The sequence below is a fragment of the Ascaphus truei genome, chromosome 10 (genome assembly GCF_040206685.1).
Source record: "Ascaphus truei isolate aAscTru1 chromosome 10, aAscTru1.hap1, whole genome shotgun sequence".
Classification (NCBI taxonomy): Eukaryota; Metazoa; Chordata; class Amphibia; order Anura; family Ascaphidae; genus Ascaphus; species Ascaphus truei.
The window spans coordinates 21464696-21715779 of record NC_134492.1 but is presented as its reverse complement, the minus strand read 5'-3'; the positions used below and the strand labels follow the sequence as shown (position 1 = coordinate 21715779).

Sequence of the window (251084 nt, the reverse complement as noted above, 5' to 3'; positions counted from 1 at the left end):
ACAAACCCTGACTGGCGCACGCACACAAACCCTGACAGCCACACGTACACACACTGACAGCCGCACGCACACACCCTGACTGACGCACGCACACACCCTGACTGACGCACGCACACACCCTGACTGACGCACGCACACACACTGACGCACGCACACACTGACTGACGGACGCACGCACACACACACACACACTGACTGATTGACGCACTGACTGACACACACACATACATACTGACGCACGCACACAACCCCTCACAGCCGCATGCACACAACCCCTCACAGCCACACGCACACATACACAGACTGACGCGCGCACACACACACACACACACTGACTGCTGCACACACACCCACTGACTGCTGCACACACACACACTGACTGCTGCACACACACACACACACACACTGACACACACACACACACACTGACACAAACAAACACACACACACACACACTGACACACACACACACACTGACTGACGCACGCGCGCACACCCCCACACCCACGCGCGCACACACACAGACTGACGCGCGCGCACACACACACAATGAATGGTACACACACACACATACACTGACACACACACACACTGACACTGACACTGACACACACACTGACACTGACACACACACACACACACACACACTGACACACACACACACACACACTGACACACACACACACACACTGACACACACACACACACACACACTGACTGACACACACTGACTGACACACACACACACACACTGACTGACACACACACACTTACTGACGCGCGCGCGCGCACACCCCCACACCCACACACTGACTGAATGACTGACTGACTGCCGCACGCACACACTGACTGACTGAGGCACACACACACGCACACACTGACTGTGTGTGTGTGTGCGTCAGTCAGTCTGTGTGTGTGTTTGTGTTTCTGCGTCAGACTCACTGACGCGCGCGCACACACACTGACTGACTGACGCACACACAATGACTGACGCACACACACTGCATGAAGCTGTAAAGGAGGGAGGGGGGGAACTGGATTGATGTGAATGGGGGACAAACAGAGAGAGGGGGAGGGGTGAGGAGAGAGAGAGGAGCGGGAACATTACATCCCGGGCAACGCCGGGTCTCTCAGCTAGTATAAAATAAACGTAAAGAGAGGGTGCATACCATTCAATGATGGATACAAAAAAAGGAACAACAGGACAGTCACTCTTATACTCCAAGAAAGTGAATATATATATCATTTACGTGAATCACTATCCGTATTTGAAGTGTGTGTGTATATAAATATATATATACATACAAATGAGCATACAGTAATATTTCCATTTGCTATTTGCCTTGCTATGGAGGGTTTTTGTCACTTTTTTACTCACATAACTTCACATATACATACATATATAATATATAATATATATAATATATATATATATATATATATATATATATATATATATATATATATATATATATATATATATATATGCAGTGGAAGTGTATTGTGTGTATTTACCTACACACTCACTCCACATTTCAGTAACATACATATACATCTAAATAATATTCACATATACACGTTTGCTATAAATGGAATTATTACAATTTTACATTATATACACGTGCAATGAATGGAATAAACACTGTAATAAGTTTGAAATCGCCTATCCGAGCTGCTATGCATGCAGGCTGATCCCTTTTCTCCAGCTTCCTTGAATATGCTACTGTATGAGGAAGATCATGTGACCAGATGCTAGTGCACGTTTAGAGAGAGGGAGGGCAGTGCTGACAAAGGGGTGTGCCTGGGTTTGTGACAGGACATGAAGGGGCAGTGCCTTAGCAAATGCTTGTTAAAATAGAATACAAGAAAATTGGTCTTTCAAAGTTGTTTTTTTTAAAACAGAAAATGCTAAAAGTATTATTTCTTACTACAGAACTGATTTATTAAAAAAAACACACATGCAGGATATAGACTGAACTGCAGCTTTTTAAAGCCGGCTACAGAAATCAAGAGATGCTTTAAAAGTCATTAACAACAGCATTAAGAGTAGAATAAAAACAAAAAAATGTCACTATTATCTAATACTACAGAACTGATTTTTTAATCATATAAGATTTCACGTTTTGCTGCTTTAAAAACTGGGAAACCATCAAAATTCCACATTAAAATTGCCGAGGACAAAATGCTGTTATGTGCTGCCCTCTATTGGTTGTTTGGTAAAGCAGGACGTGCTGCCCTCTATTGGTTGTTTGGTAAAGCAGGACGTGCTGCCCTCTATTGGTTGTTTGGTAAAGCAGGACGTGCTGCCCTCTATTGGTTGTTTGGTAAAGCAGGACGTGCTGCCCTCTATTGGTTATTTAGTACGGCAGGACGTGCTGCCTTTAATGGTTATTTGGTAAGGCAGGACGTGCTGCTCTCTATTGGTTATTTAGTACGGCAGGACGTGCTGCCTTTAATGGTTATTTGGTAAGGCAGGACGTGCTGCTCTCTATTGGTTATTTAGTACGGCAGGACGTGCTACCTTCTATTGGTTATTTAGTACGGCAGGACGTGCTGCCCTCTATTGGTTGTTTGGTAAAGCAGGACGTGCTGCCCTCTATTGGTTGTTTGGTAAAGCAGGACGTGCTGCCCTCTATTGGTTGTTTGGTAAAGCAGGACGTGCTGCCCTCTATTGGTTGTTTGGTAAAGCAGGACGTGCTGCCTTTAATGGTTATTTAGTAAGGCAGGACGTGCTGCCCTCTATTGGTTGTTTGGTAAAGCAGGACGTGCTGCCTTTAATGGTTATTTAGTACGGCAGGACGTGCTGCCCTCTATTGGTTGTTTAGTACGGCAGGACGTGCTGCCCTCTATTGGTTGTTTGGTAAAGCAGGACGTGCTGCCCTCTATTGGTTGTTTGGTAAGGCAGGACGTGCTGCCCTCTATTGGTTGTTTGGTAAGGCAGGATGTGCTGCCCTCTATTGGTTGTTTGGTAAAGCAGGACCTGCTGCCCTCTATTGGTTATTTAGTACGACAGGACGTGCTGCCCTCTATTGGTTATTTAGTACGGCAGGACGTGCTGCCCTCTATTGGTTATTTTTAGGCAGGACGTGCTGCCCTCTATTGGTTATTTTTAGGCAGGACGTGCTGCCCTCTATTGGTTATTTAGTAAGGCAGGACGTGCTGCCCTCTATTGGTTGTTTGGTAAAACATGCAGGTATTTCTATACTTGGTTCAGTATGTGCCTTTTGCAGACCAAGATTTACTCATGGCTGCAAAACTGGGGCAACAAAACAGCACCAAACGTATAGAACAATACGACTCCCACCAAAAGCATTTGGTATTTTTCCTTTGACAAATCTACTATAACTATTTTTCTGGAAGCCTAAAATAAATAACCCAAAGTGTGTATCTTTTGGGAAGGTTTATTTATTTATTGTATTAAAGAGTCAAAGTATGAAGGAATTGGTACTTTATAGAATACGTGAGAATGACGTTTTTACTCTGACAACATTGAACATCCATCTGCAAATGTTATTTATTTCAGTTATTGCTATATAATATATATTATAGTATACTATAATATATACTATACTGTTATTAACATGCAGTTGCCTTGGAAATACTGTGTTTACTAACAAGAATATTGAATCCCAGGCGTTAATTAAAAGCTACTGTTAATTATTTTAATTATAACTATAAAAAATACATATGAAATAGGGCTGCATGTATGTTTCCTGGTAAAGCACAGACATAAATCGTGTAGCCATTTCCCGTTGCATCCAACAGAGGGCGCTGCTTCACTTCGTAATCATGTCGTATCTAAACGACTGATGCAATCTACATTCCATGTAGGTATTGAGTACATGCAGAAGCATTACTTAATTCTCACCCATTATTCCACCAAATGCATTTTAAAAAACACTTGTCTGCAAGGTTTGAAGAAAATAAAAACTCTCATTCATTGAGATGTTACAATCCTTTTTTCTATTATGCAATCTAAAAAGATGTCCAACAGAAACACTTCCATTAACATTTGATTAAAGCAAGAGACCTGCAAATGTGAAGTGCGAGTCTCTTAATTACAGGGTTCTTGTTTCTCAAATTTAACCCATTTGCTGCCGTGGTGAATGTGTGCCTGGCCCCTCTGCTGGCAAAGAGGTCAATAGTAGTAGATTTCCTATAGTAGCTGAATGATAACTCTTTTAGGTTTCCGCTCTGTGCAATCAGATGTCACTGTCCCCTTCTTTTAATACATAGGGAATTGTACATGACAGGACTCTGAATTCACTCACATTCCATATACCTCATTCGTTCCTTTCAACACTGGAGCCCAGGAGGAATATGGATACAAATACAGAAGGTTGTGTTGTCAGACTATCAAGATGGTAATGGAGGCCTAGCCATGGAAGGGACACACTGTCCCCACTAATCCAGGGATGTGTTGTTCATTATTATTATAGCTTGCCGAGTTAAAGGAGCAAAACCAAACGGCCCCATTAATATCAGATCCGGGAACCTCCTGCTTCCCGTGATACTGCCGAAGGGGGGTGCTGCCGGTATCGTGGCAAAGTTTAAAGTTTCCACGTCACACGGGCCAATAGGAAGTTGCACCATGATGTTGCAGCTTCCTATTGGCCCAAGAGACGCAGGAGCTTGGAAAATCCGCCTTTACATAAACCCTGCTAGCGAGCGAAAGCGGCTACCGGCACCCCTTATGGCAGTAAATATCTCAGGAAGAAGGGGATCCCCCCCCCCCCCCGAGATGAAATGAAGAGGGTTCAGCTCCAGACCCCCTGCTTCAATCCCATGTAAAAAGAATAAAATAAATAAAAAAAATAAGTCGCTTGGATTACCGCTTTAAGGTCAGACTGCCAAACGAGTCATTAATAAGAACCCTATATCGCTTGATGGTTTAACTTAATCATTTATATCACTTTATTGTGTGTATCTAAAGGAAAGAAGCTACCTTCTAACAGACAGATGTAAAGATAATGGGACAAAATGGAGCTTTCAGAGGATAAATAGAAATCGCCGTGTTAGTCGAGTTTGCGATTGTGCAGAGTAAACTGACTTTTAGAGGCTAATTCTATATACTCTGAAGAGGCTGCTCGGTCTGTTTTTGGTTGAAAATCCCCATTGGTGTCAAACGGGGATTTTCAGCTAAAAAAAAAAAAAATAAAGACCCTAACTTCAGTTTCGGACAATATAGAATGATCCCCTAAATATCGAAGTAAAATGTATGCAGATATTTGCTGCTCCTGCAGCTTGTGGTATTAGCCTTAAAATAAGTGAGTTATAATTCTGCCCGATAATCATGCGTTATACTACCTACAGGACTACTTATTGCTGCGACAGTATCCCTACTTGTATGTGCTTCTGGCTATTCCTATCAGATAAACCCAGAAATTGGAGATTTTCAAGGACTAACTTTTTAGAAGCCAGAAACTACCAGATAGGGCGGGGGAGGAGATGACGCGAGAGGTAGAGAGACACGAGAGACACAGCGGTGGGAACATTGAGCCCTATGTTTTAAAATCCTGTGGGGTCTTCTGACAGAAACTCGTAGATTGCAACCTCTCAAAACAAGTGGGATTGTATACACATTTTACAAATCTAAAGAAATAGCAGCGAGCCGGCTTCAGATATTTCTGGTCAAAATATTTTCTAAGTCCCACTTTTTGCAGCCAAGTTCTGAGAATTGAACGTAGCCGTCACAGAAAACAGTTGCAGGACGTTTGGGACTAACTCCAGGTCAGGGCATTTCAGCATCTCCGGAAGAGAGCGGTGGCGTCAGGAACTTCATGCCGATTTGAGTTCCAGGAGTGTGAGGATCCGCCATCCTGGCGGCTGGAGACCGTCTCCTCACCTGAAAACACCTACCGCCACGGACACCCAGGATACGGAGTCTTACGGGCCTGTTTTGTGTCTTTGCCCCCCGCTCCGGCGTGCGCGCTCATCCAGCCTCCCCTCTGACTCACGCCCCAGTCTCCGCCTCGTCCTGGTGACGGACAGGACCGGCGTGGGAGTGACTTGCGCTCCGGTCTCTGCCCCGACCTCAGTGACGCGCACACTCGGTCCCGCCTCCGTTCCTGATCAGGCTGTATCATAGGGCACATCTGTGTGCACCAGCAGCCTATAGGATTCGGTTTCCTGGTTCCGCCCTGGCTCCCCATTGGAGGATCTCCTTTTTTAAACCCTCTTGCTCCAGACACTCATTTCTGAGCAGTCTTGTGTGACGCTGTGCCTTGCTACATTCTGTTCCTGTGTCTCCTGCCGCTGCCAGACCCTGCTACATACCTTGGACTCCGCACTTCTCTACTCCTGATCCGGATATCGACTTACCTTCCTCCAGTCTCCAATTCTGAACCTGGCTATGCACGACGACAATCCGCTACTCTCCAATCCTGACCCTGGCTACGCACACCGGCAATCCGCTACTCTCCAATCCTGACCCTGGCTACGCACACCGGCAATCCGCTACTCTCCAATCCTGACCCGGCAAGTACCCTCTACTACTCTCACATCTATACTCCTGACCTGGCTTGCACGACCAATCTACATCCTAGGCGCGCCCGCGTGGCTGTGGGTTGGCGTTTCTCAATTCCCTACCTCAGCACCGCGGTCGCGCTTCGTTTGTGGTGAGCTACGCATTACAAGGACATTTCGGGACAAGCCCTGGTCAACCTAGACTTTGTTTTATGTTCTGTTTTACCTAGGAAAGTCTAGTGTTGTAGCCAAGACCCCCAGTGTGTTTTCTTCTATATTTTGTCATCCACAGTGTGTACGTCTGTTTCAAGGTAATAAATGACAATTTGTTTTACTAACTTGTTTTGCTTAGTGAATGATCCCGGTATAAAGGTGTAAATACCTGATCTCCCGTGACAGGCTTATTTACTGGCATGTTCTTTCGTCATTCCAATAAAGCTGATTTGAGAGAGATACCGGGACACACACGAGTGAGACAAACGAGAGAAGGAGGGGGAAGAGAGAGGGGGAGGGAGAAGGTGCGAGAGAGCAAGCGCCGAAAGTGGGGTAGCGAGAGCTAGACACAGAAAGATGAGCGGAGACAGAAAGCTGGGGGGAGCGGGAAGAGACACAGAAAGCTGGGGGGAGACAGAAAGGTGGGGCGGTGGGAGAGACACACAGAAAGCTGAGGGGGGGGGGAAGGAGAGAGAGACACAGAAAGCTGGTGGGGGGGAGGGGGAGACACAGAAAGCTGGGGGGGCGAGAGACACAAAGCTGGGGGGGGGGGGAAGAGACACAGAAAGCTGGGGGGGAAGAGACAGAAAGCTGGGGGGGAGAGAGACACAGAAAGCTGGGGGGGTAGAAGGCTGGGGGGGAGAGAGACAGAAAGCTGGGGGTTGGGGGGGATACACAAAGTGGCGGGGGGGGGGGAATAGACAGAGAAAGCTGGGCGCTGGGGGGGAAAGAGACAAAACTTTCCACCTATGCAGTCCTTATGTATCCCTAAACTGGTTGAGGGTTTATAAATTAACCCAATAATAATAACAGCAAGAACATGACAAGGTAAGGGGTTAAAGAATTCAGAGGTCATATGTTTTTTTTTGTTTTTACTAGTGCTGCTAAGTTAAACTCTCGATGTGTGTCGACGCTCACAAGGACATCAGACGCTCGCTCCTGAGTGGGGATTCCACTGCCCTCCTCACACAGCTGCTTAGGAAAGTGATGCACATTTCTGAGTACCTCTGCGGGTACCTCCGGTAGTGGCAGACATGTTCTGACTTCTCAAAGTCCAAGGCATCTGTGGGTAGGCCCCGTCGCCTGCGCGCAGCTATCATGCCTTCCACGTCGAGAAAGGAGACGATAGGGTCGGCCCGGGAGTACAGATAAAGCTGCGGCCAGCGGGAGACATCCTTCTTCATGGCGTCGTAGTGATTTTCGTGCAGGAACCTTGTGAGCGGGTAGAGGAGTATTCTCAGTATGATCACCATGAGGGCAAAAGTGGCGAGAGCAAGGTAGAGCAGCAGAATGTTGGTGGTGGGTCTGAGTATAGTGTCTAGAGCTTGCACTGAGCCCCGAACATTGCGGTTCCCTGGTGCGCTGTCGAAGATGGTCCCCACAACGCGCAGCGTGCTCAGCTGACGGTGGCTGTGCAGCAGCTCCACGATATAGCGGTACAGCATGAATCCGCCGTTGCTGAACACGTGGAACACAATAGGGCTCTTCTCAATTTCATAGTCGAAGAGCAGCTCCAGGAGCTTCTTGGCCTCTCCTCGGAGAGAGCTGAGGCCGAGGGACTCCGTGATGAAAATTTTTCTCCAGGCTGCAGTATGCCTGATGACAATGCAGCCCTACGAAAAGGAGAATGTTTACAGATCGTCAGCAGAGAGACATCAGAAACCACTTCAAAAATCTATACAGGTCAATAGCTTTTTCTCGTTTCAAACTCATAACGCCTACAATGTACAGAGGTCCAACAGAACATTTTGGAAGATACTGCAGTAAGATTTTGCATCGAATGCTTGCTTAAATTGGAGGTTGGAGAAATTCGGGGGATAGGATGTAGGGAGCTTCAGAGGAGTAGGGATCCAGACAGTTTTATAGCCAGTACTTGAACACAAGACTACCCCACCTTACCCTCTGTCATCTGAAAGACATATTTTTCTCTGGACCCTTATATATTTTTCTTTTTTTTAAATATAACTTCAATTTTATTTGTTTTTCAGTATCAAAATGGTGACATTGGCTTGACAAACATTCAGGCATTGTATAATGACAATATCATACAGGTGTCCAGATTAACAATTGTTCCAAATGCTATTTCATCTAGACTGTAAATGAAAATAAAATTGAATTACTCTAAATGCATAGAACCATCTAAGAACAAAAGACAAATGAAGTAACACGGGTGAAGGGGGGGGGGGGTGTCATGGTCTGCTCCCAGGGGCTGCCCCCACTTGATAATCAATCTCTTATAAACCTCGCTGGTGCAGTAAATGGGATATATTTTTCACAAGAGTTGTGCTTTAAAAAGAATTATGTAAAACCATTTCAGATTTGATTATTTCCCTGCATGGTAATAAAAAAGCAAAGGGATTGATGCAATGGTTGGCACTCACCTGATTATGGTAGATGGTACTGTATTTAGCTAGATATTGGTCTTTACAGCCTCCCCACCCAAGCAGAATGACCACAGGCTCCCGTTCCTGGTCCCAGCGAGTGCCTGCAAAGATTACGGAGATTTGTTTGCCTTTACCGATTAGGTCTTATGACTCTTTCAAAGCGTGACGTGTGGGTTTTATGAGAAGTCATGAACACTATAAGTGACAAATAAATGATAGAGAGACATTGTTGCCCATGATCTCCTGGGGCCTCTCCAGTAATCACAGTAGCACTACTTTATGGAATAGCACTTTGACCAATAGCCAGGATTTTAAACTCTGCAAGGAAGCTCCATTACAATTAGATGTGAAGATGTTTGATCGTCTCAGAAAAGAGCTACAATTAAAGTAGTGGTACTTCAGAGCACAACCCAGTTGGTGCAATATTTAAAAGGCTTATAGAAGAACAGAAAGGGAGAAGAGTTATTTTGAAAATCTAAAATATTTGCTAAAAAATAAATAAATGAAGGATTGGTACTTCACATAACTTCGGCTACCACTGTGTTTCCTTAAGTTTACTTTCACTACTGGTGTTGTATAACCCCTTCTGTGCCAATGGGCCCTGCATGACCTGTCACTTAAAAGGTTACATTGTTTATTTATTTCTCTGTTGGTGCTATGTCCAAGAAAATATAAGCACACTGCAAGTTAGAACTATTAGATACAGGGGAGTCCAACTCCAGTCCACAAGGGCCACCCACAGGTCAGGCTTTAAGGATACCCCTGCTTCGCCACATTGATTGAGTCACCTGTGCTGAAGCATTGATATCCCTAATACCTGACCTGTTGGTGGCCCTTTAGGACTGAAGTTGACCACCCCTGTATTCGAATGACACCAATAGCTTTAAATCAGTGGCTCTCAACCTTTTTTGCATGGTAACACCTGACATCCTCATTTTAAGCCATTCTTCTTTACAACAGAACTACTCGTGGGTTTTTTTTTTGTGGGGGGGGGGGGGAGAAGAGGGGTGAGGGGGAAAGAGATCTTTTTACTTAAATTCACATTTTATTCCACATTTCTAAAAACTTTAACGTTGTATTTTTTTTAGTACCCCCCCCCCTTTCATTTTGTTTGATTTAATAAAAGCTTGTGACATATTTGACTGTGTAGTTGCGAATTATTGCTTTAAAAACAACAATAATATTATTTGTTTTATTATTATTTTAAAGCAATCATTCTCAACTAAATAGGTCTATATTATTATCATTATTATTATTATGGACCTATTTAGTTGAGAATTATTGCTTTAAAACAAATAATAATAATAAAACAATAATAATAATAATGTAGATATTAATAATAGGGCAGATAAGAATGGCTCCTATTTATTTAATGGGCCCCAGTGGCCTTCACCTCCCTCGCTTTTACCCGCTCGCAGGGAAGGCTCCGGGAACACGATGGTATAATCCAAGTCCAAATCCCCCATGTTACCCCCGCGCCGGTTCTTTTCCTCTATCTCTCTGCCCCCTCACATCATCGACGAAGCCCCCCTCGGCCCCCAGCGGAAGTCCGCTCACTGGCTCATCAGCCAATCAAAAATCAGCGCGGGCATCACCTGACCCGACCCGCCTCATCTCCTGGACCCTGGGCCGTAGCAACGGGCCGAGTCCATAGATACCATCGCCTAGCAACGTCCCCGCCAGTTCACCCGAGCAAGTTGAACAGGGAAGCGAAGAAGTCCCGCCGCCCACTTCAGAACGCAAGGGCCTGTGATTGGCTGGGGTCACCAAAAAGAGTGCGTATAATTGGTTAATGCCAGAACTGACAAGTATTGGTGACAGCTGCCCAGGAGAGCAGGTGACTGTGTGTTGGTAAAGTGGGGTAAGACTCTATTTTTGGGGGGTCATTATGGCCATTGAGTGCCACATTATCACTTGTTACTATTGTGACTGCTGTTGCTCGTTGTGATACTGCCTTTGTGGATGGCATTTTTGTTTTTAATAAAACTGTGGTTATTATTCTTGGGCAGTGGTCAAAGGGGCATTATTATTATTAATAATAATAACTTTATTTCATGTAGCGATTTTCTCCCAATGGGACTCAAAGCACGTCACAATTACAGTGTAGCACGCGGGATGCAGCACATAGGAATGTTACAGATACAGTCTCTGCCCCGTAGAGCTTACAATCTATGATTTTAGCACGTGAGCCACAGGGAGATAAAGTGACTTGCCTAAGGTCACAAGGAGCTGACACCAAGAATTGCTTATAGCTCAGAGTCATTGTTTACAGTCAGTGTCTTTACACACTGAGACACTCCTTTTAAGAAGTAATGTATATTCAAACAAACAAACACACACACACACACACACACACACACACACACACACACACACACACACACACACACACACACACACACACACACACACACACACACACACACACACACACACACACACACACACCTCAACAATTTATAAAAAAAAAAGTGCCACTCAACAACCCACTCCCAAAAAAAAACCCTCCCCTCTCTAATCCCTCTCATTTTACCTGCTGGCGAGACTTACCGGCATTGTGGTGCAGAGTTTCCCGGCATTCTCCTGCATCTCTCCCTTCAACTCCCGGCATTCTCCTGCAACTTTAGTGACATGATAACGGGACGCAACGTGATGTCACGGCGCTACGTCACATTGCCATGGCAACTTGACACCGTGTAATTTGTCTCATGGTTTGAGAGAGTGAGAAATGGTCGACATAGACTTGTAGTTATCCTTTCTAGTTTGACCTGGAAGCCAAAGGATTTTCTCTATACCTGGCAGATGGATCTGGGATGCCTCTAGAGCTACCCATCTTCTGAGGGATGGGTTTGCATGCCAGGCTTCCCACTGGCTTGCTTGGGGTGCTCTATAGTATGACAGCAAGCAGGGAGGCCTAATCCACCTGCTCTAGAAGGGTGTGATTAAATATATCTATTTATTCTGGGTCTTTGGTTGTTTCAAATACATTTTGTAATGAGGCACTGGAGACTGAGTATCTGTGTTTATGATAGGTATTCGTAGGGTTTGAAAAAGGTATATCAGTCTAGGTAACAGATTCATTTTGACTGATGGAATTCTCCCCATCCAGGAAATATTATAGTTAGTCAATATTTGGAGATCGTTCCTAAGACTCTGTAGTATCTTAGGATAGCTAGCTTTTATAGAGTGTTTAATCTTCGTTGGTTATGAACATATTTAATGGCCGTTTGTTGCCATTTGAAATAAAAATGTAACTATTAGTTTCACCGTCTCTTTTTTTTTTTTTTAGATTAATGTTTAGAGCTTCGGAGTAACTATTGTTGATTTTAAATCCTGACAATTTGTTGAAGCAGCAGAGGTCACTGAATAGATTGGGAAGAGAGATCAGGTGTCTGGAAATTGACGGGATAATATCGTCGGCGAAAAGGGCCAGTTTGTACGATTGGTCCCCTGCCTGAATACCTGTAATATTCACATTGTTTCTGTGCCGCTAAGGGTTCCATACACAATGCTAATATTAGGGGGGGGGGAAGTGGGCAACACTGGCGAGTCACGCTCTTAATTTCGAATCTGGCTCGATGGGTAACCTTGACTAATCACTTTGGCCGTAGGGTCAGCGTACAATGCTAAAGTTGCTTTTAGAAACGCTACCTCGAAGCCAATGTCTCTGACTGGGTATAAATGAACAAAACTCTCAATGCCCTCAAAAGCTTTTCAGCGTCGAGGGTAAGCAGCATCGAGGGTACTTTATCTCTCTTTGCCAAAACTGTCAGTCCTACGATCTGCGTAATATTATCAGCGGCCAGCCTCCAGCTGGTTGGAGAGTCACGTCATTCTTCCCTTGCTGCCGCCCGGTACAGACGTCGCTTCCGGGCTCCCTTTCATTGTGTGTACAATACTTGCAAAATGTGAGTGTATTCTCTATATACTTTTCTGTGCAATATTAAGTTTTGCAAGCATACTGCTCTGAGAATTTTGTCAATTATATTTTCTATGAATGTCTGGGAGTATCCTGCGTTACCTATGAGCATTGATGCAAGATCAAGTTTCTACATAGCTCCCATCTGAGAGAGATTGGATCTCTGATACGCCTTAAAGTTTTCTCAAATTCGTGAGTGAAATTGACACATATCTACTTCTTTCAAAACATAATATACTATTAGTCGCACTATTGTGTGATTTTTATCTTTTTCATGCTTCAAGGAACCCCAAACCCCACTAACAGCGCGTCTGAGATCAGATGCATTGTAAGGAACCCCAACCTTCTCTAATAGCGCGTCTGAGATCAGATGCATTGTAAGGAACCCTGTATATACTGCACTGTATACAGTAAAACACTGTATATACTGCAATTGGACTTCTTTAGATTTGTATGTTTCACTTTTACCTTCTGTATTCTGTTAATGTTTGAAAATACCTTTTAAAATAAAGAAATCTAAGAAAAACATTGGCTCAACTCCAGCTGCTGGAGTGGTCAAAAGGAGCAATATAAAAATGATCAGGAACGCAGCATGCATAAAGTGTTTTGCAATGAACATTGGTGCTGTCTCACACGTTAGAATAAAGTAACTTTCATCTGAATTAACTTTATTGAAGTTGCTTCCGATATGTTTTTATATTAGGTTAGTTTGAAGGAAAGTATGTCGTGATCTCTCTAGCTGTTGTTAGATCCGTCTCTTTCTCTCTCATTCATAGCCCATTGGACGAGCAGAGCTGTGATAATGTCCTCCATTAAAGAGCAAGAAGCCATCAGCAGGCTAATGGCTTTTTATCAAGAGTGGGACAATGGAAACAAAGCCGCCAGAAGCCGCATCATGAACAGTTTCATTGCCTTGAATCGGGGGAAAACTGGACCTGAACTGGAACAGGAATTCTCCCAGGGTGGCAGCTTGTTCTTAGCTCGCTTAACCACATGGCTAAGGCTTTCGTATCTTTTTAATACATAAGCCACACAAGGGTTTTTTAGCGGTTGCGGTCACGTCATCTTTCACAAATTAACACTAGCCCATGCACATGAAATGTTCTTTCAGGAACTGTCTGAGGTTGGTCAAATAGGCTTATTTAAGCAATTCAGTTCTGGACAGGCATGCAACATATTACAGTACATCCCTAAATGGTTAATGTGGTGTTGGCTGCACAAGATGTACTTTATGAAACTCAGGTGAAATAGAGTTGTATGGAATTGAAGGGAACATATTCTTGTTGTGAAGTCTGTGTAACAGGCTTACACAGTTGGAAGCAGCATTGTGCATGGTTTTGGGGATAGACTGTAGATTTTCAGGTTTTAATTCATTTGAATGAAGAAATATGAGAGTTCTTAATATGATTAGTTTTGTATGAAAAAAGATTAGGTTTAAATATATACTCTACAATTACTGACATACATTAAGTACTCTAATGTTGGACTATCACCAATACAGTAACTCCAATTTTGCACTACACAACTGGGCGAAGATAACTTAACGTGTGTGTGTGTGTGTGTGTGTGTGTGTGACAAGTGCTTGCTCCAGCATATATAAAAAAAAATAACAATTAATGTAATAAACTAATCAAAGAGGAAACACAAGTAAAATAATCTTTAAAGCATACAGATCCTTTCCTATTGTCTGATTTTGCTGCGCTTATGGTATTATTATAATTCCCTGTACTGTATTCTTTGTGAAGTGCTGTGTACACTTTTGGCGCTACATAAATAAAGATATACATACATACATACATACATACATACATACATACATACATACATACATACAGAGAATAATTTATGTGGTTATGCAGCCGAGGACAAGAATTGATATATGCTCACAAATCGCTCACAAAACGGTTTGGGGAAGAAGCCTATCTTATAATTTATCATCCGTAGCAGGAGTTCAGTCAAAGACCGAATACTTGCGAGGGAGAAAGTCACGAGGTATTACGAAACATGCCAGTCACGTGGGATGAAGGAAACAGAGGCAGAAGAAGCTGGAACCGCAAGCCTTGGAAGAACCCAAGTTTATATGTAAGCCCCACCCCCCTGTGAGGTTACTAGTGTGTTACCAGGGGTTAATTGTGAGTAGGAGATGCTAGGCTCCACACTGTGGTGACACAGGAGGTATAAAGGAGAGATGAAATGTTCTGGAAGGTTAGATTCCAGAAGGAGAGGAGAGCAGGAGTCTTGGGAGTAGAAAAAAGTTTCCCTTAGTAATGGAGAGATTAGGACCTCCTGTTTCTTGTGTTTTATTTAGGGACAGTGCCTTAACAGTTCGGATCCCTACAATATGGACAGAAGATATATGCAGGTCCTATCGAGGGAATGCAGACATGCCACAGAGAGTTGCTTAGATAGGGCTCTGGGATGTTAGGAGATCAGCCTCACAAGCAGATCTCCATATACTGTACAGAGTTTATAGCCCTGAGAAAGTGTCAGTTTCCTGCATGGAAATGAGGGTAATAATAACCTCCTCAGAACAGGACAAAATCTCAGACAGGTATCGAAATAGCAGGGTCACATGGATAATGCTAAGCAAGCGAAATAAGGGGGGCCTAGTTCAATACAGTAACAAAGTGCATGTACCTACCGGGAATGTTTAGAGAAGGAACCCTGCAAATAACTATGTTAGAAGTCTTAGTGTAGAAATGAGAGGTGGCTAAGAAAGGAACATGTACAAATACTGTATGTGAACTATGTAAAATGTGTTCTAATCAAACAAAATTGAAAAAAGTGAATAAAAATGTTTTGTTTCTTTTTAAAGTGATACCATATCGATGAAACAAGGTACAACTATGTAAATCTTATTGTATATAGATATGAAGTGTTCCCATGCCTGGGAACATGAATAAAGATTGAAGTTGTACTATAAAATCTCCTGGCACCCATCGTTTCCATCGTTTCCATCGTCCACATCCAGCACCCTGGGACAAAGTGAATCTTTGCTGATGTTAAACACACCACTACACCAATGTAATCTTCCAAGGATGCCAGGCAGGGAGGGTTACACATACAAACAAACTGATGCAGAGTCTTCATCTGCATTATTCTCCTCGCAAGTATTAGGGTGAGGTCCCAGTCAGCACTGTGGCAGCCGCGCGGGAGGGGGGGTCGTGCACAGCGCTAACCCCGATCTGCAGTCTTCCAGGGAGAGAGGGAGATTGCAACGGGAGGGGGCGTGGTGGGGGTTTTGTGGGGGCGTGGCCATGAGCTCACGCCGCTGGTTCACACTCATTGGGTGAACTGCCGACGGGGGCGTGGCCACGCCTCCGTTGCAAGTTCTAAACTCAATTTCATTGAGTTTAAAAAACCTGGCAGTATGGCGCGGCTGCACCTTCAGCGGGAAGGTGCGTACGGGGCCCAGCCCCATTGAGGGGCGGTGCTTATACGCTCGGCGAGCGCTGTAGCAGTCACTGGAACCTCATTAGTTCTTTGGATTAATGCCTGCTACGGATGGTGAATTATGAGAGAGGCTTCATCCCCAAAGGGATTTTGTGAGCGATTTCTATCCATCTTTATCGCAATGTCTTATATATACGCATACACAGAGCGAACCTTGCTCCTATGTGTGAGCATACATCTATCTATTCATGTCCTTGGCTGCATACCCACAGAGATTATTCCCTGTATGCTTTAAAGATCTTTATTCTTGTAAGTGTGTGTCAACTGTGCACAGTTTATTAAATGTTACTTTTTTACACGATGGAGTATGCACTTCTCTTTATAGATTAACCGTCTGAATGTGGTATATCCTCTAAAGAAGCCGCCCAATATCTCCAGTGATGAGGCCTTCATCCAGTAGTCGATCGACAAGGGCTGAAGATGATGGTGAAAAAAATTAATATATATATATATACACACACACACATTTTTTACATTTATATACAATCAACTGTGTATGCAACAATTTATATAGATGGCATGTAAGGCATAATATAGGGCGTATAATACAAAACTGCGATAAGTGCATTAAATAAAATGAAGGAAGTCCATAACCACCCAAAAGAGGGCAGTCCATACCCTGAAGCCGTATGTGTTATGAAGTATGTGCAGTGTAAGGCTCCGCTTATAGTGCCTGCGACGGCGCGACGGAGCGACAGCGCTACCAAAAATCTGGTAGTAAGTGATATTTGATTTTTGAAGAGACGGTCTTCACGGCTATAAGCCAGTCAGGGAGCTTCTCCGACCCGTCTGCCTTCCCCCTTGCTGACGTCACTGACCTTGTAGCCAGCAACGTCTCCCAAACATTAATTATAACTTTCGCAATGGCGATCGCTGACATCATCAGTTGCCGTCGCCAGCTGTATAAGCGCAGCCTAATACAGAGTAGATATGCAACCACTAGTGAGAACATTTGATCTCTCTGCCACCCTTGAACTCCTCAACCGGTTATCCAGATATCTGTTCGGGACATGTCTAAGTGAGATACTTCAGTCAGTTGCAATATTTCTGTCTGCCGCCAACGGGTAAATATCAATATATTGATACAATAGCAAAGAATAGTTTGATATTAATATATAGGGTTGCAAAAAAAGGGACATGTACAGCAATGTAAAGCCTCACAAAATACACCTGCATGTTTCTTGCCAATGGTTGTGTATATTCTTCGTCTGTATACGGTTTAAAGGCAGAGACTTGACATTTATTCTATATCCTCTCGGGAAGTTTTTAAAGTGAATGAATTGGCAAAGTGAAACTTGTCTTACAGACTTCATGCTTCCATGCAGTCTGTACATTCCATGAAGATACAAATGTACAACACATGGCATGCATTTTGTTAATAAAATCCTTCCAGGGTTCTTAATAAGGACTAGCTGAGGTTTGAGAGAAACATCTGACACTATTCTGTAAATTCTCAGAGACATACTTTCTGATACCATCTTTAATTCATATTTAGTATATAAAACGGGCTTTACATTTTCACCAACAATAGTAAAACCTGTACAGATATGCTCCATTTTTTACATTCAATATGCATTTATTTTGTCTTTGTTCCACTATATCTTGCCTGCTTGAGTTTAATTGATGAGTTAACTGACATGCTCCATTGACAGAGTTAGAGTAACTACTATTTTTGATAGTGTATCCTTATTTTTTTTAATCACCACTCAGCAACCGCTTCATGTTTGAGTTTGTGGAGGTTGGAGGGATCCTGACTCTGCTGGAAATACTTGGTTTGAAACATCTGAAAGAAGAACACAAGAAGGAATCTCTAAAACTGCTTCAGATATTGGCTAACGCCGGGCGGAATTACAAAGAGCTCATCTGTGAGAGCTATGGTGAGTGATAGGTTCCATTCATGTGGTCTACACTCTCCTGTATTGTTGTATATGAGTCACATGCAGTACATCACAGTGTTTACTTAGGTTTGCATGTTGCATGTACGGCACACCTGTGAACACGTGACCTGTATATGGGACAAGGGTTAATACACACAGCTAGCTAGCCGATTCAATCTTCATCTCGCAAGGGCCCTCACATTAATAATATCTCCCCTCAATCTGTCCCAATATACCATTTGTCACAAACCGCCCACGTGTGAGCATGTTATGTACGGCACACCTGTGAGCATGTGACCTGTATATGGGACAAGGTCAGAGCGATCTAGCTGATCCACTTTTCACCTTCTGCAATGGTCCCTCAAATGAACAATATCTCCCCTCAATCCGTCCCAATACACCACCTGTCACAAACAGTATACTTGTGAGCACGTGACTTGTATATGGAACCAGAGTTAATACACACAGCGAACTCGCCCCACCTTTCTCTTTCACAATGTACTTCAAATGAGTTAATAGTTACCCTTACTCGGTTGCAATCTTATCTGTCCGCTGCCATCACCAAAGAAATATGTAATTTTCAGAGTCTAATGGTCCCTGTTTATTATGAAAACCATGCACTTAACACACCAAAATCTGTTGTAGCAAAATATGTCCGAAAATGTACTTTACTCTCTACAAAGCGTGCCACGGTTCAATCAGAGCCCAAAGCATCAGTTATTAAAAAAAAGTTCGGCATATATCTATATATATAAAAATTAAAGTTGTTTGATTATTAGTAGATGTGGGGATTCTCATTGGTCCTTCAGTCTGCCCGCCCATGGGCCGCCTCCCCCACGACTCTCATTGGCCAAGAGGTATGCTGACATCACGGACACACCTACTCCACTGTGACACACACAGACACACACACATACTGCCACAGACACTCACCCCTGCAGAGTCACCATACCCCCTGAGACTGTCACCCCTCTGCGGAGTCACACACCGACCTTGGTAAGTGTAACCTACTTTCCAACCCCCTCACCCACATCTCACCTCCCCGCCGGCTCCCCCCCACCATCACCCCCCCTCACCCACAGCTCATCTCCCCGCCATCACCCCCCCACCCTCACCCGAACCTCACCTACCCGCTACCTTCCCCCTCAGCGCGCCTTCCCCCCTCGCGGCACCCTTAACACTGCTTGGCCACGGGGGGGAGCGCGGCTGACTGTCCCCTGGCGCGGCCGGTGGGGGGGACACCGGGAGCCTCCAGCCTTCCCCAGCGCGCCTCCAGCCTTCCCACAAGCGACAGCAATGCGGTAGCTGCTGCCGGCTCCCCCCCCCCATCACCCCCCCTCCTCACCCGCAGCTTACCTTCCCCTCGGCGCGCCTTACACCCTCAACACGACCCCCCTCACCCTCCGATGCTCCGCCATCACCTCCCGCCATGCGCAGCGAGATGGGGGGGAGAAGGCCAGTGGCGGGAGCTGAGGACATTCTGCTGCTGAACCCTGGGACCTTCCTGTTGATGAGCCGTGGGCCGGGAGAACTTGGGAGTGATCCACGTTGCCACAGCCTGCCGAGACGCCCAAGATGGCCGCCGGCCTCAAGCAGCTCTGCAGATTGAGGACATGTTGACTGCCCCGGAGCCAGCAGGAAGAACCCGCCAACATCAAGCGTTCCCAGTCCCCCACCCCCTCCCCCTGTGTGTGTGTGTGTGTATGGGAGAGAGAGACTGTGTGTGTATGGGGGGGGGGAAGAGAGAGAGTGTGTGTGTGACACTGTGGGGGGGGACAGGAGCTGCGCATAGGGGGTGGACTGGGGCTGCACGGGGGGGGAGAACGGAAAAAGAAATAGGGGGGAGCGAATAAACAGACAGGGGGAGTGGAGAGAGAGGAGGGAGCGGGAAATTGTACTCCCGGGCAACGCCGGGTCTCTCAGCTAGTATATATATATATACTAGCTGAGAGACACAGTGTTCGACAAACCTATACATTTGCACGCCGTGCAAACATCGTGGCGAGCTCCTATTGGCCCAAGCAACACACGTGTGGTACTAGGTGGCGAGTAGATTTTTTGGTGATTTGTCAACCACTGTATATATATATATATATATATATAAATATATATACAGTGGTCGACAAATCACCAAAAAAATCTACTCGCCACACAAAAAAATCTACTCCTAGTACCAAACGTGTGCTGCTTGGGCCAATAGGAGCTCGCCACGATGTTAAATCCACTCACCGGGGGCGTGCAAATGTATAGGTTTGTCGAACACTGTATATATATATATATATATATATATATATATATATATATATATATATATATATATATATATATATATATATATATATATATATATATATATATATATATATATATATATATATACTTATTAAGGTTATGGTGGGTAACAAAAGTGACAAAAACCCTCCACAGTAAAGCATAAAGCAACTGTAAAAAAAACTGTTACAGTTGCTATATATATATTAGATTACAGAAAAAGATTATTATCAGAAAATACAGTTACACTAAATCCAGACAGTTTGATGAAAATAAAAGAAGATAAACAAAGACTTACACTTACGTTATCATTATCGTTTAACATTAATCATATCTGTTCCCAAAGGGTCTTGAGCGGGAATCGAGATTTCACATGCTCCGGCAGGGACACTACCTTAGTTGAAATCTGATTTTCTATTCACACATGCCAACTTTTATGCCCAGAACTTCTGTATTGAAACACACATAAAACCCACACCTGTCATAAATCAGCTCTGGCTGACATTTTTATGATTTAAAAGAAAAAAAAATGGTCCTGGTGACTTTTAAAAAGTTGACTCTGTATAAAAGGCTTCATAACTTTGTTTCTATAATACTTAGACACATGCTATCTTCACTGTTGTGTCTGTGAATTCCACATACACGCCGCAACTTAAAAAATGCCCACATAATGTCTATTTTTGGCACCTCTTAATCATGAAATGTTTGGCATAATTTGATTTGTCTAAGCGCAACGGTTACAAATATCTATTCGTTCTTCTTGCAAATTGCTGTCAGGCCCATGATATCTGCATATGTGCATGTGTTTGTTTAATACATTTACTCTTTTTGGAATACCTTCTTAGCCACGTCCCCTGATACTTTGCAGAAGCCTCCCAAGAATGTCTTTAAAGGTATATTTAAAAGGGTCTTGTTTATTCTACTGTCAGGGAAGCTATATTTCAATCACTTCGCTAAAAAAACAGATGTCCTTATCTCTAGATAATCAATCCTATAAATTAGGCCTGGTCAAGGGTTTAACAGGCTATAAAAACAATTCTCATTTTTAAGACAAACTGTAACCCATGTTAACCCCTTGTGTGCCAGATAGATTAAACTACTTAATAATTTCTGCCATATTCATTACAGATAGTAAGACCTTTTAATGACCCAAGATGAAAGATATTCATAGATGTAGTGATGGGTACACAGACTGGGCCCTAAATTGATGCATAGGGGCTTATTCTATATTGTTCAAACCAGCCCTTTGGGCTGTTTTCGGACAAAATTCCTCATTGAAGTCCTTGATACAAAAGGGGTGTTTGTAATAATAACAACTTCTGCTTTGGACAGGCGTGCGTGCAATAGCTGAGTGTCTGGCAAAGTCAAAGTTGGAAGAAACACAGGAGCAGGCACAGGTGTTGTTGGATTCATTGGCTCACGGGAACCCCAAATACCAGAATCAGGCGTATAAAGGACTGATCGCACTTCTCCCCTGCGCTTCTCCAAAAGCTCAACAATTAGCCCTGCAAACACTCAGGATCGTACAGGTAAGGAATATAAAGCCGCGATTATAGACGGTGCATCGGTGCGTGTGATTTTGCGCGCTGCGTGAACAAACTGCAGCAACCACATTGGGCCGGCCATAGTGCGCGCGGGCGCGATGCAGAGCGACTGTGCGGCAGATTTTTCAAACAATGTACCAAGACCCTCATATTATATTAACTTATATACCTGGAACTTTAAGTTGCGCACGGAATTCAATGTGTTTGTTTAACTTGTCCATCTAACTTCATACAATATGGTCACCTTCTGCTTAAGTGTGCAAAAGGGTTTAGTAGTTATTTATTTTTGATTCTCAGGCAATTGTGAACACTGCTCATCCCAGCATTGTTGATCCTCTATTGGGGGTACTCCGGTCCATGCATTTAGAAATCCAGTATGAAGGTAGGTTCAGTTATATAATTCAATAGGTGTTGGCTTTTACTGACTGCCGTACTGAATGTAAAACATTTGAGTCTGGTTGCATGCTGACATTATGCATTCCTTTCAACTGAAACCCGTGATGACACATACTTGGTGTTCCATCCAGGGTTTCTATATACTCATTACTGATCTATTCTTTAGAGTCTATAGAAATACAGAGCTGGCGCTCTTTCACAACGAGAACTGTGCATTTATGCTAAAGTTTGAACTCTTTCTGGTGTATCTGGTTTATAAAAGACTAGCTGAGAGACCTGACATTGCCCGGGATGTGAATATCTAACAATTATATGTAAATTGGCTAAAATAATGTGTAACATAAGTGTTCAATGAAATGTCAATATGATGTAATAGTTATAAAATTGTACATTTATAGATTTTAAGAAACCAAATGCTGCTCCCGAAGATTGGCAGGTTTATTGTAAATAGTGTTAACCTTACAGACAGTGGCGGATTTTCCGTTAGGCCCGGTTTGCTTGGGCCTGGGGGGGGAGGGGTGGGGGGGCCAAAATGTGGGGGCGGCATACAGAGAAGCCGCTCTCTTCCCCACTGATTGAAAGGGGAGAGCGTGGGGCCTCTGTAAAGGTCTCTTACCTTCTCCTTCGCGCCGCCCTCCTCCTAAGGCTGTCCCCAGTGCGTTCTGTGACGCCCGGCAAGGGGGGCGGCGCGTGCACAGCGCTAACCGCGATCTGCGGTCTCCAGGAGAGAGGGAAGCTTGTGACAGGAGGGGGCGTGGTCGGGGATTTGCGGGTGCGTGGCCATTATGTCACGCGGCTGGTTCGCGCTCATTGGGTGAACCGCCGGTGGGGGCGTGGCCACGCCTCCGTTGCAAGGTTTAAACTCAATTTCATTGAGTTGTAAAAAACCTTGCAGCACGGCGCGGCTGCACCTTAAGCGTGAAGGTAATTACTGGGCCCAGGCCCATTGAGGGGCGGTGCTTACATGCACAGCGCACGCCGCGCCGTGCGCACAGGCATTTACTGGGACCGCAACCTCATGCGGCATCAAATGACCCTGCCATGACAACGTGACGTCACATGGCGTTGGATTGTCATGGAAATGCGTTGTCACATGGCGTTGTGGGGTCATTTGACGCTGCAGAAGGAGGAGGGTGGCGCTGCAGGAGGAGGAGGCGGCGGCCCGGGGTATGAGCTTATGGGCGGGAACATTTTAAATCCAGCACTGCTTACAGAGGTAGTATAAGATGATGATCTTGCTAAATAAATAGTTGCTCTTCTGAGATCATATTTGTAAATTGTAGAGACTGATAACTATTTTTGTTGTTGAAGAAAGTGACTGCCAGTAACAGCTTGTGACAATCCTGGTTTTATTAGCAACCTGAAGTTAATTACGAGCAGCAGGTGGAAAGTGGCCCCGAATTAAAAAAAAAAAGTCTGTAAAACAATCCTGGATCACTGTTTGTTTTATGAAAAGGGTTAATGAGTAGGTGCCATTATCAAAGATGGCCGCAGTGTGCTTCATCCAGTTATGTTGATAACAGATGCCAAAACCCCATTGGAATGCAAGCTTGCCAGGGACCTTTGCCATCTATTTCAGGTACAATGTAAAGGTTTTATAATATTATTATTATCCTTTTATTTGTAAAGTACCATTATATTTTCCGTTGTGCAGTAAAGGGGGGAGAGCGGGGGGGGGGTTAAATAGTGACAAAAATTACATAAACTGTATGACATACAAGTAAGGACAAAGAGATACACAAGGTCTTGTTACAGATCTAATTTGCAAAGACTTGTGAATACACTTTAGTCCCTGAAAATGACTAGGGCTGTATTAGTTTGGGGTCACAGAGGGGGGGGGGGGTTTAAAATCAATGAGTGAATTTTTTTTCAAGTGTTTTGACTGGTGTATCCAGAGAAGCAGAGAAACTGAGCACAGCCAATACAAGCTAATAATTGTGACTCTTGTAGACTGTCATACAGACATATCCAGCAGCTAAGAGGTTAAGCTAGTTGGACCAATTTCGTTTAGGGACTTGCTGAAAAATGTTACTGTAGTTGTATCCTTCGAGTAATGAAAGCATGTTCATGCTCTGTCCTGAAGTGATGTCGTTTCTGCAAAATATAGCTTGATGACTGCAATACATGGTTTGTACCGCTTGCCTGTAGGAATAACATTTGCATACCCATGATGCAGTGCAGCCATTTGTGCGCAATTTCTCTCTTTCTATTTATTTCTGTGTGGGATATACATTTTTAACAATTTCTTAATATGAAGTTAGGGATTCGTGTATCTATATGTAATATTTTGAATGTAATATTATTTGCTATGATATTCTCCCCTTTGGTGTAATAAGTTTTGTTTTTTCTTGGGCTATTGACTGCTGAGCTGTTAAAGTATACTCTGGTTTCTCTTCAAATCGAATAAATCTTTCGCCTTTTACTAAAGATTTCCGTGGAGAGGAACAATTATGAGTTTCATTTAATTTTTTGATGCCCGGCTCACGCTGGGCTTCCCTATGCAGTAAAAAAAAAAGATCAATTGTTCATTTATTATCATACATAAAAATAAAAATGAATGCATTTGTGTAGATCTTAGGTGCTTTTCTGGTCACTTTTTAGAGCGGGTTTCCACGTGATCAGAAATGCTTTTAAATGCTATGGATGTTAGGGAGCTTTGGCGTCTATTTCAGATACAGGGTTAAGAATTTAAATTACATTAATTTATTTTGGCATTTACCCACCATCTATTGGAAGGATACATTGCCTGCACATGGTTAGAACTGTTGTGAATACGTTTTAGTCCCGGAAGCTAAGTAGGACTGTATTATTTTGGGGTTATAAAGGGAAAGTAGGGGTTTGTGATCAATCTGAAAAATATATATATTTTCCCCCCTCTAGTGGTTCCACTTAATTCTTGACTTCTCTGCAAGAGGGGTTTGTATAACAGGCATTCCCAGCAGCTCAAAGGTTAAGCTAACTTGGACACATTTGAGGAGACTTGTTTATAAGACATGCTGAACATTTTCATTTTACCACAATAGTAAGAAAGCTTTGACACTCTGTCCCTGAGGTGGTGTAGTGGTCGGCGAAAAAACAAACAAACTTGGCTTTCTTTCGGGATCTCATTTACATACCCATGATGCACTGAAGCCACGTGTGTGCATTTTCTCTCTTTATGATCAATTATGTGTCTGATATACATTTTTAACAATTTCTTAATATGAAGTTAGGGATTCGTGTATCTTTATGTAATATTTTGAATGTAATATTATTTACTATGATTTTCTCCCCTTTGGTGTAATAAGTTTTTTTTTTTTTCTGGGGCTATTGACTGCTGAGCTGTTGAAGTATACTCTGGTTTCTCTTCAAATCGAATAAATCTTTCGCCTTTTACTAAAGATTTCCGTGGAGAGGAACAATTATGAGTTTCATTTAATTTTTTGATGCCCGGCTCACGCTCGGCTTCCCTAAGCAGTCAAAAAAAGATCAATTGTTCATTTGATTAAATAGATAATTATACATTTTATGCAGATCTTATTTTTTTTAATTAATTTTTTAGGTTGTTTTTCTACATGGCAATAAATACCTGTAAAAGTTTGGTTTAGGGATTTTTGGTGTTGTGTTTAGTGTGCTGTGATTGGCTCACGGTGACACGTGGAGAGGAACAGTTATGAGCCTCATTCAATTTTTTGATTCCTAGTTCTTGCTGGGCTTATATATTTGTAAATAGTAGATGTGATGATATAAATGTTTGTGCATAAGATTATTGTTACTTTTATTTGTTCTAAGTGTTTTTTGGGGTTCAGATTAAACAAGTCAATATCTATTCTAGGTTGTGCATTGTCATGGGAGAGGGGGTTTGGCCCGGTATTAAAGGGTTACATCCCATTTGGCCACCTCCTGCTCTCACTTGGGAAGCAAGGGGTTAACTGGACTGCGGTCCAGTACTGTGTTTTTACCCTGCTTCAGCAACCAAATGTATATTCCCCTGTAAATGTGTATTGTTCCCATTCCAGTGTTTGCACCAACACATACACTGGGATTGATGCGGGAGGGAAAGGGTTAATGTTAATTCAGTGTTTATAGCCCTTTGTTCCATTTTCCCACCTTTTCAGGCTCCATTTTGCAGCTCTCCATAAGTCGCCATTGCAGCCCAATGCAACCTTATGGAGATTCCGGCGATTTGGGCCTGTTTCGGTAGAAGACCTGCAGGTGGCGCCTGTAGAGGGAGAGAGGGGTGGCCCGGTATTAAAGGGGTTGCACCGCATATGGCCACCCCCTGACCTCACCAGGGAGGCAAGGGGTTAACTGGACTGCGGTCCAGGAATGTGGTATTAACCTTGCCATTACATGTAAATGTGTGTTCCCCTGTTCCAATGTAATATCATCATGTCAGTGTCTGCACCACACAAACACTGGGATCCATCCGGGAGGGCAAGGGTTAATAGTTGATTATAGCCCTTTGTGTAATTTTCCCGCCTTTTCAGGCACCATTTTGCAGAGTCCCATAGGCCGACCATTAGAGCTACATGCGTTTCAATGGCGGATCTAGCTGTTTTGGACCTGTTTCCCTCGAAGACCAGCAGGTGGCGTCCGAGAGGAGGAGCGGTGGTTTCCCATTGTAAGTCAATGGGCTCATTGACTTCAATGGAGATTTCTCGACGGCGCTTTCCAGGAACGAGTTGGCAGCCGTCCAAACCGCAAAGCGGATACTTTTTCTGAAAAAGATCTTTCATCAATGATTAGTCAAGTTCAACGACAAGTGGCGTGGGAATCTTAGGTTCTAGGGCACCCAGAAATAAAATTCTTTTTGCCCCTAGCTCCTAGGCCTCCCCACACCTGACCACCACCGGGTCCAAGAGTCCAGGTACCCCAGAAAGGGTCGTGCTGACGGAGCGGGGTCGCGCCATAGGTTTCAATGGCGACGGCAGAAGTAGCACGAGAAAACGGCTAAATCCGATACCCTGCAAATCAGAAGTCCATATCTCCGTTTCTGGAGGGTCCAGAGGGCCGTGGTTTGGGATGCCTGTAGTCACTGTTCCGGCATGACCACAGAACCATTCCCGACCCTCTCTGACCAACCCGACGGAGTATGGACCACCATAAAGGTTCGTGAGTTTTTCCCATAGGCTTCAATGGCGGCCGTCCCCCCATTGACCGGCTATGGCGGAGAAGCCCCATAGACTCCAACGACGGCGGATTCCCCGTTGTAAGTCTATGGCGGCAGACTCCCATAGCCGCCAATGGCGGAGATTCCCCGTTGAAAGCTTATGGTGGCGGAGCCCGTTGTTTTCAATAGGGATTTAGTGAAAAACTGAGATTTCTTTTTAGCGGAGATTTTTATAATAAAATATGAAACGGTTTATGTGATATTTATATATCTCCGGTTCCGAAGGTCGCAGCGGGGTGAAACTTGGACCCTGTAGTGTACCACTTCCGGCATTAAGGTCTGGAAAGTTTGGACCCGCTGGACCTAACGGAACCGGTTCTTTTAATATGTGTGTATATTCAGAACCATACTATATTTCAAAGCGGGGCAAATGCCCGCGAAGATTCCTGCCTACTAAGGAATGCAAATGGCCAGGGGAAAGACCAAATGTCTAGGAAACAGGCCCGTGATCAAAGACTCAGCCACTCCAACTGTTTACAGGAGGGCGGAAAGGCGTGAAGCTGGAGTGGTTTGTGAGTGTCATAACTCACACTTACAAACAAAGCAAATCCTGCCAGATATTCCATTTGGTAGACTGGTCGGCGCCCCTGATTTAGATGTGGAGCTACAGAAATCAGACCCTCAGGACGCATGTGCCAACTAGCTGGGGGGCATGGGTTAAACTGTGTTCCCACGTTAGAGATTGGGTACAGATAATTGATCTCCAATAGCCTGTACTCAATGTTAAAAATAGGGTTACAAAGATATATAAACTGTTGTCAACCCTACAGTACTGGTCTTCTATTACATCTTGATTGTTACCTGATCGCTGGAGAATTGCTATTTGATACTTCTTCATTTCCCAACCCCAAAGTAAGTGTTACATTCTTGTCTGTTAAATTGTACTATATTGCTGTGTTCACCTTTTTCAAGGATTAAAATACATTTTATTTATATCTAAGCCGCTTTCAGTTCAACCCAGTTATTTTGGTGTATTATTATAGCCTGTCACAAAGTTACCGTCACAGCGCCCGAGAGGAGGAGCGGCGGTTCCCCATTGTAAGTCAATGGAGCCATCCATTTCAATGGGGATTCCTCGACGCCGACCTCCAGGAATGGGTTGGCAGCCATCCAAACCGCAGACCGAAAGAGCGGAAACATTTTCTTAAAGAGAGCTTTGATCACACTGAGTTCAAGTTCAACTACAATTGGCGTGGGAAACTTAGGTTCTAGGGCACCCAGAAATAAAATTATTTTTGCCCCTAGACCCTAGGAACCCCCACGAGGGTCGTGCCATTGACTAATGGCGGAGCGGAGGTCCCATTGAATCCCATGGCGGCGCTCGCCCATGCATTTCCTATGGCGGCGCCGGCCATTGATTCCAATGGGGGAAAAGCCGCGTGGCGCTAAACGGCTAAATCCAAAAGGGTAAAATGTGTAAGCCCATACCTCCGGTTCTGTGAGGACCAGAGGGCTGGGATTTGGGTCGCATGTAGTCACTGTTCCGGCATGACTGCATGGCCATTTCCAGCCCTCTCCGAACAACCAGACGGAGTATGGGCAACTGTGAAAAATTGTGATTTTCCCCATAGACTTCAATGGCGGTGTTACTCCATTGAAAGACTATGGCGGAGGAGCCCTATAGACTTCAATGGCGGAGTTGCCCCATTGAAAGACTATAGCGGCGGAGCCCATTGACTTCAACGGCAGAGTTGCTCCATTAGAAGCCTATAGCGGCGGAGCCCGTTGATTTCAATGGGAAAGAGTGAAAAGCAGAGATTTATTTCAGCTATGGCGGAGAATCCTGCATTAAAGTTAATGGGGGATTTTAACTTGTTTTTTGTATCTCCGGTTCTGGGGGTCATGGTAGGCTGAAACTTGCCACAATTGCAAAGGTCCTCCGGCATGAGGACCTGGCAAATTTCAGCCCGCTCAGACCCACAGAACGGATTATTTTAAAAGGTGAAGGTATTAAAGTATGAATTGTATTTTGGGTCTGGTATAAAAACTCAGAGCCCATATGTTATGTTAATGGTCCGGGAGGGAGACAAATGGTCTACAATAAAACCCCTGATCAAAGACTCCCCCACCCTGCTTGTGTATGCGAGCACAACAGAAAAGCAGGACATGGGTACTTGAGGATAAGTGTTATAAGTCACACCTTGGACAAAGGCTTTCCTGTCCAAGCTAGACATTCAGGTGCCAGGCTTGTGGGCGGGGGGCTAGGGAAATAAGCCCCTGATTAGAATAATACCCACCCAGTGGGCAGGTATTACAGTGCCACTCAGGTGAGGTGGCAAGGAGAGATTGGGTGCAGGTAATTGTTCTCAAATGGCCTACACTCAATGATAAGGTATAGGACTGGAATTACATATAAACCAGTGTCAGTCCTATCCTGTGTTGTTCATTGTTCGTGTTTTCGTGACTTCAAGATTACCAACTATTTGATGCCTGATGAATTGCTAATCCTGTTTCCTGATTACTTCATCATCCCCATTCCTGAGTAAGTGTCTATATTTTGCCTGTTATTTGTATATTTTGTGTTCACCTTCTTTAAGGAATAAACTATATTTATTATATCTAAGTCGTGTTCAATTCAACCCAGATATTTTGGTGTGTATTATTATAACCTATCACTAGCTACCGTGACATGCATATGTAATGTTCTATCAGGAATTGTCTGTGGTTGTTTAAGAAGATTTAGTTAAACAATTCAGCTCTGCGAGAGGCGCTTATACAAGACATTATATAAGGGCGTACACAATATTTTCAGATTGCCTGCTCAAAACCGTACATTTCTGTTTTTTCATGGTCCAAAAATGTTTAAAAGGCGATGAGAAGTGCATTTAACATGAGTTTGAACCTGTAGGAGGACAAGATGAGACACCTTTCTGAGATTTGCTTCTCTGTGTGTTGTTCGGCCAGTAATAAACCTGCTGCGGTCAGTGTGTGAGTCTTTCTCTCCCCTGCGGGGTGGCCAATTTAGAGGAGCAATCCAAGCGGGTGCTTCTATTTTTAACATAGCATTAAAGAAGGGGGTCTCCGGAGCTGAACACCATTAATTTCAGCTCCGGGGACCCCTTCCTTTTGGAGATACATCTGCAGGGGGTGCCGGTTGCCACTTGGCTAGCAGGGTTCATTTAATACTGGGGGTTTCAAAGCTCCCGGGCCAGAGACCCCCTGCTTCAAACCCATGTTAAAAAATATTTAAGAAAAAACAAAAAAGGGCCTGATTTGCTCCTTTAAAGTGAGTGACATGTAAGTGCTACTAGCCCCATTATCATGCCGATATATATAATGAATATATCCAGGGGCGTAGCCAGGACTGTGGGGCATTTCAATTTGGTGGTGGAGTACTAATTATGCTCCACACACACTAACTTATGTAGTGTACATGAAGAATGTAAAAGGCTATCACATGATGGTGCGGCACCATTATGACGGGACCCTGCAGCAGGAAATGCCGCCAGAGAAGGTAAGAGGTTACAGAAGCCCCACACCTTCCCCCTGCAACTAGTTTAGTAGTTGCGGGGCCTCTGTAACCACGGGGCTCGGTGCATAGGCACCGACGGCAGCGCCATCAAGCCGGCCATTCATACAGGGGCCCTCGTACTGGGAGGACCCTGAACGCAATTATTACACTTGCAGAGGGAGAGATATAAAGTATCTCACTGTGCAATTAATATTAATAGCATGTTCTTGTATAGCGCTGCTAGTTTTACGTAGTGCTTTACAGAGACATTTTGCAGGCACAGGTCCCTGCCCCGTGGAGCTTACAATCTATTTTTTTGGTGCCTGAGGCATAGTCTCCGGGTCAAACCCAGAGTGGTCGCAACCCTGATAAGGACTACGTGTGAATTCTCAGTCATATTTGCTGATACCATCTGTGATTGCATTTCAGTATATAAAAATGGTTTTATATTTTCACCAACAATAGTTTAATCCAGTGGTTCCCAAACTTTTTCGGTTCAAGGCTCCCTAAGGCGATCAGGATTTTTTCACGGCGCCCAAAGTAAAAACAAAGTTGTATATACATACCTAACAGTTGCAGTGCGCAGTTGGTGTCTCTCACAGACTCACACTCTCACACAGACTCACACTCACACAGACTCACACTCTCACACAGACTCTCACTCTCTCACACAGACTCACACTCTCACACGGACTCTCACACAGACTCTCACTCTCACACAGACTTTCACACAGACTCTCACACAGACTCTCACACAGACTCACACAGACTCTCACACTCTCACACAGACTCTCACACAGACTCTCACTCTCACACAGACTCTATCACAGACTCTCACACTCTCACACAGACTCTCACACTCTCACACAGACTCTCACACTCTCACACAGACTCTCACTCTCTCACAAAACAAAGTTGTATATACATACCTAACAGTTGCAGTGCGCAGTTGGTGTCTCTCACAGACTCACACTCTCACACAGACTCACACTCTCACACAGACTCACACTCTCACTCTCACACAGACTCACACAGACTCACAGACTCACAGACTCACACTCTCACACAGACTCTCACACAGACTCTCACTCTCACACAGACTCTCACACAGACTCTCCCCCAGACTCTCACACCCTCACACAGACTCTCAGACTCTCACACAGACTCTCCCCCAGACTCTCACACCCTCACACAGACTCTCAGACTCTCACACAGACTCTCGCACAGACTCACTCTCTCACACACAGCCCGCACCCCTCCCCCCTATGTACACACAGGCAGACAAGTGACAGGTGGTAGAGATATGAAACACGAGCCTGGCACCGGCAGCATCACGCTCACCTCATTTGGTCACTGCAGTGGTGCGGAGCGCCAAATAAAACAAATTAACCGCCCCCCAGGAGACAGCGCCGGGAACTCCTCTTGCTGTCGCTGCCCGCAGCCGGTGAGAGAGCGCGTAAACAGTCCGGTTCGGTTGCTGCCCTTCGCTATTTTGGTTTCCCGCGGAGCAAGCGCTGCATTTAGGGCCCATTCTACACTGCATGCGGCCGTGCGTGCCTATGCGAACACGCGTGTACGTGCCGCATGCTTTTCCCTGTTATAGAGCCGGGAGCTGCAGGTACTGTGTGTGTGTGTGTGTGTGTGTGTGTGTGTGTGTGTGTGTGTGTGTGTGTGTGTGTGTGCATGGGTTGTGTGAGTGAAGAAAGCCCTAAATAAGATTTTTTTAAAGAAAAAAAAAGTTTAATAAATATTTTTTTATTTTATTTGTGCAATCATTCACACACACACACACACACACACACACACACACACACACACACACACACACACACACACACACACACACACACACACACACACACACACACACACACACACACACACACACACATCCACACATACATACATTTGAGCGCCGGTAGCGGCGCGAAATCATCTTTTCCCCGTCTTTGCCGCTGTCTGTCGGCTCCCCGCTCCCTGCTGTGCGCGCGCGCTGCGCCATTATAGAAAGGCTGACTAACGTTAGCCAACTAAAATTCTGCGTGCGCGCACGGTGTAGCGCGCGCCCCGGCACTATAGAACATGCCTAGGGTTGCCAGGTTGCTTGTCCAAAAATACTGGACACAATATTAGACCCCCACACCCCCCGAATACATATAAAAAATACCCCCGCGCCCCCGAATACATATAAAAAATACCCCCGCACCCCCCAACATACATTATAAATTTCCCCCCACCTTCCCAATACAAAATATACCCCCACCTCCCCCCCATCATCACCACAGCTCATCCTGGCTACCCCATCATCTCCTGAGCTCATCCTGGCCCCCATCATCTCAGCTCATCCTTGCCCCCCATCACTGCCCCATCTTATCTCTCCCCCCATCCCCCATCATTTTCATCTTCCCATGCTGGCAGGCTGGCCCCCATGCCCCTTCTTATCCCCCCCCCCATCATTTGTATCTCCCCAGGCTGGCCCCCAAGCCCCTTCTTATCCCCCCCCATCATTTTTTTTTATCTCCCCGGGCTGGCCCCCATGGCCCATCTTATTCCCCCCCCTCATCATTTTTATCTCCCCAAGCTGGCCCCCATGCCCCATCTTATTCCACCCCCCCCCCCCCATCATTTTTATCTCCCCAAGCTGGCCCCCATGCCCCATCTTAAACACCCCCCCCCCCATCATTTTTATCTCCCCAGGCTGGCCCCCATGCCCCATCTTATTCCGCCCCCCCCATGATTTTTATCTCCCCAAGCTGGCCCCCATGCCCCATCTTATTCCTCCCCTACCCCCCACCATCATTTTTATTTCCCCAGGCTGGCCCATATGCCTCAACCCCCCCCCCCCCCCCCCAAAGAAAAAAATTGTCCTTCGCTTACCTCTGACTCTGCCCCCGCTGTTCACTCCTGTCTGCGTCCTCGTTAGTACCTGCTGGCTCAGACCAGCATGCATCCACCGCGCTCGCCCCCCTCCACACGTGCTCGACCCTGCCCACACGGGCTCGCCCCCCGCCCACACGGGCTCGCCCCCCGCCCACACGGGCTCGCCTGCACACCACACTATAGAACGGGCCACATCCGCCGCTTGGCTTGCCGACGGCCGCCTGCACATTTTCAACCGGACAGGCATCAGAATTATCAGCCTGTCCGGTTGAAATCGCGGCGCCCCTCTAGACGAGCCACAGCGCACCAGGGTGCCGCGGCGCACAGTTTGGGAACCACTGGTTTAATCTATACAGATATGCCCCAAAACATTCAATATGAAGTGATTTTCCTTTTTTGCTGCTCGCCTAGATGGGCCGGTTTATTGCAAATTGTGTTAACCTTACAGAGGTAGTATAAGATGATGACCTTTCTAATTAAATAGTTGCTGTTCAAATGCGGTATTGTGAGATCATATTTGCAAATTGTGAAGACTGAAAACAACTATTTTCATTGTTGAAGAAAGGGATTGCCAGTAACAGCTTCTGACAATCCTGGTTTTATTAGCAACCTATTACATTCTCTGAAGCAGGCTCTAAAACTAAAAGTGGCTGAAGTTAATTAGGAGAAGGTGGAATAAGAAAATAAATAATAATAATAAATAAATTGAATAAGAAAAAGTCTATCAAACAATTCTGGATCACAGTTTAAAAAACAAAACAAAACAAAAAAAACAGGGTTAATGAGTAGGTGCCATAATCAAAGATGGCCGCAGAGTGCATATATTATGCATTATGTTGATAACATATTAGGGTGACCAGATTTTGAAAATAAAAAACCGGGACACATTATTTTTTTTACATAACAGTTTATTTATTGTAGTACACTTATACTTTACTACCATTAGTCCTTGTTACATAGTTATGTGTGTGTGTGTGTGTGTGTGTGTGTGTGTGTGTGTGTGTGTGTGTGTGTGTGTGTGTGTGTGTGTGTGTGTGTGTGTGTGTGTGTGTGTGTGTGTATATGTGTGTGTGTCGGATGACCTCACTAATCGAACAAAAAAAAAGCCAGATGTGAATGATTCTGAACCCATTAACCAGTGTCAGGACGCCCCCTCTTCACAATTTCTAAAGCAGCAATCCCGCCTGGGATCTTACCTGATCCGCAGTCCCTCAAGGTACTATACTGGAGGGGAGGTGTTCCCTACCTGTCTTCCGATGTCTCCCGCGTGAAACTTGAGTCAGATCTGGAAGAAAGCAGGGTAGGTTACTTCGGTGTAGGTATACGGCAGTTAAGATAACACATAGAGGGAGAGGGAGACAGGGAGGGAGAGGAAGACAGGGAGGGAGAGGGAGACTGGGAGGGAGAGGGAGACAAGGAGGGAGAGGAAGACAATGAGGGAGAGGGAGACAGGGAGGGAGAGGGAGACAGGGAGGGAGAGGGAGACAGGGAGGGAGAGGGAGACGGAGGGAGAGGGAGACAGGAGAGGGAGACAGGGAGGGAGGGAGGGAGGGAGAGAGACGGAGGGAGAGACAGGGAGGGAGAGAGACAGGGAGGGAGGGAGGGAGGGAGACAGGAAGGGAGGGAGGGAGGGAGAGAGACAGGGAGGGAGGGAGGGAGAGAGACAGGGAGGGAGAGAGACAGGGAGGGAGAGGGAGGGAGAGAGACAGGGAGGGAGGGAGACAGGGAGCGAGAGGGAGACAGGGAGAGAGACAGAGAGGGTGAGGGAGACAGAGAGGGTGAGGGAGACAGAGAGGGTGAGGGAGACAGAGAGGGTGAGGGAGACAGACAGGGAGTGTGGGGGAGGCAGACAGGGAGTGTGAGGGAGACCGACAGGGAGTGTGAGTGAGACAGGGAGTGTGAGGGAGACAGGGAGTGTGAGGGAGACAGACAGGGAGTGTGAGGGAGACAGAGAGGGAGACACACACTGACACACACACACACACTGATACACACACACACACACACACACACTCCCCCACTGACACACACACACACACACTCCCCCACTGACACACACACCCCCACTGACACACACACCCACACCCACTGACACACACCCACACACACTGACACACACACACCCACTGACACACACACCCACTGACATCCACACCCACTGACACCCACACCCACTGACACACACTCCCACTGACACACACTCCCACTGACACACACTCCCACTGATACACACACACACACACCCCCACTGACACACACACATACACACCCCCACTGACACCCCCCCCCCCCACTGATACCCACACACACACACACCCACTGACACACACACCCACTGACACACACACACACACCCACTGACACACACATACTGACACACACACACCCACTGACACACATACACCCACTGACACCCACACCCACTGACACACACTCCCACTGACACACACTCCCACTGACACACACACACACACACACCCAGATACACACACTGATACACCCACCCACTGATACACACACACACACACACATCCACTGATACACACACACACACACACACTGATACACACACACTGATACACCCCGCCTCCCCCTCCACCGCCCGCCAGCGACGGAAGTCAATGCCCGCCGAGCCCGTGGACCGGACGGGGGAGAACCCGCCCGCCAGACCTGGCTCCGCTCTCTCCCACCTATCGGGGATAAGGCCGCGCGCCTGGGCAGAAGCAGGGAGTTCCCCAACAGCAACCACGCACTGTCCCCTCCAGCCATCCGCGCTCCCGCAAACCCTGCTACCCCCCGCGCCTACCTCTCGCCCGGGCAGCAGCAGCAGCCATAGGGAACGGAGGCAGAGGGGGGAGAAACGCCAAACAGCCAACGGCTGTCCCCGCTCCCACCTCCCTGCCCGCGCGGGCCGCGGGAGGAAGAGGAGAAAGCCCCGCCCCCGGAATCCTCCAGCCAATCACCTGCAGCCCGGCATATTAGAAGCCCAACCCCCTGAAATTCAAAAAAATACTCACCGTCCGGGCTGCCGCATCCTCGCACAGCCACCGCATCTACAGTATAAAACGGGACCAGGGAGAAAAACCGGGACATTGCCGGGACGGAGCGGCAGCCGGTACAGCACAGAAAAAAACGGTACTGTCCCGGCAAAACCGGGACGCCTGGTCACCCTATAACAGATGCCCAAACCCCATTGGAATGCAAGCTTGCCAGGGACCTTTGCCATCTATTTCAGGAACAATGTAAAGGTTTTATAATATTATTATTATCCTTTTATTTGTAAAGTGCCATTATATTTTCCGATGTGCAGTACAGGCGGGAGGGGGGGGGGGGGTTAAATTGTGATAAAATGACATAAACTGTATGACATACAAGTAAGGAAAGACAAATGCAAAGAGATACCCAAGGTAATGAGGGCCCTGCTCCTGTCTTATGATAGGTATTTGCAAAGACTTGTGAATACACTTTAGTCCCTGAAAATGACTAAGACTGTATTAGTTTGGGGTCACAGAGAGGTGGGCGTTTAAAATCAATGAGTGAAATAGTAAAAAAAAAATTCTTCCAAGTGTTTTGACTGGTGTATCCAGAGAAGCAGAGAAACTGAGCACAGCCAATACAAGCTAATAATTGTGACTGTTGTAGACTTGCATACAGGCATATCCAGCAGCTAAGAGGTTAAGCTAGTTGGACCAATTTCATGTAGTGACTTGCTGAAAAATGTTACTGTAGTTGTATCCTTCGAGTAAAGAAAGCATGTTCATGCTCTGTCCTGAAGTGATGTCGTTTCTGCAAAATATAGCTTGATGACTGCAATACATGGTTTGTACCGCTTCCCTGTAGGAATGACATTTGCATACCCATGATGCACTGCAGCTATTTGTGTGCATTTTCTCTCTTTCTGATCAATTATGTGTCTGATTTACATTTTTAACAATTTCTTAATATGAAGTTAGGTATTCGTGTAGGTATATGTAATATTTTGAATGTAATATTATTTGCTATGATTGTCTCCCCTTAGGTGTAATAAGTTTTTTTTCCCTTGGGCTATTGACTGCTGTGCTGTTAAAGTATACTCTGGTTTCTCTTCAAATCGAATAAATCTTTCGCCTTTTACTAAAGATTTCCGTGGAGAGGAACAATTATGAGTTTCATTTAATTTTTTGATGCCCGGCTAACGCTGGGCTTCCCTATGCAGTGAAAAAAGACCAATTGTTCATTTATTATCATATTTAAATTAAAATTTAAATTACATAAACATTAATGTATTTGAGCTGGTCTTATGTGCTTTCCTGAGCGTTTTTTTTCCAAATGTTCATAAATGCTTCTTTAAAGTTTATTGTTAGGGATCTTTGGTGTCTATTTCAGATACAGTGTTAAGAATTTAAATTACATTCATTTATTTCGGCATTTACCCACCACCTATTGGAAGGAAGAATACATTGCCTGCACATGGTTACAACTAACTGTGCTTCAGTCTTGTTACGGTTCTAACCTGTAAAGACTTCTAAATACGTTTTAGTCCCTGAAGCTAAGTAGGACTGTATTATTTGGGGTTATTAAGGGAAAGTAGGGGTTTGTGATAAATCAGAAAATATATATATATATATCCCCCGCCCCCCAGTGGTTCCACTTAATTCTTGACTTCTCGGCAAGAGGGGTTTGTATAGCATGCATTCCCAACAGCTCAAAGGTTAAGCTAACTTGGACACATTTGAGGAGACTTGTTTATAAGACATGCTGAAAATTGTAATTTTACCACAATAGTAAGAAAGCTTTGACACTGTCCCTGAGGTGGGTGGTTAGCAAAAACAAACAAACTTAGCTTTCTTTCGGTCTCCTATTTACATACCCATGATGCACTGCAGCCACTTGTGTGCATTTTCTCTCTTTCTGATCAATTATGTGTCTGATATACATTTTTAACAATTTCTTAATATGAAGTTAGGTATTCATGTATCTATATGTAATATTTTGAATGTAATATTATTTACTATGATTTTCTCCCCTTTGGTGTAATAAGTTGTTTTTTTTCTTGGGCTCTTGACTGCTGTGCTATTCAAGTATACTCTGGTTTCTCTTCAAATCGAATAAATCTTTCGCCTTTTACTAAAGATTTCCGTGGAGAGGAACAATTATGAGTTTCATTTAATTTTTTGATGCCCGGCTCACGCTGGGCTTCCCTATGCAGTAAAAAAAAAGATCAATTGTTCATTTATTATCATATTTAATTAATTTAATAATAATTAATGTATAATGTATTTGAGCTGATTTTATTGGCTTTATATTCAGTTTTTAGAGCGTTTTTTTTCTACATGTTCATAAATGCTTCTTTAAAGTTTATTGTTAGGGATCTTTGGTGTCTATTTCAGATACAGTGTTAAGAATTTAAATTACATTCATTTATTTTGGCATTTACCCACCACCTATTGGAAGGAAGAATACATTGCCTGCACATGGTTATACCTGTGCTTCTGTCTTGTTACAGTTCTAACCTGTAAAGACTTCTAAATACGTTTTAGTCCCTGAAGCTAAGTAGGACTGTATTATTTGGGGGTTATTAAGGGAAAGTAGGGGTTTGTGATCAATCTGAAATTATATATATATCCCCCGCCCCCCAGTGGTTCCACTTAATTCTAGACTTGTCTGCAAGAGGGGTTTGTATAACAGGCATTCCCAACAGCTCAAAGGTTAAGCTAACTTGGACACATTTGACGAGACTTGTTTATAAGACATGCTGAAAATGTTCATTTTACCACAATCGTAAGAAAGCTTTGACACTCTGTCCCTGAGGTGGTGTAGTGGTCAGCAAGAACAAACAAACTTGGCTTTCTTTCGGTCTCTCATTTACATACCCATGATGCACTGCAGCCACTTTTTGTGTGCATTTTCTCTCTTTCTGATCATTTATGTGTCTGTTAAAATGTTTATCAATCTCATAATATGAATTTAGTGATTCATGTCTCTAAATAGATTTTGTATTTTGAATGTAATGTAATGTTCTACTGTGTTCACCTTTGATGTAATAAGTATGGTTTGTACCTGGTCTATTTACTCGTTTGATTGTAAGTATACTCTGGTTTCTCTTCAAATCGAATAAATCTTTCGCCTTTTACTAAAGATTTCCGTGGAGAGGAACAATTATGAGTTTCATTTAATTTTTTGATGCTCGGCTAACGCTGGGCTTCCCTAAGCTGTAAAAGAAAGATCAATTGTTCATTTAATTACGAAGATAATTATTGTTGCATTTATGCAGATCTTTTGGGGTTTTTTTTAATTCAGTTTTTGATCGGTTTTCTACATGGCAATAAATGCCTGTAAAAGCTTTGTTTAGGGATTTTTGGTGTTGTGTTTAGTGTGCTGTGATGGGCTCACGGTGACACGTGGAGAGGAACAGTTATGAGCCTCATTCAATTTTTTGATGCCTAGTTCTTGCTGGGCTTATATATTTGTAAATAGCAGATGTGATGATATAAATGTTTGTGCATAAATTATTGTTACTTTTACTTGTTATAAGTGTTTTTTGGGGTTCAGATTAAACAAGTCAATATCTATTCTAGGTTGTGCATATGTAATGTTCTATCAGGAATTGTCTGTGGTTGTTTAAGAAGATTTAGTTAAGCAATTCAGCTCTGTGAGAGGCACTTATACAAGACATTATATAAGGGCATACACAATATTTTCAGATTGCCTCCTCCAAACCTTACATTTCTGTTTTTTCATGGTCCAAAAATGTTTAAAAGGCGATGAAAGGTGCATTTAACATGAGTTTGAACCTGTAGCAGGACAAGATGAGACACCTTTCTGAGATTTGCTTCTCTGTGTGTTGTTCGGCCAGTAATAAACCTGCTGCGGTCAGTGTGTGAGTCTTTCTCTCCCCTGCGGGGTGGCCAATTTAAAGGGGCAATCCAAGCGGGTGCTTCTATTTTTAACATAGCATTAAAGAAGGGGGTCTCCGGAGCTGAACACCATTAAATTTAATTTCACAATGAAAAAAAACAATTTCAGTGAGAACTCAAAGAAGTTTGACTTAGAACGGGTGTGCTCGGCACCCCCCCCCCCTGTTTGAGCTATTTGTACGTCTATATTTATACTAACTGAATTACTTGTGTGTGTGACTGTGAGTGTATGTGTATGTGTATGACACTGTGTGTGCGCATGTGTGACTCTGTTTGTTTTTGTGTGTACATTGGGAGTGGGCCCACCTGTGCAGCAGAGAGTTTGGTTTGGTATAGGCGCCTAAGCATGGAAGTTGTTGCCGAGTTCTGTGTTCGGTGTTGGCCAGGCATTAGAAGGGGTCCAGGCAGCTGATTATGGAACTTACGGCCGACTTCTGGGATCCTGCACACGCGCCGCGCGATCCGCACCTGTGCATGCTCGCCGTGCTGGCTGCGCACGGCACCGGACACACCTGCACAAGCGCACGAGCTCGGCCACCACTGCGCATTTGTGGCGAGCCTGCCCACCGCATTGCTGGCTCTAAGCTCCGTGTGCGCTGGACGTGAGGGAAGCGCTTTGAGGTCTGCGCATGCGCGGGTGTGGCACGCACAGGCACGCGCACAGTAGTAGCGTGACGTTACTTCCGTCATGGAATTCCGTTACAACACAAGGGATTTTTCCTATCAAAACTCTGTAGGTGCCAGCAAAGAAGTTTCACTTAAAAAAATAACCCCCAAATACATACAAATACCCCCAAAATACATACAAAACAACCTCCGCACCAAATAAATAGAAACTTGCCTATCTCGAGGATGGTCTCAAGCCTCTGCTGTCCCGACTCTCCTCCAACTTCCCCCTAGCTGGGGGAGAGCCGGGCCCGGCGGCAACGAGAGGAGCTTTGCAGCTCTGCAGTTTTTTGTATAATTAAGGCCTAACTGCAAAAAGTCACTATACAGAAGATTTGCATACATTCTTCTTTTTATGGCGTGTTCTAACCAACAAGGGTTATTCTCTTTCGTTTCAGCTATCCAACTGATCAAGGAGCTTATACACACTGAGGTTCGCCCTGCTCTGTTGAAAGGATTAGTAGCACGGCTGAGACCCTCCCAAAAAGAGAGCACTAAACCAAGACCTCAGATCTTGGATGGTAAGTGAGAACAGCGTCTTGCAGTTTTGTGTGAGCATGTAAGCTGTTTATATTGTGAAGACAAGAACCTGTCCTTCCCTTTAAAAATGACAGTGTTGCTCTGTAGAAAGACTGCGAGTGTGTTTATGCATTTGCAGCCCTTCAAATCTCCTACTCATTGTAGAGAATACCCCGGAAAGTTTGCAATGTTGGTTTTGTGTGGTATGACTCACTGCCCTCTAATACTGCGCTTGAGTCGGTCTTACTGATTCTAGACATAAGTGGTTCAGTGGAGTCTCACTGATTTATAAATAATACAAATAATTATCAGGGCCTTTTCTATTAAAGTGTGGATTTCTCTATATGGTTTTTTTGTTTGAGGTGGAGGGGTATATATTGTACATGTATTGTCATTCTCACATTGCATCTCCCTGAGGAAGGTCCCGTTTTCTGGGACCGAAACGTTGGAATTTCTGTGCCTTATTTCTAATACACTATTTCTACTGCAAGATTGAGTGCTGTCTCCTGATTTCGTGGGATCTACACGGTATCGTTTTCTTACTTATTTTATGAGACAAGCACCTACCAATATCTCTGCTTATGGAGTGCCGACTGACTTTTTATATATATATATATATATATATATATATATATATATATATATATATATATATATATATATACTGTGTGTATATATAATATATATATATATACATATATATATATATATATATATATATATATTCTAAAATCAGAGAATATGTTGGAGCAACGTGGAGAAGCGAGGCTTGCAATTGCAGTACCTGGAAGATCATTGGGCATTTGGGCCTTCCCCCAAATCCTTACCTCACAGCCCCAATGTGGCAACAGGTGTTCAAGAAGATGTATAATAGCACTTAGGCTGGTTGAACAATATAGCCGGCTTAAGTGAGAAAGGTACTTGTCAACATGCAAATGAGGCCGGCAGGGCAAGTAAGGCCTCAACCCCCAAATATGGAACACACTATAAAGCCCTCATTCTCCGGAGGATGGATTGTCCCTGGGCTGGACAGCATTCAGAAAGAAGGTATGAAGGCAGAGGGTGCTAAAAATCCCTGGAGGTTAATTAAACAAAAGCTGTAATTCAAAACTAAAGCGGGCACCTGTTATATTAGAGGTACTACAGCTAATGGAAGAATCAGTGTCATCGTTAACAAAAGATGTAGAAACAACATAGTGTAGTATGAAAGCTCATCAGAAAGAGCAGCCAGAATCATCATTCAGTTGACGGAGATACAGGCTACATATTTTCCAAGTGTATGCTCCAACATCAAGTCACACAGATAATGAAATGAAAGACTTATACCATGCAATCAACCAATTTAACAACAAAGGAAATTGTCACCTCAAGATAATTTTGGGAGATTTCAATGTAAAGATTGGTGCCCACGAGAAAGACGTGGTATCAGTTGGTAAATCTGGTTACAAGTTACAGCAACAGGAATGTACGTGGAGGCAGATTGGTAGAATGTGAAGAATGTGAATTGACATCCTGAATTCATTCTATAAGAAGAATCCAAATAGAAAATGGTGATGGAGAGGACTCAATAGAATCAAGAATGAAATTAACTATATCTTAGCTAACAAAAAACATGTGATTAAAGACTGCACAGTCAACTGTCTTGACACAAGGGGTGATCACTGATTGGTTCACTGCAAATTACAGCTGAATCTGAAGATGGAATGAAGAAAAATTATTAAAATGAACACAAAAACAATCAACATTGATAACCTCAAGTGTAAGGAGTAAGGAGTACAGAATTTGAACCAGAGCTGAGAAATAGCTTCAGCTTGCTCAAAATGCATGGAAACACTTTAACAAACAATTATTTAGACGTTACGAAGATTGTAGTTAAAAGCACACTAAAATCTAGAGGAAACACTAGCAAAAAACAGGATAGGAAAATATCTGATAAGACCAAGCAGTTACTGAGGAGACGAGGAGACGACAAGAAATTACGCAATCACAAGACACAAGAACAGAATATGCAGAGCTGTGCAAGGCGAACCGCAAAAGTATAACTGAAGGTGTAAGAAAATGTAACTGTGATATAGTGAGGAAGACTATCGAAGATAAGAAAAGCTTAAAGAAGAGGCAGTAGCGACTTATGATTGGGAAGAAGCAAATCATTGAGGATTACTCTATATTATACTCTATATTAATTAATGTATTGGGTGATTTTTCATCCCATGAGGAATATGTACTCTCTTCTGTAGCGGGGGCATTTCCTTCCTTGTTTACTTTTCCAAATACATACGCTTTTTCAGCACATGAATAATTTATATTTACTGTATAGGAGAGTCACCTTTTATTTTTTTGGTGTGTCTTACAGATTCAACTGTGCCCCAACTGACAGAGCCTCTGCCAATCTTCATGCAACAAGCAGCATGTGCCAAAGCTATAGGGTATGAATCTGGAGCCATATGTCCAGGGAGCAAATCCCAGTAGAACCACTGATTTCTGTATTTAAATGTTGTTGAGTAAAGCTGAAAATGGTCTTGTAAGAACTACTCCAAAAACCAATGACCAGTGGATCTCAAGTCAACCTTTAGTGACACCCTGAGCCGATTTTTATTACATACACGCAACATTATTTATTTTACACAGTCTTTTTTTCCCATTTGTCTTTTTGTTACTTCTTATGCCGCGTCCTTAGTAACAGCGATGGCGCGAGCGACAACGCGCACGCCAAAATAAAAATGCGCATTGCCATAGAGCGAGCACGAGCGCTATGGGGTGACCGACAATTTTCGCGACAAAATTGTTTGAATTTTGTCGTGCAAAGACGAGTCACGTGCGTGGTTCAGCCAATGAGGGCAAACCGCACACGTGACATCACGGGTACGCCTTTGTCCCGCCCTCGCCACGCCCCCTGTCGCCCAATCCTACAGGCCACGGATCTCTTCTACTAGAGCCGCGCGTGACTTCATGTGCTCCGTCGCGCGCTGTACTATATCCGAGGTCTAACCATTAAGTTATTTCCTATCTAAGTTGTGGTTAAGCGGAGTTATTTGTTTTGCCATGTTGTGTTTTGGTAGTTAATTTTTTTTGACAGCTTGAGTATTACTGTCTTAAAGTACATTAGACATATTATTTTTTATTTGCCTTATTGCTTTGCATTTGGATAGCTGTGGACATACATACACATACATATATATATCAGTCCAGAAAACCACGCACTCACATTTGCGTACATCCAGGTAGTATAGGGTGCAGACCGTCCAGGTCTCAGCAAGGCAGCACATCTGATAGAGGAAATCAGGACGTGCACTCCAAGATCCAGAGGTGACATTTATTTCTCAACGGCTCAATGGAGCCTTTATTAAGCGCACCAACAGTGATACAGCAGTGATACAGCAGTGATGCAGCAGTGAACATATTTTTAACCTGAAGTGACCCCTAGAAAACCCGTGAATAACTCACTCACTAAACCCCTGGTGATGTCATGAGCCAGGTGGAAACACAGTGTGGCCAGTGGGGGCCAAAATCCAAAAGGGAAACCAGGAAAAGGGGGGGAGGGGTGGGGGAATGGTGGGTGAACCTGAGTTAGGATACCTACCCCTATAATAGGATGGTATGATACTATTCTAGGGGTATGTATCCTAACTCGGGTTCACCCCCCATTCCTTCCCCCTGGTTTCCCTTTTGGATTTTGGCCCCCACTGGCCACACTGTGTTTCCACCTGGCTCATGACATCACCAGGGGTTTAGTGAGTGAGTTTTTTGTGGGTTTTCTAGGGGTCACTTCAGGTTATAAATATGTTCACTGCTGTATTACCGTTGGTGCTATTGATAAAGGCTCCTTTAGGAGCCGAAACGTTGAGAAATAAATGTCACCTTTGGAGTGCCTGTCCTGATTCCCTCTCTCTATATATGTACTCTATATGTATGTGTCTTTTACAAAAATTCCAGCATCTGAGCATTGTGATGTCATCAAAGGCAGACAAAGCCAGACATATCTACAGCTCATTATAAAAAGCAGCTGAACCTTTTTACTGCCAGATAGGCTTGACAGAGAAGTAAGTACCACATTATAGGACAACGTTATGTACAACACGATAATTCTGAATGGGGTGGGTCTCTCCCAACCCCCCACAATAGCCTAAGACCTAGGTGATCTTCTATCTAAAAGTGCAGTCGCTCCACAAACGGAATTGACGTGCTGAAATATCTACTGTACTTACTGTGGCCCCAGTCATCACCAGCATAGCTTAGTGATACATAGTGTTCAAAAAGCCCTTACACTTACTCATCCTTCCGTTGGTCCCAGCTGGATCCATTCTATTGCTGCACTACAGACTGCCTTAGAATTCTTCTTTAAGTTGTTCAAGATGTTAAAAAAATGAATTCCTAGAGCTTTACCCCATTGTTGTTCTTAGCATGTTAGCTCGGGAATCCATGGAGCTCTGCGAGGAGCTGATTCAGCTGAGAGTGGTGCACAATCTGCTGTTTGTGATGGGGAACAAGGACCACACAGAAAGCCAGCGACAAGCCAGCCTCGCTGTAGAGGTGAGAGAGCTTCAGTTACTTTCAGTCTTGCTGAATTGGTGGGAGAGGCTAACAAACCAGCACAAAACATTATCACGGGGACAAAAAAAAAGGCCTCAGTGGCACTGAAGAGGTTAGATTGAAGCATGGCATATTTTAAAAATATCACATATTCAGTATTTTTGTTGGGAAAATGCAAGAAACATTACATCCTTCGACAAATGTAATCAGCACGGTTAACCGGGTAACCTGCAGGTGCTCTACTGTTTCAGAACTGTAATTCAGCAGTTTTACATTACTGTATACGTCATTATTTTCAGCGTTTAAAGAAATGGAAGCACGGCTGATAATCGAGTGAAGCAGGCACAGGAAATTAGCAAACTTATTAACTTTGACCTACATATCTCTGCATGGTGGGAAATGGGGAGTTATTTATTTATAAAACATTTTACCAGGAAGTAATACATTGAGAGTTACCTCTCTTTTTCAAGTATGTCCTGGGCACAGAGTTCAGACAAATAATACATGGTTACAAATACAGTTACATAAATGAGCAGGGTATACATTATATACAAGACATTGCGTGCACAGTTAGAGATAATATATATTATGGGCGTATGAAACAGTTACAGCTTGGAGTTTAAAGTATCAATACCCCCCTAATAACCAACATGAGTTTAACTTGTATAATGTTAGTATCTTTTCCCCCCTGAGCCAGGGCCGGACCGAGACATTATCACGCCCCGGGCAGACTAAAAATGAGACGCTCCTCCTTCTGCAGCGTTGTGGCGACACGTTGCCATGACAACGTAATGCTACATGATGTCCCGTTGTCATGGAAAAGCGTTGTCACATGACGTAGGGATGCTGAAAGAGGAGGAGGCCAGGGCGGAAAAAAAAGTAAGTGCAGCGCACACTGCGACCCTAGCACCATCTTTAAATGTCTGAGTCCCGTGCACCCTCGTCAATGTCGAGGGACATTTAAAGATAGTGCGTCGGTCACGTGAGGGAGCAAAGGACAATGAGGGCGCTCGGCCACGCGGGACATTGACGGAGCGGGACAGGGCGTGCAGGACTTGTCCCGCGTCGCCACTCTGTCAATGTTCCTTGCTGCTGCTGCTCTGAGTCCCTTGTGCGCCCGTCACTCCGACATGTCATCTTTAAATGTCCCTCGTCATTGACGGGCGTGCAGGACATTTAAAGATGGCGCCGGGGTCGGAGAGTGCCTGGTAAAGTCAAGCGGGCGAGGTTCCCGGCAAATTCTTTTAGTGCCCCTTTTCGGTTGTTGCCCTGGCCAGCCCGCCCATTAATCCGGCCCTGCCCTGAGCATGTCCTACTCTTTATTGGAGTGATGAACAGGACTTGCTACTTCATCTTACCATATGTAGTAAAACGTGAACATTGCAAACCGTTTCACCACTAAGGCTGCGATTATAGTAGGCGTGATGGTGCATGCGATTTTTTTGCGTGCTGCAAAAACAAAGTGCAGCAACTGAAAGGGGCTGGCCATAGTGCGCGCGGGCACGATGAGCGACCGCGCAGCAGATTTTTCCAACCACAAATCAGTTTGGGGTTTTTTGCGCAGCGCTCGTGTCACGTGAGCGGTTCAGCTAACGAGGGCGAACCAGCCTGGTGACGCGTCCGCCACGCCTCCCCAATCGCTGGAGCTCAGTTCATTTTTTGCTCGGGCAACAGGCGTGCGCGATGCCATGCGCTGTATCACACGCCTAATATAATCTTAGACTTAGACCCTGTAGTGCAGAGAAAAACATGCTTGTGTAACTAGGACACATTAATAAATGTTTCTGTTTTCTTTGCAGTACTTTGTATTGTCTTTTTCCAGCGTGGCGGAACAAGTACGAAAAGCCATTGGGGAAAACCTGTTCCAGATGCTTATGGTAATCCTTATTGTCTAAGGCTTGTTATATAGTGTGTGCGTGCCAGTGCAAACGCGCGTGCACGTGCCGCATGCTTTTTGTGTGTATGCTGTGAGCTGAGAAGCTGTGTATGCTGTGAGCTGTGTGTTTGTGTGTGTATATGTGTAATTTATTATTTATTACAAAAAAAAAACACATTGGTAAAAATAAAATATTTATTAACATTGTGCAGACACACACATACACACATACACACATACATACACACATACACACACACACACATATACATTTCAGCGCCGGTAGTGGCGCAAAATCATTCTATTCCCCGTCTTCCCCGCTGTCGGCCGGATGTACGCTCACTGCCGTGCGCGGCCCTTGTATAGAAGGGCTGACTAACCTCAGCCAATTATAAGTGCCGCGCGGCCAATATATAACAGCCCTAATGCAGGAGTGGCCTACTCCCAGTCCTCAAGAAGCACCAACAGGTCAGGTTATCTCCTTAAAATCTGACCCTATTGGTGGTCCTTGAGGACTGGGGTTGGCCACTCTTGGTCTAATGAGTCATTACATTGTCAGTAGGTAAAGTGTGGCATTATCACTATAGTCCAATTCATTAGGAACATTTTTCCCATATGTTCCCTTCACTTACTGTGTAATCCTAATGCATTTTGTCACTTTAGACAGCAATGAATGTCCTGGTCCGTAATTGCATTTAGATATGATCGGTCCCTCATACTATTACTTGATAATAACCAAATGCCTAAGTTCATGTTCAGTTTCTAGAAGCCTTGTAGCTTCCTTTATATCTGTGTCCAGGATTCCCTTTCTAAATAGTGTAGTACAGGGAAATCCATGTGGCATACTGTACTTCTATAAATGCCCCAGATGCTAAATATGTGGTGCTTTATAAATAAACAATGATAATAAAATACTGTTAGTGTTTAACCCAGGAGTGGCCAACTGCAGTCCTCACGGGCCACCAACAGGTCAAGTTTTAAGGATATCCCTGCTTCAGCACAGGTGGACTGGCACTGATTGAGCCACCTGTGCTGATGCAGGGATATCCTTAAAACCTAGCCTGTTGGTGACTCTTGAGTACTGCAGTTGGCAACTCCTGGTTTAACCTATCATATTGCTCTCTGTAGGACAATGCTGAGATGTTGTACATGAAGATGGACACCGTTCAAGCTGACATCCTGACATCCAACCAAGTTAATATCCCTAAAGGTAAGTCTTTCATGGAAAAAATGAAAGCCTTCCTTCTGCTGCCGAAGTGGCCGTTGTACAATCTATGGCAACAGAGGCTGACGCTTGCTTTTTCTTTTCCCCCTGCAGTAAAGGAAGTTACAGACTGAAGTTAAAGGAAAGTGTCTGTTCCTGACAAACCTCACCAGGGTACAACTCCTGCAAACAAGGGCTTTGCATTGTTCCCGAGCTGGAGATAACCTGCACGTCTGATGGAATGCTGTTACTCGATGCTATTATTGCCACCCAAGTAGACATGACCCCTAAAACTAGCTCTGTTATAGAACATACATATCCACAAAGTAATGGTCAGTTGAGTTTAAAATGTTTAAGTGCTTTTATTCTTGTTAAATTATCCGTACAGCAGCTGTTTCAGCAAAATAAGAATTCCTTTTTATCCACCATTGTTTTTTGTATTTTCTTTTACTGGCTTTGTTGAACCAAATGTGTTTCCCTCCATGCACTGTGCTCCCTAATTCCTGAAATATAAGGCTATTTTTAGTGTTCGTCCCCTTTGCAGCCATTCACTTGTATTATTCATGTCATCTTGATCCAGAGCAACTAAAACTGCAATCCGAAGAATAAGTGTACAAAGCAATATAAAAACAAAGCGTGTGGCCTTTTTGTTGTATGAAAAGTGTTTCAATGAACACAAATAACACTAGATCGAGTACCCATGGAGCAAGGTTGTATAGGGGTTGGATTTTGTTATGTCCTAGTACTGTTTTTTTGTGTGCAAATAATGCTGGAGCAATTTGCTCCTCATTCAAGTGTCCAGTGCATTATGTAATGCACACCTCTGAGTCTTGCATGGTCTGCACACTATGTTAACTGCAGGTCAATTGTACTGCATACACATACTGCATTACGTACAAGGTATTTAACATATTTATACCTTTGATAGTGTCTAAATCCAAAAGACATCCCATTGAAACTTCAGAGGTATTTGCACGACTAACTGGTAAAATCCTGTCCATTGTTCTGTATGTATACTGTATCTTTATGTATATAGCTCCATTAATGTACATAGCGCTTCACAGCAGTAATACACGTGACAATCAAGGAATACAAATAACACATAAAGGGGAGAAGTGCTTCAGACATAAAAATAACATTTAGGAAAAGGAGTCCCTGCCCCGAAAAGTTTACAATCTTAATTGGTAAGTCGTAGGAACGTACAGAGACAGTAGGAGGGCGATCTGGTAAGTGCGTCTGCAAGGGGCCAAGGTTAATGTAAGAGGTGTATAGTATCAGCCACGGAGCTACTCATATGTTTCGTTAAGCAGGTGTGTTTTGAGATGGGTCTTAAAGGTGGATAGAGAGGGTGCTAGTCGGATATTGAGGGGAAGGGCATTCCAGATGTTTGGGGCAGTCAGTGAAAAAGGTTTAAGGCGGGAGAGGGCTTTAGATACAAAAGGGGTAGAGAGAAGACATCCTTGAGCAGAACGCAGGAGCCGGGATGGTGTATTGCGAGAAATTATGGCTGAGATGTAAGGAGGGGCAAAATAGTGTAAAGCCTAAAAAGTGAGGAGTACAATTGAGTGTGTGTGATAGAGGATTTGATAGGAAGCCAGGAGAGGGATTTCAGCAGGGGAGATGCTGAGACAAATTTAGGAAACAGTAGAGTGATTCTGGTAGCAGCGTAGATAAGGTTCTGTAGAACAAGACATACTACCGTATGTATCCAACAAAATTATTTGAAATAAGAAATAAAATTCCAGAAACGTGTGTCTGCTAGGTGAGAAAGGAACAAAGATAATTAATACCCAACATATATTATAGCAGTATGGGGTACACTGCGGTAAATTACTTTCCAATGGCAATGTAGAGGCAAAATTGAAACCAAAAGGGTACTTTTTTTTCTGCTCGTAAAGTCGAAGAGATCTTGTGGATGCAAAAATGAAGTTTGTCATTGTGCTTTTCAACTTTACCTATCTGGAAGACTCAATAATTTTTAGCAAAAAAGCTTTAAAAATTTTTTTTTGCTGGTTTCCTGAAAAATATTTCCATCCAAAATCAACATAAGGCCGTGATTATAATGTGCGCGATTGAGCGAACAAAATACAGCAGCTCTATCAGGCCGGCCATCGCGCATGCGAGGATGCACGATGGCGCGGCAGAATTTTGAAGCGCCAAACTATTTTGTTTTTTTTCGTGCGACGGCTGCATCACGTGATTGGTTCAGCCAATGAGGGCGAACCAGCCTGGTGACTTCACAGCCACGCCTCCACATCAGAGTGCACGGATCGCTCGGGTGACAGGTGCACGCAACTCCATGCGCTCCGTCACGCGCGCCTGCACTATAATCGAAGCCTAAGAATGTTTTACATGTTGGCCACCTGTTTGCTTTGTAACTGTCTCCGAACGCTCTTTTCAGACTTTTGTTATTTGGTAAACAACTAGTCTCTGCTGATTACAAACAATATATATTTTTTTATTTTGCCATTTTTCATTCTTTAATGATCTTGTCATGTGATTGTCTGTTATGGGGAATACATCATGTAAAACAATATTTGTAAGATTCTCTGAACTTCAAAATCATTGTGGATTATTATAGTTTATTTACAAAGCGCCAACATATTCCGCGGTGCAGTACAATGAGGGTACAGAGTTATGTATATTACATAAAAAGAATGACATACCAAATAAGGACAAACACGCACAAACAGATACAAGAGGTAATGAGGGTCCTGCTCCTGAGAGCTTTCAATCCAGAGGGAATGAGGGACATTGTTGAAACAAAAGGTAAAGTGGTTGCTCATTGTGGGATAGAGCAGGGGTGCGCAAAGTTTCTGCGCAGCGCCCCCCTGCCTGTCAGCCCCGGCGCTCGCGTCCCCCCTTCCTGGTGAACCGGCGTTAAATGACGCTGCTGTTGATGTGACCCCGCAGCGTCATTTGATGCGCGTTACCATGGTGGCGCGTCACGTCACATGACCCCGTCTGTCATTTGACGCCGCGTTGCCATGGTGACACGTCCTGAAGCCGACTGAATCCCGGTAAGTTGAGGTTGCAGAGGCCTCGCCCGGTCCCCAGGCATTTCATTTGAATGCCTCTGGGAAGACCGCTGCGCCCCACATAAAATATTCCGCACCCCCTCCCCCCCCCTTTGCGCACCCCTGGGATAGTGTGTGGCTCAGGATGGAGTATGGTTCAGCCGGAGAGCTGATCCTATTAAGGTTTGGGGGTGTGGATGTTAGGGAGTGTTAGCGTGGAGTTTGGTCCAGCCGCCCAGCGGGTCCCAATGGGGTTGGGGGGTAAGGGGAGGGGAGTAGATGTTAGGGATCTGCCAGATAGGTTTCTTTGAAAAGGTGAGTTTTTGCATGACTAAATGCTGGCGACAGTCTGATGGTGTGGGGAAGGGAGTTCCAGAGAGAGGGGGCAGCACGGGAGATCTTGTAGGCGGGAGTAACCAATCACCAATTCCACTGCAGTACTGAAATGGTTAAAGCACTAATCCCATCCAAAATGCAGCCAGAGCTAAATAAATACAGTATTAGAAAAATTATCTATTTTTTTTTCTTTAAAAATAAAATTCCAAAACATGGTGTTATTGATATTTTTCATTCAGCGATGAGTTGTCATGGACCATATGGCTGCCATGGTGATTTCCTACATTTGAAGCGCAGTGCTAATCATTATGTTCCCAATGTTTCCTCAATTGCACGTAATTAGTTATAAAACAAAAAAGCATATTATATATATTTATACAAATGTATTTTGTGGCTAAATGGCAGAATTTTTCCTATGCCAATTTTATTTCAAGCTTTAAAATAAAAAGGCAGAAAACGTATTTAGATGGCTGAGTATTTTTTATTATTATTACCAAACTTCTAACAGGTGTGAAGAAGCAGGCCTGCTACTTTATCCAATGCGCATGCGCGTTAACAAGTCTGGGCAGTTTTGTGCCTTTTTCCGCACCGCGTGACGTGCTGACGTCAGAGTAGAGGTGCGCACGCGCTCTTTAAAAGCGTGCCGATTGGCTGCAGCAGCTTTGGACGTGTTGCGCAGCCGCGGAGGAGAGCGGCAAATACAAACAGCGCCGAGCGTCCGTTAACTGGAAGGAACGTCAGCGGGCACCGAGAATAGCGACAACCCGACCCCGCTAACCTACTCACCGGTACTTCTGCCAGGCCGGCTCACCTGCCTCAGGGGCTCATTGTGACGGAGCACGGGCGGTGCCATGGAAAAGATGGTAGCGAGCCGGCTGGAGCCGGGCGTGATCATCAAGATCATGCGTAGTAACGGTGAGTAATGGTCCCTCACACCGGTGGAGGGGGGGGGGAGCAAGATGTGACGGGACTGTGTGCATTAAATGTGACGCACTGAGCAGGCGCGAGGAAAATTCAAACCTTAACCCCGCCCTATCTGCAGACGACTGTGTTCTGATTGGGTGTCCGCTGACAGGGTGGTAGTACACTCTATTGTGATTGGCTTGGTGGTGTAATTCACAGCGCTCTGTGTCGCACGTAGAGTATATACTGTAGTGCTCGCATTTACCAATAGAGGCCGCAGTGCATACTGGGCCTAAATTAGAAGGCACTGCAGTAAAATGTTCATTAGGTCTATTCTGTCTGTACACACTCCTTTATGAGACTATACTGTGATTGCTGGATAATACAGCACCAGTAAGGCTGCGCTTATAGTGACAGCGACACTATGTTGCGTCAAACCAAATGCGCTGTCGCGTGTGTGTGTGCTTATAGTAAGTGTGGCAGCTTGGTCGCGATCATTGGAAGTAATCTCAATTTGATTTTTCCAGAGCCTGTAGCCTGATGTCACCGTTGCTGGCACTATAAGTGCAGCCTTATTACTACGGTTGGTGGATATGCATTTGTAAAACGCCAACATATTCTGCAGTGTGGTACAGTGGGGGGGTACAAAATTACATGCCAAAAAAAGTCAAATGAGTGCAAACTGACTCAAAGTAATGAGGGCCCTGCTCCATGAGAGTTTTCAATCTAGGGGGCGTAAGGGGCAATGTTGGAACAAAAGGTAGACCTCATTGTGGAAAGGAGTATGTCTCATGGTAGAGTGGTCCAGTTACACAGCTGAACCTATTAAAGAGGCAATCCAAGTGGCACTTAAAAAAATGAAAAGAAAAAAAAACTTCTTAATATTGCCCCCCCCCCCCCCAGCTGTTTACCTTTATTGAAAACGAATTGCCTATGCTGCCGTTCACTTTGTTATCCTGTGATCGATCATCAAAATCCTGTTTACCATGGTTCACGTAATGCTTATCAGTTTCAATCAATCCTTCAGGAGCTACAATGTATCTGTGTATTACTAAGGTAACATTAAATACTTTTGCAGTTCAAACTGCTTGAAATATTTTCCAACAATTTATCACAAACAGGAAAGTGTTAACCTATAGAAATCAAAGGATGCTTTAAAACGTTAAAAAGGCATTAAGAGTTGCATAAAAACAGTCACTATCTAATACTACCGACTTGACTTTATTTTTAAACACCATATTTCGCATGTGTTGCTGCTTTAAAGATCTTGCACTGCTGGGGAGGTGTGCAAAAACCTGCTATAGATATCAGGCTGCTCAGTAAATTAAAACTAAAATGGCATTGAGTTGAATTCTAAAGTGTTATATAATACTATAGAACTGATTTAAAAAAAAAACTTAGAATATTGCATGGATTGCTCCTGTTTTTTGTGGGTAGGGATGTTGGTGTAGAGCTTGGTCACCTTGTCCCAATGAGGTTGGGGGGGGGGGGGGGGGGGGGAGGGGGTTGGGTCTGCCAGATAGGCTTCTTTGCCAAAGTGGGATTTGAGGGAGGTTTTTTTTAAGTGTCTCAGTGGCTGGAGTGAGAGGAAGATATAAGGCAGGAGGGGAGGCGGATGTCATGAGCAGAATGTAGGGGGATGTTTTGGGCTATATTTGGGGGTATGTATCTTTATTTATATAGCGCCATCCATGTATTTAGCGCTTTACAGCAGTAACACGTGACATAATAGGATTAAGCTCTTTAACATAAACGTGACATTTGGAGTCCCTGCCCTGAAGAGCTTACAATCTAATTAGTGACTGGGGAGAACTTGGCAACAGTAGGGGTTTTGATATGGTAAGTGCGTCTGCAAAGGGGTCATGGTAAATGCTTGAAATGTATAGTATCAGTCAGCGGAGCTGCCCAAATGCTTCATTAAAGATGCGTTTTTAAAATGGGCCTTAAAGGCCGTTCGAGAGTGCTAGTTGGTTAGTGAGGTGTTAGGCAGCAGAGGGCTTTACATACAAAAGGGTGGACAGAAGACATCCTTGTGCATAGTGCGAAATTAGGGCACAAGAGTGTATTGCCTTAAAAGAGAAGCAGAATTTTTAAAGTAATGCTGGATTTCAACTGGTGAGATGCTGAGAGTAAAGTGATTCTAGCAGCTGTGTTTAGGATAGATTGTAGAGGAGACAGGAAGGCCGGACAGTAGGTTACAATAGTAAAGTTGGCAGAGCATGAGGGCCTGTGTTGGCATTTTAGCAGTAGTGACAGGCCACCATTTTTATTACTTTGTACCAGTTCTATTAAATGGCTTGCTGTGTATTGTAGTTTCAAAAAGTGGACCCATGAAGCATGTAACCACTTCTCATATTTTTCTTAATTTAGTTGGAAAGCTCCACTCACTACAGAATATCAGTGTGAGGTTGTAGGGAGAATAACCTTAATCTGAAATGCAGTATCAAAAATGAAACTATTCACTTTTTTTTAAAAAAAATTATTTTTTTTAGGCGTGATACACAATGCACATGTAACAACTATTAATTTGGAGAAGTCATCAGTCCATGTTGAATGGAAAGAAAGTGATGTGAGCAAAGGAAAAGAGGTGAGTTGTAAGATGTTTGTTGCATACTGGTGAACTATGATTTGATTAGAAGGGAATGCTCTGTAGGCAATGATCAAAGCATCCTCTCCCTGAGGAAGGCCTCTATAGCCGAAACGTTGTCTTTGCTTTATGTAAAATAGAGCTTCGAGTGCCTGGAAATCTTTTCAGTGGAGCATCAAGACATTCCAATACATATGGGTCACATTTATTTCTGACCCGAAACTATGAATCCTTTCCTGTTACATTTTATTGTAGTGTTGGACCGGGTCCTACTTTAAAAACAAAAATGGGTACCTGGCCAAAATCACATGATCTACCCGGTTGGCACTTACCTGGGGGTGGAGGAAGCCCGCGGCGACATCTAGGCAGGTCAGCAGAGGTCCTGTGACGGTGGCAGCATCAGCAGTGTGTGTTCAGCCCGCACGGTAGCTGCAGGACTCCATAGCAGTGTGAGCTGGGGAACCATGTGACCGGCGCAGAAGCGTTCCTATTGGACACCTGTCTGTCCAATAGGAACACTTCTGCGCCGGTCACATGGTTCCCCAGCTCACACTACTATGGAGTCCTGCAGCTCCTGCGCGGGCTGAACACACACTGCTGATGCTGCCACCGCCACAGGACCTCTGCTGACCTGCCTAGATGTCGCTGCGGACTTCCTCATGGGTCTTCCTTGCCTTCCATCACTGACAGCAGGTAAGTAATGATGTATTTTTCAGATACCCTGACATTACCCAGCACCGGGTATTACCCGGGTAGCTGAAAATCCTCCGGGTACTCGGTACATCACTAGTTTGGTGACCTGCAGTGTAGAATAGAAGCAGTCGTATTAGCTCAGAAACATAACTAGCAGTGGGTCCGTAATTGGATATTAATGCTGAAGTGCACTTTTGCAGTTTGTCATCTTACTAGAAATGATGTCCTATAAAATTAAGCTTTTGTATTGAATTGGTTCCATTGTACATCATTTTAACAATCATTAACTTTGCTGCAATTTCTGCTTACCAATGAAATTGGTTGATAGTTGTATGAATGAACCTGCCAGACGGTATGTTTAGAATGTAGCTCGTAACTGTTTACTAAAGCCATTCAAACACTCCTGGCAGAATATGGTTCTTCTAATGTGTTGAGCCTTTTTAAAGAACTTTCAGCATAATGACCTTTGACTATAGCAGGCAAGAACAGCAAACCTGGGTTCCTGATTCTGTCGGCACGGTGAAGTCCTTTTGACATTCCAAGTTTACCCTTGACAGCTGCTCTATCAAACAGCCTTTCGATGTAATTGCAGAGAATCCTAGATATGCTTTCTGAAATAACTGGAAGTAACTTAAAACCTGCCTACACCGACTGTTGACTGCTGTTCTACCCTGGCAGCAAACATCCAGCCTCCTTGTCTTCTAGATAGACATTAATGATGCAATGGGAGGTTTACCAGGATTAGCTACTTGGCATCATGGGATGAGCGTGTTGTGTGATAAAATTGATGGACTTGTAACTCCCGTGCTTTAGAGACATAACATTTTACAGACCAGTGTTTGCACACACGTCCAAGTGCTGCTTGGAACCAAGCAGGAACAAGATATTGATGCTCCCTGCCTTTCAGGAAACCAGAAAAGAAAAGTTTTCCCTTCAGCAGGAGCAGTTTTACAGCATTGTAACTGAGCATTAGAGACGTTTTTGTTTTTTGTTTTATGAACTGGAGATGTAAATCAGTTGTCCTTGAATTGGGAAGCAATTGGCTCATGGTCTGCTTTGAGCTGATGCCTGTTTTTTCTTTCAGATCACCTTTACAGACATTATTACAGTGAATCCAGAGTTGTTGGACACCATTTCGGCACCCCCGTATATAAAAGAAAACATGCCACCACAAAGAAATGTGGCTCCACAAGTACGTGTCTCGACAAATGAATATTGCATTTCTATAGGGTCAGTCATGGAAGATGTTTTTTTAGAATTGTCAGAAATGCAAACTAAAAAGGATTTAAACAATATACTGTAGTGATGAGCGCAACAAGCATAGAGGGTAAGCTGTGCTGCAAAGCAACCGTAGTGGTGATATGCTTGGGGATTTACACAAACCAGGAATAATGTGCTTGGGGTGACGGTGCATAACAGAGCAATGGTGTTTAATGAAGGTTTTTTTCTCCTGGCTAGACAAACTCTTGAGGAAAAGAATTCCCAAGGAATGGAGGGTTGGATGGTGGGAAGTAAGGTGGATAATATCCTATAAATGGTCCAACAAAAATCTGCCATTCTAATTTAAGCGGTATTTTAGTTTAATGTGTTTTTTTTTTTTTTTTTTTTTTGTTGTTTTTTTTAAATCTGCTGGAGGATACCTGCAGGGAAATATATTAAACGTTTGTACTGATCTTGCTTCTTGTTCTGGGCATGGATTCCTTTCACAAATTTACCTTTTTTTTTTTTTTTCCCCCTACCCCTGTTTTTCTGTTCTTGAAGCCTCCAAAACGCAGAACAATTTCAAAAATTCCTGCTCCAAGAGAAGGTAAGACACATTTTTTAATCTTGTATTTAAGTGTAAGTTAGTCTTGGTTATCTTTGTAACTTCATGATTTTGTTCTACAAAACAGAAACTTTGTCTAAAACAGTCTTGGTCAGTATTGGTCCTGGAGAAAAGCAGATTTTAAATTGGTGTACAGCGCTTTCAGAACCTCATGGGTTTCCTCAAGTGTATAATCCGTGTGTGTGTGATTGTAAAATGTGCCTTAAGGGCCTAATCCAATGCATTCTGTCTTCTCCAGCACTGAAGTAGTTAAATCGAAGCATTCTGTTGACTTTGGTCTGAGGGGAAGCAAGTGTGTAGGATGTGGGCTCTGCAACATGTTCCAGTCATTAGTGAGGTGTCGCAAGAGGAACAGACTGGGAAGTCATTCTATAAATAGAATGTTCCCTTGATGACACTTCCATATAGGACCAGGGCACAGTGCGTGTTTGCTGCTTGGCCTGGGTGCCAGAGTTGTACAGGGGAGCCAGGGGGTGTCATATTATCAATGCACATTTCCTGCTCACATTTGGTAATACTTCTTGCTGTCGGAGATTAAGATTACAGTGCACCCAGTTTCATAACGGGCATAAACCAGATGGACAATACATTTTAGTTTTAAACTTAATTTTTCTGAATGCTATAGTGCATATTCATGCTATTTTTTTTTTCCCCCAAACGTTTTTATTAGGCAAAAGTAATTATACAACAAGTCATAGTTTATACATGGCCTAATACACATGGTTTTTCCAACATAAAGGAAAGACAGGATAGAACATCGCCGTATACGGCGAGGCCTCTTGGCCACATAGTGGGCCTCAACTGATAAGAGGGAGGGGGGGATGGCCGACTCATTCCTTAACTGGGCTTGAAGAGCTCGGGGGGGTGGGGGTGGTAATTAGGGGATCAGTCGAAGGAGAGACTGGAGAAAGGACCCCCTCCTTTAGGTGGAGAGGCGGGGGGGCCGCCACTCTCTCCGACTGCCAGGGGCTGATACTCGTGTAACAGTGGTCAAGTCTACCAGATCCAGCCTGTCCCAATAAGGAGATCATTTCCGGGTCGAGGTCAATGTCTCAACCACAGATCCCAGGTTTCATATACTCCCGATGTTGATTGCTTTAGGAAAGCTGTCAGCTTTTCCATCAGCATAACCTCATTGACCCTTTTTTTAATAGTTTGTTTAGAGCGAGGGGACACTTTCCTCCAGGAGGCCTCCACGGCGCATCTCGTCGCTGTAAGAATGAAGGAAATTAATTTCCTTATTGGGCTGTCAATTTCCTCAATTGGCAGTGCCAACAAGTAGGTCAGTGGATCAATAGGTACAGTATGGTCCGTTACTACTTTTATAATAGTTTGTACAGAGCCAATATTTCCAGGCATGTCCACCAGATATGGGCCATGTCCCCTTTTTGTCCACAGCCTCTCCAGCATAGATCGGAGGCCAGGGGGTAGATTTGTTTTAATCTCACTGGGGGTAAGATACCAATGAAATAATACCTTGTAAATGTTTTCTTTTGTTGTGGTACATATGGAAGTCCTTGCAGCAAAATCCCATGTCTTCCCAATCCTCTCTGTCTATGTTCAAATCTGCTGCCCATTTCAGCATATACTCCTGATCTGATAAATTTGGATTTTTAGACTGTTTTCCAAGTGATATCAAGCCTAATAAGACTTAACTCTTTATCCCTAAAGTGACCTCTCAGACTCCTATTGTATCTGGGTGTGGAGCACAATCAGGTAAAGCAAATATTGGTAGGGTATTATTATTATTTTTTTTTTCCTCACCCATAAGTTACCAAGGTTTATCCAGAATCTGTCGCTGTAAAACAGTGCATGTGGTCTTATTAGCGACTTTTTTTTTTTTTTTTTTTTTTTGGTTGTGTACAGTTTGACGTCTAATTGTCACGGTATACTTCTACAGGCTTAACCAGTTCATATTACTCCTTAACAAATAGAGAACCAGCACTAAAAAATAAGTTGACGAGTTGTCAAAACTTGCATACTTGGTTTATTTGCAGCAATTCAAGCTGACCGATCAGGGAAGCATTTCTCACCCTAACTAAGCCGTAATTTGTTTCGGCCCCACCAGCCCTTTCCTCTGGCGTGTGGCATTTTTATTTTTTTCAGCATTCCTAATGACTGTCGGCAATCCCCCTCTTCGTGCTGTCGGCATAATGTCATGACACAGGACCCATTGACGTCTGTGTTGTCCATCAGACATCCCACCAGCACCTTACTCCATTATAGTTGAGTCCTAATATGGCCTCTTCATATCATTGCAGAAATTAAAGTTACATAAATGAAATAAACAAGGCAAAGGGAATTAAAGAAGGGCCACAAACTCTTAAATTGACTGTATGGAAGATTTTGTCATGCTCAGTGGATAAAAGCTATTCGCATGAAGTAAATTATTTGTCAACTGAGCCACCTGTGTTGAATAAGGGATATCCTGACAATCTGGCCTGTTGGTGGCCCTTAAGGAGGACTGAAGTTGCCCACCTCTGGTCTAAATCGTGAATTTGGTCTGAATCACTATTCATACTTAAAATGAATGGTTGGGTTCATAGAATTGAGTTCTGAGAGTCTGTGTCGTCTCTGTGTCGTCTCTGTGTCGTCTCTGTGTCGTCTCTGTGTCGTCTCTGTGTCGTCTCTGTGTCGTCTCTGTGTCGTCTCTGTGTCGTCTCTGTGTCGTCTCTGTGTCGTCTCTGTGTCGTCTCTGTGTCGTCTCTGTGTCGTCTCTGTGTCGTCTCTGTGTCGTCTCTGTGTCGTCTCTGTGTCGTCTCTGTGTCGTCTCTGTGTCGTCTCTGTGTCGTCTCTGTGTCGTCTCTGTGTCGTCTCTGTGTCGTCTCTGTGTCGTCTCTGTTCTCTCATTCATAAAGATGTTGGACAATGCCACATCCATACCCATGGCTGTGCCTTGTAGTTAGATGTAAAAAATTTCAAATAACCGTCCCATAATTTCTAATCTTGCCCTTCAGTTTTAACTGTGTACTAGGGTCCCTTCACTTGCTCTTTACACAGTATTATTTATTTTACTCATTAATTAAAATTCTTACGTTCCTTTTTTATGGTCCCCAGTAATCCCTATATGGTGTATATTCTTTAATTTCCATTTGCAATATTTCTGCACCCCTTAGTGCTTTGATTCCCTTTTTCTTTCCCCATCCCCCACCCCCTTTTTGGGGGTGGCACTCCCCTTTTGTCCTGTTGCTGATTTTTCATTTGAGAGCTGAATGTTTTTGTTGCTCTAAGGCAGGCCTGCCCAACTCGTAAAGTGAGAAGGGCCGAACTGCTCCAAGGAAAAAAAATTTGGGCCGCACGGGTTAAATCATCTCTCCTCCAGCACCTCATCATCCATCATCATCATCATCATCATCATCATCCTCATATCTCCCCCAGAAACCCTCACTATCAACCTTTACGATACCCCATCTATCTCTCATACCCCCATCTCTCACCCTCACCCACACAATACCCCACTCCACATCAAACACACAATACCCCCTCCACATCCCCCCAGCCCATTCCATGTCAGCAGCCCCCCCAAGTCAGCATCCCCCCCAAGTCAGCATCCCCATGTCTCTTTTCCCTCAATATGACACTCTCCCCCTCCACTAAATTACTCTCTCCCCCTCCTCTCAATATGACTCTCTCCCCCCCCTCAATATGACACTCTCCCCCTCCCCTCAATATGACACACTCTCCCCCTCCCCTAAATATGACTCTCTCCCTCCCCTCAATATGACACTCTCTCCCTCCCCTCAATATGACACTCTCTCCCTCCCCTCAATATGACACTCTCCCCTCCCCTAAATGACACGCTCCCCTCCCCTCAATATGACACACTCCCCCTCCCCTAAATGACACGCTCTCCCCCTCCCCTAAATGACACGCTCTCCCCCTCCCCTCAATATGACACTCTTTCCCCCTCCCCTAAATATGACACTCTTTCTCCCTCCCCTCAATATGACTCTCTCCCTCCCCTCAATATGACTCTCTCCCTCCCCTCAATATGACACTCTCCCCCTCCCCTCAATATGACACTCTCCCCCTCCCCTCAATATGACACTCTCCCCCTCCCCTCAATATGACACTCTCCCCCTCCCCTCAATATGACACTCTCCCCCTCCCCTCAATATGACTCTCCCCCTCCCCTCAATATGACACTCTCCCCCTCCCCTCAATATGACACTCTCCCCCTCCCCTCAATATGACACTCTCCCCCTCCCCTCAATATGACTCTCCCCCTCCCCTCAATATGACTCTCCCCCTCCCCTCAATATGACACTCTCCCCCTCCCCTCAATATGACACTCTCCCCCTCCCCTCAATATGACACTCTCCCCCTCCCCTCAATATGACACTCTCCCCCTCCCCTCAATATGACACTCTCCCCCTCCCCTCAATATGACACTCTCCCCCTCCCCTCAATATGACACTCTCCCCCTCCCCTCAATATGAGACACTCTCCCCCTCCCCTCAATATGAGACACTCTCCCCCTCCCCTCAATATGAGACACTCTCCCCCTCCCCTCAATATGAGACACTCTCCCCCTCCCCTCAATATGAGACACTCTCCCCCTCCCCTCAATATGAGACACTCTCCCCCTCCCCTCAATATGAGACACTCTCCCCCTCCCCTCAATATGAGACACTCTCCCCCTCCCCTCAATATGAGACACTCTCTCCCCCCCTGCAACTCACATCACTCTCCCCCCCCCTGCAACTCACATCAGTCTCCCCCCCCCTGCAACTCACATGTCAGCAGCCCCCCCCCCCACCCCAGCCTGTTTTTCACACCCACCCCAGCCCGTTTTTCACACCCACCCCAGCCCGTTTTTCACACCCACCCCAGCCCGTTTTTCACACCCACCCCAGCCCGTTTTTCACATGCAGCCCGTTTTTCACATGCAGCTCGTTTTTCACACCCACCCCCAACCCCAGCCCGTTTTTTTTTCACACACACACACACACACACACACACACACACACACACACACACACACACACACACACACACACACACACACACACACACACACACACACACACACACACACACACACACACACACACCTCTTAGATCAGCACCTCCAGCATGCTCTCACCTCCCCGGCATCCTGCTATTGAAAAAAAAAAAATACTCACGGCTGCCGCATCCTCCTCATGCTGCTTCTGCAACCCGGGGCGGGGAGGGAGGATGAATCGCCGCCATTTTTAAAAACCTTTTTTTTTTTATTTATTTAATTAACTTGCGCCCCGCCGGAGTCATCGCGGGCCGCACAGAGGCCATGCGGCCCGTATGTTGTGCAGGCCTGCTCTAAGGTGTTGATCGGTATGTAACTTTAATTTCTTGCAATATGAAGATGAGCCCAAATTAGGACTCCACTAATTTAGGAGGGAGGTGCTATATTCTCGAGGGCTGATGGGACGTCTGATAACGACTTGTGTGAAATCGTCATGAGACTGATGGTTTGAACAGGGTGATTTCTGACAGCTATTAGGGATGCTGAAAGCGCATTGTGACACGCCAGAGGAAGGGACTGGTGGTCCTGAGACATGTTGCTGCTTGGGAACAGTGAAAAAATGCTTCCCTGACAAGTCTACTTGAATTGCCACAAATAACGTATGTTTTTTTACTAACTTTTTTTCACTTCATATTACTTCGAGTCATTGGGGGGGGGGGGGGTTATGTTTGGGCATTTGCAAAAAGTCCCTGTCCTAAGAGCCTTACACTTTTTAAAATACAGTTTTTATGATCTGGTATCTGTCGTTTATCAGGTAGACTTTAACTTGCCCATACAATCTCTAGCTTCCATAAACCATGTTTCTTTGATACTTAAGGTGGCAGGTGCTGAACGAGCATTAACAATGTTGGTTGTATCTGTAGTGCACCAGTATTTTCTTCAGTGCATACTTTAACAAGGTGGGCTTCATGGACACTTCAAAAAAACGTACAGAAAAGGAATAATGTGTCCTTGGCTGATCATGATTTATGGACATACTCTGGGCTATGTTTAAGAACGAATGTAGGAAACTACTATTTGACGAATAATCTTTTGATTCTGGATAAATTGCTTGGTACTTCATCTTTGATTCACATCACTTGATCACAATGGAATTTTGGCTTTGGTTTTCTGAAATTACCCTAAAGGGTGTCTGCCCTTTTCTCATTTTTTTTTAAATTCCTTTAAACACTATGAATAATGCCTATTTTTTCATTGCCAATTCACACATATTTTTCAATATTAATATCACTTGAATACATTACTTGCTTCAAACATGTCTTAGATGTCCATGTTTAAATAAAAAAAATATATTTTGTCATTTAAAATCAACTTATTAAAGGAGTTGCTATATAGTTACCGGTGTCTCGGGGGTAGTCTTGCTGCTATCCCAAAGTGAATTATCAGAGGGGGAAAAAAAAGCAAGGAACTGAGCACTTTGTTATCAAAATGCAATACATGTCAAAACAAAGCATCCAACATTTCGGCTAAGGAAAGCTGGTTATTTCCTTGACAGGCTGGCTGACAGCCGAAATGGATGCTTTGTTCTTGTATTGCATTTTGATAACACATCCGACATGCCTAGTTCCTCGCTCCTAGAATAATACAGCTCCTTATAATTCACATGACTTGGCCATTCTTAATAGGAGAAGCAGGGCTAAATAAAATGAATATGATCTCTAGGTGCCCAATTTTAATTCCTTAATCTTAGGACTGGGGTAGCTTGTCAGAAGTTTGACACTTAACGACCTGCACATTTATTTTTATTTTTTTCTTAATACTGCAGTTAGATTGCTTAAGTAGTGGTGTAATATGCTCATGTGTGAGACGTCCGTCTGATTTAATTAGCCTACAATTAGAACTTTCACCCTTTCATGTGACACTTGAGAAGTTCACAATTGTCTGTTTTTCGGTCTTCTATTCAATCACTGTTCACTTTTTTTATTTTAACCTTTTCACAACCTGGTATTGACTTTGTAAGTCTGGTAATACTGACTTCATCCCGGCCATGGAATGTGGGCAATTGCATGCAGAAGTGCACTTTAGAAATGTGGCCTTTGGCTGGTCATGTGTTATGTCTGTACTGACCTGACCTCCCTCCTTTAGTGCTGCAGGGCCATTCTACAAGGATGACGGCCATCACAGAGACCCTGCCACCCGAAAATGAAATGGAAGTAGAACCTTCAGTCCCTACACCCGTCAGACAAAATGCTATCCCTGGTGAGTGTTGCCTTCTTGTAACGTCAGGTTCTTCAAAGCAGTGGAAAACCAAACACTTAATCATTCAAATCACATGACCTTACTGGGCTTTGAGTACAATAAACTTATTTTTTTTTTTACACATTTGCTTCTTGTCAGGGTAAAATGCCACTATTTTTGGTGAGCAGATTCCCATTTGTTTACGTTACAGACACATTTCATAGATATATGCTGAACCACGAAACTAACTACCTATAGATTTTGTATTTCACAGGAGGTCTTAAAAAGCATTTTCTTTTTTTCTTTTTTTTTTTTTTAAAGAAGCTGCAAAGAATGAACTGAAATGCAATCCCAATCATTGAGTCTGGCCTTTCACTTGCATCTTTTTGTAATATAATGCAGCAGTATATTTTCTGGTTGTCCCATGGTAGTGGATACAAATGGGTTAAGTCCCACCCTCCTGCTGAGATAGGGCAGAAAAAAACTACCTGTAGGGGACCTATAAATAGCCACACCTCCTTTCCAGGTAGTCTCTTCTGTCCTAGCTGAGGTAGGTATTTTTTTCCCCTCCTATATTTAGGGTTACCTGACTGCCTTTCTTGCAGTCCATCCAGGTACATTTTCAACATTTCTCCGTCGGAAGACCCGACACTTGAACTCGGTGTGGCCGGTCTGCGGAGCTTATTCAGGCTATCCAGTCACAGCACTAGACACTCATTTAGGCCGTTGTTCCTGCATGGGTAGTGAGTCACTTGACGTCTCCCTTCCTCTGCCGCCTGTGGCGTTCACACTATTTGTTACCTCTGGAGATGCGCAGAAGCGACGTCACACGGTCGGAACCTGGAAGTATATTTGCCGGCCTCTATGGAGTGCTCTCGGTTGCCTTGCCTTAACCAAAGCCTGGGAAGAGCTTACAGCTACATGGAAGAGGTGCTGTAAGTGGCTAAATCTACACTAACATGGCGTCTGTAGGTGCTGTACCCAAAAGCCTGAGGTAAGCTCAAAAGAGCTAGGCGGCTTAAGCTCAGAAGTGGCCAAACTGTCCTCAAGAGCCAGGAACAGACTAGGTTTTAAGGATATTCCTGTTTAAGCACAGGTTGCACAATCAAATTAAGTGACACTAAGCCACCTGTGCTGAAGCAGGGATGTCCTTAAAACCGCCCTGTTTGTGGCCCTTGAGGACAGTTTGGCCACCCCTGCCTTAGCTCATATCTGTTCAGTACTCCAGGTATTCAACCCAAAAAAGGTTTCAGGTATCACTCTTGCCATAAAAAGAGGCCAAATATTATTCAGACAAACATGTGTTATGGGGGGAAGCTCTTGACTGCCTAAGGGAGCCAGCTAAAGAACCAACTGAGTTTATGGTGGTTTCTTATCCTGGATGCAGTGACACAGGGCACAAGGTAATTTACCAGTCTGAATAGACTGGCATCTTCAGAGGAAGATCTGTGTAAGATATTTGAGATGGATTCTGGTTCATCCAAAAATGAAATGTACTGTACCAGAGGATACCACTTCTTTTGACCTCGATCCAGTCGAACCTCTGGACAAAGCCATGTGAGGTTTTGACCATCGAGGATCCATGTCTGGTTCCTGACCCTAAAGATCATGTTTGAAGGATTGTAAAGGGACCAAAACCTCTGGTGCACAACGTCATCAAGAATACCTTTAAGGAGTGGGCGCAGCCCAATAAAAAGGTATACATTTCTAGAAAATGTACACAAATGTAGCCCTTTGACAAGGATGTGGGACTATTTCTCCCAAAGGAAATGCCAGAGGATCAGCCATGGTATTGACCTATCTCTGGGTCCGATTGAGGACCCCAACCCAGAGAATTTGACTTGCTGCTTGGCGATTGAGCAGAGCCTGCTACAAGAAAAAGGATTCTCTCTGAAAGATATACAAACCCTGATGGCAGCTAGAAAAGACGACATAGAGGGTGTCCTAATTTTACAATCTTGTCTGGAGATGGAAATGTCGGCTTTCTAAAGGTGCAGGTAACTGCACTTTCTGTACTACTAGGAAGACAACTAGCTTCAGTAATTTGTGTCTTTTACCAGGCAATGGGAAAACTAGACCACAATGCTGAGATCCTGTTATCTCCACTCGAACCTCTTCTATAGTCCACTTCTATGGATCTTGCCCCTAAAGGCTGTTTTCTTGGTGGCAGTAACATCTGCGTTCATGATCTGTTTAAGATCTATTTTTTTTTTTTTTTTTTTTTAATATAAACCTTTCATCAATATGGTCTTTAGGCCAGTACAACTGTTCCTGCCAAAGTTCATCTTTTCCAACTAAATCAGGAAATTGTGCTACAATAGTTTTTGCCCAAATCCTTCAAATGGTAAAGATCACACCCTTCATTCATTGGATGTTGAGACATCCAAGTCAATCTCTTCTCAGATCAGAAAGTTGAATAGACCTCCTTCCTCCCAAAAGGGAGAATAAAAAGGTGAGGTCGCATCCAAGATAACATAAAGGGGTTTTAGGAAGGCTTGTGTACCATAAAAGGGAGGTAGGCTCAGGAAGGTCTAAGAGCACATTCTACGAGATCCATGGCCATAACATGGGTAGCAAAAGCTTAAACTTCCCCCATAGAATTATGCAGGGCAGCAGTTTGCTCATCCAGCAACACTTTCTTAAAATATGATCGACTGGATGTCCAGGCCTCCGCAGATGCATAGTTTGGCTAAAAAGTTGTTCAGTCTGTTGTTACTACTAATAAATAGATGGGTACCATTTCCCGTTGGTGCCCACTGCCATGAGACGACCAGGAAAGTGAAAATTGTTGTTTACCATAATTTTCATTTCCTGGATAGTCCATCCATGTTGGTGAACACTAATTCCCATACCTTTGTTTATTATTGGGACCTACCAATATGTCTGATTATATTTTTCCACTTGCAAACTAGAAGACTACCTGGAGAGGTGTGGCTATTTATAGGGCCTCCTACAGGTAGCATTGTTCTGTTCTTTCTCCGCTGGAGGGTGGGACTTAACCAGTTGGTGCGCACTGCCATGGCTTGAATACCCGAAATTAAAATAATGGTAAAATATACACATTTTCACACCATGTTTCAGGAGCAAGTTAAAGTCTTTTCTATTACGTGTGGGTTGAATAAATAAAGAAAATGTAAGCATCTGCTTTATACAAATATTTACATAAAGTTCTGTATTTATTTTTTTTGTATCTCAGTTGTACGATCTCGGGCTACCAAAATGAACAGTGTTGGGGAAGCCCGGTTACTGCCACGCGTGAAAGACATTGCAGAAGAGTCTTTGCCATCTGTCAGAGCCAGTCATGGTAATAAGCTTTCTAGTACTGAGGATTGGATGCTTCAATGTCTCCCAAGGATACCTGTTTGTATTCCCTCTGCTTACATAGACTTACACATAGTTTTAACTCCAGCACAAACTATAAATCGGTGATTTCTGTTTTACCTGAGCCCTGTTATTCTGCTCTTCTCAAACTGAGTGAATAGAATATACCTGTAGGTGATCATATAAATCTGCCTACTGTATTCTAATGACCCCTGTGCAATCTGAGCATATCCAAGATCAAGACTGAACTAATGTATCTAGCTCTTGGTCTATTTCAATTTGCTTACCCATATGGCAGTTGTAATATCACTGGTATTGATGCCTCCAAATGTTAATTGCAATGTTGCTTGCATATATAGCATTACTGAATTGCGTTTTTGTTTTTTTTGTTTTTTTTATTCACTATTCTAGCCAGAAGAAAATCAAATATTGTTAAAGAAATGGAAAAAATGAAAACAAAGCGACAAGAACAGCGTGCTCAGAACACAGAGCTGAGGACCAAACGGGGACAGGTAATTAAAATTGTGTGGCGGTCGTATGTTGTGGGCAACGTTAATATGAAAAGGCTGCTTTCTTGTCATCTTAATGTTTGACTATAACTGACTGAGAATGTCACAGCTGCTTTTAAGCATAAAAGTATAGCTGTGGAGTAGGGAAGGAAGGTGTTGTGCTGCCAATGGATGGTTCTGCAAGCATGCATGTTTCCTGATGTGCAAGTGACATGCTGGGAACTTTCAAGGCACAGGGCTATGTTGCGTTTTTGATCTCAATGGGACAAAACTTTCTCTACAGGATTATGACAAGAGTATCCCAAACTGGGAGTTTGGGAAAATGATTAAGGACTTTCGAGCAACATTGGATTGCAAGCGAATAAGCCTGGCAGACCTAGTAAGTAGCGGCTTGAACAAATGTCACTGTAGTGTTTACCTGCTTCGGATCGAACCAAAGCCTTATATAGTTGGTTACTTGGTGGTATATATTTTGTGTAATGGTGGTCTGTGTATGCAGATCTCGTTATTTCATTTGTTGTAATTCAATCATAAATATTTCCATTACATAAACTTATCTTACTGGCATAAACAGCTGATTGATACTATAGTATCAAGAAAAATACTGTGGATCACCTTGTTAAATAAAAAAATTCTAGTGTAATATTAGTCTCTTGTCCATCACCATTGCTGACTAAACATTGTTTTCAATGTGCAGGCTGAAGAGCATCGCATCTGTGTGTGTGTTCGTAAACGCCCTCTTAACAAGCAAGGTAAATCTTTGTTAAAACTGCCGTGTAAAGTTTGTCACGTGTTTGAGCTTGCAGCAGCATCCACTCAATCTTTCCTTCCCTTCCACAGAGCTTACAAAAAGGGAGATCGATGTAATCTCTGTGCCAAGCAAAAGTGTTATCCTGGTGCATGAGCCAAAGCTGAAAGTAGACCTGACTAAGTATTTGGAGAACCAGCCCTTTCGATTTGATTTTTCCTTTGACGAGACTGCTGCAAACGATGTGGTGTACAGGTATATCTTCTAGCTCTGTAGAACATTTACATTGTACATCTGCCTCCGCAAGCTTACAATTAAATATTTGCAACTTTGGACAAGTCAGCCAGTGCTTCAGGTGCCTGTGTGGTTATGGACATCCGCCTCGTGTCTCCCACTTCAAAGACCACCTACTTAAGGCATCGTCCATAGTGCAGGATATGGCGCGAGCTAAGTAGCTCGCGATGCAACAAACACTGGGACGCCAATGCATATACTCATGGTGCGTGCACATGCGCTACAGGGAGAGCGGCGCTTCGCAATACAAACAAGCTTGTATTTCTAGCGCGACGCCGGGTCACGGAGGAACGCAGAAGCTAGCGCGTTCTTCTATAGATGAAGCCTAAGGGCATTGGCTCTTGCCCGCTTTATTTTTTCATTTTTGTTCTAATAAATGAAGCATATCTATACATTTACAGCAATGCAGTTATCGATGCTATTGACCGTTGATCCTGCTTTCCATGACATGCCGTACGGCTGCCTATATCAAGAGGAAGTGGTGTGATTTTCTAAAAGGGAAAGATCCAGATAGAAATAGCCGCAGCACAGCCAAAATAGCAAAGCTAGGACGTGGTGACCAAAAAGTTATTGGTTAAACATTGGCACTTGTGGTTGGTTTCCAGTGACACATTCAATAACTATGCTACGCTGTGTGTATTTATAATTTACTTTGCATTATAATGTACAATTTTACCCATGGCTTCCTTTCTGTATCGTATTGAAACTGCATGTAAATAGTTATTAAGTTTATTAAAATGGACATAGTTATACAAAATGTGTAAAGTATCTAATACTACAGTTGATTTATTAAACAACATATAGTGGTTTTTAATGATTCTTTAAGAGCATTGCTACACTTTCTATCTTATCTTGATATGTAGGGGTGCGTTCTTCCTTTGGCCCTATGACTGATTTTTTTATTTATTATTTATATATTTTTTTAATGGTTTTTGTAGGTTCACAGCCAGACCATTGGTTCAGTCAATATTTGAAGGCGGGAAAGCAACTTGTTTTGCTTATGGACAAACAGGAAGCGGAAAAACTCACGTACGTAACATTTCTTGAGCACTCCAACACACAACATTTTGGTTAATCTCAGAGGGCAGCAGATGGCATTTATTTCCCCTTATCTGTACAGAATTACAGGTGGCCCAGGAGTAGTGGGTAAATGTATTGCTTTCAAACTCTTCCAATTAATGGAAATACTGCGGCTTTTAGAAACTTTCACTTCAAACATGTATGGATGGGTTACAAGCAAATTGGGCCTTGTTTAGAGGGGATTGGTCTGACTTGGACAATAACCTATTTCTCCCAGCCATTAATGTAGGCTCACAGCAGACTCTGAATTCAGTCATAGCTTGGAATAGGTCCAGTGCTGTCGCTGTAGAGTTAGAACTAAAATAGGCCATCAGTGTGTCAATGACTACCATGACTTGTAATACATATACTTTTACTTACTTTCCGCCTCTTCACCCACGGATGGTTATAGGCGTCTTCCACGGAAAACTTCACTTTAAAAAGGTCCATGGAAGTTGTTTAGCTGGATATACCCAAGGGGACGCTAGGCCCAAGGGTCGACAGAGCCCATTTTGTTAGAAACGAGGGGTGCCATGTGAAGGCAGGGTTGTCAATTGGTAATGAGGCTCTATGTTCGCATCATTTATCCTTGCCCCCTAATGCATATAACAATGATTTATTGCATTTGTTTGTAGACTATGGGCGGTGACTTCTCAGGCAAAAGCCAGAACGTTTCGAAAGGAGTCTACGCTTTTGCATGTAAGTTGTCTGGGCGGTGAGGGACAAATGCAGTCCATGAAGACTAAATCAAAATTACTCTTAATTATATTGCATGTTTCCTTCCACCATAATTAATTTCCCAGTCTCATTCCTACATATTTAAATTCTTATAAATTTGACAGGATAGAATCACTGTTCTAAAGGATATATTACAATTAAAAGCACTTTTAAACTAAGGAACTGAAGCTTCAAAAGAGCGTTCATGCGCTGTGAATCCACTGAGACTGTTCTGTTTCCTACCCAATAGCACGTGATGTCTTCCTTTTGCTGACCCAACCCCGGTACAATAATCTCGACCTGGATGTATTTGTGACGTTTTTCGAGATCTATAACGGAAAGGTGCGCTTATCACTAACGTGGATGCTATTTGCCATGTTTCTGGAAGGGAACTCTACTTACACCATAAACTGTATTGTAAAGAGATTGTCATTGAGTTCAGAGGAGTGAACCATATTATATTTTCGTACAGCCTAATGCAGCAGGGTTTTTTTTTGTTTGTTTTTTTTCTCCTCTTCCCCTACCCCACCACATATTTGTCCTGGAAAGGTAATCATCTGCCATCTATCACCAGCATATTGGGGACCTCCTTTTTATTTTGTTTTACTTCCGTCCTCCATGGCAACATCTAACCTGTGGGAAAAGCTCCTCCCCTTCAGCTGAGATACCGTGATCCGTAATGCACATCCCATAAAGAGTTACTCTACTCCAGTCAGTATTCTGTCCTACTGAAGCACAGTTTAAGGCCACCTACAGGAAGTCTATGCAGGCTCGGGCAACCTGATCTTTCCCCCACCCCTACACTTTTTTTTTTTTAAATTTTTTGGTCCGGAAGAAGAATCGCCTACTTTTGCCGGTCGCCATGGGGAGGTTATACGACTGCCTCCAGCAGGGTGTTTTTTTGTTTTCAATTTTTCCTCCCACATCAGGGAGCAGTGCTTTGTCTCTTCAGTGAGTGGCCCACCTTTGCTGGCGTCCTGTGGATAACTGGCTTGCGGTCCAGAGATGCATCTCTTTTGGGCTGTTGAACACTGATGTAGCTTGTGCATTCCACAGACCGATAGTAGGGACCTGGTCTAAGTGCTGGGTGCATCCTGCTGATGACTTTCGCACTAGGTAAAGTAAACATGGGAAGGATGTTGATCCAGGGAGTAATCCGATTACTAATTCTTGGAGTCGGGAAGGAATTTATTTTTCCCCTTATGAGATCATTGGATATGTCACTTGGGTTTTTTGTTTGCCTTCCTCTGGATCAATATATATAGATATAGGATAAAGAATCTGTCTAAATTTAGCATAGGTTGAACTTGATGGAAAAAACCTAATCTAATATGTAACTATGCATTAGCAAACTGCCTCACAATAGGTTGCATGTAACAGGGTTTCAATGGAATGGTCGGCATTGAAAATTAAATGGAGGGGAACAGAAATAGACCAAGATGGTGGGAGAGGAAGATTTGTTGCCCTACTGTACAGAAGTGATTAGTTGGAGATCATTTCACATTGAATATGAAGTTCTGGCCCAATGACTTAATCAGTGATCTACTATACATAGTCAACTAGTGGGTTGGGATGACAGGATAGGTACAGTAATAAATTGCTCTGGTACTGAATCCTGAAGTCTGCATGGTGGTAAACATTACTGATGGTCTATTATGTACATTTTACTGATTTTAGATTGCTCATGTCTACTATTGGTCAGTGGAATTCTGCTCCTATTGTAGGTGTTTGATCTTTTAAACAAGAAGGCAAAGCTACGTGTTTTGGAAGATGCCAAGCAGGAGGTCCAGGTTGTAGGATTGCTGGAGAAACAAGTTACCTGTGCGGATGATGTCTTCAATATGATTGAAATTGGCAGTGCTTGCAGGTAGGAACAACAAACTGGCAGGACTGGCTTCACTAACCACAATTTACTTCTGCGTGCTGTCATGCAGTATTTTGTAGACCTGTTCAACTATCACATCCGGTTTGTGTGATCAGGGCAATTTGTGACAGTGGGAAGGCATGTTTGATGGGAGTGTGGTGTGAAATGTCTGACTTGCTGTTTACTGTACTTGAAAGTTCTAATGGTCGACCTCTCCCATCCTCAGAACTTCCGGTCAGACGTTTGCCAACACCAGCTCCTCTCGCTCTCATGCCTGCTTTCAGATCATCCTGCGACGGAGAGGGAAGCTTCATGGCAAGTTCTCCTTGGTGGATCTGGCAGGGAATGAAAGAGGTGTTGATACGTCCACTGCTGATCGCACAACACGGATGGAAGGAGCAGAGATAAATAAGAGCTTGCTTGCCTTAAAGGTAACTGGAAGGTTGACGGTCATTTCCCTTTTCTTTGGCTTTCATTGTTTGCAGTACATGTAATTAATAATCCAAGATGTATAGTAATGACTTGTTACAGTTACACTCAATTCTTATGAAAGCACATTGACTGTCTAGACCCCTAGTTTGCCTGTCTCGGAATATGTCTGCATTTCTACTGCTTATTCGGCACTTGATGTTTTGTGTGTTTATTTTTGTACACAACGATTTGTGATTGAATGCTTATTTTAAAGCATTCCCTAGATCAGAGGTGGGCAACCTATTTTTCAATGTAGCGAATTAAGTGACAATTGCCACACATTACCTTATCTCCTGGCAGACAGCACAGAAACCTGTCCCTGCAGAGTCTCTGGCACCGGCGCCACCGGGCTGTGGGCTCCGCCCCCGCTGTTCTCTGGTTACCTCACTGCTCCCAGCCACTGTCTGTGGCCCGCCCCCTTGGCACCAGCGCTTCCATCATCCGCTTCCGCCACACTTGCCGCCACTGCCGCGCTTCCCGGCTAGACAGTGGTAATACCGGATACATGCGCGTCCGGTATTACCTCAACAGTTTTACCGGACACGCTGACAAACTCAAATTCGCCACACTTTCATGGCCAATTTGCCACTTGTGGCGATTGGTGACAGGGTTGCCCACCTCGGCCCTAGATGAAACTTAAGGTAGCACAGTTGCTTTTCTTATACCCCTGACTTTGGTAGACTCCAAAAAGAGGGGAAAATGCAATACTGCCAAGATGTGTTAATGAGGAAGGTAGGGACCACCATTCCTACCTAAACTCCTATTGCAAGGAAACACTGCACACTCAGATCAAATATATAAGAATAATTGTTTCCCCAAATTGAAAGTAATTCCAGAACACAGGCATCTCGTGAAGAGGTTGGTATCTCAAAGCATAATGCCACCAAAATTTTTCCTACTGGTAGGATGTCATGTTTTTTCCCTTGCTTTTTTCTTTATCTGTTGTGGTAAGCTTGCTATGTGTCTCTATAAAGCTCATGATTTAATATATATATTATTTTTTTTATATCTAGGAGTGCATCCGTGCCCTGGGTCAGAACAAAGCACACACCCCTTTCAGGGAAAGTAAACTTACCCAGGTTCTGAGGGATTCATTCATAGGAGAGAACTCAAGGACATGCATGGTAATTATACTGCAATCCAGGAACCCTCTGAACACAGATGTTATGGAAGATGTGCTGCGATTCTGCACAACTTCCTTTTACCTGGAAGTCCTAGATAAGCAAACACACAGTGCTACAATAGTTAGTTAGTACTGAGTGCAAATGACAAGCTTGACTACAGTCTTATCACAAGGTCTAATTGGGTAAATCTCTAACTACAGCTTTTATAGATTGGTGGACAAGACGGCATGATTTGTATAACCATGTATTTTGTTTCTCCATCTGTAGATTGCTATGATTTCCCCCGGAATGAACTCCTGCGAGTATTCTCTCAACACACTAAGATATGCAGACAGGTACTGTATTAATCCTAATGTCTTGGCTCCTATCTGTTTCCCTAAAGTAGAATTCATGACACAGAATGAATTAGTTTTTTTTTTTTTTTTACCAAGACCTTTTTTAGCACATTGAGAACTCATTGGGAAGATGTCAGCTGCTAACACCGCTCCCCCTGTTCTGTGCATTCCCCTTCTACCTTGGGGGTCTATATATCAAAATAGAGGTGTTTTTACACTGTTCTGTTTTTTGGCACAGAGCTGCGGCACGGGGGAAGAACGGTGTTACATCTGATGCACTATGTTAAACTTGTGCCACTTAAAAGGTGAAGGATTTGGTTGGGCAAAAAGTGGTGCAGAATGTGATACATGGTGCACATGTTATGAGATGTAACTCCTACTGCTCCCCCCCTCACCCCATCTCTCGTTTTCTCAATGCAAATGTTGTCATGGTTATTACAGTTTTCTTGCTAAATGTAATATAAAGACAATCTGATCAAGATTTATAAAGACTTGTTGAGCCATGTCAAACCATAGTGTACAATCTCCCTAACTCTCTTGTGATGGTGCTAGCCATGTGCAAATTCATACGGGAAAAAACCCCCCAATTAATGAAGTATTCTTTCCTTGTTCAGAGTAAAGGAATTGAGCCCTCAAAATGGACCAACTAGTAATGAGACCAACCACGTGATGGAGATGGAGGATAGTGACAGTTCTGATACCTGCTTGGGAGAATCACTGCTCCAAGATGACGTATGTTAGATTTCCACACAAAGTAAATGGTTTCACTAACTGAGTTCGCATCAACAGATAAAATACAGATATGTTTCCATTGACATTTTCCTTATGACCTAGTGGCCTGAAGGAACCTTTTGTGTACCTCCTGTGCATTGCCAGGTCTCTGTCCTGAAGTAATTCAGTCATTGCAGTTGGATTTTACTTTATTGGCTACATGTCTGCTACTCCAAATTATTCCGTATTAAAACCAAACACCAGCTTTGTTACTTTGCGGCAAGAATGAATTCTACTGTTCTGTGCAGAGGTACTGGCAGTGTAATATGCAAATAATATAATTAAAGGTGCACAAAAGATGGCTTTACATTTTAAACCTCTATCTGGGTAATGTGAAGGAAATGACCGTTCAGCAACCTGTTTCGTGCGGTGTGATGCATCACCTAGTTTGAGGGAGCCCAAATAATGGCTGAGACATCAATGATCTTAAATGGTGAATCGTGGTGGAGGGGAAACAGCATTGGTTGCAGGTAGTGTCCCATCCGATCTATAAAAAATACATTTTAGTTGTAACTGTGCATTTAAAATAGGCCATGCATTTTGTAAGCCAGTGATTTGGGCATAACATTATTTTGAACAGTTTCACCTGGTTCTGTTTAATAGTTATCGTTGAAGGATGAAGAACTGTCCTCCCATATGAACAGTTTCCAGGATGCTATGAATCGTGTTGGTGAACTGGAGGATCAAGCTGTGGAGGAATTGCGGGAACTGGTGCAGGTAACTTCTTGGAAACCACGTTGGACTTTGCAGATTGAGGTGTTGGTTTAACGCTTCCTGAGTCGAATTGCAGGCCCCTCCAGCAGTGAAGATTAACATCCAGTTTATTTCCCCCTTTAGTCTCGCCAGCACATTGTTACTGAATTTGCATTGGCCAGGAATTATGCAGACCCTGGTGTTTATTGCACTCCATTTCCAGCTGTCAAATTGCACCATATATGGGCAATAAATATGCATGTAAACATTAAGTGGCAATTAACATTATTTTGATGTCTGATCCTGCTTGGTCTCTAGTTCTGTTACAAGTTGCTGCAGAATCAAACAATCCTTGTGTTCTAAAAACCACAAGGTAACAGCCCCATAGTGCTAAAAGTCTTTAAGTTCCATACCCATCTTGAGGTTCTGCATGCAAGAGATGAAAATGAAGACTTGCAGTGATTGCTGCAGTATTGTACCATGGCTTAATGTGTTTCTCTTAAACTTCCCAAATGCAGAAAGAACCAGAATGGACGGACTTGTTGGCAATGACAGAGCAACCAGACTATGACCTTGAAAACTTTGTAACCCAGGCGGAATATCTCATTGCGGAGCGTTCTCGGATTCTCATTGCTATGGGGGGTATGTGAGGGGCTGGGGGGTGTATGCAGCAGGCTTTCATGCTTGTGAGGAAGAGTTGAACATGCAAGCTGCAGTTCCACATTTATATTTACTTGTGAAATTTCTTCACTGTACTGTGCTTGTTTTCACTGACTCCTTTTTAGACTTGGTGCCCAAGTCTGCCTCAAACCAAAGTTTACATGTCAAAGTAAGAGGAGCTCAGCAGCCATCCCTCTAGACTTTAAAGACCTTTACCAGAGAAGCTGAAGAAAAGACTGTTTCTCTAAATCTGATGTTTGCATGCAAAACAGCCCTGTGCATCCTGGCGCAGTGAAAAAGGTTTGAATAGACAACAGAGGTTGTCATGTGAAAGATACTGCAGGATTTTGGAATATCTATATGAATCTCCGTCTAGTGAGCTCATTCTGATGCTCTAGGGCTGAGTCCGTGGTGGTGACGACGGCGTGCGCGCCGCAAACCAGACACACCTCAATCAGGCAGGCCCCAGTGGGTTCTGTTGTCTTGACTCACAAAGCGCTGTAGCGCGTCAGCCAGCAGGGAAGACAAGAAATCTGTCTTCCCATGTGGTGACGCAGTCACGTGGGATGCAATGGCAGGGCAGATGGTTTGGACCAATGGGAGTGCAGTCAGTGTAGACCAATGGCAGTGTAGTATTTTTACATAGTAGATGAGGTTGAAAAAAGACATAGGTCCATCAAGTTCAACCTATGCTAAATTTAGACAACAGATACTTGATCCTATATCTATACTTACTTATTGATCCAGAGGAAGGCAAACAAAAAAACCCTTTAAGGGGAAAAATTAATTCCTTCTTGACTCCAAGAATTGGCAATCAGATTAATCCCTGGATCAACACCCTTCCCATGTATACTTATTTGGTATATCCCTGTATACCTTTCCCCTCTAAAAAGATGTCCAACCTTTTTTGAACAAATCTATTGTATCTGTCATCAGTCTCCATGGGTAATGAATTCAACATTTTAACTGCCCTTACGGTAAAGAACCCTTTCCTTTGTTGCTGGTGAAATGTCCTTTCCTCCAACCTTAAGGGATGGCCCCGAGTCCTTTTGTACTACCCGTGGGATGAATAGTTCTTTTGAAAGCTCCTTGTATTGTCCCTGAATATATTTGTATATAGTTATCATATCCCCTCTTAGACACCTCTTTTCTAATGTAAGTAAATCTAATTTAGCTAGCCTCTCCTCATAAGTTAGAATGTCCATCCCCTTAATTTTGTGGCTCTTCTCTGCACTCTCTCTAGTTCCATAATGTCTTTTCTTACGATTGGTGCCCAAAATTGTACTCAATATTCAAGGTGTGGTCTTACTAATGCTTTGTAAAGGGACATAATTATATTTACTTCCCTTCCATCCATTGCCCGTTTGATGCAAGATAAGATCTTGTCTGCCTTTGCAGCTACTGCATGACATTGGGCACTATTGCTAAGCCTGCTGTCTACAAGCACTCCTAAATCCTTCTCCATCAAGGATTCCCCCAATATATCTCCATTTAATTTGTAAGTCGCCTTTTTATTCTTGTATCCCAAATGCATAACCTTACATTTATCTGTATTAAACCTCATCTGCCATTTACCTGCCCACGTTTCCAGTCTCTCCAAGTCCTTCTGAAGAGAAATTACATCCTGCTCTGATTCTATTACCTTACACAATTTAGTATCATCAGAAAAGATCCCAACCTCAAGGTCATTAATAAACAAGTTAAAAAGCAGGGGTCTTAGTACCGATCCCTGAGGTACTCCACTCACGACTTTAGCCCAACCTGAAAAAGTTCCATTTATGACAACCCTCTGTTGTCTGTCCTTTAACCAGTTTTCAATCCAGGTGCATATATTACTGAGTCCAACTTTCTTTATTTTGTACACCAACCTCTTGTGTGACACCGTATCAAAAGCCTTTGCAAAATCTAAGTAGACCACATCAACTGCATTACCCTGGTCTAAATTCCTACTTACATCCTCAAAGAAACAAATAAGGTTAGTTTGGCAAGATCTATCCTTCATAAATCCATGCTGACTATTACTAATAATTTTGTTTTCCATTAGGTATTCCTGAATATTATCCCGTATTAAACCTTCAAGTAGTTTCCCTACTATTGAAGTCAGGCTTACAGGTCTGTAATTTCCCAGTTGTGATCTAGCTCCCTTTTTAAATATAGGCACCACATCTGCTTTACGCCAATCTTGTGGTACTGAGCCTGTGGAAATGGAGTCCTTGAATATTAAATATAATGGTTTTGCTATTACTGAGCTTAACTCCTTGAGAACTCTTGGATGTATGCCATCGGAGCCAGGTGCCTTATTTACTTTAATTTTTTCAAGTAGCTTATGAACTTCTTCCTCAGTTAACCAATTGTTCATTAATATGGAGGTTGTGGCTTCCTCCTGCGGCACAACTATTGAACTTAATTCTTCCCTGGTAAACACAGACGCAAAGAATTTGTTTAATACCTCAGCTTTTTCCTTATCTCCAATAATCTGCCTGCCCATCTCGCACTGAAAGGGTCCTATATTTTCTTTTCTCATTTTTTTGTTAAGGTACATAAAGAACTTTTTAGGGTTGACCTTACTTTCTATTGCAATCCTTTTCATTATCCATTTTTGCTAATTTGATTGCCCTTTTGCAATTTTTTACATTCCTTATAATTCTGATACGATGTCTCTGTCCCTTCTGATTTAAAGAATCTAAACGCCTTCCTCTTCTTGTCCATTTCCTCCCCTACCTGTTTATTTAGCCACATTGGTTTTGACTTATTTCTTTTATACTTATTACCCAACGGTAAACACTGATGTGTGCTTTTCTAACAATGTTTTAAAGACTGCCCATTTATCTTTTTTTCCCTGTAAAAACATCATCCCATTGTATTACTACTAGATTAGACCTCGGTTTATTAAAATCTGCCTTTCTAAAGTTTAAAGTCTTTGTTGAACCCATGTAATCTGTTTCTTGATAATTTATTTCAAATGAGACCATGTTATGATCACTGTTACCCAAATGTTCCAGGACTTGAATATTTGTTATTACTTCTACATTGTTTGATATGACCAAATCTAGAACTGCCCCTCTCCTGGTTGGTTCCTCAATAATTTGGGTAATATAATTCTTTAAGCACCACCAAAAACCTGTTCCCTTTTGTTGTAACGCTAATCTCATTGCCCCAGTTTGTCAGGATAATTAAAATCCCCCATTATGCAAACATGACCCAGTTTTGATGCCTTCTCCATTTGCAAATGTATTTTAGCTTCCTCAATCTCACAGATATTTGGTGGTTTATAGCATATTCCCACAAACTTTTTTTATATTTTTACCTCCACTGCTAATTTCTATCCACAAAGTCTCTACATTTTCATCATTCCCTTCATAGACCTCATCCCTTATAATAGGTTTTAGATCCTGCAGATGGGGGTTTTAAGCTGTGCACGCGATGGCAGCAACCAACGCCGGGGCGTTTAGGCTGTAGCCTAAAGCAAAACTGCTTATACTGGTGCCTTTAGCAGAGTAAGCATGACTATATAATTAGTCGGCTCTAATGTACGTTATTCCCAGTGGACACTACACATGTAATATCCATTGCATTGTTTTAGGTTGTTAAACTCTTTTCTCTGTATTCTTATTGCTCATAAGCAAATTGCAAGTAACCAGTGCAGCACTTTTTGCTACCAGTGGACTTTTGTTCAATAAACTTTTTTGTTTTTTGGTCAAATGTCATTGTTTGGGGTAAAGGAAAAATGCCTGTTTTTCCATATACATGTGTATATAAGAATTGTTACAAAAGGTATCCATGTGATTTAGGATCTCAAGGGATCCAATTGCATAATTCTCATCTTTGTAAATGTTTGTAATCTGAAGACCTCTGTAACTAATCTGCATTTTCTTTCTGTGCAGAAAGCGTGAATTCCTTGCGCCTGGCCCTGCAGATGGAAGAACAGGCCAGTAAGCACATCAGTAAAAAGAGAAGACCACAATAAATAAAATGTCAATGGCTTGTTTGAGTCCAGCCTATAATTTGTCACCTCTTTATAAAAACGTATTTGTTTTTTCTTTGTATTTTTCATGTACTGTCAATTTTCCTACCACTTTATTTTTTTTTTTTTAAACTAGAGTACTATGAATAAAGTATGTGCATAGCACACCGAAAAGCTTTCAGAAGTGTTTATGGCTTAGGCAAGTGACTCTTCTTACTTAACCTGTTCAATATTTGTAATGCTTTTTATTGCTGGTGTGGCAGAAATCTTTACCTGTAGTGAGGGAATTAAGCCCTTGCTCAGACCTGGCCGTAATGCAATGGATCTGTTTCAAGCTGTGCTGTTTTTCAAATACTTTGTGATTTTGTGTTTTTTTTTTTTTTTTTTTTACTTTATGTGCTATTCTTATTTTCCCTTTTTTTTAAACCTGATTTTTGCTGTTCCATATTTTAAAATCCCGTTTTAAGATGACCCCTCTTGAGCAGAATGGAGAACTGAAGAAACATGTTTGTAATGGTGGTTTTGTTGAAAAGTTGATTTTCTGACATGTCCGATACTCTGTAAATAGTTTGGTAGCATTTTAACTAGCGGTTAAACTAACCAATACAATTACTTATTTTAGAGACAAATGAGGGTTAACAAGGTTTCAGGTTTACACTTTGTGCCTGTGGTTATTGGAGGATTCTGTTGAGGTCACACCAACTATACCCAGCAGATGGAAGTGCTACGGTCTGTGTACAAATTTAATTTACTGTACCTCATAACCTATATACCCCCGTCTCTTGCAATATCTGCAAAGATTGACTGTAGTTTTACTGTCGGTCCAGTAGAGGAATGTTTGCAAGAAGCAGTACGTTGAAGCCGTTTCTTCAATCAAGAATAGCACAGAAAAGAAAAGACACAGATCAAATGAGTCATTCTAGAGCACTTATAATCTAATTGTAAGGTTTTCAGATCTGGTTTGGGAATCTGCCCACATCTGTTATTCATAACATCTGTACCGTAGTTTAAAGCAGTGTTCTGGAAAATAAATCAAAAAGACTAGTGTTGCTGTTAACACATCAAAGCATTATAATGGGGTTATCCCAATTTTTATTGTATTCCTATTTTGATCGATCAATAAACATTGTTAATGTTATCTGTCATCCTGTCATTTTCAGGTCAAAATGCATGGCAGAAACTGCTCCTAAATGAGTTAGCATGAAGACTGCTTCTTTAAGCAATATTGCCAACATTGACCCATACGATATTAGATGTTAGTTGTCAGTATTTAAAATGTGTCTGATCTTACTAAATTAAAGACATGGCTGATAGCATACAACAATCAATTAATTGGGTGATCTTCGTTCCATCCTTTTTCTCTGCAAATGCCTTTTTGTGAGTTTCAAATTATGATTATGAAATCGGAAACATAGGTGCGTGGCTGTTTGTTGCTCAGTGTGTAGAGCAGTGGTTCGCATACTTTTTCGGTTCAAGGCTCCCTAAGGCGATCAGGATTTTTCCACGGTGCACAAAGTAAAAACAAAGTTGTATATACATACCTAATAGTCAGTCTCACGCAGTCTCTCCCCCTCTCTCACGCAGTCTCTCCCCCTCTCTCACGCAGTCTCTCCCTCTCTCGCACTCTCCCCCTCTCTCACGCAGTCTCTCCCCCTCTCTCACGCAGTCTCTCCCCCTCTCTCACGCAGTCTCTCCCCCTCTCTCACGCAGTCTCTCCCTCCCCCTCTCTCGCGCAGTCTCTCCCTCCCCCTCTCTCGCGCAGTCTCTCCCTCCCCCTCTCTCGCGCAGTCTCTCCCTCCCCCTCTCTCGCGCAGTCTCTCCCTCCCCCTCTCTCGCGCAGTCTCTCCCTCCCCCTCTCTCGCGCAGTCTCTCCCTCCCCCTCTCGCGCAGTCTCTCCCTCCCCCTCTCTCGCGCAGTCTCTCCCTCCCCCTCTCTCGCGCAGTCTCTCCCTCCCCCTCTCTCGCGCAGTCTCTCCCTCCCTCTCTCGCGCAGTCTCTCCCTCCCCCTCTCTCGCGCAGTCTCTCCCTCCCCCTCTCTCGCGCAGTCTCTCCCTCCCCCTCTCTCGCGCAGTCTCTCCCTCCCCCTCTCTCGCGCAGTCTCTCCCTCCCCCTCTCTCGCGCAGTCTCTCCCTCCCCCTCTCTCTCGCGCAGTCTCTCCCTCCCCCTCTCTCTCGCGCAGTCTCTCTCGCGCAGTCTCTCTCGCGCAGTCTCTCTCGCGCAGTCTCTCCCTCCCCCTCTCTCTCGCGCGCTCTCTCCCTCCCCCTCTCTCTCGCGCGCTCTCTCCCTCCCCCTCTCTCTCGCGCGCTCTCTCCCTCCCCCTCTCTCTCGCGCGCTCTCTCCCTCCCCCTCTCTCGCGCGCGCTCTCTCCCTCCCCCTCTCTCGCGCGCGCTCTCTCCCTCCCCCTCTCTCGCGCGCGCTCTCTCTCACACGTAGAGATATGAAACACAAGCTGCAGGGAAGCCCCGGCAATAGCTCCCTGGCACCGGCAGCATTGCGCTCACCTCATTTGGTCACTGCAGTGGTGCGGAGCGCCTCAAACAAATTAACCGCCCCCCCCGGGAGACAGCGACGGGAACTCCTCTTGCTGTCGCTGCCCGCAGCGACAGGTGGCTCCAAAACCTTACATGGAACGCGCAAACGATCCTGTTGCTGCCCTTCGCTATTTTGGTTTCCTGCAGAGCAAGCGCTGCATTTAGGGCCCATTCTATACTGCATGCGGCCGTGCGTGCCTATGCGAACACACGTGTGTATAATATTTTTTATTTTATTTGTGCAATCATTGACACACACACATTTGAGCGCGAAATCATATTTTCCCCGTCTTTGCTGCTGTCTGCAACTTCCTGCTGTGCGAGCTGCGCCATTATAGAAAGGCTGACTAACGTCAGCCAACTAAAATTCTGCGTGCGCGCACGGTGTAGCGCGCGCCCGGCACTATAGAACGTGCCTAGGGTTGCTAGGTTGCTTGTCCAAAAATACTGGACACAATACTAGACCCCCACACCCCCTGATTACATATAAAAAATACCCCCGTGCCCCCCAAATACATTATAAATTTCCCCCCCACCTTCCCAATATAAAATATACCCCCACCTCCCCCAAATCATCACCACAGCTCATCCTGGCCCCCCATCATGTCCTCCGCTCATCCTTGCCCCCCATCACTGCCCCATCTTATCTCCTACCCCCCCATCATTTTCATCTCACCAGGCTTGCAGGCTAGCCCCCATGCCCCATCTTATTTCTCCCCCCCCCCACCATTTTTATTTCCCCAGGCTGGCCCCCATGCCTCAACACCCCCCCACCCCCAAAGAAAAAAAATTGTCCTTAGCTTACCTCTGACTCTGCCCCCGCTGTTCACTCCTGTCTGCGTCCTCGTTAGTACCTGCTGGCTCAGACAAGCACGCATCCGGCGCGCTCGCCCCCGCCCACACGGGCTCGCCTGCACACCACACTATAGAACGGGCCACATCCGTCGCTTGGCTTGCCGACGGCCACCTGCACATTTTCAACCGGACAGCCAGCAGAATTATCAGCCTGTCCGGTTGAAATCGCGGCGCCCCTCTAGACGAGCCACGGCGCTCCAGGGTGCCGCGGCGCACAGTTTGGGAAACCACTGGTTTAATCTATACAGATATGCCCCAAAACATTCAATATGAAGTGATTTTCCTTTTTTGCTGCTCGCCTAGATGGGCCGGTTTATTGCAAACTGTGTTAGGTACATAAACAACAAAACAGGTAGCGCTAACCGCAAAGATGTACCGTAGTACCTTATATGGAATAATTAACCATACATAAGGGGCTGCCTGGGATACAAAAAACTGACCCCCTGGTCAGGATAACAGTATGGACAAAAGATAGTTTCCGTGGGCGCCTATATTAACAACTACTACAAAAGGATATACGAAAACCAAGCCTGTTGGCTGTGAAGAAACGTGGCTCCTCACGGTGTGCTTGAAAGAAAAGAAAAAGCACAACACATAGCGTAATACTTTAGAATGTAAGACAAACAACACTTAAGACAACATATAACAGCTGAGAACTGGATAGGTGAATTTAACACGATAAACATTTAATAACAGTTAATAATTAATATAATGCACAATACACATGGACATATATTATGTGAACAAATAAAATGAATTAATTAATGGTTCTAATACTCCTTAGCACCAATGATGATGATTGCAATGCCTACTCACCAGATGGAATAGGTTTGCAGGCAGTGGATAATTTAGAGAGTATCCCCTCTCGTTTCTGTAAGCTGGTTCCTGCTGGCTGGCGTCTACATCCACACGTGTGTGTTGGGCTGCACGGAGGGTCTTCCGCAGCACACTGGGAAGGACGCCGAGTATGGTTTAGAACGGCAACAGCTGATTCGGCTCGCCGTCAGCTACAGCAGGCTAGATGATTGACATCCAATACCGATTCGACAATGCGTGGGGGAAATCACCAAGGGTCAAGCTGCAGAGTACAGGAATCGCCACCCTACGCGTTTCGAAAGCTCTCTGCTTTCTTCCTCAGGGGTATGTGGAAGAAAGCAGAGAGCTTTCGAAACGCGTAAGGTGGCGATTCCTGCAAACTTAAAGAAACGAGAGGGGATACTCTCTAAATTATCCACTGCCTGCAAACCTATTCCATCTGGTGAGTAGGCATTGCAATCATCATCATTGGTGCTACGGAGTATTAGAACCATTAATTCATTAATTTTATTTGTTCACATAATATATGTCCATGTGTATTGTGCATTATATTAATTATTAACTGTTATTAAATGTTTTTATCGTGTTAAATTCACCTATCCAGTTCTCAGCTGTTATATGTTGTCTTAAGTGTTGTTTGTCTTACATTCTAAAGTATTACGCTATGTGTTGTGCTTTTTCTTTTCTTTCAAGCACACCGTGAGGAGCCACGTTTCTTCACAGCCAACAGGCTTGGTTTTCGTATATCCTTTTGTAGTAGTTGTTAATATAGGCGCCCACGGAAACTATCTTTTGTCCAAACTTTGTTAGGTAGTATAAGATGATGACCTTTCTAATTAAATATGGAAGGAACATTGAGGCACACGAGCTCCTCAATTAACTAGTGCTGCAGGGAATGTAATTCCACTTCAATAGTCAGTTGCTGCATCCGGATAACAGAATAAGTAGTGGAGCTTTTGTAGATTAACCCCTAGTAGGGAAGTGGTCTGGCGACGACTGTGAAGGGTTGTCTGGGGGAAGTCCTAGAACCCACCCAGACCCCATACATGAGTCCCGCTACTAAATGAACCAGTTCACCTGGTGAAGCTCCAGTAGTTGCAAATAGTAATACATTACTCACAGATGTCTTGGAATCGTCCGGTCTTGCGTGCTCCAGGCTGAAACGCGTTAGAGCTGCGGGGGGTGTTATCCCTTCTCTCTCTTTTAAGAATCCATGTTGAAATAAAGCTGTTTTTGTAGCACAGTCCAGCCTTTGGCATTTTTGTTGCGCGGCCGTGCCCGCTGTTTCGCTCTCCTCTCCGGCGGGGGTGATTTCTCCTTTCTAATTAAATAGTTGCTGTTCAAATGCGGTATTGTGAGATCATATTTGCAAATTGGGGAGACTGAAAACAACTATTTTCATCGTTGAAGAAAGGGATTGCCAGTAACAGCTTCTGACAATCCTGGTTTTATTAGCAACCTATTACATTCTCTGAAGCAGGCTCTAAAACTAAAAGTGGCTGAAGTTAATTAGGAGAAGGTGGAATGTGGCCTTGAATAGGAAAAAGTCTATCAAACAATTCTGGATCACAGTTTAAAAAACAAAACAAAAAAACAGGATTAATGAGTAGGTGCCATAATCAAAGATGGCCGCAGAGTGCATATATTATGCATTATGTTGATAACAGATGCCCAAACACCAGTGGAATGCAAGCTTGCCAGGGACCTTTGCCATCTATTTCAGGAACAATGTAAAGGTTTTATAATTATTATCCTTTTATTTGTAAAGTGCCATTATATTTTCCGGGGGTTACATTGTGACAAAAATGATAAACTATATGACATACAAGTAAGAACAGACAAATGCAAAGAGATACACAAGGTAATGAGGGCCCTGCTCCTGTCTTATTATAGGTCTAATTTGCAAAGACTTGTGAATACACTTTAGTCCCTGAAAATGACTAAGACTGTATTAGTTTGGGGTCACAGAGGGGGGGGGGGGGGGGGGGGGGTTAAAATCAATGAGTGAAATTGTTTGTTTGTTTTTTTCCAAGTGTTTTGACTGGTGTATCCAGAGAAGCAGAGAAACTGAGCACAGCTAATACAAGCTAATAATTGTGACTCTTGTAGACTTGCATACAGACATAACCAGCAGCTAAGAGGTTAAGCTAGTTGGACCAATTTCGTGTAGTGACTTGCTGAAAAATGTTACTGTAGTTGTATCCTTCGAGTAATGAAAGCATGTTCATGCTCTGTCCTGAAGTGATGTCGTTTCTGCAAAAAATAGCTTGATGACTGCAATACATGGTTTGTACCGCTTGCCTGTAGGAATGACATTTGCATACCCATGATGCACTGCAGCCATTTGTGCGCATTTTCTCTCTTTGTGTTTATTTCTGTGTGGGATATACATTTTTAACAATTTCTTAATATGAAGTTAGGGCTTCGTGTATCTATATGTAATGTTTTGAATGTAATATTTGCTATGATATTCTCTCCTTTGGTGTAATAAGTTTTGTTTTTTCTTGGGCTATTAACTTCTGTGTTTTTTAAGTATACTCTGGTTTCTCTTCAAATCGAATAAATCTTTCGCCTTTTACTAAAGATTTCCGTGGAGAGGAACAATTATGAGTTTCATTTAATTTTTTGATGCCCGGCTCACGCTGGGCTTCCCTATGCAGTAAAAAAAGATCAATTGCTCATCTATTATCATACATAATAATTCATGTATTTGTGCAGATCTTAGGGGCCGTTGTGTTCACTTTTTAGAGCGGTTTTCCACATGGTCATAAATGCTTTTAAAAGCTATGGATGTTAGGGATCTTTGGCGTCTATTTAAGATACAGGGTTAAGAATTTAAATTACATTAATTTATTTTGGCATTTACCCACCACCTATTGGAAGGATACATTGCCTGCACATGGTTAGAACTGTTGTGAATACGTTTTAGTCCCTGAAGCTAAGTAGGACTGTATTATTTTGATGTTATTAAGGGAAAGTAGGGGTTTGAGATCAATCTGAAAAATATATATCTTTCCCCCCCTCTAGTGGTTCCACTTAATTCTAGACTTCTCTGCAAGAGGGGTTTGTATAGCAGCCATTCCCAGCAGCTCAAAGGTTAAGCTAACTTGGACACATTTGAGGAGACTTGTTTATAAGACATGCTGAATATGTTCATTTTACCACAATAGTAAGAAAGCTTTGACACTCTGTCCCTGAGGTGGTGTAGTGGTTAGCAAAAACAAACAAACTTGGCTTTCTTTCGGGATCTCATTTACATACCCATGATGCACTGCAGCCACTTGTGTGCATTTTCTCTCTTTCTGATTAATTATGTGTGTGATATACATTTTTAACAATTTCTTAATATGAAGTTAGGGATTCGTGTATCTATATGTAATATGTTGAATGTAATATTATTTGCTATGATATTCTCTCCTTTGGTGTAATAAGTAGTTGTTTTTCTTGGGCTATTGACTGCTGTGCTGTTCAAGTATACTCTGGTTTCTCTTCAAATCGAATAAATCTTTCGCCTTTTACTAAAGATTTCCGTGGAGAGGAACAATTATGAGTTTCATTTAATTTTTTGATGCCCGGCTCACGCTGGGCTTCCCTAAGCAGTGAAAGAAAGATCAAGTGTTCATTTGATTATATAGATAATTATTAATAATTTTATTTATGCAGATCTTATGTTTTTTTATTCATTTTTTAGGTTGTTTTTCTAAATGGCAATAAATACCTGTAAAAGCTTGATTTAGGGATTTTTGGTGTTGTGTTTAGTGTGCTGTGATTGGCTCACGGTGACACGTGGAGAGGAACAGTTATGAGCCTCATTCAATTTTTGGATTCCTAGTTCTTGCTGGGCTTATATATTTGTAAATAGTAGATGTGATGATATAAATGTTTGTGCATAAATTATTGTTACTTTTACTTGTTATAAGTGTTTTTTGGGGTTCAGATTAAACAAGTCCATATCTCTTCTAGGTTGTGCATATGTAATGTTCTATCAGGAATTGTCTGTGGTTGTTTAAGAAGATTTAGTTAAACAATTCAGCTCTGTGAGAGGCGCTTATACAAGAAATTATATAAGGGCATACACAATATTTTCAGATTGCCTGCTCCAAACCTTACATTTCTGTTTTTTCACGGTCCACAAATGTTTAAAAGGCGATGAGAAGTGCATTTAACATGAGTTTGAACCTGTAGGAGGATAAGACGTGACACCTTTCTGAGATTTGCTTCTCTGTGTGTTGTTCGGCCAGTAATAAACCTGCTGCGGTCAGTGTGTGAGTCTTTCTCTCCCCTGCGGGGTGGCCAATTTAAAGGGGCAATCCAAGCGGGTGCTTCTATTTTTAACATAGCATTAAAGAAGGGGGTCTCCGGAGCTGAACACCGTTAATTTCAGCTCCGGGGACCCCTTCCTTCTGGAGATACATCAGCAGGGGGTGCCGGTTGCCACTTGGCTAGCAGGGTTCATTTAATACTGGGGGTTTCAAAGCTCCCGGGCCAGAGACCCCCTGCTTCAAACCCATGTTAAAAAATACTGTAGAAAAAACAAAAAAGGGCCTGATTTGCTCCTTTAAAGTGAGGGACATGTAAGTGCTACTAGCCCCATTATCATGGCGATATATAATGAATATATCCAGGGGCGTAGCCAGGACTGTGGGGCATTTCGATTTGGTGGTGGAGTACTAATTATGCTCCACACACACTAACTTATGTAGTGTACATGAAGAATGTAAAAGGCTATCACATGATGGTGCGGCACCATTATGACGGGACCCTGCAGCAGGAAATGCCGCCAGAGAAGGTAAGAGGTTACAGAAGCCCCACACCTTCCCCCTGCAACTAGTTTAGTAGTTGCGGGGCCTTTGTAACCACGAGGCTCGGTGCACAGACACCGACGGCAGCGCCATCAAGCCGGCCATTCATACAGGGGCCCTCGTACTGGGAGGACCCTGAACGCAATTATTACACTCGTTGTGTGAGTGAAGAAAGCCCTAAATAAGATTTTTTTTAAAGAAAAAAAAAAGTTTAATAAATATTTTTTTTATTTTATTTGTGCAATCATTGACACACACACACACACACACACACACACACCTCCATACATTTGAGCGCCGGTAGCCGCTCCCTGCTGTGCGCGCGCGCTGCGCCATTATAGAAAGGCTGACTAACGTCAGCCAACTAAAATTCTGCGTGCGCGCACGGTGTAGCGCGCGCCCGGCACTATAGAACGTGCCTAGGGTTGCCAGGTTGCTTGTCCAAAAATACTGGACACAATACTAGACCCCCACTCCGCCCGAATACATATAAAAAATACCCCCGCGCCCCCCAAATACATTATAAATCCCCCCCATCTTCCCAATACAAAATATACCCCCATCATCACCACAGCTCATCCTGGCCCCCCCATCATCATCTCCTCAGCTCATCCTGGCCCCCATCATCTCAGCTCATCCTTGCCCCCCATCACTGCCCCATCTTATCTCCCCCCGCCCCCATGCCCCTTCTTATCCCCCCCCCCCCCATCATTTTTATCTCCCCAGGCTTGCCCCCATGCCCCATCTTATTCCCCCCCCCATCATTTTTATCTCCCCAAGCTGGCCCCCATGCCCCATCTTAATCCCCTCTCCCCCATCATTTTTATCTCCCCAGGCTCACCCCCATGCCCTTCTCGTATTCTCCCCCCCCCTCCCCCCACCATCATTTTTATTTCCCCAGGCTGGCCCCCATGCCCCCCATCATTTTTATCTCCCCAGGCTGACCCCCATGCCCCATCTTATTCCCCCCCCCCCACCATCATTTTTATCTCCCCAGGCTGGCCCCCATGACCCATCTTATTCCCCCCCCCACCATCATTTTTATCTCCCCAGGCTGGCCCCCATGCCTCATCTTATCTCCCCCCCCCCCCCCAAAGAAAAAAAATTGTCCTTAGCTTACCTCTGACTCTGCCTCTGACCCCGCTGTTCACCCCTGTCTGCGTCCTCGTAAGTACCTGCTGACTCAGGCCCGTTCAGGGTGCAGGCTTCGGAGGGAGGGCGTGCTGATGTGCGAGCTGTCGTGGGACACAATGTATTCAAATTGAATACTGGTTGTCAGGGTAGCAGCTGCCCTGTCTCCGAAGTACGGAGTTGACGCTGGCTACAGTTTCAATAAACAAACCAAGTCTTTTTTGAAGCTGCAGCAGCGTCACTGGGACCTCGGCAGCCAATGAAATCATTCTTGAGAATGATTTCAAGACTGCAACTTGGATTCCTAACCTCAGGTCTGTAGTCCCGCCCCCTCAACTCCTGAAAAAGTCTGCTGGGGATGAACACACATCGCCCAGCAGACTGCCGCCCTCGCGAACGCCCGCCCTCCAACTCCTGCCTCTGGCACCCTGAACGAGGCCTCAGACCAGCATGCATCCACCGCGCTCGCCCCCTCCACACGGGCTCGCCCCCCGCCCACACGGGCTCGCCCCCCGCCCACACGGGCTCGTCCCCCGCCCACACGGGCTCGCCTGCACACCACACTATAGAACGGGCCACATCCGCCGCTTGGCTTGCCGACGGCCGCCTGCACATTTTCAACCGGACAGGCATCAGAATTATCAGCCTGTCCGGTTGAAATCGCGGCGCCCCTCTAGACCAGCCACAGCGCACCAGGGTGCAGCGGCGCACAGTTTGGGAACCACTGGTTTAATCTATTCAGATATGCCCCAAAACATTCAATATGAATTGATTTTCCTTTTTTGCTGCTCGCCTAGATGGGCCGGTTTATTGCAAACTGTGTTAACCTTACAGAGGTAGTATAAGATGATGACCTTTCTAATTAAATATGGAAGGAACATTGAGGCACACGATCTCCTCAATTAACTAGTGCTGCAGGGAATGTAATTCCACTTGAATAGTCAGTTGCTGCATCCGGATAACAGAATAAGTAGTGGAGCTTTTGTAGATTAACCCCTAGTTGGGAAGTGGTCTGGCGACGACTGTGAAGGGTTGTCTGGGGGAAGTCCTAGAACCCACCCAGACCCCATACATGAGTCCCGCTACTAAATGAACCAGTTCACCTGGAGAAGCTCCAGTAGTTGCAAATAGTAATACATTACTCACAGATGTCTTGGAATCGTCCGGTCTTGCGTGCTCCAGGCTGAAACGCGTTAGAGCTGCGGGGGGTGTTATCCCTTCTCTCTTTTTTAAGAATCCATGTTGAAATAAAGCTGTTTTTGTAGCACAGTCCAGCCTTTGCCATTTTTGTTGCGCGGCCGTGCTCGCTGTTTCACTCTCCTCTCCGGCGGGGGTGATTTCTCCTTTCTAATTAAATAGTTGCTGTTCAAATGCGGTATTGTGAGATCATATTTGCAAATTGTGGAGACTGAAAACAACTATTTTCATTGTTGAAGAAAGGGATTGCCAGTAACAGCTTCTGACAATCCTGGTTTTATTAGCAACCTATTACATTCTCTGAAGCAGGCTCTAAAACTAAAAGTGGCTGAAGTTAATTAGGAGAAGGTGGAATGTGGCCTTGAATAGGAAAAAGTCTATCAAACAATTCTGGATCACAGTTTAAAAAAAAAAAAAAAAAACAGGATTAATGAGTAGGTGCCATAATCAACGATGGCCGCAGAGTGCATATATTATGCATTATGTTGATAACAGATGCCCAAACACCATTGGAATGCAAGCTTGCCAGGGACCGTTGCCATCTATTTCAGGAACAATGTAAAGGTTTTATAAGATTATCCTTTTATTTGTAAAGTGCCATTATATTTTCCGGGGGTTACATTGTGACAAAAATGACAAACTATATGACATACAAGTAAGAACAGACAAATGCAAAGAGATTCACAAGGTAATGAGGGCCCTGCTCCTGTCTTATTATAGGTCTAATTTGCAAAGACTTGTGAATACACTTTAGTCCCTGAAAATGACTAAAACGGTATTAGTTTGGGGTCACAGAGGGGGGGGGGGGTTTAAAATCAATGAGTGAAATTGTTTGTTTGTTTTTTTTTCAAGTGTTTTGACTGGTGTATCCAGAGAAGCAGAGAAACTGAGCACAGCCAATACAAGCTAATAATTGTGACTGTTGTAGACTGTCATACAGGCATATCCAGCAGCTAAGAGGTTAAGCTAGTTGGACCAATTTCGTGTAGTGACTTGCTGAAAACTGTTACTGTAGTTGTATCCTTCGAGTAAAGAAAGCATGTTCATGCTCTGACCTGAAGTGATGTCGTTTCTGCAAAATATAGCTTGATGACTGCAATACATGGTTTGTACCTCTTGCCTGTAGGAATGATATTTGCATACCCATGATGCACTGCAGCCATTTGTGCGCATTTTCTCTCTTTCTGTTTATTTCTGTGTGTGATATACATTTTTAACAATTTCTTAATATGAAGTTAGGGATTCGTGTATCTATATGTAATATTTTGAATGTAATATTATTTGCTATGATATTTTCTCCTTTGGTGTAATAAGTTGTGTTTTTTCTTGGGCTATTGACTGCTGAGCTGTTCAGGTATACTCTGGTTTCTCTTCAAATCGAATAAATCTTTCGCCTTTTACTAAAGATTTCCGTGGAGAGGAACAATTATGAGTTTCATTTAATTTTTTGATGCCCGGCTCACGCTGGGCTTCCCTATGCAGTACAAAAAAAGATCAATTGCTCATCTATTATCATACATAATAATTCATGTATTTGTGCAGATCTTAGGGGCCGTTGTGTTCACTTTTTAGAGCGGTTTTCCACATGGTCATAAATGCTTTTAAATGCTATGGATGTTAGGGATCTTTGGCGTCTATTTAAGATACAGGGTTAAGAATTTAAATTACATTAATTTATTTTGGCATTTACCCACCACCTATTGGAAGAATACATTGCCTGCACATGGCTAGAACTGTTGTGAATACGTTTTAGTCCCCGAAGCTAAGTAGGACTGTATTATTTTGATGTTATTAAGGGAAAGTAGGGGTTTGTGATCAATCTGAAAAAAATATATCTTTCCCCCCCTCTAGTGGTTCCGCTTAATTCTAGATTTCTCTGCAAGAGGGGTTTGTATAGCAGTCATTCCCAACAGCTCAAAGGTTAAGCTAACTTGGACACATTTGAGGAGACTTGTTTATAAGACATACTGAAAATGTTCATTTTACCACAATAGTAAGAAAGCTTTGACACTCTGTCCCTGAGGTGGTGTAGTGGTTAGCAAAAACAAACAAACTTGGCTTTCTTTCGGGATCTCATTTACATACCCATGATGCACTGCAGCCACTTGTGTGCATTTTCTCTCTTTCTGATCAATTATGTGTCTGATATACATTTTGAACAATTTCTTAATATGAAGTTAGGGATTCGTGTATCTATATGTAATATGTTGAATGTAATATTATTTGCTATGATTTTCTCCCCTTTGGTGTAATAAGTAGTTTTTTTTCTTGGGCTATTGACTGCTGTGCTGTTCAAGTATACTCTGGTTTCTCTTCAAATCGAATAAATCTTTCGCCTTTTACTAAAGATTTCCGTGGAGAGGAACAATTATGAGTTTCATTTAATTTTTTGATGCCCGGTTAACGCTGGGCTTCCCTAAGCAGTCAAAGAAAGATCAATTATTCTTTTGGTCATATAGATAATTATTAATGTTAATATTAATTATTAATAATTTTATGCAAATCTTATGTTTTTTTATTCATTTTTGAAGTGAAACTTCCTTAGTGGCACCTCATTCGTGATGGGGCAAAAATGGATTGTGGAGACAGAAATGAAACGGATGTGACTTCAGTGCTGGCAGTTGAGGCCGGGCTGTGTTCTGGCTCAGCCCGACCCCAACACTGACATCACACCCGCTCCACAAATCAGATGCGGCGGCGGCGGCGCTCCTAATGGCCACCGCACCCCCCACACAGCCGCTGACATGCGGCGGCGGCGATAGCCACTGCCGCCGCATCCCCCACACAGCCGCTGACATGCGGCAGCGCCGCTCTCCCTCACCCGCTCCTCCACACCGGCAGCCGTCCTCCTCAACGCATGCGCAGAGGCTCTGTCCATATCCATGTTGTGGATGGCAGGTTTCGTGTGTGTGTGGTGTGGTTGGCAGAGGGCGCTGCTGCGAGGCAACCGGTGATTCGCTGTCACGTCAGTTAAGGGGTCCCTTAATTCCCCTCATCCGGCACGGGCTCTGCGGTGCTGCCCGCCGTGGAGTACGCTGCTCCGTGGTGGGATAGCTGAGGCCGAGGCTCCACCCCCTGCCCTGTCACTCCTGCTTTGGTAACGGGAGGAGGGGGGTAACGGGACCACGTGTCGCCGGGGGGGGCTGGGAGTCCGCAGCTCCGTGTCCGCAGCTCCGCCTGGGGTAGTGGGAGTCGGGAGGAGGGGGGTAACGGGACCACGTGTCACCGGGGGGCGGGGGGGCTGGGAGTCCGCAGCTCCGTGTCCGCAGCTCCGCCTGGGGTAGTGGGAGTCGGGAGGAGGGGGGTAACGGGACCACGTGTCGCCGGGGGGGGGGGGGGGCTGGGAGTCCGCAGCTCCGTGTCCGCAGCTCCGCCTGGGGTAGTGGGAGGAGGGGGGTAGTGGGAGTCGGGAGGAGGGGGATAACGGGACCACGTGTCGCCGGGGGGGGCTGGGAGTCCGCAGCTCCGCCTGGGGTAGTGGGAGGAGGAGGGGTGGGGGGCACAACACAGAGAGACATTCACACAACACAGAGAGAGACACACACACACACACTGACTGACACACACACACACACTGACTGACACACACTCACATTGACTGACACACTCACACACTGACTGACACACACACTGACTGACACACTCACACACTGACTCACACTCACACACTGACTCACACTCACGCACTGACTCACACTCACACACTGACTCACACACTGACTCACACACGCGCGCACACACACACTGACTGACTGACACACGCGCACACACACACACACTGACTGACACACGCGCACACACACACACTGACTGACTGACACACGCGCACACACACACTGACTGACACACGCGCACACACACACTGACTGACACACGCGCACACACACTGACTGACACACGTGCACACACACGCTGACTGACACACGCGCACACACGCTGACTGACACACGCGCACACACACTGACTGACACACACGCGCACACACACTGACTGACACACATGCACACACACTGACTGACACATGCACACACTGACTGACACACATGCACACACTGACTGACGCACATGCACACACTGACTGACACACACGCACATACATACTCACTGACTGACACACATACACACACTGACTGACGACACACACGCACATACATACTCACTGACTGACACATACACTGACTGACACATGTGTGCCGAGCACGCGCGTTATAAGTCAATTTCTGCGACAAAAGTCAAAGAAGTTTCACTTACTATGCGCGTGCACAGCACACACAGCTTTTTTTTTAGGTTGTTTTTCTAAATGGCAATAAATACATGTAAAAGCTTGATTTAGGGATTTTTGGTGTTGTGTTTAGTGTGCTGTGATGGGCTCACGGTGACACGTGGAGAGGAACAGTTATGAGCCTCATTCAATTTTTGGATTCCTAGTTCTTGCTGGGCTTATATATTTGTAAATAGTAGATGTGATGATATAAATGTTTGTGCATAAATTATTGTTACTTTTACTTGTTATAAGTGTTTTTTGGGGTTCAGATTAAACAAGTCAATATCTCTTCTAGGTTGTGCATATGTAATGTTCTATCAGGAATTGTCTGTGGTTCTTTAAGAAGATTTAGTTAAGCAATTCAGCTCTGTGAGAGGCGCTTATACAAGAAATTATATAAGGACGTACACAATATTTTCAGATTGCCTCCTCCAAACCTTACATTTCTGTTTTTTCATGGTCCACAAATGTTTAAAAGGCGATGAGAAGTGCATTTAACATGAGTTTGAACCTGTAGGAGGACAAGATGAGACACCTTTCTGAGATTTGCTTCTCTGTGTGTTGTTCGGCCAGTAATAAACCTGCTGCGGTCAGTGTGTGAGTCTTTCTCTCCCCTGCGGGGGTGGCCAATTTAAAGGGGCAATCCAAGCGGGTGCTTCTATTTTTAACATAGCATTAAAGAAGGGGGTCTCAGGAGCTGAACACCATTAATTTCAGCTCCGGGGACCCCTTCCTTCTGGAGATACATCAGCAGGGGGTGCCGGTTGCCACTTGGCTAGCAGGGTTCATTTAATACTGGGGGTTTCAAAGCTCCCGGGCCAGAGACCCCCTGCTTCAAACCCATGTTAAAAAATACTGTAGAAAAAACAAAAAAGGGCCTGATTTGCTACTTTAAAGTGAGGGACATGTAAGTGCTACTAGCCCCATTATCATGGCGATATATAATGAATATATCCAGGGGCGTAGCCAGGACTGTGGGGCATTTCGATTTGGTGGTGGAGTACTAATTATGCTCCGCACACACTAACTTATGTAGTGTACATGAAGAATGTAAAAGGCTATCACATGATGGTGCGGCACCATTATGACGGGACCCTGCAGCAGGAAATGCCGCCAGAGAAGGTAAGAGGTTACAGAAGCCCCACACTTTCCCCCGCAAGTAGTTTAGTAGTTGCGGGGCCTCTGTAACCACGGGGCTCGGTGCACAGACACCGACAGCAGCGCCATCAAGCCGGCCATTCATACAGGGGCCCTCGTACTGGGAGGACCCTGAACGCAATTATTACACTCGTTGTGTGAGTGAAGAAAGCCCTAAATAAGATTTTTTTTAAAGAAAAAAAAAAGTTTAATAAATATTTTTTTTATTTTATTTGTGCAATCATTGACACACACACACACACACACACACACACACACACACACACACACACACCTCCATACATTTGAGCGCCGGTAGCGGCGCGAAATCATCTTTTCCCCGTCTTTGCCGCTGTCTGTCGGCTCCCTGCTGTGCGCGCGCGCTGCGCCATTATAGAAAGGCTGACTAACGTTAGCCAACTAAAATTCTGCGTGCGCGCACGGTGTAGCGCGCGCCCGGCACTATAGAACGTGCCTAGGGTTGCCAGGTTGCTTGTCCAAAAATACTGGACACAATACTAGACCCCCACTCCGCCCGAATACATATAAAAAATACCCCCGCGCCCCCCAAATACATTATAAATCCCCCCCATCTTCCCAATACAAAATATACCCCCACCTCCCCCCCATCATCACCACAGCTCATCCTGGCCCCCCCATCATCATCTCCTCAGCTCATCCTGGCCCCCACCATCTCAGCTCATCCTTGCCCCCCATCACTGCCCCATCTTATCTCCCCTCGCCCACACGCCCCTTCTTACCCCCCCCATCATTTTTATCTCCCCAAGCTGGCCCCCATGCCCCATCTTAATCCCCTCCCCCCCATCATTTTTATCTCCCCAGGCTGACCCCCATGCCCCTCTCGTATTCTCCCCCCCCTCCCACCCCCCCACCATCATTTTTATTTCCCCAGGCTGGCCCCCATGCCCCCCATCATTTTTATCTCCCCAGGCTGGCCCCCATGCCCCATCTTATTCCCCCCCCCCCACCATCATTTTTATCTCCCCAGGCTGGCCCCCATGCCCCATCTTATTCCCCCCCCCCACCATTATTTTTATCTCCCCAGGCTGGCCCCCATGCCTCATCTTATCTCCCCCCTCCCCCCCCCAAAGAAAAAAAATTGTCCTTAGCTTACCTCTGACCCCGCCTCTGACCCCGCTGTTCACTCCTGTCTGCGTCCTCGTAAGTACCTGCTGACTCAGGCCTCGTTCAGGGTGCAGGCTTCGGAGGGAGGGCGTGCTGATGTGCGAGCTGCCGTGGGACACAATGTATTCAAATTGAATACTGGTTGTCAGGGTAGCAGCTGCCCTGTCTCCGAAGTACGGAGTTGACGCTGGCTACAGTTTCAATAAACAAACCAAGTCGTTTTTTGAAGCTGCAGCAGCGTCACTGGGACCTCGGCAGCCAATGAAATCATTCTTGAGAATGATTTCAAGACTGCAACTTGGATCCCTAACCTCAGGTCTGTAGTCCCGCCCCCTCAACTCCTGAAAACGTCTGCTGGGGATGAACACACATCGCCCAGCAGACTGCCGCCCTCGCGAACGCCCGCCCTCCAACTCCTGCCTCTGGCACCCTGAACGAGGCCTCAGACCAGCATGCATCCACCGCGCTCGCCCCCTCCACACGTGCTCGCCCCCCGCCCACACGGGCTCGCCTGCACACCACACGGGCTCGCCCCCCGCCCACATGTGCTCGCCTGCACACCACACTATAGAACGGGCCACATCCGCCGCTTTGCTTGCCGACGGCCGCCTGCACATTTTCAACCGGACAGACATCAGAATTATCAGCCTGTCCGGTTGAAATCGCGGCGCCCCTCTAGACGAGGCGCACAGTTTGGGAACCACTGGTTTAATCTATACAGATATGCCCCAAAACATTCAATATGAATTGATTTTCCTTTTTTGCTGCTCGCCTAGATGGGCCGGTTTATTGCAAACTGTGTTAGGTATATAAGATGATGACCTTTCTAATTAAATATGGAAGGAACATTGAGGCACACGATCTCCTCAATTAACTAGTGCTGCAGGGAATGTAATTCCACTTCAATAGTCAGTTGCTGCATCCGGATAACAGAATAAGTAGTGGAGCTTTTGTAGATTAACCCCTAGTTGGGAAGTGGTCTGGCGACGACTGTGAAGGGTTGTCTGGGGGAAGTCCTAGAACCCACCCAGACCCCATACATGAGTCCCGCTACTAAATGAACCAGTTCACCTGGGGAAGCTCCAGTAGTTGCAAATAGTAATACATTACTCACAGATGTCTTGGAATCGTCCGGTCTTGCGTGCTCCAGGCTGAAACGCGTTAGAGCTGCGGGGGGTGTTATCCCTTCTCTCTTTTTTAAGAATCCATGTTGAAATAAAGCTGTTTTTGTAGCACAGTCCAGCCTTTGGCATTTTTTTTTTGCGCGGCCGTGCCCGCTGTTTCACTCTCCTCTCCGGCAGGGGTGATTTCTCCTTTCTAATTAAATAGTTGCTGTTCAAATGTGGTATTGTGAGATCATATTTGCAAATTGTGGAGACTGAAAACAACTATTTTCATTGTTGAAGAAAGGGATTGCCAGTAACAGCTTCTGACAATCCTAGTTTTATTAGCAACCTATTACATTCTCTGAAGCAGGCTCTAAAACTAAAAGTGGCTGAAGTTAATTAGGAGAAGGTGGAATGTGGCCTTGAATAAGAAAAAGTCTATCAAACAATTCTGGATCACAGTTTAAAAAAACAAAACAAATGTCCCCAGCTGCAAAATTCCCCCCCCTCACCAGGTTTGAATCTATTTGCATCAAAAACAGATACCAGAAAGACCTGATATCCGAGATCTACAAGGGCCTGGAGCTAGGATCCCGAGATCCTACTCACCGGTACATGCAAAAATGGTCTGAGGACCTCCATATTGAAATAGATCAGGAAGACTGGGCGGAGATCTGGGAACACGCTAAAAAAACGTCAATATGTACAATAACAAAAGAGAACATCTATAAAATTTTATATCAGTGGTACCTGACTCCAGTCAGACTGAGCCAAATCTACCCCGGCGCATTGGACCTCTGCTGGCGGGGATGTGGTCAAAAGGGGGATATGGCCCATATTTGGTGGTCATGTCCAGAGATTCAGAAGTACTGGAACATGATCCAGACAATGGTGGAGGACACAACGGGACTCGCTATCCCGACTGACCCGCTGACCCTGGTGCTGGGCAAACCTATGGAAGATGTCCCCCCCCCCCCCGATGTCCAGGCTCATCACGGCCATATTAACAGCAGCCAGGTGCTCAATTGCAGCTGCCTGGAAGCATATCAAACCCCCCTCTAGGATGACGGTGATCAGGAGAATCAACGAAGTAATGTTAATGGAGAAGCTCACGGCCATGCTCCAGAAAAAGATACCCCAATTTCAGAATACATGGGAACCCTGGCTAGGGACACAGAACTAGAGCAGTCCAGACTAAGGACGTCCTAAGACGGAAAAACATGCCTCACTCTTGAGCAGTAGACATAGATTCGGCCGCAGGCCCCTCCTCCCCCCCCAAGTTCCCCCACCCCCCCTTCTGTTAGTGTTCCCCACATCTCTCCCTTCTCTTCCCTCTTCCCATCTCCCCCCTCTTCCTCTCTCTTTCACCCCTTTTTTTTTTGTTTCCCTTCAGTGGAAAACGAGAAAAAGACATTGGTCACGAAATACAACTATCTTGGGCTCAAGATAACACTGTCTGTAATATTTGTTTGGAAAAATGACCAATAAAAGAAATTGTTACAAAAAAAAAAAAAAACAGGGTTAATGAGTAGGTGCCATAATCAAAGATGGCCGCAGAGTGCATATATTATGCATTATGTTGATAACAGATGCCCAAACCCCATTGGAATGCAAGCTTGCCAGGGACCTTTGCCATCTATTTCAGGAACAATGTAAAGGTTTTATAATTATTATCCTTTTATTTGTAAAGTGACATTATATTTTCCGGGGGGTTACATTGTGACAAAAATGACAAACTATATGACATACAAGTAAGAACAGACAAATGCAAAGAGATACACAAGGTAATGAGGGCCCTGCTCCTGTCTTATTATAGGTCTAATTTGCAAAGACTTGTGAATACACTTTAGTCCCTGAAAATGACTAAGACTGTATTAGTTTGGGGTCACAGAGGGGGGGGGGGGGGGGGGGGGTTAAAATCAATGAGTGAAATTGTTTTTTTTTTTTTTTTTCAAGTGTTTTGACTGGTGTATCCAGAGAAGCAGAGAAACTGAGCACAGCCAATACAAGCTAATAATTGTGACTCTTGGAGACTGGCGTACAGGCATATCCAGCAACTAAGAGGTTAAGCTAGTTGGACCAATTTCGTGTAGTGACTTGCTGAAAAATGTTACTGTAGTATCCTTCAAGTAAAGTTACTGTAGTATCCTTCATGCTCTGACCTGAAGTGATGTCGTTTCTGCAAAAAAATAGCATGATGACTGCAATACATGGTTTGTACCGCTTGCCTGCAGGAATGACATTTGCATACCCATGATGCACTGCAGCCATTTGTGCGCATTTTCTCCCTTTCTGTTTATTTCTGTGTGTGATATACATTTTTAACAATTTCCTAATATGAAGTTAGGGCTTCGTGTAGCTATATGTAATATTTTGAATATAATATTATTTGCTATGCTATTCTCTCCTTTGGTGTAATAAGTTTTGTTTTTTCTTGGGCTATTAACTTCTGTTCTGTTCAAGTATACTCTGGTTTCTCTTCAAATCGAATAAATCTTTCGCCTTTTACTAAAGATTTCCGTGGAGAGGAACAATTATGAGTTTCATTTAATATTTTGATGCCCGGCTCACGCTGGGCTTCCCTATGCAGTTAAAGAAAGATCAATTGTTCATCTATTATCATACATAATAATTCATGTATTTGTGCAGATCCTTAGGGCTTTTCTGTTCACTTTTTGGAGCGGTTTTTCACATGGTCATAAATGCTTTTAAATGCTATGGATGTTAGGGATCTTTGGCGTCTATTTCAGATACAGGGTTAAGAATTTAAATTACATTAATTTATTTTGGCATTTACCCACCACCTATTGGAAGGAAGAATACATTGCCTGCACATGGTTAGAACTGTTGTGAATACGTTTTAGTCGCTGAAGCTAAGTAGGACTGTATTATTTTGATGTTATTAAGGGAAAGTAGGGGTTTGTGATCAATCTGAAAAAAATATATCTTTTCCCCCCTCTAGTGGTTCCACTTAATTCTACACTTCTCTGCAAGAGGGGTTTGTATAGCAGCCATTCCCAACAGCTCAAAGGTTAAGCTAACTTGGACACATTTGAGGAGACTTGTTTATAAGACATGCTGAAAATGTTCATTTTACCACAATAGTAAGAAAGCTTTGACACTGTCCCTGAGGTGGTGTAGTGGTCAGCAAAAACAAACAAACTTGGCTTTCTTTCGGGATCTCATTTACATACCCATGATGCACTGCAGCCACTTGTGTGCATTTTCTCTCTTTCTGATCAATTATGTGTGTGATATACATTTTTAAAAATTTCTTAATATGAAGTTAGGGATTCGTGTATCTATATGTAATATGTTGAATGTAATATTATTTGCTATGATTGTTTCTCCTTTGGTGTAATAAGTAGTTTTTTTTCTTGGGCTATTGACTGCTGTGCTGTTCAAGTATACTCTGGTTTCTCTTCAAATCGAATAAATCTTTCGCCTTTTACTAAAGATTTCCGTGGAGAGGAACAATTATGAGTTTCATTTAATTTTTTGATGCCCGGCTCACGCTGGGCTTCCCTATGCAGTAAAAGAAAGATCAATTGTTCTTTTGATTATATAGATAATTATTAAATAAATTAATATTAATAATTTTATGCAGATCTTATGTTTTTTATTCATTTTTTTAGGTTGTTTTTCTAAATGGCAATAAATACCTGTAAAAGCTTGGTTTAGGGATTTTTGGTGTTGTGTTTAGTGTGCTGTGATTGGCTCACGGTGACACGTGGAGAGGAACAGTTATGAGCCTCATTCAATTTTTGGATTCCTAGTTCTTGCTGGGCTTATATATTTGTAAATAGTAGATGTGATGATATAAATGTTTGTGCATAAGATTATTGTTACTTTTACTTGTTATAAGTGTTTTTTTGGGGTTCAGATTAAACAAGTCAATATCTCTTCTAGGTTGTGCATATGTAATGTTCTATCAGGAATTGTCTGTGGTTGTTTAAGAAGATTTAGTTAAGCAATTCAGCTCTGTGAGAGGCGCTTATACAAGACATTATATAAGGGCGTACACAATATTTTGAGATTGCTCCAAACCTTACATTTCTGTTTTTTCATGGTCCACAAATGTTTAAAAGGCGATGAGAAGTGCATTTAACATGAGTTTGAACCTGTAGGAGGACAAGACGTGACACCTTTCTGAGATTTGCTTCTCTGTGTGTTGTTCGGCCAGTAATAAACCTGCTGCGGTCAGTGTGTGAGTCTTTCTCTCCCCTGCGGGGTGGCCAATTTAAAGGGGCAATCCAAGCGGGTGCTTCTATTTTTAACATAGCATTAAAGAAAGGGGTCTCCGGAGCTGAACACCATTAATTTCAGCTCCGGGGACCCCTTCCTTCTGGAGATACATCAGCAGGGGGTGCCGGTTGCCACTTGGCTAGCAGGGTTCATTTAATACTGGGGGTTTCAAAGCTCCCGGGCCAGAGACCCCCTGCTTCAAACCCATGTTAAAAAATACTGTAGAAAAAACAAAAAAGGGCCTGATTTGCTCCTTTAAAGTGAGGGACATGTAAGTGCTACTAGCCCCATTATCATGGCGATATATAATGAATATATCCAGGGGCGTAGCCAGGACTGTGGGGCATTTCGATTTGGGGGTGGAGTACTAATTATGCTCCACACACACTAACTTATGTAGTGTACATGAAGAATGTAAAAGGCTATCACATGATGGTGCGGCACCATTATGACGGGACCCTGCAGCAGGAAATGCCGCCAGAGAAGGTAAGAGGTTACAGAAGCCCCACACCTTCCCCCTGCAACTAGTTTAGTAGTTGCGGGGCCTCTGTAACCACGGGGCTCGGTGCATAGGCACCGACAGCAGCGCCATCAAGCCGGCCATTCATACAGGGGCCCTCGTACTGGGAGGACCCTGAACGCAATTATTACACTCGTTGTGTGAGTGAAGAAATCCCTAAATAAGTTTAATAAATATTTATTTTATTTTATTTGTGCAATTATTGACACACACACACACACACACACACACACACACACACACACACACACACACACACACACACACACACACACCTCCATACATTTGAGCGCTGGTAGCGGCGCGAAATCATCTTTTCCCCGTCTTTGCTGCTGTCTGTCGGCTCCCCGCTCCCTGCTGTGCGCGCGCGCTGCGCCATTATAGAAAGGCTGACTAACGTCAGGCAACTAAAATTCTGCGTGCGCGCACGGTGTAGCGCGCGCCCGGCACTGTAGAACGTGCCTAGGGTTGCCAGGTTGCTTGTCCAAAAATACTGGACACAATACTAGACCCCCACACCCCCCGAATACATATAAAAAATACCCCCCGCGCCCCCGAATACATATAAAAAATACCCCCGCGCCCCCCAAATACATTATAAATCCCCCCCATCTTCCCAATACAAAATATACCCCCACCTCCCCCCCCATCATCACCACAGCTCATCCTGGCCCCCATCATCTCAGCTCATCCTTGCCCCGCATCACTGCCCCATCTTATCCCCCCCGCCCCCATGCCCCTTCTTATCTCCCCCCCCCCCCCATCATTTTTATCTCCCCAGGCTGGCCCCCATGCCCCATCTTATTCCCCCCCCCATCATTTTTATCTCCCCAAGCTGGCCCCCATGCCCCATCTTAATCCCCTCCCCCCCATCATTTTTATCTCCCCAGGCTGACCCCCATGCCCCTCTCGTATTCTCCCCCCCCCCCCCATCATTTTTTTTCCCCAGGCTGGCCCCCATGCCCCCCATCATTTTTATCTCCCCAGGCTGGCCCCCATGCCTCATCTTATCTCCCCCCCCCCCCCCCCAAAGAAAAAAAATTGTCCTTAGCTTACCTCTGACTCTGCCTCTGACCCCTCCTCTGACCCCGCTGTTCACTCCTGTCTGCGTCCTCGTAAGTACCTGCTGACTCAGGCCTCGTTCAGGGTGCAGGCTTCGGAGGGAGGGCGTGCTGATGTGCGAGCTGCCGTGTGACACAATGTATTCAAATTGAATACTGGTTGTCAGGGTAGCAGCTGCCCTGTCTCCGAAGTACGGAGTTGACGCTGGCTACAGTTTCAATAAACAAACCAAGTCTTTTTTGAAGCTGCAGCAGCGTCACTGGGACCTCGGCAGCCAATGAAATCATTCTTGAGAATGATTTCAAGACTGCAACTTGGATCCCTAACCTCAGGTCTGTAGTCCCGCCCCCTCAACTCCTGAAAAAGTCTGCTGGGGATGAACACACATCGCCCAGCAGACTGCCGCCCGCCCTCGCGAACGCGCGCCCTCCAACTCCTGCCTCTGGCACCCTGAACGAGGCCTCAGACCAGCATGCATCCACCGCGCTCGCCCCCTCCACACGTGCTCGACCCCGCCCACACGTGCTCGCCCCCTCCACACGTGCTCGCCCCCGCCCACACGTGCTCGCCCCCGCCCACACGTGCTCGCCCCCTCCACACGTGCTCGACCCCGCCCACACGTGCTCGCCCCCGCCCACACGGGCTCGCCCCCCGCCCACACAGGCTCGCCTACACACCACACTATAGAACGGGCCACATCCGCCGCTTGGCTTGCCGACGGCCGCCTGCACATTTTCAACCGGACAGACATCAGAATTATCAGCCTGTCCGGTTGAAATCGCGGCGCCGCTCTAGACAAGCCACGGCGCACCAGGGTGCCGCGGCGCACAGTTTGGGAACCACTGGTTTAATCTATACAGATATGCCCCAAAACATTCAATATGAATTGATTTTCCTTTTTTGCTGCTCGCCTAGATGGGCCGGTTTATTGCAAACTGTGTTAGGTATATAAGATGATGACCTTTCTAATTAAATATGGAAGGAACATTGAGGCACACGATCTCCTCCATTAACTAGTGCTGCAGGGAATGTAATTCCACTTCAATAGTCAGTTGCTGCATCCGGATAACAGAATAAGTAGTGGAGGTTTTGTAGATTAACCCCTAGTTGGGAAGTGGTCTGGCGACGACTGTGAAGGGTTGTCTGGGGGAAGTCCTAGAACCCACCCAGACCCCATACACGAGTCCCACTACTAAATGAACCAGTTCACCTGGAGAAGCTCCAGTAGTTGCAAATAGTAATACATTACTCACAGATGTCTTGGAATCGTCCGGTCTTGCGTGCTCCAGGCTGAAACGCGTTAGAGCTGCGGGGGGTGTTATCCCTTCTCTCTTTTTTAAGAATCCATGTTGAAATAAAGCTGTTTTTGTAGCACAGTCCAGCCTTTGGCATTTTTGTTGCGCGGCTGTGCCCGCTGTTTCACTCTCCTCTCCGGCGGGGGTGATTTCTCCTTTCTAATTAAATAGTTGCTGTTCAAATGCGGTATTCTGAGATCATATTTGCAAATTGTGGAGACTGAAAACAACTATTTTCATTGTTGAAGAAAGGGATTGCCAGTAACAGCTTCTGACAATCCTGGTTTTATTAGCAACCTATTACATTCTCTGAAGCAGGCTCTAAAACTAAAAGTGGCTGAAGTTAATTAGGAGAAGGTGGAATGTGGCCTTGAATAAGAAAAAGTCTATCAAACAATTCTGGATCACAGTTTAAAAAACAAAAAAAAAACAGGGTTAATGAGTAGGTGCCATAATCAAAGATGGCCGCAGAGTGCATATATTATGCATTATGTTGATAACAGATGCCCAAACCCCATTGGAATGCAAGCTTGCCAGGGACCTTTGCCATCTATTTCAGGAACAATGTAAAGGTTTTATAATTATTATCCTTTTATTTGTAAAGTGCCATTATATTTTCCGGGGGGTTACATTGTGACAAAAATGACAAACTATATGACATACAAGTAAGAACAGACAAATGCAAAGAGATACACAAGGTAATGAGGGCCCTGCTCCTGTCTTATTATAGGTCTAATTTGCAAAGACTTGTGAATACACTTTAGTCCCTGAAAATGACTAAAACTGTATTAGTTTGGGGTCACAGAGGGGGGGGGGGGTTAAAATCAATGAGTGAAATTGTTTGTTTGTTTTTTTTTCAAGTGTTTTGACTGTTGTATCCAGAGAAGCAGAGAAACTGATAATTGTGACTGTTGTAGACTTGCATACAGGCATATCCAGCAGCTAAGAGGTTAAGCTAGTTGGACCAGTTTCGTGTAGTGACTTGCTGAAAACTGTTACTGTAGTTGTATCATTCGAGTAAAGAAAGCGTGTTCATGCTCTGACCTGAAGTGATGTCGTTTCTGCAAAATATAGCTTGATGACTGCAATACATGGTTTGTACCGCTTGCCTGTAGGAATGACATTTGCATACCCATGATGCACTGCAGCCATTTGTGCGCATTTTCTCTCTTTCTGTTTATTTCTGTGTGTGATATACATTTTTAACAATTTCTTAATATGAAGTTAGGGCTTCGTGTATCTATATGTAATATTTTGAATGTAATATTTTTTGCTATGATATTCTCTCCTTTGGTGTAATAAGTTGTGTTTTTTCTTGGGCTATTGACTGCTGAGCTGTTCAGGTATACTCTGGTTTCTCTTCAAATCGAATAAATCTTTCGCCTTTTACTAAAGATTTCCGTGGAGAGGAACAATTATGAGTTTCATTTAATTTTTTGATGCCCGGCTCACGCTGGGCTTCCCTATGCAGTACAAAAAAAGATCAATTGCTCATCTATTATCATACATAATAATTCATGTATTTGTGCAGATCTTAGGGGCCGTTGTGTTAACTTTTTAGTGCGGTTTTCCACATGGTCATAAATGCTTTTAAATGCTATGGATGTTAGGGATCTTTGGCGTCTATTTAAGATACAGGGTTAAGAATTTAAATTACATTAATTTATTTTGGCATTTACCCACCACCTATTGGAAGAATACATTGCCTGCACATGGTTAGAACTGTTGTGAATACGTTTTAGTCCCCGAAGCTAAGTAGGACTGTATTATTTTGATGTTATTAAGGGAAAGTAGGGGTTTGTGATCAATCTGAAAAATATATATCTTTTCCCCCCTCTAGTGGTTCCGCCTAATTCTTGACTTCTCTGCAAGAGGGGTTTGTATAGCAGCCATTCCCAACAGCTCAAAGGTTAAGCTAACTTGGACACATTTGAGGAGACTTGTTTATAAGACATGCTGAAAATGTTCATTTTACCACAATAGTAAGAAAGCTTTGACACTGTCCCTGAGGTGGTGTAGTGGTTAGCAAAAACAAACAAACTTGGCTTTCTTTCGGGATCTCATTTACATACCCATGATGCACTGCAGCCACTTGTGTGCATTTTCCTTCTTTCTGATCAATTATGTGTGTGATATACATTTTTAACAATTTCATAATATGAAGTTAGGGATTCGTGTATCTATATGTAATATTTTGAATGTTATATTATTTGCTATGATATTCTCTCCTTTGGTGTAATAAGTTAGGTTTTTTCTTGGGCTATTAACGTCTGTATTTTTCAAGTATACTCTGGTTTCTCTTCAAATCGAATAAATCTTTCGCCTTTTACTAAAGATTTCCGTGGAGAGGAACAATTATGAGTTTCATTCAATTTTTTGATGCCCGGCTCACGCTGGGCTTCCTTATGCAGTAAAAAAAAAAAGATCAATTGTTCATCTATTATCATACATAAATACATAACAATAATGAATTTGTGCAGAACTTTAGGGCTTTTCTGTTCACTTTTTAGAGCGGGTTTTCACATGGTCATAAATGCTATGGATGTTTGGGATCTTTGGCGTCTATTTCAGATACAGGGTTAAGAATTTAAATTACATTAATTTATTTCGGCATTTACCCACCACCTATTGGAAGGAAGAATACATTGCCTGCACATGGTTAGAACTGTTGTGAATACGTTTTAGTCCCCGAAGCTAAGTAGGACTGTATTATTTTGATGTTATTAAGGGAAAGTAGGGGTTTGTGATCAATCTGAAAAAAATATATCTTTTCCCCCCTCTAGTGGTTCCACTTAATTCTACACTTCTCTGCAGAGGGGTTTGTATAGCAGCCATTCCCAGCAGCTCAAAGGTTAAGCTAACTTGGACACATTTGAGGAGACTTGTTTATAAGACATGCTGAAAATGTTCATTTTACCACAAAAGTAAGAAAGCTTTGACACTCTGTCCCTGAGGTGGTGTAGTGGTTAGCAAAAACAAACAAACTTGGCTTTCTTTCGGGATCTCATTTACATACCCATGATGCACTGCAGCCACTTGTGTGCATTTTCTCTCTTTCTGATCAATTATGTGTGTGATATACATTTTTAACAATTTCTTAATATGAAGTTAGGGATTCGTTTATCTATATGTAATATGTTGAATGTAATATTATTTGCTATGATATTCTCCCCTTTGGTGTAATAAGTAGTTTTTTTTCTTCGCCTATTGACTGCTGTGCTGTTCAAGTATACTCTGGTTTCTCTTCAAATCGAATAAATCTTTCGCCTTTTACTAAAGATTTCCGTGGAGAGGAACAATTATGAGTTTCATTTAATTTTTTGATGCCCGGCTCACGCTGGGCTTCCCTATGCAGTAAAAGAAAGATCAATTGTTCTTTTGATTATATAGATAATTATTAAATAAATTAATATTAATAATTTTATGCAGATCTTATGTTTTTTATTCATTTTTTTAGGTTGTTTTTCTAAATGGCAATAAATACCTGTAAAAGCTTGGTTTAGGGATTTTTGGTGTTGTGTTTAGTGTGCTGTGATTGGCTCACGGTGACACGTGGAGAGGAACAGTTATGAGCCTCATTCAATTTTTGGATTCCTAGTTCTTGCTGGGCTTATATATTTGTAAATAGTAGATGTGATGATATAAATGTTTGTGCATAAGATTATTGTTACTTTTACTTGTTATAAGTGTTTTTTTGGGGTTCAGATTAAACAAGTCAATATCTCTTCTAGGTTGTGCATATGTAATGTTCTATCAGGAATTGTCTGTGGTTGTTTAAGAAGATTTAGTTAAGCAATTCAGCTCTGTGAGAGGCGCTTATACAAGACATTATATAAGGGCGTACACAATATTTTGAGATTGCTCCAAACCTTACATTTCTGTTTTTTCATGGTCCACAAATGTTTAAAAGGCGATGAGAAGTGCATTTAACATGAGTTTGAACCTGTAGGAGGACAAGACGTGACACCTTTCTGAGATTTGCTTCTCTGTGTGTTGTTCGGCCAGTAATAAACCTGCTGCGGTCAGTGTGTGAGTCTTTCTCTCCCCTGCGGGGTGGCCAATTTAAAGGGGCAATCCAAGCGGGTGCTTCTATTTTTAACATAGCATTAAAGAAAGGGGTCTCCGGAGCTGAACACCATTAATTTCAGCTCCGGGGACCCCTTCCTTCTGGAGATACATCAGCAGGGGGTGCCGGTTGCCACTTGGCTAGCAGGGTTCATTTAATACTGGGGGTTTCAAAGCTCCCGGGCCAGAGACCCCCTGCTTCAAACCCATGTTAAAAAATACTGTAGAAAAAACAAAAAAGGGCCTGATTTGCTCCTTTAAAGTGAGGGACATGTAAGTGCTACTAGCCCCATTATCATGGCGATATATAATGAATATATCCAGGGGCGTAGCCAGGACTGTGGGGCATTTCGATTTGGGGGTGGAGTACTAATTATGCTCCACACACACTAACTTATGTAGTGTACATGAAGAATGTAAAAGGCTATCACATGATGGTGCGGCACCATTATGACGGGACCCTGCAGCAGGAAATGCCGCCAGAGAAGGTAAGAGGTTACAGAAGCCCCACACCTTCCCCCTGCAACTAGTTTAGTAGTTGCGGGGCCTCTGTAACCACGGGGCTCGGTGCATAGGCACCGACAGCAGCGCCATCAAGCCGGCCATTCATACAGGGGCCCTCGTACTGGGAGGACCCTGAACGCAATTATTACACTCGTTGTGTGAGTGAAGAAATCCCTAAATAAGTTTAATAAATATTTATTTTATTTTATTTGTGCAATTATTGACACACACACACACACACACACACACACACACACACACACACACACACACACACACACCTCCATACATTTGAGCGCTGGTAGCGGCGCGAAATCATCTTTTCCCCGTCTTTGCTGCTGTCTGTCGGCTCCCCGCTCCCTGCTGTGCGCGCGCGCTGCGCCATTATAGAAAGGCTGACTAACGTCAGGCAACTAAAATTCTGCGTGCGCGCACGGTGTAGCGCGCGCCCGGCACTGTAGAACGTGCCTAGGGTTGCCAGGTTGCTTGTCCAAAAATACTGGACACAATACTAGACCCCCACACCCCCCGAATACATATAAAAAATACCCCCGCGCCCCCGAATACATATAAAAAATACCCCCGCGCCCCCCAAATACATTATAAATCCCCCCCATCTTCCCAATACAAAATATACCCCCACCTCCCCCCCATCATCACCACAGCTCATCCTGGCCCCCATCATCTCAGCTCATCCTTGCCCCGCATCACTGCCCCATCTTATCCCCCCCGCCCCCATGCCCCTTCTTATCTCCCCCCCCCCCCATCATTTTTATCTCCCCAGGCTGGCCCCCATGCCCCATCTTATTCCCCCCCCCATCATTTTTATCTCCCCAAGCTGGCCCCCATGCCCCATCTTAATCCCCTCCCCCCCATCATTTTTATCTCCCCAGGCTGACCCCCATGCCCCTCTCGTATTCTCCCCCCCCCCCCATCATTTTTTTTCCCCAGGCTGGCCCCCATGCCCCCCATCATTTTTATCTCCCCAGGCTGGCCCCCATGCCTCATCTTATCTCCCCCCCCCCCCCCCCCAAAGAAAAAAAATTGTCCTTAGCTTACCTCTGACTCTGCCTCTGACCCCTCCTCTGACCCCGCTGTTCACTCCTGTCTGCGTCCTCGTAAGTACCTGCTGACTCAGGCCTCGTTCAGGGTGCAGGCTTCGGAGGGAGGGCGTGCTGATGTGCGAGCTGCCGTGTGACACAATGTATTCAAATTGAATACTGGTTGTCAGGGTAGCAGCTGCCCTGTCTCCGAAGTACGGAGTTGACGCTGGCTACAGTTTCAATAAACAAACCAAGTCTTTTTTGAAGCTGCAGCAGCGTCACTGGGACCTCGGCAGCCAATGAAATCATTCTTGAGAATGATTTCAAGACTGCAACTTGGATCCCTAACCTCAGGTCTGTAGTCCCGCCCCCTCAACTCCTGAAAAAGTCTGCTGGGGATGAACACACATCGCCCAGCAGACTGCCGCCCGCCCTCGCGAACGCGCGCCCTCCAACTCCTGCCTCTGGCACCCTGAACGAGGCCTCAGACCAGCATGCATCCACCGCGCTCGCCCCCTCCACACGTGCTCGACCCCGCCCACACGTGCTCGCCCCCTCCACACGTGCTCGCCCCCGCCCACACGTGCTCGCCCCCGCCCACACGTGCTCGCCCCCTCCACACGTGCTCGACCCCGCCCACACGTGCTCGCCCCCGCCCACACGGGCTCGCCCCCCGCCCACACAGGCTCGCCTACACACCACACTATAGAACGGGCCACATCCGCCGCTTGGCTTGCCGACGGCCGCCTGCACATTTTCAACCGGACAGACATCAGAATTATCAGCCTGTCCGGTTGAAATCGCGGCGCCGCTCTAGACAAGCCACGGCGCACCAGGGTGCCGCGGCGCACAGTTTGGGAACCACTGGTTTAATCTATACAGATATGCCCCAAAACATTCAATATGAATTGATTTTCCTTTTTTGCTGCTCGCCTAGATGGGCCGGTTTATTGCAAACTGTGTTAGGTATATAAGATGATGACCTTTCTAATTAAATATGGAAGGAACATTGAGGCACACGATCTCCTCCATTAACTAGTGCTGCAGGGAATGTAATTCCACTTCAATAGTCAGTTGCTGCATCCGGATAACAGAATAAGTAGTGGAGGTTTTGTAGATTAACCCCTAGTTGGGAAGTGGTCTGGCGACGACTGTGAAGGGTTGTCTGGGGGAAGTCCTAGAACCCACCCAGACCCCATACACGAGTCCCACTACTAAATGAACCAGTTCACCTGGAGAAGCTCCAGTAGTTGCAAATAGTAATACATTACTCACAGATGTCTTGGAATCGTCCGGTCTTGCGTGCTCCAGGCTGAAACGCGTTAGAGCTGCGGGGGGTGTTATCCCTTCTCTCTTTTTTAAGAATCCATGTTGAAATAAAGCTGTTTTTGTAGCACAGTCCAGCCTTTGGCATTTTTGTTGCGCGGCCGTGCCCGCTGTTTCACTCTCCTCTCCGGCGGGGGTGATTTCTCCTTTCTAATTAAATAGTTGCTGTTCAAATGCGGTATTCTGAGATCATATTTGCAAATTGTGGAGACTGAAAACAACTATTTTCATTGTTGAAGAAAGGGATTGCCAGTAACAGCTTCTGACAATCCTGGTTTTATTAGCAACCTATTACATTCTCTGAAGCAGGCTCTAAAACTAAAAGTGGCTGAAGTTAATTAGGAGAAGGTGGAATGTGGCCTTGAATAAGAAAAAGTCTATCAAACAATTCTGGATCACAGTTTAAAAAACAAAAAAAAAACAGGGTTAATGAGTAGGTGCCATAATCAAAGATGGCCGCAGAGTGCATATATTATGCATTATGTTGATAACAGATGCCCAAACCCCATTGGAATGCAAGCTTGCCAGGGACCTTTGCCATCTATTTCAGGAACAATGTAAAGGTTTTATAATTATTATCCTTTTATTTGTAAAGTGCCATTATATTTTCCGGGGGGTTACATTGTGACAAAAATGACAAACTATATGACATACAAGTAAGAACAGACAAATGCAAAGAGATACACAAGGTAATGAGGGCCCTGCTCCTGTCTTATTATAGGTCTAATTTGCAAAGACTTGTGAATACACTTTAGTCCCTGAAAATGACTAAAACTGTATTAGTTTGGGGTCACAGAGGGGGGGGGGGGTTAAAATCAATGAGTGAAATTGTTTGTTTGTTTTTTTTTCAAGTGTTTTGACTGTTGTATCCAGAGAAGCAGAGAAACTGATAATTGTGACTGTTGTAGACTTGCATACAGGCATATCCAGCAGCTAAGAGGTTAAGCTAGTTGGACCAGTTTCGTGTAGTGACTTGCTGAAAACTGTTACTGTAGTTGTATCATTCGAGTAAAGAAAGCGTGTTCATGCTCTGACCTGAAGTGATGTCGTTTCTGCAAAATATAGCTTGATGACTGCAATACATGGTTTGTACCGCTTGCCTGTAGGAATGACATTTGCATACCCATGATGCACTGCAGCCATTTGTGCGCATTTTCTCTCTTTCTGTTTATTTCTGTGTGTGATATACATTTTTAACAATTTCTTAATATGAAGTTAGGGCTTCGTGTATCTATATGTAATATTTTGAATGTAATATTTTTTGCTATGATATTCTCTCCTTTGGTGTAATAAGTTGTGTTTTTTCTTGGGCTATTGACTGCTGAGCTGTTCAGGTATACTCTGGTTTCTCTTCAAATCGAATAAATCTTTCGCCTTTTACTAAAGATTTCCGTGGAGAGGAACAATTATGAGTTTCATTTAATTTTTTGATGCCCGGCTCACGCTGGGCTTCCCTATGCAGTACAAAAAAAGATCAATTGCTCATCTATTATCATACATAATAATTCATGTATTTGTGCAGATCTTAGGGGCCGTTGTGTTAACTTTTTAGTGCGGTTTTCCACATGGTCATAAATGCTTTTAAATGCTATGGATGTTAGGGATCTTTGGCGTCTATTTAAGATACAGGGTTAAGAATTTAAATTACATTAATTTATTTTGGCATTTACCCACCACCTATTGGAAGAATACATTGCCTGCACATGGTTAGAACTGTTGTGAATACGTTTTAGTCCCCGAAGCTAAGTAGGACTGTATTATTTTGATGTTATTAAGGGAAAGTAGGGGTTTGTGATCAATCTGAAAAATATATATCTTTTCCCCCCTCTAGTGGTTCCGCCTAATTCTTGACTTCTCTGCAAGAGGGGTTTGTATAGCAGCCATTCCCAACAGCTCAAAGGTTAAGCTAACTTGGACACATTTGAGGAGACTTGTTTATAAGACATGCTGAAAATGTTCATTTTACCACAATAGTAAGAAAGCTTTGACACTGTCCCTGAGGTGGTGTAGTGGTTAGCAAAAACAAACAAACTTGGCTTTCTTTCGGGATCTCATTTACATACCCATGATGCACTGCAGCCACTTGTGTGCATTTTCCTTCTTTCTGATCAATTATGTGTGTGATATACATTTTTAACAATTTCATAATATGAAGTTAGGGATTCGTGTATCTATATGTAATATTTTGAATGTTATATTATTTGCTATGATATTCTCTCCTTTGGTGTAATAAGTTAGGTTTTTTCTTGGGCTATTAACGTCTGTATTTTTCAAGTATACTCTGGTTTCTCTTCAAATCGAATAAATCTTTCGCCTTTTACTAAAGATTTCCGTGGAGAGGAACAATTATGAGTTTCATTCAATTTTTTGATGCCCGGCTCACGCTGGGCTTCCTTATGCAGTAAAAAAAAAAAGATCAATTGTTCATCTATTATCATACATAAATACATAACAATAATGAATTTGTGCAGAACTTTAGGGCTTTTCTGTTCACTTTTTAGAGCGGGTTTTCACATGGTCATAAATGCTATGGATGTTTGGGATCTTTGGCGTCTATTTCAGATACAGGGTTAAGAATTTAAATTACATTAATTTATTTCGGCATTTACCCACCACCTATTGGAAGGAAGAATACATTGCCTGCACATGGTTAGAACTGTTGTGAATACGTTTTAGTCCCCGAAGCTAAGTAGGACTGTATTATTTTGATGTTATTAAGGGAAAGTAGGGGTTTGTGATCAATCTGAAAAAAATATATCTTTTCCCCCCTCTAGTGGTTCCACTTAATTCTACACTTCTCTGCAGAGGGGTTTGTATAGCAGCCATTCCCAGCAGCTCAAAGGTTAAGCTAACTTGGACACATTTGAGGAGACTTGTTTATAAGACATGCTGAAAATGTTCATTTTACCACAAAAGTAAGAAAGCTTTGACACTCTGTCCCTGAGGTGGTGTAGTGGTTAGCAAAAACAAACAAACTTGGCTTTCTTTCGGGATCTCATTTACATACCCATGATGCACTGCAGCCACTTGTGTGCATTTTCTCTCTTTCTGATCAATTATGTGTGTGATATACATTTTTAACAATTTCTTAATATGAAGTTAGGGATTCGTTTATCTATATGTAATATGTTGAATGTAATATTATTTGCTATGATATTCTCCCCTTTGGTGTAATAAGTAGTTTTTTTTCTTCGCCTATTGACTGCTGTGCTGTTCAAGTATACTCTGGTTTCTCTTCAAATCGAATAAATCTTTCGCCTTTTACTAAAGATTTCCGTGGAGAGGAACAATTATGAGTTTCATTTAATTTTTTGATGCCCGGCTCACGCTGGGCTTCCCTAAGCAGTCAAAGAAAGATCAATTGTTCTTTTGATTATATAGATAATTTTAATTATTTATAATTTTATGCAGATCTTATGTTTTTTTTATTCATTTTTTAGGTTGTTTATCTAAATGGCAATAAATACATTTTAAGTGTTTTTTGGGGTTCAGATTAAACAAGTCAATATCTCTTCTAGGTTGTGCATATGTAATGTTCTATCAGGAATTGTCTGTGGTTGTTTAAGAAGATTTAGTTAAGCAATTCAGCTCTGTGAGAGGCGCTTATACAAGACATTATATAAGGACGTACACAATATTTTCAGATTCCCTCCTCCAAACCTTACATTTCTGTTTTTTCATGGTCCACAAATGTTTAAAAGGCGATGAGAAGTGCATTTAACATGAGTTTGAACCTGTAGGAGGACAAGATGAGACACCTTTCTGAGATTTGCTTCTCTGTGTGTTGTTCGGCCAGTAATAAACCTGCTGCGGTCAGTGTGTGAGTCTTTCTCTCCCCTGCGGGGGTGGCCAATTTAAAGGGGCAATCCAAGCGGGTGCTTCTATTTTTAACATAGCATTAAAGACGGGGGTCTCCGGAGCTGAACACCATTAATTTCAGCTCCGGGGACCCCTTCCTTTTGGAGATACATCAGCAGGGGGTGCCGGTTGCCACTTGGCTAGCAGGGTTCATTTAATACTGGGGGTTTCAAAGCTCCCGGGCCAGAGACCCCCTGCTTCAAACCCATGTTAAAAAATACTGTAGAAAAAACAAAAAAGGGCCTGATTTGCTCCTTTAAAGTGAGGGACATGTAAGTGCTACTAGCCCCATTATCATGGCGATATATAATGAATATATCCAGGGGCGTAGCCAGGACTGTGGGGCATTTCGATTTGGTGGTGGAGTACTAATTATGCGCCACACACACTAACTTATGTAGTGTACATGAAGAATGTAAAAGGCTATCACATGATGGTGCGGCACCATTATGACGGGACCCTGCAGCAGGAAATGCCGCCAGAGAAGGTAAGAGGTTACAGAAGCCCCAAACCTTCCCCCCGCAACTAGTTTAGTAGTTGCGGGGCCTCTGTAACCACGGGGCTCGGTGCACAGACACCGACAGCAGCGCCATCAAGCCGGCCATTCATACAGGGGCCCTCGTACTGGGAGGACCCTGAACGCAATTATTACACTCGTTGTGTGAGTGAAGAAAGCCCTAAATAAGATTTTTTTTAAAGAAAAAAAAAAGTTTAATAAATATTTTTTTTATTTTATTTGTGAAATCATTGACACACACACACACACACCTCCATATATTTGAGCGCCGGTAACGGCGCGAAATCATCTTTTCCCCGTCTTTGCCGCTGTCTGTCGGCTCCCCGCTCCCTGCTGTGCGCGCGCGCTGCGCCATTATAGAAAGGCTGACTAATGTCAGCCAACTAAAATTCTGCGTGCGCGCGCGGTGTAGCGCGCGCCCGGCACTATAGAACGTGCCTAGGGTTGCCAGGTTGCTTGTCCAAAAATACTGGACACAATACTAGACCCCCACTCCGCCCGAATACATATAAGAAATACCCCCGCGCCCCCCAAATACATTATAAATCCCCCCCATCTTCCCAATACAAAATATACCCCCACCTCCCCCCCATCATCACCACAGCTCATCCTGGCCCCCCATCATCATCTCCTCAGCTCATCCTGGCCCCCATCATCTCAGCTCATCCTTGCCCCCCATCACTGCCCCATCTTATCTCCCCCCGCCCCCATGCCCCTTCTTATCCCCCCCCCCATCATTTTTATCTCCCCAGGCTGGCCCCCATGCCCCATCTTATTCCCCCCCCCATCATTTTTATCTCCCCAAGCTGGCCCCCATGCCCCATCTTAATCCCCTCCCCCCCATCATTTTTATCTCCCCAGGCTGACCCCCATGCTGCTCTCGTATTCTCCCCCCACCCCATCATTTTTATTTCCCCAGGCTGGCCCCCATGCCCCCCATCATTTTTATCTCCCCAGGCTGGCCCCCATGCCTCATCTTATCTCCCCCCCCCCCAAAGAAAAAAAATTGTCCTTAGCTTACCTCTGACTCTGCCTCTGACCCCGCCTCTGACCCCGCTGTTCACTCCTGTCTGCGTCCTCGTAAGTACCTGCTGACTCAGGCCTCGTTCAGGGTGCAGGCTTCGGAGGGAGGGCGTGCTGATGTGCGAGCTGCCGTGGGACACAATGTATTCAAATTGAATACTGGTTGTCAGGGTAGCAGCTGCCCTGTCTCCGAAGTACGGAGTTGACGCTGGCTACAGTTTCAATAAACAAACCAAATCGTTTTTTGAAGCTGCAGCAGCGTCACTGGGACCTCGGCAGCCAATGAAATCATTCTTGAGAATGATTTCAAGACTGCAACTTGGATCCCTAACCTCACGTCTGTAGCCCCGCCCCCTCAACTCCTGAAAACGTCTGCTGGGGATGAACACACATCGCCCAGCAGACTGCCGCCCTCGCGAACGCCCGCCCTCCAACTCCTGCCTCTGGCACCCTGAACGAGGCCTCAGACCAGCATGCATCCACCGCGCTCGCCCCCTCCACACGTGCTCGACCCTGCCCACACGTGCTCGCCCCCCGCCCACACGGGCTCGCCTGCACACCACACGGGCTCGCCCCCCGCCCACACGTGCTCGCCTGCACACCACACTATAGAACGGGCCACATCCGCCGCTTGGCTTGCCGACGGCCGCCCGCAAATTTTCAACCGGACAGCCATCAGAATTATCAGCCTGTCCGGTTGAAATCGCGGCGCCCCTCTAGACGAGCCACAGCGCACCAGGGTGCCGCGGCGCACAGTTTGGGAACCACTGGTGTAGAGGCTGTTACAAGTCTCTCTGTACACATGTGCTTTTTTTTTTTTGTACAATGAGCCATGATGAAGCAAATGTAAACTTGCATCTAACTTAAAATGATCGATCTGTGTAAGGCTGTCCATTCATAAAGTGCTTACAATCTGAAAACCAGATATGAAATCCACACCTGTAAGGAAGTCATAGCACATCTTGATCTGATATGGAGTGTTGGGTGTGTAATGACTCTTATAAAAGCCAGCCAGCACTCTTATGGCAAATTAAAATTGCTGGAATGCAGTGAAAATGTATTTTAAGTTTGGTCATGCATTGTGAAATGAAATTCCTTGCATGCTATACGAAGGTTGTTTTTTATAACTAATTACATTTTGGTTTAAAAAGAAAAAACACAGGTAATGTGCAGTAAAGCAACCCAGTGTCAGAATTAAAATCAGTCATGTACTTCTGTAAGCAGCCGTTCCTCCGCCTGGGAAGCACAGCGCACGTAGGAACCTGTTGGTATGTAGATGGGAGGTGAGAGGATCACTGCGCACACTTTCTGGCTGCAAGTAAATTCCATTTTCCCCTTCGCTTAAATTTTATATAAAAACTAGTTAATCTTAACACCACTTTTCCCAATGGTATGTTATAATTAACAAGTCTTTAGTAGCTGTGTATCTATTACTTAAAATTACACATGTAACAAGTCATGTGACCGTGTCTCGGTCCAGCGTAATAATGCATTGCAGCAACCATAGCTTGCAATCACCGTCTTTCATGTAATGATACACACACAGTAATTGAATATGTATTGATGTAATTTATTATCTTGGTGTGGAGGCCAATACTTGTCAAAAGTTCAAAAACAATTAATGGAAAGCAGCCTCAGGATTAAAGACTTGCTTATTGCCTACAGTATGTGTATATATTTTTTGATGTCCCATATCATGGATTGTTATATTTGGGGGGGTCCTTTAGTGGTTGTTCAATTGATCTTTTTCATGAACTGTGTTAATGTTTGTGTGGAAAACCACCATAATTAGGGCCTCATGCAGAGAGCAGCGGTGGAATTAATTGGAGAAAGTAAAAAATAGTACCTTTTTTGGCGTGATTTAATCTCCATATGCAGAAAGGTCATAAAACTGCATTTAAAATCCTGTCTGCATATGGAGAGTTTCAACCGGCGATATGAGCGCTGTTGAAACTTGTTGTAAAAAAAATCGCGTATTTTTTTTTTCTCCTCCACCGGCCGCCGAGCTCCAGCTTCTTGCCAACTTTTGTTGGCGAAGCAAAATGTTGAAAATCGCGCCATTTTTTTGGCGCAAACAGCCGCTAGATGGCTATCGCGCCTCTCTGAAAACGGCCGTTTTCAACACTGGAGAGATTTAGGTTCTCGCCAGCCGCGCGGTGAGATTTGCAAATAAAAAAATAAAAATGGCGCTTCTTTCAAAACTCGCCATTACCTGCCTTTCTAAAGGCAGATTTCGCCAAAAAATGCCGCTTTTCCTGTTAGCGCTGCTCTCTGCATGAGGCCCTTAGAGCTGATCATGAAACATGTGAACACCACCCACTTATCAGGGATCCTAGCTACACACAAACAGGACACAAGGGCTAATAAACATCTTGTTTTATTCTAAACAGTAACTACAATACACAGCATAGACAACACACTAAAAGGGAGATCTACATACGGCAATACCCTCTAGAAAGCAGGATGCTGCTGGAGCTATCTTATGCAACAAAAGACAGAGGTGCACAATGCTATATCCAATTGACAAAACATATGGTAATAAGTATAACATTTAAATACGTCAATTACTTTGTTATTTAGTTAAACCCTTTGGCCAAAGCGTTGTAAGCCTACATAACAAACATCAAGGTATAACCAAAAATGCAGGTGCTAAACTACACTATGCAGGCTTACGACGCTTTGGCCAAAGGGTTTAACTAAATAACCAAGTAATTATTATTGAAGTATTTAAACTTTATACGTATTACCATATATGTTTTGTCAATTGGATGTAGCATTGGGCACCCCTGTCTTTTGTTGTATACATTTGCCATGCTCAGTAGCACTCTTTTTTTTGGACATTATATATATATATATATATATATATATATATATATATATATATATATATTCATTCATTCATTCATGATGTGGTGGGTATAGGTGTTTGAGCTTGCTGGGAATGTGTGTGGAGCTATCTTATGGTCATAAAGTAATTCAGACCGTGGAGTTGCCAGAAGAAAAGCTTTGCTGAAGACCTCCAACAGCTGTAGCGTGTTGCCTCAATGACGGCAGGGTCAGTTTTCTGGGTTCCTATTCATAAAATGGGGACAGCCAATCAGCGATGTCATGTTAATCCATGGGCCAAACAGACAGGATGGAGTCACAAGTACTACAGGCCGCACTGCCCAATGGGTGGAATAGTGGGCAAAACTAGGGCTATCCAGCAAGTAGCCAGACAGAGGCCAGGGTTCCCTGCAGCATATGGGGCTAAGCTGCTGGTGTAGAACAATAGAGTGCGAGTCCCGTCACCAGGTGGCTGACCTCCCAACATAAAACAATGCCCAGATGTTAATGCACTAAACATATACACAATAAATGTACCCGTTACACAAGACTAGGGAATTTAACCCTTACAGGGTAGCCCTATTGATGGCATGGGGCAGCAGGCAGGCTTGACATTTATTGTGAGGTGGCCTGACTGCCTCCTTTGTCACACATTCCTCTCAAGATGGGACCCTGGGGTGTCTGTGCCAATATGCTGGCTATTGGGTCCCAAAGAGCTTGGGATGGTAGGTCCTTGGTCATTCTGGTGGAAATAGGCAGTCAACATTTCAACGACTGCTTCCCTTATGTTGGATGGTAAATTAAGATAGCTTTTTTGGGTTCAAAGGTCAGCTTCACTGAAGAAGCCATTTAAAGGGTATTATCTACAAATTATGCTAACCTGATACTAGGCAATTTCAGGGATAGTAGCCTGGGTCTACAATAGCCCTGACTGCTATATGTACACAATACTTAGTTATGGCTATATGTTAAAAAGAGACATCACACTTTAATAATTACCCTCTGTATAATCACATTTTTATTTGTGCTATTCACTATTATTTATTTATAAAATATTTTACCAGGAAGTAATACATTGAGAGTTACCTCTCGTTTTCAAGTATGTCCTGGGCACAGAGTTAAGACAAATAATACATGGTTACAAATACAGTTACATAAATGAGCAGGGTATACATTATATAGAAGACTATAGGGGCTATAGGGGTACTCCCAGGATGAGATTCAGGTTTGTGGTTTGGGTTGCGTTTCGCTAATAAGTTAGTAGCACATCCCACAAAGTAATCATTGAATGCATTTGCAATGTCGGTGGGGTTTGTCAGAGTAATATCGCCCTTAGTGATATTACTTGGCTGTTGATGGTTAGAAGGCTGGAATATGTTGTTGATAACCTTCCAGAAGTTAGCTGGGTTTGATGTATTCTGGAGGAGATTGTCAGAGTAATATTGTGCTTTTGCATGCCTTGTTTGCCTTGTGCACATGTTCCGCAGGCATCTGTAGTGATTGAGATCCTTGGTAGTGCCAGTTACTTTGTAGCTTTTCCACAAGGCATCCCTGAACTGGTAGAGTGCTATAAGGTCAGGTGTAACCCATGGAAGGTGGGCCCCCCTTACTCTTACTGTATTCTGCGTAGTGGAGCATGGGTATGACAGAGTTTTAAGAACTCAGACTGGAAATAGTTGAGCGCAGAATCAGGGTCAGGAATTAAATCGATTCTGTGCCAAGGGCAGTTGGTAAGGTCAGCCAGAAACTGTTGTGGGTTAAAGTTTCTAAATGTTCTAGTGAGAACTTTAGGGCTTGATTGGGGCAGTTTAATTTTCCTTACACAGTACACTATTGCATGGTCACTGAAAATGTCAGGAAGGATGCCAGAGGATTGGATTCTGCTGGGATTTGAGGAGAGAATCCAGTCAAAGCAAGGAATAGTTGTGCGATTTCAGGTTTGTCCGCGTGGGTTGGGATAGGTTAAGCGATTTAATTTGTGTGTGGATTTTGTGGTTTTTAGGGTCAAGATAATTGAAGTTGAAATTCCGAAGAACTAGCAGCTCACTTTTCTCATTCAAAGAGGAAATGGGGCCAAGAAACTGGGTGATATCAGTCAGGGACTGTAGAGGGGCTTTAGGGGGGCGGTAGATGCCAGCAAGCAAGATGGGCTTAGAAAAGGGGAGGCATATTCTGCCAACTAGGATTTCCAAAGATATATTATTATCACCTATTTGTGTTTTTAAATACTCTGATTAAAAAATACCTAATAATAATAAAGGTTACATATTAATAAACCTATCATTACTAGTGCAGCAGAGATCTGAGTTCTTGTTGCTATTTATCTCTACAAATTCCTGTTTTGCACCTCTATTCATTAATAAACCCCATGCTGAACCAGGAGATCTTCTTGAAACTATTCATCAAATATTACCGTTATATACATAGTGTCAAAATCTGGGAGACGTGCGAGTCACACGATATACTCAGACACCATGATTAAAGCGCCCAGCTTCATTCTGTACAACACGAGGACACAGTGTTGCTATGCGCGCATCGATATGACGTCACGATGATTAGTTTCTCGCGATACTTACACGCTATCAAACTTGCCCGTGAGCCTTTGCGTTTCCTCTTTCCAGCCAGCGCCTGAGAATGGGTATGTCATGGCCGCTGTGCTATCTTCTGAGCCTTAAACTACAATCCGTGTCCATCCTCCCCGGGCTTGGGTCCTGGGTGTCTGGTCACCGCGGGTTATTGTATCCGGGAGTCCCCCGTTCCCGGACCCGACGATATTGAGAAGAAAAGGTGGTCGGCGAACGTCTTATTTCGGAAACGAAAGAGCGGGTTGAGGGGGTGAGGGCTGGTAATGGGTATCTAACATGGCGGCCTGTGTGCAAAGGAGTGCGGGCCCCGCGCAACTGAGACAGGCCGCCGGGGTGTTACGGCCGCACGAACCACACGGGGGACCGTGGGGTCAGTCCTTGTCCGTGCATTGTGCTACAGTAGGCGGCCTTGCCTTTTGGTGCAGGCTCCTACTATAGCCAGGCCGGTGACAGGCAGTAGATATACACTACTGGCATGCGTGTAACACCTGGTTCTTTGGGTTACTCATGTCCTTGCTGCTCAGTTGCCTTTACAATTGCACATCTCCTATTCATTCGGGGTGATCCTGGTATATATGAGAATAAGGACATCCTTAGGCCTGGTGGTACAAGGCATAGCTCTGCCTCCCTGGTAGTGAAAAGATTAACACCTGGTGAAAGGTTAAGAGAGCTGCCCCCCACCCCTCTGCAGTCATGTCACCTGTTCACTGTGCCCCTTTAAACAGGTATCTCACGGGACAACTGGCACAAACGCCGCAAGACTGGGGGCAAAAGGAAGCCCTACCACAAGAAGAGAAAGTATGAGCTGGGTCGTCCTGCTGCCAACACTAAGGTAAGAGGTGGGTTTAGTTGCAGTCCATTGTAGCACCACGTTTAGTTCACCTTTTTTTGCAGACCGATGTATGATGACTTTATGGGACATGCATGCAATTGCCAGTCTAAAGGCTGATATTATAAATGCGGAGCTGTTTTTTTCTTTTGCTATTACATGCTACTTATACACTCATGCCTCAACCACATCTTCTACACGGTGTGCTCCGGCCCACTGAGCATTATATCACTTACAGTGCAACAAAATATAAATGACACTGCTTGAGATGTGTCCTGCTTTCATACCAGTATATGGCCTACTATCCTTTATGTAACTATTCCGTGAATGCTGCAGGTTTGTGTAAACTGCGACAAGTTTGTTTTCTCAGGCCTGTTCTGTTAAAGGGCAAATGAGACAGCCAAATGAAGCTTACTTTTACCACATACTGATGCAGATAAGAAACCCATCTTTTGCATGCGCCATTTTAAATCTTTACCCTGTTTTTTACTGCTTGGTCTAATAAATATCTTAGTTCTTTAGAATTTCTACTGTTACACCACGTAGCACAATTATTATATCAAATGCACCCCCTCTCCCTATGATAGGATCAAGGCAATGAACATGATGAAAATACAACCTTAGGCAGGCAGTTCAGACCGTTTTGGTCATCTTGTACTGCCTGCCAATGCTAGGATTGTCATAGTTACTCTGATCTTGTTGCCATGAAACCCTAGTATTTTCCGCTTTGCGTGGATTAAGGTTTCACAGTTCATCCCAAATACCTTTTCAGATTGGTCCCCGTCGTATCCACACAGTAAGAGTTCGCGGTGGAAACAAGAAGTATCGTGCTCTGAGGTTGGATGCTGGGAACTTCTCCTGGGGCTCTGAGTGTAAGTGGGAAATTGCTGTTGGACAACGATGAGCTTATTTAATTCACATGCTAATTTTTGTGTTCCTTCTCCTAATGTACATAATCGTCTGGTTTTGCCAGTGAATTAATGGTTGCATGGTGACAATATTAATAGTATTTGTTATGGGTTTTGGTCAGTGTAATTGCCTCTCTGCTCTGTGCTGCTGATAGTGGTGTGGTCTTCGTTGCAGTGCAAGTGATGAGAACTTGAACCTTACGCAAGTATTCTGCGATCACTGATCAGTGAATCTTGCCATGCTAGGAATTGTCATAGTTACACTGACTGCACTGCTTCCAGGAGACTAAAATGTATATGCGGTTTCAACAGCGACTATTAACATGCATGTCTGTGTTTTGGTAAAATGACTGACTTGTTATTTGTAACATCCTGATATGATCTCTTGGGCTACGTCCATAGAGGGGGCAGACGCTCCGCGAGGAGCCCCGTCATCCTCAATGAGGATGTCTTTAAAGGGGGCTCCCGCGAGCGTCTGCAGGCGTGCTGAGGCGCTTTGATTTTCAGCCGACAGCAGAGCCTGTTTCTCAGCGCGCTGTCGGCTGAAAACACCCAATCAGCACGAAGCAGCGTGTCGGCGCTTCGCGGGCTATTGGCCCGGCGACGTCACTGCCCCGTCCCCTGATCGCGCACGCTGGCTCACCTGCCAGTCCATGGAATCACTCCTGACAGAGTAGGCGAGCCTCAGCGCTGCTCAGCATGGCTCCCCCCTGTATGGACGTAGCCTTGGTCGTATAGCAAGAGTTGCAGCAATGAGCGGTGACTTGGATGAATTTATTTAGGTTTATATAGGTTTTTTTTTTTTCTGTACATGTCTAATGTCTCTGCTTGTCTGTCCCAAGGTTGCACCCGTAAGACCAGAATCATTGATGTGGTGTACAATGCCTCAAACAATGAACTGGTTCGAACCAAAACCCTGGTGAAGAACTGCATCGTCCTGATCGACAGCACCCCTTACAGGCAGTGGTTCGAGGCCCACTTTGCTTTGCCGCTTGGACGCAAGAAGGGAGCGAAACTGGTGAGTACGACATGGAGTCCTACACCCAGTGTCCGTGTCACTCAGGTGCTTAAAGGAGCCGTCACGGCTTCCTATCGACTGATGGCGAGAGATTTAAACCTCCATTTTGTTTCCTCTGGAGGGGACTGGACCAGCGACACCTTCACCGCTAAGTATCTGGGGAAGTAGGGGTTCCCTGCAGCTGAAATTAACTGTTCCACTTCGGGGGCCGTCTGCTTCCTATCTATGTAAAGAATGGGGGGGGCAGGGGTGGGAACAGCCGGCAGAACTTTTTAAAGCTCTGCTTTAGCAGATTGAGCAACGGGTCTTTGTTCACACAACGCGTTCAAATATTAATCAACAATATTGATGACCTTGCAATCCTTGTTTAAGGTAGAAACTGAATGGGATCCTGTAAGAAGTCTGTATTCCTCTGTAAATTGTGTGCTATATACCAGAGTATGAGTGTCAAAAGTCTTCCAATGATGAAAACTCTGTCCAGTTCTGCTACTGAATGGAAAGCGATGATCACTTTTGTAAAACGGAGGAAGACTTCAATCTTGGTTATAAAACAATTTGAGAGAATTGCTGCTTCATCTAAAGTTTGACAGCTTGTGCAGTAAATATCCCGGTTGATGCCTTAACTGTTGGAAATGTTCACCACCAGAGTTTATATACTACTTTAACCCAGGTTGTGTAATATGGCAGGCACATGCTTTATAAGGGTAAATGTTAAAAAGGAGAAGAAAAGGTGACCATACTCATTTCCCAGAGTCCCTGGCTGCAGTGGAAGCACTGTATGCTAGGAGATAATTGGGAAAAGTCGGGTTGCAGATCTGTCCGTCATGTGAATGTGCTCACAAGTGACTTTGTACAGTATTTGATATATTTAAAATCTAGGCAGCCGCTTGTAGATTTTAATTCACTTCCCCTCTGCCCCTTATTTCCTTTTAATCATGTCTTATTGTAAATCTAACTAGCCTTTGGTGCGTGGGCTTATATATCTACTAGCTGTACTGATGTAGCAGATCTTAACGGTTATTAATTAAACGTTTCTTTGTTTTCACTCCTCCCTGTAAGGCCTTGCTGTCTCTTGTCCCCTCGTCTCCACCTTACACCATCATGCCCTGCTCCTCTTTGCACTCCCAGCCATACTGTCTGTTTTAGCACACTACACTCCTCTTCTTGCTGTCTGTTTCCTCCTACAAGCCTTGCTGGCTCTCCCCGCCTCTCTTTTCGCTCCCTCTTTCACCTCCCTTCCTTGCTCCTCTCCTTGAGTAGGCATTCCAGCTGTTGCAGACATCCTTAGCCTTTTATATCTACATATCTCTCAGGAACCAGGGTGTCCCCAGAGTTTGAAAACATACGTTTGAAGTGTGTTGACCCCCTGCTTCCCGAAGGCAAATAACTTTAGGATATGTAGATGTGAGTTTTTTATTTTTTTATTAATTGCACTTCAAAAATAAATTGACATTGGTGTGGGTATCATTTAGCTAATAACTAGACCCTCCTGCTTCATTAGTCTTTGTTCCCACTAACAGCCAAGATTGTTAGATCACTTTTTATTAATTACTACTATTCTAAATATTTAGTGACACGGCTGTTTTTTGTTGATTATGCAGCTGTGACAACATGCACAATCTAATAAAATATAGTTCTGCGGGTTATGGGCCTAGTCCAGTCAGGAGTTGTCAACTCCAGTCCTCATGGGCCACCAACAGGTCAGGTTTTAAGGATATGCCTGCTTCAGCACAGGTTGCTCAGTCTTCCACTGAGAGAGACACCTTAAGCAGGGATATCGTGAAAACCTGTCCTGGGGTTGACCACTCAAGGCCTAGGAGATGGTAAGTCAAGAAACCATGTACATTGTTAGCTGCACTGATTCGGTGTGTCTCTGTTTTAGAAATGTCACAACTTTGAACAGCTGAAATAACTAAAGCCCATCGTACATTTGAACTGGCATCAGTAGTCTATACCAGGGGTGTGCAAACTTCCTGCACTGCGCCCCCTGCCTATTGTCCCCTTTGTCACGCCTCGGTGTCACGTGACCCACAGGCATTTGACGCCGCGCCTCCATGGCAACGGGCGTCAAATGACGCCGCAGGGTCAAGTGACGTCAAATGGCCCGCGTCATTTGACGTCACGTTGTCATGGAGACGAGTGGGCATGGAAGCCGGGTAAGTGAGCCGCGCACGTCTGGTCTATAAAACTTAAGTGAAATGGCTGTCTTCAAGCAGTGTCTATTGTGGAGATACAGTTTAGCTGATATAAAAACACATTTTAGCACTCAATGCCTGAGATTGTGTGCTATTTACTGTACATGACATCTTTTTGTTTGGTAGAGCTGTCTTATCAGACATACAGCTGGGGTGTGAGGCAGCAGTGCGGGTCCCACCAGGCAGCATGTGTAGAAATCCTGTAAGGAGCACTGTGCTCCTGAAATGGGAAGTAAGCTGGCAGTATTTCTAGCAAATGAATTGATTGCTTTTTTAAATCTATTTTAAATCAGGAACACTAAATGCAATCTGTTTCAATAACTCCTCACTCCTCCATCCACAGACTCCTGAGGAGGAAGAAATCCTGAACAAGAAGCGCTCCAAGAAGATCCAGAAGAAATACGAAGAGCGGAAAAAGACAGCCAAGATCAGCCCTCTTTTGGAGGAGCAGTTCCAGCAGGGCAAGCTGCTCGGTGAGTTCAGTGCTTCTGCGCATTGTGTCATATTAGAATAGACACTGCTAATAAGCCGTAGCCCTCGCTGCACAACAAAAGGGTTAAGGGGCAATTGACGGTGTTACTTGCCCCCTGGCAGCAGAATGGTGACCATAACAGTCCTCTTTACATGAGATCTGTCTCTGATTGGGTTTGTGTAAATGTCGCGTTGTTGGTTTCTTCTGACTTTGACATTTATTTATTTTTAGTCTGTTGGAGTGATGGCAGCACTGTTAAAATATATTTAATTTATTTGCAATAATTGAAATCTGTAATTCTCCCATATGGTCAGATTAAACATACAAACTGTTAATCTGTGTAATCCCGTATGAAAACGTGTTGGTCCGTACCCATTAAGCTGAATGCATTCTTTTGGTTGGAATAGTCACGTGACGTGCCACATTTCTTATACATTAGCTTTCAAATAAGCAATATTCCAACTTTTAACCATTTAATGGTGTATAGTATTTTTTTCCCCCTTCAGTTTCAGAAAACCGGATGTGGTCAGAATAAAATAATGGGTGCTGCTTAGGATCTTGGGGTACAATACAATAGTCTGTGGGGGAACCCCAAAGATCCTATTTAGTGCACAACAGGTGAGTATATGAATACATTTTTAATTTGTATTGTATTTACTAGAATAGTGAGCAGTTATGTCTCCTTTTTTAAATACAATGCCAATTAAAAATTAATTTAAAAGTTTTCATATACTCATGGTGTGTGCTAAATAGGATCTCTCTCTGGGGTTTCCCCACAGACTCCTGTTTCTTGTTGAGCTTTAATGCTGCTGTAAATTACTTTTTCATATAGTGCATTTCTACCAATGATACTCAAAGCGACTCACAATTACAGTATACTGTAGTGCGCAGTAAGCAGAATTGTATACTTTTTTTTTTTTTTTTTAAACACACGGATTTTGTAACAAGGAGTTGTCATTGTTTACAGACTCGGTGTCTAATCACTGAGCCACTCCTTCAGCCCTGTCTAATTCAGTAGGATTAGATCATCTCAGTGATATTGGGACACTGACCCCCATTATCAGTCTGCTGGGTAATGTTTTGCGTCAGCTCTGTTACTTGTATGTTGTCTCCTGCTTTATAACACAAGTGACACACTTGTTGCAGTCGCACGTATCTAACGGTTCCCTTCATTACAGCCTGCATAGCCTCCAGGCCCGGTCAGTGCGGCCGAGCTGACGGATACCTCCTCGAGGGCAAAGAGTTGGAATTCTACTTGAGGAAGATAAAGGCCAAGAAAGGCAAATAAACTGTTCGCCCCACCTGTTAACATCGAATAAACAGAAAAATATATTAAAACAGACTGTTGTGGTTTGTTTGTTTTTGGATTGCGGTGTATAAATGTGTAAAACACTGATTATGTAGTTAAGTCTAGTCAGGGGAGCGCAAACTTTTTGTGCTGCGCCCCCCTGTCACTCTGCCCCCGGCTCTCGCGCCCCCCTGCCTACCTTCTTTCGCATTTCGCAGATGACGCAGTGTGGGCGTGTGACGTCAGGTCACATGGTGCCGCGGCGTGTTGCCATGGCGACGCAACACAGACGACTGAATCCCGGTAAGTAAATAGTTGCACGGGCCTCACGCGATCCCCCGGCATTTAATTTAAATGCCTGGGGGAAGAGCGCGGGGCCTCCAACTGCCCGCGCCCCCCCCAGCACAATTTCCTGCCCCCCACTTTGCGCACCGCTGGTCTAGATAACCCCTGTGTTGCCTCCCCTCTGGAATTAGGGGAGGCCTCTGGTAGAGACGTCGGTAAAGTGCATTTTGGAGAAGTGTGCAAAATAACAGATGTAGCGGGAAGTATGTGCTTGATTGGGTCTTAACGATTTCTGCTCCTTTTCCCGATGTGTGACATAAGTTGTTTCTGATGGAATTGTGTTTACTACTGAAATGCAGTCTCAAATCAAGCTCTGCTTAAATGTTCCGCGGTGAATTGGAGTCGTCGCATGCTTATGTAGTTCATATCCAGTCACTGCACTGTCAAGTGTCCCCCTAGTCTTTCCCTTGACTTTGGGGTCTCATTCCAGTGCTAGACTAAAAAACCCTTCTTGCAGAAAGGCCAGGCTCTGCTGTGATCTGCCCCTTCCGATAGCAGGGTACAAACTTAAGCAGCAGTCCATGCCAATCTCATAAAATACGTGATCTAAGCCTGCCCTTTCCAAACTGGTTTATCTTACAAATCCTGATGCTTTAACAAGGAGTGAAGTTTCTGGTATTCAATGAAGACGTGCGTATTTTAGTCTCTGCTTCAGTTAGGCGACTTTATTTCTGAAAACAAATAATTGTTCACACCTCCAATGCTTACCTTTCTTAATTGTAGTCAGCCAAATGTAAAATGATTCATTGATTGGACGTCCCTTTCTCGCTGCTGGTATGCTCTCCCCTCGATCACTGGGGCTTTGTCAAACTCCACAGTACACAGAGAAAATTGCGCAGACGGTTTGTGTATACCAAGACGCTTGCATTGAAGTAAAAATACATTGTAAGTAGAGGATATTGAGGTTGGGACCCCAAATGTAACTAGTGCTACAGAGCATATACCCATTAGTTCAAAGAAAATATATATTGTTAAATTCACTGCAAACCGGAACACATGATATCCTTGGTGCATGCTTGGAGCTTAGGCATTAACCCCTATATGAACCACGGTTAAGCAAGGGTAAAGAGAGTTGTATGGGGGATATCCTAGGACCCCCCCAAACCTCTAATGTACACCAAGAACACAATAAACCAATGGTAATGGGGCAGCTCACTTTAAAGCATGATAGTACTCACATATATCCTTGTGTGTAGCCGGGTCTGTGTGCTCCAGCTGAATGGAAGCAGAACGAAATCACCTTGTGCCGAGAGGGAAGATGAGTCGGCGGGCACTACGATGCAGGAGAAAATCGAAGAGGCTGGACTGTGCTAATCGGCACAAGGTGATTTCGTTCTGAAGTAAAAATACTTTCACATGGATCTGACATGACTCATTCCTTGCAACGTGTATGGTACATGCGGCAGTATTTTTCTATGTGCATGGGTTTTTTTTTTTTCATTGCTGAAATCTTAAAATATTGGGGCCCTCTGCTCTGTTGGTGCAAGGGTTAATGTTCCTGTGAGGTTCATTTATCGCTTGTGCTGTATACCAACTTAGTCAATAAAACAAAGACCCCATCAGTGGTTATGTTTTTAGCGCATGATTTTGTGAAATTCATATGTCTGTGTGGCTGGGTATTCATGCAGATTCGTTACTGGTCTTTGGTGTTTATTGTTGGACAAGGTGGCAAAGCTAATCATTTTGTTAGGACTATGCACAAGGTAAGGTAGGGGGGGGGAGGTTGCAGACCTGTCGGAAATGTAAATGTGCTAACAATTTGTATATAAAAAAATTTTTTGTGTGACACTTGTGGAATCTTTAATAAACTCCACAGAATCTCTTATCAATTGTTGGTCCGAATAAAAACAGTATCGCCTAATATTGAAGTACTTGTATTTTGCACTGTTGCAAGTGGCCGAACATGGCGACTTCTATTTAATTATTTAAAGGTGAAATCCCTGGTAGCCAACTACAACATGTTTGGTTAAGAATTAACCATGCAAACTGCCTTCAAATCACTGCCAAGATTTGTTGGCTTTGATTTTAAAATGAAAATTGGCACAAAACACTTTGTGGCATCTCAACTGGGTTATTTGTCAGTCAAATGTTACCTTAACCTTGTCCCACCAATGAGATAATACAATTAAACATTGGGGGTTTTGTCTGCAAATGGCTCTTGGGGATATCATGGGCTAGAAAAATCCACGTGGAGGACGTGTGGAATTGATGGACTGACGGTACAGGGCTGTCAAACGCCACTCTGCTTCCCAAGGTTTTGCCCCATAATGCTTTGTGCTATGCAAAGCATTGTGGGGCGCAAGTTCGGGAAGCAGTGATGGTTGACCGCTCTTCCGAAGAGCATCAGCCTTTCCTTCACTAGCCCCTTCTGTGGATCAGTGGCTTCCGTGGTGGTACATAAAATGTTGCCAGCCCTGCTGATATCAGACAACTGGGAGCAGCAAGAGAAGATCAAGCTCCTCCCAAATCTCCACTCACCATATTAACAAATGAACATTTAAAAATACTTCTGGATGTTGAAGTTTGGTTAAAAAATATGGCAGCCATCTGAATACTGTATAACTGAAACATGTCACTGTCATTTGTATACATTGTTTCGGGCACATTTAACGGGACCTACATTATGAGGATTCTGGAAACTTCTCCCACATTTAATACAAATAGTGTAGGTTGGATTTGGTGATTTGTTAAATAAATCTGAATGTTTGGTAAGTGATTTTGTGCTGCAACCTCACTTTTTTTTTTTTATAACAAATTTAAATTTTTTTCGTCGAGTAATACAGCTTTACATATTCATTTGTGTCACAGCAATTATTCAAATAATGAACACATTTGTATAGAAAAGAAAACGTCAACCTAAATCAGGAAGAGGGGGACGGGGGAGAGTCCAGACTTCCGCCACTTCATTCTCTGAATCCAACATCATTTCCTCCGAAGTACTTGAGTACGTCTCCCACGGGGCCAGCCTCATCGACCTCTATCGAACTTGCTACTCTAGGCCTCTTTAAGGATATTCCCCGTCCTATCTTTACTTTTCCAAGTTCATGTTAAGTCAGCGGAGAATGTGTTTCCCAAACTATCATAGCAGGATTGTGGTTCCATCCACCCCTGGGGTGTCTGTGCTAGCCACAAAATCCAGACTTTCAGAAATTTAGCGCCAATATCATTAACCAAACTTGTTGACTTTTTCATCTTTCATACAAACCAAATTCTAGTCCTAATTGCGGGAATAGTTGGAATTTCTGTCTGTTTTCATAGTGCTGTGATTGCGCATCTTGTTGCAGTTGCGAAATGCGTTATTAGTTTGCTTTACGATCGAGTAAGCCCCTTTACTGGTCTGTTTAATAGGAATAGCCAGGGGTCTAGTGGGATTGTTAGGCCTAAAAGCCTCTAGCCAATCTTTAAGTTGCCCCCATATGGGAGACACCAGAGGGCAGGACCACAGCATATGTAAAAGATCTGCCTCGCCTCCACACGGCTTTGGGCACAATGGGGAGTATCCTGGAACGAATTTAGATAGTTTCTGCGGGGTGAGGTACCACCTCATTAATACTTTATACGCGGCAACCTCACATTCTATAGTATAGACCACAGGGCTGAATGTGTATAAAGATTGTGTCCTTTGAAATGCGCTATGGAAACGTAACCCCTTCATTCTCCATACTGGCCCAGCCTTTAGTAAATCTCAATGATATCATTTGTAAATGATAAGCATACATAGTCGAAGAACTCGAAAAAAAGACATGCATCCATCAAGTTGAACCTATGCTAAATTTAGACGACAGATACTTTATCCTATATCCATACTTACAGTATATTGAGCCAGAGGAAGGCAAACAAAAAACCCCAGTGACACATTATCCAATGATATCTCATAAGGGGGAAAATAAATTTCTTCCTGACTCCAAGAATTGGTAATTGGATTATTCCTTGGATCAACATCCTTTCCATGTTTACTTATTTGGTATATTACTGTTTACAATCTATTCAGAAAGGAGTAAATGGTGCACTCAAAACAAATAACCTAACCTATGGGTAATTATAAGGTGCAAAATTCAATGTCAAGGCCCACCCCCAAAATGGAGCCCAACTCCAAAGCAGAGTTCCCTCAAAGTACAATTTAAAGAAAGTTGTATTTAAACATAGTACTAAGTCAGACACACACAAAAATTACAATATAAAAAGTGCAATATAATATAAAAATACACAAAAGGGCTGACACCTGGGAAATCCTCAACGTTTCGGGGTACAACCCTTTGTCCATAGGAAATGTCCTCTTTATAAAGGGTTGTACTCCAAAATGTTGAGGATTCCTCCGGTTTGTCTGACCTTTTTTGTTACACTTTTGAGATTATTATATTGGATTCTTTTTGTACTTTTCTAACTTTTACTATGTTCAAATACAACTTTTTGCCATTTGTAATGAGTGCAGACTCTGCTCTGGACTGAGTTCTTCCCTGACTATGTATGTATGTATATATATATATAATATACACACACAATGCAATCTTGTTAAAAAAAAAAAAAGTCTAAATCAGTAGTTCTAGAAAAATACCTCCAGGAACTCCATACCGTGCCTTCATCAGGGATCTGGTATGCCAAAACGTTGGTATGTATAAGATGTTTGTCTAATAAATATAAAGAAGCTCTAAGGCTAAACCTGGAGGTATGTTTCTATATCTATTAGATTTTGGATAACATTCTGTTTTGTTCAACCTGGAGCACCCAGTAACCTCTTTCCCCAATATGTGAATGTTTTACTGCTTCCCCCCCCCCCCCCAAACAATGTTAAGGTTTTACCGCTATTGGTGTGCATGACCCTAACACAGGAGTGGCCACGTCCAGTACTCAAGGGCCACCAACATGTAACACAAAAGAACAACAGGACTGGCGCCTATAACAGTAAGCTATAACTCCAACCACAATAAAGATAGTGAAATAGTTGGCTGATAGTGACCCCCAGTGGTAAATAGTGAAAGTACACTTAGTCCACGAACAAGTGAATGAACAGTAACAATAGAAAGTGATAAAAAAAAAATATATATATATAGTAAATACAACAAATACGTCCCACTCAACCATCAATAGAAAAGAGGGAGCGGGATCCGTAATATACAATAAATCAATTAGAGGAATAAAATACATAGAGTAGTATTGCTGATAAAAATTGCAGATACCGTGGTATTAATCTTCAAACATTATACTCCCAAAGATATGAGTAAATAGAGCATATCACGCGCCAAACTCAGGTGTGCAGAAAGGATCCAGTGTTGTCTATGATGACATCTTAGGTAGGACGCTGTGTGGGTATACAGGTAGACGACATCATAGCGCAGACTATCCGAACTCAATTTACTAAAGTATTAGTTCAAACTAATCCCTCCAAAGTGCGCACTTACAATTAGTGCAGTATAAAAGGGCACATAGAATAAATCAAGGAGCGACGTTGATCTCACCACCCTTCTCGCATGGACTAGATGACCGCCGATGTCGGGATGGTGCTGCTTCCTATTGCGGCCGCCTGGAAACAGCAACTGCACTCCACAGGGCTCTCTCTTGGTCTGACTCAGGGCTCATTCAGGGTGCCAGCTGAGGACTCGGAGGGAGGGCGGGAGGGAGGCAGTGCGGGAGTTTGCTGGGCGATCAGTGTTTATCCCCCAGCAGCAGACTTTCAGCGTTGGGGAGGGGGCGGGGTTACACACGGCAGGGTAAGTATCCAAGTTGCAGTCATGAAATCATTCTGAAGAATGATTTCATTGGCTGCCTTGGTCCCTGTGACGCTGCTTCAGCTCCAAAAAACGAAATTTTCGTTTACTGAAGCTGTCGTCAGCATCAACGCCTGGCTTCGGAGGCAGGGCAGTTGCTACCTTGACAACAAGTATTCAAATTGAATACTTTGTTTCACACTGCAGCAAGCACGTCAGCACGCCCTCCCTCTGAAGCCAGCACCCTGAACGAGGCCTCAGTCTCACTCCTTCCACTCTCCTGAATTCAACGCGTTTCGCTTGATAGAGCAAGCTTCGTCAAGAGTCCTAATACCCTACACAGCTAACAGCACTAATAAAGTTGGAAATGGTTCCTCATTATTCCAGAGCGGACCAATTATGGTAAATAATTATTAGGCACTAACAGAATCTTGGGTGTGGGGGGGGGGGGGGGGTGAATTTTGGGTGGGTGGTTGGGGGGTAAATTTTGGGGGAGGGGTGAATGGTGGGTGGGGGTTGTGAATTCTGAATCTTGGCTGTGTGTGAGGGGGGGGCCTGAATCTTGGGGGTTGGTGAATCTTGGGTGGGTGTGAGTTCCCCCCCCCCGTCCCAGGCGATCGGTTCCCCCCTCTGTCCCCGGTGCTTGTTCCCCGCCCCCCCACCCCCCTGTCCCTGGTGGTGTTTCCCCCCCCCCCCTGTCCCCTGCACATGTTCCCCCCCTCTCCACCTCTAGAGGTTAGTGCTGGTGGGGAGATGAGGGGGATTGGGGGTAGAAAAGGCGGCGCCAGTGTTCAGACCAGCGCGACGTCGCAGGGCCCCCTTCCCCCGTGTCGCAGTGGTGCAGACAGTAAGCGGCCTGCAGATCGGGCGGGAAGGCGGAGGGATGTCGATTGTGTATCGTGAAGGTGTCCATTTTCCGACACAGCGGCCTGCTGAGCGCGGAACCGGCGGGAGGCGGCCATTTTGGCAGAGACTGCTGAGCGCGGAGCGGGCGGGAAGGCGGACATTTTAATCGGGGAGCGTGGTGTTGATGATGGGGAGAATGTATCGGGCGTGAAGGCGGCCGGAGCAAGCGGGAAGGTAGAGGGAGTGTGAAGGCGCCATGAGGTAAGAGGGTGGACATCAGATAGTTGGAGCGCCATTTTCTCACAGTAGCGGTGATGATACGGGTAAGCTGGGACATAGAGGAGCATGCGGGATAGTGGAGAGACAGTAAGGGGACTGCTGAGGTCGTAATTTGTGAGCGTGGACGGGTAAGACGGGGAGTGGACAGCAGAGGCGGTTTGTGTGATAAGTGGGTTAAACTTACCAAGGTTGGTGGGTGAGTCCGCAGGGGTGATCACAGGGGTGTAGGGTGAGTCCGCAGGGAGAGAGTCTCCAGTTTAGGCTTCAGAGTCTCGGGTGACAGCCTCAGGGGGTATGGTGAGTCTGCAGGGGTGAGACTCTGTGGCAGTATGTGTGTGTGTCTGTGTGTGTCACAGTGGAGTAGGTGTGTCCGTGATGTCAGCATACCTCTTGGCCAATGAGAGTCGTGGGGGAGGCGGGGCATGGGCGGGCGGACCGAGGGACCAATGAGAATCCCCACATCTACTAACAATCAAACAATTTTCATTTTTATATATATACTAGCTGATATACCCGGCGTTGCCCGGGATTTAATTTTGCTGCTCCCCCTCTCTCTCCGCTCCCCCCCCCTTCACAGCTGGGTCCCCCCCCCCCCACGTTCAGATGTCCGAACCACCCACCTTTCACAGCTCCATTGACAGTGGTTGACAAATCACCAAAAAATCTACTCGCCACACAAAAAAATCTACTCGCCACCTAGTACCAAACGTGTGCTGCTGGGGCCAATATTTACTCGCCCGGGGGTTAAATCCACTCACCCGGGGCGAGCAAATGTATAGGTTTGTCAAACACTGTCCATTGATATAACAAAATATGATTCGGTTAAGAACAACTTAATAACTCTTGATTAGATAGATCAGATAGCGCTCATGCCCTATAACACAGAAATAATTTGTTATACTGTCATGGAAATAAAACACATTGAGATACCATGTGTATGTATGAAAAGTCCAGTCCAATTCACGAATGGGTAATGCAGCTCCTTCAAGTTGGATCCAACCCTCGGGTCCAAAGGAAACTACAGAAAATGAAAAGAACAAAAGGGCGCAAAACCCATAGTGTAGTATGTAAAGTTTAATGCTAAAGAATAACGGTTAAAAACACTCACAAAATGTAAGTAGATAAGAGGCACATCTGTGGTAGTTCATCCGTGGTTTCAGCATACACTGGGATAGCCTTAGTGTCCTCGTCTCCTGCGTGGATGAAGCCTCAGTCACACACACCCTCCTCTAGAGTTCGGCGTTTCTCCGCTTCCGCGCCACGTACGCGCGTGACGTCACCGCGTTTGCATCCTCACGCCGTCACTCAAGGGGTTGGGCTTGAGCTGATGTGCTTTCTCTTGCAGTCTGACAAGAGCAGACTCAGGATCCTCCGGCGATGCTTCAAAATTCAGCAGCCTTGGTCGATACAGCCCTACGCGTTTCGAGAAACACTTTCTCTTCGGCAGAGGCTCTGTCTATGGGTTTTGCGCCCTTTTGTTCTTTTCATTTTCTGTTGAAAAAATATTGCCTGCCTTTAATAAGAGGATTCATATACTGGTAGTATAGCACAGGGTATAACTGAATTCCTGTTATGTAGAAACGAGTATACAGCAGATATGATTATTGTTATAGCTTATTCCACAAAGTGCAAGAAAATACATTTATGATTATAATCTCATCTCCTTTTCCAAAACTTTCTTATGCAAATCAAAAAACAGCACAGTTTGAAAAACTCCTATTTGTCCTGCCACCAGAAAATATATCTTTATTTGAAAGGAAAATATGTATTTAATTTAAAAAGAAAATATAGTAAAAAATCAGTGTTGTTAAATTGTTCTTGTATAAATATTGTAATATATATATACACACACACACACACACACACACAAACACAATAAATATATAATTTTTAGCTTTATTTACGTGGCCATGACACCTGGCACAGAACGAATACATTTATCATGATAATAATAACTGTATCAGTAGCTGTAATGGATGGAAAACATGACGTCATCAGCTGGGACCGCTCGCGAGACTTGAGACCTATATATGGAGCTTGCGGCAGACATTCTGCCTCTCTCTGTGACGCGGTGTTAAGATGCGAGGCCAGAGCGCAATCCGCTGCCATCCTCCTCGGACGCCGCATGCCCGCGCTCAGCCTTGGGGGAGAGGTGATGTGTGAAGTTCCAACAATGCGAGCAGCCCGATATTACCGGCGTACAAGCGGTATCATCCCCTTGATGTCCGTGCGGTTGTGACCGAGCTCACGCTGCAGCCGTTCAATATGGCGGAATGAGGCCTGGTACGTGTGTTCTCCCCCCTGCCCCGGGCTTCAGGTGCCTGGCTGAATCCAGGCCCTGAGATTTATCACGTAGCTGAGTGCAGATGATGACACGTTTTTTATTTTTGCTGCAAAAAATATACTGAATTTCCTGTGTGGAAACCACCTTGGAGAACTGAGCGCTCAGTGACGCTGCAGTGAGCGCCTGTGTGTAACATCCCGGGGTCTAACGTGTTCCTTCTTCTGCAGGTCGTGGGGCCTGACACGGAGACGGGTCCTCGTGCGCTGTGAGCTCAGCTGGGTGAGGACATTATTCTGTATGCAATGCATCTGCCATAGCGTTCTGTGTTCATACTCTAATCTGTCCCGAAGAGCTTGCAATCTCGTGCAGTTGCTTCTTACTCAATCCTGTTTTTTATATTGAGCTGTTCAGCTACTGAAATCCTGTTAATTGCGATTACATTATTATCTGGGCCTGTGCAGTCTGGTTTTCACACTACATGAGACTAACTGCCTGCAGCTTGATGCAGCTCTGGCATTGCATGCATTAGCTGCATGGTGATGAATGAAGACTTTGTGGCCAGGGGTATAAAGTCTTCTTATGATGATAACTATGTCCAGTTCTGCTACAGAATGGCAAGTGACGATACATGTACTCCTGAGGAAGACTTTACACATACAGTAGCTCTCTCTGCTTTTAACACTATTTACTTGAGCCTGGAGTAACACTGTTGCTGTTTGGTATGATAAACTCTTCATTGCTGAGCATTTAATAACAAGCACAGTAGACTGCACATAATCTTTTATACTACAGTATTGTTTGTGAGACGGCTGTTCTATACACATTCCCTTTAATAATTCTCCCCCCCCCCCCCTTTTCTTTAAGAAAAGCGGAAGATGTTGGCCAGAAATGAAGAAATCCTGGACACGTTGCAGTTGGTAAGAAAATAACTTCCTTGTTTGATATAGTTGGGGCATTGGTGGGCAGCAGCCAACCTGCGGGTCCCCCAACCTCTGGCCACTTCTTTCTCCCTCTGTACTGCCCTCCCTCTCCTGTGCTGATCGCTAGTTCCCAGTGTAAGAGAAGCGAGGCATTAAGCTGATAGAGCTGGGAATATCTCCTTCTGAAAAGTCCTTCTGTCTGCACTGTATTGATGTGGGTAATGTGTGGCCCTTTTAGTATACTATGTTGCCCACCACTGATCATAAGGTTGAGTTCAGGGTGAATGCTACGGCGGGAGCGCATCTGCCACATGCTCCTGCAGCTCAGCAATCTGTGACTTAGCTGCAGGAGTTGGGTCGTGGCGTTTGCGGGTTCGTGGTGATCGTGTCACGGAGCTGCTGCGCTGACCAGCTCACGTGATGCGACTGTAGCCCGAAATATAATTTTGGTCTGTAGAGGCAAAATGTAGCAGCGTCAACGCTGTACTTTTCCGCCGGTGGAGTTTTCAGTTTGAAAACTCCCTCCGAACAGCCCGAAATTGTGACGGATGGGGGCGCGGACGTCACGTAGCTTCCACCCTGAACTCAGCCTAATGCTGTGCAGTCTGGTTTTCACACTACATGAGACTGCCTGTGGCTTGATGCTGTAGCTCTGGCATTGCATGCATTAGCTGCATGGTGGTGTATGAGGACTTTGTGGCCAGGGGTATAAAGTCTTCTTATGATGATAACTATGTCCAGTTCTGCTACAGAATGGCAAGTGACGATACATGTACTCCTGAGGAAGACTTTATACATTAAATAGCTCTCACTGCTTTTATCACTTTAATGACTTGATTAGCTCTGAGTACAACTGTAAATACAAATATAGGATAAGTATCTTGTCTAAATCTTATCATAGGTTGAACTTGATGGACATGTATTTTTTTTTATTTTTTTCCGCCCCAACCTCATTTATGTAGCTAACTGTTCAATGCATTGTTTGGTAAGGTAAACTCTTAATTACGGAGCATTTAATAATTATTGAAACACTTTTTTTTTGCATAATCCTATTACAGTATTTGTGATATCTGTTTCTTTGTTCTGTATGCCACTAGATTCAATTTAATAATGTTTTTGTGTTCTTTTTGCAGAAATGGGAACAAAAGCAGATGTTGACCAGGAATAGGCCTGAGATTAGGAATTCCCAGACATGCCACAGTTGGTAAGTTACTTGGTACCTGATCTATATTCACTGCCTATGGAGTGGAAGATGACTTGCTACAGTGTTGCTACTGCATATTGTAAGCTGTGCCTGACTGAATCCAGACCATGAGATTTATCACGTAGCTGAGTGCAGATGATGAAATTTTTTTTTATTTTGCTGCAAAAAATATACTGAATTCCCTGTGTGGAAAACAACCTTGGAGAACTGAGCGCTCAGTGATGCTGCAGTGAGCGCCTGTGTGTAACATCCCGGGGTCTAACGTGTTCCTTCTTCTGCAGGTCGTGGGGTCTGACACGGATACGGTTTCCTCCTGTGCTGTGAGCTCAGCTGGGTGAGGACATTATTCTGTATTCAATGCATCTGCCATAGCATTCTGTGTTCATACTCTGCATGGTAATCTGTCCCGAAGAACTTGCAATCTCCATGTTTACTTAATCAATTCTGTTTATATTAAGCCGTTTCGCTAGTGATATCCTATTAATTGCAAGTTGTTTATGATCTATGGTATTGGTGGGCATCAGGCAGCCTGGGGGCTTCAACTGAGTCCCCAACCTCCTGGACAGCCCTCTCTCCGTCTGTACTGCCCCCTCTCGTGCTAATCAGTAGTTGATGCTGTCGCTCTGGCATTGCATGCATTAGCTGCATGGTGATGTATGAGGACCGTGTGGCCAGGGGTATAAAGTCTTCTTATGATGATAACTATGTCCAGTTCTGCTACAGAATGGCAAGTGACGATACATGTACTCCTGAGGAAGACTTTACACATACAGTAGCTCTCTCTGCTTTTAACACTGTTTACTTGATAAACCTGTAGTACAACTTTTAGATGCTGTTTGGTAAAATACTCTTAATTACTGAGCATTAGTAACAAACACAGTAGCCTGTGCATAATCTTATTATACTACAATATTGTTTGTGGCGGCTGGTCCTTTGTTCTATACACCACTAGATACCCTTTAATAATGGTTTTGTATGTTCTCTTTTTGCAGAAATGTGCACAAAAGCAGAAGAGGCTGGTCAGGAATAAACCAGGGATTAGGCATTTCCGGATATGCCACAATTGGTGAGAATGACTTCCTTATTACCAGACTATGGAGTCAAACATTATTTACTATACCAGTTGCTACAGCATACAGTATTGTAATATCTTCTTATGATGATAACTATGTCCAGTTCTGCTACAGAATGGCAAGTGACGATACATGTACTCCTGAGGAAGACTTTACATATACTGTAGCTCTCCCTGCTTTTAACAAGAATTACTTAGTTTTTTGATAGGTTAAACTCTTAATTACTTAGCATTTTTAGTAATTAAGACACCATAAACTTTGCATGATCTTACACTACAGTGATGTTTGTGTGACAACAGTATTGGTAATTATGCTGTTCGCATCACATTTAGTTAAACCCTTTGGCCAAAGTGTAATAAGCCTGCAGCCATGTCACGGCATAACCTGCATAGTGATCATGTTGACACGTTAAGTATTTGGCCATGCTCAGTAGCGCGCGTGTGTAAATCTCTTGAGGTTCACGTCCCCGTCGTTACTCTTTACATAGAGTACCTGTTTGTGTACATCAGTGCATCATGGAGGGGTGTGCAGCCTTGCTTGCTGTCCCTGGGTGAGTGAAAGGCATTTCAGCCTACCACAGCAGGGAAAGTGCAGCCTCACTGGCTGTATAGGTTGTTGTTTGTACAGTACTGAGCTATAGCGGTTTTTAAAGCCTTTTAGAGGTATTGTCCAGTTCTCCTACTGAAGTTCACGGACACTTGCAAACCTGGACACTTTCTGAGTCTTATTGTGATGCATAAAATCTTTTCAGTCCTTGTAATCCCTGACTTTCTGGTTACAGGTTACTGTGACACTTGCCTGATTGCTGCTCTTGACTCCAGTCACAAGAACAAAAAATACCCTTTTCTCTCGACATTTCTATTAAATAAATATCATGATTCTGATTTCCTGGCTTGGTTATTTTCTTTGTTTATTTCTATTTTGCCTCGTGTTTCATTGAAAACAAAAATAAGATTTACTGCTGCAGTTGTGAAGGAAACAGGAGGAGCAGCTGTCAACTGATATTATGGTCACGGGTAACAAAATAAATAGTCTAATGGGCTTATTTGCAACTGAAGTGAATGTATGGGCTGCTTGTTCCTTGGGTGTTATCCAGAACATTGATGCACCTGAGTTTCCCCAGTCTTTGGGGGTCTCTTTCCAGTGCTATACTAAAGCCCCTTCTTGCAGAAAGACCCCTTCCAATGGCAGGGTACAAACTGCGCAAAAAGTGTATTGCCCCGTATTAAATGTTTTATTTGTATGAAATTACTGCAGTAATGAGGATGCAATGTGAGGTATGAATGTTGAGCATGATCAACCGTGTAAAGACACTTGTTTTGTATATCTCAGTACTATTAATTAACAGTGGCTGCAAGCATGTGCATGAATAACAGTGTAGGATTCTGTGCTAGATTTTATTTATTGTAAAGCTTTAACATTCTGGGTAAGCCCCAGAATCCATTAGACCAACGCAAGTGTTAAAGCAAGCAATATGTGTTGCTTTCTTCTGGGTGGACATTACAACGCGTTCACAAAATAAATGTACTGCATTCTGTAGTGATGCGGTTTCTTTAAGTGCCTACTTTCTAAAGCGCCTGTTCCTTGGAAATACAAATCAAATAAGCTTTATTGGCATGACGCAAGAACATTTCTGTATTGCCAAAGCATGTATGATTACACAGTACATGAATAACAGGGTTAGGGTATAATGATTACACAAAAAATACAGTGTTGGTGCTGGGCTGCACATCTGGTGTTTCTTTATGGGTGTAATGACGATGCTTATGAGTGCATTCACACATAATCACCCACAGTCCTGGCTGCAGTAGAAGCACAATGTAGGGTGAGGCAGGTTTGGGGGACCGGTCTGTGATGTGTGTACTTTATCATGAGTACAGTGCTGAGTTTATCACATGTATTTACTCACCGCAATGTTCTGTGTTGCCGGATCTTTAGTTTAGACGAGTGATGAGACATGAGGGTTCTCGCTAGAAGAAATAAGAACTCCGTTGCCATGCTTGCATGAAAGGGCTGTCATTTTGTTAGTGGTATTTAGTATAATTTACCACTGTTTGTGGTAAATTATACTACATTTACAACTTACTTGCTATAACACTAGTTTAGGAGAACTGGAAACCATTTTTAATGCTTGATATTCTCATTAAATAACTTTTTTTGTAATCTGTCTTGTTTTGTCCAATACAGCACCGGGCATTGCACGTGTTGTAATACATCTTATTGGAGCCACACCGGTAAAGAGACCACTTCTCAAACTCTTGTATAGGTGGTCCTCAAACTCGTGTATAGGTGGTCCTCAACATCTATCATTTTGCTTTATGATGAACGGGTTATCTGACGCATCACAATCTGCTGCTCGCTGTCACCATTAACATGGGATTTGCTTTGACGCTTTCACAATCTGACCCAGTTTCCATAATGTTATTCTGGCAGATAATAGCGGACCGCCTATATAACGTTTATAAAGCACTCATGTTGGTGACATCCCCCCCAAAAAATACAATGGCAAAAAAGAGTGTTGTGCTGGACTTGGTCCTATAATGGCTTCCACAGGCCGTATATTAAAATTACAGCTTCCGCCAGTGCTAGCTTTAAAACAATGTCATTTATTTGTGTGTAGTGCTAGTATGTAGAATCTGCAGGCACAATAAATCCTGGCCATACACTGTATCTGGGAGGTAGTGACTGTCCCAAGATCACAAGGATCTGTTGCTTGGTTCCTCCCAGTTATAAAGCTGATGCTATAGCCACTGGCCCACCCCTTGTCCCTTAATAAAATAGAAGAGGAAGCTGTCTTTTTTTTTAATGCAGCTACATCCAAGCGCCTCTGCATGTTGGTTGCACCCTTATTTCATGTATCTATTTGGCAGGGTTGAGATGAGGGCCCAGTCGCTAGCACTCTTCTGCTTGGTCATGGTTCAGACTGTCGTCAGATGGTTCATCAACGGTGATGAGCAGAGGGGACAGCTTGGGCTGCTCCCTTTTCCTCTGTTGCTCTGAGGCCTCTAACTTGCGGTGTACTCTGTGGACGGCTCTGGGGGTGGCTGTGCTCTCCTTCTCGTCCTCTGTTGTCTCCTCTTCCTCAATCCGGCCCACGGAGTCAGGGTCCTGATCGCTAAGGCGGGAGTTGGGGTTGGGGGAGGGGTAACCATCACCTCGGAAGCGGACCAAGTGGTTACCTCGCACCCCACGTCCCATCAAGTTCTTCATGCTGATGGCGGGTGAGGGGGCAGAGGAGAGAAAGCGGCTGAGCATCGGGGTACGAGCCCTGGGGGTGTTGGGGGTGACAGCCACTTGCTGGCACTGCTCTGAATCCCCTACAAAGCTGAAATGTAAAGGAGCTATTTGTTACAAAGTTACATCCCATAATGTTCACTTAATATTTTAGAAATCAGAATGTTCCCAGTCTAGTCAAGTTCTTGACATTGTATCACCATACCAAACACTGCCTGAATCTTGTATGGAGATAGGCTCCAAGGACTTTGGAGTTTAGGTCAACCCCCACCGGAGAAATTAAACCTTCAAGAACCAAAACTGGTGCAATTTTGGTGTTTTGTACCCCGAAAAAATATTTTAATAAAAATGATCAGTGAAACTAAAAGTTATGGTGTATGCTCTCCATGGCAGAAGTCATAGGGCAGCTTCCTTACCGCATATCGAAGGCAGAGCCCATGAATGATGGCTTCAGTGTCTCGGCTGCTGTGGCCAAGGTGTAAGGGGGCATTGCACTCTGCTCGTCCCAGTACTTGTCCTTCCCCAAAATGGGCAGGTTCTGATACATGTCGTCCACAGCCAAGAGGGACACCTGAGGAAAGAAGGCATGGCCCATCGGGCAGTTAGGACAAGAGGCTGAGATTTTAGAGGATGCAGCCCAGGATAACCACTTATTTCTGACCGCCAAAGAGGCTAAGTTCAGTTTTCATTCACATGGACACTTCCTCAGAGGAATCTACAGTACTATGCCCAGAAGGAGTTAACTTTCCAGTCCTTATAGTCCACATCTCTGAAGTTGGACAATCTGGTTGAAGACCAGCTCAAACACTGCGTTCGTGCAAATTAGCCATGTTGCATACTGTATACACAATACGTTTCAATTCCAAAACCCATAGCAGATTCAGTTTTCTTTCTGCAAGCTCCGCAGGTTGATGAGACGTTCCTGAGCGTCACAGCCAGCTCTCACCTGCAGGTTCCGATCTATCAATCTGTTCGTTTCAAAGTCATCATCGTCCTCCCCAAAAGGATTAATGATTTGCTCAGCCACCTGCAATGGAAAGCTGCAGGTAATGGCTACTTCCTCTAACCTTCAGTTTACTTGTGCACTGGTCATTTATATAACATACGCAAAATTCTCTTACTTTACATTTCAGAAAGATAAACAGATTTAACCTTCCAATTATATTATAGATAAGATTAGCTGAAAGTACCCAGTGTTGCTCGGGAATTCTAAGAAATGAAAAAATACTGTGAATTTTAAATATATAATTACATTTTTAGTTTCCTAATGAAACACTTTTTATGTATTTTTATTCTAATACTCTTGGATAAACATTATTGTTGGTTTTACCATCTGGTGCAAAGACATACAAATTTGTTCCCAATCTGGAGCATTTAACATAAAGTTGACCATATGCAAAAGCAGCTCCAGACCAGGCTTCTCTCTTTGCAGCTTGGGTGTCTCGGACAATTGTTTGCCCTTTTTTTTTGGTGGCATTTCAATTTAAAGCAGTCATTTTTTTAAATATATAAATGTACATTTTACTTGATCTTTAATAATGGTTTATTGGTTATTACATAGGTTTTACCACTGAGCTGCTTTGAAGCTTGTTTCTCTCATCATTTCATTGTTAAGTCTATTGCTCTGATCTCGATGAGGTGTGGGCAAGCCAAGTTCAGTGAGATTCCATTCTCTGATGTGATGGGATCATGTCGTATGTCATGTCGTATATGATGTCATGTATAATGACATCAGCAAAGCATGGGGGGGGGGAGTTAAGGTTGTGTGTCACCTTAACTTTGACATTTCCAGACTTTTGAAGGATTTGCTTACAAGCCTTAACTACAGTTTAACAAAAAAAATTCAATTGAATATATATGTACAGTATGTGTATCTGTCTGTGTATAACTTTATATATGTATGGTAATAAAAGAGCCAATGTGTCTCTGTCAGACGCATAGCTCCAAGACCATGAAACCTATATAAATACAATACAATTACAATCCTGCTGAATTTGGTTAAAATCTGCAGTTTTCAAAAGTCCCAATTATATCGAAACATCAACAAAAACCTGCTCCTCGATCTCAGGAGCCGCCATGCAAAATCTTGTTACGATATCTAAAGAGGTGTCCAAATGCTCGATATAACTTAAATATAATATACAACTAACCTTCAGCCAGCCAGAGTAAAAGAAGAACTGCAACAGTGTGAAAACAGGGACGTACATGTCCAAATCCTGTCCAGTGTATCCCTGCTCAGGGTCCAGGAACTGTCGTCCAATCAGGCAGAAAGCAAAGAATGAATACACCGCGATGGTGACCACCTGTGGTGAGGAGAACGCAGGGGGCGGAGACAATCAGTTTGTTCCACATTCCAGGGACTGCGCATGCGGGATTCATTTTTAAAGACGGAGTCCTGCTTAAAAGTGCAAATGTGTGGGTTGCAAATGTTCTCACTACTGTATACAATCTCTCTTGGCCACTTACACATGATGTGATCTTAGATACTTGAATATGACGTGTATATCTCAATGTTCCTTTCCTTGCAAAATGTCTCTTTTTTTAAAATCACTTTAAATGTAACAACAAATAACATATTAGTCATGCTGTTGTAGTGATGGGTGCTCCTAATCTGAGGGAAATATGTTGTAGCAATTATTGCTGTGGTCAGAAATATTAATCAGCCTTTGTTTTCTTTTTTTAAATCACATTGATTGCTGAAAAAAATATTCTGCATTCATATTGTTTAGAAAAACATAGTTATTAGCAGTGTTCGACAAACCTATACATTTGCTCGCCCTGGGCGAGTGGATTTAACCCCCGGGCGAGTAAATATTGGCCCAAGCAGCACACGTTTGGTACTAGGTGGCGAGTAGATTTTTTTGTGTGGCGAGTAGATTTTTTGGTGATTTGTCAACCACTGGTTATTAGATCATTTAACTTCAAAATGAATGCTAATCACATGTAGACTAACCCTGCTAATGTTGTGCCATGTAGAAATATGTATATATTGTTTGTATATAGCCATCAGTGTACACAGCGCTTTACAAAATAAACAGAAATAGGGCATGCATCAGCTGTACTGCACTGACCTGTGTATATACCAGCGGGACACTGATCCAGTCATAATGGAACAGCATGCTGCACTTTGCACGATACTTATTCAGCTCCTGTTTAGAGGAAAACAGAGTGATAAGAAAACCTAGCAGAACTCTGCTAACCCAGTTGTATGCTGGGCGGGGGGGATCCTAAAGGGGGTGTAGTGAAACCTTTTCCACTTTCTACAGAAAGACCTTGCCCCATGTCAAACACTAACTTTACTTCCAGGACACACTCATCTGTTCACCACTTTGGGGACGTGCGCTCATTCACACACTGGGGCTGTGGCTTCGCTGCCACACAGGGTGCGAAAAAAGATCCAAAAACGATAAGAAGTGAAGCCTAGAAAACGTGGAATAACTGATTTGTAAAAGTGTCACGTATCAATAAATCACGGGCCCTATAATCAAATTGTAAAACAATTCTGTTTTACCACTTCTCTTTCAGAAAGCCCTCAGGGCTCAGTTCCCTAAAGCAGCCTTCCCTACATACAGTATAATCATCTCCCTTTAGTTTGACTTGTATGGCCTGGGAACCTTCTTAAGCCATCCCTGGCACAATATTTGGTAGCGATTGCAATGCAATGGAGAATGGCGCACAAATACAGAAAACAAAACCAAAGCAGTGGCAACAGCAGCGTCAAATGAAAAGGAAAACACACGTCCGGTCCCACTTTGGATTTGATTAGTGCGGATTGCTGCAGTAACAAGATGTTGACATTTGAGAGGCAGAAAATGACAATGAGATATTGATGTGCATGAAAGCAGACTTTCTTTTCCTTCGCACGCTTGATAAAAAAAAGCAGGGCAGTGCTGTATGACCATTTACTTATTCCAGCTGCAAACCTCGGGCACACAGTGCAAAAACAGCACCTTATTTATCAACGAAAAGGAATCCCCTTGGAAGCAACTATAGTATTTTGTTTGTTAAATATGGTGCCACTCGGTTGCACGGGTTTTTGTCCCAGTTTGGCTGCTAGGAGGTGCGGGTGAAACAGCTTTCTGCTGAAAAGAAAGGCAGGTTCTGAATCCCACGCTGTGGCGGTGAGCGTGAGATGTTCTGCATATCATCTTACAGAAGCAGAACTCCAGCGTTAGGCCTGGTCCCCGCTGTGGCGGACGCTGCAGGGACGAGAGCCCTCCCCTCAATGGCGCCAGGCCCGCTGCGAGGGGGGGGCCGCAGCGCTGTGGCGAGAGTTGCTCCTGCTCTCAATAGAATTGAGAACAGGGCTCGTGACGGAGCGCTAAGCCACGCCCCCGGCAGTTCAGCCAATGAGGGCGAACCTGCCGGGTGACGTCATGGCCGCGTCCTCGTCACTCCCCCGCTACGCCCCCCCGGTTTCTCTTCCTGCAGCTCACTGCAGACCAGGGAATCGGCTGCACGCGCCGCCAGTCTCGCGGGCGCGCGTGCAGCGGAGGTACTGGGGTCTCGCAGGAAGAGAGACCGGGGGGGAGTGGCGGGGGAGTGATGGGGGCGCGGCCATGATGTCACCCGGCAGGTTCTCCCTCATTGGGCGGGCGCTGCAGTAGCCAGCGGGGACCAGGCCTTAGAATGTCCCTCTCATGTAATAACAGACGTCATCACGCTGGGATTCTGCTACATGTCTATGCACAGACCCGTACGCAACCTACGTCGATAAGAAGTTTCAGGGCCACGTCATCTCGCACACGCCCGTCTCTCCGCGCCTGTGCTGCCAGGTTGGTGAACCACACGCAGGGGATCCAGTACTTGTTGAAGTCCGAAGCGAGAGACTCGTACTTCTTCAGCTCCTCGCGGGTCATGAACCCTGCACCAGAAGCCAGAAACACAGGGAAGAGTCCAGGTGAACGAGGAGTTCCTCAGAACTGGAGTAGCTCACTGTTGCATGTCTTCACTATCTATTTTAAATCTCTACCCCCATTACGTAAACAAAAAAAAAACTATATGTAACCATATATCAAATGATGTCAGTGTGACCCATTTAGCATGTACTGATTATGTATTTGATGTCCGGCACCTAGTTATAAACCAGCTATAGCTATTGAACTTCTTTTTTCCATGTGTGTGTCGAGCTTCACTGCCTGTCTCCCATTGGTTGAAGCTCGGAACATTCAGCTAATTACTAGCAACTTGAAGATCAATGACTGACTTCATAAGTGGTCAGCGTGTTCTAGGCGTGTTATCGTCAGATGTAGAAGCACATGCACACCGCTGGTAGGTGCTGGAGGGGGGTACTTATCTGCCGGTGCGCTGTATCCAGGGAGGTCCAGACATCCCAGAGGTAGTCGAGCAAAGGAATGGAAGCAGGCACACGGTCTTACTAAAGGTGCAGATTATTGTGCCACCAAAGGTCCAACGTTTCGGCAAATAGATTGCCTTTATCAAGGAGAGGGCTGCACCTTTAGAAAGACAGTGAGCCTGCTTCCATTCCTTTGCTAGGTGTGTTATCACCACTTCTGTTTTATTTATATGTAGGGGTATCAAAATAAATCCAGAAATACAAGTGTTTTATTGATCAAATGTTATTTGCGAATAATAAATTGCAGATGTAAAGGGGCTCACTGGCGTGTAAGTTCCCGTATCTCACAGTGGCTGAGGAACTAGAGAGTACGTACTTTCACATGCCTGATGTCTGTAGAAACATAGATAAAGATTTTTATTGCCTGAATTATGTTCAAGAAATTTCTGAGAACTAATCGGTGTGACATTGTTTCTGGAGTTCGGCAGAAACCCCTATCACAGAGGTGACCAAGTCCAGTCCTCAAGGGCCACCAACAGGTCAGGTTTTCAGGATATCCCTGCTTTAGCACAGGTGGCTCAGTCAAAGATTGAGCCACTGATTGAGCCATCTCTGCTGAAACAAGGACTGATTGAGCCACCTGTGCTGAAGCAGGGGCTGATTGAGCCACTTGTGCTGGAGCAGGGATATCCTTAAAACCTAACCTGTTGGTGGCCATTAAGGATGGGAGTCGGCCACCCCAGCGGTAGCGTGTTGCTCCTAGCAGGTTACATTTGAAGGGCAATGAAACACCTGTCTCTAACACTACTGCACCTGCTTCCACTATGTGATCCATAGTTGGGAACCGCTTCAGCACGCGGGTGCTGACGGACCTTAGGATGAGTACTGATGACAGGTTAGCGTAACGGATCAGTGTGCGCCGGAGCATACGGCCTCTCTCATCCCCACCATGGACATTGCTGGACACCACACACATCAGCTGGTCAGGTAGAGGGATGTTGGTGTACTGAGCCCACCAACGGTTCACAATGAGAGTGACGTAGAAACCTGCGGGTGGAGCACAACGTGTCACAAGCAGCGTCATATACTAGGGTATAGATCAGGGGCGGCCAACTCCAGTCCTCAAGAGCCCCCAACAGGTCAGGTTTTAAGGATATCCCTGCTTCAGCACGGGTGGCTCAATCAATTGCTGTAAATGACATTGAGCCATCTATGCTGAAGCAGAGACTGATTGAGCCACCTGTGCTGAAGCAGGTATATCCTGAAAAGCTGAGCTGGTGGTGGCCCTTGAGGACTGGAGTTGGCCTCCTCTGATATAGATCATTATCCCAGTAGTGCCAGACATGCTCTATTGGCACAACCCCAGCGAGCTCTTTTTTGGGAACCCCTGAGGCCCCCACAAAATATATATGTATATAAGTGTAAAAAAGGAGAGCTATTGAGCGTGGCATATGTATACAACAGACGACAGAGAAGCCCAATGCTACATCCAACATGACAGAAATACACAGTAAAATACTTATATATTCTCTTGAAAAAGGGTCATTTAGTTTAACCCTTTGGCCAAAAAGCGTTGTAAGCTTGCGAGCCACGACAAGGCAGACACCTGTTCGCAAGTCCTAACACTACTAAATAAAATACTAATATACCTCTATTAGGACTAAAATTCTCATTTACCTCTATTAGGAGGGAGAAAGACCACATTGGATCTGTATCCAGTAGAATGAAAGGACCTACTCACTTGGGAAGTAGGGAGGGGTGGGCTTAAAACCTGGGAAGGGGAGCCACCAACCCCCAACAGCTGAGACAGCTGAATTAAATTAACAAAACACACAAAACCCCAGCGAGCTCTTTTTGGGAACCCCTGAGGCCCCCACAAAATATATATGTATATAAGTGTAAAAAAGGAGAGCTACTGAGCGTGGCATATGTATACAACAGACGACAGACGACAGAGAAGCCCAATGCATTTGCCACGCTCAATAGCTTTCTCCCTCCTAATAGAGGTAAATGAGAATTTTAATCCTAATAGAGGTATATTAGTATTTTATCTGGTAGTGTTAGGACTTGCGAACGGGTGTCTGCCTTGTCGTGGCTCACAGGCTTACAACGCTTTGGCCAAAGGGTTAAACTAAATAACCCTTTTTCAAGAGAATATATAAGTATTTTACTGTGTATTTTTGTCATTTTTAATGTAGCACTGGGCTTCTCTGTCGTCTGTTATATGCTCTATTGGCACACCTGAGAACATCTCTCTTTTTTGACTTATGTAGAACTTTACATATGGTTTGATGGACTTTTTTTTTAATCATTTTGGCAGCAATTGCAATAAATAAGAATTTCTGTTTTACTGGCTTAGCCTGTCCAATTTGGCAGTACTGCACGTGCTGAAATTCTCTTATTAGTGTTGTTTGCAATCCACATTGCCACTTATTGACACGGCATCAGAAAGTGTGAGCAGGTAAAGTTGCACTGTATATTCACTGCAAAAGCCTCATTTTCAGAGCTGTAAAATATCCTTCAGTCTCGATCGATTACCCCAGCATAACAGTACTCAGCATTCTGGTCTTAGCACATAAAAAGAAACGTTTATTTTGAAAATAAATACATAGAAAAATAGTACAAAATGGCAGTGACGTTCAAATAAGTCATAATATCCTCAAAGATGGTCGCATAATATTCTGTCCCTGAGTGGAATACTTGTATTCGATCTTAGTATAATTATGTTAAACCTGATTCCTTCATCTCAGTGTAATCCCTTTAACAACCTTCTGGTGTAATCCGTCTGTGTTCCACTAGCTACTCCCTGCTGGATATTTATCCAGATAATAACCCTTAGTCAGCCCTTCCTTCCATTAATTCTATTACCAGATAAGGTCCTACAGCTTGAAACTGATGTCATATCTGATAAGGAACTGCCCACACTCCATACAAGAGAATAACCAAATATGGCACGTCTTCTGGAAAGATCTCAGAACTTCTTATTGATCCAACCTAATGCTATAGTTTCTTAAAATTGCATCAGCTCTAACCACAGTTGTCTATTGTCCCTCAAATGTCACCCGCAGGGCCTCCCTCGTTCAGAAAACCAGCATTTCACCAGTAACTGTCTGCCTCTCACTTTGCTTTTCCCCAGACATCTCAAGACAGCTGTATAACCTTCCTATTATAACTCCAAATACTTCCTAATGTGACTGAATCAATAAAAGATATTAATTAACCACCATTACATATCCCATAATATCATATGTGCGATATAATATGTATTAAAGGAAGAACAGTTGCAAATCAGACAATATCATACCGTATGCTTGGCATTTTGTCTTCATACCAGATTACTGAATTTCTTACAGGAGTATGGCTAAATGTGACCACTTTTCAGGCCCACCCAGCAGATAATAATGTATTAAACGCAGGGGGATTTACCCAGCACAAATGTAATGGGGATCAGGTCCGTGTAACGGTTACAGTGCAGAGTCACTTTCTCAAACAGCCGCTTCTGCTCCTCTTTTAGCAGGCACCTGTAAGCATGAATATCATTTCATTAATAGGTATAGCCACGGAGATGTGAGTGGGGCAGTGGAACGGTGTGAATGTTACATGAGACACAGGTTCATCAAGCGCTGGTACGGGTTAGGCTTTGTCCCCGCGGGCGCTGAGCGCGCTCATGCTTGGAGAGCTCTCCAAGCATGAGCGCCGGGTGTGCTTTAAATTTTCGCAAGCGCTCGCTAGAGAGGGGGAGGGGCGCAAGGGACGCTGCAGGGGAAGCTGAGCGGGCTAGGAAGTTTAAAAATGTGTTTAAGCGCCGAGCGCCGGTGAGCGTCCGCGCATACGCGTGCACATCTCGTGAGCGGAGATTTGCATATATATGTATATATATATATATATATATACAAGTCACCTCGCCAAGCGCCGCCCGCTCAGCGAGCTCAGCGCTAGCGGGGACCCAGCCTTAGCCATCCCGATCCGGCGTTAACTCCCATTTACTTCAAAAGTAGTTAACGCCGAATCGGCTGCACTGGCCTGTAGCAGCGCTTCGGTGAGTCTGCCCCTCAGTGAGTTAGACCAGGGGCGTACAAAGTGGGGAGCACGCAACACTTACAGAGGCCCTGTGCTCTCCCCACAACATTTAAATGAAATGCCAGGGGAGCGCGTAAGGCCTCTGTAAGTCATTTACCTTGTCTCCGGCGTAGGTTTGCGCCCCCCTGAGTAAGACTAAAGCAAAGGCAAGGGTACACATGAAACATCTGGGTCCATATTTACTAAGCGGTGCTATTTCATAAGATACTTTCCAGCTCTGGATTACACCCTGTGGCCTATTATCTTCAATAAACTTAAGGTTTCTTCCGGGGGCAGCGGCCGTCACATGGAATAGCACGTCCTGTAGCACATATGGACCTTAGTTGGGACTGCTGGAGAAGGCATTGTATGGTGTATTGAGAAGGTTTCCCAAAGAAGATACTACAGTGTCTCTTAAAAGAAAGTAGTGATACTGTGTCCAAGTAAAAAATAAGGGTATTAACATTGGGGCGAAGCTCCTGTATCCATATTGTGGAAAGATTGTTACAATATTTATGCTACAAAAACAGAAAAGGGGGAGAGTCTTTCTGAGAAAGTGGAACTGTATATTTCTAAGTAAAAACATAGTGGTACTCTTGCTTTATAAATAGCCAAGGGTAGTATTCAGTACCCACTAATACTGGGGTAACCAACTCCCGTCCTCAAGGGCCACCAACTGGTCAGGTTTCCAGGATATCCCTGCTTCAGCACAGGTGGCTCAATAAAAATGAATGAGCCACTGATTGAACTACCTGTGCTGAAGCAGGGATATCCTGAAAACCTGACCTGTTGGTTACCTTTGAGGACTGGAGTTGTCCACCCCTGCAATAGTACTATGCAGTTAAAAGTGTATAAAAAAAGAATAAAGATCATTGGGGCCTTATTGACTAAACGGCGACTCCAGTTGAGTACTGCACGGCTTGTTAAATGCACATATTTCCCCTGAAGGGAGATTACCATACCCAGGAAGAGGAATAAATGCAGGGATGAAACACTATCAGCTGGCCGATGTGCTCGGCATTTGCGAAAGGTCACGTGAGACGGTGCAGCTCACCTGTAGGTCACGCTCAGCATGGCGTACAGAGACACGAAGGCGATGAACTCCATGTACAGCAATTTATAGATGCTCCCTTTCCATCGGAAGAGCAGCTTGGAGAACCCCCCAAATCGGGCATTGGCCACTTTCAGGGTGTAGGAGATGGTCATTATGACTCCTGACATGGACAGAACCAGAACAACAGGACATGTAACTATCTCACCCCATGGTGCACTACAGGAGTTTGGTTGTCGTTACATGGACCATGAAATATCAACCAATCCCAACAGCCTTATACAAGGACATCAACCTCTCTACATCACATGCAGAGTGCTGAGTATACTTAATATTATGACTATGGTTACTTGTTTGGAAACCATCGACATATTCCTCAGCACATTGTAATAGAAAGTAAAAGCAGCACGTTTATTTTCATTAAACATTAACGGTTCCTTCAGACGCGCACAATGTATTTGCCAACAACCTGTCACATTAAAACGTTCAACGTATTGGGCTAGATTCACTAGAAGTCGATATAACTGCGCAAAAATGTGGCGTTACTAAGAAATAAGATCGCGCTGATATTACTTAGACTGACCACCGTATTTACTAAGAATGATTTATCCATAAATTGGTCGAGATATTAAGTTGGCGCTGCACAGCCCTAGCGATACAAATATGCCATAACTTATAGAAATCAGCATTATTACGCACTGCTGATGCAATTATTAAGGGGTTGGGAGATATCACACTTTTCCTCCCAAGGGGTATGTAATAGGATGTCATACAAAAACCCAATGGCTGACAATCCTTTAACCCCTATCATTCCTGAGAATAGCAATGCATTGCTAAGGTAAGGAATGCCTTCAGGTACCAAATGGGCGAATATATAACATACAACCTACCAATAAACACAAAACCTTAGCATCCATATGGGGATAAATTGAACATTTAGAAACCCAAGTGGGTTGACCATGTTTATCTGGCGAAGGACTAAGGGTTTAATATATTCATATGTTCTACAATGTTAATATGATGTATTTGTATCACAATTGTAGGTTGGCTGGTCTTATATTTCCTATGGATATAGTGGCCAGTATATACATAGGTCCAATTGGCCTAACACCAGCCTGGGGTAGATGATAAAAACCGGCAATATTTTTTGGGGGACAGATCGATGTCTGCAGGTCTCAGAGTTTAGTGAATGTCGTGTGAAAAAAAGTCATTTAGCGTGTATTACTCACTTGCACACCCAGCATTAAAGATAACACTGACATATTGCCACAGTATAAAGCTTTCCTCGCTGGTGATATGATTTTGCTGAATAGGCCGAGTGTTAAACAACGATAACGCGTATTTGTTCATATATCGACATATAGTGAATCCAGGCCCTCGAAGGGTTATTTACCAGTCTGCAAAACTGGGACAAAATCAGTGCGCTAGAGTTATTAAAGGACAAATGCCGCTCGCTTTCAGTAAGATTCATTTTCATTGATAAATCTGGTCCTGTTTTTTTGCTCGTTTTGGCCACGTTTTGCAACTGGGAGACGTTACTAAGTTGACCCCGTAAATAGATGAAGGGAGTTGGTAATGCAGTTTAGTTAACAGGGTTCAACAGGAAAATACTTTTTGCCTACCTGTATGAGATGTTATGGGGACAGGCAAAGGGTTACATTGTGACACGAACAATTCAATAGCTGATTCCATGTGAAAATTATCAACAAGCAGAGGGCCCGGGAGCCAAACAGAGGCAGCGGACATTATGACACCATACAAAGCTCTCTGTCCCTCTCTTGATTGCGATGGGTCACAGATAATTTCGCCCTTGAGGAAATATGATGGTATATTGTTGATGGGGGAGATGGTGAATGGGGAGTCTTATGCCAGATTCTGTTAGGAGGCTGTGTGGTGAGAGCCTTGATGTTAATCTTTGAAAATGCTATTATCTGTTTTTTTTTTAAATTATTATTATTATTTGTGTTAATGTGTTGAATTTTTAAATTATAAGTATGATGAGCAATACCAAAAATTATTTTGTGTGAAAGTATATTTTCTGTGTTTCTTATTGTGTGTTTTCTGTATTGTAGTGTTGTAATGTTGTTGTTTGATGCTGATAAACCCAATAAAAAAAACTATAAAAAAAAAAACCGAAGCTCTCTCGTCCCTAAAACTGAAAGGAAGGATCTTCTTTCTCTATCTATAGTGATAAGTTGGGCATTCAGGAGTAGGGTTATTAACTGCCGATATCACTCAGATATTAGGCTTATGCTCAGGGTACCGGCCTCTTTTTAAAAATGAAATTATCTAAAAGTGGACAATCTGCAAAATAAATATAGCACTTTTCTTTGATTGCACAAACTATAAAATTAACATAATGTTTTCCCACAAAAGGGGGCATTTTAGAGGGATTGGGACTCCACACTAACTACATCACACATGCACATGCGCACACATGCACACGTGCGCACATACACAGGCGCACACATGTACACACGCACACGCGCAGACACACATGCACACACATGCACACACATGCACACACATGCACACACATGCACACACATGCAAAGGCAGCCTTATATTAAGAGGCTCTTACCTGTGTCTGTAGGGAACAACCTAGGGAAAAAGAACCAGCCCACTGGGTGCCATCAGCTTTATATATTATAGACGGGGCTGTGTGCACCTCTGATTTACTGCCCATCATCAAGAAAGCAAATAAATCCTTGCGCACAAACACACACACATTTTTCACACACACACATTTTTCACACACACACACACACACACACACACACACACACACACACACACACACACACACACACACACACACACACACACACACACACACACACACACACACACACACACACACACACACACACACACACACACACACACACACACACACACACACACACACACACACACACACACACTATTTTGGGATGGTCTGGTCTCGGGGTGTGCACTTCCAGCATATGAGGCCATATACTCCTATTCAAAGTAATAGTGGAGAAGCATTAGGGATTAGCTCATATTTCTGTACTCTGGTAAGTGACCAGAATAGAGCCTAATTCACACTGGAGTTAGTTCCCATCACCATATTTACCAGTGTGGCAGCAATGGGATTGTATCTGATAAATCTGGTGCTGTTTTTTTTGCACTAGTACAACAAATGTTGATGACATCATCTTCTTTCCTTTATGTCCCATTTAATGAGTTTCCATCTTATTTCCCGTTACTAACATTAACATTACGTAGATTCATAGATGTTACCAAACTTGTCAGTGACAAAAGGGGCATTAAAAAGTGGCAGCCCTGTACTTTACCCCGCCAGGCCTGGGAGGCGGTGCAATGCATTGCAGAGAGCTTAAAGCAGAGTCTGAGACTGTCATGGTACAACTGAGAAAAACATTGATGAGACCTGATATGAATTGAGCCATAAGGTTCCTTCCAGCAGCAGAAAGTGTTTAATGGCATAGCATCGCTTAGTAAATATGGGCCAAAATCTTTCCTCTCATTGGCCTTGAGTTACCTGCAGCAGCTGAACAGAGCACTAGCTCTCTGCTACATGGCACTATGTTTAGTGTCACTTTGGAGCATTTTGTGAGGGTGACCCAAGTGCAAAATATACTATAAATAAATAAATAAATAGGGTAAGACAACGAACCACTTTACAGAAGTTTGACACTCCCACCCCCAACACGACCCCCCCCTCACCCTGCGCTGCTCCGCCATCACCTACCGCCACGCGCAGCCAAATGTCACCAACCCCCAACATGCCAGCGAGGGGGAGAGCAGAGCAGTGGCGGTCTTAGCGCGGCTGACTGTCCCCTGGGGAGGCCGTTGGGGGGACACTTCACCGCCTTTCCTCCCCCCAACCCCCCTCCTCTCCCCACCGGCACTCACCTCCAAACTTGCGCCTCTTACTCCTGTGTCTCTGTGTGTGTGACACTGTGTGTGTCTCAGTGTGTGTGTGTGTTTGTGTGTGTGTCTCACTGTGTGTGTGACACTGTGTGTGTGTGTGTGACACTATGTGTGTGACACTGTGTGTGTGTGTGTGACAGTGTGTGTGTGACAGTGTGTGTGTGGCACTGTGTGTGTGTGTGTGTGTGTGAGACACTATGTGTGTGACACTGTGTGTGTGCGTGACACTGTGTGTGTGTGTGTGTGCATGACACTGTGTGTGTGTGACACTATGTGTGTGACACTGTGTGTGTGTGACAGTGTGTGTGTGTGACAGTGTGTGTGTGGCACTGTGTGTGTGTGTGACACTATGTGTGTGACACTGTGTGTGTGTGTGTGTGTGACACTGTGTGTGTGTGTGACAGTGTGTGTGTGTGCGTGACAGTGTGTGTGTGACACTGTGTGTGTGTGTGTGTGTGTGACAGTGTGTGACAGTGTGTGTGTGTGTGTGACACTGTGTGTGTGTGTTTGACAGTGTGTGTGTGTGTGACACTGTGTGTGTGTGCGTGACAGTGTGTGTGCGTGACAGTGTGTGTTTGTGACACTGTGTGTGTGTGTGTGTGTGTGACACTGTGTGTGTGTGTGTGTGTGAATGGCAGACAGTCTGTGTGATGGGGGCCGGGGGGACATGCAGGGGTGGGGGGGGGCACTAATGTGAGGTGCATGGGAGGGTACAGTGATGTCACGTGCAAGGGGGGAGACTCATGTGAGGTGCAGGGGGGGAGAGTCAGGTGATGTGCAAGGGGGGGAGTGTGGAGGGGGGGGGGGAGTGATGTGGGGGGCAGGGAGGGGAGACCAGAGCTGTGAAGGAGGGAGGAGGGCGGAGCTGGGAAGGGGAACGGAGTTGTGAACGTGGGGGCCAGCCAGCTGTGAAGGGGGGTACATCCCGGGCAACGCCGGGTCTCTCAGTTAGTGTATCTATATATGTGTGTGTGTGAGGTTATACAGTACTGCATCCGGAGCGAAGATTAATTGCATGTCTAGTTTAGTTCTCTTTTCCCACCAGTAACTGGGCTATATTTAAGGTTCAGCAAATAGTTGTTATTTACAGCCTACAATGCTGTCAGGCCTTCCTTATCTGAGCAGTAAAAGTTCCTCTTGTGTTGCTTCCTGGGAGACAGAGGACAGAGCAGGAGGAAGTTGGATGTGTGACATGCTTCCTCTTTCTAAAAATCCGCAATGCATGGCTGACCTCTCACACACGACTTCATGGCCCTGCAGGGTCACCTCAGCGCGGAATCCCGGGAGCACTCACTGCATACGTTATATATACCCGGCGGTTCTTTCTATAGGTACCACTGCTTCTGTTTCCCAAAGGCAGCCCTGCTGCTGTCCTTTCTGTGCAGCTGAATATCCAAGTAACACAGAAGGAAGTGGGCACTTTGGGTTTTACTTCAATTTTATTCTGTCATAATGATGATGGTAACCCGATGTTTCATCTGTTTTAAGGGAGGTGAGTAGACATTTGGGCAGAGCACTGGTTTAAGGAACAGTGATGAAATGATATCACTGGGTAAGAAAAGTATAAGTGTATTAATGGAAACCAGAGAGTCCTTCAGCGCTGAACTGCGCGACATCCGCTCTAGAGACCCCTGTATTCTCAAGATATTTACTGGTGAAGTTACCAGGTATAAAACTCCCTCCAGGGGAAACAAAATGGCTATTGAATCTTGGTCCCATAAAAAGCTGCAACACCATAGATTGCAGCTTCCTATTGGATGGCCATTTAAATCCCTTTTAAAACCAGGAAGTTTCACCAGTAAGTATCTCGGGGACGGGGATGTCTGAAAATAGTGCGGTTCAGCGCCACGGCGAACCCCCAGATCCAATCATGTTAAAAAAAAGAGGTTATTTAGGGGGAGTTGCGGCTTTAAGGCGGTGTATTGTAATCATGTACACATGTATTCAAGGTTAATACAAGGATGTTTTTATCACAAGAACAGTATAAATGACATGGGGTCATAGCATGAGAATAGAGGGAAGGAGATTTCACCAGCACCAAAGGAAAGGGGTCTGTATGGTAAGGACAGTTAAAGCAGCAGTCCAAGCTGCCGTTAAAAAAGTTCCCTTTAATATGTGCACCAATACAATCCACACAATAAGTAATGAGCTAACTTGCACATCGATCCGTTCTCCTGGGATTGATCGGTGAAGATTCAGCTCAGAGGTTCACTAAATGGCCGTCAGTGCAGCAGAAGAGGACCAAAGATGTAAAATTCTGTGGGGAAGATCATGTGACCAGTCAGTCGCTAGATACAATTGGTGCACTGCTAGAGAGAGGGCAGGAGCTCAACAAGGGGTGTGCCAGAGCCTGTTTCAGAAGACGAAGGGGATGTGACATTGTAAATGGTTGCTATAGAAACAACAAATTATTGTTACATTATAGTACATTAAAAAAAATGTTTTACAGTGGGTTTAAAAAAAATGCTACAAGTATTTTCTCATAGCACAGAACTGATTTATTAAAAACACACGTAGGATATTGCTTGGTCTGCAGCTTTAAAATGTGGAATTTACTACGGATGGACACTGCGATTGCAGATACAATAAATATCTTTAAAAAAAGGCTAGAAATCTTTTTAGAAAATATTGATATTCAAAGATGTACCAAATAAGTAAAACATAGGAAGAAAATGATTTTTCCGTATGAGACATAATTGGCAAATCCTTTACTTGTTTGTTTTTTTTTTTTTTTATCCCTCTGGATCAACAGAACTATAAATATAGAATGAGTATCTGGCCCAGTTCAAATTTCAGAAAGGTTGTATATATGTCTTTCTTCATCCTAAACCACGCTGTAACAAGTAAAAATGTGGCATGACCATACAATATCGCTATCATGATACTGCCCCCAGCCATACCCCCTGCAACCCTGCACCTGCAAGGTACAGCACTTGCCACAAGGTGGCAGCCTAACATAACCCTGTGTAAAGAATGTGTCAATTTTTAGGCTTCAATTGTTTAGAAGTTTATTATTATTAATTATTATTATTATACTTTATTTGTAAAGCACCAACATATTCTGCAGCTCGGTACAGTTGGGGGGATACAGGGTGACCTCAATTACATAAACAGACTGACAGACAAGCGCAAACAGATACAGGAGGTGATGAGGGCCCTGCTCCTGAGAGCTTACACTCTAGAGCAGGCCTGCACAACTCCAGTCCTCGAGGGCCGCAAAACAGGCCAGGTTTTCAGGATATCCCTACTTCAGCACAGCTGGCTCAATTAGTGGCTCAGGTATACTGAGCCACTAATTGAGCCAGCTGTGCTGAAGTAGGGATATCCTGAAAACCTGGCCTGTTTATGGCACTCGAGGACTGGAGTTGTGCAGGCCTGCTCTAGAGGGATGCAGCTGCACTGCTGGAACTATTAAGGTTTGGGGGTGTGGATGTTAGGGGGCGTTAGTTAGCATGGAGTTTTGTCCATCTGCAGCAGTTTAGCATGTGGACAGAGGGCTCTGGGTAGTGTGGTGTGGGGTGATGTTGGGTGGGGTGGGGTAGGGTGATGCTGGGTGGGGTAGGGTGATGCTGGGTGGGGTGGGTTAATATAGTCTCACTGCTACAAAGCTGATGCAAAAAAAAGAAACAGCAGCACATTTTTAGAACAAAGTTATCCTATTGGATTTTAAATCTGATGCTATTATTCTGCAGCATGAGAGACTTTGATAAATAGACCTGTTTACGCTGCAATTCCCCGTGTTCGATTCAACGTCCCAAAAGAGTTGACGGTCAGTATCAATTGCCTCACAGGACTCAGACGTTAGGTGCCACAGAGACTGACATTGGGTTGCAGAGCAGTAGCAGAATGATGTGAGTGGCCTGAGTGGCAGCAAAGAGGTTTCCACGAAGTCACAATGATCTCTTTCGAATGTATTTTTTCTGAGCCCAGAAATTCCCTCATTTGAGACCCTGAGAGTTGTGGTAATTCTGTGTATAAATGGGAGGACTGTCACTACGTCTGTGTGCAGCTTCTGTATACCCGCGTGCACCTATCCTGTGTCTAGATGGAAGGTTCTTTTGTTTAACAATGTCTATTTGGCACCTTTTGCTTGAATTCAAGTTTCTGGGAACAAGGAGGTCTTGTTTGGGTTATATGGGGGTGTGCTCTCCCCGCCGCGCTCCTCAGCTGCTCTGAATGTGATGCTTTGAGAGCGGTTTGTATGAAACAGGAGCTGTTTCTCTCTTCTGATACCAGATGCTCACACACCTGCACTCCAGCTCCACATGGCATGTCCCTCTTAGGCAAAGATCCACAGTCTGTGGACCACAAAGCTCCATTAACTCAGGGTTAATGATGTACTGTTATCAAAATCCATAAGACATTATCTTCCCTGAGGTTAACAGCAATCCACAAAGTAATTTATCTGCAAAAACAATGGCTGTACGTTATCTCATTAGCATAGGTTTAACATTGTGTGACGTTAGCACTAACTTGTGTTAAGCATGTCATACGTAAAGTTGGCATTAGCTCTCTCCAGACACCAAAATATAGGTTGTTATGGTGCAATGTTCTGTTTTGCTACCATCCCAAATGCAAGATCTATCTATCTATCTATCTATCTATCTATCTATCTATCTATCTATCTATCTATCCTGCGAGACACCTGGGCTCAAAAGGATCACACCTGAGATACCCGCCGTTCATCTTCTCTGTACCTGGAACTCCCACAGTAGTTAGCAGGCTGATAGTATTACTGCTTTCTATTCCAATCATGTTTGAATACAGTAAGGAAGTTAGGATAGACATACAGCTAAATACTAAAGGGAGTCGAGGATCAAATAGGGTCTGAGGTTTTACAGCAGATAGGGAAATTGTCCGACACGGTGGGTCAGGAGGTTCTTATCTGTCATCAAATTCTATGTTTCTAATCGTTTCCAATTCCATCTGCAGCAGTGGAAATTAGCTAAACATTTAGATTTTTTGTTCCTTGCTGTCACTGCATTGTACAACACATTGTACATAGTGTGTTTAGGCAAGTCTCTACCCTAGAGAGCTTACAATCTAATCTTGGGGCCTCAGGTACTAGCAGATAAAGAGAGTTACTGATAGGTCATAAGGATCCAACCCTGGGATTTGCACAAAGTTTAGTATTATATTGAGGCACAGCTCTTTGTTTGGTCCATTAACATTTATCACAATCCTACCAGAAATCGAAACTTCTCCAGAATCGGGACATGCACTGATACCTCCCTGTACATCAGGGCCCTTCAGCTTGCGATCTGCCAGCCAAATTGGCCCAGGAGGACCCTAGAGTGGTCCTGGGACTATCTGCTCGTCTAATTTCACTGCAGTTGCTCAAAAATCTACATGCCTCCTTCCCACTGAAACTCACTTCTAAGCTTGGTTAATACAAATACTAATGTAATAGATGCTTGCAAAATGTAAGTATAATATTTTGAAGTCTTCTTAAATATCTCCTAAACTACAATATTCTTGTGGGCCTCCTAATGCTATTTCGTACAATCTGGCATCTTTGGAAAACTAATTGAAGAGCGTTGCTCTAAATTGAGCAAACGTTCACTTATTGGCCAGTATTTCTATACATAGAAACATAGAATTGGACGGCAGATAAGAACCTCCTGACCCCCCGCGTCTACCCATGTTCCCATCTGCTGTAAAACCTCAGATCCTATTTGATCTTTTGCTTGCTTTCATATTTAGGATTTAGCCTTATGTCTACACCAAGCATGTTTCAATTTCCTTACTATATTAGCCCCTACCACCTCGGCTGGGAGGCAATTCCATGAATCCACCACCATTTCTGTGAAGAACGTCCTCACATTTCCCCTTAGTCCACCACCCACCAGCTTCAGATCAGGACCTCTTGTTCGCACACTTCACTTTCTCCGAAATATACTTCCCTCCCTGTACTGTACTTTGTTGAAATGCATTGTTATATCCCCCTCTCCGTTCTATCCACTAAGTGTACATATTAGGGTCCTTTAGCCTTTCCTAATACACGTTTTGCGGTTTGTAGATGTCTCCTTAGAGATGGTTATCGAGTGTCCATCATGCATCTTAACACAAAAACATTTTAGCTCATTCAGGGAGCCAGCAAAGTACTGCAGGAACCCCAACACTAAACAGGTTAGTGAAGTCTAGTGATGGAGAACTTCCACTTGCAATTGACCTGGACCAGTTGGAATCTTGACGCAGCTCTCGGTTCACCAGTCTCCCTTCCAGGATAGAAGGGGTTAGAGGAACGTGTAGACTCACAGTTGCCGGAAAGCTCAGGGAAAAAGGAAGCGGCTACACCCACCATCAAAATGAGCCCCGGTGTTTGTGAGCGGAGGGTCCAGCCCTGAAAAACTATTTCCCCTGGCAGGAATCCAAGGATGAAAACAATGACGAGCATCAAAAACTAATTATGGCAGAGCTTTGTATGACGGGACTGTTAACCTCTTCATGGTTGGAAGCGGTATACGCTTTGATAGAAGTCAAAATATGTATAGAATTATAATAGATGATGATAAGTTGTATGTGTTCCTGATGTCTAGGTGTGGAGATATGTGACCCTAATGTAGGGATGGGATAAAAGGTATGTGTTTCTGGTACCTCTGTGGGAGGAGATAAGAGGTTTCCTGGGTGTGATTATTATTTTGCACAGCAGATATAAGTTGCAGAAAGTATATAATTCCACCTCTTCAACCTTTGGGTTTTTGTGTCTCTGGTAGATGAATACTAAGTGCAAAACCAAGGTACTGACAAAACAACAAGGTTTTTATTTGATTTTCCCTTTGTGCAGTGGTTAAAAAAAACAGGTATAAAAACATTCTAGTGCTGCTTGTACATCTCAAAAAAGGTTGGCTGAATATATTCATATACAGAAAATGAGTAATACTGTACTAACAAATATCAGCTTGTGACAACTTCCTGTGCTCTTTAATGTAACAAGGGACAGACACCATGTCATCTTGCACGGTAACAACGGGGGTGAGAGGAATACATTGTATATAATAGGTCTCCATGAACAGTTCAAGTGTGATGGTACTCACCGGTACTCACCGGTACTCACCGGTACTCACCGGTACTCACCGGTATTCACTGGTACTGACGGAGTAACCTCTTTTATTATTTCCAATCCAAAACTCCAGTTCTTGTTCACATAAAAGAAGATCTATTTGAAAAGGTCTCTCTAGCTTTATACTCTTTAATTATGGCTAAAAAAAAAAAAAGATGCATGCGCTGAGCACACGCATTTTAAGTGAAACTTCCTTGTCTTTGGTCACTGTTTTGTCACAGATATTGTATTTGTGATGGTGATATTTTTAATTAAAATTCAAAACAAAGTGTCAGTGGCAAAACGCAAAAACGTTTGACTTAGGGCTGGGACCCGCTGCGCCCGGCAGCGCGGGCGGCTGCACGGGCGTTCCCCACCAGCAGGGGAATCCTCCCGAGCCGGTCCCGGTCCCCCCTGGCTGCACAGCTTACTACACGCTGTGACGCGTCAGCCGCTAGCGGATACAAGAGAATTGTGATCCCTAGCTTCGACGCGTCACGTGGTGTGGCTGTGAGCCAATGAGGAGGGGAGGCTTCGGGAGGAGGAGATGCTTCGGGGAGCGGGGAGGAGTGTGGAGTGAAAGCAGCGTGAGTGCCTGTCTGTGTGTGTGTATGTGTGTGCGTGAGTGCGCGTGAGTGCCTGTCTGTGTGTGTGTATGTGTGTCTGAGTGCCTATCTGTGTTTGTGTATGTGTGTGCCTGTCTGTGTTTGTGTATGTGTGTGCCTGCGTGTGTGTGTGTATGAGTGCCTGTGTCTGTGTGTTGCTTTATTTACTGTACCTTCAATCAGCAGCTCAAGCCTGAGCCGTGGAGGGAGGGAGGGAGGGAAGGGGGGGGGGGAGAGTAGCGGGTCCCTCCGCTCAAGCCACGCCCCCCCTCCCGCTCAAGCCTCCCACTCCCGCCCACCTCCCGCTCCGGCTCCCGCTCCCTACAGACCGCATATCACGGTCTGTGTATGTCAGCGCCCCGCCTGTCTGCAGTGCGGGCGCGCTGACGGAGGGAGCGGGGCCTTAGCCTTAGAACTCGCGTGCTCGGCACACACCTCTGTTTTAGCTATTTGCACTTATATAGTTATACTAACAGTCCCTGTGTGCGCGTGTGTATGTGCGAGTGTCTCTGTATGTGTGTGTGTGCATGTGTCTCTGTGTGTGCGTGTGTCTCTGGTGCCTCTGTGTATGTGTATGCCTGCCTCTGTGTGTGTTTGTGTGTTTGTGCTTCTGTGTGTGTGTCTGCCTGTGTGTGGGTGCCTCTGGGTCCCTGTCTCCCAAGTGCCGAGTCCGGTCGCCCCTGCGCATCTGTGCCAGAGACCAGTCGCCACTGCGCATGTGCAGCGAGAGCCGGCAGTGTTTACTTGCGCATGTGTGAGCGCGACTGCAATGCGCGAGACGGCGCGCGCCTATTAGTATTGTGACATCACTCGTGTTATGGTTTTTTGTTACAACGCAATGATTTTTCCCCATGAAAACCCTGTAGGCGCCAGCAAAGAAGCTTCACTTCAAAAATTATTGATGGATTATGGCACTCAACCCCCCCAAAAATATAAACAATATATATTTATTAAAATATATACTTAGATCAAACTTTTACATACCATTTATCAGAAAAAATGTTTTTCCAATCACTTATCTTACATAAATAAATATGTATGTGATAGGTGCTTTAGGTAGTGTCTGGGCTCTTTAATACACATGCTTTTAAATCATACTATCCATCCACAGGCCAAGTTAATCAACTGTCCAATGACTTAATGCATCAGAATACAGGTCATGTAGCGAGTTAAAAATAAAGAAAACGTGTGCGTGTGTGTGTGTGTCAGAGATTGAGTCAGCGAGTGTGTGTTAGTGTTATCTTACAATAATGCAAAGACAGTCCGGCTGCATGTGTTGAGCATGAGAATTGATAACGTCCTCCTAACCTTCTTCACAGATGGAGGAAATATGTGTTTATACCGGCTTTGGGATGTTTCCCACAAACACACAATACCTGTGTGGCGACTTCCCTGCTTATTCCTGCAATAAGGCATGTACAGTAGGAGTTGTGTCCCTATAAAATAGTATATTCTTCTGAGAATAGCAGATTGCAGCCCAGTTCCTGAGATCCTTATAGCTCTGGTAGTATAATAGATTATTGCAACAACATCTTATGTACAGATATTGTATTTCCTGGCAAAATACAGTATAGTCATTTTCCTTCCAATAAAACATAATAATAATATTAATATGTGTCCACTGTCAGATCTTGGAGTGCAGATTCTGCAGGTCTCTTTATGGTGCTCGTCTTGACAGTGTAGAATGTGCATGTGGAACCCCCTCCCCAAAATGTACCATTGCCATTAACCAACAAGTGGCCTCTTTTTCTCCTCTCAGTGATTGTGAGTGGCACCCTGACCCTATTCTCTGCAAGAGTCCCGGTGAGACCCCACTGAGAGGGCATTGTTCGTGTCCATAAACATTCATGGGTCTCCCTGCTCCTGAACATTCAACTTGCAATGTTCTGGCTTGATCTTTGTGGTAGGATGGCTGCAATGGTCAACGTGGCTTAAAAAAAAAAAGTTTGTGGTACAGTGCGACCTAGCTGCGTGGACCTTAACAAATACAAAAGTGTCTACAATATTTGTGGTTTGAAAACAGAAAGGTCAAAAATTACTTTCTACAATAAATACATTTCTCTTCACAAAGACAGTGGAACTGCAAGTGTATGAATAAAAAAAGTAACGGTACTCTGGGTTTGTAAATAAAAAAAGTATTGGTACTCTGGGTTTGTAAATAAAAAAGTAACGGTACTCTGGGTTTGTAAATAAAAAAAGTATTGGTACTCTGGGTTTGTAAATAAAAAAAGTATTGGTACTCTGGGTTTGTAAATAAAAAAGTAACGGTACTCTGGGTTTGTAAATAAAAAAGTATTGGTACGCTGGGTTTGTAAAAAAAAAAAGTATTGGTACTCTGGGTTTGTAAATAAAAAAGTATTGGTACTCTGGGTTTGTAAATAAAAAAGTATTGGTACTCTGGGTTTGTAAATAAAAAAGTAACGGTACTCTGGGGTTGTAAATAAAAAAGTATTGGTACTCTGGGTTTGTAAATAAAAAAGTATTGGTACTCTGGGTTTGTAAATAAAAAAGTAACGGTACTCTGGGGTTGTAAATAAAAAAAAGTAACGGTACTCTGGGGTTTGTAAATAAAAAAGTAACGGTACTCCTGGTTTGTAAATAAAAAAGTAACGGTACTCTGAGTTTGTAAATAAAAAAGTAACGGTACTCTGGGTTTGTAAATAAAAAAGTATTGGTACTCTGGGTTTGTAAATAAAAAAAAAGCAGTGGTTCTTCATACCCCCTGGTATGTGGCAGAATGCTGTTGTATTGAATAGGTTCCTCTTTGTTTCTTGTGCACCTTTACAGTCTGATGCAATTATCCAATTTTCTGCCATATGGTATCAGTCCAACAATTAAACGGTTAAAAGTTCCCATTCACTATGATCCAAGTCCCTGCTGGAGCCCCCTCTCAGGAGAGGTCAACACTTTCATATTCGCAATGGTCCGAGTCTTCCAGTTCAATGCCAGGCACCAGACTGTAATAGTCTGTGGCCTGGTTCATGTAAAGCTTCTCCCGATCAGTTGAGTCTTTCATAACCTCTGTGACGCTCACCGTTTCCACCTCAGGCTCATCTCCTGCATTCATCTCCCCCTCATCATCCTCCACCTCCTCCACTGCCAGTATCAGCCCTGGACCCTCCCTGCTGATCTGACCCTCTCCCTCCACTAGGGAGTCTGCAGATGTACCCAGTTTGATCTCCACCTCTTCGTAGAGATCTCGGCTGCTCCCCAGCAGAGCAGCAGATGGCTTCAACAAGATGGGGTCCTTCAGCTGCTCCCCTTCAGGCCCCCACCTGTCCTTGTGGAACTGCTGCCGAGGTTCATAGTAGTGATGTTCCCCCAGACTCCCAGCTCCATTGCGATCCACAGTCACTAGGTTGCACTCCCGCCGTGTGTTGGAGTAACTCCCTTTCCGCCTACGACAGCACAGATACCAGCACAGAAGCCCTAACACCACCAGCAAGGGGATGCAAATGAGTATCACGGTTAAATTATGGGACCGGCAGACGCTGCTCCTCTGAACATCTTTGACCTTGAAGCCACTGACATCTTTTGGGGAAGCACAGGTCAGTTCCTCCAGTACCCCACTGGTGTCATTAGTATGGAAGTTTGGATGCAGGCTGTCAAAGAGGGCACAGGTGCAATCCAGGCTGTTGTTGAGAAAGCCAAATCTGGAGAGAGATGGCTTGAGAATGCTGGACGGGACAGAAGTCAAGTTGTTGAAGCTCAGGTTGACCTCCTCTATGAGGTCAGAGAGAAGAAGGAAGTTAGGGGGGAGGTGAGCCAGATGGTTATTCTCAAGGTGCAGAACCTTCAGGTTGGGGGCATTGCTCAAGAAACCTTTGGGTAGCTCTTTCAAATGGTTGTGATCAATATACAGGACCTCAATATGGGTTGGCTTTCTCCCCTCTTCAACGTCCGTGATCTGTGTAATCCCAGAGTGCGACAGGTCCAGCACCCGCAGATTCGTCAATGACGTGAAGATATTCCATTCCAGGGAGTCTACAGAAAGGCTGAAGTTCAGACAGCAGGCCTCAGGCACCAGCGCAGACTGGTTGCTGGCCCAGTTCTCCAATATGATGCAGTCACAGGTGTTCTCTGCAGCTCCTTTTGCCATCACTCTTACCAGTAACAGCAGCCAAAACACAGCTTCTGGACAGCACGGACCTGGACCAAAATAATATACATATATATTTATATATTGCTCTGCTGAGTCATAGTATAAGGGTCTTAACCTCTGGTTCAGGAGAAGGTGGTGCTGTATACATCTGGTATAAAAAGGTATAACATTTTAAGTCCGCTATTAATTTGATAAAAATGGATATATTTATAAAATAACCTTTTCCCTACTCTTCTTCTACAAAAGACAAAGCGTTGGAAAAACGTATCCTAAGAGTTTTGCTTCAGAGGATTGTGCATTAACCCAGCGGTGCGCTAACTTTCCCCCCTGCGCCCCCTGCCTCTTCAACCCCCCCCTCTCTTACCTTGTCTCTGGTGACAAATGATGCCACGGGGTCATGTGACGATGGCAACGCAACATCACGTTACCCCACGGTGACGCGTTGCCATGGTGATGCGCCGTTGGAGACAAGGTAAGAACTTACAGAGGCCACGTGTGTTCCCCCGGCATTTAATTTAAACGCTTTGGAAAAGAGCGTGGAGCCTCTGTAAGCGCCGCGACCCGCTCTGAAAATCTTCCACCCCCAGTATGTGAACCCCTACATTAAAGCAAAGTGCAGCTACACTTTTGGTATTTTGACCACTGCGCCAGACATAACACAAAGTGCTAACATTGTAGCATCATTAATGAGAAAGGACAAATGTCCAAGTTCATTAATTAATTGTTTAAATCAGCAGTCGACGCTGATCAACATTTTTTTGCATCTTATTTTTATTAATTACTATAAGAGGTCTCGTCTTGCCCATTCCAACACTGCTATTATTTTTTCAATCTGATGTTTTGGTCAGGAAATAGAAGTGTTTGGATTATTAAGGATCCAGGAGCTTTAAATGGAGTGGGTTTTCCCCAGTACAGTTTAAAGTTTATCATTGTAGCCCCAGAAGCCAGAGATTTTGAAAAATCATGAATTTTAACACTAAAAAACATTTTTTTTTTAAAGAGCATGACATAATCAGGGTGCCAAGATACTGGCATTATAGGAGTTAAACTCATACAGGCTTCTGGGGGCGATTAGTGATTTAATGCTTTACAATGTCTAACTCAGGGGAGGCCAACCCCAGTCCACTAGGGCCACCAACAGGTCAGGTTTTCAGGATATCCCTGCTTGAGCACAGGTGGCTCAATCAAAGACGGAGCCACTGATTGAGCTCATTGTGCGGAAGCAGGGATATCCTGAAAACCTGACCTGTTGGTGGCCCTTGGGGACTGGAGTTGGCCTCCCCTGGTCTAACTAAACCTGGCCTGAGATATTTATTCTATACTCTATTTCTCAGTTGTTTTACTTTTCAGGAAAACCTGCTCTACTGCTCCATTCTTCACGTGTGCGAATTTATTTCCGTATTGCGATTGTTCGGAGCTTTCATATGATACGTTTGAGACTTCTGGGATCTGTCTCCACACTGATGAGCACAAGCAGTATGCTTCAAGGGACCCCTTTCTTCCTACAGTCTCTGTTCTGTAGGCAGCGTTTTATTCATCAATGAGGTACATACTCACCAGACATGGCTGGAAGGTGGAAGTCACCCAGTAGTTGCGGTCAGGGACAAGTCTGGGATGCTAGCAGCAGCAGTGGTGGAGACACTTCCAGATGACTGAGGGGGTTGTCATTGTGAGCTTGGGCTTTGCTGGAGAAAGGAAGGAATGCGTGAGTATTCTAAACAGCCACTAACTCGGGTCTGTCAAAAGCTCGAAGCTGGTCCACAGGTCAGGAGAGTATCTTCACTGGTCTTTCTGATTGGTGAGTCATATAGGGAATAGTTGGGAACTAATGAATTAGGACATGTATATATATATATATATATATATATATATATATATATCTTTATTTATATGGCACCATCTATGTACATAGCGCGTCACAGCAGTAATACACAGGACATAATAATATAACACAATGGGAATAAGCGCTTGAGACTTAAAAGTAACATTAGGAAAAATAGTCCCTGCCTCAAAGAGCTTACAATCTAAGTGGTAAGTAGGAAGAGTGTGCAGAGACTGTAAGAGGGTGTTCTGGTAAGTGCGTCTGTAAGTGGCCAAGGTCAATGTATGAGGTGCAAAAAAGACACGGTAATATTTATTAAACAGTGCTAGGCTATAAAAATCCTTATGGCCCATAAGGTTTCTTACGGGTTAGCACCCTGTAGTAAATATGATCCACAAGGGGGGTTATGTATCAAGGTTTTCCCAGGTGCAAATCTAAAGCAAAAACACTGTACCATATTTACTAAGGGAAAATATTCCCACTGAAACCAATAAGATTTTCTGGTTTGGTAAATCTGGTTGTATTTTTGAACCATTTTTGCCCTGGTTCTGTAGCCGGGATAATTTGGTAAGACACCGAACTCCTCTCTACAGGGTGATGAATATACCCACACGTGATCATAAAGAAACTTATGCTCTTGTGTTCTTCCTGCTTCATGTCAGTCTAGTATGTTCCATATGGACTCTCATTTCCTATGTAAGGAAAGAGTCTGCAAAACATTGTACATCAGTGCTAAGCAGCATGATATACTGCAAACGGACCGCACATTACTCACATATACAGTATATAAGGCACAGGCAGAAGGGATGTGAAGCCGCGGGTATGAGCTTCTCCACGCCCCTCCAGCCAGCTTCCAAATGCCAGCACACTGTCCCACTCCTCTCCTTACACAGGGAACTAGTGATGAGCACAGGAGAGGAGCGGGCAGTACTGTATTTATCAGCGCAGGAGAGGAGCGGGCAGTACTGTATTTATCAGCGCAGGAGAGGAGCGGGCAGTACTGTATTTATCAGCGCAGGAGAGGAGCGGGCAGTACTGTATTTATCAGCGCAGGAGAGGAGCGGGCAGTACTGTATTTATCAGCGCAGGAGAGGAGCGGGCAGTACTGTATTTATCAGCGCAGGAGAGGAGCGGGCAGTACTGTATTTATCAGCGCAGGAGAGGAGCGGGGCAGTACTGTATTTATCAGCGCAGGAGAGGAGCGGGCAGTATTGTATTTATCAGCACAGGAGAGGAGTGGGCAGTACTGTATGTATCAGCACAGGAGAGGAGCGGGCAGTACTGTATTTATCAGTGCAGGAGGGGAGCGGGCAGTACTGTATTTATCAGCGCAGGAGAGGAGCGGGCAGTACTGTATTTATCAGCGCAGGAGAGGAGCGGGCAGTACTGTATTTATCAGCGCAGGAGAGGAGCGGGCAGTACTGTATTTATCAGCGCAGGAGAGGAGCCGGCAGTACTGTATTTATCAGCGCAGGGGAGGAGCGGGCAATACAGTATTTATCAGTGCAGGAGAGGAGCGGGCAGTACTGTATTTATCAGCGCAGGAGAGGAGCGGGCAGTACTGTATTTATCAGCGCAGGAGAGGAGCGGGCAGTACTGTATTTATCAGCGCAGGAGAGGAGCGGGCAGTACTGTATTTATCAGCACAGGAGAGGAGCGGGCAGTACTGTATTTATCAGCGCAGGAGAGGAGCGGGCAGTACTGTATTTATCAGCACAGGAGAGGAGCGGGCAGTACTGTATTTATCAGCACAGGAGAGGAGCGGGCAGTACTGTATTTATCAGCACAGGAGAGGAGCGGGCAGTACTGTATTTATCAGCACAGGAGAGGAGCGGACAGTACTGTATTTATCAGCACAGGAGAGGAGCGGGCAGTACTGTATTTATCAGCACAGGAGAGGAGCGGACAGTACTGTATTTATCAGCACAGGAGAGGAGCGGGCAGCACAGTGTTTATCAGGCAGGAGAGGAGCGGGCAGTACTGTATTTATCAGCACAGGAGAGGAGCAGACAAGTCTGTATTTATCAGCGCAGGAGAGGAGCGGCAGTACTGTATTTATCAGCGCAGGAGAGGAGCGGGTAGTACTGTATTTATCAGCGCAGGAGAGGTGCGGGCGGTACTGTATATATCAGCGCAGGAGAGGTGCGGGCAGTACTGTATATATCAGCACAGGAGAGGAGCGGGCAGTACTGTATTTATCAGCACAGGAGAGGAGTGGGCAGTACTGTATTTATCAGCGCAGGAGAGGAGCGGGCAGTACAGTATTTATCAGCGCAGAAGAGGAGTGGGCAGTACTGTATTTATCAGCGCAGGAGAAGAGCGGGCAGTACTGTATTTATCAGCGCAGGAGAGGAGCGGGCAGTACTGTATTTATCAGCACAGGAGAGGAGCGGGTAGTACTGTATTTATCAGCACAGGAGAGGTGCGGGCAGTACAGTATTTATCAGCGCAGGAGAGGAGCGGGCAGTACTTTATTTATCAGCACAGGAGAGGAGCGGGCAGTACCATATTTATCAGCACAGGGGGGGACGGGCAGTACTGTATTTATCAGTACAGGAGAGGAGCGGGCAGTACTGTATTTATCATCGCAGGAGAGGTGCGGGCAGTACTTTATTTATCAGCACAGGAGAGGAGCGGGCAGTACCGTATTTATCAGCACAGGGGGGGACGGGCAGTACTGTATTTATCAGTACAGGAGAGGAGCGGGCAGTACTGTATTTATCAGCGCAGGAGAGGAGCGGGCAGTACATTATTTATCAGCACAGAGGAGAGGAGCGGGCAGTACTGTATTTATCAGCACAGGAGAGGAGCGGGCAGTACTGTATTTATCAGCACAGGAGAGGAGCGGGCAGTACTGTATGTATCAGCGCAGGAGAGGAGCTGGCAGTACAGTATTTATCAGCAGAGGAGAGGAGCGGGCAGTACCGTATTTATCAGCACAGGAGAGGAGCGGGCAGTACTGTATTTATCAGCACAGGAGAGGAGCGGGCAGTACTGTATTTATCAGCACAGGAGAGGAGCGGGCAGTACAGTATTTATCAGCACAGGAGAGGAGCGGGCAGTACTGTATTTATCAGCGCAGGAGAGGAGCGGGCAGTACTGTATTTATCAGCACAGGAGCGGGCAGTACTGTATTTATCAACACAGGAGGGGAGCGGGCAGTACAGTATTTACCAGTGCAGGAGAGAAGCGGGCAGTACTGTATTTATCAGTGCAGGAGAGGAGCGGGCAGTACTGTATTTATCGGCACAGGAGAGGAGCGGGCAGTACAGTATTTATCAGCGCAGGAGAGGAGTGGGCAGTACTGTATTTATCAGCGCAGGAGAGGAGCGGGCAGTGCTGTATTTATCAGCACAGGAGAGGAGCGGGCAGTACTGTATTTATCAGCGCAGGAGAAGAGCGGGCAGTACTGTATTTATCAGCACAGGAGAGGAGCGGGCAGTACTGTATTTATCAGCACAGGAGAGGAGCGGGAAGTACTGTATTTATCAGCGCAGGAGAGGAGCGGGCAGTACTGTATTTATCAGCGCAGGAGAGGAGCAGGCAGTACAGTATTTATCAGCGCAGGAGAGGAGCGGGCAGTACCGTATTTATCAGCACAGGAGAGGAGCGGGCAGTACTGTATTTATCAGCGCAGGAGAGTAGCGGGCAGTACTGTATTTATCAGCGCAGGAGAGGAGCGGGCAGTACTGTATTTATCAGCGCAGGAGAGGAGCGGGCAGTACTGTATTTATCAGCACAGGAGAGGAGCAGGCAGTACTGTATTTATCAGCGCAGGAGAGGAGCGGGCAGTACTGTATTTATCAGCACAGGAGAGGAGCGGGCAGTACTGTATTTATCAGCGCAGGAGAGGAGCGGGCAGTACTGTATTTATCAGCACAGGAGAGGAGCGGGCAGTACTGTATTTATCAGCACAGGAGAGGAGCGGGCAGTACAGTATTTATCAGCACAGGAGAGGAGCGGGCAGTACTGTATTTATCAGCGCAGGAGAGGAGCGGGCAGTACTGTATTTATCAGCGCAGGAGAGGAGCGGGCAGTACTGTATTTATCAGCGCAGGAGAGGAGTGGGCAGTACTGTATTTATCAGCACAGGAGAGGAGCGGGCAGTTTTTTTCTTTTTAAAGTATTTTATTTACAGTTTGTTAGTTTCACATGGTTTACTTTTCGGAAAACAAAAAACAGGAGAGGAGCGGGCAGTACCGTATTTATCAGCACAGGAGAGGAGCCGGCAGTACAGTATTTATCAGCGCAGAAGAGGAGCGGGCAGTACAGTATTTATCAGCACACTCAATAAAAAGCTCAGGGAGCGGAGAAGCTGCAATTCACACCTACAACACCTCCTCTCCCTTTGTACTGGGGAGAGGGGGAGAGGTGGTTGCTGGGGTGGCCAGAGCTTGGAGTGCCAGGTGAAGCCTCCAAGGTCCACCTGTATCCCACCAATGTTCTACAATAACCTTTTCTGCATCAGGCCCGCAGTGTTATACCTATAAACCTATACTTAGGTAATAAAGACACCACTGTTGTTTATTTACTTTATTAAAAACACAAGGAAGCTTAACCCTTACAGTGAAGCATAGCTCTTTTAACCCTTTTCCTGCCAGAGATCTGCAGATTGCTTCAGTTACACAATTAGGAGCACTTTCTCTCTAACAATGATTAACAACAGTGCATATTATCAAGATGTTATCAGTATGCAGAGAGTGGGGTGCGGCTGGTAGGAGGAGGCGCAGTGTGTCACCCATAGTGAGTCAGAGAGAGTTTATCATCTCCTGCAGTGTGTGTGCATCAGTGGGCGACATATCGGAAGCAGGCGGCGTGTACAAAAAGATCTACAAAGTGTGTGTGAGAGGTAGTGAGGCAGAAATAGAAAGAAACCGTGTGTACATATAACAGGTGTACAGTTATTATTAGGAGGTAGTGTGTATATAACAGGTATTGAGTTATTGGCAGTGTGTATATAACAGGTGTACAGGTATTATTAGGAGGTAGTGTGTATATAACAGGTATTGAGTTATTGGCAGTGTGTATATAACAGGTGTATAGTTACTAGGAGACAGTGTGCCTAGAACAGGTTATAGTTATTATGCTACCTTGTGTGTATAACAGGTGTGTAGTTGTTATTAGGAGGCAATGTGTATATAACAGGTTATAGTTATTATGCTACCTTGTGTGTATAACAGATGTATAGTTGTTATTAGGAGGCAGTGTGTATATAACAGGTGTATAGTTATTTTGAGAGTGGAAGACAAAGGAAGACAGAAGTGTAATTTTCCAGCCTCATGCTACATGAACAAATTAAGTTGTACTGTAACTGGCTATTTGCACAGACATGAAAGGGTTAAAAGATGAGACGGGTCCTTGTTGCGCTGGGCCATCCTTTACATTACAAGGTGAGGCTTTTCCATTTCAGGATCAAAGTTTAAAAGATAAACTATAAAAGACATTGACTTGGTACTGTTGTCAGTTGTTAGGTGTCCCCTTGTGTAATGGGTTTATTTATTTTTGGGTGTAGCCTGTGCTGCAAACACACACTGTATCAATGATTAATTTTTACATTATTTATTTATTTTAGGGTGTATTGCTTCATAATGCTTCAAAATTAGAAGTAACACAAACCACTAAAATACTGGCTTCAAATCATTTAGATTTATACCTTCTCTGTATGCAAAAAAAACTAGTATTCTAACTGGGCAAAATTCCTGCAGTTTCCCCATCCCAGGGGTGGGCAACTCCAATTTGCAGGGGCCACAAACAGGACAGGTTTTAAGGATATCCCTGCTTCAGCACAGGTGGCTCAAACAGTGGCTCAACTAACCCATCAAACAATTTCTAGAGATACATATAAAGCATTATTTTATTCAAAAATCCCTAAATGTTTCCAAATATTGACTTCACAAATATCGGCCACCAACGACTAGGACATTACCAAAATTAAAAGAAGTTAATCTTTTGGAACGTCTCACGTCTGTTAAAAAGGCAATCCATGCAGCTTCAAAAAATAAATAAATACATTATTTTAATATATGCAGCCTTTGATTACCTTTAGTGAAAACTAATTACATAAGCTGCCGATCGATTTGTTCTCCCGTGATCGATCAGCAAAATTCTGCTTCCCAGGGTTCACTAAATGGCTGCCTTTCAGTTTCAAATCAATCCTTCAGTCAATGTTAGGCTGCGGCCAGGCAGGGAGCGAGCTGGCACTCGTACGCCGTGACGTCATGCGCTCTGCTCGGCCGGGCAATTTCTGGCCAGCTAGTTGCGCGTGCAGGGGGGCGTGTCAGGGGGCGCGGCCATGATGTCACGGAGCTGGTTCGCCCTCATTGGGCGAACCGCTCACGTGACGCATCAGCGAGCAGCCAAATCAAATTTGGTTGTCTCGTCAAGCAGCAAGCGCACGCATCCTCACCCTGGACGAGGGCATTCAGAGCACTGTGATCGCGCCGAGCGTGCGCGCGGTTCGCTCCACCCTGGCCGCAGCCTAAACTCAGCAGCTACAATGTATTCCTATATTACTAAGGTAACATTAAAGTTTACAGCTCAAACTGCCGGGAATATTGGCAACTAATTATCACAAACAGGAAAGTGTTACAAAGATCTTGCACTGCTTGGGTGGCTAAAACCTGCTGGAGAAATACAAAAAAATGCTCAGTTTATTAAAACTAATTGAAAAGGGCATTTAGAGTTGAATTTTAAAATAGAAAAAGGTAGTAAGTATTATCTAATACTACAGAACTGATTAAGTTTTTGAACACGTAGGATATTGCTTGGATTGCCCCTTTAAACGTATCTTTTGATACATTCTGTGAGATTTGGCTCCCCTGGAAATCATCTCAATTCAATCATAAAAATATGCAAATTTATTTTATCTGAATTGTAAATGTATGATCAAATAGAAAAGCATATGAATTTTACCCTGACCCCCCTTATCCTCTCTTTCCTCATTCCCATTATTCTTTATTATTATTTTTTTTATCCTTCCCCATTCACCTTTATAATTTAAGAAAATGTTCAAAATAAACAAGTTAAAAAATGTTTTTTTGTAAAAAACCTGACCTGTTGGTGGCCCTTCAGGACTGGCCACTCCTGCGCTACCCTTTCGATACTTTTTTTTAGATCCCACAGAAAAATAGAAATGGCTGATTTTATATTATAACTGCTTGTTTACTATGTAGCACTAGATGCTGTGTATCTACTGGAAGCTGGTTGCATGGTGATCAATGAAACCGTGTATAACGTGCAGTAGGATAATTATAAACCGCCAGCAAAGCATTTCAAAGTTGTAACCCTTTAAACTGCTGAAAGGAAAGGGATTGTGCTGCTCTCCTCCCGTTAGTTATCTGTCCATAGACGGTTAAAAGCTGAATGTTAATAAGCGGAGAAAGGTTGCCATGGGGACAAGATAAACAGCTCAGTGATGCCACATCCTGGCATGGAGAAACCAGCACGATAGTCGCCACAAGACACTGAAGAGGTTAGGTTGTCCATAAATAATTCACCTCTAGGCAGAAATTAAAGTGTGAGAGTGAATATATAGCACAACAGCTTTTTTTAATTTACATTTTTTTATTTTTTTTTACTTATAAAAATTCAATTTTCACCTTCTTATTAATGAAAATTAAAATTATTTGAAGGTTCGCCACATTTATGCTTTCAGAGCATAAGTATTGTGTAAACATTTTTCCCGTGACAAAGTTCCTCGCCACTGTTTAACCCTTTCTCTGGCCGAGGAATCAGCGATGCATTGCAGCGAAATTTATGGCTGGTCTCATTGGCAGGGAATGGGTGGAGAAACTGGGGCGCTGCCTTGAAGAAAAGAAAGATGAGGTATGCCGCCACCAATGTAGGGAACAAGATGGCAGTGAAAGGGTTACAACAGGATTAGAATTTAAAATCCCCCTCAATTACCTTTTTTTGCCCCCCCCCCAACCCCCAAAATGAAAAAAATAAATAAATAAAAGGAGGTGACCTGGAGATAAAACTGGAAAGAAATCACTAATGTGAAGCGCTATTTACACTAATGGCGCTATATAAATAAAGACATACATACAATATGATTCTTATCATTGATAAATCTGGTTTATTTTTTGCACCATATTAGTACCAGTTTTGTCCTTCACACAATGTAGATTATTTACTAAAGTCTTCCGGCTGCAAAACTGGGATAAAGTCCGGGCAAACAATATTTATCAAAGGAAAAACGCCCCAATACTTTCAATGGAAGTCATTTTCTTTGTTAAATATGGTTCAGATTTTTATACTGGGTTTGCCGGACTTTTGGAACTGGGAGACCCCGATGAATGAATGAAACTCACTCCAAATGAGTTAATCCAGGGGTGCACAATCTTTCCCCGCTCCGCCCCTCTGCCTGCTTCCCTCCGTGCCCGCTCCCGTTCCCTTACCTTGTCTCCGGCGTCATTTCACGCCGCGTTGCTGAAGACAAGGTAAGTGAAGTTGCAGAGGCCTCACGAGTTCCCCCGGCATTTAATTTAAACATGCCTTGGGGAAGAGCGCGGGGCCTCTGCAACCGCCATGCCCGCCTGAAAAATCTGGTGCCCCCCAGTTTGCGCACCCCTAAGTTATGCAATATTAATAATAACTTTATTTAATATAGCGCTATTCTACCAATGGGACACAAAGCGCGTCACAATTACAGCACAGCGTGCGGTACACAGCATAGGAATGTTACAGACACAGCCCCTGCCCACATGAGCTTACAATCTATGCTTTTGGTGCCTGAGGCACAGGGGGATAAAGTGACTTGCCCAAGGTCACAAGGAGCCGACATCGGGATTTGAACCAAGTTCCCCTGCTTCAAACTCAGTGTCGTTGTGTACAGTCAGAAGTGCCAGTGCTATAAATCTCAAACACCACCCAGAATGAGATTGTATCACTGGGAACCACCTGCACAAGAACAACAAGTGATTTATTATACTGTATGTTATTAACGAAGGGACTGCACAAAGTAAATGGTATCGAGTCACTTTTCAGGAAATGTTAACCCCGTTCAACACTGGGGAAGCTTTTTTGTCCTAATTTTCCACACTTTTATTCAGAGAATGAAAGATATGTTTTCACATCCATTCCCACTTTTTATTTTTTAAAGGAATGAGAACTTTTTGGGGGGGGCTTTCTCAAAGTCTCCTGAACGCAAATCTGATATAAAACTAGTTCACGATAGCGCGCCAGGTTTACCAACGGGAACAATCCTGTTTCAATGACACGTTTGACGCAGTTTCGTGCCCGTGCTGGGACACTTTGGTAAACGGCTCCTTTAAATTTGCCAATGCAAAAGTATGGGGGTGGTTTGTAAATATAGAAAGGTACGTACTGTATATCTTTATGTATATAGCGCCATATTGCGTGTCGCAGCAGTAACACACGTGACATCATAACACATAATGGGAATAAGCGCTTCAGACATAAAAGTAACATTAGGAAAAGGAGTCTCCTGCCCCGAAGAGCTTACAATCGAAAGGTAGCATTATGCTGTAGCTACTGGCGCCTCCCACTGCAACTGATAAACTAAACTCCCATAGAAAGTAATGGGATGATTATTCTTTGGGTTCCTGTATATATATATATATATATATATATATATATATATATATAAATATATATATATATATATATATATCACCCCGGTTATGCAGCCAGAAGTCTTTGAGAAGTGATGCCCGGGTTTCTTACCTTCGCCCAGCAGCTCCTGCCTCTCACATGGGCAGCTCCTGTGTATCAATGGTCCTATCTATTCTGCTTGTGCAATGACAGTGGGAAAAGCTCAAAGTCCCAGCCCCTTCTCCCTCCCTCTCTTTCTCTCTCCCTCCCTCTCTTTCTCTCTCCCTCCCTCTCTTTCTCTCTCCCTCCCTCTCTTTCTATCTCCCTCCCTCTCTTTCTTTCTCTCTCCCTCCCTCTCTTTCTCTCTCCCTCCCTCTCTTTCTCTCTCCCTCCCTCTCTTTCTTTCTCTCTCCCTCCCTCTCTTTCTCTCTCCCTCCCTCCCTCTCTTTCTCCCTCCCTCTCCCATTCCACCCGCCACTTCTCCCTCCCCTTCTCCCCTCTCACACACTCTCCTCTTTATTTCACTTCCCTTTCTACACCTCTCTTAACCCTCTCCGTTCTGAAGGCCCCGGGGGCGTGGAGCCCTCTGGTGCCCAAAGGGTAAACTCCATCGCCCTCCAGCGGCACCGCGAGACCATTTGGGAAAATGTAGGGGCTGTCAAGTGTATTCCTGGGAAGGAAGGGGTTAAACACGGAAGGTGTGGTCGGGTGGGAGGAATGCCGAGTTGTTGTGGAACCAACTCATACAACAGTCACCTTGGGCAGAGTACTACATCTTTTATTATACAAGATTAATTACAGGAATGGGTATTAGAGATGACCCAGGCCCATGTTTACTAAGCAGTGCTATTCCATAAGTCACCTCCCCCCTCCCCTCTCGCACCCCCTCCATTCAAGTACATTGGAGGTAGGGTGTTTTACAGTACTGGGAGGTATGTTTTGCCAGAGCACTATTTAGTAAATATGCCCCTGAATATCCATTGTGTGTCTTTAACCACTTCAAGGCCAGCAGCAGCAGCAGGCTCTGGCAGTGAAACAGTTATTGGGCCAGCGAGGGCAGTTAGATCTTTTTATATACAAGGGGGTGGGGGGAGAGGGCATTAATTCAGTGTCTCAGATAGTAGATGTACAATATACGCGAATATCATTAACCCTTCCAGTCTTGGCGACGCTAAATGAAGCTGCCGTGCTGTCAAGCGGGAGTGGGCAACTCCAGTCCTCAAGGGCCACCAACAGGTCAGGTTTTCGGGATATCCCTCCTTCAGCCCCGGTGGCTCAATCAGTGGCACAGTCGAAGACTGCACCACCTGTGCTGACGCAGGGATATCCTGAAAACCTGACCTGTTGGTGGCCCTTGAGGACTGAAGTTTCCCACCCGGCCTCGGCTGTAGAGGCAGAGGTGGCTCACCCTTCTATTCCCCCCAAGCCACTGAGTCAGTAGGAAATACGTGCACCTGCTACACCCCGATCACACACGCTTTATACGTTTCAGCAACTTTGCATTCTTGCCGCCCCATGTGTTCCTGGGGGGCCCCTTTAGCACTGAAAGGGTTAAGAATCGTAGAAAAGAAATCAAACGATAGAAGAGGGATAACGTCCTGAGATTGTTCACTTTTTATTTTATTTTGACTCTTCCATATGTAAAACCGTGATCCTATGTGAAGCAGCAAATCATTATAATGCACATTCCCCCCACACCTGCATCTCTCCCCTTCCTCTTGCACAAGTTCTCTTTATGTGATGTCTCCCTCCCTCCTCCCCGCTCTCTCCCCCCCCCCCTCCCCCTGTGTTGTAATGTCAGCTGTGGTTGTTGAAGGAATGCTGACCTGCAGGTTCTGTTTGTCAATGACCCGACCTGAGCAACCAGCTCTCCCTGTAACCAGGTGAAGAAGAGAGGGGCAACTGGCCCAGGTATTATCTATGTCTGAGTATGTGCTCTGCTCGAGGGGGCTGTCTCCTTTCCAGCTCTCTGGTCTCTATTGTTCTCACACACCCAAAACCTTTTTCACCCACTGCCCCAGTCTGATGGACACCCTTCATCCCCAAAGCACTTTCTCTCCCCACCTTGAAGTCCAATCTGCAAACATAAAAAACTTACTAAAAGCAGCATTTAAACAGCTGGACATAGACTCGTGCACCCCCCAACCACATACCAGCCCTCGTGTACAGTCACTGGTCTCCATTGCACTCCTCACACCTTCTCCGACTGTGTATACAAGGCAGCCATTCTATTTCCAATCATGCAGTTGCCTTTTGTTTCCATATATTGTATTGTAATATCTATTCTGTGAAGAACTCTATATATATCATTGAGGCTATATATATATATATATAAATGCATTGTGATCCGTCGGATAATTCGTTCAATGTAAAACGAAACGACGCATAGCGAGGACCACCTGTGTGTATGTGCGTGTGGTGTATATATATATATATATATATTATATATATATACACACCATGTATGTGTGTGTGTGAGGCAGACCTCAGATAATCCCTCATATAATGTAACACACATACCACAGGTGAGAGCGTATGGTTCTGGGTGGTACAACTCTCCACAGCTTTACAAGAATTTATTTTGAAGAATCGTCTCTTCATTACAACATAAAAAGAAGGCAGCACAAGCTCCTCCTGGTGATGGTGGTGGCGGTGGTGGTGGTGGCGGTGGTGATGATGGCGGTGGTGATGATGGTGGTGGTGATGATGATGGTGGGGGTGGTGATGATGGTGGTGATGATGATGGTGGTTGTGATGATGATGGTGGTGGTGATGATGGGGGTGGTGATGATGATGGTGGTGGTGATGGTGGTGGTGATGATGGTGGTGATGATGGTGGTGATGGTGGTGGCGGTGATGGTGGTGGCGGTGGTGATGATGGTGGTGGTGATGGTGGTGGCGGTGGTGATGATGGTGGTGGTGATGATGGTGGTGGTGATGGTGGTGGTGATGATGGTGGTGGCAGTGGTGATGATGGTGGTGGTGATGATGGTGATGGTGGTGATGATGGTGGTGATGGTGGTGGCGATGATGGTGGTGGCGGTGGTGATGATGGTGGTGGTGATGATGGTGATGATGGTGGTGGTGATGGTGGTGATGGTGGTGGTGATGATGGTGGTGGTGATGATGGTGGTGGCGGTGGTGATGATGATGGTGGGGATGGCGGTGATGGTGGTAGTGTTGGTGATGGTGGTGGTGGCGGTGATGGTGGTGGTGATGGTGGTGATGATGGTTGTGATGGTGGTGATGGTGGTGGTGGCGGTGATGGTGGTGGAGGTGGTGATGATGGTGGTGATGGTGGTGGCGGTGATGGTGGTGATGGTGGTAGTGTTGGTGATGGTGGTGGCGGCGGTGATGGTGGTGATGATGGTTGTGATGGTGGTGATGGTGGTGATGGTGGTGGGTGTGTGTACCTGATGTTCAAAGCCAAACCCTTGCTAAAACATTCACACAATTCCTTGTCTCCACTCCTCTCCTTGTCACACAATGTTATTGTTCTGACTCCCACATTGTACTGCGCTGCAGAATAAGGTGGCACCATATAAATATATGGTTTTTTTATACATATATTGAAAACTGGAACTAAGAAGTATCTCTATCTTTTTTTTTGGTATTATGCTCTCGTACATTTGAGATTAATACCACTATCTTCTTTTTAATACATTTCAACCAAAAACAGATACAGGTAATCCCAGCAGTGCTGTGATGTGGCTTTAAAGAGGGCAAAGTAAATGTTGTAGGTTATAGGGTGGATTGCACAGGCCTAGTGGCCCTAGGACATGCTGCGGTGAAGGCGCTGAAGACATGCTGTGGTGGAGGTGCCCTGCGGCTGGGAGAGGTGCTGTGGACATGCTGCGCTGGGAGAGGCGCTAAGGACATGCTGGGGGGGAGGTGCCCTGAGGCTGGGAGAGGTGCTGAGGACATGCTGTGGTGGAGGTGCCCTGCGGCTGGGAGAGGTGCTGAGGACATGCTGTGGTGGAGGTGCCCTGCGGCTGGGAGAGGTGCTGAGGACATGCTGTGGAGGAGGTGCCCTGAGGCTGGGAGAGGTGCTGAGGACATGCTGCGGCTGGGAGAGGTGCTGAGGACATGCTGTGGGGGAGGTGCCCTGAGGCTGGGAGAGGTGCTGAGGACATGCTGCGGCGAAGGCGCTGAAGACATGCTGTGGTGGAGGTGCCCTGCGGCTGGGAGAGGTGCTGAGGACATGCTGTGGGGGAGGTGCCCTGAGGCTGGGAGAGGTGCTGAGGACATGCTGCGGGGGAGGTGCCCTGCGCTGGGAGAGGCGCTTAGGACATGCTGCGCTGGGAGAGGTGCTGAGGACATGCTGCGGGGGAGGTGCCCTGCGCTGGGAGAGGCGCTTAGGACATGCTGCGCTGGGAGAGGCGCTGAGGACATGCTGCGGCAAAGGCGCTGAAGACATGCTGTGGTGGAAGTGCCCTGCGGCTGGGAGAGGCGCTGAGGACATGCTGCGGGGGAGGTGTCCTGCGGTTGGGAGAGGCGCTCAGCAAATGATGGGGGGGAGGTGCCCTGCAGCTGGGAGAGGCGCTGAGGACATGCTGCTGGGGAGGTGCCCTGTAGCTGGAAGAGGCGCTGAGGACATGCTGTGATGGAGGTGCCTGTGGCAGGAAGAGGTGCTGAGGACATGCTGCGGGGGAGGTGCCCTGCGCTGGGAGAAGCGCTGAGGACATGCTGCGGGGGAGGTGCCCTGCGCTGGGAGAAGCGCTGAGGACATGCTGCGGGGGAGGTGCCCTGCGCTGGGAGAAGCGCTGAGGACATGCTGCGGGGGAGGTGCCCTGCGCTGGGAGAAGCGCTGAGGACATGCTGCGGGGGAGGTGTCGTAGCTGGGAGTGTGGAAGGTGGTGATGGCGAGGTGACCTGCAGTGACTCACCCTGCAGTCAGTAGTTATGGAGGTGGAGAATCGGTGGCGATTTGGTCTCAGCCAAATGGACATGACCAAAGGTCCCATTCCGTTAGTACTATGGAGCAATGGGAGGAGTAGTCTAACACAAATATTAATGCTGTGTTTAGATCTTACCCATCTGTCATTGTGCAGGTTATACAGTGGTCGTTATACAGTGGTCTTTATACAGTGGTCATTATACAGTGGTCAGGACATAGTTAGTCGGCCATAGGTCTCTTTTATCTCTTTGTCACTGTCACACTTCAGTGACATGGACAGTATTACTGAACTATAGGTCCTTCCAGTTTGTACCGCGATCCTGCTGTGTTACCCTGTAACGGCAGGACGGGCTCACTGGGTTTGCTGTCTCTGTGTCACTATGTCCCTGAGATGGAAAGTGCACACTCAGCAGGACACAAGTCCGCATGCAGTAACACGTGTCTATTCTGTAACATTGTCACTACATGCACAACCCTCCTGTTGCTGTGTCACTTGTTCTGTGGGTAAACTCTCAGTTTAAAATCATACCATCCCCAGAGTCTCCAGTGATCTGTGCTGGAAGCAGGGAGACAAGGTAACCTCTTATACCAGGGGACAGACTCCTAGCAACAAACACCAGCAAATTGCAACAACACACTGGGCAGTACGTATGCAGCTTCCCCTGCTGCCGTAATCTGCACCCAGGAGCACCCCAGGGCTTAGAAGTGGCAAGAAATCATGTTTAACCCTTTCACTGCCAGATGCATTGCCGGTCCCTCTGGCAGTAAAGGGTTAACTCTTTATTAGCTGTGATGGTTTAGATTATCAATGTTTATTTGTAAAGCGCCAGCATATAGTGCAGCGCGGTACAGTGGGGGGTACAGAGTAACCTCAATTACATAAACAGACTGACATACAAGTAAGGACAGACAAGCGCAAACAGATACGGAAAGTAATGAGGGCTCTGCTCCTGAGAGCTTACTCTCTAAAAGGGAATATGGGACAATGTTGAAACAAAAGGTAAAAAAAAGTTGTTGCTTATTGTGGGACAGAGTGGGCCTTAGGATGGAATATGGTCCAGTCACACAGCTGATCCCACTAAGGTTTGCGGGTGTGGATGTTGAGGGGTGTTAGATATGCTAAAGTTTGGTCTAGCTGCACAACTGGTACAAATAGAGTTTGTGGGGGAAGGGGAAGATTTTGGGGTGTGCTAGATAATAACTTTATTTCATATAGCGCTTTTCTCTGAATGGGACTCAAAGCGCGTCACAATTATATTATATTGCGTGGTATGGAGCACATAGGAATGTTACAGACACAATCCCTGCCCAGATGAGTTTACAGCTTACAATTTTGGTGCCTGAGGCACAGGGAGATAAAGTGACTAGCCCAAGGTCAGCAGGAGCTGACAAAAGGCATTGAAACAGGTTCCCCTGATTTAAACTCAGTGTTGTTGTTTATAGAGTTATTGCTTTTACTCACTGAGCCGCTTCCTCAGCCCTAGATAGGCTTCCTTGAAAAGGTGAGATTTCAGGGAGTTTTTAACTGTCTGAATGCTGGGGGAGAGGTGCGTGGGAGGGAATTCCAGAGGGAGGGCAGCACGGGAGAAGATGCACAAGTTTGTTTACCACCAAATATAACATAATAACAGTGTTTATAGTAACACTAGCACCGACATTGTCATGTCTCGCTGGTCCTGGAAGTATCAGCCTGTGGACGTGGTTACAGGAGGAGTCCCCGGATGTACGTATTGTGCTATTAAATTCTGTGTCTGGATGCATCACTTAATGCAATTTTAGATGCATCCCGATTCTGCGCCAAGGTCGACTGCCTCAAATCTATTACTGACAAACAAATTCAAATCTAAGACTCTTGTTTGGCAAATTATTTACATTTGGTGTAGACAGAAGCAGGAAAGGACAGAACACAGAGCTTTACATTGATGCACTTTCCAAGACCTTTAGACACAGCCCCCTGTTTATGTGATTTGCAGACGTTTCACCACAGAGCTGGCTGCACGTGGATATGTCAAGTGGGATTCCAAAAAAGTGATCCTGTTTTTAAAATTAAGCATTACTCTTTGTTTTCACCCCTCCCTGTAAGGCCTTGCTTTTTCCCGTCCCCTTTTCCCCACCTTACTCTCTCCTCCACCATGCCCTGCTCCTCTTTGCACTCCCTGCCTTAGGCCCCGGACATGTTCCCTGCGTGCTTGCGGAAGCGTGCTGACGCGCGCTCCCGCTCAGCACTGAGCCCCTACAGCCGCAATTAGAGCGGCTTTAGTAGGGGCTCACCTGCGCTTCCGCGAGCTTGCGGAAGCGCAGGTCTTCTGTGTCTGCTCCTCTCTGTGCACAATATATATACATATACTAAATAAGGAAAATAAAAAATATGCAGTGAACTGAACATATACGTAAAGGCCTGGGCACTGACACCTACTGTATGCTTTCAGGGTAGGGCAATCTTATCTGTGTGATAACCTTTGTCCTGTATCTGCACATTCTCTTTTTATTTTATCTCTTTTATTACAGGAGGGAGGGGGGTGCGGGCATGCGCCGGGCTGGCGGGGAATATTGCGGGGCTCGGTGCAGGACATTTGGTGCGGGGGGGCCTCTTACCTACTCCTTCACCATCTCTTCCTGCAGGGTCCCTCGTCACGGCGCCAGCGACGTCAAGTGGCGTTGCGTTGCCATGACAACGGGACATCACGTGACGTCGTGACACCACGTGGCGTCACGTTGTCACGGCAAAGGGGCACCCTGCGGCGCCACATTGCCATAGCAATGTGCCGGGGCATGGCGATACTGGTGCCACGTCACATTGTCGTGGCAACGCCATGCCATGTGACGTCGCAGGCGCCATTACGAGCGACCCTGCAGGAAGAGATGGCGAAGGAGAAAGTAAGACAGTTACAGAGGCCCCGTGCTCTCCCTCGGCCATCAGTTTAACTGTTGTGAGGAAGGGCGCGGGGCCTCTGTAATCGCGGGGTGCAGTGGCACCGACATCACGCCGGCACTGTCCATGCGTGATCATGTTTTTGTATTTTGGCTTTCTTTGAGCCCTCAAACCTTAACCCCTTCGCTGCCAGGGGGAACAGCACCGCATTGCAGAGCTCTGGCAGGGTCAGGGTTAAAGAGTCAATCCAAGCGACACAAATTTTTTTTTTCAATATATGCAGCCCTTTGATTACCTTTATTGAAAACTAATTGCGTAAGCTGACGAGCGTTTCGTTCTGATGCGATCAATCAGCAAAATGCTGCTTCCCAGGGTTCACTTAATGGCCGCCTTTAAGTTTCAATGAATCCTTCAGTTAGTGTAACTCAGCAGCTACAATGAATTCTTATATTACTAAAGTAACATTAATTATTGTTACAGTTTGCAGCTCAAACTGCTGGGAATATTGGCAACAAATTATCACAAACAGGAATGTGTTGCAAAGATCTTGCACTGCTTGGGAGGTGGGCTAAACCTGCTATAGAAATAAAAAGATGCTCAGTATATTCAAACTCATAAAAAATGGAATTAATGCAGCAGTCCAAGCTGCTGTTTCTCCTCTTCCCCCCTTTAATACGTGCATTAATACAATCCAAACAATGATAAGTAATTAGCAAAGTTGCCATTCTCCTGTGATGGATCGGTCGATGATTCGGCTCGGTGGGTTCACTAAATGGCTGTCAGTGCAGCAGAAGAAGACCAATTATGCAAAGTTCTGTGGGTTAGATCATGTGACCAGGCAGTCACTAGGTACAATTGGTGCACTGCTAGTGAGAGGGCAGGGCTCAAAAAGGGGTGTGCCAGAGCCTGTTTCAGAAGAGGAAGTGGATGTGACTTTGCAAATGGTTGCTATAGAAACAAAAAATGCTTGTTACCTTATAATACATTAAGATGGTAGATCTCCTGACGCGGAAAACAGGAGAGCACTGCTTTAGAAAAAACAGGGAACATAACAGTAATTGCTAATAAAAATGGGTTTTAATTCCCGGAACCACTTGGCAACATTGCAGTCACAAAAATAGTAGTCCTCTTACATGTTCCACGCTCTAGGTGCTTTATCAAAGAATCCAATGTAATTCACAGTGGTTTAAAAAAAAATGCTACAATTATTTTCTCATTGTACAGAGCTGATTTATTTAAACAAACACACATGTAGGATATTGTTTGGTGTGCAGCTTTAAGAGTTGGAAAAAAAAAAAAGGTAGTAGGTATTATATAATACTTCCGAACCGATTTATTAAAAATAAAAAAACCTGTAGGATATTGCATGGATTGCTCCTTTATAGGACCCCCTATTTATCTGGAAGGTTCCATAATGCATCGCGGGAAAGGGGATATCTTGTTATATTTATCGTGATAAAAGTTCCGTCATCAAAATGCATGTCAGTAGGAAGAGATTTCCACGCAGGTCTCAGTGATGGGGTCTTTCACATTATCCTATGTACAGTATGTGCCCTGAGACCTGAGTACTGCACGCTGCAACCAGCCCGGAGAATAAAAAGATTCTATCGGCCCCTGGTGGCCAATAAGTAGAAGGCAGGAGCTCACTATGTCCCAGGTTCACAAAGCACTTAAGCCTTGATTGTACCAAGAGCTGCTCGGCGGCGGCGCTATCCTGTGACGTCACCCTGCGCTGCCACCGAGCAGCATCTTGATTATACCGGGGAGACAGAGTAGGAGGCGGCTTGGAGGCGTGGCGGAGGCGTGGCCGTGAGCGGTTCGCCCTCATTGGCTGAACCGCTCACTTGACACGGCTGTCGCCAGAGAGAAAAAAGAATTTCGAAGTCTCTTCCCCAGCCGCCCGCGTTGCAGTACAGCGCGCCGCGACCGTCGCCACCGCTATGAGCACTTTAATTGGATTTATGCTATTTGTTTTGGCGACGCGGCATGCTTTTTTTTCGTTATAATCATGGTGGGAAGCAGGGGATCCATACAGCTCCGGGGACCCCACAGTTGCCAGGATGTGTATCCAGAAAGATGCCACCGGATACTTCTTTGCATTTAAAACCCTGCGTCACACCGGCCAATAGGAAGCCGTGACGAATGATGTTGTAGCTTCCCATTGGCCCATGTAACAAGGGAGATTTAAATAAGGTTTGTTGCCCGTGGCACAGTATCCCGGGAATCAGGAGGCCCCCGGCATTGAAATGACTGCAGTTCATATCCGGAGACTCCTATGTCCCATCTATGTGAAGAAAGAAAGAGCATAGTGTTAACTGTACCAGACGTTAGTGATAATAATGGTAAATGCTATGAATGAGTCGTTAGCATGGGGGCCGCCATCTTATATGTGGACTGCATGAAATAAAATAAAACAACTTCAATCATCTTTCTTAAAAGTTAGGACACAATTAGATAGGAATTGAGTGTGTCTCGTTTTTAGAAGTTATTTTTCACGCGTGAGTAAGCGGGATTCGCGTTTTTGAAGCCCCCTCTGGTCTTTGATCTTGTGTTCTTTGTTTTCCGGTTGATGTAGCTCATCACGTTTTATATTCCTGAACTCTCCAGCGGTTTTATGATTTTATTAACACGAAGATTCGACTTTAAAGAGCACAGGTACGTTTACACTGATGGTAAAGTTTAATATCAGCCTTTAAAGCCCAACGCAACGGGGAAGGGCTTATTGAGAAGTCTTTAGTGGAAAGGGAGGGGTGTGAAAATGTCAATCACAAGGCAACTATTAAGGGCTATATAGTCACATGGGCATGAACATGCTCGCTATAATTACCAGCGTGAGGCACGTTGTGTAAGTGATGGAAGGCAGAAATGGAACAACACATTTAACCCCCTCTGTGCTGGGAGGGCTTGCAGTGTGTTAAAGAGAAATACAGCAGAAGGCACATGGGCAGTTCATGCATTTGAGTGGGGGGGGGGAGGGGGGTGATTTATCGTAATGTGCTAAGCTGTATAAATAAATGGGGCAACGATTGACATTTAAAGGGTGTACAGAAGGGGTGGCCAACTCCTGTCCTCAAGGGCCAGCAACAGGTCAGGTTTTCAGGATATCCCTGCTTCAGCGCAGGTGGCTCAATCAGTGGCTCAGTCGAAGACCACACCGGATGTACAGTGTTAGTGGTAAAAACCTTAGGGAAAGATGTGCAAGCTGATCGCCTTGGGCTCCGCAGCTTCCCGGGGCCCCGCGTTCCCTCCTCTCCCTCATCCTGTCGGCGCTGGGATCCAACTTCTGACTGACTGAGGGGGGGGAGCTGGAGGAGAGGCGGGAGCACGGGGCCCCCGGACTGGCAGGACCACTTCTCACCCCGAGGTAAGGTGTGTGTTTTGAGGGTGGGTCTTCCCTTCTCCGGAGTGGCCCCCCTCCTGCAGCGTCGCGTTGCCACGGTGACCGACGTCACATGACGACATGTTGCTATGGCGACGTGATGTCACATGTCGCCGTGATGTCATGGCACCACGACGCTGCAGGAGGAGGACCACTCTACAAGGTAAGTACCCTTACATTTTTCCACCCGAGGGACCCCCACTGCCAGCGTACCGCCTTGCGCCCCGCAAAGGCTTAGAACGGTCCTGCGGAGTTTTTGTTTATCAAATTCTCTTCAGTTGCAAAACTGAAGCACCAGGATTATTGAACAAAAAAATTCCAATTGCTTTCAGTAGGATTGTTCTATTTTCTATGTGCTGTTTTCTGTCTCAGTTCTGCAGATCAATAACTGATCAATAACTGTAGAGGTTGGGAGCAATAGGGATTTTCACTTGAAAAACATTATTTTTGTCTGCTTGAGTTTTGTTTCAGGAAACCTTGGTAGGTAGCTCTCTACATGCTGCCCACTATACCATTTAGATTGTCAGCTCCCAAACCAAGAACTTCCTTTTTCAACTGTCTACTTATATCTAGCACTCCTTTCATTGTATTATACCGTTATCTCTCCAAAATGTTACTTAGCTTGTGTGCTTATACTGTAACTCTCTGACACATAGTAGTATAAACTAATAAGTAATTACAATTATGCAAATAATGCCTACACAGCTATTTATATGAAAATACTAAAACAATAGAGTGACCAGGCTTTGAGTGGGTATTTTTAGTTTGAATCAAATATCTATTCTATTTCTAAGACGACTTAAGTAAGTAAGTTCTGTAAAGTACACCACATGCAGCACCTATCACCTGAGATCAGACTCCAAAAGACTGTTCATGGTCCCAAGGCTCAACAAAGTATCCGGCCGCTCCTCCTTCTCTTACCGTGCACCCCAAAACTGGAACAACCTAACGGAGACTCTTACATCCACCACCAGTCTAAGTTCTTTCAAATCTAAGGCTGTCACACATTTTAATCTGGTCTGTAACTGTTTCATACGCTCATAATATAAATTATCTTTAACTGTGCATGCAATGTCTTGTATATAATGTATACCCTGCTCATTATGTAACTGTATTTGTAACCATGTATTATTTGTCTTAACTCTGTGACCAGGACATACGTGAAAACGAGAGGTAACTCTCAATGTATTACTTCCTGGTAAAATATTTTATAAATAAATAAATAATAACCACAGAATAGTGATTCGTGACTAATAGAGACCACAAGATGTGCTCAGATATTTTAATAGAAAATGTTATTCCCTGAGTTATAATTGTGATGAAATGACACATCTAGCACAGCTAGGGGAGCGCTGTTATGAACCTGTGGGCTGGCTTCCTCTCATACTTGTAATGAGAGGGTGGGCTGTGGACAGCACTTGTCCGTACATGTTCTGAGGATTGTTCACGGGTGTCCTGTGCAGGTGGAACAGCTGATCACCCCCTCTCCAGGTCAGCAGCATAAACTGCAGCAACACACAAGGCTTCTGCAGAAAATCCTTTCTTTATTATCCCGCGTGGGGGCCCTTTATGGGAATAGAACCATTGTTTGCTGTAATAGACACCGAAGGCAGTTAGACCTCAGAGGGTTGTGTGGTGAGTTAAATGGCACAAGAGCAGTTACAATTACCTCAGTGGTATCTATGCTGATACTTATTTTAAAGAGTGTGTGCCGAACACGCATGTTCTAAATTAATCTTCTTTGTGTTTTGTCACTGAAATTATATTTTGATTGTTTTGATTGAATAAAAGACTTTTGAGAGTAAGTATTGGTACTGTGTCAGGTTTGGATATAAAAGTACTGGTACTGTGGCAGGTTTGCTTATAAAAATACTGGTACTGTGCAGGTTTGGATATACAAGTACTGGTACTGTACTGTGGCAGGTTTGGATATTAAAGTATTGGTACTGGGCAGGTTTGCTTATAAAAGTACTGGTACTGTGGCAGGTTTGCTTATAAAAGTACTGTTTGCATGCCTGATTGCATTTTGTCTGCATGAACGACATTTAGTGCTGTGAGAATTTTGAGCCAGCGGGGGCGCGATCGAGCACGCGCCTGATCGGGACGCATTTTCGTCTCCATGAAGGAGTTTTAGTTCTATGAGTTCTATGAGAATTTAGCTAGGTGCCAGCAAAGAAGTTTGACTTCAAAATATTGAAGCAGGTAGCACTGTTAGTAAGCATGTTTGTAGAAAAGGAAAGGATTTTACTTGGAAGATCAGACCCACCCCTCCCCCCCAAAAAAGTGGTTAAAGCTCACTCCATTTCACCTTCCACACTCATGGGAACTTGCATGCAGTTTGATTGCGACAAATCTAATACAGAGTGCTTTTCCTGGTATTGTACAGGTTAATAAGAGCTTCAATCAGACTTAAAACTAGGCAACTAATTTTGACAGATTTATTATAAATCATTCTTCCTGGTAATGTACAGGTTATTAAGAATTTATATAAGTGTTAGGTACCCATGAGACGTGGTCTGCCTTGGAGGGGCTCATGGGCTTACGACACTTTGGCCAAAGAGTTAAACTACAAGACCATTTTATTCAAAAGATATCTATATATATAGGCACTGTACTGTATATTTGTGTCAATGGATGTAGCACTGGGCTCTCTGTGTTTCATGTTTTGTCTCTGATTTTAAATTTAAGCACTGTTAGTAAGCATGTTTGTAGAAAAGGAAAGGTTTTTACTTGGAAGATCAGGCCCACCCCTCCCCCCCAAAAAGTTTTGCAAGATCACTTATGACTTGGGGCCTATTCTTTCAGGCAGTTCTTTTCATCCATTCAGTGCAAAGCGGTTTATAGTAACCTGCACTAACTCATTTGGCATGTGCTGCCTTTTAAGTAATAATATAATAATGTATTCTTTTTTTTTTGGTACAAATATTTTTATTGCATTTTTGTGGTGGGAGGAATGCAGAAAGGTGGGGTAGGGGGATTGACATTTACCTTACAAATACAATACAATAATAATGTATTCTTATACAGCACCAACAGTATATGTATAACTTTATTTATATACAGTAGCACCGTCTTGGTACATATCGCTTCACAGCAGTAATACATGTGATATAATATTATAACACGTAATGGGAATAAACGCTTCAGCCATAAAATAGGAAAAGGAGTCCCTGCCCGGAAGAGCTTACAATCTAAATGGAAAGGTGGAGAGAACATACAGAGACAGGAGTGTGTTCTGCAACGACTATATGCAGCACTACACTGTACATAGACCCAGATACACAAAAAGGTGCAAAGCGTTAGCACGCCTCAGCTCCCATTCATATGACTGAGAACAAATGTGTGCCAAAGCTTCACACTCTTTTGTGGATCCGGCCTAGTGTATCCTGGCCTCAGAGAACTGTCACTGTCATTATGTTTGTGCTAGTGACAGAGAGGGAGGGAAAGTGACTTTTCCAGGTTCACGGGGAGCTGTCCCCGAATTGCTAGTCCTGTTGTGTCCGCGGCAGCAGAGTGGTAAATAAAATCGCTCTGCTATGAATGGGGGAGATCAGAGGACACGCTTGGTGAGGAAATGCCATTCATTGGTGAGCTGAGTTTGCAGCGTTTAACAGGAGCGCATGTTTTATCCGAAAGGGTTTTAATTTCAGGTAGCTATGCTGGACTCTCCCACTTCACGCCAAGTAATGTAGTCTGGTGGATGGAGTAGGAAAGGTGTCACAAATTAACCCCCCATTCCACATCACAACATCGTAGCAGAGTGTGTTATTGTATCAAGGAGTCAGGAATTTGGGAGACATCTGATCTTTGCAGGGGATGCCGAGCAGTTAGCAACACAATGGGGCTGCACTAGTGGGAGGAAAAGCCCCAAAGTTAGTAGGTTCAGGTTAATGGGGCGTAAGGTGTGCTAAGGCTTAGCACTGTTTAGTAACTTTGGGCCTTGATGTCACTTTGTAACACTTTGGTGGAAGGACGGGTTTCATGAACCATCCCGTGTCTGCTTAACCTTTGCCGTGCCGAAAGTCTGCCACCGCCCGAGTGCCACCGGACTTCCGGGATTTGCGGCAAGCAATCGCCCGGCAGCGAACGCCGCCCGTTTCGATCGGGATCACCGCTCTGATGGAGCAACCAGCCAGAACAGCCCTTAGAAAAGGGGCGATAACATGATGACGTAACTGATACAGTGCAAGGGCCTCTGGCATGACAGATATGCCTGTATGGCACAGAAAGGGTTAATGCCACAACCCCCCCCCAGAAACCTAGATGAGTTTAACTCACATAATGTTAGTATCCCTGCACCCTGAGAATGGTCCTGCCCGTTAATATGTTTTTCTTTAATTGACAAATATCATGAGTATTTTCATCTTTATCTTCTCCGGTTACCATGGTAACCTCAAATACATCTGGGCACCAGGGATAGCTTCGTTTTAACCTCCCGGACGCATCATATGTGAAACGAAATAACAAAGCGGTGGATTTTAAAAAGAAATCGGCGCCAGAAAGGGTGAGAAGAGATCTCTAAGAGCAGGGGTGTCCAACACCCATCTTCAAGGGCCACCGACAGGTCAGCGTTTCAGTATATATCCCTGCTTCAGCACAGGTGGCTCAATCAGTGGCTCAGTCTTCGACTGCTTCACCTGTGCTGAAGCAGGGATATCCTGAAAACCTGACCTGTTGGTAGTCCTTGAGGACTGAAGGTGTGCACCCCTCTTTTAAAGCATCAATCCTCCTACGTAATCCCTCCTTGCTAAACCGCAATATTTTCTGCTCTGGGACTCCCCGGGTCGAGAGATCTATACCAGTAACTCTGTACATCACTTCTTGGTTCTTTAATCTCCCGCGGGCCCCGTTAGGAAGCTGCAGGAGTTTTAAACCGCCATTTTGTTTCCCCTGGGAGGAGACCGAAGTGCCTGTAAGTATCTTGGGATCGAGGGCATAAAAAAATAGTGAGGCTCAGTGCGGGGGACCCCCAGGTTTCCATCCTGTAAATAAAAAAGGGGATAGGGTTAAAAAAAGAGAATAATCGAGCAGCTGGGATTGCTGCTTAAAATGCAAAACAAACATAAAGAGACGACGAGCGCGGACTGCGGCTTTAATTAAGCCAGGGGGAAAAACAGCGTACAAGAAGAATACACGAGTAAGACAATCCCATTGGAATGAAGACTTTTTGGTTTTGATACATCTGGTGCTGTGTTTTGTGGGTGCTAATATTACAGCAGTTTTGCAAGAAACTGGGATAATGTCTCCCCAATGATTTTAGAGTTTTAATTTTTGTATCTTGTTATCCAAAAACACTTTTAACCCCCATCACTGCAGATTATTGCTTGGCACTGAATGCCCCCTCCCCTACCATGTATCTTCATTGCCTTGAAGTCAGTGCAGAGAGGAAAGGGTTGGGCGATCCAGCCTGGGAGAGAAACAGTATACATGCAAATTATTATGATGTGCTAAATGCAATCCGCATCTGGTGAGGAGCCATCTATTGTGAATTACAATAAGTGACATCTCTAGTGCCCCAAACACTGCAGTACTGTGTACACACACAGATTTGCTTTGTCCGATAGAGCAGCTCATGGAGGTCTGGGACATTTCCTGTCTTGTATTTCCTGTAGTTGCCAGACCCATTTTACATAATCGCTGCTGATTTTTATGGCCGTGAAATGTGTTTATTGTATATATAATTATATAATGTTAATGACACACACGTGATGTGATATATATACACACACACACACACACACACACACACACCATATCACATTTTAAGTTATGGTGGGTGGGAAAGGCATCAAAAAACATCCACGTTAGCATATAGCCAATAAAGAATATCCCTTGTGAGCACATTCACATGTCTTAGATAGGTCTGCAACCCTGCCTTCCAACATTATCAGACATACAACAAAATAGGAAGCGCTCTAACTAAATAAAGTCCAAACTTGAAAAGGGTAGATGTGGTGCAGCGTGAAGAGTCGAAATTGTTCCCAATTCCCAGCAGCAAAAAATGTCCAAAATAATCAGCGCACCTCGTTTCATAGGAAGAAAAAGAAAAAGAGCACAATAGTGAAGCAAGTTCACAACACAATGCTTGTATCTGTAAATGGTGAGATCTGCACTTACATTTCAGTGCCGGTCTCAGGCATGTAATGGTATCTTTAAGCGTCCTGACCACCATGAAGTCATCACAATTTTCAAAGAACTTATTTTTCAAAATAGGTAACATAGGCCTTAGGACAATAGGCCTAAGGTAGACTCATTTCCTTAACGGTTAGTTACGAAACAACCTCCTGTCTTTGTGATTAACCTTGGTTTGATGGACAATTTAATGCATAACTGGCCCCTTTGGTAAAAGCTTATTTTGGCATACTGCATAAAGAGGAGAGCAGATTACTTCAGTTTTTGTGCTTCTCAGCTTTGTGCAAAACCCGTATATTATCTCCCTGGGACTGTTTAGTCCTAAAATCCAGCCTGGTATGAATCCCAAGGTTGAAGAAAACACATCAGATTCTATTTTCCCAAGACATGCCTTGTATTTTATAGCCCAAGCCAGCACCTACTGAATAATGACAAGAACTAAGAGGGACCAGCATTGTAGATATATGAAGAAGGGATATACTGCATGTATTCTCATCTCTCCTGCACAACACCCTGCCTGTGCTGTTTTATGAAGCCCAAGGCCTGCAAATAATCCAGTCTTTCCTGAGATCTATGTGAGGCCAATACTGACGGAAGAATGCATCATTTTTCTACTTCTCCTTTAAGTTTGCTAAACCCAACACAAGTCAATGGAAGATGAATGGATCTTCCCTCCTTTCTTTAACAAATGCTCCCGGTAAAAGCCTTCACATGGGTTTTGTATGTGTTACTATGATTACAGATTGCAGCTGCCCCTGTTTTCTGATTGCACCCGTGTATTATACGGCATATACAGGATTCTCCATGCGTCCTCCCAGGCAATTTGCCACTAAGAGCACTTAACACACATTGTGAATATAATCACCAAGAAAAGTTTTTTTTTTTTCTTTTTTCAAAGCTGTTACTAATACAGTTGAGCTCCATTCACTGCTGTCTACTGCCCGTCAGACTCCCGCTGAGAGCATCAGCACCAGAACCTAGAGCCCGGTTAGTCAGAACAAGCGAGTGGCTTTGGGTGATGTGGCGTCCCGTGAAATTATTCTGGCAGCTCATAATATCCAAATAAACCCCAGAAGATGTTTAGAAAACGTCCCATGTAATCCCTGATTTTTTAAAAGTCTTAACTGTCTCTTAAAACATGGGTGGTCATGAGGATTATGTGGAAATGGGTGGAAATTGGCTTCAGCCGGCAGAGAACGAGCAAAGAATTGGAAGGTGCCAGATCAGAATACAACAATATGAAGCAGCACCATGCAGCTGACAATGCAGATCCATTATCAGGAGCGGTCAGCAGTAATGTGGCAAACAAATACAAAATACAGTGTTACAGCTTGTAGCCCCCATATCACTTTACGCAGTGTTAGTTTCTTGTAACATGGGGGTGGTCACTTTAAAACCACTACATGCCAAATGCCATTGAGTGATGAGATCCTTTAACCTGTATCTGTAAGGTACACCATACACTGCAGAATGATATCAGAAAACACAGGGGCTATGTGTCAAGGTGATTGGTGGTTCCATTTTGGGCAAAATAAACGGCAAAGTAGAATCCTGTTGATCTCAGTTGTTTTTTTCTTTTTGATACACATGGAGCATATTTTTTGCCATGAATTGCCCGTAATTTCATACATTTTGTCTTGCTACATATTCCCCACAGTATTATAATAATAATAATAATAACAATACTGTAATTATTATTATTTTAGTCACTGTGGTCACATAATGAATATTAGGAATTGTTGCCTAGGTCTTTCCTAAATGATCGATTCCTGCCTGGAAAAATCATGATAGATTATGTATACTCTAATATCAGCCATTGTGCTGTTTATATTATTGCATTCTAACTAATATTTAAAGAGCTCTTAAATGTGCATTTCATTCTGAAATATTATAACGGGAAAGGGCTTGTTGAGTGGATGAGTAAAATATCGCACCTTCCAAAACTCTTGAGGGATTATTTATCAAAGTCTCCCGGCTTTCAAAACCACTGCAAAAAAAGAGCAGCAGGTTTCTGAAAAAAGAAACTCCCGTTGAAAGCAATTGGGATTTTTTTAAATCTATACTATAATTCTAAATTGGATTCCGTTTTCCGTTTGTTTGTATGTCCGAAGCATCGATATCTCACAAACGGCACCACGTAGCACAACGAAACTTGGACTGGTCTTTCTGCGGCGGATTTGTAGGTCAACGCAACTATTTTGAGGTTCCAATGTGACTCACCTCCCAAATTATTGACATGCTAAGTTTCCCTCGGCTGTCCAGCAATAATGTTAGAGCAGGAGCTGGGGGCACACACAGACAGACACACACACATATACACAGACACACACACACAGACACATACAGGCAGAGACAAATCTCACCCCGCACTACATCCAGCAGCGGGGGGTTGATGTATTATATATTACATTCCCCGGGTGAAGCCGGGCACAAAAGCTAGTCTTTAGTAAATCTGGTAACATTTTCTTGCACTAGTTTTGATAAATGAGCCTTTTGGGAGAACAAGGATTAGATGTAGTAAGAACGTGCCCCATTTCCACCTGTGCTTGATTCAACGTGTGTATCCGACACTGCTCTGATGAATCATACGGGAGAATAGTTTTAAGGAACAGTTTCTGGGGGTCCGGATGATATGATGCATGTCTCTTAAACATCGCTTTCCTGACCGATTTACACTTCAGTAAGTGCGCAGACTGGAGTGCTTGTGTATTCTTCAGGATTAGATCACCTGTTATCACCTGAGGCTCATTTAAATATGAAAGCTAGTCAGGTACTCCAATTACTGAATCCCATAATGGCTTTAATTCTAGGTCTTCAGCATCTTCAAGGAGCAGTTCATGTTACTTTATTTAAACACATTTACTGCTAGGCTTGAACTCTTAAATTCCATTGTTATTGTCTTTGTGCCATTTTACACTTCAGAGATACCAAGCCCTGGAAAACAGGCCAGCAGGAAGAGAATAATAGATTGTCAAAGACCTTTAAAATCCCAACCAGAACCAAATAATAACAACTTATTTATTTTTTAGGGATTTCTGACATTTGTTTTTTTCATTTAATTTTAGGAAGTGAATTTCTATGCATCAATTTCTATGCAATTTCCGGCAGCAAAATTCCGTCTTAATTGTACTTTGGGGCATGTAATGATAATGGCTGTAGTGAGAGCACAAGGCATAATAGGCGGTGTTCTCAATGTTAGTAAATCAAACACAATATATATAGACAAGTGTGTGTGTGTTCTTTTCTTTAAAAAATAATCAACATTTTATATATCTATATAAACTGTATGTGGACATTTGTATATAGTTTACCCATTTAGTATTAATACTACAGACAGCTAGGGATTGGTAATATTGATATGAGACTTTTCAAGGCTCCTTTGGGAAGCCGTTGAGCTAGGGAAGACACATTTATTGCACCATTTGGTGTGCCTGCATTGTTTGCCCCTTCTACATGGTATAGTTTAGTATGTTAGCAGAAGCGCCCGCTCCAATCTGTTGGATTATTACTGTTATTGTGTGCCCTGACACCTATTTACTCCCCTGAGGAAGGTCCTTTCTGGACCGAAACATTGGATTATGTGTGCTATGTATTCTTAAATACAGGTTTTTTTGCATCTTTTACTGAGTGCTGTTTCTTGATTTCTCTTTGTGCAGTGCAAAGATAACACTGTGATCCCCACCAGAGTAGAAATCACAAAGTAGCACGAAAAAGTTGATATATCAAAAAAGTGTATTGAAACACACAAGCTCCTAAGCGTGGAACTTGTGTGTTTCTTTGTGTTTTAATACACATTTTATAATATCAACTTCTGAGTGCTGCTTTGTGATTTCCACTCTGGTGGGGATCACAGTGCTATCTTTATTATGCGTATAGAGCAAGCACTGGACCATACTGTTTCTATTGGAGTGCCAGCTGTTCTTATATCTTACTATATATTTCTGAAAGCGTCCTATGTGTCTTTGTCTGTATGTGTCTCCCTGTGTCCCTAGCGGCAATCACATTGGACCTTTGGCCTGTCACTCCGCCTCAGGCCAATGAGATTGCTCCCTTGGCCCGCCCGCCCCCGCACACCTCTCATTGGCCTGAGGCTGAGTGACGGGCCAAAGGTCACACACACACACACTCACACACTCACACACTGGCGCTCTCACATCCCCACAGCTCTCTTTGGCCCCCCCCCCACACACACACACAGAGCACGCACTGTGCGGCTCTCCCCTCACATAGGCCGCTCCCCGTCCCCGAGAGCGCTCCTCCGGCTGTCTCCGCCTCTCCCCGCGAAAGGCACAGCACCTCCTCACCGGAGCATTTCAGCCTCTCCGCTGAGGAGCCCGAGGTGGAAGAGGAGGGCAGCCGGTACCCGGAGGAACAGGAGCGCGGCCGTGTGCAAGGTGAGTAAACGCAGGGGAATGGGTTATTTTACACGTCCAAGACTCACCCTGCCCTTTGCCCCCCCCTACCCTCCCTGCCCCCCTGCCCTCCCTGCCCCCCTGCCCCCCTGCCCTCCCTGCCCCCCTGCCCCCCTACCCTCCCTGCCCCCCTGCCCTTTGCCCCCTGCCCTCCCTCCCCATGCCCTTTCCCCCTGCCCTTTGCCCTCTGCCCTTCCACGCCCGGGCAACGCCGGGTATATCAGCTAGTATATATATATATACACATACAGGAAAAAAGGTCCGCAGCACTCTCTGGTAAGTATCCAATGTAAAAAAGGTTTATTGCATCAAATTAACATCAGGGGTGAAGTACAGGAAAAAATGGAGCAACGTTTCGAACCTCGCGGTCCTTTGTCAAGCCCCTGGATGGTGATCCCAGGTACACTGCTAGCACCCTGCTCCTAAAAGATAAGTTATTTGTCCTACTCTTGCCCAATTAGAGTGCCCTGAACATATTTTTGTTAAATATATATATATGTGTGTGTGTGTGTCTTCTATTTCTTTAACCTATTACTATGGTCAAATATTTAGCAGTGCACTCAAATGAAGCTCTTCACATGTAATGGAGCTATACTTATGACTATTTGAAAGTGAAGACCATAAAACCAGGGCCGGATTAAAGTCTTTGTAGGCCCTGGGCACTCTCATAATCATCAATCACCACTCCGGGTTTGGGCCACGTATCTCCGGGCTAGGGGTTTACCTCGAAAATCTCTGGCTCGCGACATCTCCCCTCCCCCTGCAGGGTCCCGTCAACATGGCGCCACGTTGCCATGCCAACAAGACGCTGAGCGACGTCACAGCATCACGTTGTCATGGCAACTGGACTCTTACGTGACGCCCCATTGCCATGACAACCGAACGTCACGTGACACCTCTGCGACATAAGGTGTCCCATTGTCATGACAACTTGACACTGCATGGTGCTGCGCCGTCACGTTGTCATGGCAACGCAGCGCCATTTGACGTCATGGAGCAATGTTGGCAGGGCCTTGCAGGGGGAGAAGCTGCCGCCGAAGGTAAGAGAAGTAAATAAAATAAATACATTTAAAAATGTGTAGAACGTGGCTACTCTCATTCATCGTATAACCCCAAGATAGATCTATAGATAATCCACGGGATTGAAACAATAATCTTCACTCACACCTTAAGACACACTTGCTTAAAGAAGCATATGAATAGCACTGTGGATATTCTGTACACATGATACATAAAGCTTGGCCCCCTGCAGACGCACTTACCAGAACTCCCTCCTACTGTCTCTGTACGTTCTCCCTACCTACCAATTAGACTGTAAGCTCCTCGGGGCAGGGACTCCTCTTCCTTAATGTTACTTTTATGTCTAAATCACTTATTCCCATGCTCTGTTATTTATTTGATTACCGCATGTATTACTACTGTGAAGCGCTATGTACATTAATGGCGCTATATAAATAAAGACATACAATACAATACAATACACTACTCTCAATTGAGAATGAGCTTTTGCCAAAATTGAAATTGAAAGATGCAGTCCTTTATTTTGCTAACAAAAAGAGCCACAAAGTTAATGTTTAATGTAAATGTACTAAAGTCCAGAGCTAATATCATTAAACTTAATTCTGATGTCCAACACTCTACATTGTACTATGCTGTCACGCTACTCATTATTAATTCTTGATTATTCAACTTTCCAGAATATCTCAATTTTATTTAACGTTACATGCATGTGTACATATACACACTTCAACATGTGTAGATGTATTCTCATAATAAAAAGGTTTTGCAAAGTAATTCAATTAAAGACCATTATTAAGTTTGATTAAACAGTTGTCATTTCTCATTTTTGTGTCATCTGAGATTTATTTGGGCCTAAAACTATTTTGTAATCCCTTGAGAGCTTCATAGGCCTTCGGCCTTGTACCCATTATGCCCAATGGATAATCCAGGCCTGCCTAAAACCATCTCAGAGGCGGTGGCCAAAAAAAGGGCAAAATAAAGGTGACTGTTAAAGTACAGTACTTACTTGGCTTTACAATTCTGCATTTGTAGTTGCTGTGGCAGGACAAAATAGGGAATACACCATAAAAAACAACCATTTTTCCCTTAGTAAATCACCTAATGGTTTAACCAGTTTTAGCTCGGGAAAGACGGGCAAACGGAAGAAAACTCACCAGAACAAGCTATATGAATGCTGATCAGCAGAAAAACAAGGCCATCGATGAAATCCTGGTTTTCAAGGATTTTTGCCCGTTTTTCACTTTTTTAAATTGATACATACGATATGTATGTATGTATGTATGTTTGATACTTAGCAGCTATTTACTTAAAGTGATTTTTCTTTGCATTTCCACCAACATGCTGACGCATGCTTTTTCATTCAATACCCTAATGAATGCGCTTGTCCCTAATTTATCTTGAACCATACAAATGCAATCTTACCTTTAATTGATTGCAGGATTGTAGTGTGACCACAAGCAATCCTAATTATTATGCTGTGGAGTGAATGAGTTTCAATGACCTGCAAATCGCTCGGTGCATTGTGAGTGTGTAACTTGTGTGAACATTGCAAAGTATATACAACACTATTGACAATGACAATACTTATTACTCAGTTATAATAAAATTATTTTAATATGCACACACTAATGAGCAACACATTTAGTTATGCTAAATAAATTATACATTTGTATAGATGTCAATGGCTGAAACAAATAGTTTCTTCTATAAACACATATCTCTTTATATGCAGGTATATACTGTACAATACAACTCTATATACATGTATATAAAAAATCTATCTAGATTAGATGTATATCTCTATAGATGTATATATATATCTACATATGATATAGATTTGGCGAATATATATATATATATATATATATATATATATATATATATATGTGTGTGTGGTCAAATTAGAAAGACTGTTAAATATGTATTTAGTATTTTAATCAAATGCTTTCTCTGAAAATGGTCTGAAAAAGTATAAGCAGGGCTTGAAAATGAAGTTATTTAACAAGATCGGTGCTAATCTAAATTCTAATTGTTTGTAGAATATTGACCCACTAACTCTATCTCAGAGGAAGCGGTAAAAAAGGGCAAAAAATAGGTGTCAACATACTCCTTTTTTTTTTACACTGCGGCGCATATTGTTCATATGCCCCGGACATGCCTCTTCTAAGTGGCGCAAATAGCTTTCTGTGGCTAGGAGTATCGGCTGTCGCACAGCGAACCAATGTGGAAGTAAGCGCGTACAACGAAATCGGACATTTGGCTGCACCCAAGTCTCCGGTGGTATCTCGCCGCCAAGGGATCCTTTGCCGCAGCCGCTCCACCGCTGGACACTCGGCCGCTGGCCATTTGCCAATAAGGTAAATTCATTGAAGTGGTTTTAGCGGTTAGGGCAGGGGGTTAAGGATAGAGGTTTTATGGTAGGGAATTAAGATAAAGGGTTAAGGTTTTTAGGGTAGGGGATTAGGGTAAGGGTTTTAGGGTAGGTGATTAGGTTTTTAAGGTTGGGATAGCGTTAGTATTAGAGCATTTTTAGGGTAAGATATGGGGCTTACCTTGGCGGTGAAGCAGCCGGCGGAGAGCTGTGCCAGCGGCGGGGTGAGTGGCGGCTAAACCCCGGCGGAGATTTGGTCGCCGGCAAACACGACCAAATGCCCTAGACCTCATTGCGATCAATTTCTGATATGCCGATCGGCAGACACAGAAGGAAATCTAAGGTTTGCTGTCCGATTTCTAGAATTGCGCCCCATTTTGAAGCATCGTACATAACCCCCAATCAGATCGTTTTCTTTTTATAGATCTGGCACTGTTTTATTTTCATACCAGTTTTGCAGCCGGGAGACTTTCGTAGATATACAGGGTATATTGCACACTCCTCTAGCTCAGGGGTGGCCAACTCCAATACTCAAGAGCTACCAACAGGTCAGGTTTTCAAGATATCGCTGCTTCAGCACTCAGTGGAAGGCTGAGCCACGGATTGAGCCACCTGTGCAGAGGACTGGAGTTGGCCACCCCTGCCCTGGCTCCTAAAGGGTTACTTCCCAGACTACTTCACTCTCTGCGAAACCTCTTTACCCCATAAACACCCTGGGCTGCAATTATATGAGCATCTTTGCACTTATCATCCCCACCCTTTCTCTTCATGTATCGGGCTGTGTATTAGGAGCACTGGGAATGCTTTGTCTTGCTAGCATTCAAATCAACTCTCGCTGACTTGATGATTGTGCTATTGTCTCAGCACAACAATATGGGAAATAAAATATGGCAAATAATGTCCTCAACGTGTGTCTGTGTCCCACCTACAAGATCTGCGACTACATCCAACCAGCCAAGGACTGTTAAATAACCCTGCTTCCATCCAGAGACATCATTATCAAGAAGAAACTGCTTTCTCTTTCAACGTTATTCATTAAACCAGAGGTATCCAATTCCAGTCCTCCAGAGCCACCAACAGGTCAGGTTTTCAGGATACCCCTGCTTCAGCACAGGTGGCTTAATCGGTGGCTCAGTCGAAGCACGGACTGATTGAGCCACCTGTGCTGAAGCAGGGATATCCTTAAAACCTGACCTGTTGGTGGCCCTTGAAAACTGGCGTTGCCCAGCGTTAGAGAATGAATCCATAATCTGTCAGGTTCTATTATCTTGGAAATGATCCCGTCCTTCGTGAAATCTGCTCACACCTTGAAACTCTGGTAAAATGCGAAGTGAGGGGAGCCTGCTGACACTTAGCTGAAACAGACACATTCCCCGGGCCTCACCCGACAAAGGAACCGGAGTTCCCAGATAAGATAACATTGTAACCTTTAGCAATAATACCTGAAGCTTTACTGTAAGATACTTTCTCTGAAAGACATGTGGTTCACTCTGAGTCCTCAAATACATTTTTATTAAAGCAGCAATACTACTTTCCAGCTTTGTTTCTTCTTTTTTGTTCTTAATTTTATGTCAAGCATGTGGTAATGTATAATTTCTACATTCTTACCTAAGATGGCCATCGTTTCGTGCTCCTGTCAAAATCCTGATTGTGTGCCTAACATAATGGCTGTTTCAGTCAGTGTAACTCAGCAGCTACAATGTATCCTTATATTACTAAAGTAACATTATCTATTGTTATTGCATTATTATCTAATACAGCGTATAAGATTTCCTGTTTTGCTGCTTTAAAGCTGTCAGCAAGGATGGGACCCTGCACCACATCGTATTAACCTGTTAACTGCTGGAGATTTAGCCAGTGCACACGGTATGACGTTTTGCTATTTTTGTATTAAAATTGGTGCCTGCCAAGAAGCTGCATGTTCCACACTGTTATCCTGCACAAGTATTCAATTGCATTAATATCACTTTTAATTAAAGTCCATACACTTTATTTTTTTATTATCATCTGATATTAAGGAGTCATTATTAAAGTCTCCTGGCTGCAAAACATGAACAATACGCATCAAAATAAAAATCCACTCGCTTTCCCAGCATATTCCAGACGTGGGAGGGTTGTACGAAGTGAAGAAGAGACCACCTATTTATTAAACCAAGGAGACACTAATTTCCAATTTTAATTTCTTCACCCTTGTGACAATGCCACAGACTTTTGTTTGGTTTTAAACCCATTCATTCTCTTTCTTCTCTCTTTGTCTTTTGGATAATACCCAGCATACATCTCTGTATACTTTTTGGCGCGGTCTGAAGCTTCTGAATTATCTTTGCATTTAGGGTCCAAGTTTCACATCAATACGTCAGCACGGGCAGAATACACAGGTCGAAAAATTTACTCTTGAGTCACCGTGGAAGATTTCCCTTGAAATATTCTCTTGTTTCTTCCAAATGCCTCCATCCCATCTTCAGTTTCCTATTGCACATATATGCAGGGAGAAGGAGCCGCTCAGAGAGTAAAGACACTGACTCTGTAAACAATGACTCAGAGCTTGAATCAAGGGAACCTGGTCCAATTTCTGGTGTAAACACTACAAACATAGATTGTAAGCTCATCCGGGCAGGGACTGTGTCTGTAAAATGTCCTATGTGCTGCGTACTGTGCCCTACACTTTAATTGTGAAGCGCTTTGACACACACACACACACACACACACACACACACACACACACACACACACACACACACACACACACACACACACACACACACACACACACACACACACACACACACACACACACACACACACACACACACACACACACACACACACACACACACACACACACACACACACGTTGTATGAAGAGCAATGGTCAGAAATTCCACCAGGGGGAGCTATTTACTTTGTTTTGGGATACCGTGGACTCCGCATGACTCCTCTCACCTACTGTACCAATATTGGCCTGCAAAGGGAAGGTGATCCACGGGCAGAGATGGACACTGTACATGGCCATCTTACAGTATTTTCAATCATTTTGAGCCAGTTACAAAACCTTACTAAGAGGTCTAGGAATAAAGACAGTTTGGGCATTAAAGGGTCTCAGCTGTATTTTTATCTGGCATATTTTAGCATTAATGTATCCGGGCATCTTGTGACGGATTTTCCCTGTGCACCAGCGTTGTGATTAGTGTTAACAGGACGAGTTAGGGGGAAGTTAAGTGATTCACATAATAAAAAAGGGATGTGTCAGATTCTCACCATCATCTGTTTCCGGTTAGCCTGAATCAATTATTTGTAGGCCTGCGGAGCTGGTAACCTCCCTGGATAATGATCTGACCCATAAGGAATCTGATTAACAAGCTTCTTACATTGTAACCACATGAAATACGCAAGATAAGTATTTTCTGGCCTGGACACATTAAACATGTTGGCACAGTCATGTCCTTATCAGCTTATGGTGTCTAGGTTTCTAAACTCCTAGGATTAGTATGTTAGAAGTCAAAGCTCTATTAAAAAGTGGTGTTACTGTGTATGTGGCAGAGGCACAATCCTCTAGGTTATATACATAGTTACGTTTTTTATAAGGTTAAATTAAAAGACGTGTATCCATCAAGATCACCCTATGTAACATTTAATTGACGGAGATACTCATCCTATATTTGTATTTATGGTATATTGCAGGAGAGCTCAACTCCAGTCTTCAAGACCTCCCAACAGGTCAGGTTTTAAGGATATCCCTGCTTCTTCGACTGAGCCACTGATTGAGCCACCTGTGCTGAAGCAGGTATATCTTTAAAACCTGACCTGTTGGGGGCTCTTGAAGACTGGAATTAAGCACTACTTAAAAGCTGTTGATTATAAAGAAGCTTTCTGGCAAGTTTCTGCATGAAGAAAAGCAAGGGACTGTTTTTAATAGCATATCTCTCAACCATGAAAAAGTACACGTTTATGTCTGTAAATTAGTGATAGATATCTGCTACTTTGTACTATCACACTGACTGCCTGTTATACCCCCAATACGCTTCAGCGTTCTTTAAAGCAGCAACCCTTCTCAGAGGCCTATATGAGTAAACCCATATAATGTTAGCATCTTCACCCCTGAGCATGCCCTGCTCTTCATTTCTAGACTGCACTGAACTCCGACTCCATTTTAACCTCCCAGACGCTCAATATTTCAAATGTTTATATCTCCTGAACGAAGCCTTGGATGTAAAAAATAAAAGCAGCCTGGGAAAGGGCGAGGGATACATTTTAAAGTAAGAAATAAAATAATAATAAAAAAAATATGGCATCAGGGTTGACCGCTGCTTTAATATAAAGCTGGTAACTGATTCTCAGCATTGAGGACTGTGGATTCAGAGCAATCTAGCACTGAAGGTGTTAGGGCTTGAAAAATGTAACCTAGCACCCAGTCCCAAAAGCTGCCCCTCCCTCTGCTCCTAGCAGCTATCTTATCTCAGGCCTGCACATTCCCTGTTTACCTTTCGCTCAATTTAGCTCGTTTTATTGCTGTGTTTTAAAGCGTGGTCTCCGATTACCACATTCCGATGCAAGCTAATAAAAATAAAATCATTAAGTCTCACGCAGTCGGCTTATATTTATAGTATGACAGCCTGGACTGTAGTCACCACTTTTTAATTTTTTTTTTAGCATTAAGATCAGCATTAAAAAGCTGTCTCACATTTGAATGTGATCTGTAACTGTTACATACGCCTATAACTTATTTTATCTTTAACTGTTCATGCAATGTCTTTATATTTCGTGTATAACCCTGTTTACCTAATGTACCCATGTATTTGTAACCATGTACCTGTCATCATAACTCTGTGCCCAGGACATACTTGAAAACGAGAGGTAACTCTCAATGTATTACTTCCTGGAAAAACATTTTATAAATAAATAAACCCTTCCACAGCAAACGTGATCTTTACATGTATTATTTCTGGGATGAATGCACTTTGTTACTTTGGTTTTTAGAAACCCACAATATCACTACTTTTTTATTTACAAACATAAAGTTCAATAATTTTTTTAAAACTTTTTTTTTAAGCACTCTTTTGTTTATGCAGCATAAATACTGCAACCTTTCTAAATATGACAAACAAAGCTTTTCTGGGCAGTGATACATTGAGCGTGCGCTGGGTGCTTATCAACCTATAATTTCCATGTTTCTAGACTCCTAGGATTGGTATATTATCAGCCAAAGCTCTATTAAAAAGGACTCATTCCGTGTGCGCCGGAGCAGCCAATCGGGACGTTTGTGGCTGAAGTTCCCTATTGACTTCAATGGGGGATTTTAGCCGACGACAACCCAATCGACTGCTTCGGCGGATATATAATAGGGCCCTAAAGGTCTAAAGCAGGGTTCTCAAATTCAGCCCTGAAGGGCCACCAACCGGCTAAGTTTTTATGGATATCCCTGCTTCAGCATAAGTGGCTCAATCAGTGGCTCAGCGACGGAGCCACTGATTGAGCCACCTATGCTGAAGCAGGGATATCCATAAAACCTAGCCAGTTGGTGGCCCTTCAGGACTGAGTTTTAGACTCCTGGTCTAAAGAGTCGCTTTATTAAGAATTTCTTTAAATTAGGTATAGTACCACGGACAAAACCACGATGAGATGAGCAGCCAAAAAACAAACCACAAAATGGGTGCTAAGCGTTAGCACATTCAAATGAATGGGAGTAAAGACATGCCATAGCTTAGCATCCTTTTGTGGATCCAGGCCTCGGAGAATGGGATCCGTGCTCTGCCCTAAAATCTGGGTAGTACAGTTAGTGTGGGTAAAATCCATTAGTAATACCGGTCGGCTGCTAAGGATATACAAGACTATGGGATCCAATGACACTATAATAATGGTTGAGTGATAGGATCTATTTATTAAAGTCTCCAGGCTGCAAAAAGTACAGCGTAACTGGGGCCAGAATGACACTAGACTTATTAAAGAAAATATTAATATTCCTACTGAAAGTAATGAGATTTTTCTCGGGTGCCGTTTTTTTGCTCCAGTTTTGCTCTGCTTTTGCAGCTGTAAGACTTTGATAAGTGACCTCATCATTTTCCATCTCTAATATTATATTTTCAGGTCCCCAGACAGCATATATACATTAAATAATTATCAGAAGGATAAAGAGTTTATTTGTGGAGGCGCAGACAGCTCCTCTCTCCCAATCTATCCATCTCATCTTTTAATTGTCCTACCTTGCTGGTAAACCCTTTCACAAATCCACCTCCCACCCCTCCTCCTTCTCTGTCACTCACGTGAGTCTCCGATCACACATATGTCCAACTTTATAACACCTTTTGATGCATATTGCTTGCTAACCTCACTAAACTCATTAAAATAAACTATGCAAAGTATCGAGACTTTAAAAAAGTATTTGACAATACTTGTACTGTACAGTATGTACTTGCATTGCAGCAAAAGGTCATATTATTTAAAAACAATAAAAGCCCCAAGAAGTTGCCTCATGTTCCAGAAAGGTGTCCTGTCAGTTCCTTTGCTATGTAGCACAGGGATAAAGGCAGAAATTATACAGAGAGAGGAATCTAAAGGCCTTGTAGAGAATGTTTATATTGTAGGGTGACGTTATGGGAATAATGTCTCTCTGGGCTTTCTTATCTCTAAGACAAATTCTTTTCCTAACACCGTCACATTCATTCAAACAAACGTAATAACTCAGCCACATTCTCACATTTGCAGAGCTGGCCATTTTGTTCTATCCCTGTTCAGAGAGCAGTACCTCCAAAAGTAAGCTTTTGTCTAAAGTGAAAGTTAATGCCCCCAAAGACAGGGTGATCTCTATTATCAATACATGAATACAGTTGACATTAATACACCGTTAAACAACATTTTTGGACTAGGTGAGTTTACACAATGGGTTAGTTAATCTGAGGATTGGTATTGTCACTTTCCTGGCGTGACATATTTACTGACATTACGCTTAAAGTGACTTCAATATTTTTTTGTACCCTGAAATATATGTGAGTCACTGGCTGCTCCAGGAATTGATTTTTTGTAAGAAGTGTATCATTGTGGCAACTTATTTATCTCAATACTATTGAACTGCTGGCCCGCTGGGTAAGGCCGAGTCCATGGCGTTGCGCACGCCTGTCCATGGCGCCTGTCCATGGTGTTGCGCACGCCTGTCCATGGCGCCTGTCCATGGCGTTGCGCACGCCTGTCAGCGATCTGTGGACTGCAGATCCTCGCGACCGAGAGGCGTGTCGGAGGCGTGGCTGATGACGTCACCAAGCTGGTTCGCCCTCATTAGGCGAACCGCTCGTGTAACCTGGCCGTCGCAAGACAAAATCCCAAACTGTTGCAAAAAAAACAGCCGCGCTATCTCTCAAGTGCACGTGTGCACTGTGGATGTCTGCATAGACTGTAATGTGTTTGATCGCGCCGCGCGCGCGGTAAGCATGGATGCGGCCTAACTCTGAGCTCTGACACTCCTTGATTCTGGATTCTGAAATAAAAGTAAAACTGGCCTCTAATATAGTATTTTTCAAGAGGGGTTCCAAGGAGCCCTTGGGTTCCCCGGGCATCCCTAAAAGGTTTCCTGCAATTTTCAGGTCATTTGAAAATGTACAATGCATCTGATCTCGGGTGCGCTATTGGAGAGGGTTGGGGTTCCTTACAATGCATCTGATCTCGGGCACACTATTGGAGAGGGTTGGGGTTCCTTACAATGCATCTGATCTCAGACGCTGTATAAGAGTGGGTTAGGGTTCTGCAGAATTTCACAATATAATTATAGGGTTCCTTAACCAAAAAGGTTAAAAAAAAACACTGCTCTAATAATTGTCTTGACATGCCAGGATAAAAGAGGCTGGGGTTTATTCATTAAACTGTGATAGTGCAGATAAGGGCTCTATCACGCAGTAACATAATACCCCATAATACCCCATATATACAAGGTTCCACACAAACATCCCTACTTGTTAAGAGTTTTCTGTAAAAAGTGTGGGTCACATTGCTTCCATGTATCAAGCTCATTTTAATTGATTCTAACTGCTTTAGCTCTATTACCGCCGACAAGCAATACAAGGATTGACTATATGAAGCAAAATAAAGGAGTGCATGCATGGTACTCATAATTCCTACATTTCTGGGTATAATTTTTCTCTTCTTTATATCCATCAATTGATTAATGTGTTGCAGGCCTCTTCAGCAGCCAATGGGTTAAAAAGCTGGACTTGCCCATCTGAGAAATTAGCATTATAATGTGACCATTACCCAAGTCATTCATTATATACAATGCACTTTACAAGAGGGCACATTGGACTGCTGTCAGATTACAGTAATAACCTGTTTTATGCACACCCAAAAGATAATGCAGTTTATTTCTGGCTTTTTACATGATCATTTCAGCTCAGCCTGTAAAGTATAGAGCGCTGCCATGTTTTTGTAATTAAAAAAAAAAAAACGTTTGAGGCCAAGCAACGCATTAAAGGGCTGAAATAATGTAACCCCTCAAAAAGCAGCTATACATACGACATGTGGGAAATGAAAGATATAACACCATTTGACTAAACCTGAGACAATGTAACTCCCCAAATAACTACACACACATATCATGTGGGAAATCATAGATATATGATAATTAAATAATAGACCATATAATTAAAGCACTGCAGCAATAATAATATAAATAAAGACGCAGACATTGCATCCACTCTCACTTTCCCACCCGCTGAGCAAATACACACGTGGCTCCCCTGCTGCAGAAAACCACGCCCCCTTTCCCTATCACTGCCGCCCTGCGCGTGCGCCGGTGACGTCACTCAGAATCCCATTGATAAAAACGCCGAGCGGATGCCGGCCGCGCGGACAGTCTGGGTTCAAGCTGAGTGTTGAGCGCGCGGTTCAGCCGGCTGTCCACCAATCAGGGGCGTGCGCTGGCGAGAGCACGGCTGGTGCTGTATGTGTGGTCGCACCGTGCGCCCTCTGCGTGTCACAAGGTGATTGGGGGTACGCGGGAGTCGCTTCAGCCATGGAGTCTGCATGCTACGTCCAGTCCCACCCGTTCCGCGGCCACCTGCTGGGCACGGACCCGTACAGAAGCCCAGCGGCGGCCCACCCCCCCAAACCCGCGCAGGACAGGAGCGAGCCTCCCCGGGCTCAGCAGCAGCAGCAGCAGCCCTGCAGGATCATCAGCGACCCCTGCACCGGCAGGTCCTACAGCAAAGGCAGGCTGCTGGGCAAGGTACGCACAGGGGCGGGGCGCGTTGTGGGGGTGAGGGGTATTCCCCCTCATTTTTAAGGCTTTTGTCCGAATCAATTAGATAATGGCATGTTCTTGTATAGCGCTGCTAGTTTTACGTAGCGCTTTAGAGACATTTTGCAGGCGCAGGTCCCTGCCCCGTGGAGCTTACAATCTACGATTTTTGTTCCCGAGGCACAGGGAGATAAAGCGGCTTGCCCAAGGTAACAAGAAGCAGGTTCCCCTGCTTCAAACTCGGTGCCAGTCAGTTTTTTTACTCACTGAGTCGCTCCTTCTCCCTGTTGTAAGCTCTTTGGGGCAGGGACTCCACTTCCACAATGTCACTTCTGTCTGAAGTGCTTCTTCCCATGACCTGTTATTTGTATTTATTTGTTATTTATGATTGTCGTGTGTATTACTGCTGTGTAGCGCTATGTACATTAATGGCACTATATAAATATAAAGACATACATGTGCAAACCATGCCTGGCCATGGAGCCTAGTCACAGTGCATGTGACTGCACGAGCATCTACTCATTAGGGCTATTCCTATCTATTGAACGTGCAGGCAAGCCCTGTGCCTCCTGTGTATTAGGGATATAGAACCCCTCCACCCTATATAAATGCCTGAGGTTAAATCCCACCTCGTTATATTTGACCCTTTTGCATTGCCGTTTCGTGTTCTCATATTGGTATCTGTAAGATGTTGTTGCAAGACTTGTGCCTTTAATACCGTATATAATGTTTAACACAACTTAACCCCATCGCTGCCGATGACTCCCTGGTAGTCTTTTCAGCCGTTCTTGGGTGACCAGTTTCATTGATCCTCCTGTTTTCTGTCTTGGTCAGGCGAAGGGATCCCTCCCAGTTCCCCCTTTCTTTAGTCCATCGGTCTGGCCTGTTTGTGATCCACATGTATCCAGGCTATACAGTTACATTGTATCAGGCTGACCCCAGACCTGATCAGTGAGAAATCACTGCTTTCCAGGGGATAGTCACTGGACTTCTCCATTTACAACCTTTATCTTTCTGGGGCTTATAAGAGGCCTTCCCTTTATCAGCATGAATGTGGCAAGGTTTCTGAATATTTTGCCAGTTGTATAGATTGTTTGTGGCTCTGGTATTGTCACCTTTTTGTTGATTTGGACACACCAGTTGTCACTGTAACCACTGATTGGAAAGCATTGTCCTTGATCTGGGACTTGTTGCCATTCTGTGGTTTTTTTTTTTTTTTGTCACACGGTCACTTCTCCAGGGTTCTGTTCATGTTGCGTCTTATTTGGGGTGTGCATGGTGTATAGTGTTAAGTGATCTCCAGCCAATGCTGGTGCACCACATCCACTCTAAAGCCCGCATTTCCAGTTTGTCACCAGAGCCCAGTGCAGGACTGAAGGGGTTAAACGAATACCAAGGCCATGTTTCTCACCTTTGAATTGTTGCTTGTTCCTCTGGCAGCGAATGGGGATAATCGGGGTTCATTGACATGGTGGGTGGGGGGGGGGGGGGGTGGGAGAGGAGTGTGGTTTGCAGTGTGGATATGATGCAGCAGCGGTTTGCTGTGAGTGGATGTGCTGGCATGCCCGGGCATGGTTCTGTGCACATGGCATTCCTAGGGCTAGGTGTCACCCCCCAGGAGCTGGGCTCATCCTGTTTCTGCATTCCTCTGTCTCCTGTCTTGGGAATATAGAACTCCCTATATAAATGTCTGAGGTTACATACCTACTTATTATATTTCACCCTTTTCCTGACCCGTTTTCATATTGGCATAAAACCTGATTTGTTCTGCATTAAGTATCATGTATAATGTTCAACCCTACTTAACCCTTCCTGCTGCCAAACGGGACTGCAGCATAACTGCTCCTCATTATGTCGCATGCCCCTCTGATGGGGTTTGTCACATTCACACATGGCACCATTCAGGCTGGTTTTAAAACCTCTTTAGTTGACGCTGGGAAATCCTGTTCTAACCTTTTGGTATTCAGTGAGAAGTAGATGCAGTAGTTAAATAAAGGTGGCTTTTTATGGTGATAAGTGGGGTTTATGGTAAGTGGGGTTAACTAGTAGTCAAACAATTCTTCATGCAGCATATTTAAATACTGTGCATGGGGAAGTGGGTTAATTAAGCGTTCAAGCTCAACATCCCCTGTTGTATAACCAGAATAGATATGCTATTTATGCCATTACCCAGGAGCCTGATTTAGTCGTGTGCTCCTTTGGTTTGTAAATTAAAAATGTTCCATAACCTTGAGGTGTGTGTGTCACATTTGCTGTTGGTATTCTGCTGTATGCTATCCACGGGGGTTAGTGTGTCTACATCTACACTAGACAGTTCTTGACTTGCCTCTTGTTTAATTGAAACTGCAATGGCTCCCCACCACATTTGCATCTGGCTGCTATTGTCTCATCTATTGCCGTAGGCAGAATGTGAGTTGTGCTACATATGTCACTTGGATGTCTTTAACACCTCTTCTGTGCTGTTATCAGAGCTTTAGAAATTGTAATTTGGTTAGTGTGCGTGGTGCTGTACTTGGGTTAACACGTTTGATATCACATGGGTCAGAAAAGCATTGCAAGGCAAACCTACAGAATGTTCAACTGCAAAATAGTTTTATTTTTATATCTAAATGTGTATTTCTTTGTCATGGCGGCTTCCTAAATGACTAAATTAAACCAGTCTTATGTCACAGATCTGCTTTCTATATGTTCACATGTTCTGACCACTGCCATGTGTTTTCCATGTGCTTGTGCTGTATCATGAGACCTAATCGGCTAGAATCAACAGGGAAACGGAAGTGGAAAATGTTTCCCAGTATTGCAGGGGCTTAAATTTTAACAATTCTATACATGCATCTACACAATGTATTGGGGACCATAGAGCAGACAATCGGTCACAAGGAAATTCAGTGCTAATGTCTGCCTTTAGTGGGTGAGCCTGGCTTGAATCCCAGTGTCCTGTTCCTTGTGACCTTGGGCAAGTCACTTTATCTCCCTTTGCCCTGGTCACCAAAAATAATTGGCTATATCTGCATCAAACTAATTGTTCCTGCAAAGTTTTATGTATCTGGTCAGCGCAATGCGGAGCACAAAATAATTCAGTGCGAGGTTGTTGCAACGTATGACATTGTTGCAATGTATGACACGTGTTGGACTGGGCTTGATTTGGTCAGCTCTCCAGTGCATGAGCAGTCAGCTGATTTTGGTTCATGCTGCTCTGACCCAGTCCACAGTGCAATCTTGGTATAATTACAGCCACTGCCCTTATACATCAATATACTGAAGTGATCTTCACAATGCTTCAGTGCTTACTAAATTATTTAAAATGGCGTACTGTGCTAGCATTTGCACGAAGGGGGTCCCCTGACTGTTTGTTTTAGGTAATAACTGAATACTTTTGTATTAAGGCTTTTGGTGGCATGTGAAGCTTTTCTTGCCATGTTCCGGGGGTATTTGCCTGGTAATCGCTACATGAGCAGCACTCAGTGCTTACAGACTTTATCTCTGTCAGAATCGTTTCAGTGATTACCTTCTGCCTTATAGATGTGCTCTGCCATGCCCTCTGTTCTTAGGGGGAAGACCTGATGAATTTCATGTGTCTGTTTTCCAGGGTGGGTTTGCCCGCTGCTATGAAATGACAGAGGTCTCCACCAACAAACTTTATGCAGTCAAAGTCATCCCACACAGCCGGGTTGCAAAACCTCACCAGCGTGAAAAGGTGAGCACATCTGTTATCCACAGGCTCCAGTGGTTCGTGGCAGGATTGAATATACATCCTAGTGATTATCTTGGTTTTTACTTTTTAAATGTTAACCTTTAACCCCCTTGCTGTGAGGGAATTGCAATTTTTCATTTCATCTTTAAAGCGGAGCCTGGAAACGTCCACCTATTTTATACAGCACTTTTGAAAGCAATGCAAGACCTAAAATAGCGTGTTGAAGATTTGTTTTGTCAAAACATTGCATTAAGGGAGGCGTTCTGCTTAAAATAGATCCGGGAATTATAGAAGGACACACCTAGCCTTAATAGGCCTATAGAGTCCTATAATGAAACTTAATGCTACTTTCAGTACATATATAGCAAGAACAACGGTTTCAATATGTGAAACTGCAACACCTGCATTTCAAAACTTGCTTCAATAAACTTTTGGAAAGAAAGATGACGTCTTTACAGATTTAGTTTGATACTTAAAAAAAAAAAAAAAAAAAAAGCGTGCTAGTCTGAACCATTTAATGAAATGATTTAAGTAAATGTATTTCTTTATTTTTAAGATTGTAAATGAAATAGACCTTCACAAGGAACTCCATCACAAGCATGTGGTCAAATTCTCTCATCACTTTGAGGATTCGGAGAACATCTACATTTTTCTGGAACTTTGTAGTAGGAAGGTGAGTTTGTTTTGTGAGGTGCGTCTGCCTTCTATCTAGACTTGTCCTTTTGTCAGGAAAGTGTTAACACGGGTCTTGTCCAAATGGGTTGTCAAAAACACTTTCCCTGCAAGAGGCCTGCAATAGTGTTTCATGAACAGGTTAGTTTTCTGACTGTCGGAGCCTTGGTTAGGAAAGTGTTAATTCGTCTGCTTTGTCAGTAGACTCCTGTTGATGGTGAAAGTCTCTTGTCATCCCTATGATTAACGCCCTGCTTCCTGAAGTTGCCAAATTAGCTCCTTATTCAGATGATTCTCTGTAGCGTAATGCTGTTTCCGGCTTTCTTTCGCTATGACTGTCGTGGGAACCAAAGCGCGAGGTTCTCTTCCCTTCCCCATTTACATTCTCCACTCGGGCAGCCACCACCTGGTAACAGCCGTGAGCATGGGCTATTAAAGAAGGCATGTTAAAATCCCATTACATTTTCTAACAGCAATACCTTTTATCTTATTGGACCTTTGGTGCAACACCTTGCAGAACCTTCTGATACCTGGGCATTGCTTTTTAATTTTTTTTTGTTCATAAAGGTAAATGCAGGTATTTAGTTAAAAGGGCATGTCTACATAATGCTCCTTTTATATAGGACTAATCCCTTCCCTGAAGACCATATTCTCTTGTTACACAAAGTATACAAGGCTAAAGGTTTCCATTGGCTTTTGTTTTATCGGATTCATAACATGTGGTCATACAGGGCCTTCAAGGCTGAATTAAAAAATATATATTCAAATACACCTGTGTACTGTAGGCTGTTTATAGAGGGAAATGAGAGGATGTGCGATGTGCCCAGAATACGTTTTTGTTCATTCCAGTGTTTTGCATGACCTCTCCCTGCCCAGAGTAAGTAATCTAACCTGGGTTCCAGCTGTCACACCCCTGCACAGGCTGCAGCTGCTTCTGAAGGGTCTCTGTAATCTTGCTGGTCAAAGTAAATTCCAGTCTTATTTTGCCATAGCTCAGTCATTGAATGTATATACAGGTTTCATATGCAGAGGACATCTGGAAGAAATACAAAAGGCCTACTATATAACCGTTTATCCCTTCCACTATCTGTTTGTACTATTGCAGGGACTGTTGCAGCAGTAGATAAAACATTTTGTTAGTGACCTGTTAAGAATGCCAGAGATAACCATGACGAGCTTTCATTGTGCTTCTTGGGTTTCACAACCTGTGTATATTTTTTATATAGATAAATACTGTGCCTGACAGGAAATCGGATACGATGTAAACCTGTTTTATATGCATGAAATATAATGGTAACATTGGGCTATTGGAGTCCCTGCCATACAGATTTTATAATCCCGTTTTTATTTCACGAGCTCTTCAACTCTGCGTTTGACCAGAGTCCATTGGCAATGTGGTCTCATTATTCACTGAAGGCGTTAGGCAGTAGATTGGTGGTTAAATTGTAACTGGGGAGGGGGGTCCCTTTGCTTGTTTTCATTAGGGTTTCTCTTCCGTGTCTCTGGGTGTTGATCCATTTTGCTGCCTCATTTTTCATGTTTTGAACATGTCCATATACTCCTGCTGCAAGCACGAGCAGCATGTAGATTTCACTCTTTAAATGATGTTTGTCCCTCCTGTTTCCAGTCCCTTGCGCACATCTGGAAAGCGCGACACACACTTCTGGAACCAGAGGTGCGGTATTACATGAAACAGATCATTTCCGGACTGAAGTATCTACACCTTAGAAACATCCTACATCGGGACCTCAAATTGGGTATTTATACTTGCTTAGATCTGTGTGTGTATTCTGACAGACAGATACACATAGTATCCATATATAGTGTGTATAATAAGAGATGATTTTGTAGGATTGATCCCCCAACTCCCATAATTCTGTCAATGACAATTTGTAAGGAGGGCTTTAACACCTTATTTTCTGAGTTTAATAATCGGCCTAACTTTTTCATTTTTATGTCCACAGGTAATTTTTTCATCAGCGAGAGCATGGAGCTGAAGGTTGGGGATTTTGGGTTAGCTGCCCGGTTGGAGCCTCTAGAGCAGAGGAAGAAGTAAGTCCTTGTGGTGGTCTGTTCTTCAACACTGACATACTAGAAGACTTGTAAGAACCACTTGATCCCATGTGTATTGGGGGATTCTATAAAGGGATGTGACAGTCAGTGTATCTATGACTGTCAAGGCCAGTCGATCTACAATGTCTGAGAAATGTAGCACCAGTTGTTTCTAGGGTGAATAAGATCAGGCAGTGGGGTGGCCCTGAGACTTTATTTTTTATGCTGACCCCAATACATGCTATGCTCATTTTGTTTGTATTTGAAAATATTTTAGACCCCCTAGTCGCAGAATAGAATTGCTTGACCTTTAACACTATTTGACCTGTACTGAATGTTTGTTTCCTTAACCTTACTCTCTTCGCATTTTTAGGACGATATGTGGGACTCCCAATTACCTGGCTCCTGAAGTGCTTTACAGACAGGGACACGGGCCAGAGTCTGACGTGTGGTCTCTGGGATGCGTCATGTAGGTTTAATTTCTGTATTTGGGTCCCTTCACATTTAATTTCTATCTCTTTATACGAGGATCTCCTTGTCTGACCACAATGTGCTCTTCTGTTACTGCATTTGTACTCTGTACTGTACCAGACCCACACAGAGCAAGAGACTTCTAAAATGTATGTGCATTGTCAATCACTTGCTGAAACGGTGGTTCTTGTGTGGGTGTAGATGCAAAGTAGGGCATGGAAAGAACATGCTGCTTGTTTGCAACCAGCTGTGTTGCTATTTGTATCTGGTGACACAGGAAACTTGTGGCCGTCTCAGCCTGGCATGTACCTGCTGTAGTTCCTGCGATAAGTTTCCGATGTGTGTGCATTTATGGGTCTGAGCAATGGAATTGTCATGCCTTGATAGATTTGAGCTTTTCACATCTAGGTCATGCTTAGCTAGTATTTGGCTTGTACGATCAAGGTCTTGCAAAAACAAGCTGCTTGCATTCATGCTTTAGTGTTTTAGGTATTAATCCATTGGCAAGAGCCCCCAAAGAATCCTATAGTGATTGCAGATTGTGACCTTCAAATTCACTTAAATCCAGACTAGATCATGGCCAGTTTTGAGCCGCAATAACGTCAGACATTCCATTATACAAGGAGTTCTAGAATAAGTGTTTAGTGTAGTACGTGGATGTAAAAAGTACAATTCCAAGATTATTTGGAGACAATGTAACATTAAATGGTGTCTCAGAGTTGCATTTTAATATACTTTTGCTCTGGTGCTTGGATTTAAGGTTTATTTTGTGCTGTATTAAAAAATATTTATGGTAACCAGTCATTCTGCAAGTTACTTCGCTCATGCAGTGACACTCGATACCTTCAATGTTACAAGGTCTTTATAGCATTTGCACAGATATTGTACTTTCAACTGCATTGCTTCTTGGACAAGCCCATGACTCCATGTTTCATTCCTCCCCTACAGGTACACCTTGCTCTGTGGGAGCCCACCTTTCGAGACATCGGACCTGAAGGAGACGTACCGCTGCATCAAGCAAGTGAAGTATACGCTACCCGCCTGCCTCTCTTCCTCTGCCAGGCACCTCATTGTGGGGATCCTGAAACGCAGTCCCGGTGAGCGTCTAACGCTCGACCAGATTCTGGACCATGAGTTCTTCACCAAGGTAAGCCCCATTACCCGCGTGATCCTGCCTGGGTGTTTTATACATCTAAGACACTATAGCCTACCAGCTCTTGGCTGGCCCTGGATTATGTGTAACCCCTTATTCTTTGCACTGTTGCTGATTTCCCTACCCCACCCCCAGCAAGAAATAGGTTTATGAAATTATTAAACTATACTTTTACCCCTTTTCTAGGGTTATACTCCAGATAAGCTTCCCCCCAGTAGCTGTGTGATGACCCCGGACCTGCACCCACCCAATCCTGCAAGAAGCCTCTTCGCTAAAGTTGCCAAAAGCTTGTTTGGCAAAAATAAATCAAAAAGTGAGTGTAAATGATTTTTATTTTTTTTCCTTTATACTTCCACTAGTCATAACACACACCTCACTGGCAAAGACCTATTTCTTATGCTTGCAGAGTAAAGCACTACCGGTGTTAACTTTGCCCCATATGTTTATTGTAGGATGTTGTCTGGCAACAAACGTTTGCATTGTTAGAGGTCATTATACGGTAGGAGTCCGTGAGAGAAACAATCAGGCCAAGATTTCTCCAAATAACCTAGCTCTAATGATCAATAAGACCACTTGCTTAGATGTGTTGCCCTGAAACATTGGCGTCTATTGTTCTGTAGAGCCTAACCATACTAGCTTGATGGGCGTGCTGTCGATGCCTGTGCACCGCGGTTAGAGGCCCCCCGGGCTCTTCCGCGCAACAATTTAACCGATTGTCGGGGGAGAGCATGGGGGCCTCTGAAACTTTCCTTCACCTGCGCGATCTCTTCCTGTCAGTATCCTTCCTCATGGCGTCTCGTTGCCGTGATGTCATTCTGAGTCTTGTCATGGGGCCCCTGTTGCCATACCAACGGGACACCGCATGACGTCACAAGGTGTCCCATTCTCATGGCGACACCGTTTGACGTCGAGGCGCCATGAGGAAGGACACGTACAAGAAGAGATCATGCAGTAAAAGGCAAGCCCCCTCCACAGAGCCCCGCAATTTTCCTAGCCGTTCCTGTATATAAGATACAGTATTAAAACCTGGATTTCTTTTCCCCCCTCTCTGCCTGCAGCAAAGAAGAGCTCAGAGGAGAAGGATGACATCTCTAAGCTGGTCACTGGCCTGGTGAAAACCTCCATCTGCCGGCAGCTGAGTTACAAGACTGTGGATGGGAATGAGGTGAGGAGGCTGTAGTAATGTGTTGACTGGAAGGGAACGGGTGGGGCGCAGACATGACTGCATCGTATTAACTTCCTTTGACTCTGGACAGACTGTGGGGGTGGCTGACATTTATTACTGATCCCCAGACGCATGCTTCTCCCACTTTCGTCTCCTCTCAAGATAACCCTTTAACAGTAGTCTTTCAGAGCTCAATGTTGCTGCTTTCTGGCAGGGAAGAAATAATGGAATTCTACTGTTGCTGGGACTACATGTTTAGTTAAGCCTTATTACAATCTTCCCCCTCACCGGATGCACCTAAATTACACTTGTCATCACAGCTTCCCTGTAAGAGTTTATGGGTACACATGACCTTTAGGACAAATGGGTTTGGAGATCATGATGCCTCATTCAGCTGTTGGCAGATGCCTTTGACTGCACTCTCCTAACACTCCTCTGTGGGGTTTTCATTCAGATTGCCCCAGTAAGTGGTCACGCGCTCACTGGCAGCTCCAGTCCTGTGGAGACACTGACAGAAGAGGCCTCTGGGAAATCTGTGTCAAGGTCCATTCGTGGGAGCTTGGTCGGCAGCAGCGATGGTAAGAGACTACTCGGCACGGCCCCAGATAACAGGCCATTTAAAAGCAAATTGTTGGCCTCTGGCAGTTAGTTGATGGGTTAATTAAAACCATATACTGGAGGGAATAAATGATACAAAATGTACAGCGGCATGTCGCCACATCTGCACAAACGGGTGTTTTAAAGTATTTGTCCCACTTCTACACAAGTAGGTCTATAGATAATACCTGATGCTCTTTGATAAAGGTACCTAAGCCATTTACTGCCAGATGCGTCAGCAGTGTTACTGGCCATTCTGAGAGTCACGGGGTTAAAGGAGTTTTGTTTATAGCAGCTGTAAGTGAGATACATCCGGGGTACAGTGTGCAATGGGTAAACATCATTAATATTGTATTGCTTCCCTTGATCTGACAGCGTTTGAAGATGGTGTCAGTGCATCAGGGGTGATGGAGACTGCCCTAGAGGTCCTGAAAGACTGTCTGTCTTCTATGCCAACAGGTAATTATCCTCCTCTCCCTGCTGCCCTCTATGTTAAAGCTCTTAACTCATCACCAGAAGAGCCTGCAGTGCATTGTAGGTCTGTTACAAGCCCCTCTGGCAGTGAAAGGGCTCTGGGGGTCTGTCTTCCCTTCGAATCCAAACTGCCCATTCACAGCAGAAGAGCCATTATAAGTGCTTCTCTTTCTCTTCCAGTGGAGGGCAAACCCACCAGCCTGGCCATACATGAGCGGTTTGTCTGGGTGAGCAAGTGGGTGGATTACTCTAACAAGTACGGCTTTGGTTACCAGCTGTCCAACCGCAGTATCGGGGTCCTCTTCAACAATGGGACTCACATGGCGCTTCCAGCCAATCGCAGGTAAGGAGCAGGACATCATGCACCCCTTATGTTAACATTAGGACCATTTCAATGTAGGCGATCCAGCAAATACTTCTTGGGTAGGAAGATACTTCCTGGTAATTGATGGTTGGAGAGGAGCATTTTGTTTTCGGATGGCATTGAGGTTTGTCATGAAGTGATATCAGTTAGTGATCCAACAGGCGTTGAATGTTGAACATATGAAACCTCATGAAAAATGACCTGTGAGTGTTTGTAAGCACTCCAGTCTTGTATGTGAAATGCCCTCTTGGACCATTACATGGTATCACTTTAGACCGACTAATGCAGCTACTAGAACTTTGATCTAGACCAGGGGTGGGGAACGTCAGGCCCGAGGGCCGTATAAGGCCCTCGAAATCATTTGGTCTGGCCCTGCTAAGGCAACTGCTATAACCGGGGTCGCGCTAATTTAAAAAAAATGGCCGCCCGGCGCCCGATCGGGAGGAGGTGGTGTGAGGCGCCGGCAGCCCTACACGATCCCCAGCAGCCACCGTACTAGCCCCAGCAATCCCCCAGCAGCCACCGTACTTCCCCCGCAGCATTCCCCGCACTTCCCCCATGCTTCTCCAGCAGTTCCCCCCGCACTTACCCCAGCATCCGCCCTACACGATCCCCCCAGCAGCAGCAGCAACTACCAGAGGTAGGGGGGCGGGGTTCTGTGCCTACATGCCTGCCTGTCTGTGTCTGTATGGCCCGCGAACGATGTTATAAATATCCAAATGGCCCTTGGCAGAAAAAATGTTCCCCACCGCTGATCTAGACCAATGGTTTTCAGACAGGTCCCAACTTTGAGATTGTATTCACTCCATCACTGCAGAGCTGGGCAGGACAGTGCTTGTTATGCAGTGCTGACCTTTTCAGCATGTAAGGGGGGGGGGGTGAGGATTTGACCTTTTTGTTTGCATATCTTTTATTACAGCTGCCAATGGCCGTTCTGCCTTAGTGGGTGGGGGTTAGTGGGGTCTAATAGAGGCTTTTAGTAAATTACAGGCATGTAAGAATTGTAAAAGAAAAAAATGTAAAAATGGTACAGAGCAGTTTTCTGTTTCAAAATAGGTCTAAATATAATGGACTATATATACTCCATCCCGAGACATACTCTGTCCCACAGCGGGCAGCCATGTCACCTGTTTTAACATTGCCCCTTACTCCCTCACGAGCAGGGCCCTCATTATCTTTGTCCTTATTTGGTATGTCATCCTGTTTATGTAATATATCACTCTGTACCCCGCTGTACTGCGCTGTGGCATATGTTGGTGTTTTACATATAAACGATAACATTTGCATGACAGCAGAGCTGTACAATTAACCTCAATGATGCACGTGCCTACCTAAATGTTCATGTTGTAGTATCAATTTTCATACACTTGTTCGTTTGCCAGAACCTTGGTTGCTGGCATTAGAAGCCCACTGTGCTACCATACTGTAAAAGGCATTATGTCCCCTGCTTATAAAATGATTTCTCCCTGGGAGCCCTGGCAGATTACAAATCACTTCACTCTACAGGGCCTGGCAGGCTGGTTATGGAATATTAAGCGACCTTCCTTAATAAGGATGCTCCAGCGGCTGCACATCTGTTCCCAGTCCAATAATCCACCTTGCACATTCTGACTTCCAGTCCTAATTTGGTGGGACAGTTTACAGTTTAAATTAAAGACTAGGCCTTTTTAGGAATCTCCAGTGTCTTTGGGGCAGAGTCTGGAAATCAGCGAAGTCTGCTGGCTGCCCTTCTCATCAGTTATTATCCTCCGGCTGTGGGTGACCAGGACAGGGTTTACATTACTGTGCCTGCCTTTCTCCATTCCTGTTGCATTGCTCCCACTGACCTAATTACCAGTTTCAATATGAGATGCATTAAACACCTAAAATAGTAATGGTAAATGTGAGGTGCGTTGAGTCCCATTGGGAGAAAAGCACTATGTAAATATATGTATTTTCCTCTGTATGCAGAAGTTTACGGCGTGGTTACATATGGCAAAGCCATACTTTACTACATGTTGCTAACACTTGTGGGTGCAACGAGTCAAATAGAGCTTAGATTATAAGCTCTTTGGTGCAGGGACTCCTTTTCCTAATGTCTGAAGTGCTTATTCCCATTGTTATATTCTGTCATGTATTACTACTGTGACGTGCTATGTACATGGATGGCGCTATAGACGCAGGCATGCAATATACAGATTATCTGAGGCTGTGTAGGAAATGGGTTGGTGTGTGCCTACAATAAGGGATTTTAATGTTGTCCTTTTTTCTCTTGCTCAGGAATGTTCACTACAATTTGACAAATAGCCGCCATTTTGTGTTCCCGGCTGCCTCGGTCCCGGAACAGCTTCAGGGCCAGATGAACATCCTCAATTACTTTGCCTCGTACATGGAGAGAAACCTCATGAAGGTGAGCAGACTGGCATCACCCAGCACTGTCCCCATGGTCATTATTAAGTGTCGCAAATGGGTTCAGCATTTTATCCGAAAGTCAAATTCTTCATCAAACCATCATTGATGTAAAGTATTTGTTAGAAGATCTTTCTGTGTACATAATGCTCATACTGAATCCAGTGTGTTAATGGTGCAGCTAAGAGGTACTGTGCCAATAGAAGGGAGACTCTGCTGTTAAGACTTGCTGTTTAATTTGCTTAGTCTGCTGAGAATTTGCATTGCAAATACAGGCCTGGCTGCATGTGAGAGCTCTCATATTCCCCAGCATCAAGAAAATGTCAGCTTCTCTTACTATACATTGATTTCCATCTTCATCTCAAAGAGAAACATCTAAAACAAATGAACTGCGCACTGTTAGGGAGGTATAGGTCAGGGGTGACCCTCTGAGCCAATAATGCGTTTATCTTTTAGAAGGGCCTGTGTCATGAGAACCTCCTACTCTTTCATCTCTTCTTGAATGTGGAGAGGTGACATTTTTATAACCTTGCTTTGTTCATAAAGGGTGTAGGGTAGGTGTGGTAAATCCTGTGCTGTATGTAGGTCACTGCTGACTCCAGTGTTTCCATCGCACACTAGTTCTAAGGCCTCGGTCCCGCTGCGCTCGTTGGCGCGGGCGGCCACACGCGAGTTCCTCACCAGCAGGGGAATCCTCCCGAGCCGGTCCCCCCTGGCGGCACAGCGCACTACACGCTGTGGCGCGTCAGCCGCTATGGGACACAAGAAAATGGTGTTCCCTAGCGTTGACGCGTCACGTGGTGTGGCTGTGAGCCAATGGGGAGGTGAGGCTTCGGGAGGAGGAGAGGCTTCGGGGAGCGGGGAGGAGTGTGGAGTGAAAGCAGGTGAGTGCCTGTCTGTGTGTATGTGTGTGCCTGAGTGCGTGGGTGCCTGCCTCTGTCTGTGTGTGTGTGTGTGTGTGTGTGTGTGTGTGTGTCTCTGTTGCTTACCATCAGGAGCTCCAGCCCGAGTCCGTGGAGGGAGGGGGGGGGAGAGTAGCGGGTCCCTCCGCTCAAGCCACGCCCCCCCTCCCTGTCAAACCTCCCACTCCGTCTGGCTCCCGCTCCCTACAGACCGCATATCGCGGTCTGTGTATGTCAGCGCACCGCCTGTCTGCAGTGCGGGCGCGCTGACTCTGGGAGCGGGGCCTTAGCCTTAATGTCTGCTTCTGCACTGATGTGCTTTTAGTTTTGGCAAAGCATTCTGGGTAACCATATGCAAATGACCCGAGAGCAGTTGGAAAGCTTCAATCCCTCCAGGAGTTAATGGGATTAGATCACAATTATAGTGGAGTAATTCATTTTATTTTGCTGTGACTGGAAAAAAAAAAAGACGATCTCAGAAATGTAGCACATTAAATCACCACAAAGCATATAGAGGCCTAACAATATCGTAATTGATTTTATTGGTATATGGCATTGCACATCACATGTACAGTGTCATTTTCTACCTGTAGAGATGGCTTCTTTATTTTATTTTTTGCAAGCTACCTTTTCCATTTTGAAAAGTTGCTACAACTGGCACCTGATTTGGGTTCACCCCCAGGTGGATCTATTAATGTGGCAAGGGGGCAGAGGGACTGGCTTTAAAATAATCTGGTGACAGGTTTATTGTTTAAGTATCAGTATTTGCACCCTGGAAACGGTCAGTCACTTGCTCCCCTGGGCTGCATGGATCAGTCTTGGTCTCTAAGAGCCTCTCGTGTTGGGGAGTGGTGAGGTACTGCTCCGACAGTTTCTAGTGTCAGACGTCCAGGAATGCCACGGAACCAGTTGTGCAGCGCTGAGTGGAGAACCAGTAGAATGATTAGAGCACTAGAATAAATATTATTCATATTGTAAATATTTGTCTTGCCTGCCCTTTCCCAGCGCGCAAAATAATTCCTCATCTAGAGCATGGTTTGTTAGTAGTTAGAAGTCCCGTTTGACTATTCTTAACTGCTGGAATACAGGAGGGCAGTCACACAATTGTACTGCTCTGGTGGTTTTTGTATGCTGCTTTCACCCTGTACCATGACAGCACAACCTTATTCTGGTGTGCGTTATTCGATATAGCCACTTACATGCCTGTTTTTGCTTTTGTAGGGTGGGGACTTGCCGTGTCCTGATGAGGAGGGTCGCCCCCCCTTGCTGCTTCTACAGTGGGTGAAAACAGAGCATGCGCTGCTGATGCTTTTCAACAATGGAACCCTTCAGGTAAGAGGAACACGTTTGACCATTTGTCATTTTACACCAAACCACTGCTACAAGAGGGACCTTCATTGAAGGTCTATGGTTGAGCGTCTCTCCTGCATATAGTAACATAGTTCTGAGCACCACACATTTTTCTGGTCTTCGTAACCTTTTACTGCCCATCTCTGTTCTGTCCCCTCTGACAGAGAAGGGGTTAAATCTGAATATTCCAAAACATAGATTTAATTTTGCATCTGTATTGCATTGGTGAACATTTAATGCCCCTTTGTTACTGTGATAAAACAAGAATGTTTCATAAAAATGCCACTGGTAATTGTACCTAAGGTGCCTGTGGTTTCTGCCCTAATCTCTTGATGTCCAGTTTGTGGGTATTAATGCCTCTGTGCAGCATTGGCTGATTTAACATCCGCTTCTTTCTTTTTCCAGGTGAACTTTTACAACGACCACACTAAGCTTGTCCTCAGCAAGCCCCAGGACTCCTACCTGCTCACATATATTAATAGGGACCGTAACTCCCAGACCTTCCTCCTGAGCTCCTTGCTTGAGACGGGCTGCAGCTTGGAGATGTTCCACCGCCTCAAATACACCCTGAAGCTTCTACAGCAGAAGGCAGAGTCCTAGATTAGCCGGCACTCGGCCTGCGATCCTTCATCCTTCTGTGTCCCTACTCTTGGTCACCATTGTGGGGCAGGAGCCCATGTTGGGTTTGACTTTTAATGCTGATATCAGTGGGGGACTGACTTTGCCAGGTAGTCCGGTGATGGCTTAATGCCGATTTGGAAGGCATGACGGTTTTGTGACCACTGATCATATAAGCTCTTGATCAGTCTTTGGCTATACAAGAGTTTGATTACAATCAAATGGCTCATCAGAGTATTTTAGTGCCACAATGGCTTGTTATAGAAACTCCACGCACTGAAATCATTCCTAAAGCTGTGGATTTGTTTTTTGATTGCCAAATACCTACAATGACTTTCAACCAAATGTGACTGTTCAAAGGCATATCATATAGTGGTTTGTGTGGGGATGTTGAAATGCAATGAGCTGGAAGTGGGATCTCCATGGCCTTTACAATGTACCTTCACATGCTGTGACTGTGGCGATGACCTCAGATCACCATCCGTGCTGCCATCCTGGTGAGGTGATTTTTGCCATAATCTGGAGTGAGAAGTCACTGGGTGTCTGGGGCAAGAAAATGTTCCTCAAACTTTGAAACCCAATCATCGGTATGGAGACCTGGAACACATTGCAAGACCTTGATTGAGGGTCTTTCTCACTTAAATGGTTTCCTGATTTGTGGTCCCCTAGGGGAAATATTTAGACACGAAGCAATGGCATGAGGCAGCAAGGTAATCCTTTGGGGCTGGCCAAAACAAAGGATTGGTCTTCTGCAGCACAGCAAGACTTAAGTTATTGGCTACTGTCTCTTGGTCTGCAGTGATCTGTTTGAGATAAGGGGGAATACCAAGGAAGAGCTCATTTCTGTGGCTTTCTACACCTTGCCCTCCCCCCCACCTTAATAGTCTACTTTATACAAAGGAGCAGCTGCCTTCAGTGGGTCGGATATTCCAAAATTGAGTGCTCAAACCCACTGAAGTCCGTTAGCTGCTGCCAATTGGCAGCCAGACACGCGTCCATATGCGGACATGCATATCTAATCTCTGCTCTGCGCAATGTAGTTGATGTTCCTAAATGCTTACAAAGTGTGATAATCAGTCCATCTTGGACTGTGACCTGAATATTCTGTTGGAAGGGAACACGTTTGCACCAAAATAAAGGAGTTAACACTTGGTACAGTACATACTGTAATCAAGCAAAGAGACACTAAGGTTTCAGCTACATAATGTAATGACTGAAAAGCATTCTGCGTTCCTCATTCTGCGTTCCTCATTCTGTATTCCAGACTTTGCTGTGATTTTGTTTAAATTATGCAGCGCCTCTTCTGCATAAATTGTCGTCTTGCCTTGGAGAGAAAATGTGAAACGTAGCAGATACTGTAGCTGCCACCTTTCCCTTTCACCAGTGAAACCTAGTTCATTTTGGCTTTGGTAAGGAGTGCACTTTAAGGGTTCTCGGTATTGTGGCACTCTGGTTTAGTTGTCATGGTTACAAATTTTGTAATGTTAACTTGTCCTATGGCCCTAATATTTTTCTAACCCCTCTGCTTCTGGCTACACTTGGCACCGTTCTCTATATACTCCAGTATCATATAAAATCACTACCAAAGGAATGTTTTTTTTTTAATTCTTTTTCATTTGTCCACACTTGCTGTGCAGCATAAGCGAAAAACAGCCTGTGATTTACATTTATTTATTTTTCCTTCACTAAAATGTAACTTAAGAAAACAAAGATTTTGTTTTGGAGGGATGGGGGCTTATTCTTCATGTATCTATGAACTCCTCTACCAAAGACCCTTCAGTGGAAATAGAAATTGGTGCTGCCACTTATAGTGCTGCAAAGTCCTTAAGGCACTTTCAAAAGTTGGGTCTCATCAGATTTCTTTGAACGCTACATAGGGGGCAGGTCTGTCTCCAGCTTTGCAAGTGTCTAGCAGCAAAAAATCAAGGCTGAGCCAAGAATTTATGCTTTTTTGTTTTTGTTTTTTGGTCTCGCCCCTCCGAAAAGCCGGCTTAGTAAAGGCTGTTACTTGAAGATGAATTCCCATCTTGGAATTCTGTGCTTGGTTCCATGGTACTGACCCCCAAAACTCTGGGGGTTATCCTCTTTAAAGCTGTTATTTTGTTTATTCTTAATTATACAATTTAATGTATTAAGTTTTATTTATATGGAATTATTTATTTTAAAATGTATGGTGTTTTTTTCCTCTTGTAAATTAACACGTTTATTCAAGTGAACAGATTGGAGGTGGATTAAGCTGTTTTATACAAAAGCAACAGAAATAAAGTAATTGATCTCGAGCTGTGTATTGTTTAATATTTTGTGTTGCTGCTCACATTTGCAACACGGGCAGGTTATCCTTTGAAGGAGCATTCCAAGGCCCCCCTTTCAGCATTGGTGGGGGAAGTGGAGTGTCTCAGGAGCAGAACAGGTTTCATATCGGCTCCAGGGGCCCCCTGCTTCCTGAGATACCGGAGTGCTGCCAATACTTCCTGGTTCCTACATGTGCAGCATGGGAGATTTAAAACGCCATTTTGTTTCCCCAGCTGCGGCTGGAACCGGGGGCACCTTTGGAGGTAAGTATCTTAAAACAGTGGGTCCCCAAAGCTAAATTAACATGATTCCGCTCAACACCCCCCTTCTTCCAAATTATGCTGGGGGGAAAAAATGTAGGTGGATCCACACTTAACACCTAACTCCCAGCATAATTGTTTCTGGGATTAAGGAACCACAAGGTAGCTAAAGAAAAGACCTAGAAATTATATCTGACCTGAAGCACAGAATTAGTGATGTGTTGAAGTGCGTCAGAGACCAGCTCTCCCTACATGTCCCCCACAGAGGTGTTAATTTCTAATAACTGCCACAGGTTATTGCGTGATGTCTGGTAAAATGTGGAATATGAGGGGGATGGTTTCAATAGTGATGTCGGCATTAGAGCAATCGGGAACAAATGTTACATTTGGCAACTATTCACACCTTTAACAGCAGACCAGTGTAATCTTTGCTTCAGATAGTTAACACATGTAGCTCTTCTCTATGTTCTATGTATTTTAGCCTAGCAGTTCATATGGGTTATTTATTAACGAAAGAAGCTCCTTGAAGCCATGGCATGGAACAGAAAAGTAATTAAAGGATTTTTCAGGGACAGTCATTTCAATGGATTTCATTTTTGTTTCAACTGGTGAAATCAACAAGTGTGTACAATAAGTTAGGCATCAAATGATCACAAAAAATAGTTCTTCACGATGTTGGGACTTTGCTGTCGGCGGCTTCCTGACACTGTTCTGGATCCTGGATTCACATAACTGGTGCTGTTAGCCAGTATCCTGTGCGCATTGGGCCCTGGCTGCTAAATTCGCTCTGTATTTGGCTGGCGCAGACACTAGGCTGGTTCTAACTGTTAAAGCCGCAATGTATGGAAATGTATTTAAGAAAAACACGGGAAATTAAAACATTGATTTTATTTTTATTTTTTCCTAGTAAGTGAGCCTATGATGTGCATTTAATCAATGGGCAGCAAACATTCCCCCCCTCCCCCTCCCCCATCATATAAACCATAACAGGTGCTGGTTTAATCTCTCCCAAAGAAACTAGTACAAGCATGTGTAGATATAAGCTATGGTGGCATAAAAAAAAGTAAGGCACTGCATACTAAGTGTGAGATGTGCATCACAGGTGATTATATTTTCAAGAAGCAAAACATTGAATATCCTACATGTGTTTTTAATAAATCTCTTCTATAGCATTAGAAAATAATGTGTAAAAGATTCAACGTTTTAATGCTGTTTTTAATCAGTTTTAATAACTGAGCATCCTTTGGTTGCGGTAGCAGGTTGGCACACCTCCCCAGCAGTGGCAAATATTTGGCAACAAATATCACAAACGGGAAAGAATTGCAGTGTGCCCAGCAGGAGAGACTGTGCTGCAACAGTAGACGGTTACCGTAGTAACATGGTTACGTTGTATTTGAGGCATTCCACCAACTGAAGGATTGATTCAGTGTTGGCCATTACGAGACCCCAGAGTTGGATTTTTGCTGATTGGCAGCTTGGGTAATTGGTTTTCATTAAAGGTAATCAAGTGTTGCATATATTAAAATATATTTTCTTTAACGTGCTGTGAGTAATGTGGCTTTCCATCAAGTAGGTCAAATTAAGGAGGAGCTTAAAGTATCTTTCAATTAACTCCATAACACGAACCTGTTAGGTGCTAAGGGGGCTTTCAACACCCTGAAAGGTTCCACCACTTTTGTTGCTGTAGAAGTGTTTCTGGAATTGGTATGTATGATGTGATGACTGTCTTTCTGTAAAGCATTTGTCCTGGCCCTTGGAACACTTGTCATTTTTCATTTTTAATGTTGAAATGGAAAGTGGCTTTTTAAGGTCCCATATAGATGAGTAGCAAGACTTGCTGTCCCTGACGAAGTGAACGAACAAGCAAAAGTCCACGCTGCTGGGGGGCAGTGTCTGCTGCAGGGGGTGCTGGGGTTTCAATGCAAAAGCAGCATTAATCCTTCGGTACCTTGACTGCATGTAGCCCCCGGCGCACACACTGACTGCTTCCCAGTGAGACACAGCGACAGCTACCGTACTCTTCCAAGCCTGTCGCTCACAGCAGCACGGACCGTACACACAAAGTGTGCGTCACATGCACAGGCGTGCGCTCACTATATTACGGGCCTGTCTTGCTACATCTGTGCCAGATGTAGGTGTGGAGATTCATGGTAATTGGCCAATATTTCTGCATCATTAAGTGTACAGATAATGAACACGCTCGCTGGTCTCTGTGTACAGGGGGAGGTGAGCCAAAGGGGTTTAAGTGCTGATTGCTGCTGCAGACTGAATGGTAGGGCATTCACACACCTTGCAAGGGAATTATCCATTTTAAAACCTGTCCTTGGTTATCCAACATATTTTCATTGTGATTTTGTAAATGATAAAGAAGAGGTCCTTACTTAGTCACTTGCACAACAAAGCACCTTGTGATCCTGACACCTAGTGTGCAATTTAATTCTATAGGTGCACAACAACAATTTAACTGTTACCATTTAATCTTAAATGGGTGGTGATGACCCTCCCCCCCCCCAATCTGCACCACTGTGTTGGCCTTTTTCAGGATGAAAAATGATGAACAAGTAGACCACTGCTCATAACGGTGAGCAGATTGCATTGTTACTTTAGATATGCTATATTTTGTATAATGCGCCCTAAGGATAGCTAATGCATGAGAGTTGGAGGCTATTCGTAATACAAGCCATGCACCATAGCCACAGCAAACAGGGATGCATTGGCATAAGTAGCCGAGGCAAAGTTATCATTCTGCTGGTCCCACAGAGCGCGGCTAGCCACCTTCACGCCTTGGTGGCCCATTTGCCCCAAGAAGACATTGCAAACCAGCTTGTAGCGGGGAGGGCTGCGGTCCTTCAGCTTGCTGCGGATGAGGTCAGAAAGGCTCTGGGTCAGATACCCGCTGGTCAGCGGGTTGTATTTAACATCCCCAAGGTAGCTGCTTAGAGTGGTCTCCAGAATCTTTTGGACTCTGCACGGGTTGAACCGGCAACCTTGGTCTGGGCCAGTCTTGTAAGTGTTCTCATATTGGACCTCCTTGATCGGCTGGAACAGGGGCAGCCCTGAAAAACTGACCCGTCCATAATGCATCCAGGGCCCGAGAGACAAGCGCTTGGATGGACTCACTGCGCACAGGGAGTTTTTGCGAGAAAACGGCACGTTCAAGTTGCTGACGATGGAACTCCTTCGGGAGTGGATGGGGGGGCGCTCGTCTATGCTTCTCAATCGCAGGAGAGGCCGGGGGGACACGTCAATAGAGTGGGAGCTGCGACGGGTGGAAAGAGAGGCTCTCCTCATATGTGATGTCCCCATGTCCTCTGCACCCACTGCCTGGTTGAACTGGGCCAGAACCTCCTCGGACAGAGGGGGTGGGTTTCCTGCCATTGGCCAAGCGTGATTCCTGAAAGAGATGGGAGATGGGATATGTTGGGTTGTGCACTCAATATTTTTAAGTGAAAATAATGAATTGGGGATTATTTATCAAGGTATCCTGGCTGTAAAATGGTGCAAACCAGCATGAGATTTATCACAGACAAATATCCTATAGAAAGAAATTAGATTTATTTTCTTGCCCCAGTTTTGCAACCAGAAAACTTTGATACATAGCCTCCCTATTGTGTACACAATATATTTATACAGGCATTCCCCGCATTAACGTACGCAATGGGACCAGAGCATGTATGTAAAGCGAAAATGTACTTAAAGTGAAGCACTACCTTTTCCCCACTTATCGGTGCATGTACTGTACTGCAATCATCATATACGTGCATAACTGATGTAAATAACGCATTTGTAACAGGCTCTATAGTCTCCCCGCTTGCTGATAGGCGCATGCGTGAACTGCCGTTTGACTATTGGGCGATATGTACTTACTCGCGAGTGTACTTAAAGTGAGAGTCCTTAAAGCGGGGTATGCCTGTAGTTACTTGATAGAAGGTTTGAAATGAACCTATTCTTTGTACTTATCTATAATAAGGTAACAAAATCATCATATCATGATTGTCCAGGAATGACAGGGGAAACAGATCACCCTACCAACCACAATCTATATCTGTCAGGGTACAAAGGAGGGGAAGTCCGCCCTGTGCACTGTTATCGCAGAGCTGCACAAAGAGAGAGCAGATTGACCCAGTGATAAATATACCTGCAGGGACATCCTGACAGACTCATCCTCCCAGGTTCACACATAGGAGATAAGAAGAGCTTGTTTCAATGTTTCAAGTTAAAACATGTTTACCAGTTGCAGATATTGATCGTGGAGTCATGGAACTGGAAGGGTTACAGCTGCAGTCCCAGACTTGTCAAAATAAGGTTTTCTTGGAACTGTACATCTTACACTGTTAAATACTCCAGCATTTTCCTATCTGAGAGAATTATTGATCTAAAATAAATCATCTCAAATTTGTTCTAAATTTGGTCTTGGTCACTGGAAGACAGTCACACTCACCAGGAGTGAGTCTCATGTATTAGAAGACAGTCACACTCACCAGGAGTGAGTCTCATGTATTAGAAGACAGTCACACTCACCAGGAGTGAGTCTCATGTATAAGAAGGCTGTCACACTCACCAGGGGAGAGTCTTAGTCATTGGAAGTCAGTTACACTCACAAGCAGTTAGTCAGTTATTCGAAGGCAGTCACACTCACCAGGAGTGAGTCTCAGTCACTGGAAGGCAGGCACACTCACCAGGGATGAGTCTCAGTCACTGGAAGGCAGGCACACTCACTAGGAGTGAGTCTCAGTCACTGGAAGGCAGGCACACTCACCAGGAGAGTCTCAGTAAAGAAACAGTGCATCTCAGCATTAACAGCCTCATTTACTTTAAACGAAGCCTCACTCTTTGAGGTCATAATAATATGACATTTGAAACTGACTAATCTTTTAGTCCAAACCCGTAAACTGTTAACCATTTGGATCCTTAGATCTTCACAGCATTACCTCTCTCTTTAATCACAGTCCCTGGGATACAGCATGTGGGGAAGAAAGTGAAAATAACAGCTATATAGTTCAATATTTATTAAATGGTGCCTCTTAGTTTGGATGGCTAAACTAATTGAGTCAATCTGGCGCATAATCCATACCCTGCCTGAATCTCCAGTGGAAAGAGCTAAACAGAGCCCTACAGTCCCTGGTCATCATTATTCAAACAGCTTAGAAACATATGTTCAATCAGTGATCTTACATCAGGATCCCTTCAGGTTTAGCACAAACACTGTAAATGAGAAAAATACCATTGGTTAAATACTTCCCTGTGGTGGTGTAAGTGGTGGACACACCACATTTCACATAGTGGAACAATCTAAAAACAATTCATGTCAAACCCATGGAGTTTACGAATTTAATTTGTAGCTGTTGTGGTGCCGGAATAAAGCGAAGGTGGCATAAGCTGTTGAAATAGGATCTCCCACTTCAGAGGTCAATACCGTTACTACATAGCTACACTTGCTGCCTTAGTTTAAAGACCCAAATGCATGATAATACTCTTTATTCACACGTAGCATGGACAGCGATTGCATAACTGCACATTCAGTTTGCAGTCATAACAGATCCCTACTTCCAAGAGCTTACAATCTAATTTGATGCCTCAGACAGAGAGAAGTGAATTGCTTCATCATAAGTTGCTGACATGACATTCCGTGTTCATCCACTTCAAAGACAGCGCTGTTACAAGCTTACTTGATAAGGATTCATTATGCGTGAGACAGTTCTGTGTATACTGTACATGCACCGTATATAAAGGATTAACCCTTTCAGTTCTGGCCGTAGCCCTGTAATGAGTTGCAGGCTCCTTCAGCACAGATAGAGCTAAATCAGGCGTGGGCATCTCCAGTCCTCCATGGCAACGAACAGGTCAGGCTTTCAAGATATCCCAGCTTCAGCACAGATGGCTCAATCTGTGGCTCAGTCGAAGACAGTGGAAGATTGAGCCACCTGTGCTGAAGCAGGGATATCCTGAAAACCTGACCTGTTGGTAGCCCTTGAGGACTGGAGTTGCCCACCCCTGAGCTAAATAATAATCAGAATAATGACAGCGACCTTACCTGACAGCGTGATTAAAGCGTGCGGCCCCGGGATTTTCTCTGCCTGTTACCTAAAGCTCTTCCCAGGGGAGTTCTTATATCGCCCATCAGCCCTGCGCCACGTGCCCAGGCTCGCTATCAGCTCCCACACCGTCCGGCTTAATGTTTCCACAGGCAGCTGTAAATCATTGCCAGCTCAATGCCAGCTGACCGTGTAAGGCAGTGGGGCAGGACGGAGAGCAGGCTACGTGCCACACCGAATACAGAGTCACCCTGGCAACACCTGATGATTTGCCCTTTGTTTGTTGTCCTGCTTTTGTTTTTTTGTTTATCATATGAATGACTAACCCGTGCACCGCCAGAGAGGCCTGTAATACTTTGCTTCAACCTCCATTCACTTCTAAGGTCGAGTCCATAGAAGGACAGGCCGCGCTGAGCCGTGCGGACGCTCAGCGCTGAGCCCCTACATCCTCAATGAGGATGCCTTGAGAGGTGGCTCACGCGAGCGTCCGCAGGCGTGCGGAGGCGCTGGATTTTTCAGCCGACAGCCAAGCTGTTTTTCAGCACGCTGTCGGCTGAAAACATCCAATGAGCGCGGAGCAGCGTCAACGTCACGGCGCCGTGACGTCGACTTCGGTGCGTTGCGGGCGATTGGCCGAGCGACGTCACTGCCCCGCCTCCCTCAGTCTGACCCCCGCCTCCGATCGCGCCCTCTGGCTTGCCTGCATGGGCATGAAATCGTGCAGATTTCAGCAGGCGAGCCTCAGCGTCAGCGCGGCTCGGAACTCCTCACCCCTCTATGGCCCGGGCCTAAGGGAACGAATCTGCCGCAACATTGATGAACACTGTCCTACTTCTCTCCTTACACAGGGAACTAGTGATGAGCGCAGGAGAGGAGCAGGCAGTATTGTATTTATCAGCACAGGAGAGGAGCGGGCAGTACTGTATTTATCAGCACAGGAGAGGAGCAGGCAGTACTGTATGTATCAGCACAGGAGAGGAGCGGGCAGTACTGTATTTATCAGCGCAGGAGAGGAGCGGGCAGTACTGTATTTATCAGCACAGGAGAGGAGCGGGCAGTACAGTATTTATCAGCACAGGAGAGGAGCGGGCAGTACTGTATTTATCAGCGCAGGAGAGGAGCAGGCAGTACTGTATTTATCAGCGCAGGAGAGGAGCGGGCAGTACTGTATTTATCAGCGCAGGAGAGGAGCGGGCAGTACTGTATTTACCAGCACAGGAGAGGAGCAGGCAGTACTGTATTTATCAGCACAGGAGAGGAGCGGGCAGTACTGTATATATCAGCACAGGAGAGGAGCGGGCAGTACTGTATTTATCAGCTCAGTAGAGGAGCGGGCAGTACTGTATATATCAGCACAGGAGGGGAGCGGGCAGTACTGTATTTATCAGCGCAGTAGAGGAGCGGGCAGTACTGTATTTATCAGCACAGGAGAGGAGCGGACAGTATTGTATTTATCAGCGCAGGAGAGGAGCGGGCAGTACTGTATTTATCAGCGCAGGAGAGGAGCGGGCAGTATTGTATTTATCAGCGCAGGAGAGGAGCGGGCAGTACTGTATTTATCAGCGCAGGAGAGGAGCGGGCAGTACTGTATTTATCAGCACAGGAGAGGAGCGGGCAGTACAGTATTTATCAGCACAGGAGAGGAGCGGGCAGTACTGTATTTATCAGCGCAGGAGAGGAGCGGGCAGTACTGTATTTATCAGCACAGGAGAGGAGCGGGCAGTACTGTATTTATCAGCTCAGTAGAGGAGCGGGCAGTACTGTATTTATCAGCGCAGGAGAGGAGCGGGCAGTATTGTATTTATCAGCGCAGTAGAGGAGCGGGCAGTACCGTATTTATCAGCACAGGAGAGGAGCGGGCAGTACTGTATTTATCAGCACAGGAGAGGAGCGGGCAGTACCGTATTTATCAGCACAGGAGAGGAGCGGGCAGTACTGTATTTATCAGCGCAGTAGAGGAGCGGGCAGTACCGTATTTATCAGCGCAGGAGAGGACGGGCAGTACTGTATTTATGAGCGCAGGAGAGGAGCGGGCAGTACTGTATTTATCAGCGCAGGAGAGGAGCGGGCAGTACTGTATTTATCAGCGCAGGAGAGGAGCGGGCAGTACTGTATTTATCAGCGCAGGAGAGGAGCGGGCAGTACTGTATTTATCAGCGCAGGAGAGGAGCGGGCAGTACTGTATTTATCAGCGCAGGAGAGGAGCGGGCAGTACTGTATTTATCAGCACAGGAGAGGATGGGCAGTACTGTATTTATCAGCACAGGAGAGGAGCGGGCAGTAATGTATTTATCAGCACAGGAGAGGAGCGGGCAGTTCTGTATTTATCAGCGCAGGAGAGGAGCGGGCAGTACAGTATTTATCAGCACAGGAGAGGAGCGGGCAGTTCTGTATTTATCAGCGCAGGAGAGGAGCGGGCATTACTGTATATATCAGCACAGGAGAGGAGCGGGCAGTACTGTATTTATCAGCACAGGAGAGGAGCGGGCAGTACAGTATTTATCAGCACAGGAGAGGAGCGGGCAGTACTGTATTCATCAGTGCAGGAGAGGAGCGGGCAGTACTGTATTTATCAGCACAGGAGAGGAGCGGGCAGTACTGTATTTATCAGGAGAGGAGCGGGCAATACTGTATGTATCAGCACAGGAGAGGAGTGGGCAATACTGTATTTATCAGCACAGGACAGGAGCGGGCAGTACTGTATTTATCAGCACAGGAGAGGAGCGGGCAGTACTGTATTTATCAGCGCAGGAAAGGAGCGGACAGTACTGTATTTATCAGCGCAGGAGAGGAGCGGGCAGTACTGTATTTATCAGCGCAGGAGAGGAGCGGGCAGTACTGTATTTATCAGCGCAGGAGAGGAGCGGGCAGTACTGTATTTATCAGCGCAGGAGAGGAGCGGGCAGTACTGTATTTATCAGCGCAGGAGAGGAGCGGGCAGTACTGTATGTATCAGCACAGGAGAGGATGGGCAGTACTGTATTTATCAGCACAGGAGAGGAGCGGGCAGTAATGTATTTATCAGCACAGGAGAGGAGCGGGCAGTTCTGTATTTATCAGCGCAGGAGAGGAGCGGGCAGTACAGTATTTATCAGCACAGGAGAGGAGCGGGCAGTTCTGTATTTATCAGCGCAGGAGAGGAGCGGGCAGTACTGTATTTATCAGCGCAGGAGAGGAGCGGGCAGTACAGTATTTATCAGCACAGGAGAGGAGCGGGCAGTTCTGTATTTATCAGCGCAGGAGAGGAGCGGGCATTACTGTATATATCAGCACAGGAGAGGAGCGGGCAGTACTGTATTTATCAGCACAGGAGAGGAGCGGGCAGTACAGTATTTATCAGCACAGGAGAGGAGCGGGCAGTACTGTATTTATCAGGAGAGGAGCGGGCAATACTGTATGTATCAGCACAGGAGAGGAGTGGGCAGTACTGTATTTATCAGCGCAGGAGAGGAGCGGGCAGTACTGTATTTATCAGCGCAGGAGAGGAGCGGACAGTACTGTATTTATCAGCGCAGGAGAGGAGCAGGCAGTATTGTATTTATCAGCACAGGAGAGGAGCGGGCAGTACTGTATATATCAGCACAGGAGAGGAGCGGGCAGTACTGTATTTATCAGCACAGGAGAGGAGCAGGCAGTACTGTATTTATCAGCACAGGAGAGGAGCGGGCAGTACTGTATGTATCAGCGCAGGAGAGGAGCGGGCAGTACTGTATTTATCAGCGCAGGAGAGGAGCGGGCAGTACAGTATTTATCAGCGCAGGAGAGGAGCGGGCAGTACTGTATTTATCAGCACAGGAGAGGAGCGGGCGGTACTGTATTTATCAGCGCAGGAGAGGAGCGGGCAGTACTGTATTTATCAGCACAGGAGAGGAGCGGGCAGTACTGTATTTATCAGCGCAGGGGAGGAGCGGGCAGTACTGTATTTATCACCACAGGAGAGGAGCGGGCAGTACTGTATTTATCAGCACAGGAGAGGAGCAGGCAGTACTGTATTTATCAGCACAGGATTGGAGCAGGCAGTACTGTATTTATCAGCACAGGAGAGGAGCGGGCAGTGCTGTATTTATCAGCACAGGAGAGGAGCGGGCAGTACAGTATTTATCAGCGCAGGAGAGGAGAGGGCAGTACTGTATGTATCAGGAGAGGAGCAGGCAGTACTGTATTTATCAGCGCAGGAGGGGAGCGGGTAGTACTGTATTTATCAGCGCAGGAGAGGAGCGGGCAGTACTGTATTTATCAGCACAGGAGAGGAGCAGGTAGTATTGTATTTATCAGCGCAGGAGAGGAGCGGGCAGTACTGTATTTATCAGCGCAGGAGAGGAGCGGGCAGTACTGTATTTATCAGCGCAGGAGGGGAGCGGGTAGTACTGTTTTTATCAGCGCAGGAGAGGAGCGGGCAGTACTGTATTTATCAGCACAGGAGAGGAGCGGCAGTACTGTATTTATCAGCACAGGAGAGGAGCAGGCAGTACTGTATTTATCAGCACAGGAGAGGAGCGGGCAGTACTGTATTTATCAGCACAGGAGAGGAGCAGGCAGTACTCTATGTATCAGCGCAGGAGAGGAGCGGGCAGTACAGTATTTATCAGCGCAGGAGAGGAGCGGGCAGTACTGTATTTATCAGCGCGGGAGAGGAGCGGGCAGTACAGTATTTATCAGCACAGGAGAGGAGCGGGCAGTACAGTATTTATCAGCGCAGTAGAGGAGCGGGCAGTACAGTATTTATCAGCGCAGGAGAGGAGCGGGCAGTACTGTATTTATCAGCGCAGGAGAGGAGCGGGCAGTACAGTATTTATCAGCGCGGGAGAGGAGCGGGCAGTACTGTATTTATCAGCACAGGAGAGGAGCGGGCAGTACTGTATTTATCAGCACAGGAGAGGAGCGGGCAGTACTGTATTTATCAGCGCAGGAGAGGAGCAGGCAGTACTGTATTTATCAGCGCAGGAGAGGAGCGGGCAGTACTGTATTTATCAGCCCATTGTCATTAGGAAGCACGGAGAAGCTAAAATCCACACCAGCAACATCTCTCCTCCCTCTGCACTGGGGAGCGCGGGCTGCTGGACTGGTAAGCAGTTGGCGGCTGAGGGGCCGCCTATTGCTCACCAATGATCAGGGGTCTCTAAACTCAGTCCTCAAGGGCCACCAACAGGCCGGCTTTTATGGATATCCCTGCTTCAGCACAGGTGGCTCAGTCTTTGACTGAGCCACTGATTGAGCCCCATGTGCTGAAGGTGGGATATCCATAAAAGCCGGCCTGTTGGTGGCCCTTGAGGACTGAGTTTGGAGACCCCTGATCTAGGAGCATTGGCCTCCGTGTCTGTGTGTTAACAGCATAATATTTCTATATATTAATTTTCAGTGGGGGATCGGGACCCTACTCCATCCTGAACTTTTAACCCACCTAGTGCCCCAAGACATAGTGACTACGTCATGGGGACTGGCACTCCGGGTACCTCCAGGATGTTGTAGTGAGAAAGCGCCACTGACGGCGTGAAACGCGTGGGAGGAGGAGCTTGGATGTTTCACATTTTTATGTAGTTTAATAAAGTTTTTTTAATTCAATTTTTGGCCCGTGAGTTCCATTATTTTGTTCAGGTCTTTTGGATGTCACACTGATCCTCTTT

The 251084-nt window shown here is 44.5% G+C and overlaps 8 protein-coding genes and 26 non-coding genes across 50 annotated transcripts; 30 read left to right on the top strand and 4 right to left on the bottom strand.

Annotated features, from left to right (window-relative positions):
* Positions 1 to 7535: 7535 nt before the first annotated feature.
* TMEM53 (transmembrane protein 53) lies at positions 7536 to 10629 on the bottom strand. 2 transcript variants are annotated; one of them, XM_075616193.1, is made up of 3 exons: positions 10471 to 10629; positions 9060 to 9163; positions 7536 to 8291 (listed from the first exon to the last, which is right to left on the bottom strand). In XM_075616193.1, the coding sequence occupies exons 1-3, from the start codon at positions 10526 to 10528 to the stop codon at positions 7593 to 7595; spliced, it is 861 nt and encodes a 286-aa protein (XP_075472308.1). In that variant the 5' UTR covers positions 10529 to 10629; the 3' UTR covers positions 7536 to 7592. The 2 variants fall into 2 exon arrangements, with proteins under 2 accessions (XP_075472308.1, XP_075472307.1); XM_075616192.1 differs by having other exon boundaries at positions 10456 to 10610.
* An 88-nt stretch (positions 10630 to 10717) lies between these two features.
* ARMH1 (armadillo like helical domain containing 1) lies at positions 10718 to 53424 on the top strand. Of its 8 annotated transcripts, none has more exons than XM_075616184.1 (13): positions 10718 to 10837; positions 13758 to 13989; positions 17430 to 17498; positions 18145 to 18311; positions 21428 to 21475; positions 21915 to 22111; positions 22424 to 22508; positions 41966 to 42088; positions 44440 to 44512; positions 46487 to 46616; positions 48416 to 48493; positions 49621 to 49702; positions 49811 to 53422. In XM_075616184.1, exons 2-13 carry the CDS (start codon positions 13784 to 13786, stop codon positions 49828 to 49830), a joined length of 1278 nt encoding a protein of 425 aa, XP_075472299.1. In that variant the 5' UTR covers positions 10718 to 10837; positions 13758 to 13783; the 3' UTR covers positions 49831 to 53422. The 8 variants fall into 8 exon arrangements, with proteins under 8 accessions (XP_075472299.1, XP_075472305.1, XP_075472300.1 ...); XM_075616185.1 differs by having other exon boundaries at positions 10738 to 10913; XM_075616183.1 differs by having other exon boundaries at positions 10739 to 10923.
* LOC142504089 (U5 spliceosomal RNA) lies at positions 24901 to 25015 on the top strand. The gene has a single exon (XR_012804211.1). It is a non-coding gene; the product is annotated as a U5 spliceosomal RNA (small nuclear RNA).
* LOC142504047 (U5 spliceosomal RNA) lies at positions 25854 to 25968 on the top strand. Its single transcript, XR_012804171.1, has one exon. It is a non-coding gene; the product is annotated as a U5 spliceosomal RNA (small nuclear RNA).
* Positions 38075 to 38189, top strand: LOC142504079 (U5 spliceosomal RNA). Its single transcript, XR_012804201.1, has one exon. It is a non-coding gene; the product is annotated as a U5 spliceosomal RNA (small nuclear RNA).
* LOC142504088 (U5 spliceosomal RNA) lies at positions 39068 to 39182 on the top strand. The gene has a single exon (XR_012804210.1). It is a non-coding gene; the product is annotated as a U5 spliceosomal RNA (small nuclear RNA).
* Positions 40074 to 40188, top strand: LOC142504090 (U5 spliceosomal RNA). Its single transcript, XR_012804212.1, has one exon. It is a non-coding gene; the product is annotated as a U5 spliceosomal RNA (small nuclear RNA).
* Positions 53425 to 53696: 272 nt separating the features above from the next.
* On the top strand, positions 53697 to 83908 carry KIF2C (kinesin family member 2C). Of its 3 annotated transcripts, XM_075616177.1 has the most exons (22): positions 53697 to 53964; positions 56445 to 56539; positions 58317 to 58424; positions 58994 to 59039; positions 60729 to 60773; positions 66148 to 66261; positions 69437 to 69544; positions 69973 to 70073; positions 70354 to 70449; positions 70768 to 70822; positions 70911 to 71073; positions 72051 to 72141; positions 72807 to 72870; positions 73139 to 73230; positions 74613 to 74755; positions 74979 to 75183; positions 76237 to 76347; positions 76615 to 76682; positions 77297 to 77414; positions 78057 to 78170; positions 78665 to 78788; positions 82691 to 83908. In XM_075616177.1, the coding sequence occupies exons 1-22, from the start codon at positions 53901 to 53903 to the stop codon at positions 82771 to 82773; spliced, it is 2208 nt and encodes a 735-aa protein (XP_075472292.1). In that variant the 5' UTR covers positions 53697 to 53900; the 3' UTR covers positions 82774 to 83908. The 3 variants fall into 3 exon arrangements, with proteins under 3 accessions (XP_075472292.1, XP_075472293.1, XP_075472295.1); XM_075616178.1 differs by lacking the exon at positions 60729 to 60773 and having other exon boundaries at positions 53698 to 53964; XM_075616180.1 differs by lacking the exons at positions 53697 to 53964; positions 56445 to 56539 and adding an exon at positions 58020 to 58190.
* On the top strand, positions 70168 to 133385 carry RPS8 (ribosomal protein S8). 2 transcript variants are annotated; one of them, XM_075616182.1, is made up of 6 exons: positions 70168 to 70173; positions 127348 to 127455; positions 128225 to 128324; positions 129203 to 129378; positions 131917 to 132046; positions 133224 to 133385. In XM_075616182.1, the coding sequence occupies exons 1-6, from the start codon at positions 70171 to 70173 to the stop codon at positions 133331 to 133333; spliced, it is 627 nt and encodes a 208-aa protein (XP_075472297.1). In that variant the 5' UTR covers positions 70168 to 70170; the 3' UTR covers positions 133334 to 133385. The 2 variants fall into 2 exon arrangements, with proteins under 2 accessions (XP_075472297.1, XP_075472296.1); XM_075616181.1 differs by lacking the exon at positions 70168 to 70173 and adding an exon at positions 126572 to 126676 and having other exon boundaries at positions 127349 to 127455.
* LOC142504087 (U5 spliceosomal RNA) lies at positions 89506 to 89620 on the top strand. Its single transcript, XR_012804209.1, has one exon. It is a non-coding gene; the product is annotated as a U5 spliceosomal RNA (small nuclear RNA).
* LOC142504086 (U5 spliceosomal RNA) lies at positions 90446 to 90560 on the top strand. The gene has a single exon (XR_012804208.1). It is a non-coding gene; the product is annotated as a U5 spliceosomal RNA (small nuclear RNA).
* Positions 95458 to 95572, top strand: LOC142504085 (U5 spliceosomal RNA). The gene has a single exon (XR_012804207.1). It is a non-coding gene; the product is annotated as a U5 spliceosomal RNA (small nuclear RNA).
* On the top strand, positions 96400 to 96514 carry LOC142504056 (U5 spliceosomal RNA). The gene has a single exon (XR_012804180.1). It is a non-coding gene; the product is annotated as a U5 spliceosomal RNA (small nuclear RNA).
* On the top strand, positions 104219 to 104333 carry LOC142504044 (U5 spliceosomal RNA). The gene has a single exon (XR_012804169.1). It is a non-coding gene; the product is annotated as a U5 spliceosomal RNA (small nuclear RNA).
* On the top strand, positions 105162 to 105276 carry LOC142504084 (U5 spliceosomal RNA). Its single transcript, XR_012804206.1, has one exon. It is a non-coding gene; the product is annotated as a U5 spliceosomal RNA (small nuclear RNA).
* On the top strand, positions 110222 to 110336 carry LOC142504083 (U5 spliceosomal RNA). The gene has a single exon (XR_012804205.1). It is a non-coding gene; the product is annotated as a U5 spliceosomal RNA (small nuclear RNA).
* LOC142504078 (U5 spliceosomal RNA) lies at positions 111162 to 111276 on the top strand. Its single transcript, XR_012804200.1, has one exon. It is a non-coding gene; the product is annotated as a U5 spliceosomal RNA (small nuclear RNA).
* On the top strand, positions 112106 to 112220 carry LOC142504082 (U5 spliceosomal RNA). The gene has a single exon (XR_012804204.1). It is a non-coding gene; the product is annotated as a U5 spliceosomal RNA (small nuclear RNA).
* Positions 117151 to 117265, top strand: LOC142504081 (U5 spliceosomal RNA). Its single transcript, XR_012804203.1, has one exon. It is a non-coding gene; the product is annotated as a U5 spliceosomal RNA (small nuclear RNA).
* Positions 118091 to 118205, top strand: LOC142504068 (U5 spliceosomal RNA). Its single transcript, XR_012804191.1, has one exon. It is a non-coding gene; the product is annotated as a U5 spliceosomal RNA (small nuclear RNA).
* Positions 119035 to 119149, top strand: LOC142504080 (U5 spliceosomal RNA). Its single transcript, XR_012804202.1, has one exon. It is a non-coding gene; the product is annotated as a U5 spliceosomal RNA (small nuclear RNA).
* LOC142504064 (small nucleolar RNA SNORD46) lies at positions 128048 to 128154 on the top strand. The gene has a single exon (XR_012804187.1). It is a non-coding gene; the product is annotated as a small nucleolar RNA SNORD46 (small nucleolar RNA).
* Positions 129835 to 129904, top strand: LOC142504058 (small nucleolar RNA SNORD38). Its single transcript, XR_012804182.1, has one exon. It is a non-coding gene; the product is annotated as a small nucleolar RNA SNORD38 (small nucleolar RNA).
* A 668-nt stretch (positions 133386 to 134053) lies between the features above and the next one.
* On the top strand, positions 134054 to 134185 carry LOC142504074 (small nucleolar RNA SNORA35). Its single transcript, XR_012804197.1, has one exon. It is a non-coding gene; the product is annotated as a small nucleolar RNA SNORA35 (small nucleolar RNA).
* An 8684-nt stretch (positions 134186 to 142869) lies between these two features.
* Positions 142870 to 142956, top strand: LOC142504057 (small nucleolar RNA SNORD55/SNORD39). Its single transcript, XR_012804181.1, has one exon. It is a non-coding gene; the product is annotated as a small nucleolar RNA SNORD55/SNORD39 (small nucleolar RNA).
* Positions 142957 to 143367: 411 nt separating this feature from the next.
* Positions 143368 to 143436, top strand: LOC142504063 (small nucleolar RNA SNORD38). Its single transcript, XR_012804186.1, has one exon. It is a non-coding gene; the product is annotated as a small nucleolar RNA SNORD38 (small nucleolar RNA).
* Positions 143437 to 144429: 993 nt separating this feature from the next.
* Positions 144430 to 144498, top strand: LOC142504062 (small nucleolar RNA SNORD38). Its single transcript, XR_012804185.1, has one exon. It is a non-coding gene; the product is annotated as a small nucleolar RNA SNORD38 (small nucleolar RNA).
* Positions 144499 to 145046: 548 nt separating this feature from the next.
* On the top strand, positions 145047 to 145134 carry LOC142504055 (small nucleolar RNA SNORD55/SNORD39). Its single transcript, XR_012804179.1, has one exon. It is a non-coding gene; the product is annotated as a small nucleolar RNA SNORD55/SNORD39 (small nucleolar RNA).
* A 470-nt stretch (positions 145135 to 145604) lies between these two features.
* On the top strand, positions 145605 to 145673 carry LOC142504061 (small nucleolar RNA SNORD38). Its single transcript, XR_012804184.1, has one exon. It is a non-coding gene; the product is annotated as a small nucleolar RNA SNORD38 (small nucleolar RNA).
* A 395-nt stretch (positions 145674 to 146068) lies between these two features.
* On the top strand, positions 146069 to 146137 carry LOC142504060 (small nucleolar RNA SNORD38). The gene has a single exon (XR_012804183.1). It is a non-coding gene; the product is annotated as a small nucleolar RNA SNORD38 (small nucleolar RNA).
* A 1443-nt stretch (positions 146138 to 147580) lies between these two features.
* Positions 147581 to 162236, bottom strand: BEST4 (bestrophin 4). The gene is made up of 10 exons (XM_075616176.1): positions 162211 to 162236; positions 159633 to 159792; positions 157946 to 158040; positions 155333 to 155566; positions 153933 to 154087; positions 152295 to 152372; positions 151374 to 151526; positions 150170 to 150250; positions 149640 to 149794; positions 147581 to 149314 (listed from the first exon to the last, which is right to left on the bottom strand). The coding sequence occupies exons 2-10, from the start codon at positions 159782 to 159784 to the stop codon at positions 148882 to 148884; spliced, it is 1536 nt and encodes a 511-aa protein (XP_075472291.1). The 5' UTR covers positions 159785 to 159792; positions 162211 to 162236; the 3' UTR covers positions 147581 to 148881.
* Positions 162237 to 170285: 8049 nt separating this feature from the next.
* On the bottom strand, positions 170286 to 186903 carry LOC142503634 (uncharacterized). The gene is made up of 3 exons (XM_075616175.1): positions 186803 to 186903; positions 176851 to 176978; positions 170286 to 175340 (listed from the first exon to the last, which is right to left on the bottom strand). Exons 2-3 carry the CDS (start codon positions 176855 to 176857, stop codon positions 174082 to 174084), a joined length of 1266 nt encoding a protein of 421 aa, XP_075472290.1. The 5' UTR covers positions 176858 to 176978; positions 186803 to 186903; the 3' UTR covers positions 170286 to 174081.
* A 33654-nt stretch (positions 186904 to 220557) lies between these two features.
* PLK3 (polo like kinase 3) lies at positions 220558 to 239150 on the top strand. Its single transcript, XM_075616174.1, has 15 exons — positions 220558 to 220961; positions 224563 to 224670; positions 225224 to 225340; positions 226967 to 227096; positions 227304 to 227391; positions 227765 to 227860; positions 228811 to 229009; positions 229202 to 229328; positions 230074 to 230180; positions 230635 to 230758; positions 231153 to 231236; positions 231432 to 231594; positions 233875 to 234004; positions 236127 to 236237; positions 236661 to 239150. Exons 1-15 carry the CDS (start codon positions 220749 to 220751, stop codon positions 236853 to 236855), a joined length of 1992 nt encoding a protein of 663 aa, XP_075472289.1. The 5' UTR covers positions 220558 to 220748; the 3' UTR covers positions 236856 to 239150.
* Positions 239151 to 240362: 1212 nt separating this feature from the next.
* DYNLT4 (dynein light chain Tctex-type 4) lies at positions 240363 to 245661 on the bottom strand. 6 transcript variants are annotated; one of them, XM_075616171.1, is made up of 4 exons: positions 245460 to 245661; positions 244500 to 244630; positions 243657 to 243783; positions 240363 to 242819 (listed from the first exon to the last, which is right to left on the bottom strand). In XM_075616171.1, exon 4 carries the CDS (start codon positions 242801 to 242803, stop codon positions 242090 to 242092), a length of 714 nt encoding a protein of 237 aa, XP_075472286.1. In that variant the 5' UTR covers positions 242804 to 242819; positions 243657 to 243783; positions 244500 to 244630; positions 245460 to 245661; the 3' UTR covers positions 240363 to 242089. The 6 variants fall into 6 exon arrangements, with proteins under 6 accessions (XP_075472286.1, XP_075472285.1, XP_075472288.1 ...); XM_075616170.1 differs by having other exon boundaries at positions 244601 to 244630; XM_075616173.1 differs by lacking the exon at positions 243657 to 243783.
* Positions 245662 to 251084: the final 5423 nt, after the last annotated feature.

Excerpts from the sequence above, each read along its gene's own strand:
- TMEM53 (XM_075616192.1), bottom strand. The coding sequence starts at position 10,528 with ATGGGGGATTTGGACTTGGATTATACCATCGTGTTCCCGGAGCCTTCC. Across the intron at positions 9,164-10,455 it reads AGCGGGTAAAAGCGAGGGAG|GCACTCGCTGGGACCAGGAA; the intron begins GTGAAGGCCACT and ends TAATCTTTGCAG. Across the intron at positions 8,292-9,059 it reads GTACCATCTACCATAATCAG|GGCTGCATTGTCATCAGGCA; the intron begins GTGAGTGCCAAC and ends TCCTTTTCGTAG.
- ARMH1 (XM_075616184.1), top strand. The coding sequence starts at position 13,784 with ATGTCCTCCATTAAAGAGCAAGAAGCCATCAGCAGGCTAATGGCTTTT. Across the intron at positions 44,513-46,486 it reads GCATGTGCCAAAGCTATAGG|CATGTTAGCTCGGGAATCCA; the intron begins GTATGAATCTGG and ends TGTTGTTCTTAG. Across the intron at positions 49,703-49,810 it reads CCAAGTTAATATCCCTAAAG|TAAAGGAAGTTACAGACTGA; the intron begins GTAAGTCTTTCA and ends TTCCCCCTGCAG.
- KIF2C (XM_075616177.1), top strand. The coding sequence starts at position 53,901 with ATGGAAAAGATGGTAGCGAGCCGGCTGGAGCCGGGCGTGATCATCAAG. Across the intron at positions 58,425-58,993 it reads AAAGAAATGTGGCTCCACAA|CCTCCAAAACGCAGAACAAT; the intron begins GTACGTGTCTCG and ends CTGTTCTTGAAG. Across the intron at positions 78,789-82,690 it reads GATTCTCATTGCTATGGGGG|AAAGCGTGAATTCCTTGCGC; the intron begins GTATGTGAGGGG and ends CTTTCTGTGCAG.
- RPS8 (XM_075616182.1), top strand. Across the intron at positions 127,456-128,224 it reads GTCCTGCTGCCAACACTAAG|ATTGGTCCCCGTCGTATCCA; the intron begins GTAAGAGGTGGG and ends ATACCTTTTCAG. Across the intron at positions 129,379-131,916 it reads GCAAGAAGGGAGCGAAACTG|ACTCCTGAGGAGGAAGAAAT; the intron begins GTGAGTACGACA and ends CTCCATCCACAG.
- BEST4 (XM_075616176.1), bottom strand. The coding sequence starts at position 159,784 with ATGACCATCTCCTACACCCTGAAAGTGGCCAATGCCCGATTTGGGGGG. Across the intron at positions 158,041-159,632 it reads ATGCTGAGCGTGACCTACAG|GTGCCTGCTAAAAGAGGAGC; the intron begins GTGAGCTGCACC and ends TCATGCTTACAG. Across the intron at positions 152,373-153,932 it reads CCCTGAAACTTCTTATCGAC|GAGCTGAATAAGTATCGTGC; the intron begins GTAGGTTGCGTA and ends TCCTCTAAACAG.
- PLK3 (XM_075616174.1), top strand. The coding sequence starts at position 220,749 with ATGGAGTCTGCATGCTACGTCCAGTCCCACCCGTTCCGCGGCCACCTG. Across the intron at positions 229,010-229,201 it reads ACCATGAGTTCTTCACCAAG|GGTTATACTCCAGATAAGCT; the intron begins GTAAGCCCCATT and ends CCCCTTTTCTAG. Across the intron at positions 234,005-236,126 it reads TGGAGAGAAACCTCATGAAG|GGTGGGGACTTGCCGTGTCC; the intron begins GTGAGCAGACTG and ends TTGCTTTTGTAG.